The sequence below is a fragment of the Hypanus sabinus genome, chromosome 30 (genome assembly GCF_030144855.1).
Source record: "Hypanus sabinus isolate sHypSab1 chromosome 30, sHypSab1.hap1, whole genome shotgun sequence".
Classification (NCBI taxonomy): domain Eukaryota; kingdom Metazoa; phylum Chordata; class Chondrichthyes; order Myliobatiformes; family Dasyatidae; genus Hypanus; species Hypanus sabinus.
The window spans coordinates 34,351,606-34,639,963 of record NC_082735.1 but is presented as its reverse complement, the minus strand read 5'-3'; the positions used below and the strand labels follow the sequence as shown (position 1 = coordinate 34,639,963).

Genomic DNA, 288,358 nt, shown 5'->3' with positions numbered 1-288,358 from the left:
TGGGTGTGACAGAGAAATCACCTCATCAAACACATTTCCTGCGGCACCCCTCCGAATAATTTCAGGAAGGATTAGAGGTAGCTGAGCTCTCTCTATGCTGTGCTATTAAAAGCTCCCGGGGCACTGACATCACGCTGAGCAAAACTGCTTTTACCACATCCCAGCCTTGTGCCCTAACCCCAGCATGAGAGCAGCAGAACTCAGCTGACGTGTAAATATTTCCTCGTCTACCACACGCCATTCTCTAGCTGCATCCAACTCCAATCAGAGGGATCACTCTGAGAACAATCACCAGGGACACTCGCATGTCGTTACAGTGAGGCAGAGATCGAAACAGCAGCAAAAATGAGGGTAAGACGAGGGAACACACACCACCAATGTTCCCTCTAATTTGTAATGACCAGTGTGCGGAAAATCTTAAGCAGTGCAGTTTTTTGCCTGGTGACAACAACATGTGCGCACTGGGTTTTATATAGAGGTGTATTCATTTTAGCAGCTAGCAAAACACTATTAATAAGAACTTTGATCTCCTGGGGGTTTGATCATTTTCGCTCTCTTTCATCCGCAGCAGACCTGTGGCGGGTAAAGAAGGATTTTCTTGCTGGAGGATTTACACTCCGTCCATATGTGATTTGCTTGCTAAATGATGCTTTAAAAAGCCAAGTTTCCAAATATCACACCCCTTCTTCCCACTTGCAAATTCTCCAGCAGCTTTTACATCACAATACATATGGATAACACCAGTTTCTGTATTGTACATAAATACTTCTCGTAGCTGCACGTTCCTGACCTCATGAGCTTTCAGTGTAGCAGTTTCTACTGTTTCATTAAGCCATTCTGCTTTAGATGAACTAGCAGCTCTTTTGCACTTCACACCCTTTGCCTTTTTGGAACTCGACGTGGTGAATCAATCACTTCTTCAATAAAAACAGTATAAGTGAGCCAGTTCTAAACTCCGCAGACAAATCATCACAAACTCCATGTTGTCAACTCCGTCCGCGTCAGAAACCAGAAAAGGAAACATGATTGTGTTCGGTCATGAAGTATACTTAACGTGCCAACGAGGTAGCGGGTGACAACCTTTTGTGTGCAGTTTAATTTCTTTATGTGCCAGTAGCAAAAGATGTGCACGAGCACATCTTAGAGGGAACATTGCCCACCAGTCCTCGTTGAGGGATCAGAAGTGAGCAATTTCAAGTGTCAACATCTGTGAGGATCTATCCTGGACTCAACATATCGATGTATTTACAAAGAAGGCACAACAGCAGCTACATTTCATTAGGAGTTTGAGGAGAATTGGTATGTCACCTAAAACACAATTTTCTACAGATGTATCTTGGAGAGCATTCTAACTGGGTGGTATGAAAGGGGCCACTGCACAAGATCGAAATAAGCTGCAGGAAGTTGTAAACTCCATCGTGTGCAGTGGCCTCCACAACATCCAGGACAACTTCAAGGAGCGACACCTCAAAAAGACGGCATTCATCATTAAGAACACCTATCACCCAGGACATGCGCCCTGCTCATTGCTACCATCGGGGTGGAGGTACGGGAAACTGGAGGCACACACTCAATGATTCAGGAACAGCTTCTTCCTCTCTGCCATCCGATTTCCGAATGGACATTAAGTGTGTGTGTGTGTGTAAGATGTATATATGTATACTGTAAATTACAGTGAGTGTGTACAGTATATATGTGTATATACATACACACACACTTCCTACTGTAATTTACAGTTTTTATTACTATATATTGCAAAGTGCTGCTGCTGCATAACAACAAATTTCACAAAATATGCCAATGATATTAAACCTGATTCTGAAATGTTGGTTAAGAAGGAAGAGACAACTGACGCCCACAATATTGTAATATGAATCAACATATTTTGAACTGGAAGACGGTAAGATTATTAACAACCTATTGCAAGCATTTCAGAACGTCTACAGAATGGATGAACAAACCACTTTGCTGTCAGCTGAAGCAATAAAGACCATAAACAGGTGTGCCTATGTTGCTTGCAGTTTAGACAATAAGAAATAAGACTTCAAATTATATGAATATAATTTCATTTTGACTCAAATATCCCCTTGAGAGCTGTCCCACTGCTTCGAGTCTTTCCTAGTTAATATCTTCCCTAGTGACTATTAAATGCAAACTCATTCACATCTGAGAAGCAATTAATCAGGATATACAATAGCAGACACAGATCTCCCGAGGATATTACTCTTTGAGATTGTTCACAATTTATTTAAGAGTGGGAATTATTAAACAAAGCAACTTAGGTATTAAGTACTGAAACCCTAGCCCTCCGATCAGAAACACAATTAACTTCTGAACTTTTACACGCTGGGGCCTGAACAGTCCTGAATTATTAAACCAGTACGTCACCTCGATCAAACACAGATTCAGTTAAACACAAGTGTTATGAACTAAAACGCACTATTGCCTGCACCTCTCTTTAGAGGATGTTTCCTACAGTGGGGGAGTCTAGGACCAGAGGGCATAGCCTCAAAAGAGAGGGACTTCCGATTAGAACGGAGATAAGGAGGAATTTCTTCAGCCAGAGGGTGGAGAATCTGTGGAATTTGTTGCCACAGGTGGATATGGGTGCATTTAAGGCAGAGGTTGATTGGTTCTTGACTAGTCAGGATGTGAAAGGTTATGGGGAGATGGCAGGAGGATAGAGTTGAGAGGGAAAATGGATCAGCCAAAAATGGAGCAGACAATGGGCTCCAATATTTCGTGGTCTTTAATCCGTTGTATGTGACGTATTCACACAGCGAGATGCACGGAACATAGGGCTGACAGTATCTGGGAGATTAACTCTGAGTGCACGTACTCTCACTGTCTCCTCTGGTACTTGACAACTACTGCACATACTTCATCAATACAGTATCCAGCCGTTTCCAGTGCTTTTAAATGTCCAGCCCATGAATAGTAATCGATTATATGTTATTAGAAAAAGACACTTCAATTCTGAAAGCTTGTCTCCACATTCAGGAAAATGCCCAGGCTGAATAATGAATAAATTGTTTTCTCGAGCAATGGCAAAGCATTTAGCATTTTGGAGCAGTTTCGCCCATTGATATAGTGGTCAGAATTACCAAATTGATCTTTTCATTTCCCAGTGTCCCAGATTATTATTAATATGAGACACACAGTCCACTTGCTCCTTTACTCTCAAAGTTCTCATGCAATTTGAAAGGAATAACTGAGAAAAGAGAAATAACTTTCCAAAATAGTTCTACTGATTTATTTCTGTAATTATCAACCCTGCAAAAGGACGCATCTGAATTAAATATTTATTTAACAATATGACAGTGATGTTTTTTTAAATTACCTTTCACAAATAGATATTTCTAATCACTCAGTTATCTTAAAGTAAAACCGTTAAAGAAAAGAGCAGCATTTTCTCAGTTTTGGGCCGTTTATCTAAGAAAGGATGCTTTGGCATTGGAGGATGATCAGAGGAATGAAAGGGTTAACATATGAGGAACTCTTAGTGGCTCTGGCCTGTACTCACTGGAGTTCAGAAGAATGAGAGGGGACTTCATTGAAACCTGTTGAATATTGAAAGGCCAAGATATTGGAGGGAATTTTTCCTGTAGTGGAGGAGTCTGGGACCTGAGGGCGCTGCCTCAGAATATTCGTACAGTCTTTCAGAACAGAGATGAGGAAGAATTCTTTTAGCCAGAGGGTGGTGAATCTGTGGAATTCATTGCCAGGGACGGCTGTGGAGGCCGAGTCATTCAGTATATTTAAAGCAGAAGGTAATAAGTTCTTGATTAGTCAGGGAGACAAAGATTACGGGGAGAAGGCAGGAGAATGAGGTTGAGGGAATGGTGGAGCAAACGCAATGAGCCAATACTGCTCCTATGCCTTATGGTCTAATTTAGCAGAGAATTTCCATTACTATTGCTAGATTTACACATTGGGGTAAGATTCAGCTGAGCTGCCGTCAGTTACCTGGAGCGCCTTTGGCTGGAGACAAATGGAAGGGAAAAGCACCAGATGGATCTCCTGCAATTACAAGTTATCAGGACCCAGCAGGTGGCCCTGCAGCAGCCAGTGTCAATAAGGCGTGACGTGACGTAACCCAAGCTACTCTCAGCAGCTGCCAGGAGTAAAGCACGGAGCAGCAATAATGGAAGGGAAAGTCGGTGAGATCGAGAACAGCCTGGGGCTGGGAGTCCATGTGTGTCCGGGACCTGGAGCGAGGTCTGGCTGTTCCGGGAGCGGATCTGGCACTCAGTCTGCTTCGGGATGCTGTTGACTTGCTTCTATGATTTGCACAATCTGTGGTTTTTCTCTCTTTCTCCACACAGTGGTTTTTGGGTTTTTTTTAATTGGGTAATTTGGGTTTCTAGCTTTGTGGCTGCATGTAAGCAGACAAATTTCAAGGTTATAATGTATACATTCTCTGATAATAAATGTGCTTTGAATCTTTAAACAAGGTCATCATCATCATTACGTGCCGTGTCATATGACATAGTCTTTCCATGACCATGATTACTCTTGCAAATTTTTCTACAGAAGTGGTTTACCATTGCCTTCCTCTGACCAGTGATTTTACAAGACGGGTGACCCCAGCCGTTATCAATACTCTTCAGAGATTGTCCACCTGGTGCCAGTGGTCGCATAACCAGGACTTGTGATGTGCACCAGCTGCTCATACGACCATCCACCACCTGTTCCCATGGCTTCATGTGACCGTGATCAGGGGCTAAGCAGGTGCTACACCTTGCCCAAAGGTGACCTGCAGGCTAGCAGAGAGAAGGAGCACCTTACACCTCCTTTGGAAGAGACGTATCTCCACCCTGACGCCCTAAGAAATAAGGTAAAAGTGTCTCATACAAACCAGACAAAAATAATTGTTTTTTCTCAGAAAAAAAATCCTCATCACCATTTACACCTTCACAAGATCCATGATGAACATTAAATCAGGTTAAACTCCAACAATAAAACTTCCTTCTTGAATCCTTAATATTAGACCCAGAATTGAATCCAGGCGTGTGTGAGGTTTGAGATGTCAAGTACCAGCAGGTCACGCCAGGTGGAACAGTAGTGTAATGGTTAGCACAACGCTTTACAGTACCAGCAAGCTGGGTTCAATTCATACTACTCTCTGTAAGGAGTTTGTACGTTCTCCCCGTGACCGTGTGGATTTCCTCCCGGTGCTCTGGTTTCCTTCCACAGTCCAAAAGCGTACTGGTTAGCAGGTTAATTGGTCATTGTAAATTGTCCTCTGATTAGCCTGGGGTTGAATGGGTGATCCTCGAAGAGGACCATCAGCTTGTGGTGGTTTCGGGGCTTGCATGCCTCAATGACCCAGAGAGCCACGTTGGCTGGAGTCAGGGTTCTCTGCTTTGGCTCTTGGTAGGGTCACCCATGCCAAACAGGTCAACGGGCAGAGGTCAGACTGACAGCAGTCCACTGGTCCTCCAGGGTCAGGGGTTCAGCTCAGGGCCAACAACCCTGACCGGTAAAACAAAATTGTTACAGAAACAGCAGTGAAGGATCCTTCTGCATCTGAGTGTGACGGTATTCCTGAGTCTCCACACAGGGCTTGGATGACTGACAGTAGAGAAAACCGAGAAGAAACTACTGACACGATGAAGGAAGCCCTGAACACCACAAGTGATGGAGGGGCTTCACTGTTGCTCTAAACACCAGCGGTGTAACGGGGCAGTGAGTGAGTATTTCAGGAGTTGCTGGGTGACCCTATTCCACACTGTATCTCAATAAGAATACAAATACAGTAAATGGCAGGGACCTCAAGTGTTATGTAGAGGGGAACCTTGGGGTGCAAATTTATGTTCCCTGAAAGTGGCAACACAGGTAGAGAGAATTGGGACCAGAATCAGGTTTATTATCACTGACATGTTGTAAGTTATGAAATGTGTTGCTTCATACCAGCAGTACAGTGTAAAACAAAAAAAATACTACAAACTGCTATTAAATATAATGCAACAGTGAAAAAGAGAAATAGTGAGGTAGTGTTCATGACTTCAATGTCCATTCAGAGATCTGATGGCAGACAGGAACAAGCTGTTCCTAAAATGTCGAGCCTGGGTCTTCAGGCTCCTGCACCTCCTCACCAACGTTAGTAATTAGAAGAGAGCATGTCCTAGATGGTGAGGGTTCGTGATGATGGATGCCAACACTTGAGACACCACCTTTTGAAAGCATCCTCAATTGAGATGGGACTGGTTGAGTCTGGAGTCTCCATATCGGGCAGTGGTCAACCAGTCAGAATGCTCGGGACAGTATGTCTGCAGAAACAAGGAAGAGATTCTGCAGATGCTGGAAGTCCAGAGTAGCGTGCACACAGAATGTAGGAGGAACTCAGCTGGTCAGGCAGTACCTCTGCAAAGGAATAACGAGTGGACATTTCGGGATAATGCCCTTCACCAGGTCCTGAAGAAGCATTTTGGCCCAAAACATCAACTTTTGATTCCTTTCCATGCATGTTCCTGGCTTATTGAGCTCCCCCAGAATTATATCCGTAGAAATTTGCTCAAATCTTTGGTGACATAGAATAGTGAAGAATTGGCCTTCATGGGCTGAAGCATTGAGTATAAGATTCAAAGATGAGAGGTTTAGATGTTTAGTCAAAATACAATTCTCAAATTAAAATATCCCAGGGCAGGGCCTGCAGTGATGTGAATCCCTGTCAGTTCCAAGTTTAAACTAGACTTCTGATGTTCAGACATGAGTCACCTCCAGAAAGAGGAACAAACCTGACACAAACTGGGTGACGTGTACTGGGTCACCAACACTGCCGTGTGTCCGAACTCAGGAACCACCCAGATATTTGGGAAGGTGGTTTGGGGAGAGTGGACAGAAAATGAACAATTGGGGTTTTATGTACAAGTTATTCGCAGGATTACAAGAAGACAGGCATTCACATCTTTAATAAAAGCAGAACCAAATCGTACTCACATGGTCACAAGCACAAAATGAGTCAGACTGTGACTAAACTGTAACTGTGCATAATTTAACTTTCAGTCATAAGACAAACCCTACATCACTGCATGTCACTTTCTTTTAGCAATGAATTCATACAGCAAGGACCCAGACATCCAAGAATGGAACAAGACAACTCTTTTAAACCATATCCACTGCCCCTGGTGCCTAGGCAGGGTCGGATGGGCTAATTCTTGGACATCAGCCACTGAAGCTTTAGTGCAGCAGAAGCCCATAACACATTACGAGCTAAGCTCAGCCTCATCAAGTCTGATACCGAATCAAAACACAACAACAGAGGAAGTGAACGTCACTTGTTGCACAATGCAGGCGGTGAAAGAGGAACTTCTGTAGTCCATGCATGTCAACTTTGAACAGGGAACGGTGAACTCCAACTGCAACTAACTACCAGGATTCCCGGTCACTCTTGAATTGGCATTCACACCACCAAATGAGTGAACGAGATCATGGTGGAAACATTGCTCAACTATTTTACATTTTGAGAGGAAGAAAGGAGATGGGGGAAGGAGTAAAAGAAATGAGTCATAGCTACAGGGAAAGAAAAAGGGGGTAAAAGAGAAAGTGAGCAATGTGTGTTTTCATTTGACAGATGAAAGAAGACAAAAGAGAGGTCAACACTATCAGGAGAAGGTGAGGAGGAGAAAGAGTTAGAGACAGAGGGATGGGAAATGGAAAGAACACAAGGAGAAATAGAGAGGAAAGAAGCAACAGTGGAGATGACGAAGATGAAAACACAAAAACGTCACAATTTTCTGGAGTGATGTTCAGTGTGTCTCCTCCAGATGCTCCGGAGTTCTCCCAGGTTCAAAGACATGCCAAGTGATTGATTAGTAGACCACTGGAAATTGCCCCTATTAATGAATAAATGGGCAAGGCAGATCTGCAGGCAGTGGATGGGAATGCTGGGAGAATGGTTTCTGGGTAAAGGTACTGTCGTGTCAGTGATAATAAACCTGATGCTGATTCAGAAACAACCAAGGGAATGGGTTTGCTCTGTGAATCAGCAATGAGCTTTAAGGAAATACAAAGTGATAGGGGCAGGAGGGTATTAAAACATCACCTACATGTCTCAATCAGCCAGATGAAGCAATACATCTGGGGTTATATCTGGTCATAATAAAATAAATTGCCTCACACTAGAGAAACTAAACTACGCTTACACCCAACACATAACATACCAGCAATGAGACACAGCCTCAGGCCAAGAAGGAATCTGTCCCACTAGTCTGCTTATTCAAGACAACAGTGATCCAAAATATCACTTTCCATGTACAGCTTAACATGTTTATCAATCCTTTGATGTCGCTTTTACTTGGAAACAAAAGAGTGCAGCTGCTTAAGTGGTGTATCCTCACATCCAAGTTGAAATGGTTCCTCTTGGAGGAAGAATTTCAGAGGAGGCGCCAAGTGCCAGGCCCTGACGGTGTACCTGGGTGGGCACTGAAAACCTGTGCCAACCAGCTGGCGGAAGAGTTCAAGGACATCTTCAATCTCTCACTGCTGGAGTCCAGCGGTCAGTGCAGATCAGAAATAACATCTCTTCCTCACTGACAATTAACACTGGCACAGCTCAAGGATTTGTGCTTAGCCACTGCTTACAGCCCAAACACCAGCTTACCGATAACACAATTATTGTTACCAGAATTTCAGATGGTGTCAAGGTGTACAGGAGTGAGAGAGATCAGCTGGTTAAGTGGTGCCTAAACAACAATCTTACACTCAACATCAGTAAGACCAATGAACTGATAGTGAACTTCAGAAAGGGGCAGTCAAGGGCATGCACATGTCCTCATGGAGCAATCAGCAGTGGAAAGGGTGTGCAGCTTCAAGTTCCTGGGTGTCAACATCTCCAAAGATCTACCCTGGGCCCAACATATTGATGCAATGACAAAGAAAGCAGTTTGAGTGGATCTGGGCTATCATCAACGGCTCTTGCAAATTTCTACAGATATACTGTGGAGAGCATTCTAACTGGTTGCATCATCATCTGATATGAAGGGGCCATTGCACAGGATAAGAAAAAGGTACAGAAAGTTGTAAACTCAACCAGCTCCATCATGGGCACTAGCCTCCCCAGTCTAGTTCATAAGGACGTGTTCAGAAAGGCCCCATCACCCAGTTTCCTGGAGTTGACTTTATTGAATTGAATTGACTTTACATCCTTCACATACGAGGAGTAAAAATTTTTACATTAAATCTCTGTCTAAATGCGCAATTGTAGTTATTTATAATAAATAGAACAGTTACTGTGATATAGAATACACTCAAATCAGTGTGAGTTCATCAGTCTGACAGCCTGGTGGAAGAAGCTGTCCCAGAGCCTGGTGGTCCTGGCTTTTAAGCTGCCGTACCACTTCTCGGGCGGCAGCAGCTGGAATAGATTGTGTGGTTGGGGGTGACTTGGTACAAGAGCTTCAGGACTCACCACCAGGTTCAAGAACAGTTACTACTCTTCAACCATCAGGCTCTTGAACAAAAGGGGTAACTACACTCATTCCATTTCTGATGTTCCCTCAACCGATGGTCTCATTTTGAGGACTCTTTATCTTGATATTTCATGCTTGTTATTTATTATTTATTTATATTTGCATTTGCACGGTTTCTTGTTCATATGATCCTGTTTACAGTTACTGTTCTATAGATTTGCTAAGTATGCCTGCAGAAAAAGCAGCTCAGGGTTGTATGTGGCGACATGTATGTACTCTGATAATAAACTTTACTTTGAATTTGAGCTTCTTCTTCTTGCCATCAGATTTACGAATGGACAATGAACCCATGTACACTACCTCAACATTCTTTTTGTGCTTTTGTTTTGCACTACTTGTTTATTTATTTATAGTCTTATTAATGTATAGTCTTTTCATATGTATTGCAATGTACTGCTGCCACGGAACAACAAATTTCATTTCATGATATATGCTGGTGATTTTAAACCTGGCTCTGCGGTCTGAATGTCTAATTCTGGAGGGCATGCATTAAAGGTGAGAAAGAGTAAGTTCAAAGGAGATGTGTTGTCTGAAGAGGTGGTAGAGGCAAATGTAATAGAGGCATTCAAGAGGCTGTTAGATGGGTGCATGGGTTTGCAGGGAATGGAACGACAAGGACATTGTGTAGGCAGAAGGGATTAGTTTGGTTGAACATTTGATAATTAAATTAATTAGTCCAGCACAAGGTCATGTCATGTGCCATATTCTTCAATGCTCTATAATCAAAGAAATACAAACTAGAGTAGGCAACCTAATCTCGGTTTAACTCCTTGAACTTCAGTACCATTCTGGTGTATCTGTGTTGCACATAATAAATGTTCGAAGTACATTTATTGTCAATGTATGTATACTATATACAACCTTGAGATGCATCTCCTTGCAGGCAGCCACAAAGCAAAGAAGCACTATAGAATCCATGATAACATCTCACACAACAAAGATAGTCAAACCCCTGATGTGCAAGAAAAGAACGAACTGTGCAAGCAATACATAAACAAATAACACAAAGAAACCAAACCGCAGAGTCCCCGAGAGTGAGTCCTCAGCCACAGATCCAGCTCTGGGCTGCAGCCAGTCCAGGAGCCCGATGAGTGCAGGCCACGATTACGGAGCTAATTCAGCACTGAGGAGAGTAAAGCCTCACGGATTAGTAAATTGAATATCAGTTCATCTTTCGTCTTTGGCCTCGACACCTTGATCTTTTTAAACTGGCTTGGTGCTTAAATCAGTTAAACATCTGTTAGTTTTTCACTCTCAGGCTTGGGCCGCACTGCTTCAATCAACTGGGTCGCAAGTCCACTCCAGCAATGGTTGCCATGGCTGTACCTGCACTCCAAAGACTTAAAGTCATTAATCTCTTAGCTTGAGACTGGCTTGAAGTGTGTGGGTTAAAATGTATTCTAATCATTGAATAAACACTCAAGGCCATTATATTCACCTGAAAATAACTCCAGTTTGACTTTTTACTTCTTGGAATCGGATAGCATAACAGTATAACAGCATACTGAGCTCGTGGCTTCTCCTCAACCAAATGGGTACTGCAGAACCTTTCACTACCCTGTCCTAAGAGGGTAATGGACCACCTGTTTGAGTCATAGCAACCCTTCTGCTGAAGATATTCCCACCAGACCAGGGTTTCCTAACCTTTTTTTAAGCTATGGATCCCTACCATAAACAGAGGAGTCCATGAACCCCAGACTGGGAACCCCTGCAGGAGGCTATTTAGAAGAGAGTTCCAGGATTAACAAAGAAAATGGAGAGATATTTCCAACTCAGGATGGTGTGAATCTTAATCCTTCTTGGTGGCTAAGGCTAAAGGTCTGAAGATTAGAATAGCCTTGGACAGGTAACAGATTGCAAGCAGTTGAGCCACTGCTCATTGGTGAAGGAGAGAATGAAGGCTTAAGAGCGATGGATGGGATGACAGTCAAGCAACCTGTTTTCTCCTAGATGATGTTAAGCTTCTTAGGTGTGTTACGAAATTCCCGTAACTAGATCACTTACCAGCAAAGATAGAGAGGTCCGTTGAAGTCTGATGGTACTATTTTTAAAAGTATTTATTGATAAAGGGCACAAAAAGAAGATTAATGCAAACATACAGATAATATACGTCGTCAATACTAAATCTAAGTGCGGGTATCATAATAACCGATAAGAAATAGCTCTATCGTTGTCTAGGGGTTACTGTATTGTCCGATGGAAAGATAAAAGTCACTGTCCTTTCAAGCTGCAGCTCTTTGGGTTTAAGAGAGACGGTTTTAAACTTGCCCGGGTCTTTTATGAGGCCAATCCGTTGAGTCGGGGGAGTTGGCTCCCCGTTGTTAGTTCCAAGTCGTTTTCTGTGGTACCAGCCACCAGCCCCCAGGCAAGGGAACCGAACGCACGTGGCTTCCTTCAAATGGCTTCCCGCTATTACGGGATCGTTAGTATTTCTTCTGGTGCGTCTGAGGAGCTGTGCCTACAGCCCCTCTTTTATCTTAACTCGCAGGGTAGTAGATATCAATCAGGTTGGGGTGATGCAATCTCTCTCTCAACCAGCCCACTTTGCCTGAGGGCTTGCATGTAGCATAGTCCCCAATCCACAAACGTGGTCTCCAGGAGACAATGGCCATGGCTCTCTCTCATTTCCTGGGTCCTCTGACCCAACCCAATAATGCTCTTGTGCTTCTCACAAAGGAGGGGGCTACCCCGCACCCTTTGGCCCCTCAGAGCTGTGGTACATTCATAACAGGTGTTACTGGACCCACATTCATGTCAGTAAGTGGAGAAACTTCCATTATGATCCTGACTTGTACCTTCCAGATGGAAATGTTTGGTGTATTAAGAGGTGAGATACTTGCTACAGGACATCCATGCATTACTGCCACAGTATTTTGTGTGCCCAGTTCGGTTGAGTTTCTGGTTAATGATCACCTCCAGGAGCTTATGACAGGGGACGAAGTGATAGCAATGTTACTGATGTCAAGAACTAGTGTTTAGACTGTTATTTCACGATGGTCAATACCTGGCACTTTTGTATTGTCAATATATTTTCCCTTTACCGTCCATTTACAGTTCTTTATCCAGAGAGTGTTGAGTCTGTGGAATTCTTTGCCACAGGCAACTATGGCCAAGTCATGAGGCAGAGATTGATAGATTCTTGATTGGTCAGGGCATGAAGGGATACGGGGAGAAGGCAGGAGATTAGGGCTGAGAGGGAAAATGGGTCAGCCATGATGAAATAGCGGAACAGACACGATGGGCCAGATGGCCTAATTCTGCTCTTTTGTCTTAAGCCTGAATGATATCTACCTTTCACTGTGAGTAGAAATGACCTGTTGGTTTTCAGAAGAATTGAGCATCTCTTCTAATGAATTGATCATGCAAAAAAAAGCTCAGAGAAGAAGCAGAGGTATGTGGCTGTGTGATGGTATTGGGTTTGCTCTCCGTGAAGTTCTGAACCTCTATCTGATATACAGGAACCCTCACTGTAGCCACCTACTCTTTAAAGGCTAGATCACTTCCCTGCTTATCCTCCATGATGAGTTTAGCTGCCAATACCCATTATTTGAGCAGTGGGTTCCCACCCCCAACAGGGAGATACTTCTAGCTAACAAAGCAGTTTAAACACAGTTCATTTATTTTTAGTGATACACATTTAAATTTAGATAAAATTCTTAAAACACATTTAGAACTCACAGTGGATTTCTATCTTATAAAAGATTTCCAAATTACAGACAATTTCTAAAACACAAAGGATTTCCGAAACACAGGTACAACTTCTATAAGCTAAAAAGACATACCAGCGAGTTGCAGATGAATTAGGTGTCCATCGCAGAAATCCAAGGCAGAGGAATGGATTCTAGTCAACTCGTCTTTCTGTCATGCTTCTCATCACTCCTTGACCATTCCTAACAATCCTGACTGCATTTTACTATTTGGTAAAAGTATGCAATTTTTTTTCTCTAAATACTTTTACCGGGAAATTCACACAGATGGCCTAAGGCTTCTAAGGACAGAGAGTCAGACAGCCAAAATAAATGCTGTGAGGGCTGACTCTCTGAGTACACAAATCTCCCAACTATCCATAGATCAGCATTTTTGATGTGCTAAGTGATAGCACCAGTCTGGTCTGCAAGCTTCCTTGAACTACTGTAAATAAGTTCTTCGAACTTTTTAAAAAATTCTTTCTTACTTCCCTTCTAACATTCGTACATCTGTGTACTTGTAATGCTATTGTGACACTGTAATTTCCTTTGGGATCAATGAAGTGTCTATCTATCTATAACTTAGCCAGTTTTGTCTGGTTTGATAGAAGCCCAATTAATATAACCCCATTGTTTAACACTGCTTCTCTTGAAGTCATATTTGTGCTATGGGTGTGTGCTCTATTTGCAAAGCTGTCCTTTTAACTTCAGACTGATATTGTTTGCCATTTAAATTAAGAACTGAAGACTGACTCCCATTTACAACAAGAAACTAAAAGAAAAAGCCATCCTTTAAGTTTCAAACTGATCATTGATCACAAGTTATGTTAAGATCTGAAGACTGGTTCTTGTTTATGACAAGAGGCTGAGCAAGGAATATGATCTGCGAGTTTAACATAACCAAAAGCAACACTTTGACCTCCAGAAGAGTCCACTGCTGTGTTAGATAGCTGAGTTTGGCAAAATATCCATCACAAGTGGAGCCAAGGATACTACCCGGAAGAACTCATTCTGTTATGAGTGAACAAGCACCTCGATCATTTTTCTTTGTGCAATTATGCCTCCAACCATTCGTATGGTTTCCCTTTAGTTTTATCAGAGTTTCTTAGTGTTCCCATAATATTAAAGACATTCACTCATAACTCACTTTATCAACTCTCTGCTCTTTGTTTGATCCTTTGGAACCCAAAATGGCATTATCGAAAAGGTTATTTGAGAGTAGATTCTGCTTGATAGCAAATTGTCATCTTCCATCACTCTCACTAATACCAAGTAAAGAGCATTTTTCCACTTTATTCCCAGTATGTGCTTGAATCAGGACCCATAGAATAACAGCATCTCTTATTGCATTGATTTGATTGCAATCCTCAGCAACCCTGCATGAAACTGGACTATGAGGTTCGGGCAGGAAAGAGGTGATAGTGATAAGAAAGTGTTCCACATAGGATATGTTAAAAAGACGGGGGAAAGGAAAATATAAGCAAAACTTTTGTTTCGCTTCAGTCTGAGGCAGGCTCGTACTGGGACATAAAGGTGTAAAGGAACCAGCCCCCTACACTTGATCAGAAGTTGTATCTGACAAAGAGCTGCTCTGCTCAGAACAGAGATTATCCCGACACAACCGCTACCAGACAAATCTAAAGCAGAGGCTAAAAATGATTAACACACATGCTCACAAACAAAACAACCCATTCCACTGGAAAGTAGTAAATGCATCAATATTTATTGGACTGAATATAGGAACACTATCAACAATCTACAGTAATCTGACACATTTGGAATATATGCAAAGCAACTGCACAAGGCACTTGATCAATATCTGAAGCAATGCACAATGCAAGTTAGATGTCCATATTTCTTGTAAATTAAGTAATGCCATTTAAAACTATATGATTATACTCCAGTTCTCACTGTAATATACTCCAGAATGACACTTTCAGAATGAGCTGATCATCCATCTTCCCAGTGTGGCCTGTTCGGAACATCAGTCAGTTAGTTGTATTTTCAAGGAAGATACTGGCAAAGTTTGACGGGGTGATTCTGAGGTAAGAGGGTGCTTCATAGTGCAAATTAAACTTCACATCCTCGTCTTCACACAGGCATAATTAACAAGAGAAGAGCCGTGGGTGCATTTGTAGATGCTAATTACACAAAGTTAAGAGAAGAGCAAACAGTTCTAAAAGAGTGAGATCATGCTGGGAGATGTAAACCAATGTAAATGCTGCCGCCCTAGTCAGCCAGGCAAGTGAAAGCACTCTTAACTTCTTAAATTTATTCTTTAAGCCAAAAGAGTTCTAAATTATTAAACCTCTAACTACCCAAAGTACCTAGCCATTCCAGACAGGAATGGCTCGTGTAGCAGAAGAATACTTGTTTGCATCAAGCATACAGCCAGTTTGAGGTTTTTCTCAGATCTCTCTTTAATTTACTGTGAATAACATTCTGCAGCATTCACATAGGCAAAGCTTTAGGTTCGGTTACTCGCTACATCTATGGTATATTGGTGAATAAATATACTTGTCACTAATCCACTTAATAACACTGGACAACAATTTTTATTGTAAGTGTTGCTTCCTCAGAATTTTTTTTGTTTATGATTGTTCACTTGAAGTTGAACACAAATATAGTTTCACATATGAATTTGTATCACATAGGAATTTGGAGACACAAAAAATTAACTTTTATTGAATGTAACGCATTTAATTGCATTACAGTGCTGATCCTTTGAAATAGTTCGACTAAGCTAAAAATGTTTTGTTGATGATTTTCATTTGCCCTTAAATGTCCAACAATAATCTGCCAACATTGATGGATTCCAGTTGCCCTGATACCATTTCTCCATGACCGCAATGTCCTGGTGAAACCTTTCACCGTGCTAGTCACTAACAAGGCCAAGATTTGCAGGGAAGAAGTCTACATGGGAATGCAGAAAATGAATCTTTAGTGACATGTTCACTTCATGGTTTTGTGTGCTTGAGCCATGTTGCCAACCAGCTGCTCGTGGTTCGGTGCTCTGTAGTTGCCAAGAAAATTTTCAGCAACATCCTTGAATGCCTTCCACATGATTTTCTCCGGTCCCACTAGAAGCTTTTCGAACTGCCTGTTATTGATGATCTGTTTGATTTGTGGAGCAACAGAAATGCCTTCCCTAATCTTAGCATCTTATTATTCTGACTTGAATTATGAATTTAAATAACAAATATAGGCAATTTTTTTAATGGTCCATGATAAAGAAATTTCACGATGATTTTCATGACCAGCAGGCCAAAATCTATAAGATACACCAAAAAGTATTCAGGAAGCAAAATCTTTGTTGTCCAATGTAGTTGGCAGCTTCTACCCTGCGTTGATATTGTGCTTATTTACTATCTTTAAATATCCATCCCATTGATAGTACTGTAATTAACTACTTTATTAGAGCAAAACATTTTACCACAAAGGTGCACCAATGACTATTTCTCTAGCAAGAAGGTTATGTTTATGTGACTATCTGGCAATATGAATAATGAACTGTTTTCCCAAAGAACATCTATATTTTAAAAATCTAGTTGACTTTCCCAGATTGCATATTTCAAATTTTGCTCCAAAAATCAGCAAATTAAAAATATTAATCCAATCAGATCATCCCGATGTCACAGTTATCAATGCTCCATACTTATCTATACTCAGGACCACACCAAACTGCACACCTGCAACAAAAGTTTTGCTTTGTCCAAATATCTGGCATTTCAGAACACTTAGATCTCTCCTACAAAAATTCTAGTCATTAAATCGCAGATCTGTATAGATCAGGTGATCTTTGGTAACAAAACTTTTTGACTTCCTCCAAATAAAAGCAGCAATTGTGACACAGCTATGTGATTGGTCAAAGCATGCAGTTGCTGCCATTGTTCACATCTCAGGAGTGTCCAAGATCCACAGGAATCCGATGGTTCAATCAAGAAATAGCTCATGCACTGGGGGAAGAAACTGTCCTCGTTGCTTGCTGGAATATCAGCTGTATCGTACCCTTTCCTTGTGTGTGCGCAGGTTTGATGTGGCCAGGGGGCTCGATGGCACAGATCACAGCACCGTCTGTCTTCTCTGGCATGGTTTTGTTCAGGACACGCAGACTTGTCTGGAAAAAGGAAGTGGGCACACTCTGGTAAGACAATATAATACCTTGAAAATTAAGTCCCTGATTACACTGAGGGAACAGAAGAAGGAGCACAGGGTTTAAAGGAACAGGAGAGGAGAATGAAAAATAGAAAAAGAACTTTAGTAATATTAAAAAACAATCCTACTAAGTTGATGCTTCAAAAACCGCACAAGAAACAGGATGTGATTATTAATGGTATTCAACCCACAAAGGACGACTGCTCATTTCAAAGTTTATTTAACTATTTAGCGAACGTTGCTATAACATCGTATGTTTTTACATGCTTGCAATAGCTTAACTATCTCAGTGGACCAGTTGAGAGGAAAATGCTCCTCGGCTTTATTTATAAATTTATTCCGGGTGGAATTGGCCCTTCAGTCACTTCGAGCTGCACCAGCACAGCAGCCCCCCACAACCCCGATTTAACCAGAGCCTAATGATGGAACGATTTGCAAATGACCAATTAACCTACTCGGTACATCCTTGGGCTGTGGGAGGAAACCGGAGCACCTGGAGGAAGCTCACACTTTCCATGGGGACAACGTACAGAGACTCCTTACGGATGATGCTGGAATTGGACTCCGAGCTCAGCGCCCCGGGCTGTCATAGCATCGCACTAACCACTACGAAGTGGCGGCACTTTGCTGGAAGGGAAAAGGTCCACAGAGAACTTGTGCAATTCAGAGTTTAACTTCTGTCAGTCACTGTTGAAAGGCTTGTCATTTGAGAAGCGTTTGACGGCCCTGGGACTCTACTCACTGGAATTCAGAAGAATGAAGGGTCGCCTCACTGTAACCCATCAAATGTTGAAAGGTCTCAACAGAGTGGATGTGGAGAGGATATCCTTTTAGAACAGAGATGAGGAGGAATTTCTTTAGCCAGAGAGTGCTGAATCTGTGGAATGCGATGTCACAGGCAGCTGAGGAGGCCAAGATATTGGGTATATTTAAGGCTGATAAATTCCTGATTAGCCAGGACATGAAAGGATATGGGGAGAAGAGATTGGGGCTGAGAGGGAAAATGAATCAGCCATGATGAAATGGCAGAGTAGACTCAATGTGCCAAGTAGCCTAATTCTGCTCCTATTCCTTATGGTCTTAAAAAGCAAACACAGTCATTGCTGGGAAGAGCTTACTGTCAGTAAGAAACCACCCTGTTACCTCAGGGTAGGAGTAAGAGGGTAGTAGTCTTCAGGAAGGGGGTGTGGAAATAAACAAATAAAAATAACCAAGAGAAAGCTCTGAAACACACAAGGGTGTGTGTTGGGAACAATCTCCAAGATCATCATTTCCATCTTCACAGCTTCTGCAACAATGATCAGATACGGATCACTCAGAATTGACACGGCAACTTCCTTGAGTAGGCACCAAGTTAACTTCTTAAGACAAGGATGTGTCGTCAGTCTGAAACATTAATTCTTTCACTCTCCACAGATTTCCAGCAATTTGGTCTGATCTGAGATCACTAGCCTTGGCAGTTTGTTTTATTCATGCTTGCAATAACTCATGGTAGCATAGCAGTTAGCACAACGTTATTACAGCTCCCCAGGGTAGCAGAGTTCAGAGTTCTATTCTGTAAGGAGTCTATATGTCCTCCTCGCGGAATACGTGGATTTCCTCCGAGTGGTCCGGTTTCCTCCCACAGTGCAAAGACGTACCGGTTAATTGGTCAATGTAAATTGTCCTGTGATTAGGCTAGGGTTGAATTACTAGGTGGCATGGTAGTGTAGTGGTTAGCACAACGCTTTACGGTACAGGAGACCAGGGTTCAATTCCCACCACTGCCTTTAAGGAGTTTGTATCTTCTCCATGTGATCGCATGGATTTCCTCTGGGTGCTCCGGTTTCTGGTTGGTAGGTTAATTGGTCATTGTAAATTGTCCCATGATTAGGCCAGGGTTAAATGGGGGGATTGCTGGGCTCAAAGGGACAGAAGGGCCTATTCCATATTGTAGCTCAATATATAAATAAATAAACAACATTGGTTAGCTTTTTATTACTGCTGGGCGGCACAGAAGAGCCTATTCTACACTGTATCTCTAAATAAAATAAAAATAAATAAAATTATTACCTCAGAGATTGGAGCATATTTCACCTTTGGAGGAAGGAAACATGTCCAGAGAGAGCGCCCTACAACCCACAACATCTTCTAGCAGCAATGCCTTTAAAAGGAGGCATCTATCATTAAGGACCTCCGTCACACAAGACATTTCATCAGGGAGGAATATAAATATATACTTCTTACTGTAATTCACAGTTTTTATTATTATGTATCACAAACATAAAGCCGTACAACACCAAATTTCACAGTGTACTGTCAGACAGTGACATTGAACCTGATCTGATTCTGAAGGGAATGAATGGTCTGCTCCCATCCCCCGATGATCTTAAAATTCCAGTGAGTGGGTGCGCAGTGCACATCCAGCAATATTCTTGGCAGACAGGACGAGAATCACTGAGACTCAGGGCGATGACTCAGGGAAATGTCAGTCCCACTGAACTTTTCACTCTGACAGGATGACATTCAGACCAGTGTCCATGCCTGAGGTTACTGAGAACCAGATTTATCATTGACATCTGACCTCAAAGTATCGTAGAAGAAAGTGGTGCGGAGGACTTCAAGGCGGAGTCAGAACTTTAACATCAGAGCTAAGGAGTTGTAGAAGCCATGTATCTATTTGCTGCCTGTATTCTAGCTTGTGGTACTTTTATTATGGTAATCTGTCACGAGGTTTGGGGTGCGGTAGAAGCAAATGAGAATTCATGCTTTGTCTTAGTTGTTAGTTTAGTCTATTTTTTGTTGAACACTAAGATCGCTAACTTCCGTTATTTCGCTAATTAGAATGCTAATTATACGATTAGACCGCTATTTAGACCGATACAACACTAATTTAGATTCGTTAGTTTTGTATTGCTACAAGATGCTGCTTTGCTGGTTTCGTAATAAAGAGTCGAACGTACCTTTCTCGATTTGGGAATCTGCTGATTGGAAGTGCGTTGTGCAGCATCGAGCACCCTGGCTCAGTCTCTCATCAGTTCTGGTTTGCTTTCAAGTTACTGCTACAGGAGCGTTTTCACAAAGGGGGTAGGAGAAATCTGCTTCCAAAGATTATTGTCCAAGGGATCCAAGCCAAGCCGAGCTATGTGGATCAAAAATCGTCTTTATAGTGGAAGAAAGAGAGTGGTGGAGGGATGCTTGGAAGTTGTGACCATTGGTGCACCAGAAGGGTCAGTGTTTGGGACCTTTAATGTTTGTGATATGTATTAATGACTTGGATATGAACGTAGGAAGCTTAATTAACCAGTTTGCAGATGATTCAAAATACAGTGGTGTCTGAGGTTACAGCATGATCTATGTAGAAGAACTTAGAAAGTTGGGCAGATCAATGGCGTATGGAATTCGACAATGACAAATGCAAGGTGATGCGTTTTGATAGAGCAAACAGGGGTAGGACATGCACAGTAAGTGATAGGGCCCTAGGGAGTGTTGATGAACAGAGGCACCTTGAGGGTAAAAATGTCTGAAAGTAACAGCAGAGGTGGAGAAGGTGGAGAGGCCTCTAGCACACTTGTCCTTCATTGGCTGCGGCTTAGGATTTAAGGGCTGGGGGCACCACGTTCCAGATTTTCAACATGGCTTAGGCCACACTGGGAGTATTGTGGCCTGACTACACGAAGGATGTGACTGATGAGGGAGATTCACTGGGATGTTGCCTGGATCGGAACCCCTCAGTTATAGGTTGGTTTTTGTTTTTCCAGGAACAAAGGGGACAGGGGGTGATCTGACAGAACAATAATAAGTTATAATGGAGGTAGACAAGATAAATAGTCATTCTTTTTCACACTCTAAAGCAGGGGCTCCCTACTTGGCGCCCACGGACCCCTTGCTTATTGCAATTGGTGATATGTTATGCATCTGACCACGCCAGCTTCTGGGGTTTAGATGTTCTAACTCTCCGGAATATGGACAGCTGGCATGGCCCTTTAAAGATTCAGGCCTGTCCAACTAATTTGTGGCCATGGTTTGGTTTCAGGAATTTTAATATTTAAAGAGCATCTGAACTGAGGTTCAATGCTCAATTGTCAGCTCTGCTTTGGATTCTCATCTAGCATCTGGTTTAGAACTCTGTCCTTGCTTCAACCTCGTTTTGTGTCTTGATTCTGGTGTTGGATACTCCAGCACATGGGTCCTAACCATCCTCACCTAGGTCTCTCGTCACAATTGGTCCATAGGTTGGGAAACCCTGCTCTAGGGGGACCAGAGGGGCTACATTCTCCCCACAAAAGAAGAGGTTGGAATCAAGAATGTGCCGGCTGAGAACATGGTGGAGGGAGATATTCACATAACAGTTTAGAAACATCTCAACAAGCATGTGAACTGCCAAGGCATTGAAGACTATGAATGCGATGTGGGTATAAAGCAGATTGGAATGGATTGGTGTAACGGTCAGCATGGGCTCGATGGGCTGAAGGGACTGTTTTTGTGTTGTACGATTCTAGGATTCCAATCTGAACAGTTTCCTAACAATGATGATAGGGTTTGGGGTCTATTAACAACTTGAAAATCTGAGATTGCAAGATCTGTTGTTAGGCAAAGGGTTTTAAATAGCCAAGTTAGAAATATCAGCCTATGATACAGATGAACTTGGATTTTTTTCCCAATGGCAGAGAGCACCATTCTGCCCATCAAATTCTGTTCCACTCTGCCACTTACTTCCTTGTGTTTTGGCCATACACTCTCCCCCAATTCTACAGCCACTCAAATATAATAATAGTCAGCTAATCCTCCAACACATCTTTAGCATAACATTTGTTCAGATATATAAAGAATGAAAAAGAGGTGAGAGAGGATAGTGGACAACTGGAAAATGACGTTGGAGAGGTAGTAATGGGGGACAAGGAAATGGTGGGTGAATTGAATAAGTATTTTGCATCAGTCTTCACTGTGGAAGACACCAGCATACGCTGGATGTTTAAGAGTGTCAAAGGGCAGAAGTGATTGCAGCTGAGGCTAATGGGTTACCCCCGAGGGTTCTGAAAGAGGTGGCTGAAAAGCTTGTGGCTGCATTAGTAATTATCTTTCAAGAACCACTACGTTCTGGCATGGTTCTGAAGGACTGAAAAAATTGCAAATGTCACTCCACTCTTCAAGAAGGGAGAGATGCAGAAGAAAGGAAATTGTACACCAGTTAGCCTGACCTCAGTGATCGTTAAGGATGTGGTTTTGGGTTACTTGGAAACATGGTTTCCTTAAGGGAAAATCTTGCCTGACAAATCCGTTGGAATTCTTTGAAGAAATAACAAGCAGCATAAACAAAGTTGATGCTGTGTGGTGAACTATGTGCCTGTCTGGACACGCCCCCTGCTGACTGCTCCTGCGGCTCCTCCAACAGGCCCCTGTATAAAGGCGATCTGAGGCCTGACGTTCGGCCTCAGTCTCCAGGACATAGTATGATGGACACTCACTCCTGGTTCCTTCTTCCAGTCAATAAAAGCCGATATCTCGCCTTACGTCTCAGTGTGAGTTATTGATGGTGCAATTGTGTGTTTGGAACCACCCGCCTAGCTATACTTGGGTATGTCGTGGAAAACGGGGTTATTGGCCCTGATCCCGAACGTATGCGCCCCGTTAGAACTCCCTCTTCCCACCACTCTCAAGGCCCTCAGACGGTGCCTGGGTTTTTTTTCCTATTACGCCCAATGGGTCCCCCATTACGCAGACAAGGCACGCCCCCTGGTCAAGTCTACCTCGTTTCCCCTCTCTGCTGAGGCCCGCGCGGCCTTCAGCTGCATTAAAGAGGACATTGCCAAAGCTACGATGCATGCCGTGGACGAGACCGCTCCTTTCCAAGTGGAGTGTGATGTCTCCGATTTTGCTCTGGCTGCTACCCTCAATCAGGAAGGCAGACCAGTAGCATTCTTTTCTCGCACCCTCCAAGGCTCCGAAATTCGGCACTCCGCGGTGGAGAAAGAAGCCCAGGCCATAGTGGAGGCTGTTAGGCACTGGAGGCACTATCTTGCTGGCAAAAGGTTCACCTTGCTGACCGACCAGCGCTCGGTTGCGTTCCTGTTCAGCAACCAACAGCGGGGCAAAATCAAAAATGATAAGATTTTGCGGTGGAGAATAGAACTCTCCACCTACACCTATGATATCCTGTACCGGCCTGGCAGACTCAATGAGCCCCCTGATGCCCTATCCCGGGGAACATGTGCTGGCACACAGCTTGACCAGCTGTACGCCCTTCATGCACAACTTTGCCATCCGGGGGTCACCCGATTTTACCATTTTGTGAAAGCTCGGAACCTGCCATACTCCCTGGAGGACATCAGGACGATGACCAGGGACTGCCAAATTTGCGCTGAGTGCAAACCGCACTTCTACTGTCCTGACACGGCACAACTTGTCAAGGCCACCCGCCCTTTTGAACGACTGAGTGTTGACTTTAAGGGCCCCCTTCCCTCCACTGACCTCAATGTCTATTTTCTCAGTGTTATCGACGAGTACTCACGGTTCCCCTTTGCCATCCCCTGCCCCAACACCACTGCCACGTCCGTCATAAAAGCCCTGCGCCAGCTCTTCACTCTGTTCGGGTATCCCTGCTATATCCACAGCGATAGAGGGTCCTCCTTTATGAGTGAGGAGCTGCGCCAGTACTTGCTAGCTAGGGGCATTGCTACCAGTCGGACCACGAGTTATAATCCCCAGGGTAATGGACAGGTGGAGCGGGAGAATGCCACGGTGTGGAAGGCCACACTTTTAGCCCTTAAGTCAAAAGGGTTGCCGGTCTCTTGATGGCAGGAGGTCCTCCCTGAGGCACTGCACTCTATCCGCTCTCTGTTATGTACGTCCACCAATGCCACCCCTCACGAACGCCTATTCTCTTTTCCCAGGAAGTCTGTCACTGGGACCACCCTACCAGTTTGGCTGACATCCCCAGGGCCAGTGCTGCTCCGGAAACATGTGAGGGGCAATAAATACTCCCCGCTGGTAGAGAGGGTTCACCTTCTACATGCGAACCCCCAGTATGCTTACGTGGTCTTACCTGATGGGCGGAAGGACACGGTCTCCATCCGCGACCTGGCACCCGCAGGTGCAGCAGACCACTACCCTGAAGGCTCTCCGGTAACTATGTAACCAGAGGTGACACCGTACTCACCAGGCCCTACACAGACTCCTCACGACACTTGTATACCGGGCGTTTCGTACGCATTTATACCAGGCGCCTCGCACAGGCGTGAGGGATCACCGGCGCCTAGTGGGCAGGTACAAGCGCAACTTCCGTCCCCTGTGCAATCACCAATGTCGCCAGCATCCATGCGATCACAGCCGGTGCTACGTAGATCGCAGCGACAGATTCGACCACCTGATAGACTTGACTTGTAAGAAACTTCGCCACATGGGACTCTTTCAAACAAAGGGGGGGTGAATGTGGTGAACTATGTGCCTGTCTGGACACGCCCCCTGCTGACTGCTCCTGTGGCTCCTCCCACAGGCCCCTGTATAAAGGTGATCTGAGGCCTGACGCTCGGCCTCAGTCTCCAGGACATAGTATGATGGACACTCACTCCTGGTTCCTTCTTCCAGTCAATAAAAGCCGATATCTCGCCTTACGTCTCAGTGTGAGTTATTGATGGTGCATCATGCTGCGTACTGGGATTTTCAGAAGGCCTTTGACAAGGTGCCTCACATAAGGCTGCTTAACAAGCTGAGAACCCACAGTATTACAGGAAAAATTCTAGCATGGATAAAGCAGTAGCTGATTGGCAGGAGGCAAAGAGTGGGAATAAAGGGAGCCTTTTCTGGCTGGCTGCCAGTGACTAGTGGTGTTCCACAGGGGTCTGTGTTGGGTGATGGAATTGATGGCTTTATTGCAAAGTTTGCAGACAATATCAAGATAGGTGGAGGGGCAGTTCGGATGAAGTAGGGAGGGTGCAGAAGGACTTATACAAATTAGGAGAATGGGCAAAGGAGTGGCAGATGAGATGCAGCCTCAGGAAGAAATAAAAGCGTAGACTAGTTTGTAAACGGGGAGAAAACTCAAAAACTGAGGTGCAAAGATTCTTGGGAGCCCTCAGGCAGGATTCCCAAGGCACTGGTGAGGCCTCTCTTGGAGTATTGTGAACAGATTTAAGCCCCTTATCTAAGAAAGGATATGCTGATATTGGAGAGAGTTCAGAGGAGGGCCACAAAAAGATTCTAGGTTTAAAAGGATTATCATATATATATATATTATCCTGGCCTGTATTCACTGCAACTTAGAAAAATGGGGGAGGTGGGAGGTCTCATTCAAACCTATTGAATGTTGGAGGGCTGAAATAGAGTAGATGTGGAGAAGATGTTTCCTATAGTGGGGGAGACTAATACCAGAGGGAACAACCTCAGGAAAGAGGGATGTCCATGTATAATGGAGATGAGGCGGGGTGTGGTGAACCTGTAGAAGTTGTTGCCACAGGCAGATTTAGGTGTACTTAAAGGGAATATTGATAGATTCTTGACACGTCAGGGCATGAAAGGTTACAGGGAGAAGGCAGAGAACAGGAGAGGGAAATGGATCAGTCATGATCAAATGGTGGAGCAGACACAATGGGCCGATTGGCCTTGTTCTGCTCCAATGGCTTATGGTCTCATAAGCCAGAGGAAATATTTTGAATGATAGAAAGAATACGCTCCACACTGACTCAACTTCAAACCCAAATCCTTGGGTTTGCCCAACAGCACTATTTCACCACTCTGCTGTCATAATCTAACTGAACAGTGGAAAAAAGGTTCCTTAACATAGTCATAGGCAGGGGGGAGGGGTGCTAATGGGAATAAGCTCCCGCTGCCTATTAAATGCTCCCAATGGAGTGCATCTCAAATAGCCTCTGGCAACCAAGTCCAGCTCCTGGCCTTCACGTGTGGCTTAGCTACTAAGCCTGGTGGAACCGTTCCTACTGACAGGAAAAGGGGCAAAGGTGGACTACTAGCACCTTAAAACCAGTCACTTTGGGCAGAGCATCTAGGAGAAGGAAAACTCTGATCTCAAACGTCCTCTGCCTTGCGCCTGTACCAAGTCATGGGGAAGGCTTTGGGAGTAAACCCCGAGGAAATATCTGGGGTTGGAGTCCCTGAGGCAGTCTTACGTTGAGTTCAATGCTGACTGACAACTCCAAACTGTATCAGTCTCTGCCTTCCTTTGGATTCATCAGATGTGTGGGGAGTAAGCATGGACAACAGCTGGCTCTCCATATTGTACTGCCCTGGCAGTATCAAGCAGACAGCTAGGACACCATACCCATGGCCAACTCCGAGCGATGAATGGTCTAAAGTGGAAAAAATTCAAAAGGTCTGAACAGCAGATTTCTGTCAAACCTTAGTATCAAATCTCAGTTCTATTTCAAATCCTGAAATCAAATATCAGCATCACCACAATGATATTAACTTACATCCTGAACAGTCATGCAGCCAAATATGTCAAACGAACAAGCTTTACAAGGTTTATAAGGATAAAAGCTGCAGTTTGGAATGGTACAGAAAAGAAGGGTGCCACGATGGCAGAGTGGAGAGCACGATGCTATTACAGCTCAGGGTATCAGAATTCGGAGTTCAATTCTGGTGCCATTGGTAAGGTGTTTGTACGTTCTCCCCATGAATGGGAGGGTGCTTCCAGTTTCCTCCCACAGTCTAAATACATACCAGTTAGTAGGCTAATTGGTCATTATAAATTCTCCTGTGATGGGGCGAGGGTTAAATCGGTGGGTCACTGGGCCAGAAGGCCCTGTTCCACACTGTATCTCTAAATAAAATAAAGTATGTGTAAAGGGGGTATCTTCTTTTTCTTTGTTACTGTATATGTTAATCGAAAATGGCTTCTTTGTTTTGTTAAATGTAGGAATGCTTCTTTGTTGCGAGAGAGTGCTGGAAGCTTGTTTGGGTTAAAATTTACTGATAACGAGAATTGTATTCCTTTGTTAACCAATTGGGATTAATGTTGTTCTTTCTTCTGAGTCTGTAAGCTATTGTTGGCGGGCATTTTGGGGAGGCGGCGCGAGGGGGTGAGAGAGAGAGGACGTGATGCTGTAAACTGGGCGAGGAACGGACCCCAAGCGGGGATCTGAGGCCAGGAGGTACCCTGAGGAGAGGAGACGAAGATAGATTACCTTGGGTGACCACTTCGGGTGGTCCTGAGCTGGGAGCCGAGGAGCTCAGAGGGGATCGAATGGAGGTCAGAAGACTTCAGTAATTGAGCTCCAACGGTTGTGCATGAAGTGGTTTGGACTTTGATAAGTTTGGAGCCTTTTCTTTATTTTTTTCCGTCATATATACTGTATCGTTATTAATCACTTAGTTATAGTAACCTTTATAAATTGTACTCATTTGATCGCATATGGTGTACTGTCTGTTTTTGGGCGAGGCGGGGACATCACACAGCATCCACACAAGCTGATTACCCAGTCTGGCAGGGCCGAAGTCTGCTCCCTCTAGTCGAGAACGAGCTGAGCGAGCCTGAGGTGACCCAGGGGGTTACATATGCAATGGGATTAACTCCAGTCAATTTCCAACTTCAGCTGGAAGGAGATCAGTCAAGAAACACCCTCTGACATCGGACACTGTCAGCACCTTTTTCCTTCCCTGAAAGCAATGACTTTTGATATCATGCATGCTCCACCTGCACCAGCCACTCTAACAAGCATCATTTAACCATCAGGGGCAAGACTGGCCAATCCTGTGCATACGACTTTCCTGTCAGAGCACAAACTTGAGTTTCTCCAATTCAGTCCAGGGCTTAAAGGTCAATAATCAACAATTCTGTAAACACAAACACACTGGCGACATCCAACTCAAGAACAATTTCTGAGTACCATGGCTGCATGCCTGACATTCAGAGATGGACTTCAGAAATGTCCTCCAACCAGATATTGTGAAGACTGAACCCGCGACATCAGTATCTTATGTAAATTCTGGTTCTCAACCACCAGCTCCACTGCCAAATGCATCCCTGAGCCTGAACCACTTTCTAATTCACAGTAAGCTACCGACCATGCATAAGTACAGTACCTCCTCTTTAATTCATCTGTCAAATTATTTGAGTGATTTGGTGTTAGATTTTGTTTGGCATCAACTCTACAAAATGCCTTTTGAGGTTCCACTCATTAATGGTGCCAGGCAAGTTATTTATAAACTAGTTTAATTTAATTCTCAGGCTAATCAACCAATAGCCAAAGAGGAAACAGGTACAGCAACTGAAGATGAATGAACAGGGCATTTGTTGTGACCGACAACCAATTTAACCCTTTATGAATTACAGCTGTACATAATCCTCATATGTACAGTTCTCTTCAGTGTCAATACTGTTACTTGTGAAAATGACTCTCCAGAGTCCTGCAAATTTCCCCGTTTTGCACAGTAGTGGTAGGTCATAAGGAAATATCACCTTCGGAATTGAGCTGAGATTTCATATTAGGACAAATGGAAAACATTGGCAGAATAAACAGTCGTGAAGGTCTGGGATGGAGAAAAGGCTGGATTCTCATAAAAGGCAGTTGGGTTACTACAGAGCACCTGGTTGCCAATGACAGTGGCCGTGCAGGCGATGCACGTTGAACATCAACTGCAACCGTGGAAGATGAGGATGGAGGATGTGAGGGTAAGATTGAGTGCGAGTGTGAGAGAGAGCAAGCTTACCAGCTGACCGTCAGCACCAGCCTCACTCTGAAAACTCTTACATCCCTCAGGCCGCGCATGAAACTGCAAAATCCTCACAAGCATCCTCCTAGGGAACAAACACTCAACATTACACACAGACCAATGACGTGCCACTCCAGCTCTCCAGAAGTTATGTCAGCAGGAAATCCGTATCGCCAGAGTGAGCTTTTCCCTCCAAACCCCCACAGCTATTTCTCCCACCCACTGGATGGTGGAGTGGGGATACATTTCTACCAAAGGAGGTGTAAGGCACTCCTTTCCTCTGCTAGGCTGCAGGTCACCCTTGGGTAAGATTTAGCACCTGCTTAGCCCCTCAGTCAAAATCATGTAGAGCCACGGGAGCAGGTGCTGGATGGTTGTATGAGCAGCGGCGCATATCACAGGTCCTGGTTACGTGACCACTGACACCAGGCAGACAGTCTCTGAAGAGTATTGATAATGGCTGGGCTCACCCGTCTTGTAAAGACACTGCCCAGAAGAAAGCAATGGCAAACCTGTAGAAAAATTTGCCAAGAACAATCATGGTCGTGAAAAGACCATGATCGCCCACGTCATACGACGCAGCACATAGCGAATGGACGCATGAACTGACTTCATCAGCCCCGTCACCAAAATCCACAATCCCGCCCACCCAAATTTATCGCCCTCACCCATCAGCTAAGCTTTGCAAGCACTACAATGAAATCTAACATTATTTTTCAAACAGGTATACCGTGCCCAGGCTAAAGACTCACAGTCACATAATGGTCACAGCGTAGAAGGAGGATATTCAGCCCACTGAGTCCATACTAACTCTATGAAAGAGAAATCAGCTAGACCAGGGGTTCCCAACCTGGGTGCTATGGACCCCTCAGTTAATGGTATGAGTCCATACATAAAAAGGTTGGGAGCCCTTGAGCTGGACAATTTCCCCCATCAATTCACCATAGTCCTGTCATTTCTTTCTTTTCAGTTACTGATCTCGCTGAGTGCTACAACTGAATCTGTTTCCATTACTGCCTCTGGTTCTGTATTCAACAGTCTAATAAAGAATCCTTGTGGTTCTTCCTCCATCAGTAGGGACAGCTTCTATCTATTCTGTCTCCTTACAAATTTAAATACATAGAAACATAGAAATCTACAGCACATTACAGGCCCTTCGGCCCACAATGTTGTGCCGACCATGTAACCTACTCTAGAAGCTGCCTAGAATTTCCCTAGTGCATAGCCCTCTATTTTTCTAAGCTCCATGTACCTATCTAAGAGGCTCTTAAAAGACTCTATTGTATTCGCTTCCACCACCAGCAGTGTATTTCATGCACCCACCACTATCTGAGTGAAAAACTTATCCCTAACATCCCCTCAGTACCTGTTTCCAAGCACCTAAAATTAAGCCCCCCTCGTGTTAGCCATTTCAGCCCTGGGAAAATGCCTTTGGTTATCCACATGATCAATGTCCCTCACCATCTTATACACCTCTATAGGTCACCTCTCATCCTCTGCCACTCAAAGGAGAAAAGGCCAAGTTCACTCAACCTATTCTCATAAGGTATCCCCTCCAATCCAAGCAACATCCTTGTAGATCTTCTCTGCACTCTTTCTATAGTATCCACATATATAGTATTCTAGTAGTGAGGTGAGCAGAACTGAACACAGTACTCCAAGAGTGGTCTGACCAAGGTCTTATATAGCTAAATCATTCCAATCCATATTTCTACATTCATCCTTCTCCCCTCTTTCAGAATCCAAAAGCACTTATCATTCCTCTCTGTGCAGCAAGTTGACCGTGCAACTTTTGTATCTGCTTCAAACACTCCGGTCTTACTTTTCTTTTCACGTACTTGTGTATGTATCACATTTAGAGCTGCCTTTCAAACACGGCACTGTTTCCTTAATCCCTCCACTTCAGTCTTAGCTACCTGGGCTTCTTCTTCCTGTTAACTCTTCTCTTTAACCAATTTTCTCCCACAAAGACTGCACAAAAGCCAAAGAAAGGGCATTCAAGGTAGCAAAAGTGAGTGAGAAGTTTTTAAAATCCAACAAAAGCCAACTAAAAAAAAGCAGTAAGAAGGGAAAAGATGAAATATGAGGACAGACCAACCAACAACATAAAGCAGGATACCAAAAGTTTTTTCACTTATATAAAGAGTAAAAGGGACTTGAGAGTTGAAATTGGACCACTGGAAAATAATGTTGGTGAGGTAGCAGTAGAGGACAAATGAATAGCAGATGAGCCCAATGGGCACCCTCCATCTGTCCCCACTGCTAAAGACACCAGCCGTGCGCAGGAGGTCCATAAGTGACAGGGAGCAGGAGTGACCTCGATCTAATCTCCTCACAACCTTCTCCTTCCCTAGGAGAACAACCTCCAGCTCCTCCAGTCTAGAGCACATAACCAAAGTTGCCCATCTTTGGAATCATTTCAGTAAATCTTTTCCTGCACGTCCTTCCTAGAGCATAGCACCCAGAACTGGACACAGTACAACAACAGTGTCAACACGTGATTTATGAAGGTTCAGCTGGACTGTTCGGCTCTGTTTCTTTGTGCCTCTGTCTGTAAAGCTCGGAGCCAAACGTGCTGCTTCAGCTACTTTCTCAACCTGCCACTTATGATGAATTACGTGCAAACAGGCCAGATCTCTGGCCTCATTTCTCTTCAGGAATTCTATCCTCACAATACTTAAAAACTCCTTAAAAATGTAACAAATTTCTCAGCAATAAATTTCATCACCCATCTATCGACCCAATGCACCAACCATATCTCCTTGGCCCATTATACTTTCGCAACACTTCCAAGTGATGTCATGTGTAAATTTGGAAACTGTTTGATATAACTCATTTCCAATTCATTATTTTTATATTTAAAAGCCATGCTCCTGGGAATTTCATTGTATACTTCTTCCTGTTTGATAAATCATTAGACCATACGATATAGAGCAGAATTAGGCCATTTGGCCCATCGAGTCTGCTTCACCATTTCAGCATGGGTGATTTATTATCCCTCTCATCCCCATTCTCCTTTCTTCTCGCCGTGACCTTTGACACCCTGATCAATCAAGAACCTACAACCTCCACTTTAAATATACTCAAAGACTTGGCCTCCACGGTTGTCTGTGGCAACGAATTCCACAGATTCCCTACCCTCTAGCTAAAAAATTTTCTCCTCAACTCTGTTCTTTTTTTTTAATTTTTTATTAGTTTTTCAAAACATTTTACAAATTAAAAACCCCAAATCCCAATGAGGAACATTAAAACAGTGCAAAATTAAGCATACAATAACAATATGCTACAAAGGAAGAGAATTTAACAAAAAAAAGCGCCTAAATTAAAGACAAGTAAGCTTAGTGTCCTCCCCAAGCCCCACAACACAAGAAAAAACAACAGCAACTCCAGACCAACCACAACACAATATAGAGAGTATGTCAGGACAGCCAAACTCCCAGACTGTGAATACACTCAGCAACAGAGGATAATAATGCCTTCTACCAGAAAAAAAAGGAGCTGAAAGCAAGGGACCGAAAAGAAAAAAAAACCCTCGTCAAGAGGAAGGTTATGAAAGTACTCGATAAAAGGTCCCCAGACCTTATGGAACTTTAGATCCGAATTGAGAACTGAATAATGAATTTTTTCGAGGTCCAAGCAGGCCATGATGTCGTTAAGCCATTGAGCATGAGTGGGCGGGGCAGCATCTCTCCGTCGGAGGAGGATCAAGCGTCTAGCCAGGAGAGAGGCAAAGGATAATATTCGGCATTTGGTCGGACCCAAACATAAATCTGTCTCGCCCCAAAAACCGAACAGAGCAATTAAGGGGTTTGGTTCTAGGTGCTGATTCAGAATACATGATAACGTAGTGAAGACATCTTTCCAGAATTTCTCCAAGCTAGGACAGAACCAGTACATATGGATGAGAGAGGCCACGCCCCTCTTGCATTTATCACAGAGCGGACTACCGCTAGGGTAGAATCGAGATAGTTTAGATTTAGACATATGGGCTCTATGAACAATCTTAAACTGTAAAAGGCAGTGGCGAGCACAAAGAGAAGTTGAGTTAACCGATTTGAGAACTGAATCCCAGCTCTCCTCAGATAAGGAGATATTTAAATCCTGCTCCCAGGCCATTTTTATTTTATCCATGGGGGCCCGTCGTAAGGCTGCTAGTTTATCTCGGATGATTGATATTAAGCCTTTACCTAGTGGATTCATGGAAAGAAATAGGTCCATAGCATTTTTCGCAGGCATTTCAGGAAAGTTAGGAATTAAAGGAGCAATAAAATGTCGGATTTGGAGATATCTGAAAAAATGAGCATTGGGCAGATTGAACTTAACAGAGAGCTGCTGAAAAGAAGCGAAGCGATTATCAATGAAAAGATCTTCAAAATGTCTAATGCCCTTCCTATACCAAACCTGGAATGCTGAATCGTATGTAGTAGGTAAAAAAAGGTGATTATGAGTAACAGGGCTAGAAACAGAAAACCCCTGGAAACCATAGCATTTCCTGAACTGAGCCCATATACGCTAAGTGTGTCTAACAAGAGGATTAGCTATTGATCTGGGCAGACTACTAGGGAGTGCAGAGATAGATAATTCTTTAGTGGAGCTCAGCTCCATCGCCACCCAGTTAGGGCACTCGGGTTGGCCATGGAAGAAAGACCAGGAGGTAGCACAATGTATATTAGCTGCCCAATAATATAAACGAAAGTTAGGTAAAGCCATGCCACCCTCTTTTTTAGATTTTTGGAGATGGATTTTATTAATTCTAGAGCGCTTATTCTGCCACAGATATGACAAAATAATAGAGTCTAGGGAATCAAAAAAAGATTTAGGAATAAAAATTGGGATAGATTGAAATAGGTATAAAAATTTGGGGAGAACATACATTTTAACAACATTAATACGACCTACCAAAGACATAGATAGAGGTGACCATTGTACCAGACTCTGTTTTATAGCATATGAAAGATTGGCAAAGTTTTCACGAAAGAGATCTTTAAACTTCTTTGTGACTGTAATTCCAAGATAAGTAAATTGATTATGGACTACTTTAAAAGGGAGATCACGAAATGTTAGTTCTTGTGCTTCTTTATTAATTGGGAGAAGTTCACTCTTATGTAAATTAAGTTTATAGCCAGAGATCTGGCTAAACTGGTCAAGAAGTGAAAACATTAGAGGTAAGGATGTAGACGGATTTGAGAGAAAGAGTAATAAGTCATCAGCATAGAGAGAAACTTTATGCTCAACACCCCCTCTCCAAATCCCAGTCAATTCAGGGCAGTTTCGAAATGCTATCACCAGAGGTTCCATAGCCAAATCAAAGAGAAAGGGACTTAAGGGGCATCCCTGGTGGGTGCCACGTTTGAGATTAAATACTTGGGATTTCTGAAAATTAGTTAAAACAGAAGCAGTAGGACACAGGTACAGCAATTGGATCCAAGAGATGAAACTTTAGCCAAGGTCAAATTTTTCTAAAACTGCAAAAAGGTAGTTCCACTCTATACGATAAAATGCTTTCTCCGCATCGAGGGAAATAACACATTCAGGAATCCCAGTTGGAGGTGAGTATAAGATATTAAATAAACACCGAATGTTAAAAAAAGGGAGACGGTGTTTAATAAAGCCTGTTTGGTCATCAGAGATAATGGAGGGAAGGACAGTTTCTAATCTATGAGCCAAAACTTTAGCTAAGATCTTTACATCAACATTGAGCAGAGAGATCGGCCTATACGAGGAACACTCTGTTGGGTTTTTGCCCTTTTTTAAAAGAAGAATAATAGATGCCTCACTGAAAAAGGGTGGCAATTTGCCGTAATTAAACGAGTCAGATAATACTGAAAGTAACTGAGGAGAAAGAAGAGAAGAGAATGATTTATAAAATTCTACAGGGAACCCATCAGGTCCAGGAGATTTCCCTGAGGACAGTGCAGAAATTGCAGTAGATATTTCTTCTAATGACATAGGCGCATTGAGTTTGGCTTTGAAATCAGATGAAAGTGAGGGGATATTCAGATTCTGTAAAAATTAATCAACAAAGATATTGTCATTCAGAGATTCAGAGGAATAAAGCCAAGAATAAAAATTTTTAAATGCGTCATTAATTTCTAAATGATCCGATGTAAAGTCTCCGTTCTCCTTCCGGATCTTTGTAATATGTTGTTTGGCTTTGGAACGCCTCAGCTGATGGGCTAGGAATTTACCAGACTTATCCCCATGAATGTAAAAGCGACTCTTGCTTTCGAGAAGTTGGCGTTCGACAGGTTGAGTGTACAGAAGGTTAAATTTAGTTTGGTGTTCAACTCGCTTCTTGTATAATTCAGGGTTCTTAGTTTGGGCATATATTTGATCCAATTCTTTAATCTGGTTAATGAGGTCTAATCGATCTGCACGGGATCTGTTGAGATTTGCTGTGTAAGAGATTATTTGCCCCCTCAGATATGCTTTCATGGCATCCCAGACAATCTGGGATGGCACTTCAGGTGATGTATTAGTGTTAAAATAAAAGGTTATCTGATCCTTAATAAATTTTTAAAAATCATCATCCGATAGTAAAGTTGAATCAAACCGCCAGTATTTATTCCTCTGAGGGAGACCAGGCAAATTCAGAGAGAGAGTAATTGGGGCATGGTCAGAGATCAGTATACTCTGATAATCACCAAGAGTGGGCAAATGGAATAAGTTGGTTATCGAGTAAGAAATAATCAATTCTAGTGAAGGTATGGTGAACGTGTGAGAAAAAAGAATAATCTCTCACCGTAGGATGGAGGAAACACCATATATCAGAGATACCATAATTAGAGAGAAACGATTGGATAGCTAAGGCAGATTTAGTAGGTGGTCTAGTAACAGAGGACGATCGATCCAAATTAGGATCTAACCAACAATTAAAGTTACCACCCAGTATAAGAGAGTATGAGTTTAAGTCTGGTAGTGAGGAAAAAAACCATTCAAAAAAATTAACATCATCAAAGTTGGGGGCATACAGGTTTGCTAGTGCAACTTTAGTGTTATATAGTTTGCCAGAAACAATAATAAAACGGCCATTTATATCAGATATTTTATTACGGAGTTCAAAAGGAATATTTGAGTTAATAAGAATGGAGACTCCCCTAGCTTTAGCGGTAAAGGATGAATGAAAATGCTGACCCGCCCACTTTGACAGAAGCCAGGAGTTATCAGAACAACGAATATGAGTTTCTTGAAGGAAGGCAATGTCAGCTTTGAGCTGTTTGATATGTGAGAATACCTTCCTCCTTTTAACAGGGTGATTCAATCCCTTTACATTCCAGCTCACGAATTTAAGTGCACTCGCCATTATCGATTACTAATGCATAAAAGGCAGAAGGCATATAAAAAGTCAAGCAGTACAATAGCAGTCTGGGAGCAGAGATGTAAACATAGATTCATAAAATCAAAACATATACATGTCCTGAGCAATAAAGAGATATAATATATACAGTGAGTGATGTTGGAACTAGAAAACTCACCCCACCCACACAACCCAAAACTAGACGGCTACCAAAACAAGTAGCTAGCTCTGCCAAAAAAATTAACCCAAATACAACTTCCAGATCTGTGTCATTAACAGCAGTTCCATGTAAATACTATAACAAATAGTAACTAGTTTATGCACTAGAAAACATAACTACAGATTAGAACACCTTCTGCAGGAATATAAAACTTAATACAGAGAAAATCGGAAGAGGACCAAAACTAACCTGCCAGCGAAAAAATTATAGAAGAATAAAGTAAAAGGAAAAAAAAAGGATAAAAAAAAAGGAGAGGAAGGGGAAAATTATAAATTCAAGATGAGTATTTATCAACCATTTACAGAGAGGAGAGAAAAAAATTCAGAGATTAGAAAAAAGGGGCGAAGAAAAGAAAAAAGTATAATAAAATAAATAAATATAAAAAGGAGGAAAAATAGATCGGCAATTAAACTGTGAACCAACAAACAGGAAGGCCTTCACTGAAGACTTCAAACCTCCAAAACAAGTTAAAGTCAGTTGTAGAACTCTGTAGATAAAGTTGTACAAGAATAAAAAATAGATTACACACACATCAAATCCAGGGAGAGATTGTCAACAGCCCTTAGAGTTTCGATGAATAATGTCTGAATGATTCAAGTAAAGTCTGAGTCCAGAAAAAGTAATTTTACTACGAGAAGTACTTATCCGCCATTTTAGGTGGTCCAATCGGGTTCCAAAGATGACTGGATATCCGGAAGACTTGCCACAAATGCTTCAGCTTCCTTGGCTGACTTAAACCATTTGTATTTCCCAGTGTTAAGTTTGATTCGTAGATCAGCAGGGGAACGAAGCGAGGGTTTAAAACCACGATCAAAAAGCACTTTCATTGCGCCTTTAAACTCAGCGCGCATCTTTAAGGTCTGGGGTGCAAAATCTTCCACAAAGCGAATGGTTGTATCCTGGAAAATAAAAGAACCTCTGCAACGTGCCTCCACGATCAGACAGTGTTTTACCTGGTATTGATGGAAGCACAAGATTATTGGTCACGGGCGGGAGCCCAGAATTCCGGCGGGAACATGGACCCGGTGTGCCCGTTCGAGCTCAGGCGGGTTCGGAAGCAAATCTTTCCCGAATATCTCACAGAGAAACTCGGCGAAAAACTTCACTGTTGATCCCTGTTCGGTGGCCTCTGGCAATCCAAGAATTCTAAGATTGTAGCGTCTGCTGCGATTTTCGAGATCCACCGTGTTGAAAAGGAGTTTGTTACACTTTTCCTCTAAGCTGGAACAGAGAGTCTCCAAGTATCGAACACGACTTTCTAAATCTTCAGAAGTCGAATCGATGCGAGATAAGTGTTGGGCATGTTTGCCCACCTTGTCGTTGATCCGATCAAGTTTGTCCTCCAACTGTTTGAAAGCGGTTTTAAATTCCTTTAAAATTTCGTCTCAGAGCTGACCGAGCACAGCCAGGGTCTCGTCTGAGAGAGCCGTAGCTTCCTTTCTCCCGGATTTAGAGCTCTTGCTAGACATTGTAAGTTAGATGTGTTCACAGGCAAGTAAGAGATACCGAAAAAGTTCCCAACTAAGGTTTAAAAAATGGAGACATTTAGTGCAAAGATAGCGACAGTAACGGAACAAAAGTTCGGAGCAGCTAAGCAATCGCCATCTTACCGGAAGTCCTCCTCAATTCTGTTCTAAATGGACTTCCCTCTTGTCTGAGGCTTTCCACTCTGATCCAAGACTCCCTATTATAGGAAACATCCTCCAAATTCACTCTATCCAATCCTTTCAATATTCAACAGGATCCCCCTCATTCTTCTAAACCCCAGTGAATACAGACCCAGAGACATCAAACACCTCTCATCATTAACCCTCTCATTCCCAGAATCAGTCTCACGAGCCTCCTCTGGACCCTCTCCTATGTCAGCATTTCTTTTCTTAGATATGGGGCCCAAAACTGCTCACAGTACTCCCAAACACCATCTGACCAACACCTTATAAAGCCTCAGCGTTACATCTTTGTTCTTTTATAGTTGGTCCTCTTGAAGTGAATGCTGATGTTGCATTTGCCTTCCTTACCACAGACTCAACCTGCAAGTTAACCTTTAGGGAATCCTGCTCAAGAACTCCCAAGTCCCTTTACACCTCTGATTTTTGAATTTTCACCCCGTTTAGAAAAAGTCTACACCCTTAATCCTTCTACCAAACTGCATGACCGTACACTTCCCTTCACTATATTCCATCTGTCACTTGTTTGCCCATTCTCCCAATCTGTCTAGGTCCTTCAGCAGACTCCCTGTTTCCTCGACACTACCTGCCCCTCCACCTACCTTTGCATCATCAGCAAATGTGACCACAAAGACAACCATTCTGCGATCCAAATCATCGACAAAGAACGTGAAAAGAAGTGATCCCAACACTGAACCCTGTGGAACGCCACTTGTCACTGGCAGACAAGCAGGAGAGGCCACCTTTATTCCCACTCTTTGCCTCCTGCCAATCAGCCATGCTTCACTCCTGTTTTACATTCCCTGGGCACCTTTCAGACCTCGGAAACGTGGACGATCCCAACTCACCCATGCCAACCAAGGTGCACTCCTGAGCTCGTCCCACTTGCCTGCATTTGGCCCATATCCATCTAAAGCAGGGGTTCCCAACAGACATCTTGCTTGATGGTATTGGTCCATGGTCCCTGCTCTAGACCTTTCCCATTCACGTACTTAAACATTGTAATTGTGCCTGGCAGCTCTTTCCATATATAGACCGGCTTCTGCATGAAAAAGCTGCATCTCAGATCTCTCTTAAATCTTTCTCCTAGTTTTAGACACCTACCCAACCCAATCACCCTAGGAAAGAGATTGTGACTATCCATCGTATCTATGTCCCTCATGATTATATAAACCTCTACAGGATTACCCTCTCTCTCTCTCTCTCTCTGAGGCACCAGGAGATAGTTTCAACCTATCCAGTCTCTCCTCATAACGCAAGCCCTCCAGTACAAGCAACAGTCTTGTGAGTCTTCTACGTGTCATCTCTAACTTAATCACATCCTGCCTTCCTATGGAATGGCAACAGGAATGTGCATAATACTCCACGTGGTCTCACTGATGTCCTGTACAGTTGTACTATGACATTCTGAATCTTGTACTCACTGAGACATCCAACAAAGGCAAATGCGCCAATGCATCTTTCTCATCACTTTGTCCCCCAAGGTTTCTCCGTTCAAGTCCTGCCCTCGGCGAACTTCTGAAATGTATCACTTGTCACTGACTTACTGTCCATTTAGAGCAGCCATGAAGCTCCTCCATCTCTGTCGGTGTTCAGGGCTTCCTTCATCGTGTCAGTAGCTTCCTCTCGGTTCTCACTACTGTCAGCCATGCAAGTCCCGGGTGGGGACTCAGGTACATCATCCCACTCAGATGTAGGATTCTTCATTGCTGTTCCCGTGACAGTTTTGTTTTACCAGTCAGAGTAAAAATTAGCCCTGAGCTGAACCCCCGAACCTGGAAAAGCAGTGGACCACTCTTGGCCTGGCCTTTACCCTCTGATCTGTTTGGCATGGGTGACCTTACCAAAAGCCAAAACATAAAGCCCCGACTCCAGACAACATCGCTCTCCAGATCACTGAGACAGGCAAGTCTCCAAACTCTGACAGGTTGTGGTCTCTTGGAGGACTTTGCACCTGTACAAGTTAAATTCCATCTACCACTCCTTTGTCCACTTTCCCAGTTGATTTAGATCCTGCTGCAATCTTGGACAATCTTCTTCCCAGCCAAAGCACCACCAATTGTGGCATTATCCACAAACTTACTAATTATGTTTTGTACATCCTCAACTAAATCATTAATAAATAGATCAAACAAGAGAGGACCCAGCAGGACCCAAGCAGCACACCATCGGACACAGCTCTCCACTGCTACCTCTGGCTTCTTCCAGCAAACCAACCTTGTATGTGGTTTATTTATTTATTGAGATACAGTGAGATATAAGCCCTTCTGGCCCTTTGAACCACGTCACCCAGCAATCCTCCAACTGATCCCTAGCCTAATCACTGGACAATTTACAAAAACCAATTAACCTACCAACCGGTACGTCTTTGGACTGTGGGAGGAAACCCACATGTTTACGGAGAGAATGTACGAACTTCCCACAGACAGCAGCGGGAATTGAACCCAGGTTACTGGTACTGTAAAGCACTGTGCTAACCACTGCACTACTGTGTTAGCTAGGTCACCCTGGATCCCAGTTGATCGCACCTTCCAGACCAGCCTAACATACAAAATCTTGTCATAGCCACGTTAAAGTCTACCCCTGTCCTCACCAATCTTCTTGACAACCTCTTCAAAAAAAAAATTCAAGAGGCATAATTCCCCACACAAAACCATTTTCTATTCATGACAGTGTAGCTTAACTCTTGATAACAAACCGACTATATAATACCTTATCAAATTGATCTGCAAATCCATAAAGATCACATCGATCATATTTCCCTTCATGGACTCTCCGCTACTTAAATAAAAACTCTATGGTATGACATTAGTCAAATACGATTTGTCACCAACACACTTACATTGGCACTCTCTCACCAGCCACAACTGGCAATCCTGTCCTGATTACTGTGTTTAGAACTTTCCTCATCAGCAAGGCTACTCTGGTGTGTAATTACTGGGTTTATCCCCACATCCTTATAGGGAGGGAAAATAGTGTACCATTTTCAATTTCCCAGCCCTCTGTAGGGAAGGTTTTGGATGGGACACTGGCAATTTCTCCTTTTCTCAGAAACTTCGGATGCATCACACAGTAGGAGAGTAATTGATCCACTAAGTGCAGATGTGCTTTCTGCTTCAATCAATTTTTAGCCTACAGTATGTACAAGATGTGATCTTTCTCTGTTGAGATTGTGTCTTTTCTATTGATGATAACTGATATAAAGTACGCATGTAGTTCCTCAGCCACTGTATGCCTCAGTGAGTAGATTTCCTTTCTTTGTGTGTCTGACACAACTCATTTTTCTTTTCATAATCCATTCCAGCACGTCTATGACTGCATACAGACTCCCGTTAATGTTTGCTGACCATCTTTATTCAGGCTCCCTTTTTCCTCCACATTTACTTTCTTACTTCCTCTCCGAAGAGGACTACAACCTTGTTGTGGTTTGGAGGCCTGCATGCCTCAATGGCCTGGAGAGCTATGTTAACCAGAGTCAGGGTTTTAAAGCTTTGGCTCTTGTTAGGGTCACCATGACAGACAGGTCAAAGGTTAGAGGCCAGACTACAAGTGGTCCACTGGTCCTCCAGGTTCAGGGGTTCCGCTCAGAGTTAACAACCCTGACTGGCAAAACAGAATTGTTTCAGAAACAACAGTGAAGAGTCCATCTACAGCTGAGTGCGACAGTATTCCTGAGTCTCCACCCGGGACTTGCATGACTGACGGTAGTGAAAACCGAGCTACACAATAAAGGAAGCCCTGCATGTCGCCAGAGACGGAGGAGCTTCATCGTTGCCTTAAACGCCATCGGCATAACAGGAAGTAGACAGTAGAGTTCCCTCTGAAGTTTCTGTAGTTAAGCCATTTTCTCCTTCCGATTTATCAACTACAGGTTTAATTATTGGAATACATATGTTTCTTAAGTGTTTTATATGCATAGAAAGGTAAAATATATACTAAGACAAACGTTTGACAAACTTGACGCTAAATAATACCGGATATACTTGTTCCAACTTACATATAAATCCGACTTAAAGCCAGACTCAGGAACGGAACTCGTACGTAACCCCGAGACTGCCTGTACACAATTATCATATTTATTTCTGCTCTTTTTTATTCTCTTATCCATTTTGCCCTCAGATTTCCTCTTGGGAACGTGAGAACACAGCTGAAAAATCGCACCTTCAAAAGCCTTCCATTGGTCAATTGTTAAATTCTTGCAAGCGACCTACCCACTCACCTCCACTCAGGGCCTCAAACAGTCCTCCAGGTGAGGCAACACTCCACATGCAAATCTGCTCCCAATGCAACCTCCTCTGTATTGCTGAGACCCGACATGAATTGGGGGACCGCTTTGTTGAGCACCTCAGCCCCATCTGCCAAAAGTGACCAACATTTTTATTCCCATTCCAACATAAAGGACCATGGCCTCCTTTTGTGCCACAATGAGGCTACGCAGTCTCAGGTTTGAGAAGCAATGCCACATCTCATCTGGGTAGCCTCCAACCTGATGGCATCAAGTTCTCTTCCCCAGTTAAAAAAAAAAGTTCCCTCCCCTTCTCTTCTTCTATTCCCCATTCTAGCCCCTTAACTCTGCTCACCTATCACCTCCCCCTGGGTTCCCTCCTCCTTCCTTTTCTCCTATGGCCCTCTCTCCTTTCCTATCAGATTGCTTCCTTTACCCTTCCCACCTTCCCGCTAGTCCTCCTTCCCCTCCCCTCAGCTCTTTACTCTGGCATCTTACCCCTTCCTTCCCAATCCTGAAGGGTCTAGGCCTGAAACATCGACTGTTTATTCATTTCCATAGATGCTGCCTGATCTGCTGAGTTCCTCCAGCATTTTTGTATGTGTAACTTTGGATTTCCAGCATCTGCAGAATCCCTCATGTCTGTAATTAGAATTTTGCCTGCCAAGGTTTGAATCCATTTGACCTGGGCCTGATCTGTTATTATCCCATTGAAGCTGATTGGCATTTCTACAGTTGGAATTTTACCTTGGAGTGCTCTATAACCTCTTTCAGGACCATTCTAAGCCTTGCTATGTGGTAATTGCAGTTTCCTAAAAGCTTCATTGATACTTGTTCATTTCTCAGAGCCAAGTTCAGCAATGACATCCACCATTGGGTAGAAACGTTCCTCAGCATTTCAGAAACTTCCTCCCCCCACACCAATGTTCCCTCTAATTTGTAATGACCAGTGTGCACAAAAATCTTGTGCTGGGAATTTTTTTGCATAGTGACAACATGTGCACACCAAATTTTTCAGTGTAAGTAAACCTGAAGCTATTCTAAGGATGACAACTTTTTGTGCGCAGATTAACTTCCTTCGTGCACTAGTAGCAAAAGATGTGTGCACTCACACACACGCACACCTTAGAGGGAACAATGTCCCACATCTTTTAAGCTCTTGTATTATTGCTACTTCAGTATATATCTGTATGGTTAAAGCCTCTATTTATTTCACAATGGTGTTAAAATTTTGATGTTCACTAATCTTCCCTCTAAAGAGAGAGGATGCACTATAAGTGTTTCCCATCTTTTTCTAGCTCAATGCCCCCCCAAAGCACTGACATACTTACTAATGCCCCTCTAGGGACAATATACTTTCTGCACCCCCCTAGTGTAAAAACGTGTCTACATGAGAAAAATGATTCTATTTTAAATGCTTATTTGTCTTTAAGCCTAGCTTACACAGTATCTGTGCATTGTACAGCAACTTTGATATCGATACTTGAGCTTGATGGTTTTTAGAAAAGTTGAAATATCTGGTTCAAGTTGTGACAGCAGAAGCCTCAAGTCCCCACACATAACACTGTCCAAGCAGTTTCTGTTTCTTGTGAGTATGTGGTTCACTGCACTGAAGCCTCGTTCAACAAGGTAGGAGGATAGAAATGTAATGAAGAGAAGTTTAGCTCTTCTCCAAAGACCAGGAAACTTTGTATACCAGTATAGCCACATACCACAAAAGCCAGCATTTTTGAAAAGCATTTTTGCTGCTTCATCATTCTGAATTTCGATAATTTCTTCTTGTAAGCTCTCTTCCTGTTCATCCAGCTTGCAAAGAAAGCTGGTTAATTACCCAGTCCAGAATTTCCAGTTCATTCAAAACCTTGAATCGATTCTGAAAATCCTTCTTCAGTAACTGCAGGTGTAAGCAGTACTCTTGCAAATCATCATCTGTGAAAGAGAGAGCCATACTTCCCATGCAGGGAAACTGTGAGAACATTCTTCTCCCAATGTTTTACTTATTATTTCCACTTTTTCAATAAAAGTGGACACTGCATTTTTTGCCTGGATTAAATTCAAATTCTCACCCTGCAGTTTCATATTTAGAATGTTCATTTTGTCATACATATCAGCTAGATATGCTACATCTCAATGTGGAAGTCCAACGTGTTTCACAAGCTCTTGTTGACTTTGAGCTAAAATTCAACCATAGTGTCAAAAAGATCAAAGAAATGTTTTGAGCTGCAGCCTTTTGACAGCCAACGCACTACAGTGTGAAACAAGAGTTCGAACTCTTCACCATCTTGGCAAAACTGGCAAAATATTCTGCTATTTAATAGATGGGATTTAATTTTGTCGATAGCAGATATTTCAAGAGTCATCCTTGACAAATGTCGCTGGCTAAGGTTTTTGAATGCAAGATGTTGATGATGAATTACACAATGTATTGCAAACAGAGTTGGATTTTTTTTTCATAAATGTCACCAAACCAGCATGGTGCTCTTTCTGTTGCACAAAGCATCGTGGTTCTAATTGAAATATTTTTATACTCAATATTCATATTGAGCTTGTTGTAAATTGGCTCTCCATTGATTGTTTTTAACTTTTTACAAGAGAATCTCTTCATTAACTTTTCCATTTTTGATAAACTGTACATATGCCATTAATAATGCCTTGTTGTCTCACAGTTGACTCATCCAGCAGTATCTGAAATACTGTTTTTGTAGCCCTGTATATAGTTGATACTCAATGTCTTCACTCATTTTGTCAATACGAGCTACAGCTACTACTCAGAGAAATTGATTTTAAAATGCAGGTATCCATTTTGAGAACATTGGTGAGCACTTCTGATACAGCAGGCATTAATAATCTTTCACCAATTGTATAAGATTTTCCACGGTCTGCTATCATTTTGGAATTGTTATAAGAAGCAATGAGACCACTATCAAGGTCATTTTTAGCTTTCTTGGCAAATGACTCGAGCGTGTAACACTTTTCTATTGCTTCTTTTACCTTTTGGAACTGAGTATCATCATAAGTAGCCTATCCACGATGTCTTTCTGCAATTTTGATGTTATCATGGCTTCATTAGACAGCACAGTATTGAAGTAAGACACATGGGGGGAGGGGATTGCTGATCTGATGGGGACGGTATAAAATCACACTGCAGATAAATAACATTGTATTGACGCACTTTCTGTAGTTTCTGTTTCTTGGCAGGATTAGAATTCAAAGCTTCATCACCTTCAGATTCTTAGAGATTGTGCTGTACATATTTATCCATTATTAATTGGGCTAAATTAAAATTAAAAATTAAAACAAACTGGGAATGCCTATTGGATGTTGATGACGCCAGTGAGTTGACACAGGTGGAACGATGGCAGCGAGACGAAGATGAAGACAATCACAACAGCGAAAACTACATTGACAAGGATTCAGATTGGAACCTGAATGTTAGTTGGGTTAGAGCTGGTGCTCGGCAAGCTACCTTTATACTCTTCCAGTTACCACGATTGACCAATCACATAAGGTCTCATAATCCCCAATAATGGTTCTTGACCGGTCACTTTGAACACAAGGGGAATCCTCTGGGTCAGCAAAGTCACTGTTTGTTTCCAGCCAGCGTTGTACCATTGCACGGCCTGTTTTCTGTGTATCTGTAGAGAAAGTTGAGAGGGTGTACTTGACTTACCAACTGTTAAATTGCATGAACTCATTCCAGGCTGCAAGGCAAGGGGAATTATTGGGCACCCTGGCTGCTAATTTATGCATCCCCAATAACATCTGTTTGGTTGGTAGGGTTGGATGAGATTGCAGAGATTCAGATGCGCTGTGACGATGAGTGCTCACCGCCTGCAGAGCTATGGTTCTTCCTGTGTCCCAGTGCCTCATCCTTTTTTCGGAAGTGCCTGCTCTACTGACGGTCGGTCAGGTCTTGTGCCTCGAGTTAGGGTGCCACTTACCCCCCCCCACTTCTATTTCCCCTAACACCCCGTTAGGACACATAACCTGTATTCCCGTTGGGAATCACTGCTCTATGATCAAAAACAATCTTTCTCTGTTAAGTGAAGAACCAACGGAGGGTTGCTATTTATTTATTTATTGAGAGATACCAGTCAGGGTCAGGTGAAGCCATGGGAGCAGGTGGTGAATGGTCGTATGAGCAGCCGGTGCATAGCACAAGTCTTGGTTATGTGACGAATGACACCAGGCAGACAATCTCTGAGGAGTATTGATAATGGCTGGGGTCACTCATCTTGCAGCAGTAAAAGTAAACCGCTTCTGTTGAAAAATTTGCCAAGAACAATCATGGTCATGGAAAGACCACGATGGCCCACACAACACGGCACGAGATGCCAGGGGTAAGTTTTTTTTTAACGCAGAGAGTGGTGAGTGTGTGGAATGGGCTGCCAGTGGTGGCAGTGGAGGTGGAAGAAATAGGGTCTTTTAAGAGACTCCTGGATGGATACATGGAGCTTAGAAAAATAGAAGGTTATGGGTAAGAGTATCCAGAGATACCGGTCACATGATAGATGCACTGCCACCTGGCTGGTCGGAGGACACACCACATGCCAATCAACATGGTGCACTGCCACTTGGCTGGTCGGAGGGCACGCCACATGCCAATCAACATTTGGTCCCTCCCAACTAATCAATGCACACCTGAATTATTGGTCACCTTAATTGGATTGTCTTGCCCAGCTCCATGCTATAAAAGGTGAGACTTGGCCCTGGCTCGCTCTCTCTTACAGACCACCTCATTGGAGGTAAGTGCATTGATTTATGTTTGGGAAGGTCTATCGTTTGTCCTGGTAAGGGAGCCGCAGCTATCCAAGGTCAAGGGGAATAGCCGTCGTAGTGCTTTTCCCTTGTTCTTTGTATGTGTAACTGTACCCTGTCCCCACACCGCTTCCTGTGTATTGTAGTTGCTTGTGTTGACCTGACTTCCCCTTGTAAATAAATTCCTTATTATTAAAACTGTGTGTGTCCAGGCCTCTACTGTTGAGACTCAAAGAACCAGTTATTTTCCATCACAACAGTAAGCCTAGGTAGTTGTAAGGTAAGGACATATTCGGCACAGCTTTGTGGGCCAAAGGGCCTGTATTGTGCTGTAGGTTTTTCTATGTTTCTAATATCAGGACAATTTACGTTTTTGAACTGTAATATCGTGGCGGTAACCACTCTGCCAACATAGTGCCCAATAATTAGTAATTAATCAGTAACAAGGTCTGAGCACATTCCACATGTAGTCTCTCATGCTCAATGGGATAGCTGGTTACTGCCTCTTTGCCCCGCTGTATTCTGAAGGTACAGTTTGTGTTAAGCTTGTGTGCCATTGAAAGTAAACCTACATTATACTTGTGATGTATGGTGTGATCTGAAATCATAAACTGTCTCTGGTTTCTCTGATCCAGTGAACTCGGTTAAATCACAGAATCCCTGGAAGGGCTCTACCTCTTATTCAACACGGACTGTTAAGTGAAATATGTCAGCCAGGTAAGTCAAACCTGTTTTAGCCAGTAGATCTCCAGTGAATCAGGTCGGGACTGTGAGATTCCAGCACAGCTGATGCAAAAGATATCAGTTTAAGGTACAAAATCCCCAACAGAAAAGTAATTCATCCACTGTTGATCAGAAAAATTAATGAGAAATCAAGAGGTTTATAAAGTTACTAGAAACTAGCAGGCTTGAGCATTGGGATCATTTTAGAATTCAGCAAGGAGAACCAGAAAATGGTAAAGACAAAGAAGAATATGGTTGTAGACTGAAAAGAGGGTGAGATCATTTTAGAATTCAGCAAGGAGAACCAGGAAATGGTAAAGACAGACAAAGAAGAATATGGTTGTAGACTGAAAAGAGGGTGAAAAAAGTAGGCCAAGAGCTTTTACAGTTCTGTAAGAAGGAAAAGAAGGCAAAGGGCAAGAGTGGGCCCCTTAGAGATGAACTGAACTTCCATAGACGATACACAAACACTATGGAGTATATTAAAACATCAGGGCACACAGAAAATAAGAGAATATAATAAAGAAACTGGTAGATTTGAGAGCTGCTAAGTCCTGAGAATGTGTTGATTCTCATCTGAGAATTTTGAAAGATGGCTTCAGAGACCATGGATGTTCTGGTCACCATTTTCCAAAATTGTCCCCGCCCCTACCCCGCTGAATGAGGAAGAGAGAAAACAGGAGAATGTCAGCTTTAATGTCTCTGATATAGAAAACTGCTGTCACCTATATTGAATAATATCGAGTTCTTCGAGAACGATGACGAATAGAATAAAAAAAGGAGAAATACCGGATGCAGTGCACACAGATTTCTGGAAGGTTTTCAGTAAGGTCTGCACAGAAAGGAGGTCAAGAAGGTTAGAAGTCAGAATTATGGGTGATAGAATGACATAGACAGGATTGGTTATTGGACAGAGAGCAGAGAATGGAAATAAACACTCTTCTCAGAATGGCAAGATGTGACTGGTGGGACAGCAAAAGGTTGGTAGTTTAGCAAATATTCGTGATCTATATCAACAATTTGGCTGAGGAGAAAATACCATTTGCTAATTTAAAAATTAAGCTGGATTGAGAGCACAGAGAGATGTAAAGAAGCTTCGAGAAAAGGGGGTTTAGACAAGCTGAATGAATAAACAAGAATGTAACATCCTGAGACCGGGGTGCCACGGCAGTGTAGCTGCTAGTGCGACGCTATTGCAGCTCGGAGCGTCGGAGATCGGAGCCCAATTCAGATGTCACCTGTTAGGAGTCTCTGTATGTCCTCCCCAGAGAATGCGTGGGTTTCCTCCGGGTACTCTGGTTTCCTCCCACAGTCCAAAGACGTACTGGTTAGTAGTAGGTTAATTGGTCATTATAGGTTGCCCTATGATTAAACTAGGGTTAAAATCAGGGGTTGCTGGGCAGCACACCTCTAAAAGGCCAGAGGGGCCAACTCCATGCTGTATCTCAATAAACAAACAAGGCAGATGGAATACAATGTGGAAAAATGTAGTTCATCCATTTTAATCCAACTATTAGAAAAGTAGGCCAGTTGTTAGATGGCAACAGATTGGGTCGCATTGATGTCAAAGGAACCCAAGTGTGCTTGTATACAGGTCACTGAGCACTAACACGCAGGTGTAGTGAGCACTTGGGCAGACAAATGGTACTTTAGCATTTATTATGAGAGGCTTGAGTACAGATGCAGGACTGTGATTATGATACCCCTCCTGCTGCATTCTATAGAGCTCTGGTATCTAGTTTTACCAGAAGTTCAGGAACACAGTTTACTACAATTGAGGCAACTAGAGGCAATCAATGTACATGTCCAGAGAATAAATTAAACAGTAATATCCCTCAGTAGATGAAACACCTTGGTTCAGAAGGTGAAAGGACTCCATCTCCAGTTAAATTTATTTCTATCCAAATTCCTGAAAGACTTGGAAACTCATTCAAGTCACAGCATGACTGACTGAGAGATGGGAAGCAGTAAGTATTCTAGCTTCAACTGTTGCCTTGATTTGATGAAGATGAAATAAAGGCAATAATTACGGACAATCTTTGTAAAAACTTAAATGATGAAGGAGATTGCAACCGCTTTATGGTGAATCTACAATCACCAACCCAACAGTGCACAGCCATGGCTTCATATTTGATCTTGACCAAAGCTCACATCTTACCTCGTCTGGCAACTAAAATCGTTAGATCATTACAGACACTGGCTCTGTGGTATCCGGCATCCTAAATTCAAGCTTCAACACCAATATGCAGCAACGTCTTGTGTCATGGACGTTATGGATAGAGGAAGTCAGCATGGGAATGGAAACCATCGCACTGGCTGGGAGCACTCTGTGGACTTGGATGTTCATTCGAAGTCTTGACGACACACACACTTATTACAGAGGTGCGTGTTCCACTGTCAAATTGCTCAAGGACTACCCTCACGTGGCAACAACCTACAACTCAACTAAAATAAGCTTAGACAGAGAAGACTGTTTGGATTCTAGAATATTAAGTTTCATAGTGGAATTCTATGTAGTGTTTTCAGTAGCAATGCACAGAAAATGCTGGAGGAACTTAGCAGGTCAGGCTGAAAAGAAACCCTGGTGAAGGCTCTCGGCCTGAAATGTTGACCGTTTATTCTTTTTCATGGATGCTGCCTGACCTGCTGAGTTCTTCCAGGTGCGTGTGTGCGTGCCTGTGCGCGTGTGCCTGTCTGTCTGTGTGGATTTCCAGCATTAGTTTCTTTATCGTGTTACTGTTTAGCAGGGGAAGAGCACGAGACCCCAATGTATGTTTTCACCTAGGGAGAACTTGAAATCCAGAAAATAAAACTCAATAAATCACAACCTCCTAATTGGATAGAAATTGTTAGAGATGCTGATCCTTAAATTTGCCTTTCAAGCTGATGGCAGGTGCATGGACTGCAATGCGATGGGGCTGCACTGTGGATAGTGCAGCTATCTTACAGACCAAGTGGCCCAGGTTCAATTCTGACTTCCAGTGCCGTGTGCAAAATATGCCCTACAGGACTCTCCCCCAGTGCTTCAGTCTTATCCCCCCCCCCCCCACAGCAAAAACAAAATTAGCTGTAGTGTAGCTAGTTAGTGGAAGGATCACGTAAATATCAATGGGTAGGTTAATTTGCAGGTTGAGTCAGTGGCGAGGAAGGAGAATGCCCTGTTAACATTGTTACGTACTCGTGACACATGACAGTGGTGCCCTTGTCATGTGACTGGGGTTGAAGCTGTACTGGTCTTCAGGTGATGGTCTTGTGATGGTGGAATGACATCATTTTCCCACCAGTAGAGATCATGTAATGGGTTTTTTTTTTTTTTACAGGTTATAAAAGGTAGACCCCACCCTGTGAGGAGGGGCAGTTCATGGCTGGATTTGCCAGGTTGACTTCATGCCACTGCGTGTTTTAAGTGATGACACAGTTTAGTTGAAGGATGAAGTTTTTATTTAATGCCTAAAGTTTAAGAGGTCATTGCCTGCAGGTTCTTTATGATTCTGCTAGTTCGAGAAATTAGTGGAGAGTGAAGATTGGAAGTTCGGAAGTTAAAGATCGAGGAGAATCGCTTTCTACGGTGAAACGGGGCCGACCTTTGTTTGATCCTTATTTGGAAGGATTTCGTTGACTATCTTCGTGTTAATCCCTGGGTTTACCAGAAAACCAGAGGATAGTGTGGAAGGAAAGGTCAGTGCCTTTAAGCCGTTCTGTTTCGTAAATTCTTCGTGGGAAGTTCGACGTCGAGGATCGAAGCAAGCGACGTGAAAGAGAACCTAAATCATCCTATAAAGTCTCTCCTTTTTAAAATGGACCGTGAGCATATCGAACTTTTGGCAACACCACTTTAAAGAACTGTTTTTGGCAATGCCACTTTTAAGAACTGTTTTTGCAATATCACTTTAAGAACTGTTTGGGCTGCCGCTCAGCAGCTGTTTCCGGTTACGGTAGTGTTTGTTTACTTTTGGGGGGTTTGTTTTCTGTGTTTAATAAACGTGTTGTTTGTTATAAGAAACCCTTGCCGAACTCATATATTTATTGTTGCCTGAATACGTAACAACATTCATTTCAACAGGACTAGAATATAAAAGCAAGGATGTAATGCTGAGGCTTTTTAAGGCACTGGTGAGGCCTCACTTGCAGTATTGTGAGCAGTTCTGGGCCCATTATCTAAGAAAGGATGTGCTCCCATTGAAGAGGGTTGAAAGGAGGTTCACGAGAATGATTCTGGGAATGAAAGGCTTATCATATGAGGAGAGTCTGATATTTCTGCACCTTTACTACCTGGAATTCAGAAGATTGAGAGGTTTCATTGAGATCACCCATCAGATGTTGAAGGGCCTCGATAGAGTGGATGTGGAGAGGATGTTAGTCTACGACCAGAGGGCACAGGCTCAGAATAGAGAGACATCCATTTAGAACAGAGATGAGGAGGAATTTCTTTAACCAGAGAGTGATAAATCTGTGGAATCCGTTGCCACAGGCAGCTGTGGAGACCAAGTTATTGGGTATAATTAAGGCAGAGGTTGAAAGGTGCTTGATTAGTCACGGCATGAAGGGATACGGGGAGAAAGCAGGTGATTGGGACTAAGAGGGAAATGGATCAGTCATGATGAAATGGCAGAGCAGACTCAACAAGGCAAAAGGCCTAATTCTACTATATTTTAAGGCACATGTGAGAGAGATAGGTTACGAGGAAATAAGCAGCAGAAAGGAATTGATAGGAAGAATCCACAAGCTGGCATAGGCTTGATAGGCATTGCCTCCATCGTTCTAATCGGGAAATATGTAATAACAAAGCAAGAAGTGTTGTGCATTTCAGAGCAGATTCTTAAACACAATGTAACCCCAACCAGTCATCTTCCTTTTCATTCCCTCAATACCCTTGACCACTCTGTCCATTCCAATCTCCCCCAGTCTCTTTCACAACTGCTGAGCCATCTGCCTCATTTCACTTCTACTCAGAGTTCACCAGGGAAAAAATGTGATCAATTTCAATTTTATTATAAATACAAGTTAATTAAAAAAAATCAATAATTAGATGGCATTCTCTGTACAGGCAATACAATAGAACACAAAATTCACATAAAAACACTTTAAAATATCACATTGCGGTAGAACACACTGGACTGGCAGTAAGTTTTGTGTGTGTAATCTCAATACAATATGTAGAAAGGCAATGATAGTTCTGAAGGCACAAGCAGGATCCAAGGTTTCCCAGAACCTAAACCTCACCAATACTTTCCAACAACCCAACCCTTCTCATTGGCTTTTCCTTTAGACCATTCCACTTCAATCCCAGACAACAGATCAATTGCTGAGGAGAATGAATATTTCCCGTGTATTTTATTGTCTTTTGGTCACTGTGACCCACAATAATAATTATTCCGTAATCCCATTTGAAGCAAAAGATTAAAGCAGTAACTGAATTAAAAGGCAGCCCTCCTGCAACCTTGGCCTCAATCTTTTTGTTTGGCCTTTCAGCATAAACTCCTATTTCTTGTTCCTTTATTATAAAAGCACCCTGACCAACACCCTCAGCTGCTACACCTTGCGTATAAATACCTGCTTTCAATGCTCCACCTCTGTTTATTCCAAGAGCATGATGCTACTTGTAATTCACAACAATGAGATGCCCCTCTTAATTAATTAAGCTGGAGGCATCTGGTGATCTTTAAAGTGAGTCCAGCGCAGATCCTTCACAACACCCACACTTTTGTAGACAATCAGTCTCCGAAGGCTTAGCATTCTCAGCCATGCGATCGCATGCACCACGTCACCGAGACGTAAAGACTCCCACGAGCCGCACCTTAGCTTCCCCTCATGCTCAGGGTGAAGTCATGGGGTGAGGGGGAATGGATAGGTGCACGAGGGAAGGCGGAGTCAAACACGACAGGCAGGGCATTCATTCATTTCATTAGGGGTCACATCCTACCAGGCTGGCTTCTGTTTTCACTCCCTGAGTAACACTATGCTGGCCCCCAGTCTCTTGTGTTGTATCTGGGTCCAAGAAGCCACGTCTGTCAATTAAACTAGGGAATAATGAGAAAAAGTAGTGAGCAATCTCAATCTCTGCATTAATGGACAAATCAGAACACTTGCTATTATACTCAAACATTGTAATTTACTAATATAAACTTTATACAAACTTAAGATGGCAAGGCACAAACTGGCCATCAAGGGTATTACACTGAAAGTTTGGCCTTGTACTCCGAACTTCTTTTGCAGCCAATGTCACGAAGGTAGTACAGAGAACAAATTTGCCCACAATTTGGTATTTTATTCAGCAGTTCCTTTAATTAAACAAACATTAAAAAGTACTTCCTGTTAGAAATCTGTCTGATGGATGGCATGGTAGCGTAGTGGTTACAACGCTTTACAGTACTCGTGACCCAGGTTCAATTCCCACAGCTGTCTATAAGGAGTTTGTACATTCTCCACATGACAACATGGGTTTCCTCCAGGTGCTCTGGTTTCCTCCCACAGTCCAAAGATGTACCAGTTGGTAGATTAATTGGTCATTGCAAATTATCCTGTGATTAGGCTCAGATTAAATTAAGGGATTGCTGGGTGGCACAATTCGAAGGGCCAGAAGAGCCTATTCCTCACTGTATATCAATAAATAAATGAAATTATGCATAAACATACTAGCATGTATGCACCTCACATTCCAAACTAAGGACAAAAGCATTTGCTATCCACAGCCTCATGACTTGGCCATAGATGTGGCACAGCAGACTTGAGTCATTAGGGTTTAGCGAGATAGAAATGGGGTAGGGGAAAAGTGGGTTGAGGGAGGGAACAGTGAAAATTTGTGTCTGACAAAGGTGCACAAGAGGGACACAACAGAGGCCGGAATGAATAACAAAAAGAAATGAAAAGAGAGAGAGAGACAAATGTAGGTTTCGGATTCAATGTCAGTTTAGTATCACTGGTACAAGTCATAAAATTTGTTGTTAGGTAGCAGCAGTACATTGCAATACAAAGAAACTGTAAACTACATTTTAAAAGTTAAATAAGTAAATAGTGAATGGTGTCCTATTCCTACCTGGGTGGCATTGGTCCACATAACACTGCACAGCAGTTAGTGATGATACTGTTGTAACTGTAGGGGTTACTGCTTTCCTCTGAGTGCTTACTGGACCATGACCCTTTAATCTATTTCAAAATCAAAAAGAGGATCATTGTACAAACTGCAGAATCATAACCTAAATATTTATGTAAGCAATTTATACTCTACACTTGAATTTGTCTCTAATGCCATAGCAGAAATTCCAATCCTGTATAATCCCATCTATTAATTCACTCCAGGACACACAACATCATCAACTTCTGAGTGAAGAGAGAGGAGTATGGAGCTGATTTTCCCCTCTGTTTTAGAGCCAACCACACACAGCAAATACACTCCCTACAGTATCAGCTGTTCCCAGATCGGGTGCAGCACAAAAAAATTAGCAAGTTTAGATCTCTTATTAATAGTAGTGTGCCTGGAAGCATTATGGTTCTGTAGGAGCCATGTGTTCTGTGTTGTATGTTTATTATGGTAACTAGAGGGTAAACAGCTTTAAGTTCCTTGGCACCCACATCACCGAAGACTTCACATGGTCTGTACACACCAGCTGTGTGGTTAAAAAGGCACCACAGCACCTCTTTCACCTCAGACAGTTGAGGAAGTTTGGTATGGGCCCCCAAATCCTAACAACTTTCTACAGGGGCACAATTGAGAGCATCCTGACTGGCTGCATCACTGCCTGGTTTGGGAACTGTACCTCCCTTAATCGCAGGGCTCTGCATGCAGAGAGTGGTGCAGACAATCCAGTGCATCTGTAGTTGTGAACTTCCCATGATTCAGGACATTTACAAGGACAGGTGTGTTAAAAGGGCATGCAGGATCACTGGGGACCTGAGTCTCTCCAACTACAATCTATTCCAGCTTCTACCATCCAGGAAGTGGTACTGCAGCATAAAAGCCAGGACCAACAGGCTCTGGGACAGCTTCTTCCACCAGGCCATCAGACTGATGAACTCACATTGATTTGAGTGTTCTCTACATTACAGTGACTGGTCTATTTATTATAATTATAAATTACTATGATTGCACATTTAGATGGAGATGTAATGTAAAGATTTTTACTCATGAATGTGAAGGATATAAGAAATAAAGTCAATTCAATTCAATAGTCCCATCAGTGGGGGCATGGTAGAAATGAAGGGAATAAGTTATGTATTCATAGCTATTTCATGGCAGTTTGTAGCTTGGGACCGCAGAGCTCATATCTTTGCTGACCCCCGAGATATCACTTAACAATGTTTAATTGTATGTTTGCTAATTGCTAACAAAGGAACTCAATAAGGATTTTGACTCTTTGGGACAATCTTTGGAGCCAAGGGCATGTCACGCATGTTTAACAACTCTGTCTGGGGTCGCAGACTGGCGGCAAATGTTCTGTTTTGATTTTAGATCAATTTTCTGCTACTACAGGTTCAGTTACTGATCTAGAGGTACACTTAAACCCCACCAATGACAGCTAAGAAATTTAGATTCAAGTAATTCAATAAATCTGTAATTACATAAAACTATGACTTTGCTGCAAAATCTCATGTGGCTCCCCAACGCCTTCAAGGAAGGAAATCTTTAATCAGATCAGGTCTCAAAGCAATTTCCATCTCGTTGCTTGACTCTAAACCCTTCAGCAACCCTCTAAATGGTCGACCAATCCTCTCGGCTCAGACGCCCATTTGGGATGGACAGTAAATATCAGCCTCTTCAGCAACATCCATATCAAATAAAAATTAGACTGCTGCAATTCTACCACTACTGTAATAATTCAGAGCGTAACATCAGCTATCCTCATGGTTTCTACAAATTAAAGTGAAATTAACAGCAATTTTGTGCTGAAAATTAAGAATCCATCTAAAAGTTTCTAAAACAGGGGTTCCCAATCTTTTTTATGCTACAGTCCCACACCATTAACAGAGGAGTTGGGAACCCCTGCTCCAAAACATTGTGAAATGAAACAGAAATTAGTTACATTTCATAAACACTCCCTCTGATTAAACTGGCCTCTGTCTTCACTGTCTTTGATGGTTCCAATGACTTTCAACCAAATTAATAGCAAGCCTAAAGATTTCCTCTTGCATATTCAAAAATAGTGTGGTTTACAATGTCCACTGTTTTTTGAATGTAGTCAAGCAAAGACTAATTTCTCTTGTAATTCAAAGTGAAAATTATTGTCACTTTCTACATTAGAAAATTCTATTGAATCCACTGCTCCTTCCACTATTGTTCCAGTCAAAACAAATACAAATTATTCACTTAACTCTTCTTCCTTTTAACACTAGTTTACAGCAACAGCTCTATTCCAAGCTAGTGGAGATCGTCAGTCAGTGGAAGACATTCGATCTAAGTATATAAGCTATCTTATGTATTCATATCCATCAAGATTTTTTTATTATTGTTATTTTTTGTGCTGCATCAGATCTGGAGTAACAATTACCTTGTTCTCCTTAATACCTGTGTACAGGAAATGACATTAAACAATCTTAAATCAGATAACTCTCTTGTCAATCAAGCACGATAACCACACTGTGCTAATTTTAGCACTCTGCCTGTGATTAAGTTTAGGCAAGTATTCTCCACACTAATTTTCTGCAGAAATTAGTGTTTCTATTGAGGGAAGATGTTCTTTCCTTTGTTTTATTAAGTATCGGGTTTTTTTTGTTTGCTATACAAGTCTTGGTTGAGTGTTCAGTTGTCACACACTGCCATGCCTCTAAATCACCAACTCACTGCTAGGAAGGTTGTGTTGGCTGCATTTCTCAGGAGGAGAAATGCACAGAAAACAAACAAACCTTACAAGGGAGAAGGGTAGGAGGGAGATGAAAGTAAGAAAGAGAGGGAACAAAATTCAACCACAAAAGAGACACAAGTGACTGGCAGAGTCAGAGATGAGGGGGGAGCACTGTGTACAGGAGAGATCCTCGGGACCAGAAAGTGAACACTTGGGAAAGTCAAAGGAGGTGGCCCACAATAGTACACGAGAGACTCTAGGAAAAAATAGAAAAAATCTTTAGAGAAGGGGAGGGGGTGGAAGAACATGGCAACATGGATGAGGAGGAGGTGTCAAGACAACTCATAAGGTGGGGGGGGGGGGGGGGGAAGAAGCCTGACAGGGAAAAGCTCTCACATGAAGGAAGAAACAGGATAAAGAGAAATCAAAACATTTCTGAGTACAGAAAAATGCACCAGGCTAGTGGAGCTTATGTTCTCATTCAGGGAGCAAAAGACTATTAACCCTCAAACAACAAACTCCTGAACCAGAGTGGATAATATCATTCACCCCAACACTGAACTAAATCCACAACCTATCAAGGACTCTAAAATTCATGTTCTCATTATTTATTTATTTTCTATTTGTATTTACACAATGTCATCTTTTACACATTGGTTGCTTGTCTGTCTCTCTGTATAATTTTTCATTGATTCTATTTTTTTTGGTACCTACTGTGAATATCCACAAAAAATTGAATCTCATGATAGTATATGGTGACATTATGTATGTACATTGATAATAAATTTACTTTGAACCATTTAATCCATTTATTTGATGACAGAAGTAACCTCCATGGGACAATGAGAGAGGTCACACTACAGAAAGCCTGACATCAGTTACACCTTGTTCACATCCAACAGCACTGCTGTACTTACGTCTTCATTTGTTGTCAGGTTGGAGGCCACCAGGTATGTGTGAAACCCTGAGAGACCCAGAATGGACCAAACTGAGAAAAAACAAACCACCAGCTCAAGTGCGGTAAGTGGAGTCAAGAAAAGAATATTTTCAATGTTCAAGAAAAACTCTTCAGAATCCTAATAAATCACCATTTGTTAGGGGAGGGGTTAAGGGGGAGGGGGGGTTGATAATTTTTTTTCTTTCTGTAACTTATTTGAAAATTCAATAAAAAAACAATTTTTAAAAATAACAAATCACCATTCCCTAACCTATGCGCCACATCCAAGCACACCATCCCTCCACAGCACCCAGATTCTTTGGGTCTGATTTGCTACCCTCTTCTGCTTAGAAGCTGACTCTGAGGTTTAATTTTTGTTGTTTTGTAGTATTACCAACTACTTAATGGTACAAAACAGAGGAGACTGATAAAGCCCTAAAACCTCTCCCATACTTTGTTCTACAATTAATCCCAATTGCCCAAAAAACCTTCTCATCCTCCAAGAAGAACATTAGAGTGTGAAAATGTACAGGGTGCAACATGCCAGTTTTAATTTCCTGATGATGGGGGGGGGGGGGGGGGGAGAGATCTGTATCACTTTGTTCATATCCACTTCCAGAGAAGATGAAGCACAACTTGTATGGTTGAATGATAATTAAACTTAATTAGAAAATTAATTTGCAGGCAGCAAGCCAATTCCCTTCAAGTTTTCTACTCTAATCTCTTGCAATTCTTGGTTTCACTGGCAACTATCAGCGGATTTGACCCCCTCTTCATTGATCCTGGTCTGGCTTTATTTCCCCATTACTGACTCCTAAATATCCAGGTAACAAATGGTGTACATCGTTGAAGAAACAATCATGCTTAGAATTGCAATAAGGCATTGCGTGCTGGGGTATGTTTTTGGCAGGAGAGGAAAAACTATGGGGTCAGAGATTGAACTGGTACTTAGGGTTAGCAATTAAACTTTCAGAGTTACTGGCTCATTTTATAGATTGAATTTAAGAGCTTAGTCATAAAACTGCCTGAGCAGATTCCAATTAAAATTTAGATTAATGTACAATTTGGAACTCCAAAACTTGTAAATAGACCAACACATTATTCAAGTGAACTCAACCTGTCCTTCAGTGTCAATTAACAAAGGTGCAGTTGTCAGCACGCAAGTAATTATTGAGCAAGATGACAGCACCATCTACTAGTTGGATGTGCCTCAAAAACCAGAGAAAATGATAAAGTGGTCTTAAACAATGTGATCTTCAGTATGTGCCATCTAATAGTAGCTGTGAAGTGGCAGAGGGCATCATGCAAAAATTAGACGAGTGTAAAACTCAAACCAAGATAGTTTAAATAGGATATTTTATCGTTCATATAGACTGGAATAAGACAATGAACTCATTCTGAAAGATAGTAATTTGCAATGGCGTGAGATTTTATACAACAGGATTACAGAATACCAGTTCAATATTATTTACTATTCATTACGTGACTGGTGCTTAAGGAAGCAATGAAGCTCTTCATCTTCATTGCTGTTTTCATAACAATGCTGTCTTGACCAGTCAGGGTTCAGCCCCGAGCTGAACCCCTGAACCTGGAGGACTGGTGGACCACTTTCAGTCTGGCCTCTACCCTTTGACATGGGTAACCATATCAAGAATCAAAGGACAAGGCCCTGACTCCAGTCAACATAGTTCTCTGGGTCAATGAGGCACGCCAACCTACAAACCCTATGACAAGGCGACAGAGGATGAGAGGTGACCTGATAGAGGTGTCTAAGATGATGACAGGCATCGATTGTGTGGATAGTCAGAGGCTTTTCTACAGGGCTGAAATTACAAGCACAGAAGGGCAGTTTTAAGGTATTTGGAAGTAGGTTTACCCTTTAAATTAGTTAATGACTCTTTTACTTATTTAGGGATCAAAATCACAAAAAACCATAAAGATTTATTTAGATTTAATTTTTTACCCTTAATTGATCAGATTAAAGGTTTGTTTACTAAGTGGTCACCTTTGTCTCTATCCCTAATAGGTAGGATTAATGCTATTAAGATGGTTATTTTACCTACGTTTTTATATATTTTTCAAGCGATACCAATTTTTATCCCGAAATCTTTTTTTTTACTAATGTTGACTCTAAAATTTCTTCATATATATGGCAGTATAAAAATCCCAGGTTAGGTAAAACATATTTACAGAAGACAAAAAAGGAAGGCGGGTTAGCATTACCTAATTTCAGATTTTACTATTGGGCAGTTAATATTAGATATTTGTTATGTTGGTTGAAAGATGGGGGTGGATCTTTTGGCCCTTGTTGGGTGAGTTTAGAAACTAAATCGGTATCAGCTTATGCTTTGGGTTCTATTTTAGGGACTTCTCTCCCTTTTGCTCTTTCTAAATTGCCGAAACGAATTGACAACCCGATAGTTAAACATACATTGCGTATATGGTTTCAATTTCGGAGATTTTCTGGGTTGACTCAATTCGTTTTAAATAGTCCTATTGTATCTAATTGTTTTTTTCACCCTTCCATTATAGATCAAGCTTATTCAGCTTGGAAAACTAAGGGATTACTAAGATTTTCTGATTTATTTTTAGATAATTGTTTCATGTCTTTTGAACAATTATCCAACAAATATAACTTGCCGAGATTTCATTTTTTTAGATATTTACAGATTAGACATTTTTTAAGTTCTGTACTCTCTACGTTTCCAAATTTTGTGCCTTCAGATACTTTGGAGAGTTTATTTGAATTAGACCCTTTTCAAAAAGGGCTTATTTCAAAACTTTATAATATAATTATGAAGATACGTTCAGAGCCTCTTTATAAGACTAAACAGGATTGGGAAAGAGAGCTTAGTTTTAGTATTTCTAGTGAGAATTGGGATAGAATTCTTCAATTAGTTAATACATCATCGTTATGTGCCAAACATTCACTAATACAATTTAAGGTCGTACATAGGGCCCATATGTCCAAGGATAAATTAGCTCATTTTTACTCTCATATAAGTCCTATTTGTGATAAATGTCATTCTGAAATTGCGTCTTTAACTCACATGTTTTGGTCGTGTTCATTTTTGGAGAAATACTGGAAAGATATTTTTGATATTATTTCTGCGGTTTTGAATATTGATTTACAACCTCATCCTATTACCGCAATTTTTGGTTTACCAATGTTAGATTCACTGCGTTTATCTTCTTCAGCCCGTCGAATGATTGCATTTCTAACTCTGATGGCTAGAAGATCTATATTGTTGAATTGGAAAGAAATTGATCCTCCCACTGTATTTAATTGGTTCTCTCAAACTATGTTATGTTTAAATTTAGAAAAAATTAGAAGTGGTACTTTTGAGACTTCTATTAAATTTGAAAAGTTATGGAGACCATTTATTCAACATTTTCATATGATGTAATATGACCCTGTGCCAAGTTCATTTGATTTCCCAGTTTTCAGCTTATGCATTTTGAGAGGACCGGAAGTGACGGCATTGATGAATACTTATTTTTGTGAGATATTATAAACAGCCCGCTTTTTTTTTCCCCTTCTCTTTTGTTTTTTTTCTTTTATATTACTTATTAGTTATAGTTATTAGATTAGATTAGCTAGTTCTGCATTATATAAATTTTTTTTTGTTTTTTTTTCTTTCTTTTTTCTGTTTTTTTTATATTATACATTATGAAATATTTAGATTTACTATGTCCATACATATATCTTATGGCTTATGTCTTGGTAAACTCATTTATATTGTAACTATTATGTATGTTTTTTTTTCATATGTAATGGAATGTGTATGTTGGTAATTTCTTTATCAATATATCATCTGTATTCTGTCCATATTACTAATATTAATAAAAAGATTTAGAAAGAAAAGAAAGGAAGTAGGTGCAGAGAATGGTGAGTGCGTGGAATGGGCAGCCGGCGACATTGGTGAAAGCAGTAGGGTCTTTTAAGAGACTCCTGGATGGGTATATGGAGCTTAGAAAAATAGATGGCTATGGGTAACCCTAGGTAATTTCTAAGGTAAGGACATGTTTGGCACAGCTTTGTGGGCCAAAGGGCCCGTATTGTGCTGTGGGTTTTCTATGTTTCTAAGGTGGCGGTCCTCTTGGAGGAATATGGTGTGTTAAAGGAATAAACAACTGTCAAGATTACAGACTGCAACAAGAGAACGGTCATGTGCTGGGAAGGTGGGGGGTGGGCAGTTGAAAAATTAATCTTTTTATGCAACAGACTCAGTTTTTAAGCCATGAAGGACAAGAAATCAATTAATAAAAGAATGCATGGATGTTGATAGAGGCAGGGATCAACATAGAACACATACAAAAAGGCATTAAATAAACACAGACCTGGCAGACAGAGAAGCTGTGTCAACAGACAAGGACTTCAAAGGGGAACAATAATGGAAGGCTTCAAAATGAACAAGTATTCAGACATAGATTTTCAAGAGCAATCTGAGCCTTTCAAAGCAAGTAACATTGATACTATAAATGCATATGAGAAAATGGCATGCACTTTAAATTTTCCTTTCAGCATTTATAGAGGAGAAAGGAAGTAACTGTCCACAAATCTACGACACTGCTGAATCATGGGAAGGAATTGGCCATAATTTTAAGTGAGAAAGCAACGAAAGAAAATAATAGTATTGAAAATGAAAAATACTAGAATCAGGCTGAGTTTGAAAGGAAGGAGTAAATACAAAGGATCTAGTGTTTTCCCAGAGTACATGACGAATAAACTCTTCTCGGGCTTCTAGCCGGGTACAGGTATCAATTATAACCGACGTTTCGATGACAAACTCTGCCATCCTCATCGGGGATGATGCCTGGGCATGTCTAGTCCAGTGGTACTTATATCCCCGTAGTCCATCCCTCCTGATTTGTTCATCCTCATCCAATCAGGTTTCCACTCTCCCACCTTGTTTACAATCAAATTCCATCTTAATGTGGATATAATAGTCTTGGAAGCAATGAATGGTAGATTTATCAGAGGGGCTGAGTTATACAGAGAGCTTGCACAGTGCTGCATTTCCTGTAATTAATGTAAATTAAGTAATGGGGTCATTTTAAAGGAATAGTTTGTAAGATATTAAAGGGCAGTTGAAGAGATACTATTTCTATTGCTTAAACAAGGAGGCAAAGTTTAAAAATTACAGCCAGATTTTCCAGGGGGAAACACTTCTACACATCGGGTGGAAAAAACTGATAGTCTCTTCTGCAATAATTTCAGAAAACCAAACATTTTAAGAGACCAGGTAAAGGAAGCCAGGTTACTCAATCACAATCTACTTGGTGCAGGTTGACCAACCCAATCTCTAGTGAGTAGGCAACCAAGCCAGGGGAATTAAATTAAGATGCAGTGCAGATTTCTTCCCTGCACCGTTAGGTGCATCAGGGCAACCTTGCTATTTCTTTAGCGCTTGTCTGTTTTATGAGGCCAAGTTGCTAGCTGATGGCTCAACCCCAACACGGGTATGCTGTGCAAAACATTTCACTAAAAATCTACTAATTCTCAATATTCTGGCTCACACACAACTAACATTTTGTTTCAAAACTAAAGGCTGTAACATAAGAAATAGTTTCTCTTGTAGAAATCCACACCCATGCCTTACTCTGAAGTAACTTCTTCCATGTAACTCTCCCCCCACTCCCAGAGGAACATTTTCTTCAGGACACGGAAGAACGTAAATGTTAAAACACAAGTTAAGCGAGTTTTTCATTCTCTATGGCCTTGGGCAAATACACCAGTGACACAATGCAACAGCAAAGAAAAGGATATCTAGCTGGAGTTTCCTGGAGTGTGTTTAATAACCCAATGTCCTGAGATCCTGGGGATGAAACAAAGAGAAAGATTAATCCTGAACGGATTAATTAGATTGGTGCAGTAACAACAGTATTGGTATTAAACTCAAGTCCAAAGCTTACAAAAGCAATATATGCAGTTTAGTTCAATAGAATTAAAGAAAAGTTCATCCGGGGCACACCCTCCACTCAAGATCAACCAGCTACTTGTTAGAGTGTTTTTGGGGTGAGCAAATAACTTCAGCAGCTAACCTCAGCTAATCTTCAAATATGAATATACACTGTAGATTAAATTTAAAATGCAGCTCTGAACAAAGGGTTGTGAATTACAGTTAATTGGAAGACCAGACAATGCTGATTTAAAATTCATTTTTGTGTCTGTAGTGTAGGTGCAAAGAAGATGGTGTAAAAGTTATAACTCAAAGGAAAGCATTGTAGATGCCTGTATATACAGAATTGTCCTTCAACCTTTAGCATATAAAATGTCATGTAGTATTGGGTTGAGCAGTCCTTTCTCCAAAAAGGTCTCAGTGCGATGCCTGCTGTGTCTCATTTTGTCAAATAAAGAGACTACTTCATTTCTACCCACTTCTTCACTCCAGTAACTTAGTTCACTCAACACCACCACCCATCTGAGCAAAGGCCACAGCTCCAATCCTCTAGCACCCACTTGACAAAATCAATAACTCCCATTTATACAACACCTTTAACAAAATCATTGCCCCCATTCAGAGAAGCATTATCAACAAATAATTGTTGCTGAGACAAAGGGTGATTTAGATACTCGAGAAAATCTTGGTCAAAGTTAAATGAGTGCACCAAGAGAGGAAAGGGAAGTGGCAAATTGAAGCAATGAATTCGAGAGTGTAAGGCCACACACAGGCACCATGAAGTGATCTAACTGAGGCATTAAGAAGCAGAGGTCAGAGAGACAGGACTATGAGATTTGGAAACCAGAGCGAGAAAATCTGACTGAACTATAAGCTAACGTAGATCGGAAGGCTTTGGGAAAAGGAATGAACTGGAAAGCGCAGATTTAAAGTACACTTTTCAGCAGAATGAGAGGTGTACTAGAATATTGTCAAGCTTATGCCATGTACCAACCTTCGGCCAAACTCCTGTCCTGACTGCAAACTGTAACTGACACAAATCTTAAGCTCATGACCATCCCTCATGGTCCAGGAACACATCACAGCACTGTCTGGCTGGGTAGTCTCAAACTGATGACATAAATATCGATTTCTCCTTTCGGTAAAAAGATCTTTACCTCCGCTTCCTTTCTTCTTCTATTCCCCACTCTGGCCTTTTGCCTCCCCTCAGATGCCTATCACCTCCCCTGGCGCCCTTTCTCCTATGGTCCACTCTCCTCTCAGATTCCTTCTCCAGCCCTTGACCTTTCCCACCCACATGGCTTTACCTACCACCTTCTAGCTATCCCCGTTCTTCTCCCCCATCTTTTTATTCTGGTGTCTCCCCCCTTCCATTTCAGTCCTGAAGAAGGGTCTTGGCCAGAAACATTGACTGGTTATTCATTTCTATAGATGCTGCCTGGCTTGCTGAGTTCCTCCAGCATTTTGTGTGTGTTGCTTTGGATTTCCAGCATCTGGAGATCTTTTTGTATTACTGTTCCCAAGTTACAAATACTTGTTGGACTTGGGTGTAAAATTATCTTTTCTTGCAGTTTAAGATTCCTATGTTTGCTTGTGTTTTTATATCATCACCTGTATATACTCAGTGGCCAATTTATTAGGTACACCTACTCATTAATGCAAATATCTAATCAGCCAATCACATGGCAGCAACTCAATGGTTGAAAGGTTCAGTTGTCGTCCAGGCCAAACATCACAATGGAGAAGACACTTGGACTAAGTGACTTTGACAGTGTTGGTGCCAGGTGGGGTCATCTGAGATTCTCAAAAAACTGCTGATCTCCTGAGATTTTCACACACAAGAGTCTCTGGAGTTCACAGAAAATGGTGAAACAAAAAAAAAATCCAGTGAGTGGCAGTTCTGTGGGCGACAACACCTTGTTCAAAGGAGGATGGCTAGACTGGTACAAACTGACAGGAAGACAACAGCAACTGAAATAACCACTTGTTACAGCTGTGGTGTGCAGAACAGCATCTCTGAATGCACAACGCGTTGAACCCTGAAGTAGATGGGTTACAGCAGAAGACCACGAACATCCTACACCTAATAAAATGCCCACTGGGTATACATATAATCACTTAGCAAACTTTCCAATAATTATGGGACAGTTAATTCTGTATTGTTCTAGAAACTTCTAGACTTCTCAGCGTCAGGTGTCACACCACTTGAATCCGGCTCTTTTGGGTAATCTCTAGTTGGAGTATGAGACGACTGCAACTACTTTTTTTAATTTGGTCTTTTCTTTGCTCTCTGTTCTTGCAACATTTAATTAAACAGCCATGAGCAACAAGATTTATGTCTCAATTTGGCTTCCAAAGGACCTTTGGATCACAAATGCATCAGGATCCAACACAACTTACAATGAAATGCAAATTACAAGCAGATCTTACCAATTTTTTTTAAAATCAGAAACCTTGCTACTTCATTTCTAATTAAAAAAGGGGCTATTCAAGGAGTGAAAATATCTTTGAAACTCATTTCCAAGGACTAATCAGGTCCACCTTAACTCATTTCTAAAAAAAAAATAACCCTAGTTCACATGGGATCAATGCAAAACTTACGTAGCGTGAGGTGAGTTATCACACAGGCAAAAATGAAAGCAGTTAGAAAGGAAAGCGACAACAGAAACATGTAGAAAAATCTGTAGTTCCTTTTCCCGACACAGTTTCCGACCCAAGGACAATGGTGATCAAATCGCTCTGCAATGGAGACAAAAAATTTAACATTAGCCCATCAAAATGCACTTTCTCCCCTTACAATCAGGAAATGGGGCTGATTAGCCTTCCAAATAATCAACTACCTGGGACAAGTCTTGCCCTCAGTAAACAAAGGTATTCAGCTCCTTTCATCCCCTTTCTACTCAACTGCCCATTCACCTTGACCTTGGGGAAATGTCACTCTCTATCTACCACGCATGCCAACATCCACAAACCTATGCCCAATGGCACCATTCCTACCAAAGTCCGCGTGTCTCCTGACGGAGCCCTGAGGGACACAATCCATTCCACAACACAGCTCCCCGTACCCTCACCCGGTCCCATGCCCACACCCCACACTCACCCACGCAGTTATCACAAAGGCTGCAGTGTGACGTTCGCGGAGGCCGGAACATCTTGCAGCTGAAGCAGTATTTGAGCTTCACTGCCTGCCCGTTGATCACCACTTCCTTTGTTCGAGGCGGCGGTCGATAACCTGATCCACCAGGGTTATCTGAAAAAGAATGGAGCATCTTCTGTTTGAGTGTACCAGGACTACTTCATTAAACTGAGGTCCAATGGCCAATAAGCAATTTCTCCTAACTACACTTCGACTTGGGACGGGAAAGGGAAGGGGAGACAGAAGGGCTTGTGGGAATCCAGTGAAGAAAAAGCAAACTTGACTCCCTTGATCAATATCCCGGTTTCTATTTGATCCCTGCTGCTCTGAAGCCACCGGGTCAGCATAGCGCAAGATTCATGGCAATTGCTGCAGTTCTGGGATTTGTGGAATCACTGCTCTGTGCAGGGCCAGTTGGCTTTTCCACATACCCTGAAAACAACTGAGAATGGATCAGTCTGTTTCTGTAGGGGGATAAAGAAAAGTGCAAAGACAAGAGACTGTAATGGAGAAGTGCAAAACTTGGAAGACTGTAAAGAGGATACTGGAAAAGGTATGGACTAGATGGGCCGAAGGGCCTGATTCTGTGCTGTACTTCTCTAGGACTTTACAGTGATGAAACGTAGGGAGATATGATCAGAACGATAATTTAAACTTATAAATGCAGATTACATTCAAGCATATTCATATTCCTTTCTAAACAATTAAAACTGCAATTAATTCACAATCTCTTTAGAAAGGTTAATCCGTAACCAAGACAGGAACACAGGAGTCTGCAGATGCCAGAAATCTGGAGCCACGTACAAAAGAGCTGGAGGAACTCAATGGGTCAGGAAGTATCTATGGAGGAACAGTCACTAATTCAGGCCAAAACCCTTCAAGGACGGGGAAGAAACAGAGAAGATAGCCAGCACAGAAAGGAGGAGGGAAGGGATGGAACAAGAGCTGATCCAGGTGAAGGGGTGGGGGGGGGGGGGAGGAGGGAAGAGTGAGAATGATACACAAAGCTGGAACGTGACAGGCTGGAGGAGATAGAATATGATAGGGGGGAACAGTCAACCGCAGAATAAAAAGAAGGAGGTGGGGAGGGAAATTGGTGGGAGGAATGTGTGGGTGATGAGCAGATAGAGAGGGTGGGAGAGAGGGAAGAGGATCAAAGATCCCCACTACCCAGGACATCCCCTCTTCACACTGTTACCATCGAGGAGGAGGTACAGAAGCCTGAAGGCACACACTCAGCGATTCAAGAACACTCTGCCATCAGATGACTTCTGAATGGACACTGAATTCAAGAACCCATGAAACATTTTAATTGTTTTTTGCAGTACTTATTTTAATTTAACAGACATACAGATGTAGACAGGCCTAAGGTGTAGAAAAAGTCAATTTTAGAAAACCCAGCTCATTTATTTTTCAACATACTCCCCTCCTACATGTACACACTTAGTCCAGCAGTCGTGGAGCATACGGGTCCCTTCTTTGTAGTAGTGGTCCACAGCAGGGGTGATTGGTAAGCTTGTGGCCGACAGTAGGAGATGAGTTACACAGCTCATTACATGCTCATGCAGGTCAACGCTGAGTGATTATGCAGAAAGTTTGAAGTTAATAACTCATCTCCTTCCACCTTAGGCCACGAACTTATCAATCACCCCATGCTATGGACCACTTCTGGAGGTCCAAGACGCCAACCTAGAGGTAGACAAAGAAGGGATCCGTATGCTCCACCACCGCTGGACTAAGTGTGTAAATGTAGGAAAAATAAATGCGCTAGGTTTTCTAAAATTGACTCGTTCTACCTTAGGCCATGAACTTATCAATCACCCTTGTAACTCAGGTTTTTTGTTCTCTATATTTATCGAGTATTGCATTGTGCTGCTGCCGTCAAGTCAACAAATTTCATGACATATGCCCATGATATTAAACCTGATTCTGAGATAGGGTAATGGGGTAGGTGGGATAAGGGTAAAAAAGCAAAAGGTAGGGACAGAGGAAAGTGGTGACCAGAAATTAGAGCAATCAATGTCAGTTTGCAGATTAACAAGGCGTTGCTCCTCTAATCTGTGTCTAGCCTCAACCTGGCAGTAGAGGCCATGGACAGACAGAGTTAAGGTAGCTGGCCACTGGGAGATCCCAGCTGGTATGGTAGCAAAGATGCTTAATTTAGTGATTCCTCTGAACCGTGCCGGGTCTCACCAACACAGAGAAGGCTGGTCTGGATTCAATAAAGGACAACCATGGATTCTCATGTGATGGGAAGGACGTTTTGGGCCCTGATTGGTGGTGAGGGAGGAGTTAGAGGGAGAGGTGTAACAGTGCGACTACAGGGTTAAGTGCCTGGAGAGGGATCGGTGGGGGAGGTACAAGCAGGGAATGGAGTCGTGGAGTGAGGGAGAGGGGATGAGAAATGGTACATAGTGGTGAGGCCCCAGTAGAGATGACGGAAGTTGCAGAGAATGATACGTGGAGTGCAGGTTTCACACCCAAATGTGGACCGTCAGTTACCTATCTGTTTCTCCAAGTGTGCTGCTTCATCTGGTGTAGCTCGTGGCAGGATCCCAGGATCGGTGAAACTTGTGTGCAGCAGTGCACTTAATACAAACACAAACAGCAGCCCTGCGATAATGGGAATAGCCAGCGTCAGGTTCTCCGTTAGGTAAGGGCAGCTGCAAAAACAGAGTGCCAGAGCTTTACCAAACACAAACATTAAATAGCTTTACAAAAATGGGAATAGCCAGCGTCAGGGCCTGTCAGGTAAGGACAGGTGTAAAATCGGACTGCAATAGCTTATGCCTGAGGCTCAGCAACAAGCCTCATAAATCAAAGGAGAAAATATTTATTGTAACACGCACAAAATGCTGCAGGGATTCAGTCTGTCAGGCAGCATCCATGGAAATGAATAAACAGTCGACTTGTCGGGCCCAAAGCTTTCATCAGGTCCCAGTGAATAATCAGTCGACATTTCATCAGGACCCGATGAATAATCAGTCAACATTTCATCAGGACCTGATGAAGGGTCTTGGGCAGAAGCAGCGACTGTTTTCATTTCCACAGATGCCACCTAACCTGCTGAGTTCCTCCAGCGTTGTGTACGTGTTACTCCAGATTACCAGCGTCTACACATCTCCTCATGTTTATGAGAAGATTTACTTATTTTACTGAGAGACACAATGCGGTATCTGGCCCTTCCAGCTCCACATGCTGCCCAATGACACACACGTGACCAATTAACCTACTAACCCATACATCTTTGGAAGGTGAGAGGAAACCCACACGCTCACAGGGAGAACAAACAAACTCCTTACAGACAGTGGCCAAATTGAACCAGGGGTCACTGGCACTGTAATAGTGTTACACTAACCACTCTGGCTGTATACCTCTGCTGTTCTCACCCGGAGGTATTTGATGAGCCATATAATGGGAGTTTTATTCTACGTCTCTCCAGTTCCAACTGCAATTTCAGTAAGGTTGTTGCCAGCATCAGTTCTGGAAATGCAAGCGTATCACTGTCAAACAAGAATTACCATATAGAAACAGACTTTTTGGTCAATCAAGTCTGAACTGGTATTCACCCTCCACAATAAATACCAGGAGTATTTATGGTATGTGTGGCGTTCTGATTCTGAGAATATACACTGTTTCTATTTTGCAACCTCTAATCTAGAAAGTAGTTTCCGCTGGTGGGTGAGACTAGAACTAGGGCACACTGCCTCAAGATTCAGGGAATTAGATTTGGGATTGAGAAGAGGAAAAATTTATTTTCCCAGGGATTAGTGACCTGCAGAATTCTCTGCCCAGGGAAACAGTAAAAGCACATCATCATTACATGCTGTGTCATATGATGTGGGTGATCATGGTCTTTCCATGACCACGATTGTTCTGGGAATTTTTTTTTCTACAGAAGTGGTTTACCATTGCCTTCTTCTGGGCAGTGTCTTTACAAAACGGGTGACCCCAGCCATTATCAGTACTCTTCAGAGATTGTCTGCCTGGTGTCAGTGGTCACATAACCAGGACTTGAGATCTGCACCGGCTGTTCATACGGCCATCCACCACCTGCTCCCATGGCTTCCCGTGACCTTGATCGGTGCTAACTAGGTAACCATCAAAAAGGGATAGGCAGCCAGTGCAGATTACCCCTGTGGCAGTTGCCCTCAATAACAAGTGTACCACTCAGGATACTGTTGGTTGGGGGGGAGATTCCGGCAGGGAAAGCCACTGCACTCAGCTCTCTGGCTCTGTGGCTCAGAAGAGAAGAGGGGGGGAAGAGTCAAACTTAGTGATAGGGGATTCAATGATTAGGGGGACAAGACAGGAAGTGCTGCGGATGAGAACAAGATTCCTGGATGGTACGTTGCCTCCTGGGTGCCAGAGACAGCTCAGACTGAGTTTACACACCCTTAAGTGGGAGGGTGAGCAGCCAGAGTCACCGCCCCCATCAGGATCAGTGACAGAGGTAGGATGAGCGACAAGAAGTGATGCCGAGTTAAAGGGCAGGACCTCCAGGATTGTGATCTCAGTATTGCTATCCGCACTACATGCTCGTGAGGCCAGAAGTAGGAAAACAGTTTAACATGTGGCTAAGGAGATGGTGCAGGAGGGAGGGCTTCAGAGTTTTGGATTGTTGGGCTCTTTTCCAGGGAAGATGAGACCTGTACAGACAGGACTGTTTTCACCTGAAATGGAATGGAAGGCAGATGAGCTCAGGGCACGGATCAGCACATGGAATTATGATATCGCAGCCATTAGCGAGACTTGGCTGCAGGAGGGGCAGGACTGGCAGCTCAATATTCCAGGTTTCCATTGTTTTAGATGCGAGAGAGTGGGTAGGATTAAAGGAGGACAGGTGACTTTACTAGTTGGGGAAAAAGTCACGGCAGTACACAGTCAGGACAGACTGGAGAGCTTATTTAGTGAGGCTTTATAGGCAGAAGCGACGAATAAGAAAGGTGTGACCTCATTAATGGGACTATATTATAGACCACCCAAAAAGTCTGTGGAATCTAGAGGAACAAATTTGTAAAGAGATCGCAAACTATTGCAAGAAACACAATGTTGTGATAGTAAGTGATTTTAACTTTCTGCATATTGATTGGGACTCACATACTGTAAAAGGGTTGGGTGGGAAAGTGTTTATCAAGTATTTCCAAAAGTTTTCTTAATCAATATATGGAGGTCCCAATAAGAGGCAGTGCAATTCTAGATCTCCTATTAAGGAATTGGATGGGGCAGAAGACAGAAGTTTGTGTAAGGGAACATCTAGTGATCATAAGGCCATTAATTTCACTAATAATTTCATTAATAACACAATTATGGAGAAGGGTAGGTCCCGTTCTTGGGTTAAGTTTCTAAATCGGAGAAAGTTTGATGGTGACAGAAAGGATTCTGGCAAGTGTGGATTGGGACAAGTTGTTTTCAGGCAAATGTAAGTGTGTGGTTGGTAAGTGGTAGGTCCAGACCCTGAAGCATCGACTGTTTACTCTTCTCCATAAATATTGTACCTAACTCGCTGAGTTCCTCCAACATTTTGTTATTGTTGCTATGGATTTCCAGCATCTGCAGAACCTCCTGTGTTTATAGCCCCCAGGTTGCTCTGCATCCTTTTGCATTACCATCTTCTTCAGGACCGATTTCCTGGCGTGACAGCTGTCGTCATGGCTGGTTCTGTGGTACAGCAGGTCGGTGAGCCACTGATCACCTGCCAGCTCTTTCTCCACCCTTCCTTCACCTTTTTATACCAGCCACCTCCCCTCCTCCTTTCTTGCTGAAATGAAGGGTCTTAACCTGCCCATTTCCCTCAGCCTGACCTGCTCCTTGCACTGTGTGCTGTTCGCAGTAACCATTTTTGAAGCATGCCAGTATGCTGCAAGGATACTGTTTCCCATAACCAAGACTTTGTCAATAGGGCTGGTATGTCAGTGAAGTCACCCCAATTAGAGAAATAAAGTGCAGCAGATACAGGGAGTCTGAGTCAGAAGATGGCAGAAACAGTTGGCAGGTCAGACAACATTTCTCAATAGTGTAACAAAAAACCCATCAGCTAAGCAATTTGCTGGGTAAACTCTACAGGTGAAGAAAGAAGGAATTGTCAGTGTTCCAGTCGAAACAGATGGGGGGAAGCAGTTCATTAGCCGCAGTCTAGAAGGAAAACTCTTATCTCAAATCTCCTCTACTTTGCAGCCATACTCACTCATGCAGAGAGCTTCCGGAGTAAACCTCGAATGAAAAATCCAGCGCTGGAGTTATTAAGGCAGTCCTACATTGAATTCAACTGGCAACTCCTGCGACACCGCTGGCACCAATCTATAATCAACCTCTGCCGTCCATTTGGATTTCACAGCTGCGGGAAGAGGAGGCCGCTGCACAGATAAACAGCTTGCTCTCCATATTGTACTGCCCTGGCTTGTGTATCAACCTAGACAGCTAGGACACAACATCCCCGGTCAACACCAACCAACTGGGGGGGCCACCCGGTCAAAACCCTACATCAGAAACTGACTGGCCCTGGATGAGTGGGGCTGACGAGCCTGCTTTGTTTGTCTATGTTGACTCTGCCAATTTCACTAGAATTCTCAGAAGTCTAGGCAATGAGAGCCGGAAGCTTGCTCTACCATTCCTGTGACTCATCCTCCATATCAACATCCTATTCGAGCTCTCACTGCCCAGAACGGTAAACAAAAATGTAGTTCACTTTCCAGATTACTTGTACCTGTCCTGCTTTGGGACATCCAGATTCCTCTGCATATCAGAATGTTGCAATCTTGCATTCAGACTTTTCTTCAACTTCCCCTCCCAAGATGTGTAACTGCACATAACTTTATTTGTCTGATCTTTACTAATTAATTTAATCCCTTTGCCTTTCACAATTTACACTCTAATCTATCTTTGCACAACCGTGCCTTCACCGACTTGACTCATTTCTATAAACGGGCCCCACCACCAACCTCTGGAACATTTATCATTGTATCCAACCAGAAAAAGACCCATTTACACCCACTTTGCATTAGTCAGCCATCCCACTAGATTTTACCTTCCGTGATAACATCTGATATGGCACTTATAGAGTCTCAGAGCTTTTCAGCACACAAACAAGTCTTCTACTCTACTGGCCCATCTGAACTATAAACGTCCCAACACAGACAAAATGTTGGAGGAACTCAACGTCTAATGAAAAGAGTTAACAGTCGACCTTTCAGGCCGAGACCCTTCATCAGGACTCCCTGCTCCCCCTTGCTGGTCCCAGTTGTCCACAGCCCTCCCCCCATGTACCTATCCAAATGCCCCCTGCCTTCTCTTTCCACCCCAAGGAGCCAAAGACAATGGGGAACTGGGTCAAGCAGAGCCGATCACGGAGTCAGTGAGGCCAGCCGGGTGGCCACTCGCCCCCACCCCCCAAAACATCTGCTGGAAATCTAAGGTGTTTTTTTTAAATGATCACTTGGTAGTTTCTTGTTTCCCGTTACTTTGTTGAACAAGGCAAGGCAAAGGTACGTTTACAATTAGTCCAGAAAGGTCACCAGCTCAATAAGGAACAATAGTTAAGCGCTAGCCGTCCGCGGAACAACCACCTCCCACGACGATCATGGTGGCAAACACCTAAAATCCTTTAATGGCAAACGTGAAGGGGAAGCAGTAAATCACTCAATAATCGCAGAAAGTGCATAACAAGCCCAGCGTTGCTATTCAGGACCCAGCGCAGCGCATCCCTCCCAATCCCAAAACTCGCCCCACACACACACACACAGCCGGCGGATGTTCCCAAGGAAATCCCACCCAGGTCATTGAAAGAGAAGCTCCCGGCACACAAAGGCCGGCGGTTTATCTCTAACTTGGGACTGCAAGGTATTATTCACAGTCCAAAACGGTCCGGAGGGCGGAGAGACCCGGGCTCCAAGATGCTGGAACCTGGAGGAACAAACACATTGCCGGGTGAAGTGAGCGGGTCAGGCGGCCTCCGGGCAGTTAGCGAGACCGTTTATCTGGACTGGAGGTCCCGGTCCCTGGCCGGCGGCAGGCCCAACTTCTGGCAGCAGCGCACCCCGGCGAAAAAGCGACTTACTCGAACCCGAAGAAGAGACCGCTGGTGCCGAGGATGAGGCCCAGGGTCAGGTAGAAGGCGCCACTCTGCCGCCCGGTTATCAGCCGCCCGTCGCAGAAGAACCGATTCTTGCCGGTGAACGACTCCCACTTGCGCCGGCGCCGCTGCTTGCCCGAGGCCGGCGTGTGGCACTGGGGAGCCGGCGTGGAGCCTTGCCCGGGCCCCAGTGCAATCTGCCGGTACTCACACACCTTCATTGCCGAAACGGTTGGGGACGCTCAAAGCTCCGGGTCACTCACTCGAGCCTGCTGCACTTCCCACACCCTCCGACAGCCAGAGAGCCCGTCCATTAACACGGGCGGCTGCAGCGACACCCAGGGGACAGCCAAGGAGCCCGTCCATTAACACGGGCAGGACAAACCTCCGGCTGCAGCGACACCCAGGGGACAGCCAAGGAGCCCGTCCATTAACACGGGCAGGACAAACCTCCGGCTGCAGCGACACCCAGGGGACAGCCAAGGAGCCCGTCCATTAACACGGGCAGGACAAACCTCCGCCTGCAGCGACAGCCAAGGAGCCCGTCCATTAACACGGGCAGGACAAACCTCCGCCTGCAGCGACAGCCAAGGAGCCCGCCCATTAATACGAGCATCTGAAACCTCCGGTAGCAGCGACACCTAGGGGTGAGGAGCCAGATCTCCGGCTTCTTCCTCGGACGATTGGCAGTCCAAATTAAAGTGCATTTCTGCCACCAACTGGACTGGGCTGTGGTGTAGAGTTGGGGAGGGGGGAACCCCTCACTACTACTCTTTCTATTACTAATCTACAGCCCAGCGCATCTGTGGATGTGAACTACTCACTATTCAAGACATCTGCCGTCCGATTCCTAAATGGACATTGAGCCCTTGGACACTGCCTTACATTTTTAATATATAGTATTTGTTTTTGCACAATTTTTAATCTATTCAATATATGTATACTGTACTGTAATTGATTTATTCATTATTATTTCATTTTATTTTCTCTTCTATCTTATGTATTGCATTGAAGTGCTGCTGCTAAATTACCAAATTTCACGTCACATGCCGGTGATAATAAACCTGATAATAAACCAGTAACGAAGGGCGATACTGTGAATTAAAGTCAACCCCTTAACTTAGCAAAGTTTTTAAAAGAAAACTATCACCCCCCCCCCAAAAAAATCTTAATGAAGCCTGCATGAAATTTATTTCCATGTTACATGCTTAACATGGTCATAGTATACGTTTAGCTGTTTCATAATGACAAAAACTACACAACCCAGAATGTGTCCAGAGGAAGGGTCTCGGCCCGAAACAACTTTTCCATAGATGCTGATTTGCTGAGTTCCTCTAGTGAGTGTTGCTCTGGATATTTTCTCGTGTTTGCGATACGACAACCAAGAATGATGTTTTCCAAGATTGAATTGAGCCGGAGACGTAACGTAAAGATTTTTACTCGTGTGAGGATGTAAGAAATAAAATCAATTCAATATAATGTATGCCCAACTCCAAGTCGTGTCAAACTAATTCATTCCTTTCTTGTTTTACCCCCTTCTCCCATAATACCCACTATCCCACGACTTGCCCTCACCCCTAATTCTTAACCCTACCAACCCCTCAACTTCTCACTTGCTAAATGGAAGATCTATGTCTGTTGAACTTTTAACAGCTTTCTTAGCTGAATATTCAACCAATACATTTCCCTCCATACCCGTAGGTGTAGGGACGCGAAAGAAACAAACTAACACTTTTTTGTATACGAAATATTTGATGAGCTTCCAACAGTACATGTGAAGCTCCGTCACCAGCAACAGCAGCGCTTGGAGTTTGGGAGCCATCCCCATCACCCGGGAGGGAGTAATCTGACGTGGGGGGAGGGGTGGGATGGACTACCTCCGTACACTGCGCCATCTAGAGGGGGGAGTCAAACCAGCAGCTCACACAAGAGGGAGCTGGCAGGACATCGCTAGGGTAGTCAACCTCCGAGCGCAGCGCCGCTTATGGCATGGGCTTTCACCATTCCGCCACCTGGTGGACAGGTGATCGTTGGAGGTCCGGTCCCCAGCGCTGGTGATTAAGTGCCAGTCCCTAACTGCAAGCATGGAGGCAGCTAACAGGTTCTGCACTACTTCCTTATGGCCTAATTATGACCGAAAATCAGCGGCAATGGAAGGGGAAGAAATACGTAGAGGGTGGGAGACAATACACACGTCGCCTGGAATACCGCCACCTGATGGCTGGGCAGATACTATACTACGACCTCCAAAGCAGAGGAGCTAACACCAACCACATGAAGACTATAAGAGATAGGAACTGAATTAGGCTTTTTGGCCCATCGAGTCTACTCCATCATGTCGTCGTGACTGATCCATTCTCCCTCTCAGCCCCAATTTCCTACCTTCTCCCCATACACCTTCATGCCCTGACCAATCAAGAATCTATCAACCTCTGCCTCATGACTTGGCCTCATGAAAAGTCATGGCAAAAAATTCCACAGACTCAACACCCTCTGGATAAAGAACTGTAAATGGACGGTAAAGGGAAAATATATTGACAATACAGAAGTGCCAGGTATTGACCATCGTGAAATAAGTCTAAACACTAGTTCTTGACATCAGTAACATTGCTATCACTTCGTTCCGTCGTAAACTCTTGAGGTGATCATTAACCAGAAACTCAATCGAACTGGGCACACAAAATACTGTGGCAGTAATGCATGGATGTCCTGTAGCAAGTATCTCACCTCTTAATACACCAAACATTTCCATCTGAAAGGTACAAGTCAGGATCATAAAGGAAACCTCTCCACTCACTGACATGAGGATGGTTCCTTAGGACAGGGCAATAAAAGGTTCTGCAGTACAGTACTCATTTGGTTAAGAAGCCATGAGCTCAGCATGCAGTTATTGCTATCTGGGGGCAGATGGGGAACGGCAGGAACACAAAAGCAATTGCATGCCACTGTCTGGTGTGAGGAGATAAAAACCCTCTCCATGCAGAACAGCGGCTCAGAAACTGCACAGGAAAAACTTCTGCTTTCCCCCTACTAACTTGTGGCTGCTCTAAGGATCCTTGGCCTTCAACTCCCTGTGCTCGAACTCGAGACTGATCTAACTCCACCTACGAGTTTGCAGATGATACCACTGCAGTGGGCCATATCTCAGATAACAATGAGTCACTGTACAGGAAGGAGATAGAGAGCCTAAAAACATGGTATCATGTCAGCAAAACAGTTTTAGTCATTGACTCCAGGAAGTGGGGTGGCAGTGCTTGGGCAGAGAAGTTTGAGAACTTTGAGTTCCCAAGAGTAGATATCACCAACAGCCTCTTCTGTTCCAACCATGTTGATGCCACAGCAAAGAAAGCTCACCTTAGAAGGCTTTTAAAAAGTTTTTTAAATTTTTTTTTTAATTGAGTTTTTTGGGTTTCTTGCTTTGTGGCTTCCCATTGGCAAACAAATCTCAAGGTTTTACCTTTTACACATTCTTAGATAATAAATGTACTTTGAACTTTGGCGAAAATATGGCATGTACCCTTTGACCTTTACCATTTTTATCAATGCAATCACATGTGGTTGATAACAGGGATGTTATGAAGAGACAAACTAAGTCCAGGAGATGCAATGAGACTTTGCTTCTTTCATCCTGGTTCAGAAGGGAAAGATTTACCTGAACTTCAAAAAAGGGTAGGTAGAATTTGGTGAATCAAGATGGCGACAAATCCAGAAGCAGCAGCCACTCTGGCTCCAAGTGATGGTGCCCTACTGTCGAGCAGGAGGCAACGTAGCATTAGGACGACTGATAGGCTGGGAAACAGCTTCTTCCCTCAGGCCATAAGACTACTGAACTCCCTGCCACCACCCAGGTCTCATCACGTATGAAGAGCCAGTAGTGTTATACTGTTTACTCTTTAATTTGTATTGTATATGCACCTTATTATTTGTTGATTGACTTGTGGTAATATTACTCTATGTGGTACGTGTGCGAGTTTCTGTGTATGTACTGTGTTATGCATCTTGGTCCGAAGGAAGGTTGCCTCGTTTGGCAGTATACATCTTCGATTAAATAGAAGGTTTGGGCACCTCAGACTCAATCTGAAAGCCAGCATAATCCAGAACTTCTTTTTTTTTTAAAAAAGCAGACAAAATCAAAAACCGTAAGTCAAAATGAGAAGAATTTTGTCAGAAACATAATAGGATGGCCAGTGATATTTCACATGAACTTCTGCCAACCTTCAACTTCTTGGATTTAGGAAACAAAATATCATTGAAATTTGCCAATGGGAGTCAACCAAAGATAATCTAAGAGAACACAAGGCAGACAAGCAGAACAGGTGATCAGCTGGGTGACGCAATCATACAAATATACAAAGTAATACTTTTAACCACACTGACATCAGGAACATGTTACCGAGTGACAAAATGATTATTATATGCAGGATGTGACAATCTTCTAGATACATGCAAGGATCTAGGGTGCAGTGAGAATGAGTAACTGAAGGGACTATAGTACAAGAGGAAAAAAGTAATTTCTTAAGCTTGAAAGACAAAAAAAATCACAAGGACCTGATTATCCAAGAGTTCTGAAGGAGGTAGCTTTAGAAATTATGGAATATGGGTTGTCATTTTCCAAGATTCTATCAATTTAGGATTTGTTCCAGTGAATTAAGAGGAGCAAATGCAACCCTACTGTTTAAAAAGGGGGAAAGAAAATGGAGTATTAGTTTAACATCAGTGAGAGGGGGAAATGTTGAAATCCATAACGAAAAGAAGAATACTGAGCAGAGTCAACATGGTATACAGAAAGTAAATGGTATTTGATTAATCTCCAGTCCTTTGAGGATGTGGTCAACACATTGATCCAGATATACTGACTCGCAAATTTCTGCAGATGTACTGGGGAGGGCATTCTAACTGGCTGAATCACTGTCTGATGTAGGGAGAGGGGGCACTGGATGAATCACTGCCTGGTATAAGGAGAGGGGGGCACTGGCTGAATCTGTCTGGTACAGGGATGGGGCACTGGCTGAATCACTGTCTGGTATAGGGAGAGGGGGCACTGGCTGAATCACTGTCTGGTACAGGGAGAGAGGGCACTGGCTGAATCTGTCTGGTACAGGGAGGGGGCACTGGCTGAATCACTGTCTGGTACAGGGAGGGGCACTGGATGAATCACTGTCTGGTACAGGGAGAGAGGGCACTGGCTGAATCTGTCTGGTACAGGGAGGGGGCACTGGCTGAATCACTGTCTGGTACAGGGAGGGGGCACTGGATGAATCACTGCCTGGTATAAGGAGAGGGGGGCACTGGCTGAATCTGTCTGGTACAGGGATGGGGCACTGGCTGAATCACTGTCTGGTATAGGGAGAGGGGGCACTGGCTGAATCACTGCCTGGTGTAGGGAGGGGGGGCACTGGCTGAATCACTGGTACAGGTAGGGGACACTGGCTGAGTCACTGTCTGGTACAGGGAGAGAGGGCACTGGCTGAATCTGCCTGGTACAGGGAGGGGGCACTGGCGGAATCTGTCTGGTACAGGGAGGGGGCACTGGCTGAATCACTGTCTGGTACAGGGAGGGGGCACTGGATGAATCACTGCCTGGTATAAGGAGAGGGGGCACTAGCTGAATCTGTCTGGTACAGGGATGGGGCACTGGCTGAATCACTGTCTGGTATAGGGAGAGGGGGCACTGGCTGAATCACTGTCTGGGGTAGGGAGAGGGGGCACTGGCTGAATCACTGGTACAGGTAGGGGACACTGGCTGAATCACTGGTACAGGTAGGGGACACTGGCTGAGTCACTGTCTAGTACAGGGAGAGAGGGCACTGGCTGAATCTGTCTGGTACAGGGAGGGGGCACTGGCTGAATCACTGTCTGGTACAGGGAGGGGGCACTGGATGAATCACTGCCTGGTATAAGGAGAGGGGGGCACTGGCTAAATCACTGTCTGGTACAGGGAGGGGGCACTGGCTGAATCACTGTCTGGTACAGGGAGGGGGCACTGGCTGAATCACTGTCTGGTACAGGGAAGGGGTACTGGCTGAATCACTGTCTGGTACAGGGAAGGGGTACTGGCTGAATCACTGTCTGGTACAGGGAGAGGGGGCACTGGCTGAATCACTGTCTGGTATAAGGAGAGGGGGCACTGGTTTAATCACTGTCTGGTATAGGGAGAGGGGGCACTGCACAGGATCAAAGTAAGCTGCAGAAAGTTGTAAACTTAAGTCAGCTCCATCATGGCCACTAGCCTCCATAGCATCCAGGACATCTTCAAGGAGCGGTGCCTCAGAGAGGCAGTGTCCATCATTAAGGACCCCCAACACCCAGAACATGCCCTTTTCTCATTGTTACCATCAGGGAGGAGGTACAGAAGCCTGAAGGCACACACTCAATTCAGGAACAGCTTCTTTTCCTCTGCCGTCAGATTTCTGAATGAACTTTGAGCCCATGAACACTTCACTCTCACGCTACTTTTTAATTTCAATTTTTGCACTACTTGTTTGACTATTTAATATATAAACTTACTGTAATTCACCTTTTTATTCTATTGCATTGTACTGCTGCCACAAAGACAACAAATTTCACAACATATGCCAGTGATATTAAACGTGATCCTGACTCTGACATGGATAGAGAATTGGTTATTGAAGAAAGGGCAAAGATGGGAATAATCGAGATTTCTCAGCTTGACCGGCTGTGACAAGTGGGGTACCTCAGTGATCGGATCTCAGCCACAGCTATTCACATTAGATCAGGGGTTCCCAACCTGGGGGGCACTAACGCCACAGTTAATGGTAAGGGTCCATGGCATAAGCAAGGTTGGGAACAAAAATGTCATGTTTTCCGATTATGCTGACAACTCTAAACCAGGCAAGATGAGAACCGAGGCAGCTTCAGGGGAATATAGATGAGCTGAGAGGGCAAGACCATGGCAGACAGAGCAAAATATTTTTAAAGTTAGGTGCTCTCCCTTCGGCCGACACAATGCTCGTGCCATTTCATTCTGTGCCTATTCATCTAAGACAGGGGTGAAAGAGCCACAAATGGCTCGGGAGCCGCAGGTTGCCGACCCCCGATCTAAGAGCATGGACTATTGTTATGCTGGACATATTGGCACCAGAAGGTGTGGTGACATTTATGGGCCTTGCCCAGGCATCCTTGGGTTGTGTTGGTGACACAAATGACACATTTCATTGTATGCTTTATCGGCCCTTCGAGCTGAGCCACTCAGCAACCCCCGATTTAACCCTAGCCTAATCACGGATCTTCCAATCCACTGACTGGTGTGACTTTGGACCATGGTAGGAAACTGCAGCACCTGGAGAAAACCCAAGCATTCCACGGGGAGCACGTACGGAGGCTCCTTACAGATGTTATATACAAATGAATCTGTATTTGCCTCCACTGCCACATCCGGCAGGGCATTCCAGCGACCCACCACAGTCAGAGAAAGCTTGCCACGCACATCTCCTTTGAACTTACCCGCTCTCATCTGAAGCGCATGCCCTTTGAGCGTTACTGGGGCTTCATTCCTCAAAGCATCCCTTCACTCCCGTGACGTGCCTTGTAGCTGTTCAAAGTCAGTAGTGAATCTTCAGGTGATCCCCCACCCCAGCACACATGACAAGCTACTCCTCTGAATTCTCCTACCTGGTGTATTTATACAGTTGACCTGGTAGAGAATTCAGTAAAGCTGTTCTTTGCTAGCCCTGAGGATCATAGAGTACCAACACCGTGTGGGTGGGATTTATGGCAGGAATTGGTCACGTCCAAGGGAGAAAATTACAATGCAGAGCAAGGCCAAGAAACCAGTACAGTATGAAATACCCAAGAACACAACGTGCAGTCAGGCTGCACCTTTTCCAGTCCTGCAGGAGAGCAGTGAGGTGGTTTCTGGGGATGACTGTAAACTCGTACGGATGTGGTGAGGGAGCAGCATCCTGCCCAGGCCCTGCTTCCTGCAGCAAGTGGGCAGAGAACCAGTAGAGGACGGGGGAGGCGGAAGCCAGGAACCTGGTGATAACCTGCACAGGAGGCAAGAGAATTATCAGTTATTTCACGTCATGCAGTGATGCAAATGCTGAAAATCGTAAGTGAGAGAAAATGCTAGAGATGTTCAGCAAATCTAGCAGTGTGTGTGTGTGGATAGGGGAAAGGGTTAGTTTGTTAAATCTGCCCTCACTACAGCTGTTTTCAGCTGTAGAGCCGATGGCATAACCCTCAGTAGAGACATTTCTTCTAATAAAACTGTACATTATATTTTGTGATCTAATTTATAACAGGATCAATGAAAGACTGTACCGACTGATCTTCTGCACACTGGTTGGATGCCCAGTTGTTGCGGTCTTTCATTGATTCCAATAAAGTTATTATTCTATTATGGATTTATTGAGAATGCCCGCAAAAAAATAAATCTTAAGGTTGTATATGGTAACACATGTACTTTGATAATAAATTTAGTTTGTACAAGCGGTCTGCAGAAAGTTGGAATACATTCTAATTTTGCTTCAAGTCACTATGGAAGTGGCATCTTTGATTCTTTCAAAACCCTGAGAAAAAGGGAAGTCATGAGACCGAGAAACGGGGATATCGGTTTGGAGAGTGGAAGATACTGGGAGTGATCAGACAATTAGGATTAGGTTGGGTCGGTGACTAATGGGTGTGAGGGATAAACAGAAGAGATATTTGATGGCAATAGGGAGCAAGTCCAGGATGGAAGAATTAAGACTGGATTGTGTATCAGAATAACTCGGGAGCAAGGAGGGTGTTTGAGTTAGCCAAGATATTAATGGATGTGGAACTGAGGGTCTGACCTTGGAGGATCAGAGGTGGAGAGGATTCAACAACTTTAAATTCCTCAGTATTATTATTTCAGAGGATCTGTCCTGGGTCCAGCACACAAGTGCAATTATTGAGAATTCATGGGACACCTCTACTTCCTTAGGAGTTTGCAAAGATACAGCATGATGTCTAAAATTTTGGCTAACATCTATAGTGGAGAGTATATTGATTGGCTTCGTCACAGCCTTTGATGGAAACACCAAAGCCCTTGAATGGAAAATCCTACAAAAAGTAGTGGACACACCCCAGTCCATTACAAGTAAAGTCCACCCAACCTTTGAACACTTCTCCATGAAGCACTGTTGCAGAAAAGCAGCGTCCTTTGTCAGGAACACCCACTACCTAGGACACGCTCCCTTATCACTGCTGCCATCAGGAAGGAGGTACAGGAGCCTCAGGACTCACATCACCAGGTTCAGGAACAGGAACTCCTCAACCATCAGGCTCTTGAACCAGAGGGGATAACTTCACTTGCCCCATTCACTGAACTGTCCCCACAACCTATGAACTCACTTTCAAGGGCATTTGATCTCATGTTCTCAATATTAATTGTTTATTTATTTATTTGTTATTATTATTATTATTGTCTATTTCTTTTAGTACTTGCACAGTTTGTTGTATGCTGGTTGAACACCCAAGTTGGACGGTCTTTAATTGACTCTGTTACAGTTATTATTCTATAAATTTATTGAGTGTGCCCATAAGAAAATGAAGCTCAAGGTTGTACTGTATATGGTGACAGATATGTACTTTGATAATAAATTTACATTGAACTTTGAATAAACCTCTAAGATAGCAAATGATTTGGGAACGGATAGGAAAGTGGGATTAGACTGGGAAATATTAATGGATGTGGGAAACTCCTTGTGAATTTCCACCTCATGTTGTGTATACTGTGCTTTTGTGGTGGCAGTTCTCACCTGGATGTGCATGAAGCAGACTCCAAACGCCAGCAGCGCTGCCGAGTGAACAACATAGACGAACACACCACGACTGTGGAAGCCAGACGGTGGTTTTCCATCCCCTTCTCTCTCCTCCTTCGGCGTTTTGTTGATCAGACCCAGGCGGATGCAATACCAGGGATCGACCAGTATATATTGCCGGGCTCCCCAGACACCCAGAAATACGATCGGGAATGCAAGCAGGAAGTTGGGAAGCTGCCGGAGCTGGTAGTATTTCATGAAGCCCACATTCCAGTAGGTATCCTGAATGTAGGAGTATACAACGGGGTACCAGTGATGGCACCAGCTGGGCACAGCTTTGTCCTTATCTGGCACAAGGTAGCCCTTTTCCGTGGCCAGCTGCAGCAGAGGTTGAGGAATGCTCAAAACGGGGTTCACCGTCGACCTGCAGAACGTCAGGTATCCATAATACTGAAAGAGAGCGAAGGGCAAAATGATCACCACCAATCCCCCGGTCACCAACAGTACCGATCGGAGGACTGGGCCCAAGCACTTGTGCCAGTCTTTCCGTGTAGGCCTCAGGTACAAAAGGCAGCGCTTTAGCTGGGAGTGAAACAGAAACCCTGCATTTACAATCCCGTTGGATCGTGCCGCTGTAGACAAGGCAAAGAGAAGGCAGCTGGTCAGGGGCTGTGCTCTCTCAAGGAGCAGCATTCCACTAAATGTCAGCAGTGCAAACAGGCTTTCGGAATAGGCAGCCGACATAAAGATGCTAGCAGGGTTCAGGCAGAAGAGGAGGCTGGACACAGCAGCCAGCCTGCGATCGCGGAGCACAGCCAGGCCCAGGCGGTAGAGAACGACCGCAGAGAGCACGAAGAGCACGGTGTTCAGAAGCATCGAGGCGAGCAGCAGCCGGCTGCCAAGACTAAGCCACGGCTCGAGTGGTCGGAGGATCGCCTCTGCCAGGGCCCTCACGCTCAGCGGAAACAGTGGGAAGAAGGCAAAGCTTTGTTCGTAGATGTACCCAAATTCTGCGATGAACAGGAAATGCTGTGCGTCCCAGCGAGAGAAACCACCAAGCAGAAACTCCAGCAACTCGTCACCAGTGCTTGGACTGTGTAATGGGGGCACACGGAACGCATCTGCTCTGTGGTCAGGAATCAGAGAATTAAACACTATCTGGAAAAGAAGCAACAGATGAGGTAAATATCTCTCCAGCAGGTAAATACTACATCAACATATTCAGAACTCTATCAATCACTGGCATTCAAGTGCATCTGCAAACCCTGAAGATTATATCTTCTGGTGTCATTGATAATAAAATTAAACAACTGGGCCCAGGACACACACACTCTTTTGACTCAAACCTTCTTTTTATGTTACTTGTGCCCTCGGAGAACAGCATGGGTCCCTGTCACCCACACTGTTCTGAAGCCTGAACAGAAAACCACTGTTTTTGTACAGGCAACACGAGTGAATCTGCAGATGCTGGAAATAAATAAAAACACAAAATGCTGGCAGAACTCAGCAGGCCAGACAGCATCAATGGGAGGAGGTAGTGACGACGTTTCGGGTCAAAACCCTTCATCAGGAGTGAAGTAACATGGGATGGTGGAGAGGGGATAAGAAGTGAGGGGAGGGATGAAGTAGAGAGCTGGGAAGAGATAGGCTGGAGGGAAATGGGCCAGGGGGAAGGTGGAAATAAAAGAGAAAGAAAGGTAGGGCTGGGGGGAGATTACAGTTAGAGGGGGAAAAAGAGAAAGAGAACCAGACTAAAATTTTAGATAGGGATGGGGTAAGAGGGGGCAGGGGTATCAACAGAGGTCTGTGAGTTGAATGTTCATGCTGGCACGTAGGAGGCTACCTACATGCACTTATACAGGATTGGCTCATCAGTTATAGATATCGATCATTGTAAATTGAATGCGTTTGAATTCCTTACTTGCAAGTTCAATCTCAATTCACAATAGAAGTGTTAAAAGTCAGTTGAGGCTTTGTGTGGACAGCTGATGGTATTTTGAGCTTAGCTCAGACAATTGCCCCTTGTTGACGGTATTTCACATCCTTCCATTCTTCCGACCGCGTCTGTCTCTGTCACCCGCTATTGTGTCAAGCAGGGGCTCCCAACCTGTTTTTAAACCATGAACCCCAGGCTGGCCATCCCTGGTGAATGATGCTATATTTTAGAACTCCAGCCAACACAGCTCTCCGGGTCACTGAGGCACGCGAGCCTCCAAATCACGACAGGGGTGTGGCCCTCTTGGAGCAAGTTAGATTTTTAATGCTACCTGCCTTGGCTTGGAGGCTCTCGAACTGAGACACTCAAAACAAATAACTCCTGGATCCTGGATCCTTTCACTTTGCGGACAGAGGGGCAGTGCTGATGAGCTACAAGACTCGGTGACCCTGCAGTTCTCAAACTGCACCCACTGAGAACCAGCACCTTCAAAAAGTACACACATGGGAAAGTCAGTACCTTCAGGAACATACAAGGTGCATTTACGTACTTATGAATTCATGCATTTGTGAATGTCATTAAATCAAAGCTATTACACTCAACTTCAATAATTTTTGATTTTTTTGTGCCCAATTAATTTTATAAAGCTCTTGGGAAATGATCCACAACATTTAACTACGTTAAAAATAGTTAACAGTTAACGATAAAAATAGTTAAAATGTTGTATAGCACTCCCCAGCAGCTTTGTAACATTAAACAGACACAATAACAAAGTATTATTGAGGCTGAGGGTAATAGTTTTCATTTAATAAGCTTCATTAAGAATAATAAAAAACGAGTTTTAGGGATGATATTCTTACAATTTAAGATCTAGATTGCTGAAGGCATCGCACCAAAGGTAGAGCAATTAATATCAGGAATGCGCAAGGATGAAGGAGAACAGAAATTTCAGAGGGGGGTAGGGCTGGGGTCTCTACCAAAGGAGGTATAAGGCGCTCCTTCCCTCCACCAGTCAGCAGGACACCCTAGGGCAAGGTGTAGCACCTGCTTAGACCCCGATCAGGGTCACGGGAAGCCATGGGAGCAGGTGCTGGATGGTCGTATGAGCAGCCGGTGCATATCACAAGTCCTGGGTTTGCGACCACAGACACCAGGCAGACAATCTCTGGAGAGGATTGATAATGGCTGGGGTCACCCATCTTGTAAAGACACTGCCAAGAAGAAGGCAATGGCAAACCACTTCTGTAAAAAAAAAATTTCCCTGAACAATCGTGGTCATGGAAAGACCATGTCATACGACACAGCACATGATGATGATGATGTGCTTTTACTGTTTCCCTGGGCAGAGAATTCCACAGATCATTAATCCCTGGGAAAATAAATTTTTCCTCTTCTCAATCCCAAATCTAATTCCCTGAATCTTGAGGCAGTGTGCCCTAGTTCTGGTCTCACCCACCAGCGGAAACTACTTCCTAGATTAGAGGTTGCAAAATAGAAACAGTATATATTCTCAGAATCAGGACACCACGCATACCTTAAATACTCCTGGTATTTATTGTGGAGGGTGAATACCAGTTCAGACTTGATTGACCAAAAAGTCTGTTTCTATATGGTAATTCTTGTTTGACAGTGATACGCCTGCATTTCCAGAATTGATGCTGGCAACAACCTGACTGAAATTGCAGTTGGAACTGGAGAGACGTAGAATAAAACTCCCATTATATGGCTCATCAAATACCTCCAGGTGAGAACAGCAGAGGTATACAGCCAGAGTGGTTAGTGTAACACTACTACAGTGCCATTGACCCCTGGTTCAATTTGGCCACTGTCTGTAAGGAGTTTGTTTGTTCTCCCTGTGAGCGTGTGGGTTTCCTCTCACCTTCCACAGATGTACAGATTTGACAATGAGAGGACTGAATTAGAAACTAACCTGGAAAAAGATGGCCAGGATTCTGGAGAGAAGGGCAAAGTGCACAACCAACTGGAGGTCAGATTGCGCCATTTTCCTGGGGCAAAAATCCAATCAGATTGCAGCACTATTCCTCTTGCAGACAATTCCTGTCACCTCATAATTCTTAAGACTCAATTAAAGAGCACTGCAGGGAATATTCCAGAACAGAAATAACGCAAACAGTGAAGAGCATCAGTGCGGACTCTGAAACAGAGAGGAGTTAGTTAAGGCACTCTCCTCAACCAAAATTCGCATGCAACAGGAATTTAGACTGTGCACCAAAGGTTGTCACCCTCTGTCGCGCTGGCATGTTAAATATATTTCACAATTGCATACGATCACATTTCCATTTCTGATACGGGCGGAGTTTGTAATATTTGCCCAGAGTTTTTAAAACTGGCCTATTTATACCATTTTTATTGAAGAGATTATTGATTCACTATGTCGAATTCCAAAGAAGCATAGAGTGTGAAGCATAACTGCTAGTTCATTTAAAGTGGAATGACTTAATGAACAGGAAGAAACTGCTACAATGAAAGCACATGAGGTCAGGAATGTGCAACTATGAGAAATATTTATGTACAATACAGAAACTGGTGTTACCTGTGTGCATTGTCACGATGCAAAAGTTGCTGGAGAACTTGCAAGTGGGAGAGTGGACTGACATTTGGAAACTTCGCTTTTTAAATCTTTCATTACCCACGACAGACCCACTATCCATGTTTTGTGAAAGTGCAGATGAACGACAGCAAAAACGATCAAACCCAGAGGAGAGCAAAGTTTTACTGAGGGCATTGTTGTTAAAATGAATACCTCTATATGTAAAATTCAGTGCAAAAGTGCTGTTGTCACTGGGTAAACAAATTGTGCAGCACAGGATTTTTGGGTGCACTGTCATTACAAATTAGAGGGAACATTATTCTCAACAATATTCGGCACCCACACACATCTCAACCTCTGCAATTCACGTAACCTCCCGTGGTTCCTGACTGCTCAAAGAAAATTAAACTAATCCCTCCAGGTAAATGAAATCATTCACACTGAGCAACACCCCAATAATAGTGAATTCCTTGATTCCCGGCACAGTACAATATAGTTTGCTCAGGATACTGAACTCTGCAGTCGTAGAGTCTCCAGAGCCATTCTCAATGCAGCTGAGCATGAAGCAGAAAACAAAGCAGATCTAACAGGGTGTGAATACCATGAGAGGGACTCGCAGCCATTCATTCATCAGAAGCCGAGTTAAGAGGGTAGCCTGTGGTTTGGGGAGTGGTCCGACAAGTTGCAGGAGTTACAAGTTCTATTATTGTTGGTACTTTGGGACTCAGGGGCAGAACTCAAGGACCCCAGTGAGCCCCCAAGGGTCAGGGGAGACTCAGACGGTGACTGGGAGGGTACCACATAGGAACAACCTCCACATCCCACCCCCAGCAGGGAGGCCTTCCCCGGGGACGGGGCTCCCCCTCAGACTAGCGCCCCCCACCCCGGGTACGGGGGTCCTCGAGCTCCAGCGCGGCAACTCGCTCCGCTTTGGGACGCCGTCGTTATGGCGATACTTCCGTTTCCTACTGGAAGCGGCCTCTTTCGTTGGACGTTCGAGGCCGAGCGACGGCCTACACTGCGCCCACTGGGCCTGGACCGATGCTCCGGAGCTGCCGCTCACAACTCGGCCTCCCCCCGATTCCCACTCACCACTGGAGACGCCACCACCGGCAACTTCCGGAATAATGCTGCGCAGCCTGATGGGATTCCTGGCGCCAAGCGAGCAGCCATTTTTAGTACTGGCAGTAACTGCACTCCAGTGGCGGAAGTGAGGAGCGGGGTCGTTGGTCCTCCTATGTCCCGGGAAGGAACAATTGATTCGGGAGCTTTCAGCGGGGATCCCATAAACAAAGATCACAGTGGGCCCCACTGGCAGGGAATTGACAAATGTGTGTCAGGGTATTGTGGAGGGTTATTAAACTTGATGCCCTTCACCAACTGCAAAGTCACCGGTCTCTGCCCTGTACTACCGGGCCCTGTAACATGTGTATTGAATGTTATATTGGTATCCGAACCATGGTGCCATTGTTTCACAGGACAAATTGCAGGCTCCTAGGGCAACCTGTTTGCACTCAACACAATTTCAGGAGATGGTGATATGAAAGGAAACAGTAAATGTAACTTTCAGAACCAACCATTGATGCAGATTACACAATAAAACTGATACTCTGCTTTCAGAAATCCCAGCATTGTGCCATCTGACTAACCAGGTGATACTTGCTGGTCCCAAACTCACCCAGTCCCAAACTCACCCAGTCCCCACACTCGCTTTGTACCCATATTCCCATTCAACTCATCTGGGCCTCAGTCCCCACACTCGCTTTAAATCCTTGTACCCATATTCCCATTCAACTCATCTGGGCCTCAGTCCCCACACTTGCTTTAAATTCCTATACCCCAACTCCCATTCATTTTATCTAGGTCCCCATTACCCCTTTCAACTGTCCAGCATCTGTTTCCTGTGCTCCTTCCAAACTATTTTTTTAATGCCATGGACCCCTACATTAACCGAGTACCATTGACCCCAGGTTGGGAACCACTGTTTAACAAAACCTGGTTCAGTGGCAATTGTTTTAACTGAGACAACAAATAACATCCAAAAATGTAGACAGTTTCCTGTCAACACCACTCAAGTCCCAAGTGCTTTTAATCATTAGCATTCTAGAAGGATGACAGCTGGCTCTGAAATCAGTACTGTGAATTAAGTATATTTGTTAATATTTTAAATCACTAGTACCCATATCTTGTGCCAAATAAGGAGATCCTGAAGCATGCCTTAAACTGGGGGTTCCCAATGTTTTTTATGCCATGGACAACATCATTAACTGAGGGGCCTATGATCCTCAGGTTGGGAATGCCTGCATTAAATTAGGGATTTGGGAATTAGGGACACATAAAGGCTGTGTGATGAAATGGATGACTCTTCACCTGAAATGGATCACTGCACACATCCTTCCGCTATGAGGTACCAAAGGACAAGAGAAGAAATAGAACCATAAAATTTCCAAACAAAAGAATAGAATAGAGAGAGGGGGAAGGAGGAGCATTATGTTTTGTAACTTCAAAACATTAAACTAACCCGAAGTTAGACCCGGTCTCCTTTTGAATTCTTTTAACATTTTCAAAGTTCAAAGTAAATTTATTATCAAAGTACATACGTCACCATATACAACCCTGAGATTCATTTTCCTGCGGGCATACTCAGCAAATCTATAGAAAAGTAACTATAACAGGATCAATGAAAGATCAACCAGAGTGCAGAAGACAACAAACTGTGTAAATGCAAATATAAATAAATAGCAATCAGTAATGAGAACATGACATAAAGAGATAGAGTCCTTAAAGTGTAATCACTGGATGTAGGAACATTTCAATGATGGGGAAGTGAGTGTAGTTATCCCCTTTTGTTCAGGAGCCTGATGGTTGAGGAGTAGTAACTGTTCTTGAACCCAATGTTGCGAGTCCTGAAGCTCTTGTACCTCCTTCCTAACGGCAGTAGTGAGGAGAGAGCATGACCTGGGTGGTGAGGATCTCTGACGATTTCCAGCGACAACACTTTGTGTAGATATGTTCAACGGTGGGGAGGGCTTTACCCGTGTGCCTTGTGGCGTATCGGGTGGCAACCTTGCTATTTCTTTACCATTTGTCTGATTTTCGCACGGCCAAGTTGCCAGCATAATGGATGGAAAGCGTGCAAGGAGCAAGCCAGATTCAAACTTGGGCCCATTCAACTCCAAGTCCTGTGCTGACGCCACTACGCCACCGGCCAGCTAAGGGGGGGAGGTGGCTGGTATAAAAAGGTGGAAGGAAGGGTGGAGTAAGAGCTGGCAGGTGATCAGCGGCTCGCCAACCTGCTGTACCACAGAACCGGCCATGGCGACAGCTGTCACGCCAGGAAATCGGTCCTGAAGAGACGGTAATACAAAAGGATGCAGAGCCACCTGGGGGCTATAAACACAGGAGGTTCTGCAGATGCTGGAAATCCAGAGCAACACTCACAAATTGCCGGAGGAACTCAGTGGGTCAGGCAGCGTCCATGGAGAGGGGTAAACAGTTGACACCTTGGGATGAGACCTTTCTTCAGTACTGGAAAGGGAGGGGAAAGATGCCAGAATAAAACATTGGAGGGGGCAGCAGATTTAACATGGATATACTTCACAGATTATAATTAATTAAACCTGCCAGTCACTGGTAATCCCAGGCTGAAGCCGCCATTGTTCAATGATTGAACAGACGTAGATTGTCTCTTGTTTGCAGAGTCAGAGGATGAACACTGATAGTTACCATTTTCTCTCGAGCTCTCTGCCAGAGTACGGAATGAATCGTTGCTACAACTGGCGCACATCGGGGTCAGCAGAAAAGTTCTGCCCACTTGCTCTGCTTGGTAAGAGGCCATGGATGAAAACTCTATAAGCAGACAGACACTGAAATAATAAACACGAGAGAGATGGAGGAACTGAGGGAAATACATGTTAGTAGGGAAGTGGTGTTCAGTAAATTGAAGGGATTAAAGGCAGATAAATCCCCAGGGTCAGATGGTCTGCATCCCAGAGTGCTTAAGGAAGTAGCCCAAGAAATAGTGGATGCATTAGTGATAATTTTTCAAAACTCCTTAGATTCTGGATTAGTTCCTGAGGATTGGAGGGTGGTTAATGTAACCCCATTTTTTAATAAAGGAGGGAGAGAGAAACCGGGGAATTATAGACCGGTTAGTCTGACATCGGTGGTGGGGAAAATGCCAGTCGGTTATCAAAGATGTGATAACAGCACATTTGGAAAGGGGTGAAATCATCAAACAAAGTCAGCATGGATTTGTGAAAGGAAAATCATGTCTGACGAATCTTATAGAATTTTTTGAAGATGTAACTAATCGAGTGGATAGGGGAGACCCAGTGGATGTGGTATATTTAGATTTTCAAAAGGCTTTTGACAAGGTCCCACACAGGAGATTAGTGTGCAAACTTAAAGCACATGGTATTGGGGGTATGGTATTGATGTGGATAGAGAGTTGGTTGGCAGACAGGAAGTAAAGAGTGGGAGTAAACGGGACCTTTTCAGAATGGCAGGCAGTGACTAGTGGGGTACCGCAAGGCTCAGTGCTGGGACCCCAGTTGTTTACAATATATACTAATGATTTAGACGAGGGAATTAAATGCAGCATCTCCAAGTTTGCGGATGACACAAAGCTGGGCGGCGGTGTTAGCTGTGAGGAGGATACAAAAAGGATGCAGGGTGACTTGGATAGGTTAGGTGAGTGGGCAAATTCATGGCAGATGCAATTTAATGTGGATAAATGTGAGGTTATCCACTTTGGTTGCAAGAACAGGAAAACAGATTATTATCTGAATGGTGGTCGATTAGGAAAAGGGGAGATGCAACGAGACCTGGGTGTCATTGTACACCAGTCATTGAAGGTGGGCATGCAGGTACAGCAGGCTGTGAAAAAGACAAATGGTATGTTGGCATTCATAGCAAAAGGATTTGAGTACAGGAGCAGGGAAGTTCTACTGCAGTTATACAAGGCCTTGGTGAGACCGCACCTAGAGTATTGTGTGCAGTTTTGGTCCCCTAATCTGAGGAAAGACATTCTTAACATAGAGGGAGTACAGAGAAAGTTCACCAGATTGATTCCTGGGATGGCAGGACTTTCATATGAAGAAAGACTGGATCGACTAGGCTTATACTCACTGGAATTTATAAGATTGAGGGGGGATCTTATTGAAATGTATAAAATTCTAAAGGGATTGGACAGGCTAGATGCAGGAAGATTGTTTCCGATGTTGGGGGAGTCCAGAACGAGGGGTCACAGTTTAAGGATAATGGGGAAGCCTTTTAGGACCGAGATGAGGAAAAACTTCTTCACACAGAGAGTGGTGAATCTGTGGAATCCTTTGCCACAGGAAACAGTTGAGGCTGGTTCATTGGCTATATTTAAGAGGAAGTTAGATATGGCCCTTGTGGCTAAAGGGATCAGGGGTATGGAGAGAAAGCAGGTACAGGGTTCTGAGTTGGATGATCAGCCATGATCATACTGGGTGGCGGTGCAGGCTCAAAGGGCCGAATGGCCTACTCCTGCACCTATTTTCTATGTTTCTGAGAGATTCTGCAGTTGCTGGAAACCCAGAGCAACACACACACACAGAATTCTGCAGGTCAGGCAGCACCCATAGAAATGAAAAAACAGTTGACATCTCAGGCTTCATCAGGGCTGGAAAGGAAGAGAAAAGGCTTCAGAATAAAAAGGTAGGCAGGGAATAGCTAGAAGGCGATAGATGTATATTTTTTAAACTGATAATTAAATATAAATTAATGTTGACAAACTGTTCCATCTGCCTCTTGTTGTATTCCTACAGTTGGCCAATTATGTTGGTCCCTGCTTGCTTGAGTTGGCCCCATCAAAAAATTAAGTGAAATAACTAGTGTAAAAAGAGAGGACAATAATTGAAAAGATGGTGAGGTGTGTCTTCTGTACCACCTCCTCGATGAAGAGGGCATGTGCTGGGTGATGAGGCTCCCTGAAGACAGACGCCGCCGTTTGAAGGTGTCCCGGAGGAAGAAGTGAAACTCCATGTTCATTGCCGACCTGCAGAGGGCGCTAGCGCCGCTGATCGGGGCACCAAGGCGCCGCTCAACGCCTATTGGACCATAAACTCCACAAGTTACTTTCCCATCGGGATAGAATGAACTGGCGTTGAAGTACTGTGCCAAAGTCTTAAGCACACACGTACAGCTAGGGTGCCCGAGACTTTTGTACAGTACTGTATTTCTCAAACTCCTAAGTCTGGCAGGAGCGAAGGGGTGCTGGGAATGGCGATGGTGGGGCAGAGCGGGAGGGGTTTGGGACAGGTGGCTGAGAAAGAATGCCGGGGTCGGGGGTGGGGTGGGGAAGGTGGTTCACACCCAGCCCTGATACAGCAGGCAAGCTCATTTGATTCCAAACAATTGGTGTTTCCCCCTCCCTTCTCATTTTCCCAACTATTATACCCTCTCCCTGCGCCCTTCCCCTTCCCAGTCCACAATAGAGACCCATATCGGAGTCAGCTCTATCGTCACTCACACGTCATGATTTTTTTGTGTGCCAGCAATACATTAAATTACTACAGTACTGTGAAAGTCTTAGGCACCTTATATATAAAAGACATATGGTTAGGATTATTGAGGCAAATAAACTGTTGGGTTACTGGTGGAAACAAACGGGTCCAGTTCACTTACAGGCTAACAATGGCGGGTTTTGATTGGAGTCACCCAAGATTAAACACTGCAATATTGCAGGATATCCTGGAGCCAACAGACCTATGGGTTGTTGTATTGTAAAGGGTTAATCTTTGAGCTTGTCGAATGTCTCACCGCCAACTTGCCCTTGATCATCACAGAACTTTGATTACTGCTATTGGAATTCCACCTCGGGAACATGAAAGTGAGTTGAATGCAGGGTGAGACTCGCGAAGAGTGGTGACTGGTTCTGGTTCTGATTCAGTGGCTGGAGACGGCGCCATGCAATGGTTCACTCACTGCAATGTTTCATATCGGTGGAGGCAGCGTAATGTTAGAGTGGTCCGAGACTAGAGCTTGGTGGGAAGGGAAAGGGTGGGTAGATTCTCAGGGCCTCGGCGATGGGTTGGTCACGAGGCCCTGCATTCAACTAGCTTTCATGCTTCCAGGATGATCCCACCATAGGACTGAATTCTCGTGGTGGTATTCCAATGGCCGCAGATCGAACAGGAGGTGTTCTGCACTGATACGCCCCTGCACGCCTAGATAAGTGTTTTAGTACTTGCTGTTCCATCCTAATAAACCTACTAGAGACAGGAACACTGAACCAGTCATGAATACAGCCAAACAAAACTATAATTAAACTTGAACTTGATCATTGCAGTTTGCGTCTTTCTGCCGTGTCGATGCCATTGCATAGAAGATCCTACTGATGATAACAGACTGGTAGAACATGTGAAGGAGAGGCCTGCATACTCCAAAGGACCTTGGTTTCCTCAGGAAGTAGAGGTGACTCTGGCCCTTCGTGTACACAGCCTCTGTGTTGGTGATCCACTCACGTCTGTCATCCAGGTGCAGCCCCAGGTACTTGTAGGTCCTCACCATCAACAGTAATGGAGCAGTGCAGGCTTAGTCTTCCTAAAGTCCACCGCCAACCCCTTTGTCTTACCTCTGGTCTCCATACAAATCTGTCAGGGCCCCAATTTCCTCCTTTGTCTCCTATGGCAATTTTTGATACATCTCATCAGCCCTGGGGATTTATTCTTTTCTCTTGCCCAATAAAACACCCTGTACCTTCTTTTCAATAGTAACAGATCCTAGAATTTCACCACTCACCTCCCTAAATCTTCCAGTCTCAATGTTGAGTGTGCAGTCTGTATACAGGCATTGATGAGAGATGGCTTTATCATGGAGATGTAGTAGAGGTGATATAGATGGGAAACAGCTGTGCATATGGACTGGGAATCTTGTGGAAGGTGTCATTAAGGGAAGCCGAGATGTTTGAGGTGTCCAGGGAGAGGTAGCACCTCTGGTGAAGGGGCTGGTTGTACAAACCCCATTTCCAGAAAAGTTGGGATATTTTCCAAAATGCAATAAAAACAAAAATCTGTGATATGTTAATTCATGTGAACCTTTATTTAACTGACAAAAGTACAAAGAAAAGATTTTCAATAGTTCTACTGACCAACTTAATTGTATTCTGTAAATATACACAAATTTAGAATTTGATGGCTGCAACACACTCAACAAAAGTTGGGACAGAGTTAAAATAAGATTGAAAAGTGCACAGAATATTCAAGTTACACCGGTTTGGAAGACTCCACATTAAGCAGGCTAATTGGTAGCAGGTGAGGTATCATGACTGGGTATAAAAGTAGCGTCCATCAAAGGCTCAGTCTTTGCAAGCAAGGATGTGTTGTGGCTCACCCCTTTGTGCCAAAATTCGTGAGGGAATTGTTAGTCAGTTCAAAAGGAATATTCCCCAACGCAAGATTGCAGAGAATTTAGGTCTTTCAACATCTACAGTACATAATATTGTGAAAAGATTCAGAGAATTCAGAGACATCTCAGTGCGTAAAGGGCAAGGTCGGAAACCACTGTTGAATGCGCGTGATATTCGAGCCCTCAGGCGGCACTGCCTAATAAACCGTCACGCTGCTGTGACAGTTATAGCCACCTGGGCTCGGGAGTACTTCGGAAAACCATTGTCACTTAACACAGTCTGTCGCTGCATCCAGAAATGCAACTTGAAACTGTATTACGCAAGGAGGAAGCCATACATCAACTCTATGCAGAAACACCGGCGAGTTCTCTGGGCCCGAGCTCATCTCAGACGGACCAAAAGACTGTGGAACCATGTACTGTGGTCAGATTAGTCCACATTTCAGCTAATTTTCGGAAAAAAACAGTCGTCGAGTTCTCCGTGCCAAAGATGAAAACGACCATCCTGATTGTTATCAGCGAAAGGTGCAAAAGCCAGCATCTGTGATGGTATGGGGGTACATCAGTGCCCACGGCATGGGTGAGTTGCATGTATGTGAAGGTACCATTGACTCTGAGGCGTATATTAGGATTTTAGAGAGACATACGTTGCCATCAAGGCGATGTTTCTTCCCGGGATGTCCGTGCTTATTTCAGCAGAACAATGCCAGACCACATTCTGCACGGGCTACAACAGCGTGGCTTTGTAGACACAGAGTGCGTGTGCTTGACTGGCCTGCTGCCAGTTCACATCTATCTCCTATTGAAAATGTATGGCGAATCATGAAGAGGAGAATCAGACAACGGAGACCACGGACTGTTGAGCAGCTGAAGTCTTATATCAAGCAAGAATGGACATTTCCAATTGCAAATCTACTACAATTAGTAGCCTCAGTTCCAAAACGATTAAAAAGTGTTATTAAAAGGAAAGGTGATGTAACACAATGGTAAACATGCCTCTGTCCCAACGTTTGTTGAGTGTGTTGCAGCCATCAAATTCTAAATTTATGTATATTTACAAAATACAATTAAGTTGGTCAGTAAAAACTATTGAAAGTCTTTTATTTGTACTTTTGTCAGTAAAATAAAGGTTCACGTGAATTAACATATCACAGATTTTTGCTTTTATTGCATTTTGGAAAATATCCCAAATTTTCTGGAAATGGGGTTTGTAATTATTCTGAGGCAGCCCCACTCGGATCTTACCTGTGGCTCCAAGTAGCTGTTTGCACGTGCTCGCGGACGCACTGGGGTACACCGCTTTGACCCGCAGGCTAAACCAGGTGATGACAGCCGGCGGGCCTGTCCCTGTGTGTGAAGTTACCTCTGGCAGACTGGGCGGATGAGCCCTACAGTAAAATTCAACAGGCAGGAAGGCAATTCTGCAACACTCCTCGGACAGCGAAGGACAAGAAGGAGTACAGAATACATCGTGGACGTCCACTGAAACTGCGGATGACCCCAGCCATGATGACCACTCGTAGCACTGGACCTGGAAGTGCCCAGTGCAACTGCTTTTCCACTTTGTAAACTCTCCCGTACAGGTCTCCTGTCATTGTCGGATACGGCGGACAAGCACCAAGTCAGGGAAGACACAAGGACAGAGATCACACGAGATAAGGAGCTTGGAAGAGTCAAGGATGAAAAGCTGCTTCACGAGGAGCATCTTTGAGAAACAGGAAGGACATGAATTTTGTGCAAGGTCATTTAAATTTCAACTGTGCTGGACAAACGTGTTAGGAGCCTGTCAGGCTCAACTTGTTTAATGTGTTGGCTTTCATCAACATCCAATACTTGTTTGACCACCACATTTGAATCTGCCTCCACAATGGCCTCTGATAGAGCATTTCAACCATGACAAACCCGCACAATTTCCTCTGTCCCAAGAAGAACCTTAATTAATTTAGTAAACCTCTCTTACATCCACTTTAAGGATATTCCACCCCATCTTTCCTAAAGGGTGGCACACAGAACTCCAACCAATATTCCAGTGGGTGGGTGATTGACTGACTGGGTAAGTGGGTAGGGGGGTTGATAACTTTCTTGCTTTACATCCATACCACTATAAATCTTAAGATCCCATACGCTTTTTTTCCCCCGGAACCTGCTTTCTTAACCTGTCCCACCATATTCAACAAATCATGCACGTGCCACAAGGGAACATGAAAATATGAAATATACCCAATACATCGTACACAGTTAGAATCCCTCTTCTCATTTTCCTAATCTGTAATGCTTCATATTTCGCACCATTAAACTTCATTTACCATCTGTCAGACCATTGATATCTCCTCAAAGTCTACTGATGTGCAGTACACCTTCAGCTTGTTTTCACTTACAGATTTGAAAACTGTGCCCTGGACACCAAAGTGGAACTCGTCAGCACATCTTAAGGAAAGGTCTTCGTACCATCTTCTGTTGAGCTCTTACTTTTTCGGCTAGAGAAAACCTCTCGTTTGTTTCCTGGTCCTTACCCATTTCTATCAATGCTGCCACAAGTCCTTTTATTCCCCCCATGGCTTTAAATGGTGATGACAAACTAATAACTTGAACTTAAACTTTTTGAAACTCCATACAGTACACACATGTATCCTTCTGCAGCCTCAGTAAATAAACTATCACATTGGTTAAGATATGGTTTGCCTTCAATACATCCATGTTCTCTGATCACACTTGGACAAATAAACACATTTCTGTTTGATTGTTTTAATAATATTTACCACCTTCAAGGTTTGACTGATTGGTTAGTCATCATCCATATTGACTGTTTTATGAATAAGACAACATTGATCATTTTCCAGTCTGCAGACACCACCCCTGAATACACAGGCATTTGGACATTTGTAATTTCCAAATACAAAGTCTGCAGATGCTGGAAATACAGATCAACTCACACAAAACACTGGAGGAATTCAGCAGGTCAGGCAACATCAATGAAAATGAATAAACAGTCAATGTTTCAGGCTGAGACCCTTCTTCAGGACTGGAAATGAAGGGGGGCAGAATAAAGGGGAAGGAAGAGAGCTAGAAGGTGATAGGTGAAGCCAGGTGGAAAGGAAAAGGGATGATAAAAGAGGAAGGAATCTAAGAGAGGAGAGTGGACCAGAGCAGAACGGGAAGGAGGAGGGGACCCTGAGGGAGGTGATAGGCAGGTAAAAGTAGGGAATTGAAGAGGAGAGTGTGAGAGGCATATATTTTTTTTTACCTGAAATTGGTGTTCATGCCATTAGGTTGGAGGCTACCCAGATGGAATATAAAGTGTTGCTCCTCCGCCCCAAGGGTGGCCTCCTCTTGGCACAAGAGGTGGCCAAGGACCAACATGTCAGAACAGGAATGGGAATCAAAATTAAAATGTTTGACCACCAGGAATTCTTTTCATTATCTATATTTTCTTCCATTACTTTCCTCAATAACCTGAGATTAATTCCAGGGACCGAGGTACCTTGTTAGAAACCTTTCACTTCTTTTAGATTTAAGCCCCTCTTAAATTCCAAGTACATCTTCCTTAAAGAGACTAATGGAATTGTAAATGTAGCCTCTTGGCCACATCTGAGTAGATTTCCTGTTAGGTCCTTCTTTGGTCCCCCCTCAACTCCAATAAGTTTCCTGACTCACATTATAGCCATTTTGGGCCACCTCCTATCATAATCTCACCTGTCTCGTTTACTTTTTAAACGTCACCTCTGAACTTTATGTCACCAGAAACAAAGATGATTCCGCAGGTGCTAGGAATCCAGAGCAACACACACACACACACACACACAAAATGCTGGAGGAACTCGGCAGGTCAGGCAGCATCTATGGAAATGAATAAACATTCAGCTTTTCGGGCCAAGACCTGAAGAAGGGTCACAGTCTGAAATGTCAGCTGTTTGAGTCAGTTCGATAGTTGCTGCCTGACCTGGTGAGTTTCTCTAGCATTTTGTGTGTTTTGCTCTTCATGTAATCTGCCTGGCTCTCCCTTGGATCAACAACTGGCACCTATTAAATGTTTTTGTTGCTATTTTCATTATCATTTTGATCACCAAGAAGCTTTTACTTCCCGAGCCTTCTCACTCATGGGAATATACCAAGGCAAAATCTGAAATATCTCCATCTCCTACTTTTAATTAGTTTCACCTGCCAAGATTTAATTGTTATTTACCCATCAAATCTGCACTCATCCAATTAAATATCGGCCTTTCTCCAAATGACTATTTTTATCTTAATGATATACATCCTTTCCAAAGCTATACCAAGTCTAATGATATCATGATCATTGTGAGATGTTCTCCCACCAATAGTTGAAGAATTATAAACACCAGAAAACCTGCAGTTGCTGGAAATCCAAAGTAATACACACAAAATACTGGAGGAACTCAGCAGGTCAGGCAGCATCTATGAAAATGAATAAACAGTTGACGTTTCGGGCCAAGACCCTTCATCACTTGGCCTTGTTCATTTTCCAGAACCAATTCCAGCAATACTGTCTGTCATTAAGCCAAAACATTCAGATAAAGAAAGTTCTGTATTGTTTAGAAATGCTCTATCCATTGTCTATTGTTATCCCAATCTGAACCTCCATATTGAAGTCAACCATTTTTGTTATTTAATGGATTTTCAATTTCCTTCCTAATTTTGCAATCTACTATATCGCTGTGAAATTTTCCACTACTGTCACTACATCTCTATTCTGTTCTAATTTTGATAAATAGAAACTTTAAATTAACAGCAAATGCTCAAATTCTGAAATAAAAGCAGAAAACTTAGCTGAAGTCCTGAAACTAACTCTGACAAAGGATCTTTAACCTGAAAGTTATTTTTTCCCACAGATGTTGCCTCATTTGCTAGAAGTTTCTAGCACTTTCTGCATTGCAGAACAAATGCAGGCTCAGATGACACTTTTAAGCACCAGCTGAAAACCAACTTAACCTTGCTCTTAATTAACATCTTTGTCTTTTATTTTCATACTACTTTTATCCCATTGCAAAACACTGTCTGGATGACAGTGTACATCGTCTGGATGAGAAGTGCCCTATAAATAAAGTTATTATTTAATTTACAGCACTGCACAAAAGTCTCAGGCACCCTGGATTTGTTTTAATATAAATTTTGTTTTAGTTCTTTTGACTTCTGCATTAGCGTCAGTAGAAAAGAGCAAATTTTAGATGTGAAACATTCATCTTCCAAAAAATTAAGGCAAACGAAACCACAGAAGTGCTGCGTCAAGTTCTCCAGGGTGTTGGAACAACCTGCCAGTGGATTTTCGCACAAGACTGCACGGCAGTGCACCTAAGACAATTATTGATGCAGTTTTAAACGTGAAGAGTGCTCACACCAAATACGGATTTTAGTTAGTTTTCTAAACACTGCTTACCACCCTTTTAGTATTTTTTCATGTTTAGAAACTTATTTCATTATTTTTGAAAGTATCTTCGTTTTACAGTTTTGTTACACGCGCCTACACATTATGACAGATTCTTTGATTGTTCTGGAATATTCTACTTCTCCAATACTTGATCAATACTATTTTATCGTTTCTTCCTATCTTTACTGAACACCTTGTATCCAGGAATACATTGGAACGCATTCCCGTCCCTTAGGCCGGGTCGCCATTATTGCCACAGCATCGTAATCCCATGCGGTTAACCTGCAGTTTTCAAATACTTTTACTATAAATCAACCATTTTCATTTCTTATTCACCTAAAAAAAACCCATGCACTGCGGTATTCCCTACCCGCTTCTCCTACTCCCCTCGGAGGCGTGCTGCCGGCACACCACGCCCTCTGTGGTAAAAACAAACTGGCTCCCCTTAAACCATGACCTTTGACATTTCCACCCTGGGGAAAATTACTCCAACGAACCTTTATTTTACTGTATATACTTATATCAGGTCACCCCTCGGTCTGCAAGGCTCTGGCTAAAATAAATCCAACATCTCCTTAGAGCTAAAGCTTTCTAATCCAAACATTGTGGTGAAATTCTACACCCTTTCGAAAGCCCCCCCGTATCCTTCCTGTAACGTGGCGAACAGAATTGCACACGATGCAATCTAATCAGTTTTACGTAGCTGTAATATGACTTCTCAACTTTTAGACCTAACACCCTGACCAGTAAGTTAAGCGTGTACATTCTTTACCACCCTTTCTACTTGTGTAGCGACTTTCAGGGAGTTGTCTCTCTGTACATCGAGGGTGCTGTAATAATTGAGCAAACACGAGGAAATCTGCAGATGCTGGAAATTCAGACAACGCACACAAAATGCTGGTGGAACACAGCAGGCCAGGCAGCATCTATAGGAAGAAGGGTCGCGGCCCGTCGACAGTACTTCTCCCTATAGATGTTGCCTGGCCTGCTGTGTTCCACCAGCATTTTGTGTGTGTTGCTGTATTAATTGTACTGTATACTTTTGTAGAGTATTTGACCTTCCAAAGTGAAACACCTCACACTTGTTCAGATCTACCATTTCCCCGCCCGGATTTCTTTATCCCGCTCACTCCTTTGACAACCTTCCTCGCTACCCACGACTCTGCCAATTTTGTGTTGTGCCATCAGACCAGCTACAATTCCGTCCAACACATCACCATCACCATCACTGACCCTTGCAGGACATCGGTCACAGACCTCCAGTCAGAGTAACACCCACGTCTCCTATAGCCAGACCAAAGTTTAATCCTCCCAATGGATTCCACCTGACTTATTTTTTTCTCCTTTTTCAATACTCCTTTCCTACACAATTCTGATAATCAAAGCAAACTTATCATCATTTTCTTCTATTTAACTTGGGTTCTTTACGCCTGCTATTGGCACACTGCCAAGACTGGCTAAAAATGCCAGTCTTGCTGTATCCTGTGAAAATTATTTTAAAAACGTAGAACAAAAGGTTATATTTTGTCGCAACTAGAGCTCCAATGGCCAGTGCTGCTTCATTCCCCTCAATCAATATTCAAACTTGCAAAGGGCATTTTCGACGAGTAAGGCACTGCTTCTCTCTGCCAGTCTACAGGTTGCCCTTGGGTGAGGTGTAGCATCGGCCTAGCCCACCCCCACCCCCGACCAGGGTCACTTGACGCCACGGGAGAAAGTGGTGTATGGTCGTATGAGCAGCCACCGCATAACGTAAGTCCTGGTTATGCAATCTCTGGAGAGTGTTGATAATGGCTGGAGTCAGGGTTGGACACTGCAAAGGTGGCAATGCCAAATCACTTCTGTGGAAAAATCTGCCAACAATCATGGTCAAAACCATGATCGCCCACATCATACAACACGGCACATAATGATGATTGCCATTTGTTTAGGAACGTGCAGGGCAACTGCATTAAGCCCTTCACTTTATAGACGACAGCTTATCCAGAAAATTCTAAATACTTAGTGCCTAAATAAATACATTAGACCAGTTAACATCTATGAGCATCAGTTTAAATCACTATCAAGAAAGTAATTCTCGAGCACACGAGTGAATCTGCAGATGCTGGAAATAAATAAAAACACAAAATGCTGGCAGAACTCAGCAGGCTAGACAGCATCTATGGGAGGAGGTAGTGACCACGTAGTGACCCTCCTGATGAAGGGTTTCAGACCGAAACGTCGTCACTACCTCCTCCCATAGATGCTGTCTGGCCTGCTGAGTTCTGCCAGCATTGTGTTTTTAACGTAATTCTCGACTTTCTTTTAGAGTTACCAGTTCAGAGAAAAAAAACCTCTTCAGCTGTACATTTCACTGGAAAGTATTCGACATGCTGTTGCATTGGTTTCTTGATTGCTTAAGGTGACAGACAAAACTCACTGGTTTCATCAACACGTCTGTGATAACACATATTTGCATAAATGCTGAATCATTGAAAACTGAATTGCAGCAGACACTTGTAACTTGCCTCATCCTTCCCCCACATTGGAAGTGGCTTGGGGGTTACTTAAATTTAGATGGAGTGATAACTGATCTTGGAAAAATCAAGTATAGCACCCCCCCCCCCCCAACCGATCAGGGTGATGTGAAGCCACGGGAGCAGGTGGTGGATGGTCGTATGAGCAGCCGGTGCAGATCACAAGTCCTGGTTATGTGACCACTGACGCCAGGCAATCTCTGAAGAGTACTGATAATGGCTGGGGTCACCCATCTTGTAAAGACACTGCCCAGAAGGCGGCAATGGCAAACTACTTCTGTAGAAAAAAATTGCCAAGAACAATCGTGGTCATGAGACCATGATCGTCTACATCATAAAACACACCACAAAAAAAAGCAAAATAAAACTACATCAAACAGTATCTGTTGAGATTTTGCATCAGGGTTCAGGAGGAAGATTGCCATTATAGAGGAATGGGTACCACCAACCAGGCAAGGATACAATCAAGATGAAAAGAGGAAGAAAACTAGGTGGTCATGAGGAATTTATGTGTTTCCTAAAATCGGAAAATCTCAATATTCATACCAAATGAGATACATTCGTTCTTTCAATTTGCATTTGGCTTATCCATAGCAACGGAGAAAGCTGAGGTCAGACAGGTCAGTGTAGGATTGGGAAGGAGAAAAAAAATATACAATTGGAAGCTCAGACAGTCTTTTGTAGATGGAGCACTGATGCCCATGAAATGATCACCTACTCTGGGTTTGTGTTTACCAATGCAGAGGTCAACATTACCAGCACCAAATGCCACAGGCCGGGGTGTAAGTAGAGCAGGTGACAATCTTTGCTTCAGCTGGAGGGGTTACTTAGGTCCCTGGATGGTGGCGAGAGGAGGTATTATACCTCCTTTGGTTGTAGGAAAAAGAGCCAAGGGACAGGAATGAGCACAGACTAGGGATTCACAAAGACAATGGCTGCTGAGTAAAGCAGAAAAGACAGGGAAGGAGAAGATGTAATGGCAGTAGGATTACATTAGTGTTGGAGGAAATGGCAAAGGATGGTATGCTGGATGTGAAGGCTGGAGAGGCTAAAGGTGAGGACTAAGAAAACTATTTGCTGGTGTGTGTGCATGCATGCATTCTGTACATTTCAGTACCTGCAGAAGTCTCTTTTGTCTTCAATTAACTGCCGTTTCAGCATTAGCTGAGTGGTATCTGGCTGAAGTCCACTGCCTAACTTTTTTAACATACATAATCAAAAGCATTGGGCAAGGGCATAGAGTTACATTAATTAGCTTCTTTGCTCAAGTCTTCACAATCTATTCCGCTGATTCCAAGGGACCCTGGGTTTTCAGTCCTTAGATTTGTATATTCAAGATGAAATTCATCATTGGAAGTAAGTCAACCCATTTTATCCTAACAGCAGATTCCGGTTTTCAGCTCTTGCTCCATCATGCATTGTGCTCAAAATATCAAATATTTTAAATCAACCCCCCCCCCCCAACTGCTCTGAAGGGATCTGAACCCATATTCAGATCATCAACCCACATCCATAGATCAGGTTCAGTAATATAACAAATATAACAATATAATATGGGCCATTTTGATTGGTGCAATCCAAAATTCACACCCCCTCCCCACTGTTCTCATCGGAGGATACAAACTGGGAAATATAGAAATGTCCTCGGTTACATCCTCTCATGTCAGAACTGCTCAGCGTTGTTCTGATGAGGTCGGACTTCACACTGCACACAGCTGACAAAATTTATTCTCAGAAAAAGGAGCAAAGTTTGCGCAAGCACTGAAACGAGGGAAATGAGACGTGTGTGCAGTGCAGACTCAAGCTCAGGCTGAGTTACCCATCTCATAGTCTGTATTCAATGCGATTTAATATATGCTGCATCCTAGTGAGAGCAGGTGTTACCTTGCACGCGGACTGACTTTAACACCCGGTCAGACTGAACCAACAAATTCAATACCATCATAAACTCTTGAGAACAGAGTCTAATCTAAAAGCTCCACTGAGATTATACTATACCCACAGAATCAGAGTCTACATTGTACTGTTCAAAGATGCTAGTTCCTTCTGCAAAATTTTGCTTTAAAAATCGTTACTCTAATTGATTTTCTTCACCTTCCACTCCTAACACCATATTCACAAGCAACTGCAAACATTTGTTTCACCTGGTGCTCCTTCCTTCGGCCCTGGGACGGAGTTTCCTTTTCTAGGAAATGAGTACTCCGAGTTTGAAGTCCAAGATAACTGCAGGTTTGCTAAGCGCCTGTATTTTATTAACTGATCTTTGCCAAGTGGGAGAGAACAGGCCTCAAGAAACCATAGAGAGACGGATAATCAGTCAGATGGCCTCTCTCCATCCTTTACTTTTAAGAACTCCTCAATCATGGGATTCGGTGTGGACACATTTCTACAAGAAATTAGTTGCTGACCAGTGCACAACGGCAAACAGTAGTCATTTCATTGTATTAAATGGTATTTCATTAACAGTGTTGGGAGAAGAAATTTAAATCAAAAGAAGATGCATTTGACAAATTATTGCAGTTTATATTATGTAAAAAAAGATGTCAGTGGAACTTCTTGAGTAGACACGGATGTGCAGTTACACACTTACAATTCAAGATGATGCATATTTGATGTTCGATAAAAACAAATTTGCTCTGCCAAGTATAAGAACTTCCGAGTCCTACAGTTACAGTGACTTGGTAATTAACCCTCCAATTTCTTTTTCAGGGTAGATAGTAGGTACTCAAATTAATTTTTCATTTGTAACGTACATCAACAATTTGTTCAATGGTGGAAAGAACATGAGCCAGATGCCATGCTCACAAAATACCAGAGGAGCCATAGCCCTGCTCATACGCAGTACTTAACTACAGTGGATTTCAGTTAATTGGGACAGCTGCTTATTTGGGACAACTTTTAAAGAACAAAAACTAATCGACAAAATAGCTGTAATTCCCTGTATTTATCTGAGACACCTTGCTGCTTAACCGGGACAAGAGACTGCTGCTGCAGTTTCTAACTAGGATCAGTCAAGTGCACTTGTGTGGCCATTAGACACTACACCTTGCTTAGAGTGAACAGTTTTTAAATTAGCACAAGTTGTGTGTGTTCGTGTTACATTATCCATTTGGGCCCATGGATGCCGAATCAAAAAGCAGTGATTTTTGATCAATTTTGTACCAGGAAATTTATTGTTGCATTTCAACACTGCTTCAATCAAGATTGCAATGAAGGCAGTCTATTATCTACACTAGATGTCTACACTAATTTTGTTCACTTAGTCAATCGAGAGAACACAGCAGTGCACATTCGATGAATCCCTCCGTCGATAACTGTTAGGCACAAATACAGTTTTATTATACTGCAGTAGTATTGCTAATGTTCTTGTGGTCAAATTTGTTCTGCATTTCATTTAAATACATGATTTGTTACTCATTTAATGGTATTTTGTCCCTGAATACATAAATACTTTTTAACTAGTTCCACGAAACTTTGGCTAATTGGGGCCGCCACTTAATTGGGCCAAAATTTACTGATCCCGATGTGTCCCAATTAACCAGAATCCACTGCGTTTACTTTGACATCGGATCCATTTATTATTTATTGATTACTAATTAATTTTATCATATTCTCTAAGCTCTCGGTTGGAAAATATCTCCCGAATGATTTGTGGAGTCCAAAATCAACAATGATTGAAAATCCAGTGTACTTATTGAAACTTTCACTGAGCTGTTCATAGCCCATGTTCAAATGGTCAATCTATGGATCACAGCTTCTTCCACTTGAGTTCTGAATATATTCCACAAGAAACTGTATGCATGTAAAAGAGTAGGCATCTAATTACTGCTCTTTCTATAGGCCAGAGATGCTGGCATGCAAAGGTGCAGGAAGGGCCCAGTTGACAATGCAGTCCAGAAATCCAAAGGGCTTTATCTTCAGCCTTTAGCCCTCGTGCATTTGTAAGACATCTACAGATGCATCCTTTTCAACCTGTGGAATTAAACGAAAACCTCCACAGCTCTTACCAAGATTTAATGTACATTTATTCTTAACACGTGGAACATATAGTATAAAGATTTCATACTGAATAAATGATATTCATTAAGCCAAAGGAAAAAGGAGGAATTTACATCAAGTTTTAGCTACATTGTCTGAAATACAAATATGCAGATTTCATAGCACTGAAAAATCTCAAATTGTGTTTCTTCATTATTTTTGAGCTTCAACTGAACCTAAACTTTTTCCACACCTTGATTATAAAGGAAAAACGTGATCTGTTGCTCTCCTTGAACTAGAGCACAACTTTATACATACAGAAACTTGTACATTACCCTCGCAGGATATGGCCGATGGAAATAAAAGCTATCACTTTTTGCTTGACCATGTCATGAAAATTGTAAACCTCATTCTACGAGAGAAGGAAAAAAAAACAACCAACTTTGAGGGTATGTGCATTGTACAACTTCTATATACAATCACAGCTCATGGGCTGTGGCTGCAGTTTAAAATCAGTCAGGAAGAGAAAGAGGAAAAGTTCATACAATCAAGGGGAGTTGTAGATACACACGATACTTTGAGAAGGGGAAAAGCCTTTTTTCACGTTTACTGTAAACTAAAAAATGTTTTAAAACTACAGTTCGCTGCCAAACCAGCATTGTTCAATGTGAAATATTGTTTACAGCTGGTCAAAGGTTACATATGTTTAGGGTCTAATGTTTAGGCTGTCTCCTGCATAATGTATACGACAGCTTCTAATGGGCCACTTTCCAGTGGTTGAATTACAATCCAAGAGCACAGCACTGAACCAAGATTTCCCAAGTCACTTAGCTTCCAAAATTTACCATAAAAATGTTGAAACAGGGCCCTCCAGGGAGGGATGCCCAAGTACGAGGCATTCTCCCAAACTCGCTGCAAGTGACACAGCAACTTTGGTTAAAAAAATTCTGACTTATACACAGGCAGCAAACATTCATATGTTTTTCCCCCCTCTGGTACTTGATCAAAATGACTACAATATCCTTCCATTACTAAGAATGGGTGGGGCAAGTTTTGGGAACAGAGGTGGTTTTTGCATAAATAAAGACAGAAACAGTCGATTCAAAGATCTCCACTCACGCACACACACAGTAAGGTTCCCACAGCTGTCATGACTGGCCGATCATGAAGAGTACATCACAAATTACATTTGTAACCAGTGAGTTCAGGAGAGGCGATACAGAGATATCTAGCAGTCGTGCCTCATGCAACGTGAACTCAGAGTGGTTTTCTTCTACTTTTGCCATTGCTAGCAAGGCCTTGGCTGCCCGCCGCATCATGTCCATACTCGTTGGCTCAATAGGTGCAGTTTGCAAGTGCATCAGGCTGGGCTGACTCTGCTGGAGTTGAGTAGCTGCCAGACTATCCTCCAAAAAGCCCAGTAGATTACTGATGCTTCCCTTACGAACGGCAATTGCTCTGGCAGCCAGGCTGTCTCCTTGTGCCAGATTTGCCAACAGTACCACACACATTTCACGGCACACCTGGCTTTTCCGTTCCCCAATGAGCCGGACCAGTATCCCATAAAGTTTCTCCAAGCGGCTAAACGGAGGCGTCGCCAGGATTAGGTCCACATTATTGTCCTGGATACTAAGTTTACACAAGCTCTCCAGGACGAGTCTCTGGGGAGAGAGCATTGAATTGGGGCCTAGTGTTGGGAAAGGGTCTTGGGCCTCTGCTGCAGGACACACAGCCCAGTGCAACAATCCGTCCAGAAGTGGCAAGCAGATACTCTCTGGATACAGAGACAGGTCCAACTGCCCTGAAATATTGGCCATTGTGACAAGAGTGTTTTCCCGTAATACTTCTAAACAGTCCCACCACCATTCATCACTATCGCAGCTCACACCTTCATCTTCCTCATCCTCCTTCTCGTACGTTAATGGCGCCTGTTTCCGTTCAGGGTGCTCATGATGCTGCAAGATGAGCTTGCCCAAGATGAGCAGTAAGCCGGGGTGCTTTGACATCTCTGCATCATTGCCAGGCACAAACGACAAGCTGCGAATAATGTTTGATATACAAATACACCGCTTTGCTAAAGAGTCCTGCCAGTCGGCCATCAAACACAATGGCACCTCATCCCGGCTGCAAGGCTCGTCCTCAAGGATTTTGATATTTTTATGATTTTGTGCCTGATGAATAGCAAAAGGAAACTTGTTGTTATCTGTGTCCCCCTCCACCGACCCGTTCGCCACTTCCTTGTTCAAGGAGCCAGGCCTCGCTGACAGAACATCATCCATGGTGGCAGTTATGCTTTTCTCAGACTCCTCGCCGTTTCCTGTTGCCTCGAGGTTTCCTTCTGCCCCCTTTTTATTTTCAGATGTGTACCTTTTTGTGGATCCCTTGTGGGCCAGGGTTCGTTTCCGCACGGGTAATTGCGTCTTACTCTCAAAGTGAGTTTGGATGTGTTCTGTAGTGTCACCTCCTCCAATCTGCCAATGGAGCAAGCCACTGTCAAATTCCTGTACCCTGCCCAATTTATCAGAGTTATCCACCACAAACACATCAGCTTTTCTAACCATTTTCACAGGAACTCTGTCAAACTTGCTGACGTGCTTGGGATTCTCTTCCATACTTTCAGCGGCTGTTGCATCTTCAGTTAAATTAGCTGCCATTTCCTCTTCACTGATGTCTTCCCTGTCGTCCTCCACCTCAGGCCCCAATGGTTCTTGTATTTTCCCAAACAGCTCTGGATCCAGGAGTGTCTTTTGGCCAGGATCTCCAATCTCGTACTCCTTCAGAATCCCAAAAATTTCAATCAAGCATCGCCGGAAATATTCCACCAGAAGCTCCAAGAATCCAGGTAACTACAAGATAAAAAACAGAGGTGAGGCAACAAGCATAGAACAACACTGAAGCAGTGAAGAGCTGGCTTCAGTAAAACTTCACCCTGGTGTCCTTTAACTTGAGTCCCACGTAAGGGTGGCAAGCAGATTTGGGATCCCATGCTGACTCAATTTTCAATTCACAAATACACAGTACCACTGCACTTTTGGTATCAGTAGTTTAAATTCTGCGATTGCTTACTCAACCGTCTATATACGGCATGTCTCAAGAATTATAGCTCAAAATCTCATTTTCAAGGGTCGCCAGGAAGTGAATACTCATTCCCAAGTGAATAAGTAAAACTCCAGTCAAGTCACCTTTTGCTTCATACAAACTCTTTGTACTAACAACAGAAAGCTTGGAAGCATGGACTCCATGCTGAGCCTCAAGAGATTAAAACTGCAATCATCCTGTGGTGACACCAATGGAGCTCTACTGCATAAATTAATACTGAATAAAACTAATTATCACCATTTTTACTCATTAACTACTTTAGGAAGTTTTACTGTATTCTTTTCAATTTCACCTCCTTTTCTGAAGGCATGCATACAGATTCACAGGCAATGCTTAATCAAGGTCATTATTCATGCAAACCCTGCCGGGACAATTCAGAGTCTTACAGCACAGGACACCATTCAGCTTATGGTGTCCTTGTGAGCTATTTGAAAGGGCTATCCAATTAGTCCCATTTGTTTGCTTCTCTCCCCCCACCCCCCAAGAGACCTTCAAATTTTGCACTTTCAAGTATACATCCAATTCCCTTTTAAGAGGCTAGTATTGAATTTGCTTCAACATCTTTTAAGGCCATACATTCTATATCACAACAAGCTGCATAAATAGTTCCACAACTCTCTTATGATTCTTTTACCAATTACTTTTGATGTATGTACTCTGATTAGCAACGGGCACAACTATTTCTAACGTACTCTTGTCAAAGTCCTTTATGGTTTTGAGACATCTATCAAATCTCCCTTGAACCTTTTCTGATCTGAGAACAACTTCTGCTTCCCCGATCTCTTCACAAAGTGCCATTCTTCCATCCTGATACCATTTGAAGAATCAGACACAATTATTTTTTGTTGCTGCTTCATGCCCCCCCTTGTGGGGGATATGTTAAGTGTTTTGGGAGGGAGGGAGGTTGGGGTTTATGTTCCAGCTGACATTTTCTGGGTGGGAAATCTGTTGGTTTTTGTACGAGGGAGGGGTTGGGGCTTTGGGACTCTTTCTTTCTCGTGTGTGTGGTGGTGGGGTGGGGGAGAGAGAAATGTCTTTATGTCTTTTCTTTCAACAACTCGCATGGTTTTTCTGTATTTCAAGACTAACTGGAGAAGACAAATGGCCTACAAGCTTACACCTAACAATATTTAACCCCCATGTAGCATCACAATTACATCAATAGACACACAATGGATGACTGGGTTCTGTAAATTCAGTTCCTAGTGCTACTAATAATCAGACCAATGGGTCTTTTTGCCCGCCACCAGGGAGAGAAACAACATGTATACTGATCTACTGTATGGTCTTGCCAAAGAAAGCCAACTTCAAATCACACAAGCTCATTTTCGCATTAAAAATCAGGCATCAATTAGCTCCTTGCAATGGAATAATTTTCCTATTCCAGAAGCAAACCTTGCACCCTTCTCAGTGATGCTCATTCAGATCTGCTCGAACTAGATTCAGCCCCAACCTTTAAACACCAAACCTCATCTTGCATCAGTTACCTCGTGACCAGAATGAAATGGACAGGTTGATGAATCACAGCAGTCCAAGGCTGGGAGACTTCCTGACTAGTAACAGGAATCACCTTTGTCTAACTTAAAAAGGCAATGGATAACGTGCTACTTGACTTCATCCTTCCGCACAAACATGATCATAAAATATTATTTGACATGTGAGCAATAATGTCCCAAGAACAATACTGGAGTATTAAAATCCAACAGTAAAAGCAAAGGAAACTGTGGAGGAACAAAGTCTGACATTTCCACTGGAAAGGACAGTGAATGGCAGAGTGGTGTAGTAGCCACTCTCTGGTCCTGCTTTTCAAGCATACTTCCACCTCTACCCTACCAAGCCTGGCCTAGCACTCTACAACTGGTATCTCATATTCATTTATCAGCAGGACAAGATTTTAAAGAATATAATTACTGGATAAACACATGATAACTCACAGCAAATGCTGGTGTTGTGGCTCAAATGTGATGTCTCAAAATTAATTCACAGGAATCATCATATCAAGAAGCACAGTGAATTTAAGTTCAGCTTTAATGTTAAACACATTGGATTGAAGTGTCACATTTTTTGGTAATACTTCAGATGTACGGGCCTCCAAAAATATCAGGATGGCAGCAAAGAAAAGTGTGTTGCAGTCAGAACAATTGGAAGGCAAAGAAACTTAGAAACGTTTCATTATTAAAATCACATTCTGAGTCGGCTTTGAATCCACCCAAAGTCAACCAAGAGCTCGAGTTGTCACTGCATCCGAGTTTATTCCACCTGGGGAGGCACCATGGCAGTGGAGTCGTCACTGCATCCGAGTTTATTCCACCTGGGGAGGCACCATGGCAGTGGAGTCGTCACTGCATCCAAGTTTATTCTACCTGGGGAGGCACCGTGGCAGTGGAATGAGCCTTCGAGCCACTTGTCAAAATTAATTAGTATTTCAGATTTCAATCTCAAACTCTAACCCTGAATGCCCCGATTCTGCTTCACACCTGCAGGATTTACTTTTCGTCTCAAGAGTATTTACTTACCTGAGATAATGTGAAGGTGGCTACACTGCTATCATCGTACAATAAAATATTAATGGTGTCCAAGGCCCATGTACTTTCAGCCAGGAGGCCAGATTTAAGGGACATCATCACTCGCCAAGCTTCTGGGGTGCCTGGGAATAGAACATAAAGAATGATGCTGAAACTACATCCTAGGAAATGCCTACTATATTAATGTAGTTCCAATTGTGCATGATACATTATTTGAAACATTTCTCCTCTCCTTTAACTAATGAGATGGTCAAGCTACCTGTACAATCCTGCTAGAAAGCTTAACTCAATATGTAGTAACCACTTTACATATCAGAGTTCAATCCAAAATTCGTCCAAACGATTAGATCCTCTCTTCCACAGGGTTTACTCAGAGACTGGACAGCGCTCTTCCCTCACCTCAGTGGGAAAGTAATATGGAGAAGGCACATCATTCCATCTCCATCTTAACTCAATCTACAGAACCTCATCTCTCAAACTCCATGTTCCTCCACCTTCAACAAGCTTGAAATCCAATTTCAGAACAATCTGATTATTTCTTAAATAACCCACCAAACCAGTCCACTAGGTTGCTTAAAACTTCTTAACGTTTACCAATACTGTTATTTTGCCTGCTCTATGGTAGTATGCACTAGAGGCAGTCTTTTGACCCACCATATCTGTTCCACAACCGTAATTTTTCTTGATATGGTGAACATGTTATAGTGAAGGAAAAACTGCAAGTTTTTGAATTGTTTAACTTCACATCTGGCCACATACTACAGCTGAACTGAGCCAGATAACTTTAAGCAGAAAATATGCAGACCTACAGAGAATTCCTCAGTGGAGGAAGAGCACAGGGAGGGTCAGTAACTCAAACTCTTGAGCAAATACCAAGTCAGATCACGGTCCATTCACCTCAAATTAAAACTTTAAACAAATTTATAGGGGAAAAAATCTATCTATTCACAAATAATAGGATGTGTCACAAATGCAAGCTGATTGTACAATAGTACATGAGCAACTAGTCGGTGGAGATGCACCACCAACACACAGGAGCTTCGTGAAGCTTACCCAGCTTGAACGATAAGCATAGACTGGATTGTGACATTATTCCATGTATCATATTTAAGCAATGTTCCAAAGAAAAAGACAGGTTATATTCAAAATTACGTGCAATCACCGATTTATAAAGGGACACCATGTTCCATTCTGGAGTTGGGAAAGAGCTCCTAGTCTACTTGACCTGAACAACACCCACAATCACTTACCAATGTCCTTAGTGGTGAGTCTCCGGCGTGATTTCAAAACTGGTTGAGATGCTTCAACTGAACCGGGAGGGAAGGTGATGTCTCGTCTTATCAGTGGCGGCTGCACAGAGGGTCCAGAAATATGGGATGCCGGCATGGGTGGTCCAACCTTTTGCATCTTCATTCCTGAATGGATAAATGGCGATTTGCTGGGTGAGGTACGGTTTTCCAATGGTCTCTGCATGGGAGCTGGACTGGATACTTGGGAAATATGATTTGGCACCGATGGAGGAGTTTGGTAGGTAGACTGTGATGGTCTTGTGATTGGTGGAAGAGATGCAGAGGGGGTGAAAGATTGCTGACGCTGGTTGACATGGGAAGCCCACTGCCCGTCATGGTTCATTCTCTGATCAGCTCCAATCATCTCCTCAGAACGATTCATGCCATGGTATGCTGGAGCTTGTGGCGGAGTACCAGGACCTTGCCGGTTGGGATAGCTGTAACTCATGTCATTTCGCCCTGGCCACACAGACCCCTGTGGTCCCTCAGGTGGTGACTGCAACGGACCTCCCATCATTTGAGGGGGCACAGGCTGTGAAGTGGCTGTGCCAGGGGGACCTTGCATTCTCTCTCTACCGTACTGAAAAGGAAACTGATTCTGCACTGGCCGGCGATCAGTACCTGGATAGGCATTGCTATACTGGTTATACATATCTTGCTGTGATTGCTGGGCCGAGTAGGACATTCCATATAATTCACCTTCGTGTCTCTTGGCTGGAGGCCCATATGTTCCATCCATCTGTCGCTTGAAGTTCTGGCAAAAATGACAGAAGAATGCTCAGACTTCTTAAGACTTCCCACAAGTAAAATGATTCTTGCAGCCTAAAACCTGATAGTTCAAACTCAACAAGGTATTTGAGCAATGCAGAGATCACTTCATGTTGCTGGAAATACACCCAACAATTTAAACAACCTTTAGGCATTTAAACATTGGACAAGTGAACTCCAATGAAGAGCTGTGCTCTAAAAATATGCCTGCTCACGCTGATTTGAGAGTTTTGCTACATTTTAAAGTCTGGTTTTATTTTCTCCCCTGAACTAGTTCACTCCACTCAGTGGTGATACAAGTGGTGAACTAAACCCCAAGCACACAGAAGACCATGAGATATAGGCCATTTGGCCCATCAAGTCTGCTGCACCATTTAATCATGGCTGATCCATTTCAATCTTAGCCCCACTCTCCTGCATTCTCCTCGTATGCCTTCATGCCCTGACTAAATGTCTCTATTACAGATTCTGCTAAACCTACAGTAAGATTTTAAAAAAGCCAGCATCCCCCAACCCTAATTTCAGTTTATATCCTTCAAATCTCAATGCACAACCTTCCATTGACTTCAGTCTTGATATTTTCAACTAAACTGCAGCAGAGTTTTTAGGGCAAGTCTTTCACATTTCTGTAACTCTGTTTAAAAAAAAAACATTTTTATTTCATTGGTAAACATTATACCTCCATTCTATAAATGCCACTATTAATTTGGTTTACACACATCATAGTTTTCATTTAAAATACTTCAGATTAACCCTTGAATGTCTAAATCTAAGGAGATACGAGCCTCACTCATGCATCATGTCCTCTTATTTTAACAGGTGAAGGTTTGGTTAACATCTAGAAAATGAATATTGAAATCTTCCATTGCCTGCACAACTCTCCAAGGGCAACATTCCAAAACAAAATTGAAGAATCTAGATTGGACCCAACAGATGTTCCGTACTATTGAAGTAATCCTTCCTCCCCTTTGCTGTCCAACTCTTTTGAGATAAATGTTTGATCCTGGCTCCTTCTTATTGTACATCAGCTTTTGATCATTCGTAAAACTTAGCACCCACCAGCAGTTCCCTACCATCCTATGCCATAGACCCCTACAATTAACTGAGGGGACCATGGACGGCAGGTTGGGAACCCCTGACCCTTTTCCATAACACTTTTCTTAGTATTATGCCCTTCTCAAATCCAAAGTGAATAACCTTTCAGGATAATAGTTTACAGTTCCTGTTCTGTAGATTTGTTAAATATGCCTGCAAAAAGAATCTCAGGGTTGGACATGGTGACATGTATGTATTCTGATAATAAACTCTACTTTGAACTTTATTCGTTTCATCAATTCTCCGTAATTTTAGAGCATTACAGAATCAGCATGGGAACTGATGGAAAGACAAGCGCAAATCAGACATTTCACATCCAGCTTACAAATGCAGCAAGAGTGGATTAACTATTATAAGACCATAAGCCACAGGAGTAGAATTAGGCCTTTTGGCCCATTGAGTCTGCTCATGGCTAATTTATTATCCCTCTCAACCTCATGTTCCTGCCTTCTCCCCGTAACCTTTGATGCCGTGACTAATTAAGGACCTATTAACCACCACTTTAAATATACTCAGTGAGACCTTAAGACCACAATGGCCAAGAACTGCAAGTCTAATTACATCAGTGCAGATGGCCCTGTGTGGATCAGGTTTACTCCTCTCTTGTTGCTAATAGCCAAAATCAACACAGAAACCTGTTATTTAAGGACTGACACTGAAGTACAACATAAGATGACCAATGTTTGCAGCAATTCCACCCAAATGGTTCAGCAAACACCAACATTTTAAAACAGGAGCCAGCTGATTGAGGCTGACCAGATTTGCAAATCCTTCTGAATTCTTTCTGAGACACAGTCAGAGTTCCTCATCAGATTTATCTGCCCACGGAACCTACTTGTTGCTGTGGAAACATTCCAGGCTGCTGGTTGGAATACGACTGTCCAGGTGGAGCTCCCTGTCCAGAGTACTGGCTTCCGTAAGGATCATGCCTGGTTGTAGACAGGTAAATCAAAGTTAGCAGCTATAGAAACTACACTGCAACAAAACAAGGCCCACTAGATTTCCTTTGGAAATATTAACTCTTGGTACAAAGGAAGGAACAGACCCATTTAGTAATAACTGGCCTGCTGGGAAAGAACTGTCAGGAAAAGACTGTCAACCAGAGACATCTTAATTGGGGCAGACTGGCTCTGCAGCCTGCAGTCAACAAATGACACAGCTCTATATTGAACTGAACAGAAACAAACTGAACATTCCTAGACTGTTCCAATGACTCTGTTTTTGTTTTTAACTCATTTTTTCGCCATTTGCGTGATTTGTTCCTTTTTTTTTTGACATTGGGTGTTTGGTGTTTTATTTGAACAGGTTCCATGGCATTTCTTTTGTTTTGTGGCTGAGTGTGGGAAGACGAATCTCAGGGTTGTATACTGTATACATGCTTTGATAATAAATGTACTTTGAAGCTTTGAACTTTTAACAATGCACCAAAGTTTTCAGCTTTATAAAAGCGGTTTACTTGGGCTGAGCATCACAATACTTTAACTGTACATCTATGGCTGACTGATAATGAAATCTGAATGAGTCCCCAATGTCAATGGCTCACATTGGTTTGGAAAAATACCACCCAAAGCTGTTAAGTAATCAAATAAAGAAACAACATTATCTCCAATAATTACTCTTTCATCCTCATCTGAGTCAAACAAATTATCTACAATAGTGGTCACCAACTTTTTTAAGCCCAAGATCCCCTACCTCGGCCTTAGCAAAAGGCAAGATTGACCCCAGATCGATTAGTTATACGCATGTGCACCGGGGCAGAAAAGACCGGAAGTAAAAACCCCACAACCCGGAAGTAGAAATAATGTATGAACACCAGGGGTCACCATCCCTTTTTTTGCACAGCGGACCGGTTTATTGACAATATTCTTGCGGGCCAGCTGGGGGGGGGGGGGGGGGTGTTAAACACGAACGGAAGACAGCGATACTCGAAGCAGGTTCCTTATATCCAGTCTATTCCACAATTTAGTTTACATGGCTATCAGCACTTGCTTCTGTCCCGCTTGCTCATGTTTTTTCCGCTGAAAAAACTCAACGGATTTGTCTTTAAGTGCAGGGTGCTTGGACTCAAGGTACCAAAGCAGTTTTGAGTGCTTCACTGCATCATTAGACTGCCTCCCATCCGCCCGCCGCCAGACACCTTAGCCAGTTGCGCCTGTTCCCATGTTGGGGCTGTGGCAGTCGCAGTCCGAAGAAAGCAACCGACCAAGCGAGGAGTGCGACAGGACGCGCGCCCACCACCCCCTTGTAGGATCTATTGGCCAAAAAAAGTTTGGCTCAAGGGATAACTTTTCAGTATATCGCAGCGAGATAGCTGCTCTGATACTTACGAATTAGATCGTCTGTGCCCGAATTAGATCGTGTGCGAATATTTTAGCACCGGGTTCCCATGAACATACGGTGTTCAAAACAGGTTCAGAGGCGGTGCCCAAATGTCTGTGCCCCAGGCCAGTAGCAACTGCACTTTCCACTGGCCGATTATCCGAGGCCAACCACTGATCCCTGACGCGAGGGTGTCACTGCGTTTAGGCAACTGATGACCTTGTGAGTGTTCAAGTTCAACAGTAGGTGTGACAGGGAATGAGGAAAGGCGTAGCTGACTCATATCCTTTCCTCGTGGCCCAGTGGTTGGGGACCAGCACGTGGCAGGGGAGCTACACGCATGCGCACTGGACAGAAAGAATGGAACTAAAACCCCGCAACTCAGAAACAATCTCTCAACAGTATTTGTGTATTTATTTTTCTTTCTTTTTTTTCCAGATCTACTGGGAAAGTCTCACGATTGACTGGTCGATCTTTGATCGATGGGTTGGCGACCACTAATCTACAACATATCATTCAGCAGAGACCTTTTGTTTAAAAACAAGGCCTTCTTATGTTAGAGGCTAAACATGCAGCTTTTTCAGAATGTTCTGCACTTACCGCTGCTGAGCTGGGTAACGATTTGGAGAATACATGCTGGAATCTGCATTTACTGACGCATTAGATTGTACTGTCCCCTCTGGACCCATTCCGTGTTCTGACCTGAATAAGTGAGGTTGATGAAAGAAAGCTCAAGATGAAAGTTGGGAATAGAGTTCGAGGGGGACAGGGTAGAAGCACTCTAGATACATAAAATTCTCGATTTAACCAATACTACAGTGTACAGCTCATAATTCGTTCTCTGGCTTCTGTAATACATTTTCATGACTCCATCCTAAAAGGGACATCATACTACTCGTTTACTAGGTTAATGAGTAAGGGTGTGGTAAAAGCAAAGAGAATAAGTTACATATTCTTGCCTATTTGTGGCAGTTTGTAACTTGAAACCAGCAGACATTATAACTTGTACTGATCAGTGAGATAACGCTCAATTTTGCTGAATAATGCTATAGTTTACACTTGGGTGCACTTAATTTCATTGCTTCAAGATTTAAGCTTGCTAATCGCTGATGAAGGATAGAAAAAAGGAATTGACTTTTGGGCCGTTATTGAAGCTGGGGCACGTCATGCAGGTGTAACATCTCTGTAGCGGTTGCAGGCTAACAGCAATAGCTTTGGTTTTGTTTTGCCAATACAGTAGGAACGTTTGCTGGAGACACAAAAAAAGTGGCTGTGTGGTTTACAAAGAGGAAGAAAGGTTCCGTTTTCAGGAAAGTATATTTCGTTCTGTTAATTCGACACAAAAAATGGTAAAAGGAATTAGGTCCACAATGTGAAGTATACATTTAGTAGGTGCAAAAAGGCAAGAGTATATATGCATAAATGGGAGGACACAAGTGGTGCAGAGGAATAAGGGGACCTTAAAATGCAAATCCACAGATCCTTAAAAGGAAGCAGAATAAGCCAATATGATGCCTAAAAATTATTGTACCTGTTCTTTAATTAACCATGATAAACAACCTAAGAATGTTGTTTCTGCTACAACTGAACTAAACAACTTGTTCACTGGGCATTGTTCTGGTCACCACGTTGCATTACATCTAAAATGGAATTGTACTACAGAGAGCTCAGAACAGTTTAATAGGGACAGCTTCAGGATTGGAAGAAATACAGCAATAAAAGAGATCACATAAGCTACAGTTGTTTTATTTGCAGCCAAGGAAGCAGAATAGAGACCTAAATTATGAGCAGCCTAAATGGAGAGAGCTAGAACGACCTAATAAACCGATTTGATGCGTGCTTTTATCAGTCATGACAAAACACATGCAAAAAATCATTTCAACTTCATAGATTAAAAGTAAAATGTAACTTTGATGATCATTTAGCAATGAATAGTGAACTTAGAAAGCTTACAGAAATGTTCTATCTTAGCTTTCACACAGTTCCAGTTTTCTGAATTCCATGAACATTTACCTCCTCTCAAATCCAGATCCATATGCATACTGCTGCCGTGGTGCCATTCCTGTTGCAGGAGGCCGATTATAAGGGTCTCCCATTCCAGTATTGGGAGAGGGTCCAGATGACAAGAAAGGATCTGTTCCAGGAGCTGTTGACAGAAAACACATTAATCAATCCACTCTTCTACTCATCTCAACTTTACCATCCTGCATCATCTCCATATCCCAAAATGAACGTGCTCGATTAAACATCCAGAGAATCTCATATAGTTTGTCCTCAAACAGTTGTAATAGCTGGAATCTTCACTTTGGATTTGGTGGTCCCAATTTTTAAATTTCCTACACATTTATCTAACACGTATTATGGTTATTAAAAGTTTGATTATTAGATCAGCCCACTGTAAGATTACTTTGTCCTATTAACTGCACATCAGTTCAACTACTTAGAACAATGTTCTAAGCTGCAATAAGAGGTCCACCTGCATCTATCCAATTCAAACAAAGACAGCACTGCACAACATACTGCAGGATGTCCAGTGAAAGGACAGGATTTTGCAGCAGCCAAGAGCATCGTAACAGTCATAGAATGACACAGAATTTTAGTAGTTTTTTGATTCAATTTAAAACTTTAATCACCCACCATGTCAGTTGCTTTTTAAAGAAACAGCAAAAATAAATGAAGTTACTGTAATTTCATTTGGCTCCTACAAGGCACAGAAGTTAGTTTTGCCTCCCAGATCATCCAGTCAACGTTTCCCTTATAAAACAAGTCACCTTCAGTGCCAGGAGTTTACCTGAATGGAGATCCAAGGGCCAAAGATAGGCATATCTAGAAATGGAAATTAAATTAAATGTCCCCACCGCAGACACAGCAATCAATCTCCTTAACAAGAGTATTAAATGTGGCCAAATTGTAAGCCATTCTGCCACAATAGCACTCGTCTCTCACACCAAGGCGAGAACCTACACTGATGGTCTTCGACCACTGAAAGACGTAGTTACCAAGGTGAAATTAAGGTCTACCTGCTCCAGAAACTTACAGGATAAGAAATCATTTGTGCTAGCCTCCCTGCAATGTGCAGGCGAGTGCAGGGCATTGGGGAGGCTGCATAGACTGAGTAACTACCCCGTCAAATATTCATTTAATGCAAAGCAGTGGAGTGATCTGCTGGATGTCAATGTCCTTACCATTTGCCTTAAAATACACATGGCCTTCTGTACTCGTAAGTAAACTTAAAAACCCATAAAACTTGAAAAGAGTTCAGAAGTTCCAAATAACTAAAAGAGACAATGGATTACAGTCCAAATGTTGCTGTGACCTTGCTTCAGGACTTAGAAAGCACAAATGGAAAATTAATAATATTAATAAAACCACACAGAACAGGCCATGGAACATAAATGTCTGATCAGCAAAAACAAAGCTATCACTGCAACATATTCTGCTATTTGTTCCATGACTGTCTAGTTCAACTACTCAAATGTAATATTATAGTTGCTATTTAACATAAAACCACATGAAAGAATATGTAAATAGGGGAGGATGAGGGGTGAAATAGCTTTCTGACTATTGAGAGCTGCTTACGATCTGCTGTACATCTGAACTGCCTTGTCAGGAGTTTAAGAATTCGAAGGATAAATAAAAAAAAACTCAAAGGAAACAAACAAAAGATAAATAAATACACACACACACAATAAACTGATAGTCAGCATTGCTGCCTTGTAGCTCCAAGTTTGGTCCTGACCTCAGAGCCCTTTCTGGGGAGTTTGCAAGTTTCCCATGACTGCATGGGTTTTCAGCATTCTCCTCCCACATCTGTGCTGCGAGCTTAATTGACTGCTCTACACTACCCTTACCATATGCACTCGGCAAAATAAAGTGTGTAATTGATGGGATTGAGAGATAATAAGTATCAAAGCTACAAGGAACAAGGAAAAGGGAGTGGTGCCACTGTGACAGAGTAGTTGGAAGCTGGCACAGATTGCCCCCTTCATGGCAACAAGACAAGGCTTCTATAGGGTCTCTTACAGGGAGAGAAGAATTTATAATAGTGGATAAGGCAACTGTAGAGGAATTAAATACTTTCTGCCTGTCTTCATGGAAGACTAATAATGTACCAGGGCTTAAGTGCAAGTGAGGAAATGAAAGGAATTGATATTAGTAAAGAAATACTACAAGTAAATGGGCCTAAACAGTGATAAATCGATTAATAAATTGATAGAGGTTTACATCACAAAGCCTTGAAAGACAAGGATTTGGAAGTGGTGGATGCTCTAGTTAATGCATTAAAAAAAATATAGACTCTGGAACAGATTCTTCGTATTGGAGGATATCAAATCTAACCTCAATGTTGGGCAACGTCAACTTGGGTTTAAGGGGTAGATATGCCTGACAAATCTACTGGAGTTCCTTAAGGATATTTCCAGTAGAAAAGAAGTGGATATGTGACTGGTTTTAGAAACAACTTTCAATGAGAGCCTGTACAGGAGGCTGACGAACACGGAGAGGACAATTGGATTGAGTTGGTTCGCAGATAGAAAACAGTAGGGTTCTTCTTGGGCAGGTAGGCTGAGATAAGTGAAAACCACAGGAATCAATGTCTGACTACTCTCAATCTACAATCAACAAAAATAAAGTGAAAATGTAAGATGACATGAAGACGCAAAGAGGGTGTAAGGGGATATAGCGACAAGTGACCAGAACACAGCAGATGGAAAACACCTTAGGAAAATACTGTGTTATCCAAACTAGTAGCACACAGAAACACTGTATATTTTCAAATGTTGTTCATAAGGGCCTGAATCATCTTGTACATAAATGACTGGAAGTTAATATGTAAATACAGAAGATAAACAGATAAATAGAAATTAGGGTTTGCTGGAACAGGATTTGAGTACAGGCAGATGTCCCACAAAACTACATTACATCTTGATGCGACCAGACATACATTTTGATATAGTCGTGGCCTACACCTAAAGTAAATCCTTGCTATAAAGGAATTAAACAAAACTCCACTAAACTGATTCTTGGGATTGAGAGGTCGTTACTTGAAGTACTCCAGTAGATTAGGCCTCATTCTGTTTCAGAAGAATAAGAAATGGCCCAATCAAGATATACAAGCAGTTGGAGGAATGGAGTGAGATTAGGGATCACAGTCACAAAGGGATGTGTTAGGCAGGATCAAAATGAGGAACAATGTCTTCACTTAGGTGGTGGTGTATTGCTGGAGATTCAATCTAAGGCAGCTCTGGAAACTCAGTCATCAATTGCTTTCAAAAACAGATATTGACAGATTTCTAAATATTAGATGTATCAAGGGAAAAGGGAGTAGCATGGGAATATGCTGTGATAGAAGATCCTGTGGTGATCTTGTTAAACGGCAGAGGTTATTTTACAGCTAGGCTCTTTCAATAATCCTACACTTTGTTGACTGAATCACTTTTCCTGAGGTTTTTATTTCTAAAGTTTATGTTTGTTGTATTATGAATTACTTAAAATACAGCAAAACACTCCAGTTTGTGCCGTTTGTTTGTACCACCGGACCTGGACATCCAAGTTTGAGAGAGTGGAACTGCTTCTCCATTTTAAAAACTTTCCCCACACAAAGTTTCCTGTCACCATCAGACACAATGAACAATCACCACCATAAAACACTTAATCCACCACATCTACGATCTCGTGGTGCTGGAATAGCAGATTTTCTGGACTATCAGATATTATTTTATTAATTTAATTCTTGTTTAAATGTAGTACAATAGCATTCCAGTGAACTTGCTAAGTTTTAGAAGAGTGTGGAAACAGAGGCCCTAGTAGTGGATGGGGGATTCAGATGCCAAAACTGATTGGATAGTGGATTACGGCTTTACTATACATTGCTTTACATTACTGTACAAGCTTTTAAAATCTAATTTCCCAATCTACCTTGGATAATTTCTCATTGAATCAATAATCATTAGTCCTGTTATGCTCATCATTCTATAGATTTTTGAGTATTCCCACAAGAAAATGAATCACAGGGTTGTACATGGTGACATGTATGTAATAAATTTACTTTGACTTTTAAGTCAGTGCACTTTGACTCTAGTTTTGCATTTGATTAAATCATTTTCAAACTCAGTAAAATCAATCTCTTACAACCCTTCTTTAAAATAAACTTCACAATTAACTCAAATTACTGCACAATACCAAGTTTAGTGCAGTCTAATTCTTGGTCTCTCAGCTTACAGATCTAGCAAACACCATCTTCATTAAATTCCAGGATCTTGTCAGTAGTATTACTGCAAATTTGGTTGAAAAGTCTGCACAAGAATTAAAATCTCATATTTAATTTGAACTCTCCTATTCAGGTTCATTTCCTGACAAAACTACTGGGGATCTCTACAGCAAGCTCACTCGTATTTCCTGTCTCTTTTACCAAAATCCAAGCTAATCGTGCATTTTGATTTTTAAGCTTCAAACTTAATTGCAACTCAAATGAAAAATATGAATACTGTTTGTAAGATTTGTAGTTTACCATACATTACAAAATCAAAACTTCTCTAAGAGTGTGGTAAAAAGCAGTCGGTCAGCCAATTCATTGGTCATTTCTTAAAATGTTCTCATTTCAGGAAATAATCTTAAAACTACTCCTACCTTTCCTCATCCCACCAAATGGATCTTTGTTCGGTTCGTATGGCATACGGGGGATTAAGTCTGTGGTATTCATGCTGGGTGGGTAGGCAGGATTTTGAGAAACAGTGGACCTCTTTTGGAAAGCTGGGTCACTGGTGTCTGCAAATGGATCCTGGACACTCACAGAGTTGCTTCTGAATTTTAACAAAAATAGAAATTAGTTAAACACAGATCTTTGATAAGACGGTAAAATTTTCATAAACAGCAGCTGACAAACAAATGACTTTAGTTAGTAATGGAGAGTACCAAGAGGCAGTGGGAAAAGCAATCAGTTCAACTGGATGTCACATACTCCCTTCCATGGGCTGCTAACACACAAGTGGGCCAACCACTTGCCCCCAGTGTTATCACTGCACCATAAAACCAATTTTACCTCTCCTCTATTTATGGTACAGTCTTTACTGAACTTTCCTTGGAGTTGTCAGCTCCAGTCCTCACCCTACCAGCTTGTGCTTTGGAAATGGATGAAGCAAAGTAAACACAGCTCCATCACTACTGCAGTATCTGAATCACTATTCAGATTCAGATATGTGGCCACACTTACAGGTTTCCCCTAACTCATCCCTAGATGGTGCTGGTTAACACACAAATAGTGCAATTCACTGCATTGTTTTAAGAATGACGTGAGTATGAATGTCCAGTTCTCTTCAGCCTCTTCAGAAAGCAGAGAAGTTGGTGAGTACCACTGTGTATGATGTGCACTGGAATCATGAGAGGTGTGTGATGTGCACCCTCAGGAGTCTGAACCTCCTGTAGTTTCTACAGCTGTGCTGCCAATGTAAAGAGGTTTGTGTCATGTAAGTTCTTCTAAAGTTGATAACCATCGCCTTTGTCTTGTTAACAACGAGAAAGAGGTTATTTGCCCAGCATCAGGCCTCAAGCTCTTCCAACTCTTCTCTGTATGCTGTCTTATCAATGTTGGTGATGAACCCCACTACCACCATGTCATCAGTGAACTTGATGTGATTGCTCAGATGTTTGGCTGTGTGAGCAGAGTGTAGAGCAGTGGGCTCAGCACACAGCCCTGGACAGGGGCACTTGTGCTGAGGTAGTTGGGGAGGGAGGAGCAGTCTGTTTGTTAGGAGGTCCAACACCCAATTGCATAGTGGTGTACTTAAACCGAGGAGGAGGAGACTGTTCATCAAGGTCTGTGGGACAATGGGGTTGAATGCTGAACTAAAATCCAGATACACGATTCTGACACAAGTGTCCTTGTTTTCTAGGTGTGTCAGGGTCAGGTGCATGATCAATGCAATGGAATCTGTTGTAGAGCAATTTTGGTAAGTATATTGGTATGGAATAGTTCAGCACAGGTACAGGCCATTCGGCCCACAATGTTGTACATGTGATATATAAATGAATCTGAATTAGTTGCCTGCAATCATAGATCCAGGAAACGCAATCACACTGAGAAGGTCAACATGATTACTTGACATGATTCAGTGTGCCTTTTACATAATAATTTTACCCACCTGGATCCTGGCATTGGCTGCATATGGCTATGGGGTGTTGAGACGGGCGTTGGTGGCTTTAAATCTCCTCCTTCTGCCATTGAGCTGCTGGTGGACTGAGGGGTCTGCGGGCCCTGCAGGGAACCTGAACCAGCTGCAACAAAAACAAAAGGCCATCTTTGTTATAAAGGGGTGATGATGGCCCACGGACCACATAAACCAGGGGTTCCCAACCTTTTTCTTATGCCATGGACCAATACCGTTAAGCAAGGGGTCTGTGGACCTCAGATCGGGAACTCCTAACATGAACCATGACAAAACATGCAAGATGTGAAGAGGAAGAGGCCGAGAGAGTGAAGAGGGATAGGACCAAGGGGAGTGAGAGGAGTTGAAAGAGAGAACAAGTAGAACTCTACTGAGAGGGGAAGTGGCTTTGAAAAAAAGAGGCAAGATGACCAGAGGGAACAGACCAGTGGAGTGTGAGAAAGGGGGGAGAGTTGGAAAAGTCTGGATGGGGAAGGTTGACCTAGAGAATTCTGTGTTAGGCAGCTGGTAGGGAAAGCAAATAATAAAAGGAGAGAAGGGGTCTGAGGGACTGGATGAGTGGGTAGAGAAATGACCAGTTTCTTTACCTAGGGGTTCTTTTTGGGGGGACTGAATACCACTTCACCAGGAGAGGGGCTGTGTATTTTATTTTTATTGAGATGCAGCATGACAAAGGCCCTTCGAGCCACACTGCCCAGCAAACTCTGATCTAACTCTAGCTAATCACAGGCCAATTTATAATGATCTACCAACTGGTAGGTCTTCGGACTGTGGGAGAAATCCAGAGCACCCGGAGGAAACACACACAGTCACAGGGAGAACGTACAAACTCCTCATAGTCAGCGGTGGGATATGAACCCTGGTCGCTGAGAGAGGGAGGCGTGGGGTCTGGAATTAAAAATTAATCCGACCTATTGCTCAGAGCAGGGAGAAAAATAAAATCAATGAAACTCTAAAACAATTACTCTGAAAAACTGTTTAATTATGTTCAGATTCTATTCATGTGGGCAGCCACAAAGTTGGAACGACAGCATTAATCAATATTTCCTTGAATTCTTCTGACATAAGAGATTATCATGACATGTCATGGATGGCACTGCTCAGATATACTCCAGTGAGTGCATTCGTCATTATGCACTCTCTGGTATTACAATAGTCTCGATGATTCACACTGCTATTAATTAAATGTGAGCAAAGGTCAACAGGAGTGCATTATTTACACCCAGCCCTCTTTCACCTTTTCACCCTGCTCAGTCAGGGGATTCCCCTCCTGCTTAGTGACTTGTCACTGCCTTAAGAATGCAGTGGGCTCCCCTTACTGTGTAATATGGGAATTAGATTACATTGCAGTCAATGTGCTTCATTCACTTTCTAAATACGTTTCCCATTCATCATCTCTAAGGTATCTCCAGGGAAGCTGGGATGGCAACATGCAAAGCAGTCAGCTGGAATGCCATATGAGCTAATGGGCAGGGCTGACATTCTTGCAATTCCTTCCTTTTCCCATACAATCCTCCGTGCAGTGTTCACACAGATAATGCCCATGTAAGGACAGGTTTCACCAGACTCAAATCACCGACTCAAGTCACCCAGCAGAATTGTTACTGAAATAAAGAGTCCAACCAAATACCAAATTCACTGTAACACTACAGTGGCAGATTGACATTTACCTAAAGCAGCAGGGAGAGGTGGCCTACATAGAACAATTGAACAAGTAGGAATGCTGAGCCTCCTGTACATGACGGCAGCTGGACTACACAACAACTCCGCAGGCCCAGGATTTCTTCTTCAGACAACAAACATTCTTCTATTAACTGCTTCTCTCATCAAATGCTGGCGTGCTGTACATTTTCCAGTATTTCAGTAATGAACTGCATATTTTTCTCCAATCAAAACACAGTGGCAACATAAACAGCAAAGGGACAATGTCCCTTGTGACCCAGATACCTAAAGTTCAAGTGCTACTTTTAAGTGAAATGAGGAAATGCTTGGATCCCAGTTTTAAAGTGACTTACTAGCACTAGTGAAAGGCAGCCTGAAAGAGGAAGGACTGAGAAAGACAATGGATATGGAAAGGAAGAAAGTATCAAGATCTCAGGAAAATTAGAGCAAAAAATAAATATGCGTGCATGGACAGGGTAAATAAATTCAAACTCCATACTATGATCACCATCCCTCCAGTAGTTCATCACTGTACTTCGACTCTTCCTAATAAACTGCAAAGTTAAAATGCACACCTTTTTCCTGCTAAATTAACCCCAGCTACAAATACCTGCTACTTGTTCAACTGCATGTTCAATGGACTCTGAAATATGGAAACCTAATGACCAAAAAGTCTTCACTAGGTTGTTATTAACCTATTTTCATGTCGGCAGCACGGAACTCCTTAATGATGAAATAAGTTTATTTTAATACAAATCTTATGAGACCAAACTGAAGGATTTTCTAAACAGTGTTTATGAGTAGCTCCCTCACAAAGGATATGTGAAATAATTCATACTGTTTCATTTCACCCTTCCATCCAGCACACACTTTAGCCATACAGCAGGCAGCAAACCTGAATTAACAAACCAATCCTCAAAAGCAAAGCCCTCACACTCACCAGGCGAAGGAGGTTGTATCTTTGGTTGTTGCTTTTTGGAATCGGTGGCTGCAAAGATGTCTGGTGGAGGATCTTCTCCTCGTTCAATCTTACACTCAAAGGCAAACAGACACTGGATATATTGTTTCTTCAGAGAGCTGGCTGCACTGCTTGAAGTGCCCACATTCAGATTGGTGGCCAATTCACGCCATTTTTTGTTTTTATTCACCTGCAGTAGAAACCACTGTTTAGTATTGGGATACTTCAAAGACATCATAGATCACAGTATGAAAAAAATACACCACCCTCTATTAAGATATACTGTTTATCATCAGGAAAATGGATCTTAACTGCCCCTTTAACACTAGAGAAATCCTTTTTTCCCCACCTTGTTTCCCAATCCTAAAGAGTCCCAAATCTGAAACGTTAATCATTAGTCTTTACACAAATGCTGTCTGACTTGCTAAGTATTTCTAGCAGAATGTTTTTAATTCAAATTTTCTATATCTGCAGTTTCTTCTGGATTTTCACGATTAATAACCAACACCGAGGTTGAGAAGCATTCATCTGAGGTATGTAATTACAGAAACAAAACCACTGCAAACAGAACACAGCAGTTTTTATAATTTAACCAGTACTCGCACAGTACTGCACATTAGTTGAGCTCTTTCAGATGAGATGTTAAACCAAGGCCCTTCCTTTACAGTGAATGCAAGATTCCATCTGAATCTCCCCAACATCCTGACCAACGTTTATTCCTCAATTATCAACAAAAAGATCACATCAGAGTTCCGCTAATTGTAGAAACACCTTGGATTCCTGCAACTAACCAGGAATTACATTTCAGAAACAATTCATTCGTTACAAGCTTGAGTCAGGAAGAAATGAAAGATGCTATATAAATGCCCAATTTTCCTTTTAGCTAAACTACCATACACCGGCAAGTATCATTGTGGAGTGGCATATCAATATTGAGGCTTGGAAATGGAAGCTCTATTCACACCCTTGTTTCCCACAATATATTGAAATAACAATCTCAGGAGCTTATACAGGAGTAACCCCTTACTGCAAATGGAACAGGTCTGGTGGGAATGTCAGGCTGGGTCAAGATAGATAGGTAAATATCTTAAGTCAGGGGTTCCAAGTCTTTTTTAGGCCATGGACCAATTCCATAAGGGTTCATAGATTGCAGGTTGGGAACCCCTGTCTTAAATGAAGACGGCCCATAAAGTTAATAAAAAGATTATATACAACTTTTCTCTCTTGCTCTCTCTGAAAGTTACCCTATCCCCTCCTCAACCTGCCTAGACCCATGCAACAAGACAACAGCTTTTTTCAAGTTACTCATAATCCCAATTTTGACAGGCAGGTTGTCCTAGGATTATTTTTTTTCCCACCTTATCCCCCTTACCCTGTCCTACAAACAGGAACATACCATAACCCTTGCTTACCTATCAACCAGCTCACAGAACTCACCCATTCAATAACACTGGATGCTCCAGTATTGCTTCCAAATTCTTCAATGACTTGAAATGCACAAAAAGTTTTGAAATACTTCAAACATTCTACTTCTGTTTGAGGTGAAAAACACTGCACAGACCTATTAAAATTCTATCCACCTACCAACGATTCAAATGAATTCTATTTTATTACTGAAATAATGAGTGACAGATGGTACTTTTGGAATTCCACATATAGTTATCACTGGACACTGAATAAAATTAGGCTCTATCAGAAATGTATTCACACACAATCCATTTTAAATTTTAAATTTCTGGGCCAAATTGAGCAGAAAGGCGTTTGGAATTATTTTGATCCATCCAAGCCTCTCCCCACTTTACATGAAAGAACTGCAAGGTGGGATATTATTTCTGTAAACTCTTTAAACTGAGTATTACTATCCTTTGCAGGAAGTATTTTGCAGGGTAAACAAGGATACATTTATTTCCTAACAAGCTGCACTGTCCTGCAGCCCATCTATTTAACCCTTACCTAATTACAGGACAATTTACAATGACCAATTAACCTATTAACTGGTATGTCTTTGAACTGTGGAAGGAAACCAGAGCATTCAGAGGAAATCCACATGGTTATGGGGAGAACGTACATACCCCTTACAGACATGTAAACAAGTTCGGCAAAATAAAGCTCTAGTAGGGATGGAACAAAGCAAAATTTTCAGTGAAATTCCACAATGAGGCTGAAGTTAAAAACTGTTTCACACTCACCTGTGTTAGTCCCCCAATATCTTTGACGGACATATAAAGTCGATAAAGGTCCAATGGTTTCCTTCCAACTGCAGGGAGATTCATCATCATTGTGCCCTTCTCTTCCATAAAGGCAAAGTACCTATCAATCCACATCTTTCGCTCTGGCTCTCCACCCAACTCATACAGTTTTGCGATTTTTTCATTAGTGGTGGTGGAAGAGCTCGTCTTCTGTAGAGACAGATTCATCAGTAACTAAACAGTTAAACCAAACTCAGTAAGACACAGAAATCAGGTAGCCCAAGTTTAATAATGATAATCCACGCAGATTAAAGCACCTGAGCATGAGTATATAAGCAGAGGCAGACAAATGGTCCACACAGTTAATATACTATTCCAATAATACATTAAAATAATCATAAGGAGCAACCTAACTCTGGAGAAAACAAAAGCTAAATTATAGCAGGATTCAATACAATTTATAAACAAATAAACCACCTGTTCCATACAGGAGGCAAATACACTAAGGTTACAACATAATTTAAATGAAAGGCCCACTCATAACCTATTGTGATCTGAAAGGCAATGTGAGGAGGTCAATAGCACCATAAATATCTGTCCATATTATCTAGTTTCTTTTTCCAAAGAGCTACTGTGCTTCCCATTGATCAGATCATACCAGGATTGGTTCAGGAAGGTGGTGGTAGTAGTTGCTACCCTTTGAGTGTCATAATATTAGTGGGAACTAAATGAATTTACTTGATAAAAATAGACAAAGTACAATGGCTGATGAGTGAACTCATCATCCAAGTATGAGGAAAAAGCGAAGTAAATGTTACTCTCATTGAATAAGCTGCACTTGATAATGTGCCAAGTAACACTGGCACTGAATGTTTGAAGACCAAATTGCTAAATCCTAATCAATAGCTACCCTTCATTTCATTCTCAAATTTATCAAGATCACATTATACAAGACAATGGTGGTACAGGGTTAGCCAGATGAATTAAAGCCCTAGATAAATAGCTGTTGTTAATTGTTAACCACGGCATCATTAGGTCTTTTCACCTCATTCCCCAGAAACACATGTACTGTGCCCACCCCAATTAATGTTGAAACTCAAATGCAGTAGCGCCAAGTCAAAGAGCAATCTGCACAAGAGGCTTTACCATCCATGCTAAATTGATATTTTTTCCAGTGAATAACACATGTCTGTGATACTGCTACAAGTTTTTCACTGCACTGGCACATACATGTACTTGTATGTGTGACAATAAACTCAGCTTTGACTTTCCTTACCTTCGACTTAGACTCAGCCTTTGTCATTCCATCTGCTTTATTGTTTGCTTTCTGTGTTGGCGGTAATTTTCCTTCCCCAAGTGCCATCATCTCAGGACTGGGAGCCATGCCTGCATGAAGGTTGCAAGGGAGGAGTTTAACACTGAAGCTTTGCAAGGTAATTAGTTAGCAGACACTTAAATGGTTCCACTATTTTCTCCCATCTGTTTACTAAGTTTTTAAGCTTGCATCCAAGGTTCTCTCATTCTTCAGAGTTCACAAATCCAAAATACCAAACAGACGGCCTTTTTTATGTTGCCTTCAGACAACATAGTTGTTAAGAATCTTGGAACAACAGAAGAAATGCTGCTTTCAGCAAACACAGACCGTTTACTAGTTTGTGTCAACTATCAGTAAACAGCATTCTTAATCCCCATTCTGATTGTTAAGCACGTTGTATAAAATGAGTCATACTGAGGAAATGTTACTTTTTGAATGAGACGCTAAATAATACCGCTCCTGAACAACTGCATGAATGAACCTTAAAGTAGGAAACTCATTTGTTCAATCTATTTTTTAATCCACGATAACCACTCTACTTCACTAGAGTGAGTAACTAGTGGAAGACCCCAGGGATCCGCACATCAGGCCCAAGTGTTCACTATTAATATTAATGACCTGCAAGAGGAAAAGAAATGCAAAGTTCCTAAGTTTGCCAAAATAAAAATACAGGTGGAAGGGCCTACTGCAGTAAGGACAGGTAAGTAAGAATGAAATAGGTGAAAATCTGACCAATGGAATTTAAATGCAAGGTCATGCACTTTAGGTTGAGGAGTCACTGCAAAAATCAATGAAGTGTATTTATTAGCAGGATATAGAAGTCAGCAGGCACATCCCAAAAGTAGTTAAGGCAAATGGCCTTTATTATGAAAAGGCTGGAGTTTCAGAATAATAGTCTTGTTAGCTCTATAGGACATTGGTAAGACCAGGCCTGGAATACCGCCGAGTTTTGGTTTCCTTACCCAAAATGAAAGAAAAAGCAGTCTATAGATGAACCACCAGGCAAAGTTCTTGGATCTGAGTTGTTCTAACAGCAGACTCGACTGTTAGTGTCTGCACTCTTAAGTCTTTTTTTACAATGAAAGATGACCTCATTCAAACATCAAATTGTAGGAGGAGGAGAAAGCTACATTACGGTCCAGTTATTTAAAAATGAGGCGCTTTGAAATTTCTTTCTTCAGTAGTGAAACTGAAATTCTCTGCTCCTGACAATGTTAAGGGCCATATTATTAGAAACAGTTAAGGCAGCAATAGTGTAAAAATTCAGAAGATCAAGGAATTGGACATTATGGGGGAAACTGGCAGAGAAGAGGAGTTGAGTTCATTCAGGAAATATCAGCACACATAATTTAGTAGCAGAGCAGCCTGGAGAAACCTAATGGCTCCACGTTGTTGTGCCAAGAACCTGTTACATACCCCAGCCTCCAATGACACACCCGTTACTAGACCTTGGATACTTTTGAGGAATTAATGCTAAATGGACTAGGACAAGCAATGAGACTTGCACAGCACGGAGAGGCAAGATAAAAGACAGATTGTCCAAACCCTATGGTCTCAGTCATGAACTCCTGATGTAAATTGCTGCCCTTCTATCCTTGTCTGGATGCAGGAGTTCTGACCAGCCTAGACACTTCTCTGTGGTAACAACCTCGACAGTGATCACTGGCTATTGAGATCAGTACCATAGAGAAATTTACAGGCTTGGGAGAAGTTTGAGCCAAATTAAAAAAGGGGAAGAAAGTATCTTTAATCACAACTAAATGGCCTGCCAACACTCTAGGCAGTGACTGGCAGTCCCTACAGTTGACCTACACTCACCATGTTATACAGAACAGAACTCTGAGCCTCAGACCTCAGCATCAAACACCCATAACACTCATCTTGGTAAAAGCAATTCCAATCTTCATAAGTTGTCATACCCAATAATTCTGGATTACTGGTTAAGCAGTGCCTAGCAACAGGAAGCAAGGGGCTCTATTAACGGTTTCTTGGCACTGTGGTTTGTGGTACAACAGTGTGCAGCAAAAAGCAGGAGTTTACACCAAATTTATTATATAATAGCACCTTGTGACACATCTCCCTATAAATAATGTTAAATGACCTCTTTTAGCATTTATTCCATTACCTGGGAATGCATTCTGCCAAGACATCAACGGAATAGAATTTCCTACCACTTTCTGGTTAATCTCATTGGGCTCCCTTGTTGCCGATGTCGCCCCTTCCTCATCCCTTCCCTTCTCTTTATATTTATACATTCCTTGACACTTCTTAACACCTTAAAGCCTTCAGCACCCTCTCAATCCACTTTGCATCTCCTTGTGAACATGGTTCATAAATGCTTCTGCCTTGTTATTCTATTGTTGAAAATGGGGATATGGTTGATGTTCAGCTCTCCCACTTGGCTTTCCCACTTGAACTCCCGAGTCCATATCGTTCAGCCTGATTACAATGCCATACAGAACAATGGAAGATATCCTCAGTTTAAGGATTTCATCTCCACAAGGAGCACCTGTGGTGCTCACTTCTACCAATGCTACCTAAAAGACATTGCACCTACAAATAGTAGGCTGGTGAGGGTTACAGCTAGTAGGTTACCTTTTGCGTTGGTTTACTTGCTACCTGCCTCAGATGTACATTCTACAGGACTAAGTTAACCCAATCAGTGGGGCACAACCAGGAACCTGGTGATTGTTACCAAGCATCCACTGAGTCTTCCAAGTGTTGGACAACAGAGGAACACTGATTCATCAGTTGGAGGAGGAAAGGCAGTCGTAATCAAGGGACTTTGTCCTTATTCCTGAACTGAATGACCCTAATGAATTGAATTGACTTTATCAGTTCCATCCTTCATAAATATGAGTAGTAAAAATCTTTACGTTATGTCTCCATCTAAATGTGCAATTTATAATAATTTACAATAAATAGTATATATAATATAACTGAAATGGGTCAGGATGAATTAATCAGTCTGATGGCCTGGTGGAAGAAGCTGTTCCAGAGCCTGTTGGTCCTGGCTTTTATGCTGCAGTACAGTTTCCAGGATGGTAGCAGCTGGAACAGTCAGTGGCTAGGGTGACTCGGATCCCCAATGATCCTTCTGGCTCTTTTTACACACCAGTCTTTGTAAATGTCTTGAACAGTGGGAAGCTCACATCTACAGATGCACTGGACTGCCCACACCACTCTCTGCAGGGTCCTGTGATTGAGGGAAGTACAGTTCTCATACCAGGCAATGATGCAGCCAGTCAGGATGCTCTCAATTGTGCCCCTATAGGAAGTTCTTAGGATATGGGGGCCCGTACCAAACTTCTTCAACAGTCTGAGGTGAAAGAGGTGCTGTTGTGCCTTTTTCACCACACAGCCAGTATGTACAGACCACGTGAGATCCTCGATGATATTTATGCCAAAAACTTAGCTGTTCACCCTCTCAAGCCCAGATCCATTGATGTCAATAGGGGTTAGCTTGTCTCCATTCCTCCTGTAGTCCGCAACCAGCTCCTTTGTATTTGCGACATTGAGGGAGAGGTTGTTTCCTTGACACCACTGTGTCAGGGTGATGGCTTCTCTGTAAGCTGCCTCATTATTATTTTAGATTAGACCAATCAGTGTAGTATGGTCAGCAAATTTAATTACCAGATTGGAGCTGTGGGTGGTGGCACAGTCATGGGTTTAGAGAGTAAAGGAGGGGCTTAGGACACAGCCCTGAGGGGCACCTGTATTGAGGGGCAGAGGGGCAGAGGTGAGCCCACTGAAGAATCTCAGGGCTACTCCCTGCACATTGTAATTACCACCCGTCCATCTGAGTCTGCATGCTGCCTGCAATCTACGACTCTGTGAAATCAACTGTCAGGTTGTGGCCTGATCTGTCTGCGGAACAGCTTGTCCACTTTAAGTAAACAGATCTCACCAGTGAATACATTTACATGGAGTGTTGCCACAAGAAAGCAGCACTGGCACCATGACCTCTTCTTGCTATCATTGAGCAGGAGGTACTTAGGCCCCACACCACCAGGTTCAGGAACATTTATTATCAACAACAATTAATCTCCTGAACCAGCACGGATAATTTCATTCACCACTATTCTGGACTGATCCTACGGCTTACAAACTCACTTTCAAGACTCTTTACAACTCATATTGTATTTCTTATTTGCATAATTTGTCTTATTTTGCACACTGGCAGCTGCTTCTTTTCTGTAAAAGCCTGCAAGAAAATGAATCTCAAGGTACTATATAGTAATATGCAAGTACTTTGATCATAAATTTACTTTGAACTCTGCAGTGGCTTTTCCATGGCTGAATTTGATGTCTGAATTGAGCCAGGTGGCCTGACTTTTGTCCTTTCTCTGTTATATCAGAGTGGTTTTCTAGGCCACTTTAGAGAGCAAGGATCGACCACATTGCTCCATATCTAGCCAACAAATTCTGTCACCAAACATGGGACAAGCAACCCATAACAAAGAGGTATCTGTATTAGTGTCTTCCATTATTTGATTCTTGAAGAGATCTCTTATTTACAGATTTCTTTCCAAAGTGACAAATGTTCCAGCAGACCTCCTGAACATCCAAGCTAAATGGGTATTGCCTAAAAGGCAGCTTGAAACACCAAAAAGAAAATCCAGGAATTTAAAAATGTTGGTATCTAACACCAAATGAACATTACTTTGACAGCCTGTTGTGAAAATTCTTTGTGCAAGGCCACTCCTGCCTACTAAACCCTAGGGTAATTCAAAAATACCATAAGACCATATGATATAGGATCAGATTTGGGACATAAAGTCTGCTTTATGTCAGACTTTAAAGTCTGCATCATAGGTGATCCCACTCAGCCACCATCGCCTGCCTCTTCCCTAGAACCCTTCAAGCCCTGACGAACCAAGAATCTACCAACCTTTGACTTAAATATACCCAATAACCTGACCTCCACAGACAGCTGTGGCAATGAATTCCAGATTCACCATTCTCTAGCTAAAGAAATTCGTTCTCACCTCCGTTCTAAAGGACACCCCTCTATACTGCGGCTATGCCCTCTGGTCCTGAACTCACCCACTATAGGAAACATCCACTTTATTGAGGTCTTACATGCTGCTATCCAAAAGTATCATCTATGAGCATATTATTCTGCACATTTTAGCCAAACTTTTATTTTGAGGATTAGGATCAAGTTTTGCCTCGGGCTTTCCTCAAGAACTTCTGATGAATTAATCCTAAGGTCTGCAGTCATTCTGCTCAGTCCTCTTTATAGCTGTAAAGAGAAAACTCAAAATTCCAGCAACCTGCAGCACTGGTCTTATCACTGATCAATGCAAAGCTTTAGTGCAATTTGTTTAGTGCATGTGATTTATCAGAGGTAATGAATATGATTTAGTACTTTCATGATCTGACCGAACTACTTTTGAAATACAATTCATAATAATGTGAAACATGGTAATTGATACACACACAACAAAAACACTAACTAATCTGTTTTTAATTTACGAGTTGAGGAAGAATTTCTTTAGCCAGACAGTGGTGAATCTGTGGAATTTGCTGCCACAGGCAGCTGTGGAGGGCAAGACTTTGCATATATTTAAGGCAGAGGTTGATAGACTCTCGATCGGTCAAGGCATGAATGGATACAGGGAGAAGAGCTGAGAGGAGAAATGGGTCAGCCACGAAATGGCAGGGCAGACTCGATGGGTCAAACTCTGCTCCTGTCTTATAGTTAGCCAGGATTCTGAATAGAGTGCTCAACTTTTTCAAAAAGATGATTTTAGTCATTCAAGAGACCAGCCACAGTGCCGGTTGAGAGATGCAACTAAAGAACGCACCATGAGAACAACGGTGAAGTGCTAAGCTGCACATTGTGATCGAGTATTTTTAATGAGACTTGTGCCTCCTAATTTACTGAGCAAGAAAGGAAAGATTAAAAAACCGTAAACAAGGAAGTTTACAATTTTACTATCTTGCTATGCTGAAGTACATAATAGGGTTATAATACCTAAGCAATTACCTGCAGAACTATTTGCCATGGAATATGGAGAACCCTGTGGATTCATCATCCCTGCCATACTGTTCATGCCTTGATTGTAAGGTGAGGCAGAACCCATCATACTTCCTTGATTCATAGTTGGATAAGTAGATTGCCTGAACGAGAAAAGGAAAATAACAGGGTTATGCATTACCCAGTTAAGACACAGAAGTGATATATTACAGAAGTTCAAAAATCTTCGCAAAGGACACAAACTTTGACAGTGTGGTACAATTGGTGAAGAAAACTGTTTTGACTGATAACAGAGTAAATGGGTATCATTCCAAGACCGAGAAATCACTGGGTGAATGTAAGAAAAGGTCAAGGGTGCGAGCAAGCTGCGCCTCTTGAAAATTCCCACAATAATTCAAATACCTATTCGCTACTTTTCACCAAAAGAAAGTCTAGATTATGTGCAAAGGAGTAGGTTTTAGCTTCTCAAACCTATTCCCCATTCAATTAGATCACAATTGATTTGTTTCTTAATGTTTTTTAACTAGTGGACAGCACAGTGGTACAGGTAGAAGAGCTGCTCTCTGAGCACTCAATCCTAACTTTGCTATCTGTGTGGAGTTACTATCTTCTTCCTGTGACTGCATTAGGGTTTCCATCAGGTGTTTTGGGTTCCTCCTGAGTCCCAAGGGCATAACATTGGTAGATTAAATAGCCATGGTGAATTCCCCAGTGTGTAATGGAAGAATATGATGACAAACGATGAGTGTGGGGAAATGGGATTAAAGCAAGTTAAGTGTAAATGGGTCGGTGCAGATGTGTTGGCCTAAAAGCCCATTTCTGTGCTCTTCGTGATCCTTAATGGCCAAATGAACAAAAATTATTTTCAACTGTTCTACCAAGCCTTAATTCTGGAATAGTAGAGAGGTGGTGAACATGACTTTGTAGAATTCCTATATTCTTCATGGGTAGGCCTAAAATTAGTCCAGAAGTCCCAGCTTAGTTTTTAAGGTTATGCTCATTGTTCCAAAATCCTTCCCTAGATTAGTCTTACCATCTGCTATTGATAAGCGTGCTACACAATGTAACAATCACATCCAACCCTTCAGAAACAAAAAATCCATCAATGTTCTTCATAAACTTTATTAGCACTGACATTCTAATGTTCAATATTTTTAAAAATTAGATATCGTATTATTCTGAGATCAGTACGTCTTAAGATGTTACTCATCTTCTTGTGCCTTCTTTCTATTCCATCTCTCATTCATAGCATAATGTTCAAACAGCAGTTACTTTCAGTTGCATTTCTGAGCTATCTCTGAGTCACAGCAGCACTGGCAGAACTCTAGTGTTATAAAGAATTAAACTTTTTAAACTGTCACTAATGTTGCCAATTTTTTAACATTAGCCATTGGAACAAAAGGCTAGATACAAGAAAAACTTTTCTCATGAACAGTGAGAAATAGTTACGTAGATGGCCTGGAACCTCCATATACAAGTATAAGTGTGACAATCCATTAATGGTAATGAAGTCTAACAGCTTCTTTCCCCTTCTACTTTACCTACCTTCAGGGTTCAAGGAACAGCAGCATTTAGCTTGAAAACTAGCACAATGCATTTCCACCTTATACACCTCACATCTCAGTGACTGGATGCTCAGCCTGCTTGAAGTTGTTTACTTGTTATATTTAATTTTTAAGAAATCACACTAATCAATTCCCAGTTCAACTTCAGTCCCAAGTCTCCTCATTACCTTTGGTACAGAAATGGAGGCTAATTAGACATCATACAAATACAGACATGCTCTGAGATGCCAACCACAATACCTTCCACTCCAATGCAACATTCTTCAAACAAATTCACTTGAATATCAATTTCTGAGATAGATACATTTACAAGATATTATAGTTTAAGTATCTTCTCTACAAACCCATCTCCCATGCCAACTATTTACTCCTGAGCACTTAACTCCCCAGTGTTAACTTTAACCAATTAATGTTCTAATAATTAGTTTTCAGCTATTTATTAGACCAGATTAGCACATCTAATTATAACATGCTAATATTAATAATCTAAAATTCAAACTTCACAAAATATTAATTTCCTTGAAACTCTCAGTTTGTGTTTCTCTCTGATTAATTTTAATCTTTCAGCCATTTTGCCGCTTACCTATTCTGTACCGAATTAGCCACTGCATGCATTGCAGCGACCGTGTCCTGAGCCTTGCGGTTCATGGTTGGTGGCGGGCACATCCCTGAGGTCATTTGTGCTGATAGGTTTGCTGTGTTCTGGGTCATGTTGCCTCCATAGGGCCGATTACCCATTGCGACAGGTCCTATTCTCCCTGGTGGCATCCCAGCGTAAGGTGGTGCTGGACCCTGACCGTGCATTTGGTTGCCAGCAGACATTGCATTCATGGAACCTCCCAAGCTGTAGTTTGCACTGGTCATTGCGTTATAGTTGGGTTGTCTGGGATAGCCTCCTGTTTAAAATAAAAGTGGGGGGATAAACAATTAAAACAATGACTGTTTTATCAGAAATAAAAACAGAAACTAGTGGAATTAATTAGGTACCAGCTAGAGAGATTAGAATCAAGTTATTTTTCATCTTAATTAACTTTTAAAGTTTTGCATTTACCTGAAAAACTGGAGCTAGCACATTTAATAAAACCACTGTCAATTTTCAGACTTATCTACTTTCCTGCCTGATCCTATTGTTCTTGATTTGCTTAATTTCCAACAAATGACAAAACTATCTGATTTATCCAGGATATGCTGATTTAAAGAACAAAATGTGACTCAATCAATAAATATTCGAGCAGGAGTTTCTGAACTACTTTATGCCATAGACAAATACTATTAAAGCAAGGGGTCCATGGACCCAGATTGCAAACCCCTGTGAACGGTCAGAAAGAAACCAAGATAACTGAAGAACGTAACTTAGTGATCAAACAAACAACTACTCTCAACTGCAAACTCCTGCTCATCTTGTAGTAAACCCAAACTTATTCCCTCTACTTAGCTGCAGCACATGTAACGGTTTACAGCAAAAGAAATACATTAAAAACAGCCTGTAAAGCTCATGAATTTGAGGTGCAACAGATACAAGGATATTTGAGGTGGGGCAACACAGTAGCATACTGTACAGCACAACGCTTTACAGTACCAGTGACCCGGGTTCGATTTCCACTGCTGGCCATAAGGAGTTTGTACGTTCTCCCCATGCTCCAGTTCATTCCAACAGTCCAAAAACATACCAGTTAGGTTAATTGGTCATTGTAAATTATTCCGTGATTAGGCTAGCTTTAAATCGGGGGTTAAGAGGGGGTGTGACATGAAGTGCCAGAAGGGTGTGCCATATCTCAATAAATAAGTACTTCCTGGTTTGGGAGAGGAAAAGGACCTTGTGGTATAGATCCACAGGTTTCCAAAACTGTGGGAAGACAAAGGAGAATTTAAAAAGGTGATATATATTTTATTATCTGAGGCACAGAATAAAGTTTGTCCATTTACTTGGCCATTCTGCATCTTCAAAGCCTCTGTGACTTCATCACAACTCTTCCTGTCACCAACCCTAGTATCATTGAACGTGGATTGCAGGTCTCGCTCCTGCAGCAAGGTCACTGATAAAGTTTATGCATTGCCGGGACTCTAGCATCAATGCCAGCGTACCAGATGAATCACATCCTTCAAACCCAAAAATTACCCATTTCTCCAACAGCACATCTACTTTCCATCCATTAACCCAGCTGCACACCATGCCAGTACATAACATATGGGATGGCAGATAATAATGTTGTTTAGCAAATTCTTGTGAGGCACCTCACTAAAGGGCTTTGCATTGTCTAACTAACCAGTCACATCCATTTTCCCACTGTCTATTCCTCTGGTTACTACTTGAAAACTAAGATTTGCCAAACTTTTTCATAAACCCAAGTTGACTCTGCCCAATCCTACTTTCTAGAGTTATGTTGATAACTGCTTAATAACAGGTTCAAGTTATTTTAGTGATATCAAGATAGTTCATCTGCATTTACTTGTTTCCTTTCTCCTTTACTGAACAAATTCAAGTTCATTCATCCCACACCTTTTGGCTAGCTGCTCAACTAAAAGAATATTTCACAGGAAGAAGCTGGATCAAGGGAGGCACAGCAGTAAGGAAGCAGCTGGATCTACATCTGATTCACCAGTGCATTTGCTTATGTGGCACGTGTCAGGTAACAAGCTTTTAATATAGTGGGGTTAAATTTGCTGCTTTTCATTCTGATCAAACTATTCTTCAATCAAGGGAATTTTGGGAGTTAACAGCCAATGTTATCACTATCCACATCATCCCAGAAATTTATTGCCTCTCTATTAATTTCTCTAACTTTTTTTAAAATATAAAGCAATGATGACTAATTCACTTCTTCTAAACTTTTGTTTGAATTCCAGAAGGCCTTGTATCCTTATGGATTTAATGCAAATATGTTGACATCTTTAGAGGCAAACAGTTTTTATATGCCTTTCCTTTATCATACAGTTGAGAGAGAGAGTGAGTTACATTAATTCACAATGCTGAAGTTTCAACAATTACATACACGTTTTGCACATGAAACTTACCTTGAGGTCCATACTGAGCACCTTGAGGTCCATAATTTCCAGAGTTATTTTGTTGATACGGGCTCATTCCAGCATGCATCTGGCCCCCAGATGACTGCCGTGGGGATAATGCTGACCCTGTTTGTGGAGAGTTGTACTGAGGCAGTTGTGGGGGTCTCTGTATGTAGCCTGTAGAGAGAGAGTCCCAGAATTCTATGAGAGCTGAATATAGCTGATTAAGGGTTACATCTCACTGTAAATATTTTACAAAATGCATCTTTGCACCATTTCTAATTGTCCACAAGACAGTGGCATCATTTCTTGAACCACTGCAATCCACATGGCTGATGGCACACCCACTATACAACAGGGTAGGGAATTCAACTAATTGGAGCCATGGATATTTGCAGCTCAAAAGGGAAGCCTGCAGATAGTTGCCATCCCATATACTTTCTGCTTTTGCCACAAATCATGATGGTGATGGGTTTAGGAGATGCTGTTGACATCATGACTAGTTGCAGCAGTACATTTGGTAGGTAGTCCACATCGTAATATAGTGGGAGAAGAGATCAGTAAATATTTGGTGTGGTGGATACTGTCTAGATTTTCTGATGGTGTAGAAGCAGTAGTAAACTAGGCGCTTGGAGGATATTTCATTGTACTGCTGTAAACTCACAGAAATTACAGCATTCTCGCCCAGTCTTGCAGCTATCACATTTAACCAGTTGCTCCAATTAAGTTTCTGATCAATATGTTGAGATAAGGTTTCACAAGAGCAATAATACAATCCAATGCCACATGAAATAATCAGCTAAGATGATGCCCTGCTATAGGAAACAACTGTCTGATACCTGTGTGGCACAATTGCAGCTTGCCACTTCTCAGCCCATTCCAGAATTTTTTTTGCGTGTTGCACCAGATAGTCAGCCATTCTTGTCTGGAGCATGGTGTCAGGATTGGTCTCCTTTTGGATTAACCGGCTCACGATATGAACATTCCTGACTCAACCCTTGTTTTGTTTTAATAAAAAGCGAGGCCAAGTGGCTAGCTCAGTGCTCAGCCCGGCACGGATGGAAAGCGTGCTCCGGGGTGGCCCGACTTGGATTCGAACTCGGGAGCCTTCTCTCCGGAGTCCAGCACTGATGCCATTGCACCACCAGCCAGCCAACATTCCAGACTGTTGTCCAGGTATTGTTATATGTAAGCATGTTTATTATGTGTTTATAATCATTACCTGTTTGTTTGTATAATGAAACATAGGTTCCTAACCAGGGGTCCATGGATAGATTCCAGGGGTGGGGGGCAGTGAACTTATAAATTTTTTTCCCATCCATCTTTATTTTCACTAATCTCTAACTGAAATTGAGCATTTCCTTCAATTATGAATGTAAATTGGAGTTTAACTCAAAAAGCCTTGAAGAATTATGGTGTTACTTGACAGAAGCTATCCTCTCCTTGTAAAGTGAGTTATGGAAGCTTTAATTCCATTTGCAACAACATATTTTTGCGATTCAGAATTTTCAACATGACGTGTTGCTTTGTCAAAGACCACCCCACAGTTTAATGTTCTTATTCAAGCAAAGCAACAACAGCCTTCACACTAATATGTCTTTAAAATATAAAACTTAATTTTAACTTGCCTATAACTTTAAATGTATAGTCTTGTTATTTAAGGTGTTAATAAAGAAGCACATATTACTATATCACAAATTTTTAAAAATATTTTGGTAACTATTTTGATATAATTGGTTTCTTTTGTAATCCTATTTTATTTTATACATTTCAATATATTATTCTGAGAAAGGGTCCATAGACTACACCAGACTGGCAAAGGGGTCCATGGCATAAAAAAACATTTAAGAACCTTGAGATAATGTAATTTTAACCTCTGCTTTAAATACAGTATTACTATTGGAAAACAGCTTGCTGATTCAGGAACCTCATGACAAAGTTACAATGATAGCAACGGAATACAATGGAGTTAACCAATACACTTAGCATTAAATTTATAAACTGTTCTCTGAAGATTGTACCATCTATGCCACTCATTTCCACTCCCAATTTTCTAATAGCTAAACGTTCATTGATGAACAGTTAATGCACAAAGAAAGACTGTACAAGTTGAGTGCACGATCTTTGAAGTAGATAATGAGAAATGATCTCATACGAGGCTCTGAAGACAATTGAAATGTTGGAATTTGAGAGGATGTTTATCCTGTTGGCTTTTTTAGAACTACGAATTTCGTTTCAGCATAAGTGGTTGCCAACTTAAGATGGAGATCAGGAAGAATTTCTTCTCTCAAAAGACTTGAATCTTAAGAAGTTTTTTCACCGCTCTCAGGGACAGAATCAATGATTACGCTCATGATGCAACGATTGGAATGCTAAATACAAGGTTAAGGAAGCTGGGGAGAGCGCAAGAAGTGCCGTGGAATCCAAAACTGGATCAAATTTTGATCTTACTGGATAGTGAAAAGAATTCAAGAAGCTGTTTGTCTTATCCTTGCTCCTATTTCTAATGCCGTGTTAGCAAATGAAGATGCTTATGCCAAGGACAATGTTCTAAGAGTCCTTGCAGCTTCATCCTGGGGCTAAATTAATCAGTTTCTAACAATCATATCTGTTTTATTTGTGTCTATTGGAGAGATTCTCTCTCAATTCCCATAAAGCTTAATTTTGTTAAAGCTCTCTGAAGCCACACTGTGAAATGAGGTTGGGCATTAAACTGTTCCCAAGACTGTGCCTTAACTGCTGCCACAACATTTCACACAGACAGCAATGTCAAGAACTCCAAGAGATACTTCCTCCAACCTGATGCTTATCAGTCTGAGCTAGTCAGCAAATGAAACAGCATAATTAGCAGTGGAGAAATCTGGGGTATTGAAAGAGAAGCAACTGCCAGGTGACTTCCTGCAAATACTGTGAGATACTTCTCTAACTGAAGACACTAAACCCTGTATGTCACAGTAGAATATCTGCAAAGTAAAATGATTCAAGTGAATATTCTTGTTGATACTGGTTAACATTGCATGGGTTAAGTTTTCTTTTCCTCATAGTGTCCTCAGTGGTATAAAGGTTTTAGACAAGGTGCTGGTACGAGTTAATCATATTATTAGGGATTCACACAGTTTAAACCAGACAGGATTATTTGTGAATCAATGTCTTATTGACATTACAGATACTTTATTGTAACAGTACAATACTGAGTTCTACAGCACAGAGACGTCCTCTCTGGCCCAACTCATCCACAACTGTGATGCCCATCTATGCTATGCCAACATTAGGCCCGTATCCCCCTACTCCTTTCTTCTCCAGATGTCTGTGCAAAAGTCTTTTAAGCCACATAATGGTACCCACCTCTATCAATTCCTCTGACAGCTTATTCCATAAGCTATCCTCGGTGTTGCAATTCAGATTAATTTACTTATCATGTGTGCATTGAAACATACTGTGAAATGTGTTATTTGCGTAAAAACCAACACAGCTGGGGGCAGCTCGCAAGTACCACCACACAATTAAGCAGCAAAACAGCATCCTACAATGTTCAGCAGAACAGAGAACATCAACAGCAAAACAAGCCCCTTTCTCCCTTCCCACCTTAAAACTATGCCCACTACTTTTAGATTACCCTTTCTAGGAAAATGACCTACCCAGTTTATGCCCCTCTACGAGGTCACCCTCAATGTTTTGTTCCTGTGAGAAACAACCCCAGCCTAGTAACTCTCTCATTACAAGGAAAACTGTCTATTCCAGGCAACACCCCAGCAAATCTCTTCTACAACTTTACTAATGCTACAACATTCCTCTTGTAGTATGACAGTATGGCCTGACCAATGTCTTTAACAGCTGCAACATGACATCCCAACTCTCATACTTAATACTTCAGCCTATGAACCAAGCATGCTGAACATGTTCTTTGCAACCTCATCCACCTGTGTCAAGGTCTAAAAAAATCCAGATTTCACTTCGCTAATTAATCAAAATTCCTGAATGATATGATGGGATTTGAACAATTCTCAATTGTTGGCCCAGATTTGTAGATGACTAGGCTACCAGCTTAACTGCCAAGCACTACAGTATAAGCTTGTTCCATACCACACCACACCAGACAGGTTGTCAGCTTGGTGCTTACTTAGCTGTCAGGTCTCAGTAGCTCAGGCAAGGACCAATACACTTTTGAAAGAAAAGGCTAATAGTTGAGAGTACATAAGGATGGAAAATCAGTACAATGAAGGTTTGGATCAGTGACTCAATAAGCTATACTGCAAGCATTTATAATTAGAACTCAAAGCTAGCAGATAGCAGTCAGTGATAGCAGCTAAAACTGCACTATAACACAACCTTACAACTTGAGTAGAAAGATTTGGTGAGAAAATAAAAATCCTTTCAACCTTAATACATATTTTTTAAACTATTTCCTTGTAGTACCCAAGATGACAGTGTTGGCATACTTAACAATTTTATCCATATTGTTCAGCCTCATTTTCAGCAAATGAACTGGCTCTGAACTCACCTCGGTCCTGCCCCATTGCAGATGGATTCATGGTTGGGTGAAGAATTCCATCAGATTGTCCACTTGAAGGGCGGGGTGGCATCTGATTACCTGGAACGTAAAGATTTTACAAATTACCTGTTAATCAAAGTAAGAGGTATCACAACAACATGTGGTGGTTACAGAATTAGAATTACAGGGAGGGAAGATTGGGAAGATTTTGAAGGGAAAACCAGCAACAGGCGCATACACACACATACCTGGTACAGCTGCTGGGGACAATGGCCCAGACCTGGACTGTGTTACACTAGCTGGCGATCCTACAGGTGAAGGTGATGGGCCACGGATTCCAGGCAGATGTGGGGAAGTATGAGGAGAGAATGGTGACTGCGCAGGGTTACTTTGTTCTCCTTGACTGCTGGAGATTCCAGATGTACTCACACCAGGGCTCAATGCCCCTTCTGTCCCGGTTGGCAAATCATCAATGGAACCCGACAGATCCTAAAATCCCAAAAGCACCATTAGTACACCTATACTTGTAACAGCTTTTCATCAAATAATCATAAACTTCTATGATGAACATGTTATCTTTAAAAATATTTGTCACATGTACATCAAAATACAGTAAAATGTGCTACTCACATCAACAACCAACACACCTGCCAAATGTCACCATGCTTCCAGCACCATCATAGCACGTCCATAACTTACTAACCCTAACCCATATATCTTTAGAATGTGGAGCAAACCAACACAGTCATGGGGAGAACATACAAACATCTTAGAGACAGCGGCAGGAATTGAACCCTGATCTTAGATTGGTGCTGCAAAGCGTTGTGCTAACCACTACATTACCAGGCCACCTTTTAGTTGAGCTGTGAGAAGAAAAAGGCTAGACTGCGCATAATGAACATTTTTTAATTACACAAAATGCAAACAAGTTGTATTAATGATTGCAAGTAATAATCAGAACATCTTTACTGACATCTCCTTCAATCCATGTTCTTTCTAAGCACATCTTTAGCCATCAGCTTAACTAGTAGGAAATTGTTAATCACAAAAATGAGACAATTTGCAGATGCTGGAAATCCAAAGCAACTCTCTCAAAATGCTGGAGGAACTCAGCAGGTCAGACAGAATCCATGGAAATGAATAAACAGTCAACGTTTCAGGCCAAGTCCCTTCTTCAAGAGGGAGCATTTTGTGTGTGTGGCTCAGAAAACTGTTAATGTTTAATTTGCAAAGATGCTCTACCAACCAAAATCCTTGATAACATTAGTATTGTTCCATGTTCACTGACTGAGACGGAGTCACAATTAGTTTGACATATTAGCAATATCAAAATAATTCAGATTAAGAGGCAGGAAGCAAACAATACAAAAAGAAACGTGCCGTGTTAGCATAGTGGTTAGCGTGACACTATTAGAACTTGGGGCGGAGGTCAGCATTCAATACCGGTACCCTCTATAAAGTGTCTCCACACGTTCTCCCCGTGGAATGTGTGCGAGGGTTATCTCCAGGTGCTCAGGTTTCCTCCCACAGTCCAAAGACATACCGAGTAGGCTAATTGGTCATTGTAAACTGCTCCAAGATTGGGTTAAATCGGGATTGCTGGGACTCACGGGGTAGAGCGGCTTGAAGGACCAGGACGGTCTATTCTGCATTGTACCACTAAATATACAAATAAATTGTAATGACTGAAATAACTTAAATTGTTTAATTAAAAAAACAATGTATTTACTTTAGGAAGTTGCTGCTGTACTTTAAATGCTAACTGTTTTCAGTTATCATTCAAAGGAGGGTGTGACAAATACAATGAAGAGTGTTTGGGAATGGAGTGGGGGGTGGGGGAGACTGGAAAGCAGTGGAAACCGAGGAAGGAGGAAGACAGCATTAGGATAGCATGTTTAAAACATCACTGCTCAGCAGGGTATCCCATAATCTTCAATGAAGTAATGGTTATTGAAAAATCTTTAAAATTCGCCCAAGGAAATATATAAAAGTTAAACTTTCACTTAAAATTACAAGTCAAAAGTTGGGGTGGGGATGACAGGAGCAAACACAGTTATGAATAATCCTGCCACGTTTTAAGTATAGCCCTGGCTGGCACAGCCAGTCAGTCTGGGATTACCATCCTGTCAGGCATAATGACATCATCACATCACATTTAAATTACTGGAACTACTTTTTACTTGGTCTTTGAAAATGTCTTCAAAGCACTTGACAACAATTGAATAATTAGCTATCAGCTGGAGACAGGACAAGGGCCAGAGTTAAATCTCCTGTGTAGAAGTCCTACTACAATTACTTGTCAAAGACCTAGCATTGTTGTAAAAGGCAGATTTGATTGCCTTTTACAATTTTATTTTAACTCAAGAACATAAGAGCTCTTACATCTCATAATGCACCCATTACTATACATAATTTGGACTGTGCTCTTAACATACAAAATTTCTTAAGGTGCTAGTAACTCCCATCACCTGCAATCTCCCCAAAAGTCAATCAATAACTTCTCTGCACACAGCTCACTATCCACTATCAAGTTTAATATCACAAACTCAGAGGAAGGGCCCTGCATTAAAATTGTCCCAACACCTTCAAATCGTTATGTAGAACCATAACTGAGGACAATATCAGGCAAGCCCTCAATTGGCAAACTGAATCTCAGCAGCAGATTAAATCTGCTATAATAATGATGTAAGGAGGCTTCATCATTTTTTTCTACAGGACATACACTCACTTCTAGTCACATGATTACTCCCTTCCCACAGACCCCACTAACAAACAGAGGCAAAAAATTTCCGAAGAAACAAAGAACATTAGGCTACATGAATTAACCTGGTGTGTATTACACTACACTGGCTGCTTTTTGATCATCTTACAAAATGGTGGTTAAACAAGAGAAAATGGCAGCTGCAAAAGCATATCCTGTACGGAATGCTAAGGGAATCTAGCTTATCCTTGAGACCGAAACTACCACACTGAACCAATACAGAGGCAATAATGCATTATTCGTTAAAATTTAAACTGTTTGCTTCTCCTTAAATCAGCAGCATGGATACAGATAAAATACACTCACACAGAGTTAATATATAAGCATCCTAGAATTAATACTGAAATATCATCCCAAAAAATACCACTGCCCTGCAGTGTTATATAAAACTGTTTTCACTATAAGCAAAGTTTACATTTAATACAAATATTGATAGCACTCATCCAGAATTTGCAATGTTAAAGGTACCACATTGAAATCAAGGAGACAGAAAACACCCAGGATATTTATGCTGACACCAGCAGGAAATTGCATCAAGGGAATCTACTACTGACAAGACTTCACACACACATTCCATTAACCACAGTGTCATACAACTTGACAAAAGAAGCCACACCAAGAAAATAATTCCCACGCTTTCACATTAGTGTAATGGTCAACAGAAACAGCTGGCACATCCCAATCCCACACTGCTGACCTGGAGTGAGTGTCAGTTTCAGAGAGCCTCTCACTTACGTAAAAAAAAGGATTGCTCTTCCATCCTAATAATGCTCATTACTCAGCCAACATTTACATTTGTAAACAATAACAGTGTGAGTGGATTGGTTTGTCTCACAGGCTTTCCATGTGCTTTCGATTTATTGCCCATCTGCCATTACCATCAAAATACTGGAAGCTATCCAAGTATTTCACACTGAATCTCACACTCCTGGCTGGCTCCCTAACAAAAGCCTTGAGCTTTCTTTTGAAATCCTGCCCAGTTTTATTTCAGGCTCTGACCTGATGAATGAGAGTTGAATACTCCAAGGAGTTTATTTATTCATTCATTTTTTTTAGGATGCTGTTGCTGCTGGCGAGGCCAGTATTTATTGCCCATCAGAAGGCCCTTCTTGGTAGTCGAGGTTATGGGTTTCAAAGATGCTGTCAGAGCAGCTTTAGCAAGTAATTGCAGGAAATTTTGTTGATAGTGCACATTGCAGCCATAGTGTGGCAGTCATGGAGGAAAATTAATTTTAGGGCCCGTGGATATGTTGCTAAACAAGCCAATTTGTCCTGAAAAGGATCAAACGTCTTAATTGTCGTTAGAGCTGCATTCATCTTTGCAAGATGAAACATTACCTTAAATTCCCGATGTGTGAATTTTATGTTGGAAAGGCTTTGAGCTGCCAAGTGAGTCACTCAGCACAGGATACATAGCTGTGCACTGAATCCATTAAAGTGATAGCACCATGCATTCACTGCCACTTCCTACACAGTTCACCACACATGCTCATCCCTTATTGCAAGAGTGTACAATGACGCGTGCGCACGCACGCACGCACACACACACACACACACACACACACACACACACACACACAATAACCATGCTTTCTACACTCTTAAATAATCCTTAAAATTCAAATACTCCCTCCTCCTGGATTAATAACCTGGTTTCCAACCAAATTTTAGACTACAAAAAGCCTAAGGCTGGACCTTTATTAATCCCACTCTCTCAGTGAAAACCTGTGCTTTCATAATCTAGCCTTCCCATTTCCATTTCTACTTTGACTTTGTTTTAATCAGCATTTTCAACTCATTACTAGAGTAGGAACGTCATCAATTCAAAACACTATTGCGACTGTGCAGATTTAAATCTGAACTCCAAAAGGTGGGCTACAATCTGACCCCATGAGCTTTGTACACTGGCATGTAATTGTATAACTGCTTCCACAATAGTGACCATCTATACAGAGTCTGTCCTCAGTAAAGTCATTCAAAACACATTTCAGAGATATCAATGTGCAGAGAAGGCTCCATAGCACACCCCACCTCTGTCAAACCTAGTTCTTCGAAGCAACAAACTGCAAGATTTGTGGGAGCAAACAGGTCTTGCATTAGAAGAATCTCTCAATCTACAATGTAAAAACATTCAAATTACAGAAGAGGTGGAGGCATCACTCAAGCTTGGATTTGTAAAACGTTGCCTGGTCTTAACAGTGCAACTGAGACAAAATTAAGGAAATCAGAATGATTGAGTTCATTTTTAAAAGGAATACACTCCTGTGCTGGAGGTGGCCAATGCTTACAAACGAGACAACTGCTAATTAATGGCAAAAATCACACCATTTATTGCATTTTCATCTATTTCTGATTAATGCCAAACTTCACCCATCTCCACAGCTTCACACCACCAACCACCATCATCAAATGTCATGAGGCAACAGCGCTGACTTTTCAGTGAAGGAAGTTCAGTCAAACTAACTGCAATCTCCCAAATCTCATTTCCTGAAAAAGGCAAATTATTGAATGCAGGTGCAGACTGATGACACATTTAAATTTAATCTCTTTGTGTTGTACTCATGTTAAATTCTCATGTTAAGAACATTATAAACCCTGTAGAACATTGTAAGGAGATGGGGATTTTTGATGAGAGTATAAACTCTGAAGGTGACACCTCTTAACAATTTTATTAAATGACAAAAGCTCCTACTCACAGTTGATGTGTTTCTATGAAGATTATCTTTGTCAGTTATCTAGTCACTGAGAGAATGTCTTATCACTGAATTTAGGTTGAGTTCCTTTTCGTGCCTTGTGTGATGCACTGGGTGGCATCCTTGCCATTTCTTTAGAGTATGTTTTATTATAAGGCCGAGTTGTTAGCTCAACGCTCAACCCAATACGGATGGAAAGCATGCAAGGAGCCAGTCGGATTTGAACCTAGAACCACTTGCCTCAAGGTCCAGTGCAGATGCCACTACACCATCGGCTGGCTAATTGCATTTAGGTGCAAGGATGCAAACATGGTCTATGGAGCTCAACAGTGATCGCCAGGTCAACTTGCTATGCTTCTCAAAGAAATAATTTATTAAGAGGGTTATTCTTTTCATAGCAAACCAGAAACATGAAGGATGCAAGACAGTAATGAACATTTCAGTAAAGATGCATTTGCTGATCTATAGTGAATACTACAAACCAAACTTGAAAAGCTCCTCCAAGAGGAACAGCCTATTCTAACTAGAACCTTATGTCAATCAATGAGCAATGGTTCTGACAGGAAAAGCAGGTGTGGGGTGGAGGAAACAATAGATTAATGCATTCTTGCAAAATAAATGTGCAGCCTGAACACATTAGGCACCTGATGACAGGGGAGTAGGAACATCTGGGGTAATCCACGCAACTTAATAGGATTAAGGCCTGCACTTATTTAGTTTAACTCAAGAAAATGGCAACATTCACTTCTGCCCCCACTCCAATTACAATTGAGCCTATTCAGTCCCCAAGGCAGGAGTGAGTGGTTCAAGAATAACTTAAAGTACACTTAATTCCATAGAACAATGGAATATTTTTGAGAGGAACAATCACAGTAATAGAATTCTGTCTACCTGGAACTCAAGAAAGGAACAAAATTAAGCCACTTTTTCATATTTAAAGAATATGGAAATATATAACTGGCAATTCTATACCCATATTGGCTATGGCAAATAAATAGGATATTTACATTTAAATAACTATAACCCTTAACTACTTAGCTCCTACTCCACTAGTTACGAGCTTGAGGAAGCGACTCTAATGATCATCATCTACGTGACATCATGCAGTATCAGTAGCCAAATTGCATAACAACTTATAGCTCAGAAATGGGCTTAGACATCCAAATGTTTAAAAATCTCAGAGAAAAAAATGGACAAAAAGACTGGAAAGGAGAGGGCATCAAAGAAATGAAAATGTATCTAATATATTACTTCAGACCTACTGAGAGCCTTAGTATTATCAGACTCAATCAAGGGAGAAATCTCATTGACCAGAAAAACTGTTTCATGTCTTAGCATCTGTGTAAGAACAGGTGCATGCATCCTTTTCCTTTCTGCGCTATCAAACAGAAAGATACAAGCTTGAAAAAAATAGCACAGCATTTGCAAAATACAATTGCAGGTGTACTTCAAAGAGTTGTTTACAGTGGCTGTCACTAGACATCAGAACCTGACTGCATTAAAAACCAGCAGGGGATGCCAGTCCAGTATTGAGGATATTGTACTTTCCTAAGTGTATCCTTTTGGATGAAATGTTAAAACAAGGGTTTGTCCACTCTTCTTGATGGGAACAAATCCAAAGGCATTCACTGGTAACATCTGGGTGAAACTGAGATATAGCTGCAGACAAACTTATGATCAGGAGTTGGTTCTCAGTAAATGAGTGTTATCATTTTGATTATGCTACAGCATAATAATGAAGAGACACCGCTTTACAAGCAATTTCTACTACAGATGCTATATACAAATATGTTCATTACCATTTAGTAATATTATAAGGATTATAGAATCAAAGATCAGAATGTGATTTTGAACTCTGTGAGAGCTGTCACAAAACGATTGTCAATTAACTCCATAGGTAGCCTCAAACTACAGATCACCTACATTCAACGTTAAACACACACACACACTTGGTGCACTTCAGAAAATATGCCTGTGGTAACTCAAGAGTTTACAAGTTCAAAACCAACTTCTGAAAGCCATTTTATATCCCTTCATATAAAACAAACTTTTCCTGCCACTTAAATGCACAGGACCCGATTTTTGTTCCTGCATACATCCTTGACAATGTCATGGAACAGAAAGTCAAATGGAGCTGAAGCCACCATGAAGCAGCTCAGTTTCCCTGCTGGCTAGACCTCAAGGTCAGGCAGCCAAATACAAATCCACTCTCCAAACCACCAGCCACAAAGGAACTACAGAGAATAAAGGGCTCCATCCTTGCGTCTAGCTCCTGCTTTCAACACCAACAAAACCTGCTTTTCAAAATGTTTATACCAAGCCGTTATATGAAAATGAATTGGGGGTGGGGGGGAATAGACAACTTGCCCTCTTGAGCCTGCTCCGCCATTTCGGAAGAATGAGGGGGAATCTCAACAAAACTTATCAAATGGTGAAAGGCCTTGATAGAGCGGATATGGACTGGGTGGTTCTTTTGGTGGGTAAGTCTAAGACCAAAGGACACAGCCTCAAAATAGAGGGATGTCCATTTAGAATGGAGACGAGGAGAAATTTCTTTAGTGGTGAATCTGTGAAATTTGCTACTACTGACAGCTGTAGATCCAAGTCACTGGGTATATTTAAGACAGAGGTTTGGCAGATACTTGACTTGTCAGGGCATGAAGGGATACAATGGGGAAGGCAGGAGATTGGGGCTGAGAGGGAAATACATCGATCAGTCGTGGTGAAATAGTGGAGGAGACTCAATGAGCCAAATGGCCTAATTCTGCTCCCATATCTTATAGTCACATTTGATGAGATCATGCTGGTCTGACTAGGAAAATAGCGCATTCAATAAGGTTATAAGATCATAAGCTCACAGTAACACTTTTCCTTTAATTGTCCCTTTGAAAAAAGAATTCCAAAGGCTCAAAGCCCTCAGAAGAGAATTCTTGCCTTACCAGAAAAGGACAACATACTTTAAACAATGACTTAGTTCCAGATGCTCCTATAAGGGGAAACATCCAAACATGATCCCTCAGGACCTTCATCAGTACAATCAAGTCATTCCTTAGTCTTTTATATCTCAGGGAATACAAGTCTACCATCTCCAAACTATTTTTTATAAGATAACAAATCCATTCCAGGCATCACCTAGTAAATCTTTGACTGAACTACTCCCAAAGCATAAATATACTTACTAACAGGGATGATCAAACATTGCACTCAATACTCCAGGTATAGTCTCACCAATGCCCTACATAACTGAAGCACAAACTCCTCTACCAATTAATATCATTAGCTTTCTTATTTCCTGCATCTCCACTAGAAGAATCATAGAATTGTACAAATCTTCTACGTAAATGCCGATCCATTTTCCTGTATTAGACCTATATCCTACTCATTTTCTATTGGCGTACCTGCCTAGATATCTGTTAAATACCAACTCTTCCTGCCTTTGCCATGACACATGGAAATTTAGCTTACATAAGAATGAAATGATGGAAGTTACACCAGGGCAGAACTCGCACAAGAGGAGTCAGGGTCTTGAGATGTTTTATAGAACAAAGTAATGGTAGGGGGTACCAACATGGTTTTCTTAAGATGGCAACACAGGAAAGGCAAAGTAGCGCAGAAGCCATGTGGCATGCTTGCCATCATCAGTCAGAACACTGAGCACAAGAGTTAGGACATGTTACAGCTATATAGGACACTGATAAAACTACACCCAGAATATTAGGTGCTTTAATGGTCGTCATACCATTACCAAAGGCAACGATGCTACCAGCATTTTGGAGGGCGTAAATTATAAGACAATAGATGGGCAGGACCACTCTCCCTTCAGTGAGGCTTATAGAAATCTTAAAGGGCATAGGTAAGGTAGAAAATGTCTTTTTTAAACAGTGTGGAAAAATCTAAAACTAGTGGCATAGACTTAAGGCAAGAGCAAAGATCTAAACAAATTTAAGGGGCAAGATGTTCCACTTCGATCATGGTGGATTGGTAAAGGCAGGTACAATTACACCATTTAAAAGACATTTGGGCAGGTTTATGGATAGGAAAATTTGAGGAGTATAGTCAAAGGCAACTCGCTTAGAAAGGCATGAACAGGTGCGGAGAGAGGGCCTGCTTCTGTGCTGTTTTACTCTACAACCTCATTGAGCAGCTCATACATAAATCTAGGCCCTCTAATTTTAAATTTCGTACCCCAGGAAAAAGGCCATCGATCCTAGCTGCAGCTCTAAGTCTCCTAAATTTTTAATAAGGTCATCCCTTGCTGTGAGAACAGATGCAGCCTTTCAAATCTATTCCTTTGCAACTAAAGCACTCCAATCCAGCTATCATTCTAGTAAATCTCTTCTGCATTATCTAATGTTACTGAATTCTTCCTGTAGTATACAACACAACATCCCAACTCTAATACTCAAAGCTTCAGCCTATGAAGGCAAGCACACCAATGCCTTCATCGCTACCTTATCTACCTTTGTCACCATCTTCAGTCACCCCAAGGTGTCTTTGTACATCAACAATGCTAAAGGCAATGCCTTTTTCTGTACAAATCCTTACTAATATGTATTTTCCCAAAATGCAAAACCTCACAAGTCTGGTTAACTGCTCAACTTCCCACCTGGTCAATATCCCTGAATCCAAAGGCAATCTTCTTCGAGACTTCCACCAATTTTTGGAAATCTACTAATCAGACCACCTACATTCTTGTACAAGGCATTGCAATAAACCACGTCAAGTCAGGAAAAAAAGACTCTCCATTATCACACTCTGCCTTTTATTACCAAGCCAATTTTGGATCTAGTTTGCCAATACATGTTGAGAAGGTTTTGGGACCTCAGATCCCAAACCCTTCCCTAACGCGTAGGACGTTATCAAAAGAATACCCACATTTTTCTCCATCTTCATCCACTCACTTATTTAAGAACCTTTGTTACCTCCGCGTTTACCATTGCCACCACAACGCATGCCCCTTCCTCGTTCAAGTGAGATCCATTTCCCACTATGCAGCTCTTGTAACAAGTACCAGCTCTTTAACACACAAACCCTTTAGTGTTCATTTGAACATATAGCCTGGAATGGATGCAACAAGTACTAGAATATAAAAACAAGGATGTAATGCTGAGGCTGTAAAAGGCACCAGCGAGGCCTCACTTGGGAATATTGTGAAGAGTTTTCAGCACCTTATTTACGAAAGGATGCACTGACTTTAGAGAGGGTTCAGAGGAGGTTCACTAGAATGATTTGAGGATTCGAAGGGCTATCGTATTAGCAGCGATTGAAGGCTCTGGGCCTGTACTTGCTGGAGTTCTGAAGAATGAGAGGAATCTCATTGAAACCAATCAAATGCTGAAAGGCCTATTTAGAAGTAATGTTTCCCTTGGTGGGGAGTCTAGGACTAAAGGGGTGTCCATTTAGAACAGAGAGGAGGAGGAGGAACTTCTTCAGCCAGAGGGTGGAGAATCTGTGAAATTTGTTGCCACACGTGGATATGGAGGCCAGGTCACTGGGTGTACTTAAGGTGGAGCTCGATAGGTTCATGATTAGTCAGAGCATGAAAGGTTACAGGGTGAAGGCAGGAAAACGGTTGAGAAGGAAATGGATCAGCCATGATGAAATAGCAGAGCAGACTTGATGGGCTGAATGGCCCAATTCTGCTCTTCTGTCTTATGGTATAACATTAAGTTGCCAGAATATTCATAGATCTTAAAAGATTGAGGAAGCTGGTGTCAATTGGAGCTTTCACAGGTAAATAGAGATCTGGCGTCAAAAGGGATCAAGGATATAGCAAGCCTGCATTAATGTAATTGGGCACAAATCAGCTATATTTGAGCTTTTAATTGTGGAACAAACTCAATGGAATGTACAGCTGCTAACTTCTTTGTTTACAAACAGTAAACTTGGTAAAAGCATCCATTCTTATTTCTTTTCATCATACTCTCCTGCCCGCTGACATCACACATCAACAGCACACGTTCAAATGCCAAAAAGACCCATCTTTACAAATCAACCTCAATGTGTCTTGAATCAATTATAAATTAAACCAAAATTACAGCGGCTTAAATTAATCTTAAAGTATGCATCTGCTGCCCAAGTCCTGACAAATCAAGAAATATCACCATCACAATTTTAATTCAAATACAAAAATAACACTGAAATTGAAAATGAAAGGAATAAAGTACAGTCAGAAAAAGTTTAACATAGAAACATACACTCTCCATCCACTCTCTTCCCCCCCCCCCCCCACAACTTTCTTCCCCAATTCTTCCATTAAAGCCTGGCTGTTCATCCAGATGTAGAGTCTGTTTATATCCTCCCCCACATTGATTCAAATCTGCCCTACTACGTTAAGCAAACCACTAACTTATGCAGCATTGCTATGATAAAATTCTTATGGAAACAATATGCAGCAACTATGCAAAATTTGCACATTGATTTCAGTATGTTTTTGGGGGGGTTTAAACCTGCATGTTGTCCACTAATAAAGCCAACCTGCTGATTAGTCAGTGCCTGATAACAGTGGGGCAAAATAAATTGGAAGCAACTGAAAATGGGGCAAAATTGAGTGCAATTATGCAAAACAATGTTTCCAAAGTTGCTCAACTCAAGACATTTTCACTTTTGCAATTGTGTCACAAGTAAATTTTGAGAACATCCTACAATACTCAACTAGGCACGAATGGCCTTGGAAAATGAAAACCAGCAAGGCATCAAGTAGAACAAGAATAATTTAGGTGTGAAGCTTATTTCCTCAGAGATCACAAATAATTCTTGCTTCAACTCCTGTGGAGGTTTGAAAAAGCACTGTATGATTGATGAAATGCATTACTTGTTTACGGTAAATGCAAAGTTGCCTTTAAGCTAGTGTCTAGAAAGTGGCTGAGTAATATTGCTGAAAACCAGAGCAAGCAGATTTCTAACATCACATGCTACCATGCATAATCCATACGATCAAATCACAGCACCCCCATGTTTTCACTGATACTTTGATTTATCCATTCTTATAGAAATCAAAAGTTATTTTCTGAAATATTTAAATAATCATAATTAACTAAATTTGTGAAACAAACAAAAACTGGAAAATAACTCAAAAATTAGAGCCTCGCTCATGGTCCGTTCCCAGAATCTTCTCCTAACTTGTGAGGAGGTCTGGATATATACCACATACAACGGGAATAAACAGAGCAACACTCCCTCCACTGGTGGCTCTCATCAATGATAGTTAAAACTCAATTAACCACTTACCCACATTTTAAATTTGATTCTCAAATGAAATTTTATGTCCAGAAAACCCTACCCTCTGCGTATTACAATGTTTGGAAACTAGGGAGAGACAGATCTGCTGTTTCATTTGTGATCAAGCCAGATTATGCTGATGGTTCGTCAGCAGATCCATGAAAATTGACAACCTGCAGAAGGTGCCCCAATATTTCTAAAGTCCTATAGTTACACAATTGACCTCTTGGTACAGGCGGGGAAATCAGGAATATCCTTATACGAATACACTACATTTACGTGACAGTTCACTACGCATAGGTTGGCTTATCATATTGAAAACCAAGCTGAATTAGAAACCATGTCAGTCTTGGCAACCTTCTCTCCCTCCTGGTTCCAAAATATTGGTGAAGTGTCTGATCTTTCAGTGCACCTCTGGAGTCAAGATTAATTCCGGATCACCCAGAGTTTTTCCTTTTAGTTAATATTAATAATTTTCATTAGATACATTTCCAAAACAGCACTATTTCTTTTAAAATGTAGCAGTTGTTTAAGTCTTATTTTGACTGTCTTTAAATGCCTTTGGTAGTACACAACAGTTCAAGGTAGTTTACCGTCATTTCTACAGAGCACAAGTGTAAAGGGGAATGAAATGATTGTTATTCTGGCTCCAATGCAGAATTTAAAAACACAATGAGCATAAAGAACGCGATGAAAAAAAGTAGAAGAAACAACATGATTGAGGTCTCCTGCAATTATGAGGAGACCGTTTGGATGCTTATTTAATAATGAGCTGATGATATGGTACAGGTCTCCCAGTGTGTCCTTGACATGGGGAGGGGATGTAGGCAGCAGTTATAAATTCAACCGTAAGCTCCTTGAGAAGCATTCAGGCATTCAACTGCATGATGCTCAATTGCCACAGAACGACTGCCGACTACAGAAGAGTACGTGCAACCCACGTCAACAGACACGTGGAATCTGCCTCCCTCGATTTCCCCAACAGGGAGCTGTCATTCTGGAGAACCAGGCACGTCGCCAGCCAGCCATGCTTAGGTAAAAAACTGAATGCAGCAATTTCTCATCTCCTCCTGTGTATTGTCTCAGTAAGACCATTTTCCAGCAACCAAATGTTGTCCAGGTCACTGAAAAAGACTCACGGCAGAATGGCCATCATATGAGACACTTCTGGTTCTATCACTCGAAGCCTGGTTGCCATCTGCAAACCTCTGGCTTAAGGGACAGACAGAGCAGTGAAGCCACAGGTACATTTGAAACCACATGATGGCAGAATTTTAGTCCTGCTGTAGGAATACAAACTGCAGGGAGAAAACTGAAGGCACGGACTGAGTCAAACGTGATCTATTGGGAATGCTGGGACATGATGGGTGGCAGGGTGGAGTTGAGTCTTTACCAAAGGAGGTTTAAGGCGTTCCTTCTGTCCGCTAGGCTGCAGGTCACCCACGGGCAATGTGTAGCACCTGCTTAGCTCACCCACCAACCACCGATCATTTTCATATGAAGTCACGGTTGAATGAGCAGCCAGGGTATATCACAAGTCCTGGTTATACAACCACTGTTGCCAGGCGGACAATCTCTGAAGAGTAGTGATCATGGCTGCGGTCGCCCACCTTGTACAGACACTGCCCAAAAGGCGGCAACAGAAAACCACTCGTGTAGAAAAACTTTCACAAGAACAATCACGGTCATGGAAAGACGATGGTTGCCCACATCATACAACACAGCACATAACAAATGAAGCAAAGTGGATGTGAAAATGCAACCTGTCCACCAAGGCTTTGTTGCATCACATGAATCTCTACAGAAGGCTGCCATAAAGTAAACCTAACAGATAGAAGACGATCAGGCCCAACCAGTCAGTACCAGCACTCAACCTCCACGAGTATTATTCAATCTTTCCTTGTCTAACCTTAAAGATTTCCCTTTCACTGCCTGAAGAGCAAGCCTACAGAAAAAGTACAGCAGAATGGGACCTTTATGCCCACCCAATCCATGTCAGAGATATGCAAGAGAAATCCCTGCCTTGTCCATTCTGAACACTTCCAAGTTGATTTTATATACGTCCAGATGATACTCTCATAACCTCCTGTCCTATTAAGAGATGAGATACAAAGTGAACACTGTATTCAGATGATTCGAAAGAGGCAAAATTATTAAGAATGCACTGCTGCTGACAGAGGATGCCCCGGAACAACTAAAGGCAGAATTAATTTAGTGAGGAAACAGTAAATGCAATTACACTAAAGTGTCTATTCCATTATTGCCAAGTAGTGGGAAGGACACTGAGGGACAAATGTATAGGCACACTACAGAGGTGTGTTATCAGTGGGCCTATATTTGCTAACTTCCACTCAGTGGAATTTTGGAAGACAAGCAGTGCATCTACACACCTTCGTCAGCACTTTGTTTTCAATCCCATCAATGTCTTCAATTTTTTTCTATAATTAATGCTACTTTTCTGAGCTCTACATTTACTTCAAACTCTTAACCCTGTGCAATTTAAGTATTTTTGTCATCTTCCAGGAAGACAGATGAAATATCTGTTAAATTTCTCTGCCACTTCTTTACTCCAAACATATGGATTCCTGCCTCAGCCAGTAAAGGATCCAATATTAACTTCTGTTCACCTTTTTCTTTTTGACCATCGATAGAAATTCATACAATTCATACAATCTTGCTAATCTACCCTTCCTTTACCCACCAACACCCTGGCTCTATTTTGCAGAGCTCTTAAGCATTTTCCCAATCCTCGTATCTAATGCTCTTTACGGCTGTGTGCAAAACCTGTGTCTTCACATTATTTTCAACAATTCCTATAGCCCATGCTTTCACCATTTTTATTTCACTTGTAAACTATACCTTAAAGTTAGTCATCACACGATAGCCACACTTCTTCAGAGTTGGCATTATTCAGCTATAAACACTGATTTCAGATTTAATTAAACCACCAACTCTTTTTGTAAAATTCTGTATTATGATCACTGTTCCTAAAGAGGTCTTAATTACCAGATCAATTAACACTTTCACATCACACAATACTCAATTTAAAATAGCTCCTCTTGTTGGTTACTCAACATATTGATCTTGTAAACAATCTCATACACTCCAAAAATTCATTTCTCTGCTGTATTGCTAACTTGATTTTCCCTACATCTAGATCAGGGGTTCCCAACCTGGGGTCTGTGTACCCCTCAGTTAATGGTAGGAGTCCATGGCATAAAAAAGATTGGGAACCCCTGACATAGATTCAAGTCATTTATGATCATTTTACACATGCTACACGCCTTATATTACAATTATGTTTGGAAGTCAATACACTTTTACATTTGAATGCACTGTTTCTAACAGATTTCTATTTTACACCATGTCCTCATTGTGCCCTTTCTCTTATAAATTTAAAGCCTCATCTACAGACCTCATGATTCAATTGGAAAGGACAAGAGTCCCAGACAGACTCAGGTAAAGACTATCCCAGCCAAAAGCTCCTTCTTTCTCTCTAATTGATATAACATCCCACGAAACCCATGTTACCTACATCAATCTTCAGACCACACATTTGATTCTCTCATTTTATTTCATTCTGTCAAATAGGCTGTGATTTAAATAGTAATCCAAATGATCATCATTGGTTTTTTTTTAATTGATTCCTAACTCCTTCAATGGAAGCTTGTTCTTTATCCTATTAATGTCACTATCTCTCACAATCAGTTCTCCTTCACTCCACAACCATGACATATGCCCTTAACCTTGGCACAAGGCAGGCAACATGATGCCCAGGTTTTATTTAAGTCTACACTCCTGTGTCCTTGAACTACACTTTTATCTACCACTGATAGGATAATTTGCAACCTTGCAGATAACACCCAATTTGGTGGTCTAGTGATGGGGAAGGTTGTCTAAGGTTACAAAATCAGGGATCAACTCAGGAAGTGGGCAGGTGAATTAGTGATGGAAATTCACTGACGTGTACAAAGCAGTGTAATTTGAGAAGCTAAACCAACCCTGATATATGGACGGGACCCTGGAGAATGCTACTGAACACTGAAGTCTTGAGGTACAACTAAATAGTTCCCTGAAAGTGTGACGCAGTTAGACAAATGAAAAAACATATGATTTTGGATATTACATTACAGCTGCACAAATTGTTGGTTAGCTCACACCTGGGAGTATTATATACAATCCTGTTCACCTCACAGCAAGTAGTAAGTGATTATGCAAGAGGAGGAGCAAAAAAGATTTGCAGGAGTGTTGCCTGGTCTGGTGTACTCAAGTTATAGGGGAGATAGACAGGTAGAGATAGTGAGACAGGCTGAACAGAAACCCTATTAGTTCATACAATTATGGAAGACACAAGTAGGGCATACAAGTTAGTCTTTTTCTCCTGGTAGGGCAGTTGAAAACTAGAGGCAGAGGTTTAAGGTGAGAGGAGAAAGATCAAATGAGATCTGAGTTGCACATCTTTCCAGAGATTAGTGGGTTTATGGAGAAAACTGCCAGAGTGATGGTAAAGGGAGAAAAATTTAAAAGAACGGTATGTTGCTGGGGAAAGTTTTATTATAAAAGACAGGGAAACTGAATCAGTGGAAATAGGCATCTTGCCCAAGCTTTACTACAGAAATTGTGGAAATTAAACCTGATTAAAGAAAACAATTTATTGATAATTTTGAAAACTGACATCTGATACACCCATATCTTCCAGGGTTGGAAATCTGTACCCTGTACTTGTCTGACTTACATTGACAACCAACAAAATGGCCCTACGAGCCACTCAGAAGCTTACATGAAAGCAAGCAAATGGAGATCTAGACAGAAGTAATTGCTCAAGAGCCTAGGACGTAGCCTAGAAAGATTGAGCAACATGTAAAAGATGATGAACCTTTAAGCTATGATCTAAAATTCACTGCTCATAGTGGGCAAGGGGAACAGAATCAATCAGTGCCCTCAAATATAGGACAGGCACAAAACAGAACAGCTTGCAATTCCTTGGGAAAGGAACTGAAGAAAGGGGATAACTGATTGACAGGAGCAGGAAACAAGGCTGAGTGATTGCCACCTATACCATAACAATTCTATCACCAGCTTTATTTTCCCAGCAGGTTAGAAAATAGTTATCTCTTAGGACAATTTATAAAGTGATTACTGAAAACAAAAAAAAACACACTGGAAGTAAAGTTTAATTATGTAATGATTTAAAGGAAATGTTTTTTGTAATAACTGAAGGACCAGGACATGTGCTCTTCTTGCTGCTGCCCTCAAGTAGGTGGTACAGGAGCCTCAGAACTCTCACCACAAGGTTCAGAAACAATTATTACCCCTCAACCATCAGGCTCTTGAGCCAAAGGGGATAATGTCACTCAAGTTCACTTGCCCCATCACTGAAATGCTCCCATAACCACTTTCAAGACTCTTCATCTCATGTTCTCAATATGTATTGCTTATTTATTATTTCTTTTGTATTTGCATATTGGTTGTTTGTCTGTTAGGTGCAGTCTTTCATTGATTCTATTATGCTTCTTGGATTTACAGAGTATGCCCAGAAGGAAATGAATCTCAGGGTTGTGTATGGTGAAATATATGTACTTTAATACTACGTTTACTTTGAACTTTGAATTGAATCATTTAACTTCAACATACCGATTCTATGAACTCCAATCATTTTTGCAACCCTCTTGCTTAAAGGGCAAAGGAAAAAGAATTTTTGAATTTTTAAAAGGCATTATTACATAGGTTCATTCAAAAGCATGAAATAAAATGTTACTGGAGGTAGGTTGGAATGCAGGATGATTACAATCAGATTTATGGATGGTGGAATAGGTTTAAGGGGCTATGTCAGAGGTTTCCAACATTGTATGCGCCAAGGATCCCTACTATTAACTGAGGGGTCCATGGACCCCAGGTTGGGAAGCCCTGGGCTCTGAACTACTTCTGTTCCTAATTTGTTTATTTATTCCTAAAACCAGCAAAGCAATAGCAGCAAACAATGTCTCAAGTTAGTGGAAGGCTTATCAAAACACCTCAACATGGATTTTAGGATAGACTTTTTAGCTTCAGAGGTAAAAAAAAAAATTCTTTATTCTTAATCAAGGGTGGCAGGGTGAAGATATGTCTCTACCAAAGCCTCCACTAGCCTGCAGGTCTCTCTCGGGAAAGGTGTAGCACCTGTTTAGCACCAGCCCCTCCACCCTCGAATCAGGCTCACATTAGGCTGGGGTCACCCGCCTTGTAAAGACACTACCCAGAAGGCAGCAATGGCAAACCACTTCTGTAGAAAAATAAGCCAAGAACAATCATAGTCATGGAAAGACCCATGACTGTCCACATCATACAAACACGCACATAACAAACTATCAATCAGGTCAATCACTGGCATTTTATATTGTAACAAAATCAACAGTGATGGGGAATTCAGAGTAAATTATAAAGCTTTATACTGTTTCAGGATTTAACCAACCAAAAATTTAGTTATCCCATTTTCTCACATACAAAACCAACCATTAGTAACGTGATAAAGGCAAATTTATTCAATGCGCACTTTGTTTAAAGAATAAACAAGGGCAAAAAAAAATTTCAGTGACACAAAGGAATTTGAAATGCATGTCAAACAACTAATAATAGGACTCAAAGCAGATAAATTAAGGACTTGATAGTGATAATTTTCCCAAATATTTACATTTAGGATCTGTACCTTTGAATGGTAAAGCTGCCCATTTCTATTGGGGAAGTTTAATCGAAAAAGTGGCAAGTTATCATCAATAACTGAGTACATAGACAAGTGCCAGTTGATAAGAGCTCTTGAATAGATTTCAGTAAGCAATTTTTTTTATGGATTTTATTTAAAAGAAGGCATCAACCCAGACATCTCACATTACACTAGGCACATGGAACTGGAATTAACTTTGTAATGTTGCTTGATAATTGGTGGGAAAGTGGCAAACAAACTGAAATAAAGGGTTTATTTCAGAAGGCAATTTCAGCAAGTAATGCTCCCCAGAGATCTCCGCAGCAGTCTTAGTTGCTCCTCATATCTCTTGATGTATAAATAAAGGAATTGAGCATTGTGTATCCTAGTCAATTAGAAAAAGAGGAAGTTAGCACAGGGCATAGATTATTCGAATGAATGGGCAAAGATAATGCTGAGTTTAGTGTAGGTCATCCACTTCGTATATGGGCAAAATTTTTAAGAGCTGTGAAGGAGAAAGGGATTTTCCCCATTTTAAAAAAAAAGCTGTAAATTGCAGTAACAATCATCAGAAAGGCTAATGGATTGCTGTGTGGGCTGCAAAAACAAAAGCACTGTAATGTATCAAGTGTAGATGGCCTTTTTTAAATTGTTGCATTCAGATCACAGCATTTGACTTCAGGTAAGATAAATTGGAAATTAGTATGACAGATCCTGGCACTTCAGTAAAGAAGATAAGGGGTTAAATTATTTGTGCATATTGCATAAAATAATAACATTTTGATCAGATGATTAATTGGAAATATACAAACATTATAATTATATACAATATATCTGTCAAATATACATCATTAAACATTTTGAATAGGTAGAAATTTTCTACAGTCCAAAACATGATCTTAAAATTAGAGTCAGTGTTCCAAACAGCTTTTGTCTTCAGTGTGCCAGAAACCCGGATTTCTCCCCCCCAAAAGCTGGAACATCACATCTATTACTGGTCATGTGACTTCAAGAAGGAAGTGTAGATCCTGAAAGTGAATTAAAGGGTTAAGGTACAAGGAACATTTAATGGCTCTGGGCCGGTACTTGTTGGGAGTTAGAAGAATAAAGATGGGCATCTCATTGAAACCCATCAAAAAGGCCTAAATAGAGTGGATACAGAGAGTATGTTTCCAATAGTTCCAATAGGCCTAGATTTTTGGAGTTTGTTGATTAGAACTGAGGGGATGGCTGTGTTGAATGCTGAGCTGTCATCAATAAACAGAGCCTGACATAGGATTACTATTGTCCAGGTGATCCAAGGCCGACTGGAGAGCCAGTGAGATTGCATCCACTGTAGACCTATTGTGGCGATAGGCAAATTGCAGCAGGTCCAGGTCATTGCTTAACCAGGAATTGATTCTAGTCATGACCAACCTCTCAAAGCAGATGTGAGTGCAACTGGGCGATATTTGTTGAAGCAGCTCACTTTCATTAAAATGAAAATTTAAGACTGAATGGAAACATCTTTGTTAGGCAAGGTAATTGAGCATCTGTTGATAATGGAGTTTTTTTTATTGATCTATATGTCCAAAAAGGCAAATTATTTCTGTTCCTGTAAATCTTTAGAGCAAGGATTCCTAATCTGGGGTCCATGGACAGTTAATGGAAGAGGATTTTTAAAAATCATTCTGGTTGTAAAAGCAGGCTGTAGAATCAGGTGGAATTAAAAGATGGAGCCAAATCTATGAAGGGTTTAAAAGATCTTGACTAGCACACATATTGCAATCAACAGAGTAAAGTGTAATTACACATTCACAAGACAAAATCTTGGAACCATACTATGAAGATGGGTGACAGAATGCTGGGAAGTCCATGACAGGCCGCAATTTAAAATCCAGAGATTACAATGCAGTTTGAAAATATTACAACTGTTGAGTGAATCAGATTGAGTTAACTAATAGAAGACATGATTATGTAGTTAGATATGATAGGACCAAAGGGAAAAAAACAAACTTCATTTATTATTTAGCTTTATTTCAGGCAGAAACATTACTATAAATTTACAAAAGAAACACAAGAAAGTTTGCAAATGCTGGAAGTGCAAAGCAACACACACACACACACACACACACACACAAAGAGTGCTGGAGGAACTCAGCTGGTCAAACAGCATCTATGGAAGTGAATAGATGGTCAATATTTGGGCCGAGACCTCTCTTCAGGACTGAGAAGGAAGGGGGAAGATGCTTGAATAAAAAGGTGGGGTGGGGAGAGGAAGCTAACTGGAAGATGATGGGTAAAGCCAGGTGGATAGGAAACATCAAGGGCTGGAAATGAAGAAACCTGATAAGAGAGGAGAGTGGACCAGAGGAGAAAGGAACAAAGGAGACGACCCAGGGAGAAGTGTTAGGCAGGTGAGAAGAGTGGGGAAATGTAGCTTATGCAATTGAGAACAAGAGAGGAGTGTGCAAAGAAGTCATGGCCATATATGACATAAAACATTTGTAGAAGTTGGTCCTAATAAAATGAGGTGTACACTTACTCTAAATACCAGAAAGGGGTGATATGGCCAAATATCCTTCCCCTGTTTCTTATGCAAACAAGAAAAACTAACTGCTCTAAAACACAAGAGTGAATCACTGATCCTCTCAAAAAGATCAAACCTTTCAGGTCTACATGTGCCCAGTCATGCAGCCAAAGGAGGAAAAAAGTTTCCAAAAAGTGACAGTAGTTTGCATTCTAAATAAACTGCAGACACCAAGCAGTGAAACCCAGAATGCTTATGAAGGAAGTAAAATTTTGATCAACAGAGTGAATATGAGAAAGCAGCTTTCAGTTGGATCACCCTATATCACAAATCTCTTGCTTCCTTCAGCAACTCTGCCACTCAGCTTTACAGCACATAAAAAAATATCTAGAATTGAGGGTATAGTTTACTTGCACTAACTGATGACTGATTAACAGCATTAACTCTCCTTAAATGGGAATATCAGTTAGTATTCTAGAATCAAAACTAACATTTTCTCCATGGAACTACATTGAAAGTGTGTAGGCACAAGCTCCATGCTCAGAACACATGGAAAGACCCTTTCAAAAGGTCCAAGTAACCATCTAAAAATAGGAATACATCAATAATACTTCACTGAAAGTGGAAAGGAGAAGTGTGTCCTTTTGTAAAAAAACCAGCTACTGGTTCATTCTCAACTTAAGAGCTGCAACATAAAACAAAACTGAGCTGTACAGAGGTACCAATTTAAAGAGATCCTAAAATGAATATATCACTATAATGAATATGGAACTAATATTTCAGAGATGCATGTAAATGCAAGAGCAATTAAAGACATCCATTTATGCAGACTGGTTGATATTTGGAATTCACTGCCAGAAGCAGTGAAGACAGATACAATCACTATGTTTTGAGACACATCTAGAGAAGCATTTAAAGAGGCAAAGTATGAGGATACAGACAGTGCAGGAAATGGGAATTAATAGTCTAAATACATCACTGTGTCACTTGGGTATTTGATTTCCTAACCAACAGATGTCTGATAGTCAAGATGCACAACTACTCCTCCCTCCCCATCATCCTCAACACAGGTCTCCCCCACCCCCAAGGCTATGGGCTGAGCTCATCGTTGTACACTCTGTTCACACGCAACTGGACAGCCAAACACCCAAGCAATCGCCATGTTAAATTCACTGGTGACAACAGTGGTGGGGGCTCATCACCCACAACAATGAGATGGCCTTCAGAGAAGAGATGGAAGAGGTCAAGGCCGGTGCCAGGCAAATAACCTTTTCCTTAATGACAACAAGACACACAACTTCAGGAGAACTCTTACATCAACGGCACAGCAGTGGAAACTGCAAACAGTATCAAACTCCTGGGAGTGCACGTCTAACACAACCTCTCATTGATCCAGAACACATCCGACACAATCAGGAAAAATACTTTGAGGAGGCTGAAGAGAGCTGGACTGAGTACGTCTATACTCTTGCGCCCCCCCCCCCACCCCCACAGATGTGGAGTAGAGACTACCCTAACAAGCTGCATCACAGCATGGGACGGAAACTGCACTGTAGCGGACAGGAAGGCTTTACAATGGGTCGTCAAAACTGTCCAACGCATCACTGGCACCAGCTTACCTGTCGTCAACTACATACAGAAGGGCGCTAGAAAAGGGCCAGTAACATCACGAAGGATCCCACCCACCCTGCTCATGGAATGTTTGTCCCACTCCCATCAGGAGGAAGGCTACATAGCATCCACTCAAGGACCACCAGATTCAAAAACTTTATTAAGCAGTAATGCTGATCAACTCCTCCACTCACTAGCCCACCCCTATCATTTCCTGTCAGTCACCTTACATACAGATACTCCTGTGCCTCATGTCACTTTATGTTCAGACAGTCAATATATACAAGCTATCTCCATATTCATAATTATTGTGTTTATTTTAATCACTATGTTTTACCTTATTGCTGCATCAAACTCAGTAACTATTTCATTCTCTCTTACACTATGTACAGGAAATGGTATTAAAACATCTTGAATCTCGAACAGGATCACTTCTCATGAAGCAGTGAATCATGTTTCCCAGCGTCACAGGCAAATGAACAGAAAATCTTGGAAGTGTATATATTGCTACATCAAATATATACACTGGATTTTCCCATCTTTTTAAGGAAAATATTGGCACAATTTGTATTTTTAATACAAGCTAGCAGTTGTAGTTTGAGACATGTACACTGAGGCTGTGTTCCCGCGGCAGTAAAATGCTGATTGACCACGTACATATTCTGCATTTTCAACAAGCATCGACTTGTTTGAGACACTTGCCACACAACAATGATATTCTACGTGAACAGTTACTGTTTACGAGGTCAAAAGTGAGACGATGATTACTTTGAAGAGGTAATTAATGCTGTAGGAAGCCCAAAATATCCTCTATCACTTCCTTCCTTACCACCAACCATCCAGGGGGATGTTTGGTAAAGGCCAAATGGTTCTCCACTAATCAGGTTTCCCTAAGCGAGCATGTTTCCAGTTACTGGACTCTCCTGCCCCAAAATGAAGACCTTTTCTATATCAGCATTTTTTTTTAATGCATCTCTAACACAGATCATTTTATTGACTCTCCTCTCCAAATCAGAGTGTAAAAGCATTCCCCCCCCCACTTAGAAATTTTATTAAAAGTTTGACCTTCGAGGGTCCATTACAATTTAGTCTGTTGGGAATGGTGGAAATATTAGACCACAATTTAACATTTCCCATCCATGTATTCAATGTATTTCCAATCAGTGTATTCTTGATCAGATTTCCGATTAATAGATTTGCAATCGGTGTATCCTTGGAATCTTCAACTGCCCAGAAACTTAAATAATTGACTCAAATTTCTGCCATAGGTTTAAAAATTCAGGAGAATTTAATAATTTTACCAGATTTTGTTACAGCTAACAATTTGTTCAGGAACATATACTCAGCTCACCAAAGCCTACAATTTTATAGACTAGAATAGGAACCAAAAAGACATTTTTAAAAAAACATGCAGAAAGCTATCATCCATCCATCTATCCCATCTCAGAGGGAATGTACCACTTGCCAAACAGAAGCAGGTTTCACACACTGAGCAGGAAAACTGGTGAAAGCAGAAGTCTACTCTTGATCGCGGAAGACAGCCCTGCTCACATAGCTGACTAAAGACAAAAGCAGATCTACAAATCACAAGCAAACTGTGAGCTAAAAAAATGTATGATCATGTCATTTGGATGAGGAACTACAAAATGACACGAAACTGCCCCTCCTCAAAAGGCAGGAGAAAGCTGCAGCAAGGGAGAATTCTTTGGCCATTACACTGATGCAAACAGCTGTATTCTATTTAATAGACAGCAATGACCATCTCTTGCTCCCCTGCTACCAAGGTTTGTTTTAGCTTTTTTTGTAGTGAACTATCTTTCACCGCCATTCTTTGAAAGGGATACCAAATCTCCAGTACAGACTTACTTCCTCAGATCATTAGCTTGAATTTATTTATTGACAACAAGCAAGGAACAGGCCCTTCCGGTGCTTCGGGCCGCGCCATCCAGCAATTCCCCCAATTTAATCCCAGGAAATTTACAATGACCAGTTAACCTACCAAACCATACCTCTTTGGAATGTGTAAGGAAACCACAGCACCCGGAGGAAACCCACGCAGTCACAGGAGAACATACAAACTCCTTACAGGCAGTGTCGGGAACTGAACCCAAATTGTGCTAACCACTAAGCTACCATACCACCCCAATTATTGATACAGAATGTTGTAAGAGCAACAGCCTACCAAATCACCAACCCCCAAACTTAGCTGCACATGTGCAGAGTTATTAAGAAAATTCAAGTGAAATCTGGAATTGGAAGGCACAAGGTGAAACACGATGCAATGTGGAAGCAATTTGCATTTCACAGATTCACACTAGGTTTTTAAGAAAACATCAGAATTGAGAAACTAAATACCAAACTTGGTGACACAGGATGCATGAGTTTACATAGCATAACAAACAGGACCCCAGTGCCCTGACACAGCATAACACATACAAACAGGAAGCAAACTTCTGAAGGGAGGCACAAGAATAGCAACAGGAAGCAGGCCCCCAACAATGAATATCAAAGCACAGCCAATGGTACGACAGCACCTAGCTCAGAAGTCATATTAGCAATCTGAAAACAGTTAAAATGTGAACTCCAAAACATTCAAAACCTAACCATTGAAAAATTTGACTCTCTTGTTTAGCCAGGCAGTGACTGTATTCATAATCTATTCCCAGGACTGGGGAAGTCCCTATTATAAATTTTGCTTTCATGTCCATTTAGTCACTTTCCTGTAAAATGTTGCAGTGCAAGACTCAGCTACCAAGATACAAGAAAGTGTACAAACCAACCGGATGTGCATAAGGGCTCCACTCAACATGCAGACAACTGAATATAATCAATAAATGTCACTGTACACTACCTACACAACCCAGTTCACTGAAATAGAGGTTATAGACAATAGACAGTAGGTGCAGGAGTAGGCCATTCAGCCCTTCTAGCCAGCACTGCCATTCACTGTGATCATGGCTGATCATACACAATCAGTACCCCGTTCCTGCCAACTCCCCATATCCCTTGACCCTGCTATCTATCAGAGCTCTATCTAACTCTCTCTTGAATGCATCCAGAGACTTGGCCTCCACTGCCTTCTGGGGCAGAGCATTCCACATATCCACCACTCTCTGGGTGAAAAAGTTTTTCCGCATCTCTGTTCTAAATGGCCTACCCCTTATTCTTAAACTGTGGCCTCTAGTTCTGGACTCACCCATCCGCGGGAACATGCTTCCTGCCTCCAGCGTGTCCAATCCCTTAATAATATTATATGTTTCAATCAGATCCCCTCTCGTCCTTCTAAATTCCAGTGTATACAAGCCCAGTCACTCCAATCTTTCAACATATGAAAGTCCTGCCATTCCGGGAATTAACCTTGTGAACCTGCGCTGCACTCCCTCAATAGCGAGAATGTCCTTTCTCAAATTTGGAGACCAAAACTGCACACAATACTCCAGGTGGGGTCTCACCAGGGCCCTGTACAGCTGCAGAAGGACCTCTTTACTCCTACCTATACTCAATTCCTCTTGTTATAAAGGCCAGCATGCCATTAGCTTTCTTCACTGCCTGCTGTACCTGCATGCTTGCTTTCATTGACTGATGTATAAGAACACCTAGATCTCGTTGTACTTCCCCTTTTCCTAACTTGACTCCATTTAGATAGTAATTTGCCTTCCTGTTCTTGCCACCAAAGTGGATAACCTCACATTTATCCACATTAAACTGCATCTACCATACATTTGCCCACTCACCCAACCTGTCCAAGTCACCCTGCATTCTCATAACATCCTCCTGACATTTCACACTGCCACCCAGTTTTGTGTCATCAGCAAGTTTGCTAATGTTACTTTTAATCCCTTCAGCTGAATCATTAATGCATATTATAAACAGCTGCAGTCCCAGCACCGAACCTTGCGGTACCCCACTGGTCACAGCCTGCCATTTCGAAAGGGACCCGTTAATCACTACTCTGTTTCCTGTCAGCCAGCCTATTTTCAATCCATGTCAGTACTCTGCCCCCAATACCATGTGCCCTAATTTTGCCCACTAATCTCCTATGTGGGACTTTATCAAAAGCTTTCTGGAAGTCCAGGTACACTACATCCACTGTCTCCCTTGTCCCTTGTCCATTTTCATTGTTACATCCTCAAAAAACTCCAGAAGACTAGTCAAGCATGATTTTCCCTTCATTAATCCATGCAGACTCGGACTGATCCTTCTATTGCTATCCAAATGTGTCGTAATTTCCTCTTTTATAATTGACTCCAGCATCTTTCCCACCACTGACGTCAGGCTAACTGGTCTATAATTCCGTTTTCTCTCTCCCTCCTTTCTTGAAAAGTGGCACAACATTAGCTACCCTCCTATCAGCAGGAACTGTTCCTGAATCTATAGAACATTGGAAAATGATTACCAATGCGTCCACGATTTCTAGAGCCACCTCTTTAAGTACCCTGGGATGCAGACCATCAAGTCCCGGGGACTTATCAGCCTTCAGACTCAACAGTCTATCCAACACCGTTTCTTGCCTAATATAAATAACCTTCAGTTCATCCTTTACCCTACTTCCTTTGGTCACTATTACATCTGGGAGATTGTTTGTGTCTTCCCTAGTGAAGACAGATCCAAAGCACCTGTTCAACTCATCTGCCATTTCCTTGTTCCCCATAATAAGTTCACCTGTTTCTGTCTTCAATGGCCCAATTTTGGTCTTAACTATTTTTTTTTGCTATTCACATACCTAAAGAAGCTTTTACTATCCTTCTTTATATTCTTGGCTAATTTACCTTCGTACCTCATTTTTTTCTTGGCGTATTGCCTTTTTTGTTATCTTCTGTTGCTCTTTAAAAGCTTTCCAGTCCTCCGGTTTCCTGCTCATCTTTGCTATGTTATACTTCTCTTTTATTTTTATACTGCCCTTTACTTCCCTCGTCAGCCACGGCCACCCCTTACTCTCCTTAGAATCTTTCTTCCTCTTTGGAATGAACCGATCCTGCACCTTCTGCATTATTTCCAGATTACCTGCCATTTTTGTTCCAGTCTTCCCTGCTAGGATATTGTTCCATTGAACTTTGGCCAGCTCCTCCCTCATAGCTCCATAGTTCCCTTTGTTCAACTGTAATACTGACACATCCGATTTTCCCCTTCTCCTTCTCAAATTGTAGGTTAAAACATATCATATTATGGTCACTACCTCCTAATGGTTCCTTTACCTCGAGGTCCCTGATCAAATCCGGTTCATTGCACAACACTAAATCTAGAATTGCCTTCTCCCTGGTAGGCTCCAGTACAAGCAGTTCTAAGAATCCATCTTGGAGGCACTCCACAAATTCCCTTTCTTGGGGTCCAGTACCATTCTGATTCTCTCAGTCTACGTGCATGTTGAAATCCCCCATGACAACTGTATCATTACCTTTGCGACATACCAATTTTAACTCTTCATTCAACTGACACCCTACGTCCAGACTGCTGCTTGGGGGCCTGTAGATAACTCCCATTAGGGTCTTTCTACCCTTAAAATTTCTCAGTTCTATTCATACTGACTCTACATTCCCAGATTCTATGTCCCCCCCTCGCAAGGGACTGAATATTATTCCTCACCAACAGAGCCACCCCACCCCCTCTGCCAGTCAATCTGTCCTTTCGATAAGATGTATATCCTTGAATATTCATTTCCCAGGCCCTGTCCGCTTGAAGCCATGTCTCAAGTTACCCCCACAACATCGTACTTGCCTATTTCCAACTGAGCCTCAAGCTCATCTACTTTATTCCTTATACTTCGTGTATTCATATATAATACTTTTTGTATTTGTATTTTGGTTAATGTATTTACATACCAGGACCACTTTTATATGTTTTAACATTTAGCAAAATGTTAAAGCTCTTAGATAAAATAACAAAAGGTACATTTTAACAACCTTTTTCATACCATGGACCAATACAATTAAGGGTTCTGTGGACCCCAGGTTTGGAACCCCTGATTTTATCTGCAAATCACCTTTTCACTTCAGAACAATTCGCTAGACATCCTACACACCAAGATTTCTTTGCCTCTGATTTTATGAACAGGCATAGCATCATTGAACCCAGCAACTTAAGTCTCTTCGAAACACTCAAATCCAAAAATTACTGATCAAAATATAACTTAACTGTGTGATGGGAATACACTAAACTAAAAATACACCAGAAATCTCACAAACTCAAATTTAAATTTGCAAGCTTCCTTTCAATACAGTACAAGCATTTCCCAATTCCCTGCTGCTTCTATGTTCCAAACTGGGGAAAAGCTATTCAGGTGTGATTCATTTTAGAAATGGAAGATGGCAAATGATTCTGGAAAAGTATGAAGGTCAAACTTGAAGGCAGAGTACAAGGTTAGTGGCAGGATTCTTAGCAGTGTGGAGAAAAAGAGATCTTGGAGTCCACAGCCATAGATCCTTCAAAGCTGCCATGCACACTGATAGAATGAATAAGGCGGCGTATGGTGTGTAAGGGGATTCAAAAGCTGCAAGGCAATTAGACCACACTTGGGAGTATTATGTTCAGTTTTTGTCACTTTGTAGGAAGGATGTGGAGGTTTTGAAAGGATCCAAAATGCTACCTGAATTACAGAGTGTTTCTTATGAGGAAACGATGAGAAAGTTGGGTCTTTTCTATTTAGAGCAAAGGGACAGAGGCGACTTGACGGAGGTGCATAAAATGATATGAAGCATTGATAGTTTTCCCAGGGCATCAACAAGTAATACAAGAGAACATATTTTTAAGGTGATTGGAGGAAAGTATGAGGTGACAGAGGCAGACGCATTAGGGACATTTAATAGGTTACTAGATAGGCATATAGATGAAAGAAAAATAGAGGTCTATGTGGGAGGGATGAGGATGGCTGATCTTGGAGTAGATTAAAAGGTCTGCGCAGCATTTGTGGGCTAAAGGACCTGTACTGTCCTGTTCTATAATTGTGATCCAACATCAAGTACAGAATTTAAACACTGACTGGCAAATCAATTAATTTCTTTCTGGAACTATTCAAAGACAGAGTTGCTGGGAACCTCTACCAAACCAAGTCCCAAAGACCAAGAAACCAATTCCTGCTGCCAAGGGTAGAGAGAATGGAAAGCAGATTAGATAGTTCCAGCATATGATGTGAAAATATCACTTTTGCAATGAACACTACAGTTAGCAAAAAACAGTGAAATCCAGCAACTTTCTGATGAACCTCACTTATTTCACGCCAGAATATTCATGGTACACTTCAGCCCTCCTGCTCAACTACAAAATGCATTCTTATCTGTCAATATTGTTGTATTAATAATATTTTGTGTGCTGTAGGTGATATATGAACTGTGTTTTGCACTTTGGCCTGATTGAGACATTTAGCTGTATGGCTGAATGACAACAAACTTGAACTAAATTAAGTCAGAATTTATTGAACCTAAGTGTTATTTTATAAATTATTAAAATACTGGCAATTGGCTCTGATATACAATTTTACTTTGAAATGACATTTATCTCCTACAACACCAATCCTCCATTATCCAGCTAGATGAAAGTAACCTTAACTAATATCATAGCCTCATCAGTAAATCCTACAAAAGGTACTGGATCCGACCTAGTACATCAGGAGTCAAACACTCCCAGCCATTGAGTACATCTCCTTGAAATGTTGCCATAGAAAAGAAAAATCCATCAAAGATCCTCACCACCCAATCCATGTTCTTTTCTCGCTGTTGCTATCAGGTAGAAGGTACAAGTGCCTCAAGACTCACACCACCTGGATCAAGAGCAGTTACTACCCTTCACCCACCAGGCTCTTGAACAAAAGGGAATAACTGCATACATACAAGAACTCCTTTAATCTTGGTACTTCATGCTCGTTATTTATTGTTACTTGTTCATTATCTGCATTTGCAGTTTACAGTTCCTGATGTTTACAGATCCTGTTCACAGTTACCGTTCTATAGATTTGCTCAGAATGCCTGCAGAGGAAAGAATCTCAGGGTTGTATGTGGTGACATATATCCAGATTATTTTCATGATCTGAAAACAAAGAGAAGTGTCACTGACCAAAACAATTCAAAAAATTTTCAAACCTCGGTATCTTATCCAAACCATCTCTCACACAACCCTACTACCCTTTCACTGAACCACTGACAAAGTAAAATCATATCATTTGCATCAAAATGGATGCCAAACAGGTAGTGTGCTAACCAGAGCAATCAATTTACTCGATCTCTCTCTTAACAGTTGACTAAGCAGATCTCCACGATGCTGAAAAATTATCACCACAAAGTCTTTATGCAGAAAAAGTCCAGTCTTCCAATGTGTTCCATGACTCTACAATTGTGCTAAATGGGATATATTTCACCAGAGCTCTAAAGCAGGAGTGCATGGTTTAAGGTGAGAGGGGGGAAAAAAGTTAAAAATGACCTGAAAGGACAGGTTTTTCCACATGGAGGGTGAAGAGTACATGGAAGGAGCTGCCAGAGGCAGATGTACTTTTATTTAGTAGCCATATGAACAGATGCATGGAGAGGTAAGGTAGAGGGATATGGGCCAAATGCACACAAACAGGACTAGCTCAGATTGGCACCTTAGCCACAGAAAAATTTATCCAAAAGGGACAGTTTCTGTGCTGTACAACTGAGTCATTTTAGACATTAGTATACCTTCAGGTCATACAAAACTAATTTCATACATGTGGCAAACACGAGGAAATCTGCAGATGCTGGAAATTCAAACAACACTCACAAAATGCTGGTGGAACACAACAGGCCAGGCAGCATCTATAAGGAGAAGTACTGTTGACGTTTCGGGCCCTTCGTCAGGACTAGACGAATATGCTGCCTGGCCTGCTGTAATCCACCAGCATTTTGTGTGTTTTGTTTCATACATGTGGGCTGTGATTCCCATTAAATTATGTTTTTTTTTAAATAGTTTACAATAATTATACTTTCTCCCCCATTTACAATATTTCAAGCCTCTACCTTAATCTCATTCTAATTTTGCAGCCTGTGGTGCTTGAAAAATATATATTTTTAAAATGTTTGAGGCCCAAGTTCTGGGATCTCTTAAAGATCTAGTCAAACAAATGACAAATAATTTAAAATAAAAGGCAGTAACTAAAAAAAAATTGCAAGTTTCCCAATGCCATGAAAACAATATAAAAGGCAAGATGTGATAAGATTAAGACTCTCAAACAAGATATAGATTAAGTGTGTGAGAACGTGAAAATATCTTAATGTGACATAGTATCAGGACATGCACTTCAGTAAAGTTAATCAAAAAGCTGTTTATCTAAATGGAAAGGGATTGCAATCCAGGTGTTCTGCATAAATCACACAAAGTTAGCATGCAAGTGCAGCAAGAAGTTAAAGCAAATATCAGACAGACCCTTATTACAAAAAGTTTGGAGTTTGAAAATAGGGAGGTTATACAGAGCATTGGCATGGCAACTCCTAGAGTACTGCACGTAATTTTGGTCCTCTTTCCCAACAAAGAAAAGAGTAGCATTGACAGTATCCCGCAAAAGATACACTAGGCTAATTGCTGGACTGAGTGGTTTGATAGTTCATAAGGCTGAACAGATTGGGTCGGTAATCTTTGGAGTTTAGAAGAGTGAGTGGTGAATTTATTGTAACACAAGATCCTAAGGGGCATAATAAGGTAAATATTGAGATAATGGGAGAGTCTCAAGCAAAATTAGATAGCTTTAAGATAATGGACAGTCATTTAGAATTAAGATATTTAAAAAGTCCTTCTTGCAGAGCAGTGAATCATCGGTGCTCTCTTCCCCAAATTACACGAGGCTCACCTATTAGAAGTATGCAGAGACAGATAAATTTTGAAAGGTCAGGGGATCAGGGACCGAGAACACAGTTATGGACTGGGGTAGATAAAGTATGACCATATTGAATGCCATGTCAACCCATTCCTATTTTATGCTCTTGCAACTAATCCAATAGATTAGCCCAAACCTACATTCTCTATGACTAGGTTGAACAAAGGCTTCAGGTATGTGCAAAGACCATTACCTATACATTTTAAGCTTCAGGTTACAAACCATTCTGCTGCAGAAACATATTGCCATTCCTATCATAACTAGACCAAATTATGGAACCTTTGCACTAATTACATTGAGGGAGTAAGTTCAAACGACTCAACATCACCTTCTGGAGCAATCATAACAAGTAATAAACAATGGCCTTTTGGAATCTGATCCCAAAAAAATTTGTTTTTCCAACGATCAATTCTAAAACTTCTACATCACTCATTTTCTTCTGTAATTATTCATTCATTGAAAGACAAGTAGAATGACAAGTATGCCATACAATTGACCAAAATTCAAAAACATACTTTTTTGGATTAAAACACTCATTTCCAGATTAGTGATATCAGATGAACACCTACCAATCATGAAGGTCTCCTGGGTCAGGAAAAAGAACTTCCTCCAACTACACACTCTTCCATCACCAAGGCCAAATAAGGCCTAATCAATCTAACTTCTTCATCACCAATCTTCCCATTTCCACCTTCATAATGTTGACTGCTCAAGGCCCATTCCCTTCACACCTACTGAGAATACCCACTAAACTCCTTTAATTTTGATTGGATCTCCTCTTGGTTCTCTCTCTCCGGATAACATGGTGAATAACAATCACCTTTATTCATTAGCCTGGTCATCATTATAAGCACCATATGAACTGGAAATCCAGGCACCAAGCCTCGATACCACAATTATAAGCAAATTTAAAGTAACTTGTACAAAGTTCCATCATCTCTGTCTAAAGCTTTATGGTCCTCCCACTTTTAAAGATTCAATTATAGTGACCAAGTTGTATGTTTCTTCTGACCTTTTGCCTGTTTTATATTGCATCTGATTGCCAAGCCATAATACACGACACTGAGCAAAATCATAAGGCTTAAATTACACACATAATGACATTATAACATTGCAAAAACAGTTGTAAAGTGTAAAAAGATCATTGGGGACCCGAGTTACCCCCAACCACAATCTATTCCAGCGGCTACCATGCGAGAAACTGTAGTGCATTATAAAAGCCAGGACCAACAGGCTCCAGGACAGCTTTTTCCACCAGGTCATCAGACTGATTAACTCACGCTGATTTGAGTGTATTTCACTGACTGTTATAAATTACCATGATTGCACATTGCAATTACAAAACATAAAAGTTGTTACTTCTCATGTATGTAAAAGGTGTAATGTAATTTAGTTATGTAAGAAATAAAGTCAATTCAACTGCTGTATTCCAAACATATACAATGGTCCTTTACAGTAAGTTTTAGCTTTAAGAGGACATAAGGAAACTGGACAAAGACAAAAGCAGCAGCATCGTACCTACCCTTCCCAAAAAAAGCAGAATATTATTCCACCAGTGATCCAGTAAATCACCTGGCAGCTATTGAATATCCCTGCAGGTGTAAGATCGGGACTAGAAGAGCACTCACCGGCAGGCTAGATGGTCGCCCCTGCTGCATGAGGGTCAGCTCCTCCTGGTTGGGTTTGTTGGAAGTTAACCCTTGTGGAGCCTGAGTGGCAAATGCTTCCTGAGACAAATCCTGCTGTGGTACAAAGGCAGAAAATGTGTAAGTGTAGGAATGTTATTGAAAATACAATTACTCAATGACCAGAACTGCCTCAATGTGATCTCATAAATCAGTCTATTTAACTCCACCATGAATGGTCCCAAGCCTCACCGTGAAAGGAAGGTTGGGGTCAAGAGCTAGCAAACCAATCCCATAAAAACCCAGCAGTACAGAAACACCAACAGAAGCTCCAAAGATCATGTCCCTGAAGGGGGAAGGATACAGCAAGAAAATGGGCTACAACTGGGAAAACTCAAAAGACTGGCCCAGGACAGGGGACTCTGACAAGCTGCTGTCAGTAGCCTATGCCCTAGTAGGGGTGAAGGGCTTAAAAAGAAATAATCAATTGTTAAAGATAAATTGTTTCACTGCTTTCTCAACTAATAGCTAACTTTGCAATATGTAATAAAACTTCTCATTTGCATTTTTGCATGCTTGGTTTGTGAATGAAACTCAAAGGTCCTGAACACAGCTAAATTGCAACAGTAGCTGAATGTTCATATAAAGAGTTTCTATGATTGATATGCCAGAATTGATATCAAGAGAAGCCTGCATGTGTGAATACCACAAATGCAGAATTTTGGTCGACTGAGACAAGCCTCCCTACAAATTGTCCACCAGCAGACTCAGTTCAAATAAAAACTAAAGAAGTTGAAAATTGTGAGATAATATTCAGGTATCCACCGCAAATTGAGGGAACAGAAAAACCACGAAACACCGTGCATGAAGATTTTTTTTTTCTTTTGCAGTACTATGAAACATTGCTCTTGAACAACTGGTTTTTTCCACTCAGCAGATCTCAACATAACTACCTACATTGCTGAAGCAGAGCAGGCATTTGATTAGACACCAGTAAAGGCACATCCTTTATGGGTCTGTCAATTTAACAACTGACAAAGGACACTGATGTCACAACTGAGCCCATTATAAAACAAAGTTGCTGGAGCTTCAAGCCCACATCAATGTCTCCTGGACATCATAGTGCAGGACTAAGTGGCAGAATAGTATCAGCTGTGCACAATGAAAAACAATGTCTCTACTTCAAAGACTTATTCAAATCATACCTGCTGTAGTGGGAACCGTTGCTGTTGAGGGTACGAAGGCTGTTGCTGGTTGTAGTATGGTGTCTGGCCCTGCTGACAGTAACTGCCTGCACTCTGCTGGCTGTAAGGAGGCACCTGTACAGACAGAATGTACACTGAACAGTGATTTCCAAAGTTCACAAGTAGAAAATGAACAAAATATAAAACAAATTTCAGTAGATTTTCAGAATACTATTAATTCAAGGAACAGAAACATTAAAAAACATTTCCCTTCAGAATTTGGCAAAGTGCTGCTCTGACCGGAGTACAGAATACTGAGAAAGGAAAGCACAGATCAGCAAGCACAGCGCAATAGAACTATCTGCTTTTAAATTCTGTATTGCAAGCCACTCAACATACCTTAATATTATAAAACACTATTATTCGCAACAGAACAATTATTACTTTGAACTGTGAAACACATAGCTTTAGCACTTTGTAGGTCTTTTGCTGAAAATGCAACTTGAGGAAAGTGGACGTCAGGAATTCCCTATGGACCCAACCTGATGTCCGTGCACACAGTATTCTCCACCCTACTTTCATTATCTGACTATGTAGTTAGTGAAACTGCATTTATCTAGGTTTTATTTTTACAGCTTTGAGGACATTAAATGTGTGCAGAGTAGATTTTCTTAATTATAGAATCTGGGCTTCTTTTGATCATTACAGCTTACACGTGCATGTCTTAATGCAGTTGACCACAGAGCAAACAGCTTCCGAACAAGTGGCAGAAAATGAATGTTGTAAATATAGACCTTGAATGACCCATTAAACTGCAGAATTACTATGCAATGGAACTCAGGGACAAAGTCCAACAGAATTATTTAATGTCATTCCTGAACAGACATTTGGAGAATGGTGAACATAGCCAGAATTCAAATCAGGCAAACATCCAGTCCCAGAGTACAGGGGTAATAGTAGATCCTCAGCATAATGTGGTGACTAGTTTTTGAATCTAGTGTTTCTCCCCCACAAATATCTCTTCAGTCTTTCATCTACATTTGGATACACATCCAATCTCAGTAGGTGGGTTAAGACTGCAAGCTGCTGTATTGCCCATGAACTTTTTATGCAATCACATTTGTAGAATACAGCTTCTATAGCGGCATCTTGTTGGAGGAACGCAAACCATCCACCATCCTTAAATTTTGTATTTTTCTTTCCTTACATTTTCAAAATAAGCAATGGTTTCTGTATCATTCATAGTCTATGCAAAACGATTCTGCACTTCACCATGAAAAGAAATTTCTTCTGACCATATCTCAATCTATTAAAATTGGCAATTTTGCAAATTTTTAAATGTCCTCAAGTTATCAAGAAATTTTTGAGAAACAATTTCTAAATTCTAAAATCTATCCTGATGCTTCTCCAATGTTTACCATTCACTGCTTTATTACTTTAAACAGTGTTGTTTCCTATTTATGAAACCAACATTCACAACCTTTAAGATTTATCAGAAACTATTCCTATCAACAGATAGCAGCGTGTTTGGTTGCAGGGGCTTCTACGGAACCAACCAAATGTGTTACTTTTTTTAAACATACTTGTTACTTGCTTTGCTATGCCTTCTGCTTGTTCTTTTTGTTGTTTGTATCATGGAAACTGTTAGAGCCTGTGACACAGTTTGGAACTCGATCAAGGGATCTAACACGATGTGTATGCGAAGAACTGCCTCCTGGAGATTTTTTTTTTGGGGGGGGGGGAGGGGAAATGAGAACACAAGTTGACAGAAAAGACCAGTGATGAGGCATGGGGTCATAAATGATTCCATGTCAAAGCAGTGAAAAAGATTGAAGCATCAAGGTGAACGCCGGGGGGGGGGGACACACGACAATCACCCCCAGCAGAGATGGTCAGCATCATATCGGTGCCTTCCGACCAGGGTCAGCAGAAGGCAAGCCATATTGTGCACAATTGAAAATTGTTGCAACATTCACCGACTCATGGTCTTGGACTATATACATGATTTCTGTGTTACTATAATTTACTGCTATCTCACATGCACATGTACCTTGTGCTGTGTATGACTGTTGGTACTGTGTTTTGCACCTTGGCTCCATAATAATGCTGTTTCATTTGGCTGTGTTCATAGGTATTTGTGCATGGTGGAATGACAAACTTGAATTAAGGTAACTGGGCTGTTGTATACTACTTGTTGTCTTCCTTTTTGAATGAAGGAAATATATCAGTTAATTTCCAATTTAATGGAACCTCAAATTTAGAGAAATGTGGAAAATTAAAGCTACATTAATGACCAACCCAGCTGTATTTCTGTTAAGAACACCTAACAAAATCCCATCAGAACCCTAAAATTTGTAATTTGTTTTGATCCAGCTGAGTATTTCCAACATTGTATTTTTATTTCAGTTTTACAACATCCGCTGCATATTTGCTTTGGCTTTTGATCACATGCAGTTTTGTTAAGAGTCAATTTTTTAAAAGAAAAGTGGATAACTAATTTAAAAAAGCATTAAAGCTGCAAACCGACAGGACTCCAAGACCTGATTGGGTTTCAGAGTATTTTTCTGGTTGGTGTTCCAGAGATATTAAAGAAACAAGGTGAAGTAACTGTTCACCAGTGGAAGAGACTGGAAAATTAATAATGAATATGAGACACTTTGGGCCAGATGCAGAATGACTAGAATTACCATTTAGTCAGATAGGAGACTAATGGAGTTTTACTGCATTTGGATTTCCAGAAGGCATTCAATATGATGCTAAATAAAAAAAGATCATTGGAAGAATGACAGTGTTTGGGTTGGATCGAAGAGTTACTGACTAACAGAAAAGAGTAGGGATAAGATGGTCATTTGGATCCACCACAATAAGATTCTAGTAATCCCCATTTGGAAATTCTAATAGCTTGGCAACTGATCAATTGAATGGACAATTGGGAAGATTAGGGTTAAACCGGACAATTGTAGAAGTGCTGAATTTGAGACTTGGGGACATATGCTCCACCAGGGTATAGGGGTATCATGTTTTTAAAATGATCCACATACACTGGATCAGAACAAGTTGTATGGAGTACAGAAACTGCTGCAAAGGAATATGGATAGGTCAAGTGGGCAAGTTAGCAGCATGGAATATAAGGATTTTCACTGCAGTGGGGTAAATGGAAAATCAAATTATGATTAAATGTAGTACTATGGGAATTAGTGATGCGGGTACATGAAACAAGGGTTGTTGTACAGCTGAAGTAGTGGGAAGAATGTACTGCAAGCATATTTTAAAAATCAGGTGAGTTTTGTTGTTATTTTACAAGACACTGGTGAATCGGCACACGTGTACAGTTTGGCTTCCAAATTTAAGGAAAAATAAACTTGTGTTAAGAAGCTTGCATAGAAGGTTCATTATCTGATAACTGGGATGAAGGTTCCTAGGATAAATAACTGCCTAAACCTTTGGAGTTTAGAGTGAGAGAAGATCTTACAGAAACATACACAGAGGGCTACCAATGATTGTGTTCTAAATTACAAGATGTTCCACCACCACCTACTGAAGAGTCACCGCCCAGACATTGAATTCATGGATCTTCAATGCGTTAAGCTGACAAGTTTCAGAAGACCACAAAGTGAGGGGGAAGAGTATTAGCCAAATCGATACTGTTCGCTAATGTACAGGACTGGAACTTTACCCAATGCCAAAGTTTCACAGATTCCAAATCTGAAGTGGGGTAGAATGGATAGGAAGATGCAGGGCAGTTGGTGTAACATAATAAATCTCACAAAACATTTGCTGGATTCAAATGGTAACTGAAGTTAATTAATCCCCTTGCAATTGAGAAGTAGTTAACCAAAAGGTCACAAGGTCTGATTTAAATGAATCTCTTTTCATTTTCACCAGCAATTCAAGGTATAACACATCACCTCAAACCCAGTAGGGGTGAGAAATGCAGGCAGAGAAACTCTGGGAAAATAAAATTCAAAATCCAAGACTGCCCACAACCAAACATACTCCAAATCCTTATTAAAGAATGATAATAACTCTCACAAATTCTTCAAGAAGTTGGAAGCAATTGTCTAATCTACATATTAGGTTCAAAGTTCAAATAAAATTCATTCTCAAAAATACAAATGCCAGTTTTATCAACCCTGTGATTCATTTTCTCACAGCGTATTCAATAAATCCATAGAATAACCACAAAAGAAATAATGAAAGACCACACCAAATTGGGCGTTCAGCCAGTGTGCAAAGGACAACATACTGTGCAAATACAAAAAGAAAAATAATAATAAATAAACAATTAAAATCAAGAACATGAGATGAAGAGTCCTTCAAAGCGAGTCCATTGGTTACAGGAACAATTTCAATAATAGGGCAAGTTGAGTGAAGTTATCCCCTTAGTTCAAGACCCTGGGGTTTGAAGAACAGTAACTTCCTGAACCTGCTGGTGCAAAGTCCTCAGGCTCCTGTACCACCTTCAGCCAGTCAATACACTCTCCACTGCACATCTATAGAAGTTCTTAAAATGTCATGCCAAATCATCAAACTCCTATAAAAGTAGGTCCACTTGCTTTCTTCATAATTGCACTTTGCACCAGACCCAGGACAGGTGCTTTGAAATAAGAAAACCAAGGAATTTAAAGTTGCTGATCCTCTCCAGCTCTGATCCACCAATTAGGACTGGCTCATTGACCTCTGGTCTCCTTCTCCTGGTCAATAATCAGCTCATTGGTCTTGCTGACGTTGAGGTTGTTGCTGTGGCACCACTCAGGCAGATTTGCAATCTCCCCCCTATGTACTGCTTTGTCACCACCTTTGATTCAGCCATCGACAATGGTGTCATCAGCAAACCTGAATGTGGCATTGGTGCTCTGCTTAGCCACAAAGCCATAAGTGTAAAGCGAGTAGAGCAGGTGCACCTGTGCTGACAGAGATCATGGAGAAGATGCTGTTCCAACAGCACACAATACGATACAATTACATCTCCACCAGCAAAGATATTCAACAGGCATGGTGAAGTATATAGACATAATTCCTTTAAAGATACCAGGTTTATGCAGATTGGCAGCCAGGAGAATCTGGAGATATACAATCAAACAACTGCTGCAGACTTATTATGGGTTTCCAAAAAGTATTACAAGAACAAATGCAGCAACATTAAGTGTTAAATTTATGGAGGCTACACCTTGTACAGGTTATGTACAAAAAGCCATTCCCTTTCTGAAGTGGCTTCTCTGTATTAATTATCAATACTCATTCATTTCTGGTAAAAGATCGCCAGGTACCTCCAAAACAGGAAAGAGGTTTTGTACATAACTCTAATTCATTATTCTACAATTTTTACAGAAAGGAAGACAGCTGAAACTGTAGCTGTTCTGTACTGGACAGGAAATCTTACTGGAAGGAATTTTGCATGATCTGTCTGGGCTGCAAGAACCAAGGATAAACATGCAGACATTTTATTTAATCTATCACTGCTTACCTGTTGTGGGTACTGCAGCGCACCCCCCATGGTGCCTTGGGTCCGGCCCTGCACACCCACGGGATAGCGCTGAGGCGCTGGAGGTCCATACGGTTGTCCTGGGTAAGGTCCACTTTGTTGCGGAGGTGCCTGCTGTGCATATGGATTATTGCTGCCGCCATAAGGCTGAGGTCTCTTCATCCCCATCTGGTCCATAGGGCTAGTTGGCTGAAAAAGAAATTAACCAGTGATTAGTTAACTTAGATATACAACAGCCACTCAGTTCTATAGTTGTTTCTTAAATGACAAGTAAAATGATGAGGAAAGTGGGAAAATACAAGGAAAACAACTTGGGAAAGTTGTTTTGTTATGTCTCCCCTCTTGCTGTGAAACGGGGACACCTCTTTTTCCCTTATTAAGGGAGAGAACCTGTGGGATGTCAAATTACCAGGTGAATGAGTAGTCTTTGGGGTGCTGCAAGTCTGTGACTTTATTGATGCTTTGCTGTACACTTGAGTGCTCAGTGGAGGGTGCAGATGCTTTTTTGCTGGGGGGGGGGGTCATCACTTTGTTGCTACTTGTGTGTGGGAGTGGGGAGCAGGGGGGAGACTTTGGGGTTCTAACATTTAACTGTCATTCATTTTGAGGCACTCCTCTGTTTTCGTGGATGTTTGTGGAGAAAAAGAAATTCATGAGGTATATTGTATACATTTCTCTGACATTAAATGTACCGACTGAAATATTGAAATTACATAGGAAATTATCTTCCCCACCCCTATGTATAAATATATTATTCTTCACAGAATGGAATACAAATCATTGCCCACAGTGTTTGTTGTTGAAGCAGTTACTTTTTAAAGATACCGAGATTCTCGATGCTACCATAAGCCATGTCCTGTGAATTATTGTATAATAATGTGCATCACAATAAAGCAGAAGTCTCTGAATTAAGTGACACTGATCCCAAATCTTTCATAAAAATACCACCAGCACTCCAATAGAGCTAGGAGGATAAACCGTAGGTGAGCAGCTGATTCAGACACCTGCAGGAACTGTACAAATTGAAGTAAAATTTTTTACACAACCATTGTCTCGCCTATATTCTCCTACCCCACCCCTCCAGAGTACACAATCAGATCGCAACCAAGCAGGAACAGCCACATCACATGTTTAAGCAACCAAGTTAAACCATCAGCAGCTCATCTTACAAGTAATAGTTCACAAAGAAGCTGATGCATAAGGGCATAATGCCAAGGTGGTCTGAGAGACAGTGAAAGTAGAAAGAATGCAGTCACTACAAGTGTATAGCACAGTAAGGAATATGCCTGTCCAATCCAAATTAAGCCATATTTTAAAAGTCAATACCAAGTACAGTATAACTCTGACAATCCAGAATATGATTGTTCAGAAATCCTGATGGTCTGGCAGCTGGCTCATTCATGAGTCAGAGAGTGAATTGTAGACCACAGACCAAGCAGCACATGTAGCCAAAGACGGGTCTCACTGTAGTCCAGGCGTGTGGCTGGAATCTAGACTAGTCTGAACATCAGGGATAGGAACTCGAGTAGGGCAATCAAAGCAAGGATCTTTCCTTCACCTTTTAAACTCAACAGGCTCGGTGGAACATTTAGATATCACTAACGGGTTTTTTTAAATGTAGATTAAAATTTGTGAGGCATAACAATGAATATCCCTAAAAACAAATCTGCAAGTCTGGCACACTACAAAAGACCCAAGGGTGCTAGGTTATCAGACTTTTGCTATACATGGAAACTAATGCCACTTATCAGTCAGACTTCTGGCAGTCACCCAAGTTAATAAATTCCATATAACATCCAACACCTGCAACACTGCATTCATCAGCCAGATTAATTTAAAGACCATGCAGAAACAAGTCAACCTTCCACCCTTTTCCCCAGCCCTGATAAGTACACACAGGCAAAGGACCGAATGGAAAGCAGTGGTGGAAGCACTGAAGACAGATGTGCACAGTGTGTATTGAACTTACAAGTTGAATTGGTCAAGACAATTGGGCTTTCAAAAATGAAATACAAAAGTACAATACATGAAATACGATAAAATCGTTTTTTTGTTAAGAGCCATTCAAACAACACACAAAGTTCTTCCACCACTATCACAATGCCATTTCCCCATGGGGAAATTTGGTGTAAAATGCACACATTTTGATCAAAACTTTTTTTTTGTTAAGAGGACATCACGAGTGAAAACAGCTGGCATCATTTCCAAATTATCTTATTAGATGATACGTAATTAATGTCAATAAAATATCTACATGCACATCATACACACAGTACTGTACAAATGTCTTAGGCACATGTAAAACAAAGATGCTTTCAAAAATAATGAAATGAAAAGCTAACTATCAAAAAATTTACTACGGAGAACACTGGACCCATTGAAATTTGCCTATCGCCACAATAGGTCTACTGCAGATGCAATCTCAATGGCTCTCCACACAGCTTTAGACCACCTGGACAACACAAACACCTACGTCAGGATGCTGTTCATCAACCATAGCTCAGCATTTAACACCATCATTCCCACAATCCTGATTGAGAAGTTGCAGAACCTGGGCCTCTGTATCTCCCTCTGCAATTGGATCCTCAACTTTCTAACTGTAAGACCACAATCTGTGCAGATTGGTGATAACGTATCCTCCTCGCTGACTATCAACACTGGTGCACCTCAGGGGTGTGTGCTTAGCCCACTGCTCTACTCTCTATATACACAAGACTGTGTGGCTAGGCATAGCTCATGCCATTTATAAGTTTGCTGATGATACAACCATTGTTGGTAGAATTTCAGGTGGTGACAAGAGGGCGTACAGGAGTGAGATGTGCCAACTAGTGGAGTGGTGCTGCAGCAACAACCTGGCACTCAATGTCAGTAAGACAAAAGAGCTGATTGTGGACTTCAGGAAGGGCAAGACCAAGGAACACATACCAATCCTCATAGAAGGATCAAAATTGGAGAGAGTGAGCAGCTTCAACTTCCTAGGTGTCAAGATCTGAGGATCTAACCTGGTCCCAACATATCAATGTAGTTATAAAGGTGGCAAGACAGCAGCTATACTTTATTAGGAGTTTGAAGAGCTTTGGCATGTCAATAAATACACTCAAAAACTTCTACAGTTGTACCGTGAAGAGCATTCTGACAGGCTGCATCACTGTCTGGTATGGAGGGGCTACTGCACAGGACCGAAAGAAGCTACAGAAAGTTGTAAATCTAGTCAGCTCCATCTTTGGTACTAGCCTACAAAGTACTCAGGGCATCTTCAGGGAGCGGTGTCTCAGAAAGGCAGCGTCCATTATTAAGAACCTTTAGCACCCAAGACATGCCCTTTTTCATGGTTACCATCAGGTAGGAGGTACGGAAGTCTGAAGGCACACACTCAGCAATTCAGGAACAGCTGATCCAATTCCTAAATGGACATTGAATCTTTGGACACTACCTCACTTTTTTAAAAATACAGTATTTCTGTTTTTTGCATGTTTTTTAATCTGTTCAATATACATAATTGATTTGTTTATTTATTATTATTTATTTATTTTTATTTCGGGGGGGGGGGGGGGTCTCTCTGCCAGATTATGTATTGCGTTGAACTGCTGGTGATAATAAACTTGATTCTGATTAAACCAGTAAAAAAAATTATATCAGAGCAATATTTGGAGTGACCATCAAAGGCAAAGGCCTTTAGAACTGCATCAATTCTCTTACGTACACTGTCATGCAGTTTTACAAGAAAATCAGTTGGTAGGTTGTTCCAAGCACCTTGGAGAACTTGTTACAGTTCTTCTGCAGACTCTGGCTGTCTTGCTTGCATCTGTCTCTCCAGGTGATCCCAGACAGCCTTGAAGATATTGGGATCAGTGCTCTGTGGAGGCCATGCCATACCATCTGAAACCATATAAAAAATCTAGGGTGCCCAAGACATTTGCACAGTACTGTATATACACACACACACACACACACACACACACACACACACACACACACACGTACGTACAAGGAAAGAACAGATGAGAGACAGAGAGAACGTCAGAGATCATCTCCCCTAATCCTACATTTTTAATGCTGGAGGAGCAAAGCAATGGGTTACCAACAAGCCACAGATATTTGACTACTATACCGCAAACCAATGTAAAGTGCATTAATGAGGCACAAATGCAATTATTTGGAATATAATAATATATTTTCATAATACAATCAGCTGCCGTGTGATGGCATTTCTATTAAATCTATTATGTTATGACTATTCCAAATGGACCATCCATGTTCACTTCACTATGCAGGACAAGAAAGATTAAGATTTTTTTTAAATATTCAAGTTAGTAACTAAAATGCACAGAACTACATCTGGAAAAGTTCTGTAAGCAGCTAATAACAGCAGTAATGGATGCTATGTGAATATCACATAACATCAATTCCAGCACAAAAATTAACATGCATTCCCAATATCATCAGAAAATCACATTGAGAAAGTGGGTGTGTGGGAAACACATCTGCTGGAACTGAACTTACCAAAAGTGCACATAGCAACAATGGCAAAGTTCAAGATTTCTGCATCGTCCATTCTTATTCCTTGCACTTGTGATCAATGTTGCAATGTAAAACTAATTACTTTTGGTGCAGAGTAACTACCTGTTGCCAGTGGTACTTTCCAGGTACTAACACTTGAAAAGAATAAATGAGGTGGTACAGAAACCTGGAAACACACTCACCATTTTAAGAACAGCTCCTTCCCCTGTGCCGTCAGATTTCTACCTCTATTTTCCCTCTTCTTGCTCTGATCTATTTTATTATTATTTATAACATATTTTATGAACTGCACTATACTGCTGCCACAAAACAAATTTCATGACATCTGTCAGTGATAACAAACCTGATTCTGATGATTAATAAATGAAATGGTTAATAGCTCCCCTATTTGAACAATTTAAAGGAAAATTTGCGATTAAGCAATAATTCAGAAATTTAAACCAATTTCAGAGAACACTAAAATTCCAACACAAAATTATCCTGTCTAGTTTTACAAAACGCAGAAATATCAAAACCAGATAGGAACAATGTACACACAGAGGGCCTGCATAAATGTCAATTACGTTTTTACAAAAATGGCATTCAAGCAACACACACAAGATGTTAGAGGAACTATCTCAACAGGCCAGGCAGCATCTACGGAAAACAGTCAACAGTCGATGTTTCAGGCCAAGACCCTTCATCGAGACTGAAGGATTCAAGCAGGTTTCTGGTAAATTAATAAGGAGAAAGTATTAAAATTATGACTCTTCGAGTCTCTGCAACTACTTCTTAATAAGTGACATCTCTGCTGGAACTGACATTGGGAAGATCAATCAGGCTCTTCTGTAATTCATACTCATTCAAAATGAAGGTACTGAAGTTAACAGTATCGCATTTTTTCCCACAAAGACTCAAATCTAAGGAAAGAGAATGATTGGAAATGAGTTAACAATAAAATCAGTAACAAAAACATCTTGATGAAAAGTAGTTAACAGACTTCTGGGGAGAGCATCACAAAGATCAAAGTAACTTAAAATCAGAAGAGAAACTGCCATGGTTCGGTATCACTTAGCACACAGTTAAATTTGGCCATATTACACTTGATTATGCTGAGGAGCAAATTACAGAACCACGAGAATGACAGTCATGCGTGTAAAACTGCCCTCCCCACATTCCTCATGCTCATGAGAGCAACTGTATTCGAAAAACAAAGACTTGATACTTGTGTTTAAGACATCTCCTATTTATTCCAACTGCAGGACAAATATCGCACACTGACAACTGTAATATTGGTGACCTCTACAACTCCCCAATACTTCCAAATCAGTCTCATCCCACATGAATGCCCAAGCAGATCCTCATCACCACTGCTTGTTTTCAATGCATCAGCACTGAGGTAAGATTTATTGGAACCCTGGTTAGTTATTCTAGTGCATCTCAACAAACTAGCAGAAAGCACTTGGATTATGGTCTTCAAGTTCTTGAGAGCAGCACTATTACATATAAACATATATTTAAAAAAAATACACAGGTGATAAAACAAGGTAGTTTTTAAGATAGGAGAAAGGGAGATTGACAGTGCCGATCTGTTGAGGGCTTAGTCACTTATGAAAACTGCAGTCCTAGTGGCCAATGTAGAAATGGGTTTGCAGTATCATGAATACACAAAGAAAAATTTTTAAATGAGATTAAGACTGAAGAGAGACATGTAAACAAGATAGAGGAAGTTGAGTTTAGGAATGAGCTCAACTATGGACTACAAGTAATAGGAGGTGATCCAAGAGTTTTACAGTAGTTGAGCCTTTAGGGGGAAAAAAACATGGGCTTAGGTGTGAGAGAGGGAACACAGAAACATAGAAAATAGGTGCAGGAGTAGGCCATTCAGCCCTTCGAGCCTGCACCACCTTTCAGTATGATCATGGCTGATCATCCAACTCAGAACCCTGTACCTGTTTTCTCTCCATACCCCCGATCCTTTTAGCCACAAGGGCCATATCTAACTTGCTCTTAAATATAGCCAATGAACCGGCCTCAACTGTTTCCTGTGGCAGAGAATTCCACAGCTTCACCACTCTCTGTGTGAAGAAGTTTTTCCTCATCTAGGTCCTTTATCCTTAAACTGTGACCCCTCGTTCTGGACTTCCCCAACATCGGAAACAATCTTCCTGCATCTAGCCTGTCCAATCCCTTTAGAATTTTATACATTTCAATAAGATTCCCCCCTCAATCTTCTAAATTCCAGTGAGTATAAGCCTAGTTGATCCAGTCTTTCTTCATATGAAAGTCCTGCCATCCCAGGAATCAATCTGGTGAACCTTCTCTGTACTCCCTCTATGGCAAAGAATGTCTTTCCTCAGATTAGGGGACCAAAACTGCACACAATATTCTCGGTGTGGTCTCACCAAGGCCCTGTACAACTGCAGTAGAACCTTCCTGCTCCTGTACTCAAATCCTTTTGCTATGAATGCCAACATATCATTTGCCTTTTTCACCACCTGCTGTACCTGCATGCTAACCTTCAATGACTGGTGTACAATGACACCCAGGTCTCGTTGCATCTCCCCTTTTCCTAATCGGCCACTGCTCAGATAATAATCTGTTTTCCTGTTCTTGCAACCAAAATGGATAACCTTCATTTATCCACATTAAATTGCATCTGCCATGAATTTGCCCACTCACCTAACCTATCCAAGTCACCCTGCATCCTCTTAGCATCCTCCTCACAGCTAACACCACTGCCCAGCTTCGTGTCATCCGCAAACTTGGAGATGCTGCATTTAATTCCCTCGTCTAAATCATTAATATATATTGTAAACAACTGGGGTCCCAGCACTGAGCCTTGCGGTACCCCACTAGTCACGGCCTGCCATTCTGAAAAGGTCCCATTTACTCCCACTTTTTGGAACAAGGTAATCTTGGTGATGAAGGTCAAATGTGCTGTTTGGCACTGGTCAGTTTGGAAATAATGTGATTGAGAAAACACAAGGAGAGAAGAAGAGAATCAGTTTGTGGTGTATGTACAGATAAAGTATGAAATGGCTCCACAGAGGGTGCTAAAAAGGCTCTCAATATGCATGTGGCTAGTTGCAGAAAAGAAACTGAATAAATCTTTGATTTAATGGGCAAGACTGACTGAAACAGCAAGTGTTCTAAAAGCATACCAATGTGAAAAGTTAAAAAGGCTCGATCAGTAGGATCAAAAAGCCTTGGCTTATCAATACATTGTAACACAATGCTACTGTTATTTGCTATCAGTGTTAACCATCTCAGTAACCATCACGGTAACCTTTCACTTCTTGTACTACACAGGACTTCCACAACTCAAAGCTGCATTTTTCTAGTCAACCAACATCTGAACATAAGAAGCCATAAGAGGCCTCTCAGGTCTGTCTCCACATTGATTATCATCATGATAGACCAAGCCCAGGCACAGCAGAGGCTGTGCCACTTCCCCATGACCCTCTATTCAGTGGTATTTCAAAAATGTATCTACTTCCTCTTTAAATAACTCCTTATGACAAAACTCCACAAATCCTCTGAGATAGAGAGCTCCAGAGAGTCATCATCTTATGCAAGTACAAAAGGTTAGTTAAACATCAACATATAACATCACAGAAATGTAGAAATTTACTTCCAGCTAAAGGGCAAAAAAACTACTGTTAAATTACCTCTTCAGAAAATGAGCTGAGACCAATTGGCAAACTTGCCAGCTCTGGATGACATCACATAACAGCTGCACCAATCTTAGGCATCAACACATCCAATATTTTCCAGGAAGTGCCTCGGGAAAATAGTAATAAATTCTCTACATGCCTAAATGAGAATCTCTGCTATTTGAACACTGGCTTCCCCCTAAATACATTCATCCCAGAAAGGTACGTGACTGTCAGCATTACGAAGAATCAATTTGTTCTGGAAAAAAATTATTTCAGTTGGCTTCAGGAACTGCATCACATCATAATTCTTCAATACTTCAAAACAACACAAGGTTAAATCTGATCTATGTTGAACTCACTATCATGAAAAAATTGGCATGGAACATCACATCAGTGATGCCACAAAATGGATTTACCACCCACAAACCGGTGAATGGATAAGCATCAATAGAAAGTATAAGAGTGATATAACAGCTAAGCTAAAATTGATTGTTTTTGACACTTCTGCACACAATTTTTCATATTAAGAAAAGCCAAGTTTAAAAAAAATGCTTCAGAAATCAGGATCACTTTAAAAAGCTGCCTGAAACAAAGCAAAGCTTCAGTAATTAATGGAAGTAACTAATTTGTTCCAAGCAAATAACTGTCTGTGATCAAGGGTCCAATTAAAAATTCCAGTTAGGAATAAAAACCATGAGCACAACTTTCTGCCTGACAATTTGCTGCATTAACTGGGTATTGCAATGGGTAGTATAAATGGGCTCAGAAGACAATTAAATGGGCTCCTGAAAATGCAATAGCTTCCAGAACATGACAATAAAGTTACTTTTCTTTTTGAAAACCGGTGGAGAACATTTTTCACTTTACACTGTCAACAGCAGAGGGAAGCTATTTAATCCAATATAATTGTCAACGTTTTACTGCCAATTGATATAAACTTATATATGTTTGATTTAAAGTAAAATACTTAAACTCACTACTTAATACTTTTCCCCCCAAAAAATGTATCCATAAATTGCTCAGGTACCATTTGTGCAATTATTGAAATTTTTCTGACCTTAATCTGAGCACTTATTTATAGTCATTAAACATTTATTTGCATGCATATAGTTGCTAAATAGGGCTATAAAGTGTGCAATCATTAACTTTGCAAATTAAGAAATAGTAAAGTAATAAGCTGCTATGGAGATATGCACATCAAACTGTAAGCTTGCTGACCCCACTTTCTGTTCATGCACAAAATGGCTCCCAATCATATTCAACTCCAAAAGGGTTTGCTCATTGTTAACAGAGGCTTTTTTATTTAAAGTTGGTCAATTTATAACATACGCAAACACAAATACTTCAAAATTCAAATATCAAGACATTCTGAGAATTAAGACAGAAAAGTCTGCACACACCACATAAGTTTGCTCGAGATTATGAGGCCCTTTTGTAAAAAGCACTTTACAGTAGAAAAAGAGTTACCAGGAAACTCACAGCTGCCTGTAAGGAGTTTATATGTTTCCCCTGCAACTGCGTGGGTCCCTCCGAGTGCTCTGGTTTCCTCCCACAGGCCAAGGAGGTTGGGTAGGTTAATTTGGTCATTGTAGATTATGCTGTGATTAGGCTAGGATTAAATAAATAGGGGTGGCGTGGCTCAAAAGACAATAACAGCCTATTCCACGCTCTACCTCAAATCAATCAATAAATACCCCATGCAAAAGATGTTCTTCATTAAAAATTAATTTATCTGAGACAGTATCTTCGATGTAGAACAAAGTTAAAAACCGGAAGTTTTAGAATTTTGCCATGAATGTAATTGGAAAAAGGGACTAAATCACACAATGTTTAAGAGCAATGTAGAGAAAAATGCATCAGCTTTTTCAAGACAAAAATGTTGGTGTATTTCAGAGTCTGAGTTACTTATTGCTCTGGACTGTCATCAGCAAGACAAAACTGACTTTGTAGTACATGACACACAAATGAATTTACATCAAGTTTACAGCAAAGGAAAAGATCTTTCAGTCCAATTAACTTACACTAGTGCTTATGTTTCAAATAAGTTTTCTTTGTCCCATTTACCAACTATTCTCTTCTCTCTTGTGCTAACCAAGTCTACCCTTCAGTACATTTCCCTCATTTACCTCCATGCTTCCACTCATTGGGTTAAAAAAAAGATTTCTTCCAAATCCCTCACTATTTTAACTTTAACAATACTTATCTTGTATAATAAACCTTAATTCAATTCCTCAAGTTAATATATTTCCTCCAAGTTGACCTAATCATTACCTATTACCTTAAGGGTTTTATCATTACAATTGTCACCTGCTGAGGCCATAAAAGGTCCTCCCCAAGATCTTTCAGCAATTTATTGCCTTTCAGCTGTGAAATTATCTTGCTAAACAAATCTTTACACTAAGTCCTCCACATTCAAACTGAACTGTACTGCATGAATAATTCAAGATGCCATCCAAGTTTAGTTTCAGATTATACACTAGTTTAACATGAGGTGCACTATTGTTGGCAGTCAGCCACTGCACAATGCAAGACTTGCACATATGCACTGCAAATCAGAATCATATGGCATAGAATCAGGCCATTCAGCCCAATGCATCCATGTTGACCAGTGGGCACCTTCTTTATTATTCGTTTTTCCCAGTGATTGGTTCATAACCTTCTGTATCCAAGTGACTCGAGGGTTCGTTTGGACAATTCTAGAATTGTTTTACCAAGCAAACTTCAACCTCTCTCTCAAGCAGCAATTCCAGGTACTTAATACACTCAGGATGCAATATCCCTTGTACCCCTGGAATCTCTTCCCTCTTACCCCAAATCCATGTCCTCTAGTTCTATTTATTTCTGATACAGGGAAAGGTTTCCTGCAGTCTAACCTGTGTAAACTACACTTGCCATTGCCCAAAAGCACCTTCCACACTATCAACTCTGTCCGTAGTCTTCATGTCATCCCCAAATTTTACTGATGCACTTTGTCACAATTCAATCTAACTGATCAGACAGTATTTGCTGTCTCTGATTAGTTCCTGCCTTTCCAAGTGATCAATTATAAATATCAAATCTTTCCCCCCCAGAATCTTCCCCCATCACAAGCCTCTAGTTACCAGGCTCTTCCTTGCCACCTTCCTTGAAAAATGCTGCCCTCACAGAGGAGTCTGGAATACATGCCATGAGGTTCTGGGGACATATTTAATTGTTAACCCAATACATACATCCAAATTATTCAGCAAAAACATTGCTGGACTCCACATTATCTAATGACAAAGTTCAACTTTGCTAGCATTTCCCAGAGTTACCCTGTCACTGGGATACCTCATTTAAGTCACACATGATACATGATCCAATCACTTATCTACAAATGTACCATGGAGAGCATTCTAACCAGTTGCATTAGCCTCTGGTGTGGAGGAACCACTACACAGGATCGGAAAAGGCTGCAGAAAGTTATAAACAGAACCAGCTCCATCATGGGCACTGGCCTCCCCAGCATCCATATCATCTTCGAAAGGCGATGCCTCAAAAATATGACCACCATCAATAATGACCCCAATCACCCAGAACATGCTCTCTTCTCATTGCCACCATCAAGAGGTATAGGAGCCTGAAGAAACACATACAACATTTCAGTAGCAGCTTCTTCCCCTCTGCCATCAGACTTCTGAACAAACAATGAAGCCATGAAAAACTTCCTTAGTATACTATTTATTTATATTTTTATACAATTATAGTAATTTAGTTTTTATTACAATGCATTACAATATACTGCAAAACAACAAATTTCACATTTGCCGGTGATATTAAATATTATTCTGATTCTGAGGATACAGTTACTTTAATGGGGTTGCTTTGCTATTGACACCCAAAGCCTAACTTTGTGCCTCACCACTGTAATTGATGGAAAACAGCAGCTATAAATGAAATCCACTGATTGGTTTGATTTTCTACTTTGCCTATAATCTATTTTACTAAGTTTGATTTGTCTATCTGCACCCCTGGATTCTAAAGCTATGATATTTATCATGTAAATAGCAAATGGCCTTCAAGTTCGTCTTACCAAAATACACAACTTCTCATTAGTTTTTAAAATAAATCCATCAACTGCATATTCATTTACAGAGTTTAATATTAAACTGTATTTCACTGTAGTCTATCTACATTAACAGTAGCTACTTCACACCTAATTTCCTCACACCACAAATCTGGTCACTTGCAAATGCAGAAGTTTTATTCTTGATTCCCAATTCCTCCAAAAGGACCAAAAACTTATTGCTGGGTTTGAAGGCTTGCTTGCAGGCCTCAATGACCTGGAGAGCTATGTTGGCTGGAGTCTGGGCTTTATGCTTTGCCTCTTCCTAGGGTCACCATGCCAAACAGGTCAAAGAAGTGAAGTCAGACTAGGAGTGGTCCACTGGTCCTCCAGGTTCGGGGGTTCAGCTCAGGGCTAACAATCTTGACTGGTAAAAACAAAACTGTTATGGAAACAGCAAGGGAGAATCCTTCTGCATCTGAGTGCAGCAGTATTCAAATGCGCATCCACAACTTACATGGCTGACAGAAGTGAAAACCTAGAGGAAGCTACTGGTATGAACGCCGCCAGAGATGGAGAGCTTACATTATTGCCCTAAATGCTAGTGATGTAATGGGCAGTGATTACCAGTTGCAAATCTTTAATGTAAATAATCATTTTCAGAAGCCAAGCTGCAGAATACCATTTTTCATCTTTCAATCTCTACCACATTTTCAGCTTTGTAGCTAACTTAGGCGCAGAGTCATAAATGGAGAAAATTAATTTCAAATCAATCAATGGGCATCTTTCCATATTATTCCTGCCACCTAATACTTGGTCCACAGCTTTCTCTACTCAAGTGATTTAAGCGCTCATCTAAACCAGTGGTTCTCATGTGGCCCACAAGGGACTGAGAAGGATTTCACAGGGGCCACAAGTAAACAAAACAAGAAACTGGGTGCTGCAGGAGTTCCTTTCTTTTTTTTAAATAAGCTTTTTTTTATTGAGTTTTCAAATAATTACAGAAATAAAAGAAAATATATGAAAAAAATATATATATACCCTACCCCCCTCCCCTTAACCCCTCCCTCCTAACATCCCTATATAAAAAAGAAAGAAAAAAAAAGAAAGAGTGCCTGGATATCGGAAGATCCCCACATGCTCCATGGAGTTCGTAATAACTTTAGTATATATATTTATTTCTTTCCCCGAATAACCCATTATTTCATCTTCGGAGCACCTATATATTTAATCCTGTCTCTTGTAAATAAGGGCGCCAAATTTTCAAAAATGTTTCATATTTACCTCTTAAATTGTAAGTAATTTTTTCAAGTGGAATACAGCCATAAATTTCCTTCTTCCAACGATCTATACTTAAGTATGTTTCAAATTTCCAAGTAACTGCAATAGCCTTTTTGGCTACTGCCAAAATTTTTATAAATTCTTTCTGATATTTATTCAATTTGGGTTTCGGTTTTATCCCTTCAATATCGCCTAGTAAAAATAATATTGGATTATGTGGAAGTTGCGTTCTAATAAAACTCTTAAATTTGTCCAAAAAGGTTGAATTTTAGAACAAGACCAAGTAGAATGTAAAAAAGTACCCATTTCTTGGTTACATCGGAAACACTGGTCAGATAAATTTGGGTTTTATTTATTTACTTTTTGTGGTGTAATATATAATTGTTGTAAAAAATTATTTTGCACTAATCTTAACCGGACATTTATTGTATTTGTTATACTATCAAGACATAGTCTTGACCAATTTGTTTCTTCAATTTTAATATTCAAGTCACTTTCCCATTTTTGTCTTGACTTATGGACTCCTTGTTTAATTGCCTGCAGGAGTTTTTTAATGGACCACAAGTTTACTGTTCTAATGAAATATTACTAAAATATATAAATAAAAAAGTTATATGCAATTTAATTGGAACCCTGAAAGAAATGAATGGAAAGATACGCTAGATTATGCAAATGAGGCAGCAAAACAGGTGCGTGCGCATGAGAGAAAGAGATCAATCATTAACTCTGCTCCTGCTTGACGAGTGACAAATCACCATCGACACCCTGCAGAACAGCCCACTGAGACCCGCTTGACATCCACCACCCCAATCACACCCTGCAGAATGAGTGGTGCCGTCTGCAGCAAGACCAATCAGCGAACATGCAGCAGGTCGGCTCTGTTTGCCTTCCACTGACAAGTTGATGAAGGGTCTCAGCCCGAAATGTCAACTGCACTCTTTTCCAGATTCTGCCTGACCCACTGAGTTACTCCAGCATTTTGTGTGTTGCTTGGATTTCCAGCATCTGCAGATTTTCTTTTGTTTGTGATTGGGCTACTATCCAGTGAAGTCTCTTCCAGGGATGCCTACCCTAAAGAATATTTAATCTCCCTTCAACAGGAGTTCAGTGAAACCTTCTCTCACTGTTCCCCCTCTGTAATCTCGCAATCCTGGTGAAGAGGCATCAACTAATCTTTTCCATAGGTGCTGCCTGGCCTCCTGAGTTACACCCAGCATTTTGTGTTACTCAGATTTCCAGCATCTGCAGATTTTTTTCTTGTTCATATCCACAAGTCCTGTTTGAATAAATCTCCTTCACCATCCCTCATGAATGCCCTTTAAAAATCCAAGTATATTACTTCTGTGTTTCTTTTGCCTTTTATTTATTCAGGGAGAAACTTGTTTCCAAATAGCGGCAAGCCTTGCAAATAAAAAGATGTCAAACTTCATCCAAGAAAACGATCAGGAAAGCGAATATCAAATAAGAAAAAGTAGCCTGGAGGGACACAAAAGAATAACTAGCAATTTCCAAACAAACAAGTTTATTTTATTATTGCGATACAGCATGGAATAGGCCCTTCCAGTCCTTCGAACCACGCTGCCCAGCAACCCCCAATTTAACCCTAGTCTATTCACAGGACAATTTATAATGACCAATTAACCTACCAACCTGTAGGTCTTTGGGAGCAAACCGAAGCACCCAGAGGAAACCCACACCGTCATGGGGAGAACGAACACCTTAGAGGCAGCAGTGGAAATTGAACCAAGGTCACTAGTACTGGAAAATGTTGTGCTAACCACTACCCTATCATGCCTTCCTTTTATGATGATCACTCAGAGAATGAAACAAGAGAAATTAGGTTTGGATTAAAGAGATCAGAGTATCTCATTTCAGTCTGTACGGAGGGTGAAAATGCCCTCAGGGAAAATGGTCTGCAATGATTGAGAAACTGAAAGAAAGTTGTATTAGTGGGGCAAAAAGTTGGGACTGAAAGCTGACAAGTCTGACCCCAAGTATTCAGAGGCCAAGATGGAGATACTGGTAATCATCTTATAAAATTTCAAAGAATTTTCTTTTTTGACATTGGCAGTTAACAAATGTCGCTGTGGCGACCCATTTCCCAGCGCACTCAAACCGGCTCACAAAGCGATGCGCGCCGGCATTGAGGCCGGACCCAAAGAGGGCGCCAAGCCTGCTTCACCAGCAAGGGGAAAAGCCTGTGCACGGGTTGGGACTGTGAATACACGCCCCCCTACAGCATTCCCACCCGGGGAGGGTGGGATCAGGAAGGCTTTAAAGCCAGGCCGCGAAGTTTGAATAAATCTTTTTTTGTAACTGCAGCTCACCGACTCCATGTTGTTGTTGCAGCACTGCGTATAGCACACCGCTACAATTGGTGACCCCGACGGCCCAAATGAAATTTGGACCGGAGATGAACGACGCCGCATCTGTTCATGCAGTTTCGTTAAAACTGCCAAGCTTTTGGACGCTGCGACCTCACCTATGGTTCTAGCAAGCAGAAGCCCAATTCCACATTTGGCAGATAACCTCAGATGCCACACGTTACTACTACGTGGTAAGCTCCCTCAACCAGGTGACAGCCGCCCAGGTTGAGGAGTACATACAATCGCCCCCAGCGGACGGCAAATACACAGAATTCAAAGCCTTGCTCATAAGGACTTTCGGACTCTCACGGCGCGAGCGAGCTGCCCGCTTACTGCAACTGGATGGTTTGGGGGACAGGCCACCAGCCCTGCCTCATGTTTGAGCAGGCATTCCTGGAGTAGCTGCCCAAGGACATATGCCTGCTGCAGTCCGACGCAGATTTCAGCGACCCCTGGAAAGTGGCGGCCCGGGCGGACGTGCTGTAGAAAGCCAAGAAGGAGAGTGGGGCGTCCGTTGCACAGATCACCAGGCCACGCTCCCAGCAGCAAACAAGACCAGGTCCGGCCGCAGAGCCCGCTAACCCCTGAGGCAGGGGTGAGGAGACCAACAAACAATGGTGCTCCTACCACCAGCGGTGGGGTGCAGAAGCCCACCGCTGTAGCCCGCCCTGCAAGTTCCCGGAAAACACCAGGGCCAGCCGCCGCTGATGGCTACGGCGGCTGGTTATCGGGATAGCCGTCAAGCAGTCAGGACACCGCTTTTTGGTTGACACCGGAGCCGAGATCAGCGTCTTACCTCCAACGAGTTACGACACCCGCAACAGAGAACCGGGTCCCACCCTGAGGGCCGCGAACAGCAGCATAGTAAGGACCTACAGCACCCGTACGGTGTGGCTACAGTTCGGCTCCAGACTGTTCATATGGGACTTCACACTGGCCACCGTAGCCAAACCGCTCCTGGGAGCGGTTTTTTGCGAGCTCACAGCCTACTGGTCAACCTGCCCAGGAAGAGACTGGTCCACGCCGAGACCTTTCAAACATTCTCCCTGGATGAAGCCCAGTTGCAGGCCCCACACCTAGACTCCATCACGCTGTCCGACAACAACAACATCACCAGAGTCCTGGAAGATTTCCCATCGGTTCTGGCACCGCAGTTCATGGCAGCCACGCCCAGACACGGCGTACAGCACCACATCTCGACACAAGGACCACCCCCAGACAAGCTCCAGATGGCGAAAGAGTTCAAGAGGATGGAGGAATTGGGGATCATCCGGCGGTCCAACAACCCATGGGCCTCCCCCCTGCACATGGTGCCCAAAGCAACAGGGGGCTGGAGACCATGCGGCGACTACCGCAGGCTCAACGAGGCTACAACCCCGGACCGCTACCCTGTGCCGCACATTCAGGACTTTGCAGCAAACCTGCACGGCGCACGGATCTTCTCCAAGGTAGACCTCGTCCAGGGATACCATCAAATCCCGATGCATCCGGACGACATCCCCAAAACAGCACTCATCACTCTTTTCGAGTTCCTCCGCATGCCGTTCGGCCTAAAGAATGCCGCACAGACGTTTCAGCGGTTAATGGACATGGTGGGACGCAACCTGGACTTCGCTTTCATGTACTTGGACGACATCCTCATAGCCAGCAGCAGTCGTCAGGAGCATCTGTCCCACCTCCGTCAACTCCACGCCCGACTGAGTGAATACGGCCTGACAATCAACCCGGCCAAATGCCAGTTTGGGCTCGACACCATCGACTTCCTTTGCCACAGGATTACTAAAGACGGGGCAACCCCTCTGCACGCCAAGGTAGACGCAGTCCGTCATTTCCCCTGACCCAACACAATCGAAGGCCTTCAGGAATTCGTGGGTATGGTGAATTTCTACCACCACTTCCTCCCTTCAGCTGCCAGAATCATGCACCCACTGTTCGCCCTGATGTCGTGTAAGGGCAAGGACATTACCTGGGACGAGGAGTCCGCCACCGCTTTCATTAGAGCCAAAGAAGCCTTGGCAAACGCCATGATGCTAGTGCACCCCAGAACGGACGTCCCTACCGCCCTCACAGTGGACGCATCTAACATGGCAGTCAGTGGAGTGCTGCAACAACTCGTCAAGGGTCGCTGGCAATCCCTGGCGTTTTTAAGCAAACGCCTACGACCACCCAAGTTCTAATACAGTGCTTTCGACCAGGAACTGTTGGAGCTATACCTGGCAATCCGGCATTTCAGGTACTTCTCAGAAGATAGACCCCTTCACCACATTCACGGACCACAAACCACTTACCTTTGCATTCATGAAAGCATCCGACCCCTGGTCGTCCCGCCAGCAGCGACATCTGTCCTACATCTCCGAATACACGACGGATGTCCGGCTTGTCTCGGGAAAGGACAATGTCGTGGCGGACGCCCTCTCCCGCCCTAACATCCAAGCCCTGTCCCAGGGGGTAGACTATGAAGCACTGGCGGAGGCGTAGCAGGCAGACGAGGAGATCCCTAGTTACAGGACTGCAGTCTCCGGTTTGCAGCACCAGGACCTTCCCGTAGGCCCAGGTGAGAGGACCCTACTCTGCGACATCACCACCGGCCAACCCTGCCCCATCGTTCTGCCGGCAGCACATTTTCAACTCCATTCACAACTTAGCCCACCGCTCCATCAGGACAACTGTCCGGATGGTAGCCAGCAGGTTTGTTTGGCACAGACTCCGCAAGCAGGTCAGTGAAAGGGCCAGAACGTGCATGCACTGCCAAACAGCCAAGGTGCAGCAGCACACCAAAGCTCTGCCGCAGCAATTCCACCACACCCGCCGGCGTTTCAACCACATTCCTGTGGATATCGTGGGCCCCCTGCCAGTGTCGCGAGCAGCGCGGCACCTCCTGACTATCGTGGACCAGTTCACAAGATGGCCAGAGGTGGTCCCGCTCACCGACACCAGCTCCGAATCTTGCGCCCGGGCACTAATTGCCACCTGGGTATCTCGCTTTGGTGTACCGGCCCACATGACCTCCGATAGAGGCGCCCAGTTCACCTCCAGCCTGTGGTCAGCTATGGCCAGCCTTTTGGGGACACAGCTGCACCACACAACTGCTTACCACCCACAGTCGAACGGACTAGTGGAGCGTTTCCACCGTCACCTGAAGTCGGCCCGCCTCAAAAGGCCTAACTCGGTGGACGAGCTTCCCTGGGTCCTGCTCGGAATCCGCACGGCGCCCAAAGAGCGCCTCGTCTTTACACCTCGTCGGCCTAGTTGGTGTATGGCGCACCCCTGGTCATCCCAGGAGAGTTCATACCAGCCCCAAGGGGGCAAGAGGAAGAACCCGCAGCAGTCCTGGGCAGACTACACGAGAGGCTCAGTAACCTGGCTCCCATACCCACTTCACAGCATGGGCAGAACCCAACCTGCATACCCAAAGACCTGCAAAACTGTAAGTTTGTTTTTGTACGGCGGGGCGGACATTGGGCACCGCTACAGCGGCCCTACAAGGGGCCGTTTACAGTGATCAGAACAACGGGTCCACATTCGTGCTGGACATTGGGGGGAAAGAGGAGGTTTTCATGGTGGACCGACTCAAACCGGCCCATGTGGACTTGGCGCAGCCGGTCGAGATTCAGGCACCGCGCCACAGAGGCAGACCTCCCAAACAGAGTCCAACCCAGACTGTGGACATTGGGGGGTGTATCACTGGTTCGGGGGGGGGGGGGGGGGGGGGGGTTATGTAGTGAACCACTTCCCAGCGCACTCGAACCGGCTCACAAAGCGGTGCGCGCCGGCATTGAGGCGGGTCCCAAAGAGGGTGCCAAGCCTGCTTCACCAGCAAGGGGAAAAGCCCGTGCACGGGACAGGACTGTGAATACACGCCCCCTACAGCATTCCCGCCTGGGGAGGGCGGGATCAGGAAGGCTTTAAAGCGAGGCCGCGAAGTTTGAATAAATCTTTTTTGTAACTTCAGCTCACCGACTCCATGTCGTCGTTGCAGCGCTGCGTGTAACACACCGCTACAACTCCACTTAAAGGGCAAAGAAAATAAATTATAGATGTACAAAATGGACATCAGTAGCACAGGGAACTGTTGGTATATACTGCGGCAATGAACCGCCAGCATATACTGCAGCGGGGTACCAGGATACTGAAAACATTAGATTTGCCAAATTTATTCATTTTTGTCAAGCTTTAATAGTGGAAACAAGAGCTTGTGATGCATTTGTCCTCTGATAATTCAAAGTCCTTTGACTATTATACAAACTTAGAACACAAAGTATAATGTTAATGTAGACACAGATTTAGTTAATAGACAGAAAGCAACAGGAAAATAACTAAACTTTTGAAATGACCCAGTTTCCACGTTCCCCTGAAACTCATCGGGGGGGGGGGGGGGGGGGGAGAGAGAGAAGAGTTCCCACACTCCCCAAAACTCATCTGGTTCAATGCAAATTTTATTATAATACCATCTAACATCTAAAAAAGATTAACTTGAAAGCTTCTTGGTATCAATAATAACATACAACGATTCAGCAATTCACAGTCCTGCATCACCAATATCCTAAACATGCTAAATAATCCAAAATTAACAGTGAAGTTATTTTACAGAAGTGACTGTTCACTGCATAACATACCTAGTTGTTTCAAATGCAAGCAATAGTTTTGCTAAACTTGATCCTTCTCACACTTTCACTCAGGATCAAATGACTTGTGTTCATTCTAGGTTTTGTGGGGTCTGAGATGACTGGTGAAGCCAATGTAGAACTGCAAACTCTGCCATGGAGGTGCCAAAGGACAGGCAAGTCATGTGTGAACTGTTATGTTCCTTCAGAGATTCATGCAGGGCTTGCATGTACAGAACGTGGCCTTAATTCTCAATACCAGACCAAATGTCACTTCCCAGCTTTTGAGCAATCATGGCCAGAGTTTCCCAGAAGTCATTAGGGAAACTGCATTTCTGCAAGGAGTCTAAAAGAACATCTTTGAATCACCTTTGTTCCTCTGGAATCCCTTTCCATGAGGGAACTCAAGAACAGTTTATCCATTTTGGGAGTTTGGGGTCTAGCATGGAATCAACACAGCCTGCCAATGTAGTCGAATACTAGGGACAGAGATATTAGACTGCTTATCCTTCAAGTGAACTCGGAGGATTTTCAGATGTTATTTTTTCCAGTGCCACGAGGTCTCTGCTATAGGTAGTTCAAATCTCACAAAGAATATAGATAATGGACATGCAGAATCTTGTGTCAGGTGTAGTAAATATTTAACGCTGAACATTCTTGAATTAGAAATTATACGTCATGCCAACAAATTATATGGTAACTTTGCAATAATGTCATACAGTAATATAGAAGAGTAGCTGAAACAGACAGGCTAAGACCCCAGCTACTCCCAACAGATATTTGTGTTAGTTGGCCTCAAAATTACGATTGAAACACCAAAATACAATTATATAACATGGAAAAATATTCAGGTTAGAGGGTTAGATCGGACCAAAAAAATTCTTGGAAGACCAAAGTCCTGGGTAAATAGACAAGGGAAAACTGCAAAGGATTGAAAGATTTGAATAAATGAGTTGCAGAATAAAGGAGACTAAAACTAATTAATCCCAGGACAAACATGTCCAAATGGAGTAAACTATCCAAAGCAACACACACAAATAAATGCTGGAGGAACTCAGCAGGCCAGGTAGTGTCTATGGGAAAGAGTAAACAGTTGAAGTCTTGGGATGTTCCCTTCACCAGGAACTCCGATGAAGGATCTCAGCCCCGAATGTCGATTGTTTATTCATTTCCAAAGATGCTGCCTGACCTGCTGAATTCCTCCAGCATTTTGCGTGTTACGCTTTGGATTTCCAGCATTTTCTCGTGTTTGTAAACTATCAAAACCTAAAACCCTGCTATTTGGCAATTGCATTGAATCCTCACCATTCTGCCTCAGTGTACAAACTATATCAGCAATAGTTTTCATCATTTAGTGATTCAACTTAATGCAGGACAGAACAAAATGACTTAGATGTGAAACCATCGGAACTCCTCACACACACACAACTCAAAATGCTACCTTCAGACCAACTATCTGATTATCCACAAATACTTCTCACTATATTCACTCAAGTAGAAACACTCAATACCTTACCACATATTACCAAAATCTTAGCAACCGTATAAACACAGGCATTATTTCTTCCTCTTGTTTTAACAGTAGATGAAGAACTTACAAATTTGTAAATTGTTTTTACCGTTTACAAGGCTTCCGCAATAGATCATTACCTCTGCAACTGGGTAAGTATCAGCAAAAGTGGAAGAAATTAAAATCCTGGGCCACTGTACCTCCCTCTGTAATTCGATCGACTTCCTAACCGGAAGACCACCATCTGTGCAGATTGGTGATAATACATCCTCTTCACTGATGATCAACACTGGCGCACTTCAGGGGTGTGTGCTTAGCCCACTGGCCTACTCTCTGTATACACAGGACTGTGTGGCTAGGCATAGCTCATGCCACCTACAAATTTGTTGACGATACAACTGTTGTTGGTAGAATCTCAAGTGGTGACAGAGGGTGTCCAGGAGTGAGATATGCCAATGAGTGGAATGGTGCCACAGCAATAACCTGGCACTCAACGTCAGTAAGACAAAAGAGCTGATTGTGGACTTCAGGAAGGGTAATACGAAGGAACACATACCAATCCTCATAAAGGGATCAGAAGTGGAGAGAGTGAGCAGCTTCAAGTTCCTGGGTGTCAAGATCTCTGAGGATCTAACCTGGTCCCAACATATTCTGATGTTGTCATAAAGAAGGCAAGACAGTGGCTATACTTTATTAGGAGTTTGAAGAGATTTGGCATGTCAACAGATACACTCAAAAACTTATATAGTTGTACCATGGAAAGCATTCTGACAGGCTGCATCATTGTCTGATATGGAGGGGCTACTGCACAGGACTGAAAGAAGTTGCAGAAGGTTGTAAGTCTAGTCAGCTCCATCTTGGGCACTAGCCTACAAAGTACCCAGGACATCTTTAGTGAGCGGTGTCTCAGAAAGGCAGCATCCATTATTAAAGACCTCAAGCACCTAGAACATGCCCTTTTCTCACTGTTACCATCAGGTAAGAAATACAGAAGCCTAAAGGCACACACAGCGATTCAGGAACAGCTTCTTCCCCTCTGCCATCCCATTCCTAAATGGACTTTGAAGCTTTGGACACTACCTCACTTTTTTTTTTAAATATACAGCATTTCTGTTTTTGCACATTTTAAAAAATCTATTCAATATATGTAATTGATTTATTTGTCTATTTATTAAATTTTATTTTATTTATTTTTTCCTCTCTGCTAGATTATGTACTGCATTGAACTGCTGCTGCTAAGTTAACAAATTTTGTGTCACATGCCGATGATAATAAACCTCATTCTGATTCTGAAGTTCAAAAACTAATTTTTTGACCACAAGGAAATCATCTCCGCCCACCATAGGATAAAAGATAACAGGTTAGTCCAAAGTGGGGATTAAATAGACACCATGTCACATGAAACGAGTGCTGAAACTTCACATCCATTTTTATAGATGAAAGAAACATTCAAAAATTAAGCAAAAAGCTCTCTGCATCAAGTAGTGATCTTGCAAAGCTTACACCCTTCTTGCTCTACACCTCGTGCCAAGCCAGGTTCAACTCTGGGAAGGAGGGTTCCAACATGCTATTTATAAACCATTTTAAATTGAGGGCACTCTGCCTAAAAACTACAACCTCACAGCTGTGCACTGTTTGAATTGTTGCCAAGTAAATTTTTCATCAGTCTTGGCAATGAATGAATGACATTCAGTAAAAGGCAGGAGAGTTTGTGATGATATGACGTCAAGTTGGAGGGTGGGGGGAGGGGGGAGGGCTGGAATATACTAAACACAGGCTGCAAGTGGAGACCAATTCATTCACTCCTCTGTGTTCCATAGCTTCTGAATATTAGGAGATAAACCTTTTCCTCTTTCTTGTAGCATTTCCAGTGCACCGCACATGGCTAATCTGCATAAACCAAGGCCACACCACTCCCTGTCTAAGGGGTTAGCGTCAGGGGCTGCCTGCCTAGAAGCACTTGGATTCCTGCCTGATGACTGATAATGACGAGTCAACAGATGGCTTGGGGTTGCTAATAAACAAGAAATCACATGACCTGCCACATGGGAATGGAAGCCAAGCCAATTGTTTAAAAAAATCAGCAGCTTCTGTTAAATCAGCCTTCTATCCATCGCTACTAATCAGCCTCTGAATGAACAAATCATAAAGTTGCCCCAGAAAACGCAATGGCACCAATCTAAAATTGGCCTACACCAATATCCACAATCAGTACAAGTTAGATATAAAGGAACATGCCTAATAACACACAAAAATACTTCAAAGTACCCAGGTTAATGAAAGTAGAAATATGGTCTAACAAAAAACGTAAAATATTTGCTAGATCAGCCCATTCCAATCAAAAGTACTGCTCACACTGTTTAACCACAGTCAATCTACCTTACTCAACCCAAGACCCTTAATACTAGAGTCGCAATGTGCAACCACATTCTCAGGAGATACAATGACCTTTCCACAGCCACCCATCACAGCCATTACATATAAACATAACCAAAGCAATTGCTGTATCAATCCATACGTATCCCAAAAGGAACTGAGCAACCAGAACTAATCCTACAAACTTACCAAAAAACCATAGCATCCATACCTCAGAGCAATTTCTCTAAAGCAGGGGTTCCCGAATTTTTTTAATGTCATGGAACCATACCATTAATGGAGGGGTCTGTTGACCCCAGGGATGGCAACCCCAGTCCTACAATGTTACCAGTCACATGAATATTTCCGTTGGACTACTTGCACAACACAACAGAATCATATATCCAAGCCTGGCAATGAAGATGTGGCATTGTGAACAGGGTATGAAGAAGAAAGTAAATGTCTAGCAAAACAGTGCATCATTCATAACATAAGCACACTTGGTATCCATCATTTTGAACCAGAAGAATTGGTTTGGATGATGAAAAGCTGGAAACTGTACTGATCCAATGATTCACGGATCAATTTACTGAGATTAAGTAATGGACAGTTACCAAAAAAAGAAACTATTAATAGGACAAAGACCTTAATAAAGAGAAAGTTTTGCTGAAGTTGTACAAAGATCAACTGAAATCTGAAATAACGTACGTTCCATATATGATGATTTATTTTATCAGTTGTCAAAGAAATAGATTGTGAAGAGGAATGGAAACAAGACTTGAGTTCTTGGAAATTCAGACTCTGTAAAGGTTTGAAAAGAATTGAAAACTAGGATAATCAAGGGAAAGACCACAACCTGAAATTTAGAATCAGGAGCGAAATTAAGAAACATTTTATCATGCAAAGATAGATCCAAAATAGGAATTCACATCAGAAATAGCTGTACATACCAGAACAATAATACTTTTATTAATTTGGAAAAACAGTAGATATTTTATTCAACAGACGTATGAAGAGAAAAGGGGCTTTGCTTGGTTCAAGGTAGTTTGGCACACATCAGCCACAAATGTCCTCTTCATATCATCCAACACAACTACCAGTAATATCAGTAATACCTCAAAAATCATTCTACTCACACATTATACTCATCTGACGTGATCCCACCACCAGTTTTTCCTTACGACTGTAAGAGGTACAACCATTGCCCCTTCATTTCCTCCATTGCACCAGCCAGTAACCTAAACAATCATTCTAATGAGACACCTCTTCAAACTTCTAGTGCTCCCAATGTGACCTGCTCTACATTGAATCTAAGGCTAGATAAGGCAACCCAGTCTGCAGAGCACCAGCACTCTGGCTGTAATGTCCATCAAACTTCTAGTCACATGACTTGAACTCCCCTACCCACTCCCATGCCAATGTCTGTCGTCAGCCTTCTCCATTGGTACAGAGGTGGCAAATGCAAATTGGAAGAACACTTTATATTCCACTTGCAACCCAATTAAATAAACATTGAATTTTCCCAATTTCAAGTAATATACATTCCTGGTGCTCTCCCACAATTCCCATCTACTCCATTTTCTTTGCTCACCTCTAAACCACCTGGTTCCATCTGGTCATCATTCCATCCCTATCTGGTTCCACCTTCCATACCAGCTTGGTCTCAACCCCCTTCAAAACCTGGCTCTATCTGCCCAGAATCAAAAACACAAAAGCATAAGTAGATAACATTGTTCACACGTATTCCCAAGCAGACATATCTTCATAAGTAGCAAATAAGAGACCAATCCCTCCAAACAACTGTTCAAACATTCCATCTCCACCAACATTCACCTTCTTTGTGCCATAGGAGGTGCCATATCTATTTAATTCCTTGCTTCCTGCCATCAAGAACTCAAATACTCTAGGTTCTGTTTCACTGGAGAAACTAATTGCACATTCAAGGAGAAATATTTGAGGCAGACACCACTGCTGTAAAGAGACATGGTAATATCTTAAACAGGCGTTTTGAATGTTATAATGAAAATGAAAATTTGGAGAAAGTAATGTATGAAGGCAGTCCATTATCTACATGAGGTGTCTGCATTGATTTTGTTCATTTACAGTCAATCAAAAGAACGAGGCAGCATACACAGGATACGTCGATAATTATCAGGAACTAATACACAATCTTATAGTACTGCAGTAGTATTGATAGTGTTTGAATTTATGCATTTTATTTAAATACATAGTTTGCTACTCAGTTAAATGGTAGTTTGTCTTTTTTAAATACCTTTTTAACCATTCCAATCGGGGCAGCTGCTTAATTGAACCAAATATACTGGTCCCGATTGGTCCACTGTATTTTTTTCAAGCCTCCACAACAGAGCTGGTATAAGCAGAACATAGCATAATTCAAATTAATAAACCTAGCCCCGATTTCTAAATCAGCGCAACTGCACTCATCTCACTGAAGTCAAAACAAGTATAAAGAGTGAATGGTGATACAAAGGAAACATTTGTGGAAAATAAAGGGCCAGGCAAGCCAGGAATATACCCATATGCACTTCTATTAAATGGAAAAGAAAAATTCAGGAAGTGTGTCAAAGTGAGTGACTGCAATGAAGTACATTGCAGTGGTTGTAGAAGACTGAAGATTATTTGCCTGGAAAACTTCAAACTGTTCAGGAGAAATCTGATCAGTCAGTCACTCACACATTGAACAATAAATGACTAAACAGTTATTACAAACACCAGTTATCAGCAAGTGAAAATCATGACATGAGGAAGTTTCAATAGAGAAATTCTAGTATCTACACTTGAATAGCAGACAGACCACTCATTACATAATGGTCATGTCTACCATAGAGTCACTCATCTCAGTTAGGCAATGCACAGCACACTGAACAATAGTTAGTTAAAGCAATAAAGTATTTACAAATATTCTCAAACTTTGAACTGGGACGTGGAAAGGATAGGGGCCATGGCACAGAACCACCAATCCAACAGGTTAAAATCCGAAACCTATCGCATATTTTGGGCATTAAACAATTTTGCTGATCAACCTATCCTTCCTGTGAATACTTAAGAGTAAAAGCTTCAACTGAGAGCTGCTGGATCGCTTGTATAACGCCAGGATAAAACTGACACAGTCTTAACACTGCTTCACAGTAATGTGCTACAAGTTTGCAGTTATCAGCGTGTGACCCAGCAGGCAAAACTCTTAAAGAGCCATAACATTTAACAAGCAACATTTCCAAGTACAAGGAATATTACAAGTGAATGAATGCTGCAATTACAAGAGGGACTTGGAGAATGAGAGTGATGAGACAGACCTGGACAGCTTGGTAAATAACAGTCAATGCAGCAAGAATGTTCACTGTACATATGCTGCCTGGGGAATTTTCATGGCTAAAGCAAAAGGTTTATTTTATTTAGAGATATAGTGCAGAAGAGCTGCACTGCCCAGCAACACCTAATTTAACCCTAGCCTAATCACGGTACTATTTACAATGACCAATTAACCTACCAACTGGTACCTCTTTGAACTATGGGAGGAAACCAGAGCACCCAGAGGAAATCCACACACACACACACACACACACAAGAAAGAACATGCAACCTGGCTTACAGAGAACGCTGGAATTAAACTCAGAACTCCGATGCCCGAGCTATAATAGCGGCGCACTAACCGCAGCGTGCCTAGTAGGTGGTTGCCTTGAGGCTATATATAATTTCTGCAGCACAGTTTTTTTGTAAAACTTTATTCTTTTGCACCTTCAGACAATTTATTGTCTCAGTTGTCTTTTCTCAAAGCAGGAAGATCAGTTCCTGTGACAGAAAGGGGCATAGGTTACCCAGTCATCATTATGCTGCTATCTAGTCATTTACAGTGTACAAAATAACTCCCACACTTCCTCAATAGTAAGAATATCTATGCTTAAAGAGCACCTCATTGAGATAATGTTTCCAACCTGTTAAATGTGCTAACTTAACCAATGTCCTTTCTTCCCCCAAATATTCATGAGCAGCCTACAATTCCCAGCAACTCCTCTCCCAATTTTGACTGTGATTGGATAAAGATGCTTGGATGACCTCAAGATCCCAAGTCATATATGCTTATCTACTGGCACCAACTCATCACAGGTTGAATATGAGACCAGAGTTGGGAGGCAAAAGTATTCCATTCAACACCCAATGTACATAAACTGAGTACAACCTGGTCTACTAATTCAGAGGTTAAATTTAAATTAATATTACACAAAATAGCTACATTATTGGACATCAATTATTTCAAACCAATAAAAAGTGAATAAACAATAGTTTAGACATTTTTCTGCAGAAAGCCTCAAAAAGTGACTAATACTGACCATACCCTTCAAACATAGCAACAACCACCTCATGAGTACAGAAACTGAAATGCAGATGGAAAAGGGGACAAAAGAAATAGCTGATTGTTTTGTGTTCTTAACAAGTGATTAAAAATTCCTCACAGGAATATTGGGTAGACTGCACTGACAGATGACTGGCCCAATAATATGATGGCAACAGAAATAGGAGCAGGGATAGGCTATTCTGACATTGTATTTGCTCTGCCATTTTAATGTGATCATGGGAAAATTATACCCCAATGTAACCTTCCTAATATTTTTGGAATGTACTCAACTCTACTTCCACTGATCTTTCAGGTACAGAAATGTAAAGATTCACTGCATTCTCTATGAAGTCAACAGTTTATTTTTATTTAGAATGAGATTACTACTTATACCATCCATGGGAAATCAACAAATCTGTATCAAACCTTAAAAATTCTGTATGCTTAAAATTACTTAAGTACTATTAGAAAGATAGCTGCAGCCAAACTCCAGTGTTTTGTGCATTCAGTAAAGACTAAGGAAACAATTCAATAATAACAATCACAAAAGAAAAATTATCAAAACAGATCTACACAATCCCATCACTCATATCTTCATTTCCACTCCACTGTCCCTAAACCAAGGGTTCCCAACTTTTTTTATGCATGGACCCCAGGTTGAGAAGTTGAGAACCCCTGCTCTAAGCAGTTTTACCAATCCTGCTATCTTCACTATTTAAACAAAACATTTCAAAACATCAGTAAGTACCTCATTGGGAAGTTTCCTCCATCTTCTTTTTTTATATATATATATACACACACACACACTCAGAGTCACGGATGCCTAGAATGTACTGCCTGGTGTGGTGGTAAAGGCAACTACAATAGAGGCTTTTAAGAGACATTTGGATAGGCACATGCATGTAAGGAGGTTGGAGGGATATGGACATGGTGTAGGTAGGAGGGATTAGTGTTTAGGTGTTTTTGATTTGCTTTTTAGCTGGTTTGACACAACATTGTGGGCTGAATGGCCTGTTCCTGTGCTGTACACCTCTTGGTTCTACATCTTCAGATCCATGGTTTTACCAGCCCTATTTGCCACCTTTTATTAAGGCAGATACCTGCAGAGATGAAATGTTTCAATTTAGGGGGCAGCATCTAATCTTTTCTTTGCATGATCTTTTTTACATGCTTGACATGAGTACATGCAAGATGTAAAGGAGTAACTCAGCATCTAAGTACATTTGTTTGGTATGCATGAATGCCTAAAAATCTTCACATTCCAATTGTGCTAACATCCATCCGTAAGGCAAGTCCACAAGTAAGTATTTCCTAAACATTGAGGAACACTAGAAAATTCAAAGCGAGCAAGCAGAAAACAGACAAAATGGTGGCTTTTCTACCTCCCAATTCAGCTAGATTAATATAGAAAAGGGGGGAAAATGGGCATAACAACCCCCAAACTAAGCATCCACTGTCCTTCAGGTATTACAGAAAATGACCAAAACCCTGATTGAAAAGGGAGATTTTAAGTAGAGAAAAAAAATACAGGATCATGGAGGAAATTCCATGTTATTAGTGTTTTATTTCCTGAAAGCAAAGACACTACTGAAAAACTAAATATGGGAAAGAGCAAGAGGCAGATGAAATGGGGAACAAAATAACTGGATGACAAGAATAGGAAGGATAAAACAGGACTGAAAATTAGGACTAACTACAAGTTATTTTCCACAAGAATGAAGAATAAGTAAAGCCTGGTGCAAGTAGGACAGTAGTTTCTGAACATCAGGACAGCCAGCTACAGCACTGAACTAGTTGAGGGTAAACATAACAAAGACAAGTACATCTTTCCACAGTTGAAGACTTAAAGTAAGGACTGTAGGTGCAAATATGGTTTTAATGATGGTACTAACATGAGCTCCAAAACATAACTCTGGCTCAAGATGAAGAGCTGGTCACCTCCAGAAAATGCAGAGAGTGAGGGAATCAGTGGCTAGATCACTTCTTACAAGGCCCAATGATTACTGCTCACCTTGAGAAAAACAGCCGGTCGATTTACACAAGGGTCAAGTGAAACCAGTGTTGCATCGCTAATGACTCCCAACATACATGTGCAAACCGATTTCACATTTTCAAATGTGCCAAGTTGCAGCACAGATGAGAACATGAATGCATCCATTGAAACACAAGAGATAATGGTGCAGAGGAAAAGGATGTCATTGTTGGTTTTACAGTGACAATAACGGCAGTGATCAAAATTGAACCAGACATGTGCAGTCTCTTTCAGCTGAATGATGGTGAAAATGCATTGGAAGTGTGGATAAACCAGTTAATAGTGGCTACAGGTAAATAAAGAGGATTACAGAGCAATATACAGAAGCAGGGGAAAGACGACTACTGGAAACTGGGGTAGAATGGAATGGGATGGGGATTTGTCCTTGCACAGCAGCCACACCCGGTAAACCGTCTCGGCAGACAGGCCAAACCAGGAGAGGGTAGCCAAAGGGTCTTCTACCCTCGGTGAGGTACAGGGTTTGCCTATCCCAGCATGTGAAGTCTGGCCCTGGCAGATGGAACAGAGGAGACTGATTAATGGTCCAACGGTCAAGAAGGCAGGCCAGCAGGCATTAGTGGAGCGCTATGAGCACGACAAGGCACTTAGACATCCTGGTCATCCATTGCAAGAGATGGTGATCTCTTTAAACTCACCCGGCAGGAGGCAAAGGCAAACCACTGCTGTAACCTGCCGAGTATATGATTTCCCAGTATGTCAGAGCAGGGTGGAGGGAAATTGTCCACCAACTGGAATTTCCAGATGCGACCTAAAGCGAGCGAGAGGAAGAAAGCCAAGTTCATCCCACTTGCAAGTGGGAACAAGAATGGTAAAGGGTTTAAGTTGACAGAATGCAATAGAGAAAGGAAGCCAAGGACTACCTTTGTACTGCATGAAGATCCTAGTATTGTGAATGGTTTGTCCAAATGGCAGCAAACTTCACCTGATTAGTTAAGATCTGACACTGAGTGACTAAGCTAGTTCCCCAGGGTATCGATTCAAGTCTCCATTTTTAACTTGAGCAAACGATAAAATGCCTCGCCAAGAAAAATAACCAGGGTGACAGAGTAATAATGTTAACGTGGTCCAGAACAAAGATGAAAGCGAAATTTTGATTAAACAGATCCATAGCTGTGGAAACATTGTGGCAAATCGAAGGCCAAAGGCTAGACAATTGAGTGTTTAAATAGGACAGCTGTTAAGTGAACTGGAAGGGAGTATTTTTTTAGCCACAGAAAAATGCAAGACTGCAAAGAGGAAATGTGGGCGGAGGGTATTACAAGCAATGAATGAGGTGACAAGTAATGGTATTGAACTTGATGGGAGCAATTAAGGTGATATTCAACTGAGATGTCTGTGGAAAATAAATGATATCCCAACAGCATGCTCATCCCCCATTTCCTCTACTATCTTAAACATTGACCATTTTTTCTTCAATCACAATCACACATGGGCATGGCCTCAGAACACATCCTACATAGTCAAAAAAGCTCACTAATGCCTCCATTTTCTGTGGAGACTGAAGAAAACTGGACTTTGCACATCTATAGGCACATCATTCTATAGATGCACAGTAGAGATCATCCGAACAAGCAGCAGCATTCCTTGGTACGGAAACTGCACTGTGGCGAACAGGGATGTCTACAATGGATAATCCAAACCGCCCAATGCATCACGGGCACTACCCTACCAGCCATCAAGGAAATATATACACAGAAAGGTGCTGGATAAGGGCCAGTTACATTCTGAGGGATCCCACACACCCTGCTCATGGACTTTTTGATCCATTCTCATTAGGGAAGAGACTAAGTACCACCAGATTCAGTCACCTTCCCCAAGCAGTATGGCTGATCACCCCCACCCACCAAAATCCACCATTACTTTTATTATTTCCCGTCAGTCAGCTTACGTACAGCCTGGTGTCACTTTATGGACACATAATCAATGTATTTAAGCTATCTTATCTATTTATTGTGCAATTATCATTGTTGTGTTCTTTATTTTTGTGGTAGTTTTGTGATGCATCAGGTCTGGAGAATTAGTTCATTTTTCTTACACATGCATACAGGAAATGACATTGAACAATCTTGAATTTTGAATCTTTCCCAAACTTTGTATCAAATTTCTTTACTTAAGGTTCCACAACACAAACCCCCCCCCCCCACACACACACACAGCCACTGAAAACCATTTGTTTTTATTATTCAACATTATTGTGCATAATTTTAAAACTCTCTCAAACTATGTTACTAATTCCTCTACTCTTAAAACATTTTATAAATCTCATTTTCATATTTAGATGCTGAAACTGCTCTATACGCTAGTCTTTTTACAATATATAGCCCAAAACTGAGGTTACAGGAGACCATCACCTTAAAGGAGTTTATGGACCCAGAGAACAGGTCACATTATGATTTTCTATAATGCAAATTATGTCAAGGAATAATGCATTACTTTAAAAATAATGATTTACTTACTTCTGGCCCCTCTACTCCCAACCAAATTCTGTGAAAGCAAATTTTATTCCATTTCAAGTTCTGGGGTAGTAATTTGTGAATTCTGCAAAGGTAAATTTCTGTAATCCAAATGGCCATAAAGCATGGTGGGGGTGGAGGGATCAGCTCTATTTTAGAGATCTCGCATTCCTCCCTTATACCATAGAACTAGTCATTACATTTCATTTTAAATTTAACTCAATCCATGACCATTGTCTTCTCAACAAAAATTCCCATATTTCCAAATCACGCCATAAATTTAAATGTATTTAATAAAGTTTAAATCCACCTGCTGTTTGTGTTCTTTTTCATAACTAATCAACAAAAATCTTGCAATTTTATTGATCCTTAGAACTATTCTGCCAATTTAGAATACAGATTCAGAAACCATTTCCTTCAAATCCAATGATTTAAAAAGGAAGAGAAACAGTCCTAGAAATAAATTCCCTTATTCATTTTCAATCTCTGAAAAACTCACTTTACACCCAACTATTTTCTCACCTTCAATCCATCTTTAAATATCATTTTCTGCCTTCCCCTCACCTGTCGAAGTTCACCTACAGTTCAGAATCATCACCCTGACAACACACCTCTGTTTCACTCTCTGCAGTTTCTAGCCAATCTCACTGAGTATTTTTAGCATTTTCTGTTTTACTTTAGATTTCCAACTTTTGGTTTAGTTTTGACTCATGATGTATACAAAAAAAAATTGCTTCCTAATTAAATGTGGTTGTGCAATGTGAACTAGATCATAAATAACAACAGTAGATAATACCACAAATCATGCTAGATCTTGATCTAGCAAGCCACTCAGTCTCTGGCAATTAGAAATTGCAAATAAACGCCAGCCTAGCAAACAATGCCAACACCCCATGTCAACACACCACCAAAGTACCCAGCAAGAGACACTGACCGAAAAGATCAGGTTATTATTCCTGTTCGGCCTCAACTCAGGAAGAATCCTGACATACTGAAATATGATAAGTTAATAAGAGAATTTTGCTATAGATTATCAATATAGAACTGTAGGTGTAATAATTATCAAGAGTACTGTTTCAATATTGCCATTCAACATCATTTTGGATTAGGGCCAGAATCTGATCAAAATTAGATTTCTGATTCTCCAATGAAACCATCTTCCCTTTCAGAAAATTCAAAATAGCTCACCTGTCCTAAAAAGGAAAATAAAACCCTTCAAAATGTAGTTAATCAAAAAATTCCAATCAATATCTCAAAATGTGAGCACTGAAATATCAAGACACTCCTCCTGGGAACGAACACTGACTCAACTACTGGAGTTGAATGACCTCAGGGTTTATTTCCTACAGATGTCAGTTTTTAAAAAATCATACACTGGATACAACTATGGATCCAATTTACAGGGTAGACACCACGTCTGAACACTGCTCTGACAGGGGGTCTGCTACTGAACGTGAACATGAACACATGAACTTTTAATGATTTTTATATATCTTGCAGCGTACAGCTGCTGCAAAGCAACAAATTTCACGACAGAGGTCAGTGATAATAAACTTGATCCTCATTCTACCTGCAACTTCAATCCTGAAAGTATACATCAACAGAGACTTTTAAAGGGGATTAGGGGAGGGTCATTTGGTCTGATCTTGAGGGTTTTTCTTGCCCTCAAATATCATTTTCTTGCTGTATTCTCCACATCCCGTTTCACTTAACCTTGAGAAAGTTATCAATAGTATTGAAAATACTGATCAAATTACTGAATGCCCACAGCCCTCCAGATTCACCCTCTTTTGGGCTAAGCTCATTTCTCACCATTTCAGTTCTAAAAGGCCTACTGCCTACTTGAGAATGTGGCACACGGTTTGGTTCCTTAATCACGGTTTATCTTTTCTGCATCTAACCCAAGGAACCTAAAGATTCAGTATGCTTCATGGAGGGTTCTGCTCCAGTTTCGGGAAGTGAGGAGAGGTCCAACTTAAATCTCTCATTCATACAGAAGTGTGGTGATCTTTTTTTGCAGCAGTCCCTCTGTAGGTCATCTATCTGTTTTAGGTAAGTAAACCAAAATTGCACTGACTTCAGATGTGAATGCAGAAAGGCCCTATATAATTGCAGTAAGACATCTTTATGACTTGAGCATTTGACCACAACAGTTAAGGCTAATGTGCCATTTACCTCCTGCACCTGCATGCTAATGTTAAGTAACTAGTGTTCAAGGACATCCAGGTCCCTTTAAACAGCAACATTTCCCAAACATCCACCATTTTTTTTTAAAAGTGTGTGTTAATCTCAAAATAGAGGACCTCATGGTATTCCACACCCTGGACTTTATCTACCATGTTGTTACTTAGTTAGCTTTTCAACGTCCTCTGAAACTGCTGAACCCTCAATGGCTTTTTTTTTTGGTCAGCAGCAACTTGGAAATCCCAAGTCCCCTCAACCAAATGAGTTTGCAAATAGTTGAGCCAAAGCACCAATTCCTGCAATACCCATTTAACCTGAGAATAGTCCATTTCTATTTGTTATATCATCCCAATTGCATCAACCCTCGTTCACTTACCTCTTATGAGACATTATCAAGATAAAAATGCACTACATCAACCTTGCTCACCATCCCATCTAGATACATACTCAGCAAACTCTAAATGATTAAACAAATTACTCTTTTAGAAATCTACACCAACCCTACATAATCATGTTAATATTTTCTAAATGCTTTAAAATCAGATATTTTATGACAGATTTTAGCCTTTTCCCAACTACAATCATCAGGGTAACATGCTGGTAGCTCTCCTTTTTGCCTTGCTCCCTTTTCTTTAAATGGGAGAAGGAAGGTTCCCCTTAACTACACTCCAACATTCTTCCGAGAATTCACAGAATTTTAGAAGGTGTCATGCTGAGTATTCACATCTCTACAGCCACCTTTGTCAAAACTCTAGGATACAAGTGAAGAGATCTTTAGGAATTATCAATTTGGATACATTGAACCTCAAATTTGTTTTCCTCTTTCAGTATCTACAGGAATGGACAATGGGTGGTGAGGGCAGGACACAGAAAAGGGGAAATAAGCTGGAAGAACTGTCACCAGGAGCAAGTCAGGCAAACAGGAAAAGACAAGATCAGCAAGAACAAGGTGCCAGATGGAGTAGAGGCAAAACTCAGGAGTTATCTTAATACAGGAGAGGCTTTCTAGAAAGCTCCATAACACCACAGCACAGATATTGCTCTAATAAATAAGGTTAATGTAGGGAGGTCCACTAGAAGAGTTCCTGGTTTGTCTGGAGATTTGGGAACAAACAAGTTGAGATCACTGGGAAGAAGGAAAGAACAAAAGGGCCAATGGGAAGCTATCCCTCTGCAAGGACAAGGCACAGGCCAATACTGACCAAGGCATGAAGGGTGGTACATTAAGCTACATGGACAAATGTGTGGTGGATGCAATAGATGGACTACCAATAGCAGGAAGGGGGCCATGCACTGACAAGAGGACATGGTTAAAATGAGTGGAAGAGTCTCTGGGAGTCAGAAAATCCAAGATGAAGATCGTTAGATTGCAGCAACAGGATTGAGCACAAGGGGGTGGGAACAAAGCTCAGAGAAAGCAGATTATTAGGTAACTAACTGTGGAAGAAGGTTTACCAAGGGATTCTCTGAAACAGACCAATGAGGTTACCTGCATGCTGAGGGCCAGAACAGTGACAGTTGTGAAGCTGGATACAGGCGAGCAGGAACAAGTGCAGGGGAAATGGAGGACAAAAGAGGAATCGACCAGAGGTGGGAGTATATCAGTGCTCATCAGTTGCAAATAGAAATGTTGCCCAAATTGGGTTAAAGTAGAGGGAGTTGCCAGGAATAGATGGTTGAGCCGAGGGATTCCTGAGTTGCCATGAATTACAGGAACAAAGAAAATGAGTGAATGGGAATGGGAGAATGAGAAGTAGAGATCAAAGCTGAACAAGATCATGAGCAGTGGATATGGAGTTGTGCCAGAAGAGTTGGCGGGCAAAGGACCTCTCCTTGCTCCCAACGAAGGGCAAGAGCCAAAAAAGGAGAAGGCTTGATTAGGGGCAAGAAGACAGTGATAGAAAAAGCCACGGGCCTACATAGAAGTATGGGGTATGATGGAAAGATAAGTTTGATTGTTAGAGGAAATGCACACGTGGGAAGAGAATGTGTAAGAAGAGGGTGAATAACAAAGCCAAAATTAGGGAGGGAGTCGCTGGTGGAAGCAGAGGGGTAAATGGTAGTAGGAAGTTTGGACCAGGAAATAGGGGAGTTTCGATGGGGGGGGGGGGGAAGAGGATAGGGACCACCAAGGATAAGGTTAGGAAAACGAGCGTCGATGTGTGGGGAGTGCTCGGGGTGGTGTGCGCAGACAATCTGGGGTTGTGGGTTCAGGATGTGCCGCTCCGCTCGGGTTCAAGCCTCACTTTACATAATTTATACCGAGAGCTGCAGCTCCAGTCGCACAAAGCCGGCCATTTTAGAGCGAATTCTTTGTACTGAGCGAGATACACAATCAAGGCCCGATCCCCCTCTCTCACACAACCACCACCAACCAATTCCCTACAGAGGAACAACCACTCAACGCCCCGAGATACACTAGTTAACTACTAGTTATTTTTTTTTACCTGGGTCCTGAGCAAGGGCTGCCCGCTGTTGCCGGGACTGATGGGCGGATGGTGTATTCTTTGTTGCGCTGCTGCCCAGCCTGCGCTCGCGTACTGTCCGCCCAACTCGCCTCCCTTAGCCAGTTCTTGGTTGCTATTATAGTCCTGGTGGGCTTGGTTATAGTTAGTGAAGGCCCGCGCTCCACTCGGCGAGGTGAGCAGTTGGTTGAGGGTCGGGGTGCTAGAAGCCGTCTGCGATTGTTGCTGGAGGCCTGGGGCGGGCGCCGGCTGCTGGTGCTGCCCTCCAAACCGCTGGAAACTCGGGGCCATATTCGAGGCCGAGGCTTTGGGCCCGGCCGCTCCGGCCCGCGGCGAGTTGAGGCCGTAGCCTTGGTTGGTGTAGCCGCTGCGGGCCGGATAAGCCGCAGTGTAATTGTTGTAGTGGCCGAAGGCCTCGTGTGAATTGGGCTGGAAGGAGTCAAGGCCGCCGGTGTGCAGCGCTGCCCCCATGCCGGGGCTTTGTTGTCCGCCATGTTGGTGAAACGGGCCCCGGTAATGGTTGTAACCGTAGCCAGCGGCCGGCACGGCGGCTGGGCCCGGGCTAGGCGCGGGGTTCGCGTTGGCCATGGGCCCAGAGCCTCCGCCGTTGTTGTTGGAATGGTCGAAACGCTGGTCGCTGGTCAGGAGGCCTAGGCTGCCCGCGGCGGCCCGGCCAGGCTCCGGCTCCACGGATCCCGCTCCGCCGTTACTGTGTTCCGAGGCGGCACCATCCGGCTCGCCGTGCGGCTGGTGGCTGTTGTCCTCGTCGCTGTGTTCGCCGGGTCCCGTAGCCGCGCTCAACCTGTGGTTGCTGAAGGCGTCCCTGGCGCCGGAACCCGACTCCGAGCCATTGCCTGGCAAGTGATGTTCCTGCTCGGCGGTGGGGCCGGGCCCACTTCCCGACTTCAACGCCGCCAGATCGCCGGCCTTGGCCTGGCCGATATCGCTGTCTCTGAGGGCGCTGACCGGAGCGGCCATCCTGCCCGCCGCTCCGCGCGATCCCTCCCCCCCCCCGCCGCCGCCGCCGCCGCCGCCGCCTCGCCTCGCTCGCTCGCTCTCGGTGTGTGTCGCTGTCTCCCGTGGCCGGCCTGGCGGCCCCAACTCCCGATCCCGGCTCCGCTCGGCGTCCGCGCTCCGCCCGCCGACTCTCAGCTGCTGGGCTCGCCCTCGGCGGCGGCGCCGCTGCTGCTGCTGCTGCTCACAGGCCGGCGGTGCCGCTGTCGCTGCCGCTCCGCATGGCTGGGGTGTGGGTGAGCACAGCAGTCCGAGCCCGTCTAACGGAGCCTCGGGCCCAGCGCAACACGCGGTCTGACAGAACTACTAGCCATGTTGTGTAGGGGGCGGCGGCAAAACCTGGAGCGGAGCGGGAGGGGGAGGGATGGGGGAGCGGAGCCAGGTCTGGGGGTGGAGACATCCGGGGGCGGGGACTAGGCCCGGGGGGAGGAGCCTCGGTCCGGAGGCGGGCTCCGAGTCCGGGGCGTGGCCAGTCCCTGTCAATCACTCATCACTCCATCCCTCCCCTCCCCCCACCGATCTCTGCCTCAAACACACACACACTTACTTCCAAACGACAGGCTCGTTCCTTCCTTCCCCCATCCTCCTCCCACCACCTTCAAGGGATTCTGTTCTCACACAAAAAGAACTATCTCCACTAAACCGCAGGTACTGATCGAGTTTAAGTTCTAAATCCACACAGGCAGAACTTGGCAGCTCAAAGCAAGGATTACAACAAAGCCTCTCGGGAATGACATTGGGAGGCACAGTTTTTTTTCGCACACGTTAAGGGTAGTGTAAATTTGAAGCTCCCTGCAGCAAAACAACACGTAGGGTTTGAGGTCTACAGCGGGAAATAAAAGAACAAAGTTGAGAAATGTACATTTGACAGGCAAGTCTCGTGTCACCATGGAGCCTCGTGTTCATGGAGCTAAGATGTATCATAATCTTTGAACGGTATGATATGCTAAAGGAAAGGAACTTGCAGCACAGAAGAATCCACTTGGACAATCTGATTAATGTTGGCCAAAAATAATAATTTGTTCAGTTCACTTACATTCCTAGTCTCTGGTAACCTGCAGACTTTGTTGATTAACACAACCGGATCCATCTTAAACATGCAAACAGGAGGAAATCTGCAGATGCTGGAAATTCCTGACGAAGGGTCTCGGCCCAAACCGTCGACAGCGCTTCTTCCTATAGATGCTGCCTGGCCTGCTGTGTTCCACCAGCATTTTGTGTGTGTTGCCATCTTAAACATGATGAGATTGTCCACCTTCTCTTCCAGAAAGTGGGAAGCCGGAAAGCTGTAAATTTATAGTCTATCATTATGTATGACATGGTCATGATCTTTCCATGATCATGATTGCTCTTGGCAATATTTTCTACAGAAGTGGTTTGCCATTGCCTTCTGGGCAGTGTCTTTACAAGATGGGTGACGCCAGCCATTATCAATACTCTTCAGAGATTGTCTACCTGGCGTCAGTGGTCACATAACCATCACCTAAGCAGGTGCTACACCTTGCCCAAGGGTGGCCTGCAGGCTAGTGGAGGGAAGGAGCACCTTACACCTCCTTTGGTAGAAATGTATCTCCACCCGGCCACTCAAAAATTTATAATGCCTTACCATTTAAAGCAATCAGTTTCCTGGCCTGTCAGTATCTGAATGAAAGGAAAAAAAGCCAGACCCTTGTACAGAGTTGATAAATACTGAATTAATTTGAACGATATAGTGTTTTACAGTGCAGATGCAGATGATTTGCCCCCCTTGGTCTCTACTATTGTTTTTATACCACAGAAGTTTTTCCACACTATTTTATCTCTTGTTATGAGCATGATCTTCCATTCCTTACTCTCCTATAGTAGCCAGTTCCTTTTTACCTGTCCAGAACAATCACTTTAGCTGTTTCAACTGTTCTCCAGAAAAGAGAAATTTCACTTAGGTTCCATGATGTACTTATTGATTATCTTATCACAATGATCCATAGTTTCAGATTCCCTAATGGGAGGAAACATCTTCAGTACGTTTACTCAATTAGCTCTTTCATGGTATCATTTTCCTTCTGATCACACTCCTTTCTAGAGGAAAGAACAGAACATAGAACAACACAGTACAATGTTCCACCAACGCTTTAACCCACTCCAAGATCAAACTAACCCTTCCCTCCCACATACCCTCCATTTTCCCTTTCATCCAGTTGCCTAACAGTCTCCTAAAGGCCCCTAATGTATCTGCCGATATCAGATTTTATTATAATAGAGAACTGCACAGGCCAGTTCATTTCTCTTGGATGTTAACATGTATTTGGTATGAATACTGAGTAAGAAAGGATCTAAAATTGAAGTGAGGGCTTTCTGCAGAAAGGTTAGAGGCCATACCAAAGCTAGTTTCTCGATTTGTGGGATAGCCTGAATACATTATTAAATTATTACTTACTGCCTGTCACATTGCCAGCATTTCAGGCAGCAATGAAGGTCCTCCATCTCTGGTGGTGTTCGGGGTTTCCTTCATCCTTCATTCTTTCACCACTGTCAGTCATGCAAGTCCCAGGTGGAGACTCAGAAATAGCATTGTGCACAGATGTTGAAGGATTCTCCATTGCTGTTTCCATAACAATTTCGTTTGACCAGTCAGGGTTGTTAACTCTGAACTGAACCCCCAAACCTGGAGGATCGTGTACCACTCTTAGTCTGACCTCTACCTTTTGATCTGTTTGGCATGGGTGACCCTACCAAGAGCCAAAGCATAAAGCCCAGACTCCAGCCAACAATACTCTCTTGAGTCATTGAGGCACACAAGCCTCCAAACCATGACAAGGTTGTGGTCCTCTTTGAGGATTACTAAATTATGGATGCACAATATAACTAAAATCGTATTGAAAACAAGAATTCTTCTTTCAAGATTCTTATTGGCCTGGACACTGGGGATAGCTCCTCTTCTCATCTACAGTTTAGTGCCAAGAGTCTTTTATGTTTACTTGTACAAATCTCTGTATTAAAATGTTTAATCTACCTTGCGTTAGGGTGGCATGATTGAACTAACTGACTTTAAGAAGTTAAGATATAGGAGCAGAATTAGGCCATTTGGCCCAGTGAGTCTGCTCCACCATTTCATCATGGGTGATCCATTTTCCCTCTCAGCCCTGGTTTGTGTTGAACTTTATCAAGTAGAGTAATGAACAGCAAGGAACAATCTACTGGAGGATCTCCGCAGGCTGAGCAGAAGCTGTGGGGAAAGAAAATGTAAATGTTTCGGGTTCAGCCCCTACATTAGAATTGAGAGCTGAGAGGGGAGATGGCCAGTATAAAGGGGAGAAGGGGAGTGGTGAGACCCCAGACTGAAGTGATAACATGCATATTGCAAAATATATTTACAGGTGCTCTGTAACTGTGATTTACCAAAGACAGGTAAAAACAGTTCAGGGAGTGGAATGGAGTGATTTTTATAGCCTCGTTCACCTCCTTGTATTTCTGATCAGAGACAAGAGAGAGAGGAAGCTGGCAGTAAAGGGAGAGTCTGGAAGGGATGGAGAAGGGCACCAGGGTAGCGTAGTGGTTAGCACAACGCTTCACTGTACAGGCAACCAGGGTTCAGTTCCCACTGCTGCCTGTAAGGAGTTTGTACGTTCTCCCCATGACCACATGGGTTTCCTCCCACAGTCCAAAGACGTACCGGTTGGCAGGTTAAATTTGCTAGGGTTAAATCGGGGGACTGCTGGGCAGCGCGGCTCAAAGGACCAGAAGGACCTAATCCATGCTGTATCTCAATTAAAAATAAAACAAAAATATCATTTGGCAGAGAGAAGAATTGCCAGGAGCTGATCAGGAGGCTTAAGAGAAGGGGGAATTCCAATGCTCACAATTTTTCCTGACTATTATCCCCTCTCAGGTCCAGTAAATTGTTAGTTCATTTTTCCCAGTTCATCCTTATAACATTGTCACTCAAACTGTCCAGTTATTCCCAACTGCGGTCTAACTTTTTGATACAGGTTTAATATCCCTTCATGGTTCCTATCTTATTCACTTATTTACCAACACGTTATTTAATTATTCCTTTTTCTTATTATCCTGTTCAGATTATGTTACAAGGTGAAAACTCTCCTTATACCCTTATATTTAAGACTACAAGACAATAAGACAAGGGGCAGCGTTGGGCTATTTGGCCCATCAAGTCTTCTCCACCATTTGATTTTCTCTCTCAGTCCCATTCTCCCGGTTTCTCCCCATAACCTGTGACATCCTTACTCAGCGAGAACCTATCAATCTTCGCTTTAAATACATATGCCCAATTAATTGTCTTCACAATCATCTGTGACAAATAATTCCACAGATTCACAATGCAGGAGAAATTCTGAAAGTAAATGGGAATGGCTTATAGTCCAAGGAGACAAAAGGGTAATGACAATAGAGGGTTTTTTTTTGAAAGATCAGAGTATAAAAACATTAGAATGTTCCTCCAATTAGAAGAGAGTAAAAAATAGACAGGTTTGAAGACTTTCTATGAAAGCTCATTATAATGGAATACAATAAATAATTTTATCACACAAGAAGAAATGAATTGGTGCAACCGAGCAGCAAAATGTTCAAGGTTCGACGCTGAATACTCCAGGATATTTAGAAGAGATGGTGAAAGTGGGAAAGGAGAAGTGGATGAAGTAAAGGCATGAGGACCCAATATTAATGGAAAGGGTCTAATGGCTGTCAAGTTGTAGTGACAATATAGGGTGCACTCCAGATCAGTTAAGGAGAATGCAGGTTGAATATTGTCTACAGATCTGCTTCCGTTGTCCAAGGACAATGGAATGCCTCAAAAGCTCTGACCAGTTGCTAAGCTAGTGAGATTGTATCTGCCGTGGCAGTGGGCAAATTTCAGGAATTAGTTCTTCTTCAGGCAAATTTCAGGAATTAGTCCAACTTCTCAATTAGTTCTTCTTCAGGCAAATTTCAGGAATTAGTCCAACTTCTCAAAGCAGTTCATCACAGTAGATGTGATCGCTGCTGGACGGTAGTCACTGAAACAGCTCACCCTGCTCTTCCTGGGTACTGGCATGATAGATGCAGGTGGGGACCTCAGACTGCAGCAGTGAGGGATCGGGGATGACCTTGAACTCTCTGGCCAGTTGGTCAGCATGGGTGTTCAGCACTCTGCCAGGCACACTGTCATAACCTGACACCTTGTGAGGGTTCGCCCTCCTGATGTCAGTCTCCGAAGCAGATCACAGGTCGTCAGATACAGTGAGACCTTAGCAGCCTCATCAACATTGTTCAGATTGTCCATGGCTAGATGCATCGTGAAATATACATTTGAACAGTCTGACTTCCCTTATTATGAATCTGGGAGGGGCAGGTACCTCCAGTGTATTCAAGGACCTCTCACCCTCCATTAAAACCTCTGCCTCTGGTTCCCCGGACCCTGCTTCATCCCTCAGTTAATTTTGTCAGAACAACAAAGCCTACTTAACGATCAGAACAAACAGAAGGTCTGACCAAACTGGAGCAACTTCTCCCAATAAAAGCAGTGTGATTTCAGCAGATAAATAATGTCAATGGTGGATAATCACCAACAAATTTTACCTGCGCCTGCCTCAACTCCCCAAACCCATACCCACCAGCTCCCACCAGCATTTAATTGGATCAGCAAACCAAATCTAAGTACACAAGCGCTCCCTACTCATGACCAGTGAACAAATGTAGCTGCTGGCTCACTTTAACTTGGTTCCAGCACTGGTGCTGCACCAGGATCATGACCACACATAGCATCGTTCAGTTTCCGGAGCTTAGAAATTCATTCAAATCAAATCCACGAAAACAAATACAGATAGGCTGCATATAATGACAATTGTACTCCAACACAGAGTATAGATTATTGTGTAATTCCACTGTCAATCAAAGTTGGTGAACCCATTGCTGTGGAAAACTAAGATTGATTTTATGCACAAATCCATTCACTGCCTTTATTGAGGGAAGGTGTTTCTAAATTAGCCATATGTCCTGTTCCGTCTGATATATGAACTGATTTAGTTTTTCTGATAAAATTGACACCATCTCTGTATTAACAGCATTTTGCTGTGGGCACAGATATTAGCCCTCTTGCCTCTTTTTCCAGAGTCAATAAACACAGCTACATAAATTTCCAGGTCAAGATTCAAGATTGTATAATTTCATTTCCAGTACACAAATGTAAGGAGAATGAAATAATTGTTACTCTGGATCCGATGCAGCATATAAAAAGCACGCTATGATAAAGAACATAGTCATAAAAAAGCACAATAAATATATATACATAAGATAGCTTATTTACATAGATTGACTATGTCCATCGAGTGACGCTAGGCATAGAGGTGTCTATACAGAGCTGACTGATGGGAAATGATAAAGTAGTGGTGGTTGAGGGTGTGGTGGGGTGGGTTATTGAGTGGAGGAGTTGATCAGCCGAACTGCTTGGGGAAAGTAACTGGCGTGGCCTCCTCCCTGATGGGGAGAGGGACAAACAACCTATGAGCAGGGACGGTGTGATCTTTCATGACGCTACTGGCCTTTTTCCTGAACCTTTCCGTATATGCCCTCACTGGGCATGGGCGGGTAGTCTGGTGCCAGTGGCGCATTGGGCAGCTTTGACTACCCGTTGTAAAGCCTTCTTGCCCACTGAAGTGCAGTTCCCGCACCGTGCAGTGATGCAGCATGTTCAGATGCTGCAGCAGTTGATGTACAGCTCCTGGTGTAGAGTATGATGTCAAGAGAATTTTCTTTTCATTTTCAAATAATGGCACAAAATCCTTTTCATTTTCACTGGAACACGCAAAGCCTCTGTCTAATCCCCCAGTTAAGAGATGTCATCCTTGATATTGCAGCCATTACCAAGCTACAGTAAGCTGCCAACCAGCACTGCGTTAAGATCCTGGGGTAGGGCTAGAAGTTATATAGGTCTATGCGAGTTTTAAAAGCAGATGTGGGTAGAGGCAATGATGCAGCTGTGAGAACCATGGCGAAATACTGGAGATAATAATTCATCCCATTCTTCCAGAGAAAAAACTACCTCATTAGCTGAAATCATAAACAGAAGAGATTCTGCAGAAGCTGGAAACCCTGAACAACACATACAAAATGCTGGAGGAACTTAGCAAGTCAGGGTGCATCCATGGAGGCCAAATGAACAGTCAACGTTTTGGGCTGAGACCCTCCACCAGGACATAGTGAAAATATTAGTCCAATTTCTTGTATTTATTGAAAATCTGAAAAGAACAGTTTCTAGGCTGGAGGTGAGAGATGGGCCGATTTACTACTCCACAAGGTTTGCTAATTTCTCTGCTGAACTATAATGGGCTCCTGAATCGTCTACAGCGATGACTGCTTTTGTGGTTGTGGACACTTCAGTTCTGAATGTTACTTGCTTACTTTTATTGTTTGCACATTTTTTTTCCTCTGCGTATTGGGTGTTTGGCGGTCTTCGTTTTGATTTAATTGGGTTTCTTTGTTTTGTTGCTAGCTGTGTAAGGAGACGAACCTCCAGGTTTCATATAGTATACCTACTTTGATAATAAAATGTACTTAGAATTTTGAACTTTCAACTTGAAGTGATGCCTAGAGTGAGGAGCTAGCATTGTGGTCCTCAATTTGAACGTTGTTTAAAGATGATTCATTTTGTTTTGTGCAGAAGGATGACAGTCACATGATGAAGGATCCCACCTATCCTGACCATGAGCTGCTTGTTATACTCTCATCGGGGAGGAGGCTGCACAGCATCCACGTCAGAGCCATCAAACTCAAAAATAGTTACTTTCTCCAAGCTATAAGACTGATCAACACCTCCACCCACTGACCCACCCCTCCACAGCCCCAACCACCACTACTTTATCATTTCCTGTCAGTCACCTCATGTACAGACACTCCTGTGTCTAGCATCATTTTGTGGATGTACAACTAATCTATGTATATAAGCTATCTTACTTACTTACATTTATTGTGCTTTTGTTTTCATTATTATAGTTTCCCTTATCGTATTTTTTTTCTGCTGCATTGAATCTGGAGTGGCAACTATTTCTTTCTCCCTTACACTGGAAATGGCATTAAACATGTATCTTGAATCTTTTGTCCTTTCCAAGACCCTGATCAGCTCTTATTTGGAATATTGGGTCCAGTTTAGGTCTTACAGTTGAAGATATCAGGGCTTTAGAAAAGATCAAAGCAAGGTCATTGGAATACTTCCCAGTTTAAAGCAGCTTATTATCAAAGAAAACTGAGCGAATTGTTCCATAGCTTTTTACTGTAATGCAGATATCGGGTGATAAAATTGATGTTCATAGTATGACATTGTTCTAGATGACATTTTGCTCAAATCAGATGGTTCTAAATGGACACAAAAGTTACTTCTTTAAGTGTAGGTTAGATTAGATCAGAATTGGAATCAGATTTTGTAACACTAGCAGATGATGTGAAATTTATTGTTATGCAGAAGCAGTGCATTGCAATACATAATAATAAAAACTAGAAATTACAGTAAGAAGTATATATATATATTTATATAAAGTGAAGTGGCATGAAGCGAACATTTGTAAAGCGGGGGACACCTGTACTTAATATGATTTAACACGCATACAATGTGTGTGTGCGTGTTAAATCATATTAAGTACAGGTGTCCCCCGCTTTACAAATGTTCGCTTCATGCCACTTCACTTTTACAAAAGACCTACATTAGTAGTCTGTTTTCTCATCACAAAGTGGATTTTCACTTTTACGAAAATTTTTCCCATATAAATTAACGATTCTTTGCTTTACGCCATTTTGGCTTAAGAAAGGTTTCATAGGAGTGCTCTACCTTTATAAAGGGGGGACACCTGTAGTACAGAAAAAGTAGTGAGGTAGTGTTCATGGGTTCAATGTCCATTCGGAAATCAGATGGCAGAGGGGAAGAAGCTGTTCCTGAATCACTGGGTGTGTGCCTTCAGGCTCCTGTACCTCCTTCCTGGTGATAGCAATGATAACAAGGCATGACCTGGGCCGTCATCTCCTGTGCTAGTTTTGATCGTTCAGTTTATTTGGTGGTGTGGAGTGAGGGAATGCTTACAGGACCGGTGTTTTCACTGTAGGCACATTCCCCAGCTCAAAGGACCTAGACCTTTATTCAGTGAATCGAAGCAAGGTTTCCGGGTCAAGGTAGTCCAGAATACCCAGGAAGAGATCAGACTCAGAGTCTGAAGGGTCAATGCTGTTAGTATCCATGTGGAAGGAGTCAATTTGGGATGCATGTGGAGAAGTTAGAGAGAACTTACATATTTCCCCAAGTTTCCCCAGGGAACAGCTGATCTTATAGTTAGCGGGAGGATGAAGCACAAGTCATTACATTTGTGTGGGGTTGGGGTACTGAATGGACTGGAGGATTTTCTTTTCCAGTCTATCATAATTTGCATGTATTTATCCAATCACTTTTCAAGCCATGCAATCTAAATCTTTGCATCTCACTGCATAAAGAAAGGTTTTTTCATAATTCTTCATGGATCTTCTGCTAGATGTCCTAAACCTGTGACCTTTGAATAATGGCCTGAGTGCCAGCAGAAACTGTTCTCTCTCTCTCTGCTCAATCAAAACTTCTCATGATTTTGAACAATTGTACAAAATTTCTTTTTAACCTTAAAGAGAACAACCACATTACTCTTGTCCCTCTATCTGACTACAACCTCACAGGTTTAATAGCATGAATCATCATCATCATTATATGCCATGTTGTATGAAATGGGGGATCATAGTCTTATCCATGACCGTAAATATTCTCGGCAATTTTTTCTACAAAAGTAGTTTGCCATCACCTTCTTTTGGGCAGCGTCTTTACAAGACGGTGACCCTAGCCACCATCAATACCCTTCAGAGATTGTCTGCCTGGCATTAGTGGTGGCAAAACCAGGACTTGTGATCTGCACCAGCGGCTCATACGACCATCCACCACCTGCCCCCATGGCTTCATGTGACCCTGATTAGGGGGGCAAAGCAGGTGCTACACCTTTCCCAAAGGTGACCTGCAGGCTGACAGAGGGAAGGAGCTCTTTACACCTTTTGTAAAGACGTATCTCCACCCTGCTGCCCAAAAAACATGAGTACTATGATTAGTGTCCAAGGAGAGAGATGGAATTTTAGTTTAGTACCTCATTCAAACAGTGACAACTCCAAAAGGTGTCACCTTCTAGGACAAGAGGGCACGACTTCAGGATTCTAGGACATCCATTTAGAACAGAGCTGTGGAAACTTTAGTCAGAGGGTGGTAAATCTGTGGAATTTGTTGCCATGAGCAGCTGTGGAGGCCAAGTCATTGGGTGTATTTAAGGCAAAGATAGATAGGTTCTTGATTAGCCAGGGTATGAAAGAGTATGGGAAGAAGGCAGGGGAGTAGGGATGACTGGAAGAAGTGAATCAGCCCATGATTGAATGGCGGAGTTGAATCGATGGGCTGAATGGCCTACTTCTGCTCCTATATCTTATGGTCTTAAAACTGTAGTCCTCCTTCAGTTCTGCTCGAAATGTTCAGCCTAAGGTATATGCTCAACTCTCTTGGGTAAGTTTTGAACCTTCTTCATTAGAGAAAGACACACACTAAGGATCTCAACAAGTGGGAAAGAGGTAAGAGAAAAAACTGGAAAGAAAGGGAACAAAGGAGGAAATGAAAACAAGAAAAAAACAGGTCAGAGAGTCAGGTAATGAGCTATTTTAGTTTTTATATCCCCCACCCTTAAGCAATGCATTCCAGAACCTAACCTCCCATTTTATAAACAAAAGTATTCTCCTTGTGTAAAGTTCTTTCGCCAAATCAGTTTAAATTATGGACAAGGTCAGGTTAGGTCAATGTCAGAGAAGAAAATGTTTCTGGAAAAATTCAAATAATCAAGAAAACTATTCGATGGAGCACCAGGCAAACAGAAAACTAGAAGTAACATGCCAGATCTTGAGAAAGAGATAACAAAAGACAAAGAGGGACATTGAGAAAGAAAAGAGAATGAAAGACAAAGGTGTAATACAGAGACAGAGATAAAAGCAGTGTAAGAGAACAAAAGTGAAACACAAAAACCTGTTTAAAATGTAAGGTGAAAATTGTCAGAAAGGGGATGAGAGAATGAGCAGGATCTATGGAAAGAAATACATGAAAGAAAACTGAAAAATGAGTTTAAAATATTTTTTAAATGAGTTCCTCCAACATTTTGTGAGTATGTTGTTGAGGAAAAAGCCACATGTTTTCACAAAGTACCAAAGATTGAACTGTCCTTCTAAAGAATGTAATAATATTATGATGACATTTTCCTGGGATATGAAGTTTCACAGAATTTGTATCTGATATTGTATATACAACCCTTCACTATAACTACAATTCTTTATATTCTTTACTATATATACATCTGGTCTAGCCAGGAACTGAATGAACACTGAAAAATACAGATAACACCATATTACAAATGTTGAGAACAAGGACAAAGAAGTTAACCTGAGTGGCTAACCAGTGTGGGCAACTACAACAAGAAGCCCAAAACAGCTTACATTAATAATGTGCTTTCAAAAGGCACTTCACAAAACTGATAGCAAACTAAATTTAGTACCGAGCTTCTTAAAGGAGATATTAGGACAAATGGCCAAACATTTTATCAAAAAGAAAGTTTTAGAGAAGTATCTTTATGGTGAAAGAGTTATAGGGCAGAGAAGGAATTCGAGAGCTTTAGTGTTTTGACAAATGAAGCTATGGTCACAAATAGTTGAATAATTACATTTTGGTACAATCAAGAGGAAAGAATTGGAGAAACGCAGGTATCTTAGCATACTAAAGTGCTGGAGGAGATTTTCTATGATTCTGTGATTCTATTCTATATAGGTGTAGGGAATGGGCAAGTCGAAAACATGGATAAGAATTTTAAAATTGAGGCATTGGGTAAACAGGGGTCAATGGAAATCACTATGGACAAAAGACATGGGTAGCAGATTCTGATGACCACCGGTTAATGAATAGAAAAAGTGTATCTTCTGACAGGACTTTGAAACAGTCACCAAAGTTTCCACAGTAGCTCACCCATTCCTGAGGTTTTGCAGTCCATCTTCAATTTCATCTGAGATCCAGAATAGGCCACATCCATCGTGTCAGGATGTGCAAGTCTCCAGAGAAAGATGAAATAACTATCCAACCTTGCCGTCGTCTTGATGGCAATCTTAGTGCGCAGCTGCCTCAAACTGTGTGTAGAACCGAAGTAGGCAAACACTAAGTGCCATTATGTACTCAGGTTTTATTTGTCCCTGGTATTGTGAAGGATGGACTTGGCCTCATTGCCATACAATGTACCATTCAGCTGGAATGATCTTTCACAGAAAAGTTTCTGCAGGAAATCACTTTTTTATTTCAAGTCCTTTCATCAATAGTCCTGCAGATCCTATGGGAGGATACAGAGGGTTCTGTTTCCCAAACAGACCATCAAAGCCTGCCTCACTTTAAAGTAAATTTCAAAGTTCATAGTAAATTTATTATCGAAGTACATATATGTCACCATATACTACCCTGAGATTCAATTTCTTGCGGGCATTTTCAGTGACTACAAAGAAACACAACAACTAAACAACAAGACGGACAAACAACCAATGTGCAAAAATCAATAAACTGCGCAAATTCAAAAAGAAAAAAACAAACAAAATAATAACGAAAAATAAATAAGCAATAAAGATTGAGAACCAGAGATGAAGAATTCTTGAAAGTGAGTCCAGAGGTTGCAGGAACAATTCAGTGTTTGGTTGAGTGAAGTTATCCCCTCTGGTTCAGGAGCCTGATGGTTGATGGGTGATAACTGTTCCCAAACCTGGTGGTGTGGGTCCTGAGCCTCCTTCCTGGCAGCAGTGAGAAGAGACCATGACCTGGGTGGTAGGTGTACATGATGATGGATGCTGCTTTGCTGTGGCAGTGCCCCTTGTAGCTGTGCTCAGTGGTGGGGAGGGATTTACCCGTGATTTACTGGGCTGAAAACGTATACATCAAGACCTTGTTAAACTGGAAGTGAGAGAGGTCCTCACAGTCAGATCTTTCCTGTGCCATCATGGTCTGTACCCCTGAAATGGGTACTATGCAGATAAGATGATCATCCACCTCTTTTTGGACTGAGTTTGTCAAGAAAGTCTGGAAGAGGATGCAACAGTCATTGTCAAGATTAATCCCAAGTACCTGCAGATGCAGGTATCAGAGATGTCTCTGATCTACAGATTGTTCTCAGGCCAGCATACTGAGATAAACATTAACTGCTGCTGGATGGTCATCAATTTGGTGAAAGGTGACCCTTGTTGGTTTTCCATTGTAGGGAGATGTCCAGAAGAAAGTGCTGCGCACTGGCACTTTAGGAGTACGTGCTGAGAGACGCACTGGTACGATTCCCTTTGCATTTTGTATGGGGAGAAGGGGGGTTTGAGAGGTAGGTGATCATGTTGCCATTCTTTTTTGTCCAGGGGATCGGTTTGAAGTTTCTTTTTGAACAACTCCCTTGGGTTTCTTTGTTTCATAGCTACCTGGAGAAGACAAAACTCAGAATTGCATACGGAATACATACTTTGATAATAAATGAACTTTTGAATCTTTGAAGGTGAAAATTAGGAAGGGGCCAAGAATAAGTCCTTGGACCTCTCATGTCACTTCAAGTGCCAATCTGAGGCAGGTTTGAGAAGATGGGCAAATCAGAGGCAGGTACAGTCCAATGTTGGAAACTATGAAGTGATATACTGTCAAGCTAATAACAGAGCAAAACTTGCAATTTAATAGAAAACAGGGTATCGAGCATTGTAGTAGCATTGACATTTCCCAATGCTTGAGTTTGCTTCATTTGGAGGCATGCCTACATTATATGAAAATAAAGACAATTAAAGGTCTAGATTCGTTAGATGTTGTTATCATGAGAGATTCTGATCACAATGTTAGCAGGTTTATTTCATAGAAGGCGATGAGTTTAAATGTGAGTGGAAGGTGACTTTAAGAAAGGAAAACAGTATTGCTTCCATTTATCAAATTTAATAACAGCAAAAAAAACCTTCCCCAGAGAGTGAATTCTCTGCCACAATCTTTTGTTGAAAACAGTCAATTAATTTCTTTTAAAAAATGATCAGATAGCTACTTGAATTGATGAAACCTGGCAAGAGTGTCATGACTAGTGGTATTAGTTTAGATGGGGAATATCAGTGACGTAGATGATGGGCTGAATAGCCTCCCTGTGCTTATGCATTTCTTTACTGAGTGTGATATCTCCTGAGCTGTAACCATGTCAAGAGAATATACAGGATGGGAGAGTAAGAATGCAGAGGAGATGATGAATTAAAGGGATGAGAAAAAGAGAGAAAAGCAAAGCACAGGTTGTACAAAACATATATTAATCTTCCTAGATCCTATTTTCATATATGAGGCCTTCTTTTTTTTGTGTTCCTAAAATATAAATGTAATCACTTTTGGAAAAAAAGCTTTCATGCTAAAGTCTATTTTACATAGCTGTGGAATTTTCCATTTCAGGTTGAATCTATTTATCATAATTATTTGTTTTAAATATTTGATTTTTTAACCTTCACATCAATATTGCTAAAATCCTTTTAAAACTCTATTGCCTAGGAACAAATGCACAAACCCACCTACTTTGATTCCCTGTAATCATTCTCAATTGTTAAAAATATAGGTCACATTTTTTTTAAAAAAATGCAGTAGTTTATTCCCACTCAATAACTACACTTGGCATCAAGCTCAGTGTGTTGTGTGTTGCTGCTTCTCTTCCCAGCTGTCAGCCTGATCACATTGCCAGCAATGAGTGAGACTCACCAGAACTCCATTGCAATGCAGGGACTGTGTGTTGCAGGCTAGGCTCTATTTTTAAACACTGCTGCTCATGGGGCTGAATATGTTGTATGACTGAGTATCAGGCTGGTCTCTCCCTCTCATACATTCTCTGCTCCTCTTTCTGTTGCATTTCAGACACGTTCAATTTTCTCCTAATGGTCCCCAATGAAAAATAATAAGTCTATTAAAGAGTATTGATTACAATTGCTTGTTTGCTGTGCAGTTTCTTTTGTTTCAGAGGCTGAGTTGTGTGAAAGGTTCCTGTTTTAATGCAGACTGTGCCCAGGTCAGAAAGAACAGGCTGCACTCCCTCTGGATTCCACCCACTCTAAAGGCTTCAGAATCGCCATCCTGCACAGTACCCCACTCAGATGGGGGTAGAGGAAGGCAGCAACTTCCAGGGAGGGGCCTACAACAGTTTCTGACCCAGATTATTATTTTATCAGGTTGTTTTTAAAGCATTTCTGACGACAGTTCCCCGGAATCCAGTCCGGGTTTTAAGCCGCTTTCCTCTCTCCTGTGCACGGAGCGCCCAGAGCTGCAGCACTCCGCAGCAGCAGCAGCACCTTCCGCCCGGCAAAGGCTCCTCTTCGGCTCTCACAACACCCCTCCGGCCCGGACGGACTGCCAGCCGATGCCGGCCGCTCCCGTGCGGCGCCTGCCGCTGCTCCCGGCCACTTGTTGCGGCCCTCAGCCGCTGAGACACCGGGGCACTATTTTTCCGAGCCGTCCTTTTGACACATTCCTGTGTTACTGCGCCGCGCTCGGCTTCTCGCTCTTCCTGGAAACTCCCGCCCAAAGCAACGAGACAACAAAGTCTGTTCAGTCAATCCAGAACGGGCTCACGCTAGCATTATAACTTATGCAGAGAGAGTCCTGAGCAAACTAAAAATAATAGAAACAGCCTGCTCTGGAGGGAGGGTGAACAACAAACTTGAGCAGAGAAATCAAGCCACAGAGCAAACTACAGCACACACAGAGAGAGAAAATTGACCGGAGGTCACAGCACAGAAATAACAAGATAACGAGCAGAGTAGGCAAGAACACACAAACAACAAAATCAGAGGAAATCAGGAAGCACAAGAGGGAAAGAGAGCACCCTCGTTCAGCCCAGGGACCTAGAGACACAAGCTTTAGAGAAGACCCAGTAAGAGGACAAACCAGTTTTGCTGATTCGGGCCCACAATTTTGATCAGTTCAACGAGATTTCCAGAGGTGACCCAGAGCAAATTAGAGCAGACTAAAGAGATCTGTAGAGGATTCAGAGCAAATGTGAACAGAGGAATACCAGGATATGGGATTGTGCCCAGAGCAGTGTACAAAAGTATCAAAGCACATGATCCAGAACAAACTAGAAGTGAAAAGCAAAATGAGAATAAACTAGAACAGAGAACAACAAAATCAATAAACCAAAGTGAAAAGCAGCAACATTTGTAGACACGACCCAAAGCAAACTAGAAGAGAACAGCATGATCTGAAGGTAGGTCACGGACATTAGGAAAGCAACTAGCTTTGCAAGTGTCCAGAGTAAACATGTGATGAAAAACATTTGTAAAGGACCCAGAAAAGACACAAGCTGGTTAGGAACAAGAACTGACAAGTTTCAGAGCAAATTAGATGACAGAACAAATCAGTAGAGGGGGGAAAAAACAAAGATTTAAGAAGAGGACCCAAAGGGAAATAAAACAAATGATCACCTACCTAATCCTCCTCCCTCTCCCCCCCACTTTTTATTCTGGCATCTTCCCCCTTCTTTTCCAGTCCTGAAGAAGGGTCTCGGCCCAAAAGTTGACTGTTCCTTTCTGTGGTGAATGCTGCCTGACCTGCTGAGTTCCTCCAGCATTTTGTGCGTGTGTTGCTCTGGATTTCCAGCGTCTGCAGAATCTCTTGTGTTTATGGTTAACAGTAAGGCTTGCCGAGAGCACCTGGAAGAAACAAACAAGGTCTATTAATGATGCAAAATAGCCAGAAAAGCAACAAGAATGAAAGAAGAGACCCAGAGCTCACTATAGGAGAGAAGCAAGATCTACAGAGGAGGCCTGCGGCAGAGAACAATTTGGTAAGAGGTTGTGGAGTTAATTAACACAGATCTGAAACAAGATCTGAAGAGAAGACCGAGAGCCACAGAAAGACCCATAGAATATTCAACACTTATTACATCAGTGAATAATTAAGCAACACACATAAAACACTAGAGGAACTCAAGCAGGCCGGGCAGCATCTATGGAAAAGAATACAGTCGACATTTTGGACCAAGACCTGAAATGTTGATTGTATTTTTTTCCATAAATGATGTCTACGCTGCTGAGTTCCTCCAGCATTTAGTGTGTGTTGCTTGGATTTCCAGGTTTTGTAGATTTTCTCTTGTCAGCTATTTCCGGGCCCATTTACTACTGTAGTGCAGTGTTAGGTAGTATGATTCCTGTACTCTAGCCATGCAGTGACCCAACTCCTGTGAATTAGGATATGGCATTCAAAAGCGTAAAGTTCAGAATCTGTCCTTTTAAATGGTCTTGACCACATTTCTCTAGCCCACAGCCCAACTAAGATATTACTGGCCCACTCTATGTACCTTCAGGCAGAGAGTCGGGTATTGCCTGAGCTATGGTGACATCGTAACTTTCCCCTTTACTGATCGCAGAACTTGCAGTTGGATTTAAACAAGAGGCAACTTGCCTTGGTCATTAATCCACAACAAAAATAGCCGAAACAGACTAAATGAGAAAGAAGTGTAGACATTTAGAATGTGGACTATCTGAAATATGGATTTAAACCAACACCAACTAGCCAACAGCAGCCAATTTGTCTGTTGTATGAAAAAGCTTTTCAAATGAGGCCATGAAACCATCCTTGAATATTTGAAAAGAATGCACTCTGATAAAGCAAATAAAAACTTGGCTTATTTTCAGTCACTTCATGAAAACTTTCAGAAACAGAAGCACTTCAAAACATATTTGCCAGTACTTCACAACAAAACAGTGATTGTTTGCGTGCTTCATACAACCTTTCATTGTTCATTGCTAAATTGGAAAGCCCCATACAATTGGAGAAGAACTGATTCTAACAGCTGTAAGAGAGGTTCTGAGTATGCTTTTGCACAAGTCACCAGACCAAATAGTTAAAGCAATCCCACTCAGTAAGAACTCTGTTCAAAGATGAATAGATGAAATGTTTGTGAATGTGGAAGTCACATTGTGCAACATACTTGGGACAACAGAATTTGCTCTGTAGTTGGATGAGTCAATTTTGCCAGGCAATGAATCTTTGCTTCTTAGTTATGTTTGCTTTATGAAAGATAAAAACATAGTTCAAGTGTTGTTATTTGCAAGGGGTCTAGAAACAAATACGAAGGGGAAATCAATATTTCAATCATTGAGCAATTTTTCAAAGAGGACATTCCACTCACCAACATTCTTGCTTTGTGCACTATCAATGTCAGGATGCCATCGTGGAGTTACTACTTTCTTCAAAAAGCTATGCCTAACACATTTAGCGTTCACTGTGCAATTTACAGGCAACATCATTAAATACTGTTATCACAGTGGTAAATAAAATCAAGACCCATGCTCTCAATTTGGGAGATTTGTATTGAGAATGATGGACAGTTTGAACACTTGCTGTTGAACACAAGTAAGATGACTATCAAAAAGATACTGTCTGAGATGCTTTTATGCATTTTTACAAACCATGGTAAAATTCTTTGAAGACTTGAATGCTTCATTCAGTAATCAACTGAAGAAAATTAGACATGGGGACCAACCAAGGTAGGTCTGACATGGTGAGTGGTAGGGCACTAAGGAGTGTAGTAGAACAGAGGGATTTGGGAGTGCAGGTCTATAATTCCTTGAAAGAGGCATCACAGATAGATGGGATTGAAAAGAAAGCTTCCAGCACATTGGCCTTCACAAATCAATGTACTGAGTACAGGAGTTGGGATGCTATGTTGAAATTGTATAAGCTGTTGGTGAGGCCTAATTTGGAGCATCATCTCCATTTCTGGTTACCTACCAATGTGAAAGGTGTAAGTAAGATTGAAAGAATGCAGAAAAAATTATGAGGATGTTGCCGGGATTTGAGGATATGAGTTATAAGGTTGAATAGGTTAGGACTTTATTCCCTAGAAGTAGAAGATTGAGGGGAAATTATTAATTAATAGAGATATACAAAATTATGAGGGGTATAGATAGGGTATAAGCTAGCAGGCTTTTTCCACTGAGGTTGGGTGAGACCACAACTAGAGGTCATGGGTTAAGAGTGAAAGGTAAAAAGTTTCAGGGGAATATGAGGGGGAACTTCTTCAATCAGAAGCTGGTGAGAACAAACTGCCAATCTAAGTGCTGGATGCAGGCTTGATTTCAATACTGAAGAGGAATTTGGATAGGTACATGGAAGGAAGGGGTATGGAGGGCTATGGTCTGCGTGCAGGTCAATGGGAGTAGACATGGACTTTGGTATGGACTCAATGGGCTGAAGGGCCTGAATCCGAGCTGTAATGTTCTAAGACTCTATGACATTCCTTACTTGTCAGAAGTATTTGCAAAGTTTAATGAAATCCATCTTCAATTGCAGGGAAACAATGTGAATCTTATCAAAGTCAGATCCAGTGATCTCCACATTTCTCTCCAAGTTAACCCTATTTAAGTGCCACATTGGCTCTCCAATTTCCAAGCCTCTCTGAGTTGGAAGGGAAAGAAAGAATACCAGATGATGATCTTAAAATATATCCATCTGGGTGAGCTGCATAAAGATATGTCAGAGAGATTTCAGGATCTTCTCTCCATTCAAATTCACAATTGGATCATAAATCTATTCCTGAACACTTGTAATGCAGGATTAGCAGGCAGTCTGGAGGAAGAACTGATCTTGCTACAAAATGAGATTGAGCTGAAGCTGAGGTTAAAAAAAAATAATCAAGATGTTTGGTTGCAGAAAGAAATCTGAGAATGCTATCCTGCATTGTGGAAAAAGGTCAAGATGTTCTTTATTGCCTTTCCAAAATAATTTTTTGTACAGCACAGTTTCAGTGCAGTTGCCCAACTTATTTCAAAGCAGCAAAACAGACTGCAAATTACCGAACATGGAGATCTGTGACTCCTTCTGAATGACACCCAGCCTGATGTTGAGAAGCTGATATCCCTGCATCAAGCCCATCCATCTCACTGAAAGGTGAAAGAGCAATGAAATAGGAAATAGCTAAGGTACTAATGTATGCTCTAAAATTGTTGATGAAAATAATTTTTACTGCAATTAATGAAGAACTAATTTTATTTGTAGCTTTAAATAGATTTGAAATATTTTTGCAATTATTTGTCACTGCTTTGAATTTGAAGTTCCTACTTTCTTTCACTGTGCTTTGTAAATCAAAATTCTTTGTGATTTTTACGTAATGGCTAGAAAGGGAGAGGGGAGTATTAGGAATGTGGTCTAGGAGCCAAAAGGCCAGTAACCCAAAAATGTTTGGGAACCACTGACTTAGAGCAAACTATGGCACAGAAAATACAAGATCTGCAGAAGATCCAGAGTGAATCAGAAGAACTTGAGATAAAGGAGCAGAATTAGGCCATTTGGCCTATCAAGTTTGCTCCACCATTCATTCATGGCTGAATTTTTTAAACCCCGTTATCCACCTTCTCCCCATAACCTTAAACCATTTTAACAATGAAGAACCTATTAATCTCTGCCTTAAATTTGATGGATGGATATGAAAAGAATGAAGAAGTATGAATGCTACATAAGCGGAGGACATTTAGTGTAAACTAGAATCAAGATCAGCACAATGTCATGGGCCAAATCAGTTGGCCTGAAGAGTCCACCTTGGCAATGAATTCCACAGATTCAGCCCACTCTGGCTGAACAAATTCCTCCTCATCTCACTTGTAAAGGGACATCCCTCTAATCTGAATCTATACATTTATTCCTAGACTCTCCTGCTAATGGAAACATCAACATGCATTCTGCCCAAGCCTTTCAGTGATTTTGGTTGGTTTTAATGAGATCATTTCCCCCCCCCCCACCACCCTGAATTCCATCAACTACTGGCCCTCAGAGATCACACATTCCTCTGATGTAAAGCCTTTCATTATTGGAATCATACTTGTGAACCTTTCCAGAGCTAGCACATCTTTCCCTGGATACATAGTTCAAATTTCCCAGAAATGAGATGCAACAAGATCTTACAAACTTTGGCAGAAAATCTACATGATCTGGCAAGAGGGTATAGGGCTAACCAGAATATTGAAACAACATGATTAAAGGAGAGAGGTCAAAGAGCTAATTGGAACAAAAAAAAAGAGATGATTTGTGGTAGAACAAAAGTATCTGTGAATGCAGGTCTATAATTCGCTGAAAGTGGTGTCACATATAGATAGGGTCGTAAAGAAAGTTTCTGGCACATTGGCCTTCGAGGAACAAAGTATTGAGAACAGGAGTTGGGATGTTGATGTGGCCTAATTTGGCGTATTGTGTGCAGTTTTGGCCACCTACCTACAGGAAAGATGTAAATAAGATTGCAAGAGTACAGAGAAAATTTACAAGGATGTTGCTAGGTCTGGAGAAATGAGTTATAAGGAAAGATTGAATAGATTAGGGTGTAGAAGACTGAGAGGAGATTTGATAGAGGTATATAAAATTATGAGGGGTATAGATAGGTAGATAGGGTAAATTTTCATTGAGGTTGGGTGGAACTAAAATCAAAGGTCATGTTAAGGGTGAAAGGTGAAATGTTCAAGCAGAACTCGAGGGGAAACTTACTTATTCAGAGGGTCATGAAAGTGTGGAATGAGCTGCCAGCACAAGTGGTGCATGCAAGTTCCATTTCTACATTTAAGCAAAGTTTGGATAGGTACATAGATGGCAGGGGTAATGAGGGCTATGGTCCCGATGCAGGTTGATAGGAATAGGCAGTTTAAATGGTCTCAGTGTGGACTAGATGGGCCAGAGGGCCTGTTTCTGTGATTTTTAATGACTATGGAAAAACAGAACAAGCACGAAAAGGGAGACACTAAGAACTACAAACTTTGTATAATGACAACCCAGAGCAATAGAAATAACAAGTTCTACAGAGGGATTCAAAACCAAGATTACCCAAAACAAGCAGGCATTGGTTTAAGGTGAGTGAACAGAAACTTAAAGGGGAACTTAAGGGGAAATATATTTACACACGATGGCTGATATCCGGAGATCATGGCATCACCTTTTAAGAGGCATTTAGATAGTCACTCAAATAGGCATAACATAGAAGGATACAGACCTAATGCAGTCAGATGGGATTAATGTAGTTAGGCAAAAAGGATGGCATTAAATGTGGTGACTAGAAGGTCTTTGGGTGGTAGGGTGGAGGTACGTCTCTACCAAAGGAGGTGTGAGGCACTCCTTCCCTCCTGCAGGTCACTCTTGGGCAAGATGTGGTACCTGCTTAGCCCCCCAGTCAGGGTCACGGGAAGCCATGGGAGCAGGTGGTAGATGGTCGTATGAGCAGCTGGTGCATTTTGCAAGTCCTGGTTATGCAACCACTGATGCCAGGCAGGCAAATTCCAAAGAGTATTGATAATGGCTGGAGTCACCCATCTTGTAAAGACACTGCCCAGAAAAGGGCAATGGCAAACCACTTATGTAGAAAGATTTTCCAAGAACAATCATGCTCATGGAAAGACCATGATTGCCCATGCCAGCACATAACATTTCTGTGCTGTATGACTCTAGGGCTATAAACAAATTAGATCAGTAAAATAATAAGATGTGGAAAATCCTGAGCAAGTTAAAACAGATAAAAACTTGGGACAGTTCAGAGCAGAAAAGCAGCAAAATCTCCTTTTTCCTTCACTAGTTGTAGGCCATTGGCACTAAACTTCAGACTAAAGTGTACACTTCTAGTGAAAATGCAGATCTGGTTTGTTTCAACTTCACAAAATATGTAATTTCCTCTAAAATCAACAGATCATCTTAGTTATACAAGATTCTACCCATTGTGTCTGGAAAATCTTGGGCAAAGGCTTTACACCATAGGGGAAATGTGTATAAGTAGAACCCAATGAATATGTTGTTGGGTGGATACTGCTATGTTTGTTGACATTCGCTTATGCATAAGCAACTTTGCCAAGCTGTCATCATTCCACACCATGGGCCTCCTGAAGATCCTCCATATTTTCTGGCCATCTTCTTCTTCTCTTCTTTGGCTGTCCATTGATTTCAATGTTGACTGAGGCCTGGGCAATGGAAGACCGGCAGTTGTGTGTGCTGCAAATCTCCCCTCTCCATGCCACCAATGTTGTTGAAGGGAAGGGCAATAGGCCGATACAGCTTGGCACCGGTGTCATCGCAGAGCAATGTGTGGTTACGTGCCTTGTTGGACACAACACACTGCCTTAGCTGAGGCTCGAACTAGCAACCCTTAGATCACTAGACCAATGCCTTAGCCACTAAGCCATGCACCAACACTTGCCATAAAAGATCTCCAACCATGCCCTACACCTTCAGTGACATCAAGAGGACATGATCATAATCATCATGAGGAAATATGGACTGGAAATGTGATGAGAAGAAAGGCCAACTCCATCATCAAGACAGCACTTCACTGGACCCTTGAAGGGCAGAGGAAAAGCAGGAGACCAAAGACAACTTAGCTCCATACTGTAGAAGCAGAAATAAGGACCCAGAACCACACCTGGGACACAGTGGAGAAAATGGCCAAGGGCAGACAGAGATGGAGAACCTTCATTGCTGCCCTAATGCCTGCAGTGTGTCAGGCAGTAAGTGTGCATAGGCTCAAGAAAAATCCAATTTTATGAATTCTTTTGATCCTGTTAACTGTATGTACAATCATACAAAATGGATAATGAATATTGTTCTCTTGTTAATCAATGAACAGTATTTATGTGCCTAAGGCACAACCAGTATTGGAATAATCATACTCACTGATTAGTTTCCAAAAATCTCTATCCTAACCATTTAGATCATAAGACGTAGAAGCAGAATTAGGCCTTTTGTCCCATTGAGTCTCCTCGTACATTAATCTTTTCGTCCCTGGGATCATTCTCGTAACCTTTCTCTTGTCCCTGTCAACATATCCTTCCTGGGATATGAAGCCTAAAACTGCTCACAATTCTTCAAATACGATCTGACCAATGCCTTAAAAAGCCTTAGAATTACATCCTTCCTTTTGTACTCTAGTTGTCTAGAAATAAATGCTAACATCACGTTTGCCTTCCTTTCTACTGACTCAACCTGTAAGTTCATCTTTAGGACTCCCAAGTCCCTTTGCACCTTCAATTTCTGAATTCTCCTCCCATTTAGAAAATAGCCTATGCTTTTATTCCTTCAACTAAAATACATGACCATACATTTCACTATGCTGTATTCCATCTACCACGTTTCTCTTTCTCCCAGCTTCCCTTCTCAACTTGACTTGTTAGCGCATATAAGTCATGCAATAGAACAATTTTGTATTTGATCTGATACAAGTATGTGCATTGAACCCTGTTAATGCAAGTGGAGCTGTCTTTGAACACAGTGTCACACTTCTCACAACCTTAAAGTTCCAGCCCTACAAACCTACAGGTTGTATTAGCTTATACTTCCCATTAAAGGTAGGATTAGGTTTAGAGTTATTTATCATTAAGCTAGATTTTATATTTTGCCATAATAATAGAGAGCTATACTTATTGTCCATTAAACTGCACCCTGCTTTCAAGTTTTTGTAATATCTATAAAATCTGTAAAGACTTACCCAATTAGATTTTCAGATTGATTAGTTTCTATCAATTGTATATGCTTGAACTTGCAAAGTATCATGGCTTGACATAGAACAATTTGCAACTGTATAAATGTGTATGTCAATCTAGTACTTGTTGATCAACACCTTCCCTCAATTATTTGTTGAGTTTCCTACCATTACTGCATGTATCATCGATACCACAGAGTCCCAATTCTTCATTGTATGAACTGTCAAACAATGAATTCCTTCTGTCACTGAAGTTCCTTTTGTTGCTGTCGTGGCCTTGTCAGAACAGAAGCACTTGGTGACTCTGAACTGATAAAGCTGTGGTAAGCGATTTTAAAATTTTTTATAGATATACTTTAAAGGTCCTCCTCAGGACCTCAGTGCCTGGCTTACAGATAACCTTACATATAAATAAGCTCCCATAGTAATAATAAATTGAAAATTCCCAACATACAGTATTACTGTATGTTCATTCATTCTGGCAATTGGAAAACTAGTTTCTCCTCTCTCTCCAGAATCAGGTTTAATATGGCTGATTTATGTTGTGAAATTTGTTGTTTTGTGGCAGCAGTACAAAGCAATGCATACAAGAAAACTATAAAATACAGTAAGAAATAATTAAAATTAAAATTAAATTAAATTAGTGCAAAGGAGATTAACAATAGTGAGGTAGTATTCATTGGGAGGTTCATTATCCTTTCAGAAATCTGAAGGCAGAGGGTAAAAAAAAAGTTCTAAAGTTCTACTGTTATTAATTGTCATTTCTTATTAGTCCTGGGTGTTCTTAATGCCATAATAGCATCGCGGAGGTATGGTTAAAAATCACAAGATTTTTTAATGCATTTTATGATTTTATAGACAAAATTGATGCCTGTAAAAGTGGAACCTGTTCATTACCTGGGGAATGACCTGTATTCATAACATACACGCTGTCAATACAATTGGTAGATATCCTCCTGTATATTCGTTGTGCCATCAATCCAATACATTCTCTTTCTACACTACAGCCTGTAACTTTGCTCAGCTCCAAGATCATGGAATGCCACTATGGCAGCTAGTTCAGGTGGACAAAATTCTTTGGAATTCTTGGGTACTATGTCCATGAGCTGAACAATTTGACATGTAAGTGTGAATGCCAAGACTTTCATGTTCAATATCTTTGACTGAATTTGTTCATTCATCAGTCCACACACAAATCTGCCAATCTAGAAAGTACCAGAATCACATGACAAGTTGAGCAACACACAAAATGCTGGAGGAACTTGGCAGATCAGGCAGCATCTATGGAGGGGAATAACCAGTCAATGTTACGGGCCGAGACTCTTTATCAGGATTGTAAAAAGTTCCTTCAGGAAGCAATGCACTTACTATTTGTCCAATCCTGCTTCTGGCTCATTCCAAACGTACACATAATGAAACATGGTATTACATGCTTGAGAGTATATTGCAATCATTTATCTAGAAATATTGATAGATTTTGCAATGGTTAAGTTATCAGATCAGTAACCCAGAGGCTGGACCAACTAAGGAGAGATGTGAGTTCAAATACTGTTATGGGAGCTGAGGAATTGCAATTCATTTAACAGTTGGCCTGTCACAAATATCCACTTCCAATAGCCTCCTCGGGAAGAAATTCAGTATCATTACCCAGCTGGCCTTCTAGTAACTCCTGACATAAAGAAATGTGATTCAGATGCAGTGAATTGCGTTGTAGAATTGGTTTGAGTGTAAGTAAGAAAGAGCACGGGCAAGAATACACACATGGGATAGTCTGAAGATACCCCCACCTCTCCAATAGGACCAGGCAGAAGTGGGGAAATATCAAAGACATATAAGATGGGAACTTCAATCATCATGGACCTGCATATTGCTTGGACTGATCAAACTGGCAAGGATATCATGGAAGAGGAATTTGTGGAGTTGAAATGGGATTGTTCCTTAGAACAACATGTTATAGAACCTATCCTGAAGCACACTATCTTACATTTGGTTTGAATAATAAGTCGGGATTAATAAGAGAATTTGGATCCAAATTTGGCTCAATAATAGGAAGCAGTGAGGAGTGATGGAGGGTTGTTTGTCTGGTTGAAAGTCTGAGACCGGTGGTACACCACAAGGGTCTGTGCTGGGACCATTGATGTTTGTGACGCACTTTAATGACTTGGATGTGAAAGTAGGAGGTTTGATCAATAAAGTTGTAGGTGACATGAAAATTGATGGTGTTGCAGGCAGTGAGGAGATTTGACTAAAGCTACAGCATGATGTAGAAGAGCTAGAAAGCTGGCCAGAGCTGCAGCAGATAGAACTTAATCCTGACCAGTGTGAGGCGTTGCACATACACAATAAATGGTAATGCCCTGGGAAGTATTGATGAACAGGGAGACCTTATTGTACAAGCCTGTAAATCCCTGAAAGTGGCAGCTTAGATCGAAAAGGTGGAGAAGAAGGCATAAGGGATGCTTCCTTTCATTGGTCATGGGATAGAATATAAGAGTTAGGATATCATGTTACAATATTGGTTAGCTCACACTTGGAATATTGTGTGCGTGCCATAGGAAGGATGTGATGGCACTGGAGGTGGTGCAGAATGGTTTCACTAGGACGGAGCCTAGATTGGAAGCATTTCAGTTATAAAGGATGATTATGTAGCCTGGATCTCTTTTTCCTGGAGTAGTGGATGCCGATAGGGGTCTTGATAGAAGTATACAAAATTATGAGGGAATAAGTAGAGGAAATAGTCAGAAGCAACACACAATGCTGGAGGAACTCTGCAGGTCAGGCAGAATCTATGGAGAGGAACAAACAGATGGTGTTTCAGACCAAGATCCTGCAAAGGAAGGGGGAAGAAGCCAGAATAAGAAGATGGGGGCAGAGGAAGGAGTACAAACTGGCAAATGATCGGTAAAATCAGGTGAGGGAGCATATGGGGAAGGGAAGATGAAGTGAGAAGCTGAGAGGTGATAGACGAAAGAAGTAAAGGGCTGAAGAAGAAGGAATCTGATAGGTGAAGACAGTGGACATAAGAGAAATGGAAGGTGGAGGGGTACTGGAAGGAGGGGTTGGGCAGGTAAGGAGAAGAAAAGGGGAGTCAGAATGGGGAATGAAAAAAATAAAAAAGGGGGGGAGGAAGAAGTTACCAGATCTTAGATAATAGTCATAATCCTTTTCATATGATGGGGATGACTAAGATAAGAAGGCATAGATTTAAGGTAAAAATTTGGACAAAGAGGAGAGCCCAGTTGAAAATTTTTCAGACAAGATCTTTGGGTACTGGAATATGGTGCCTGAAAAGATGGTGGAGACAGATACTCTCGCAAATTCTAAGAAGTTTTAGACCAGCACTTGAATTGCTGAGGCAGAGAAGGCTATAGACCTAATGCAGGTAAGTGGGGTTAGTGTAGATGGGTGCATGGTTGTGGTGTGCCAAGTGTCATATTTATGCACTTTATGGCCCCAGTTAAAGATCTTCTAGGATACAGTGATCTCAATATCGAAGAATTCTAGATATAGTTTGAAGGAGAACTCCTCAGATCCAAAATCAGTGTCCTCAAATTAAATAAGGGCAATTACAAAGCTACAAAGATAAAGATGATCTGGAATTGACTGGGAAAATAAGTTCATAGAAAGGTCAACAGATGCTTAATCAGATACTTCAACTGGTATTTCTACCAGTCAATAGAAATTTAATCATTAGAAAGATGAACCATCTGTGGTTAACAAAGGATATCAAGGAAAGTATTAAAATGATAAGTTAGAGGTGGAGAGCACCATGGTGCAGTTAATAGAACCACAGTTGCAGCAACCCAAGTGTGATCAAGACCTCGAGTCCTGTCTGTGTGGAGTTTGCACTTCCTCCTTGTTTTGTGTGCATTTGCCATGGGTGCTCTGGTCTCATCCCACCTCCCAGAAACTTGTGGGTCAGAAAATTAACTGACCTCAGTAAGTTGCCCCTAGTGTGTAAATGAATGGTAGAATCTGGAGTTTGTTCATGAGAATGTGGAGAGAATAAACTGGATTAGAGTAGGATTAGTGTAAAATGACTGCTTGGTTGTCAGTGTCTCTATAAGAAGTATTGTTGCAGTTGTACAGGGTGCTGATGAGGCTGTACCTGAAGTACTCTTACAGATTTGGACTCTTTATTTAAGGGACAATATACTAACTTTGAGGCAGTGCAGATGAAATTCACTCGGCTATTCCTTGGCATGGAAGGATTGATTTTCACAAACAATTAGATCAGTATTTTTTGGAGTTTAGAACAGCGAGAGACTATTTTATTGAAGTATAGAAAATCATCTGGGGGGCATGACAAGCAGTGTTGACTGTTTCAAATCACGAGAGATTCTTGAACCAGAAGACTGGCAAGAGGCAGTGTGGGAATAAAGGGGGTCCTTTCTGGTAGGCTGAAGGCGACTGGTGGTGTTCTGCAAGGGTCAGCGTTGGGTCACTACTTTTCATGTTATATGTCAATGATTTGGATGACAGAATTGATGGCTTTGTAACCAAGTTTGCAGATGATATGAAGATAGGTGGAGAGGCAGGTAATGTTGAGGAAGCTGGGAGTCTACAGGACTTAGGGTAGGAGAATGGACAAAGAAGTGGCAGTCAGAATATACAGTAGTGTAGGGAAGTGTATGGTCATGCAGTTTTGTTTCTTATCTAAGAAAGGATGTGCTGACATTGGAGAGAAGGTTCACAAGAGTGATCCCAGGAACAAACTGGTTAACATATAAGAACCATTTGATGGTTCTGGGCTTGTATTTGAGTTTGGGAGAATGAGGGGGGATCTTATTGAAATTTATTGAATATTGAAAGGGCCAGGTAGAGTGGGTGCAGACAGGATGCTTCCTTTGTGGGGAGGTCTAGGACCAGAGGACGCAGCCTCAGAATAGAAGGATAGAGGAGGAATTTCTTTAGTCAGACGATGGTGACTCTGTAAATTCATTGCCACGGTTGGCTGTGGAAGCCTCATCATTTGGTATATTTATAGTAGAAATTGATAGGTTCTTGATTAGTAAGGGTGTCAAAGGTTATGGGGAGAAGGCAGGAGAGTGGGATTGAGAGGAATACAAAATCAGTTAAGATACAATGGCAGAGCAGACTCAATGGCTGAATGGCCTAATTCTGCTCCTATATATGGTCACTCCTCCCACTCACTAGGACCCTGGTTCCTGCACTCATTTCCTATTCCCACATTCTCTTCCCACTCACCAGAGCCCCTGTTTCAGTTTACTAGAGACTACGTCCCCACCCTGCCTTTCAGTGTATCTGGTTCACTGTAAGTTTTATCGTCATTATGTTTAACATTTTTTAAAAATGAATAAAAATATGTTGATGTATTAATATAAATAACATCCAATAGTTTCAAAAACCTGCGAGTCTGGCAGCATTGAAGCCCTGAGCATGTCAGATTGTGCTGTGTTGTATGTTGTTGTTGTATGTGTTGCTGTGCTGTGTTGTATGTGCTGTGTTGTATGACATGGCGATCATGGTCTCTTGACCATGATTGTTCTTGGCAAATTTTTCTACAGAACTGGTTTGCCATTGCATTCTTCTGGACAGTGTCTTTACAAGACGGTTGACCCCAGTCATTTTTGATACTCTTCGGAGATTGTCTGCCTGGTGTCAGTGGTCACATAACCAGGACTTGTGATCTGCACCAGCTGCTCAAATGACCACCTACCACCTACTCCCATGGCTTCATGTGGCCCTGATCATGGGGGTGGGGTGGGTGGTGTTGGGGGTAGGGTTGAGCAGGTGCTACACCTTGCCCAAGGGTAACCTGCAGGCAGCAGGGGGAAGGAACACCTTACAACTCCTTGGCCAGAGACATATCTCCTCTGCCAAGCATCATGCCAAACTGGTGGAATTTTATTGTACATTCAACTCAGGGAGGTGATCCTATCTCAGAGACAAGTGCAGAAGGGAATGAAGAATTGCAGGAAACAAAGTCAAATGTATCTTAAAATGAGATGCCAACCTGACAAAGCTAAAACACAGGACCAAATATACCATAAAATGAGATGCCAAGCTGGCAAAGCTACACCACAGGACCAAATGTGTAGTTAACAGTAAAGGTGGGGTTCAATGAGCAGCTCTGAACAATCTCACAAATGGGGGGAAATCAAAGAAATGTCACATCAGTGGTGTACAAGCAGAGCTGACAAGGGAAGGTAGTTTCAGGAACATGCTCATCCTCAAAGATGGCAGAGCCCAGTCTGTGAGTACTAAATACATGGCTGATGTATTTGTAATCATGGTCAGCCAGATGTCCCGAATGGATAATCTCTTGAAATTCCCGTAATCACAGAAGCAGCCTTTACCCAGTTTGATTCACTAATGTAATTTCAAGCTGTTACAATAGCATTCCAGAAGTTCAACACCACCCGGGAAAATGCACGTTGTTTACTTGTTTGGGATACTTTGAGAACATGTCACAAAACTACAATGTCTATCATTGAGAAAGACAAGAACGAACATCAAACATCAAACGAACTGTAAGTATACTTCCATTCCATCATTGTTGCTGGGTCTAAAACCCAAAGCTACTTAATGCCGTTGTTGGAAGTATCTTTACAGAAAGACTGATACAGTTCAAGAAGGAAGCATACCACTACCTTCTCGAGGACAACTAGAGATGGGCAGGACATGCTGACCTTGCCAACAAAAACCACATGCCCCAAAAATACTCACTATGAGAATACATCACAACTGAGCGATGGGTGTTTTTGCATGGAATGGCTGCCTCTGTATTGCTGTAAAGTGTGGATAATACTTCTGCTTTCATGTTAGTCTGTTAAATAATTGCTTTCCACACTAGGAGGGAGAAGTGTGATTTAGATGTCTTGTAGCTGCATCATACCATAAATTAGTGGGAAGGGCATGGCTTTATTGAGTTACAGAGCAAAAATGATGTTTCCATCAGGTTTCAATACAAAGCCTTTCTATCAGGGATTCCTAACCTTTTTATGGCATTAATGACCCCTACCATTAACCAAGGGGTCTATGGACCCCAGGTTGGGAACCTCTGCTTTATACAATGGCCATCAATAATGAGCCCTCATCACAGACTTTGCTCTTCACTGTCATTTTGTAATGAGCTCTCTAGGCCAGTGCAGGGAGCCAGAGAATGTTTGGCTCAGAGGTTTCCAGAGCACCTTAACTGGTTAATTGTTATTTAACTAATATCGTTAATTTTTTAACTTTGTTAAGTTTACCTTGATTGGCTTGGGGATTCTGGGTTATTTAAGTGGATGTTCCCTAGCTCTTGTTGCAGGGTTCTAGTTTTGAGAATATTATGTCTGCACTGTTGCTCAGCTGTGTCACTGATGTTTTGTTGGAATTCTTGTGTATAAACTCTGTTTGTTGCATTGATATGGGAGTCTGTCTTTCCTCCATACTTGGGTTCCATCTTTGCCAGTGCACACTGCAACACATTCAGAAGAAAAGCTTATGGAGAATGCACAGTATTGAACTGTTAAGGATTGAAATTGTAAAACTTTTCTTTCAGATATTGGGAATCTGTTAAGATTTTACTTATTTGCAATAACTAATAAAATCTATAGTTGATGGAAGAGTAATCAGAGATGGCAAGCAAAGAGGATATAGTTTACTGAGGAATATCAACAGGTTAATGAGAGGGAAAAATATTGGCAAATGGAGTACAATTTGGCAAAATGTGTCATTACTCACTTTGGAAGGAAGAATGATAAAACACATCTTTATTTAAAATGAGTAAGTTGCAGTACAAAAGGATTTGGGTTCCTTATACATATAACACTCAGAAAGTTAGTATGCAATTTAGCAGGTAATCAGTAAGACAAAAAGAATGTTGTGCTTTATCTCACAGGGGTTGGAGAATAAAAGTAAGGAAGTATAGTTACAGCTGTAAAAGGTATTTGTAGGTCTACATCCAGAGAATCATGGACAGTTTTAGTACCTTGATTTAAGACAGTTCAAAGAATCCAGAGATCCATGAGTCAATCCTCATCAGAGGATCAGTGGTAGACAGGGTTAGCAACTTTAAATTCCTGGGTGTTACTATTTCAGAAACCTTGTCTTGGACCCAGCTCCTAAGTACAATTACAAAGAAAGCACGACAGCACCTCTACTTCCTTGGAAGTCTGTGGAGATTCAACACGACATCTAAAACTTCAACAAACCTTTATTGATGTGTAGTAGAGAGTATTACAGCCTGGTATGGAAACACCAATGCCTTTGAAGAGAAAATCCTATGAAAGGTGGTGGAATTGACCCAGTACATCACGGGTAAAGCCCTCTCAACCATTGAGCACATCTACATGAAACACTGTTATAGGAAAGCAGCATCCATCATCAAAGATCCTCACCACCCAGCTCATGCTCTCCACTTGCTGCTGTCATCAGGTAGAAGATACAAGAGCCTCAGGACTCACACCAGCAGGTTCAGGAACAGTTACTACCCCTCAACCGTCTGGTTCTTGAACAAAAGGAGATAACCACACTCACTTGCCCATCCATTGATATGTTTCCCACAACCAATTATCTGACTTTAAGGACTCTTTATCTCATTATCTCATGTTCTCATTATTTATTGCTATTTATTTATATTTGCATTTGCACAGTTTGTTGTGTTCTGCACTCTGGTTGATCTTTCATTGATCCTGTCATAGTTACTATTCTATAGATTTGCTGAGTATGCGCACAAGAAAATGAATCTCAGGGCTGTATATAGTGACATATATGTACTTTGATAAAAAGTTTACTTTGAACTTTAAACTTTGAAGTACGCAAGCGTGATTCTGGATGTGGAGTTATTGCCTCAGGAGGAAAAGTTGAACAAATTGTGACTTTCCTTTTAGAATTTAGAAAACTGACAGGCAATCTTAATTGAAACATGAAAGGTAATTGGGGGCTTAACTGCAAAAGTACTGGGAGGAAGTTTCCTCTCATGGGAGAGTCTATGACCAGTGGGCAGAGGGTCAGAATAAGGCAATATCCATTTAAGATTAAAATGAAGAAATTCTTCTCTCAGAAATTTTCTTTGAAATTCCTTAGTCCAGAAAGTGTGGAGGCTGTATTCTTGAATATATGCAAAGCTGTGATAGCCCAATCACAAAGAAGAGAAAATCTGCAGATGCTGGAAGTCCGAGCAACACACACAAAATGCTGGAGGAACTCAGCAGGCCAGGCAGCATCTATGGAAAAGAATACAGTTGATGTTTTGGGCCGAGAGCCTTCATCAGGACTGTGATAAATATGTTTTTAATCAGGGAATCAGAAGTTATGAGGATTGGCAGAAAGGTGGACAAGGAAATTTGTATCAGCCGTGATCGTATTGAATGGTGAAGCAGCCTTGATGGATGTTCTTCTGTTGATCTGAGTCCCTGGAAGGCCAGTTCGGAACTGCAGATCTGATTTAAATCTGCCCTATTTGGATCTGTGTCGTGTCTCAGAACATGTTGGAGGATGCCTTCAATGTGAAGAGGGAACTCAGGAGGAAATAGTGCTGGTGATCACCATCCTAAACCACTTCTCGCTTTAGGATGGCCAAAAATATTAACACCTTACAGGCTTTCTGCAAGGGCACTCCCACGAAAACAAAAGACTTCAATGTGATTCGCAATACGAAAACATACAGGCCATTCAGCCTAACAGAACACTGCGGTATTTATGCTTTATCTGCCTCCTCACACTTTTCCATGAATCTTAAATGTATTATCTCCACTACCACCACCGGCTATAACAACTTCAAGGAACCAGCCTCTCAGTGGTAGCAAACCGCTCCTGAGTTAACTATCCTCCAGAAGTTCCTGAGGAGGACTTTGCAAGATTGATTAGGCTAGGACTGACTTTGTAATGGCCAGATATACTTCTGGATGATCCATTCAGTTTTAAGGCATTTTAGCATTGGAGTTTTATTTGGTTTTCTGCACTATTTTGGTGTGGATTCACGTGATCGAGACCAGGTAAAGGCTGCAGTTTCCTTCCCTCAAAATTCTTGATGAACCAGATGTATTTTTACATGTAAGCTTCATGGTCACTATTGCTGTGATCGATTGTTTTAAAAGTCCAATTTACTCAATTGATGGGATTTAGCTTTTTATTAGATTCTGGGTTTCTGGATTATTATGCTAGTAACTACTTCCACAACACTCAATCCTACTGGAGTGTAAGTTCAGGGAAGTGTGGATGATTATCAGAATTAGGCCCCTGAAGTAAGAGGAGGTTCTTTTTGTTGTGATGGCAATGCAGGGAAAGTCCAGTCCACTGTAGTCTTGTACACTCTGTTGTATGAGGGTGTTGGTTATGAACAGCCTTTGTGAGAAAGTGAATAATGAATAAACATGTTGGGAGATATGACCATGAACATTGTACAACAAACAAGACAAATACAGTGTGTTCTGTGTCTTTGAGAAATGCTGCCAGCGAGCAATTGCAGACAAGTAAGGTTTGTTTGTGAAATGTGACCTGGCAATGTGCTGCCCTCTAGTGGCTCACACTGTGAAATTGCAGTGAAGAAGCTCTGCACTCATGGTCATAAGAAGTACTGCCTAAAATCAACATTAGTTGAGATTTAAATCTCTCTTGAAATCCAGAGCCACTTAGCAATGTTTTACAGTAGGAATTATTAGCAATTGGAGAATACAAATTTGACATCTTCATTTCATTTAATTTCGGTTCAATAGGCACATTTAATGTTAGAAAAATGTATACAATATACATCCTGAAATTCTTTTTCTTTACAAACATCCACGAAACAAGAACTCCATAGAATGAATGATAGAACATTGAAGCCCCAAATCCCCCAACCCCCACACTCTGCATAAGCAGCTGAAGAAGCATCATTCAGTCCACAACCCAGCACTTCAGTATTTCAGACAGGCTTTCTCTCTCCAGCAAGGGACAGAGAGGTCGCTCCTGCAACAATGAGAATGGAGACCAGCAGTTCGCTGTTCCGATGTTACAATCTTCTGCGTTACTTCTCCAAACCCCCTGACTTGAGGACTGACAGACTCTCACTTTCTATTAAAATTGAGAGAGAAAGAGGGATTGCTTGGGTACAGGGGCCTTCCTCCGACAGCAGCACGCAACGCCTGCTGTCCCGATGTTTCTTTTGAAGAATAGATAAATAATTGGGAATAGGAGACGGGCAGAATAATTCACTGGAAATTTATATTGTGGGTCTTTGCTTTTCAGTACATAAATGAAAAATTGTACCAGAACTAGACCTGTACATCAAAGTCTTCAGGTGACACAGTAGTTTGTCAGTCTTTGTTTATGAATAGTTCTCCATTGATTCTATTGTATTTCTCTGTCCTCCTGGGAATGCCTGCAAGAAAATGAACATCAAGGTGGTATATGATGTCATATATGTGCTTTGATAATAAATTTACTTTGAACTTTGGTACATAATGAAGTAAGTTACATGAGTGGGAAAAGGACTTTAGAAAGGAGAAAAGACAAATTATGTGAATGGGGCAGAAAATGTGTAAACTTTTTGTACTGAGGAGTCAAGTGAAAAAACTACACTTGATGAATTTAGAATTCTAGTTACATAGATCATAAAAATTCTTGGGTTTTATTCCACAGGAACAGAAACCTGCAAGTGAGAATAGAATGCTTCAGTTGAACACATGTTAGTCAGGATCCCATTTCGATCCTAAGGGAGTTAAGTCTGTGGGAGGAAAGACCAAACTCCCAGTGGACTCTGAGAAACGATGAGCCATTTCTAAATGCAACTTGAGTTTAAATACATGCAATTGACAATCGGTGATTGGTTTTATTTTAAATAAAGACCAAGAATAGAAGGCTTATCTCTGTAAGAGGCTGGATGATGAATGGCTATTACTTCTGGATTTGTCTAAGTAAGTTTTTCTGCTTACTACTCTTGTACTTAGAAGCACCTGGGGAATACAACAGCACAGGAACAGGCCCCTCGGCCCACAATGTTTGTGCTGACAATTATGCCAGATAAAATGAATCCCATCTGCTTGCACATGATCTATTCCCCGAACCCATCTTCAGGTCTCTTGAATGCCACTACCTTGCCTCTTTCCAGCACTTTCCCTGGAGTACATCGCAGCTACCTATCACCCTCTGTGTAAAGCAAATACCTGCCCAGGAACATCGCCCTTAAACTTTCTGACACTCAACAGAGTAGGTGGAACTGGATTAGATCAGAAAAAGTAGCTCGGAGAGGCCACCTGCAGGTCAGTGGAAAACTGCAAGAAGGTAAAAAAGTTAAAGGGAGGTTAAAAAGTTAAAGATAAAGAGTATAAGGATTGATTAAAATGGAAGAAAGGAATGAAAATAAGGAAAAAAACAGTTTCATGCATTATATTTTTCTTTTATCATAGAGTATTTATGAAGTACAAAATTCTGACAGGATTAGGTGGAATACAAAAGAAGATTGGAAGAATTTCTATAAGTAAAAAGAGAAATATTAGTGGAAACCTATGCAGGTCCCTTACATTTAATAAGGGGAAAATTTATAATGGGTAAAAATTAAGTGGCAGAGCAATTCAACAAATACAGTGGATTCTGGTTAATTGGGCCATCAGTTAATTGGGTCAGCTGCTTATTTAGAACATAGAATGTATAACAGTACAGCACAGGAACAGGACATTCAGCCCACAATACTGTGCTGACGCAGCTAAAAAGGAAATCAAAAACACCCAAACATTAATCCCTCCTACCTATACAATGTTGATATCCCTCCATCTTCCTTACGTCCATGTGCCTATCCAAACGTCTCTTAAGCGCCTCTAAAGTATTTACCTTTACCATGACACTAGACAGTGCATTCCAGGCATCCACCACTCTCTGAAGTAAAAAAAAATAACCCTCACATTCACTTTGAAACTACCCCCTCTCAATGCATTGCCCCTGGTATTAGACATTTCAACCCAAGGAAACAGATGCTCTCTATCTACTCTACCTACACCTCTCATAATCTTATAAATCTCTATCAGATCTCCCCTCAGCCTCCAGCACTCCAGAGACGACAACCAAAGTTTATCCAGCCTCTCGTGATAACACGTGCCCTCTAAACCAGGCAGCATCCTGGTAAACCTCTTCTGCACCCTCTCCAAAACTTCAGCATCCTTCCTGTAGTGGGGACAGCCAGAACTGTACGTAATACTCTAGATATGGTCTAACCAGAGTTTTATAAAGTTGCAACATAACCTCCAGTCTTTTGACCTCAATGCCTTGACTAATAAAAGCAAGCATTCCATAAGCCTTCTGAACCACCTTATTGACCTGTGTAGCCAGTTTCTGGAATCCCAAGATCTCTCTGCTCAACAACACTGTTAAGGATCTTGCCCTTCACAGTGTACTGTCTCCTTGCATTTGCCCTGCCAAGGTGTGACACCTCACACTTATCTGGCCTAAACTCCACCTGCCATTTCTCTGCCCAAATCTGCAACTGATCCATATTCTTTGCCAATCTTCTACACTATCCACAACTCCACCGATCTGCAAACTTACTAACCCCTCTCATCTACACATTCATCCAGGTCATTTATATTCATCACAAACAGCAGAGATCCCAGCACAGAGAAACACCACTAATTGTAGACCTCCAGCTTGAATAAGTCTCTTCAACCACTATTCTTGGGTTGGAACAACTCTTAAAAAAACAAAAACTAATTGAGAAAATAGCTGGGACTTCCTTTGTTTATTTGGGACAGTATGCTGCTTAACTGGGGCAGGAGACTCCCGCCAAACAGTTTCTAACTAGCGTCAGATGCACGCAATTAGTGGCCATTAGCCACTACACCATGCTTAGAGCAAACAGTTTTTAAGTAGTGCTAGTTGCATGTGCTTGTGTTCAAAAAGAGTGATTTTTGTCACTGATAGTTGATGAAAAATAAGCAGTAAGACAATTCAGAACTGTTTTGTTCACTCCAGTTTCAAGCATAAAGGCTTGGAGATGCAAGAAATGGCTGGGAGTGAAAATGAAACAATTTCACTACTTCAACAAGTTGGGAACTACGAGGGAATTAACGATATTGACAATCGACTTGAATGTTACAATGAAAGTGAAGATTTGGAGGATACCTAGTCCAGTATCTGCACTAGGTGTCTGCGCTGATTTTGTTCATTTAAAATCGATCAGAAGAACATGGCAGCGCATACACTGGCTGATTCCTCCATTGATAACAATTAGGAACTAGTACAGTTTATGGTACTGTAGTAGTATCAATGGTGTTCTAATTTGTCTGTATTCATTTAAACACCTTAATTTGTTTCTTAGTTAATCAGTAGCTTGTCTTTTTTTAGTACCTTTTTAACTATTTCAATGAAACTTTGGCTAATTGGGGGAGCTGCTTACTTGGACTGAAATGTACTGGTCCCAATATGTCCCAGTTAACCAAAATCCACAGTTTCTGGTTTCTGCCTTTATTCAGGAGACTCAAACACCTTCCTAGAAATATGACAAAACAATCAGTCTAATGTAAAAAAAGCAATTCAAGGAGATAATTATTCATAAAAATCATTAGTGCTGGAGGAATTAATGAGACATAAAGTCAATAAATCCCCAGGGCTTGATCATTTTCATCCTAAAGAATTATAGGGGTTGCCTTATAAATTGTGGTTGTATTGGTTGTCAGCCTTCAAAATCCTAGCAATTATGGAATGGTTCCTGCAAATTGAGCTATGGCAAATGGGACACCACTCTATAAAAGAAAAGAGAAAGCAGGAGATTTATAGGTCCTTTAGCCTAACATCAATAAGAGTAAAAAATAATGAGGTCAGTGCTAAAGTTTATTTTAAAGGATATGCTAATTGGACATTTAAAATTGTCAAGGATATTAGACAATATTATCAAAGGTATTAGACAGAGTCATCATGGATTTAAGTTCAAAGATCAAAGTACGTATACGTTATACATCCTTGGAATTCGTCTCCTTACAGACAGCCACAAAACAAAAAAAAAGAACCAATTAAAACAAAAGAATACCATTAAACACCCAATGTACAGAAAGAGAGAAAAAACACAAATTGTTTTTATGCAAAATAAGACAAAATCTGCAGATGCTGTAAATCCAAGCACACACACAAAATGCTGGTCAACAGGCCAGGCAGCATTTAAGGAAAAGAATACTGTCAACTTTTCGGGCTGAGACCCTTCAGCAGGACTGGAAAACAGAAGCCTGGTTGACAAACAGGAAATAGAGAGAAGAAATAATTGTGACGTATTTGGGGTAGCAGGTAGTTTATTCAAAGTTCAAAGTAAATTTATTATCAAAGTATATATATGTCAACATATACAATTCTGAGATTCATTTTCTTGTGGGCATACTCAACAAATCCATGGAATAATAATCATAACAGAATCAACAAAAGACCGCACCAACTTGGGCGTTCAATCAGTGTGCAAAAGACAACAAACTGTGCAAGTACAAAATGAAAGAAAGAATAATAATCAATAAATAATAAATATCAAGAACATGAGAGTCCTTGAAATTGAATCCACAGGTTGTGGGAACATTTCAATGATGGGTGAATGAAGTTGAGTGACATTTTCCCTTTTGTTCAAGAGCCTGATTGTTGAGGGGCAGTAACTGTTCCCAAACCTGGTGGTGTGAGTCCTGAGTCTCCTGTACCTTCTTCCCGATGGCAACAGTGAGAAGGGAGCATATCCAGGGTGGTGGGGGTCCCTGATGATGGATGCTGCTTTCCTGTGACAGTGTTTCATGTAGATGTGTACAATGGTAGGTAGGAATTTACCTGTGATGGACTCCACACATACTGCAAGAAAGAAGAGCAACAGTAAGCAGAAATACTTACTCAGCCACACACAGAAGTTATGCCATTTCTTTGCCCAGCCTTCTACTGAGATCAGCCTTCTATTTCCATTCCTCCCACCTTTGTGGTTACAGGCCTTCAAATATTCATGAAGTTCTTCTTTTCACTTGAGCATGCCAGAGGAACATTTTGAGTTTGTGACTACTTAGCTCCTGGATCTTCTGCCCATTCTTATCAAACCAGTCTTGGTTCCTCCCAGAAGAGAGGCCAATTCTGTCTTTAAGCTTCTAATGATGGTTGACTTCAGGGCAGTCCAATGCTGTGACGCTCTGAAGCTCAAGTTGGCCAGGAGTCGTCAGGTTGTCTGTGAAGTGCCTTATTAGGAGAGTTGCCTTTGCAGTGTCCTGGAGAGCGTGAGAGCGAGAACAGTGATTTTCTTGTGGTAACTCTCACAGGCCTCCCCACAGCCTCCATCACTCCAGAGAAAAACAAACCAAGTTTGTCCAGCCTCTCATGATAGCTCATGCCCTCTAATCTAGGAAGCATCCCAATAAACCTCTTCAGGACCCTCTCCAAAGCCTCAACATACCGTACTTCCTTCTATAAACCAAAACCATATGAAATACTTCCGACGTGGCCCAACCAGAGTTTAATGAAGTTGCAACATAGTATCCTGCCCTCTTTCAAACTATATGGCAGCTGCTGACAGTGTTGGACCTGCTCTTCCATCATAGTCTGGAAACACAGAAACTTTGCCATTGCTATTGTCACCCTGACTCAGCCTCAGTAAGTAGGAAGTGAACAACTTGAAGATTCAATAGTGAAGAGTGAAGAGCAAACAAGAATGAACCATCAAGAATGAACTCCTCCTGGGTCTCAGTGCCTCCTGTGAAATAAATATATTGTAGGCATTATCAGTTTAGTCAAATATGGAACTAACACATGGGAACCCAAGCCATGGAAACTGTGGATGAAGCCAATCAGGATTTCTAGTCTGAATAGACTCTGAACAGCATCCTAATGAGAGACAAACTGACTTAGTCTTTGGATGGGAATGTACACCTACCAAAAATATGAGAAAAAGAAAAATCTTAAAAACAGAAGTGTCAGAAAAGCAGAAAATAAAGTTTAACTTAATGAAAGATGGAGGTCATAGAGTCAAACAGCATAGAAACAGGACCTTTGGTGTATCATCAGGCCTATCATTAAATAGCATCTGTACTAATCCAATTTTTCAACACTTGGTTCATAAACTTCTATAGCTTGGTTATTCAAATGGTTGTCCAGATCATTTTTGAAAGTTATGTCTGACTGTGCCGCTAAACCACTCTCTCAAGCAAAATGTGCACATTTTAGTCACTTTGTAGGTGGGGAGAAAAGATCTCAGATCCCCCCTAAACCCCCTTCTCCTTAACTGAAAACTATGCCTCTTGGTTTAATGACTTAATGGAGTGAAGGAAGGCGAGTAGAACAACAGGCCCAAACTGTAGGAGTATGTATGAACATCTCCTGTGGATTATGAAAACTGCAGAATAATTTGAGGAGGATGTATGCAGTGACTGAGAGAGAGTTTGGGAGAATCCCAGGGTTCCCTTGTAGCCATGTTGCCATTGTGTTTGACCCTAAAGACACAGCAACTGATACAACTATCACAAAGGGAGAGCAAGTACATAGAAAGTTCGGGAGCTGATATTGATGACGTTGTTTCAAAAAAAGTTCAAAGTACATTTATTATCAAAGTATGTATAAATTATACAACCTTGGGATTCGTCTCCTTACAGGCAGCCACAAAACAAGAAACCCAAAGGAACCCAATTTTTAAAAAAAGATCAACACCCAATGTGCAGAGAGAAAAAAAACAAATCAAATCAAATGATGCAAACAATGAATCAAGCTTCAGCGTTCAGAAAGAATTTGAGTCTGTAAACCTGGTCGTGGAAGAGGTATTCTGGAAAGAGGAGGGATTGGAAAATGTATAACTGGAAACCAAAAAGATGTAGACAAGAAAACTGAAATTAAAACAGAAAATGCCAGAAGTATTCAGTAGGTCAGGAAGCACTCTGAGATGAAAGAAAACTAACTAAAACATTTGCTTTCTCGCTTCTCATGTTCCAATGAAGGATCACTGATCTGAAACTTTATCTCTGCTTTTCCTGCAGCAGTACAGTCTTTGATCTGCTGAGAATCTCCAGCACTCCCTGTTTCTATCACTGCTTAGTAGACATTGAATCGAAATTTTGTTTTTTTTTGTCTGTAAGCATTGGCAAACTCATCCAACTTTGCATGATCTTTAGTACACGGACCACTGTTGTTTTAAGTTACAGACTTAAAATTCAGCACTTTTGAGAGGAGAGAGAAAAATATCTGTGAATTTAGTTCAGATTGCAGATAACCTTTGCAATTCCTGTTCGTATCTGAGAAGAGTTATGCACAGCAATAACAGAAAGGCAGTGCTAAAGCAAGTAACAATGATATTTTATTAAGATACAGCATAGAACAGGCCCTTCTAGCCCTCTGAGCCACACTGCCTAGCATTCCCCTGATTTAAGCCCAGTCTAATCACAGGACAATTAATCTACCATCCAGTACGTCTTTAGACTGTGGGAGGAAACTGGAGCTCCCGGAGGAAACCCATACAGTCAAAGGGAGAACATACAAACTCCTTACAGGCACCGACAGGAAATGAACCCAGGTCACTGGTATTCTGCTAACTATAATGTTACTGTGGTGATAGTAAATCACTTATTAAATTACAGCATTAACAATATTATCAAAGATAATCATATTTCTAATAACAGTTGTGTAAGTGTAAATGCAAGAGGGGCAGTGACAAACGGGCCACAGTAGTGGAGCTGTTAGTGCAACACAGGTCAGGGCATCAGAGATCTGAGTTCAATTCCAGCATCCCCTGTAAGAAAGTTTGCATGTTCCTTTACGTGACTGCATGTGTTTCCTCCCACAGTCCAAAGATGTACCAGCTGGTAGGTTAATTGGTCAATGTAAACTGTCCTGCAATTAGGTTGGTGTTAAATCGGTGGGTTGCCCAGAAGGGTCTATTTCGCACTGTGTCTCTTAAATAAAAATAAATATAATAGCAATGATAGTAACACTCAGATCACTTTTATTCATCTTTCTCATGTTATTTCACCCATTTAGGCAATCACGGTTTCAATATAGGCAGATTTTACATGCATTTACTTGAACCAGTTAAAGGCCGGCCGGCAGGTCTCTGGTGAAGATGGATCGGCCAATCCCCACTGGGGATACAATGGATTGCTGAAGCATTGATGAACTCCAACCATACAGTTGCCAATGGAGGTGGGATGTGATCGATGGCCAGTACCTCACTGGGAGCTAAGGGTCCAACTGAGTAAGTACTTATGTACACATATGTACAATTATCATGTATGTCATCAGCGTCCCCATACATACATGCATAAATACATATACTTAATTAATTAATTCAGCAATACGCCCCTTCTGGCTCTTCAAGCTGCACCACCTCAGCAACCCCACAACCCTGATTTTATCCTAACCTATTCACAAGACAATTTACACTGACCGCTTAACCTACTTAGCCCACTTTTGGACTGTGGGGTGGGGGGGAAGGGAACACCCGGGGAAAAACCATGCACTTCACAGGGAGAACCTACAGATTGGCGCCAGAGTTGAATTCCAAACTCTGGAATGCCCCGAGCCATAATAGCATTATGCTAACTGCTATGTTACTGTGGCATGTGCCTGAGAAGAACCGGATCTCTGTTAATTTTCCGGGGAAGGTGAGCACTGGCTAGCTATCTTTTGATCGCTGGGGGATCACTCTGCTATGGAGAGGGAAAAGCCTGCCACTGGGCCCAGAGAATGTTACCTAGGTTTTCTGCATTTTGAATATGGACTTGGACTGTAGACTATTTTTCAGTCTTATAGTCTTTATGTTCTATGTTTCTTGCCCGATCTTTCTCGCTATTTTGTGTGCAGGTGAGGGGGATTTGGGGGTCAATGTACCTGTTCCATTTTTGGGTTTTTTTTGTGCGGGGGGGACTTGGGGGTCAATGATCGTGTTGACGCTCTTTTCTTTTATTTTCTTTCTTGGTTTTGTGGCTGTCTGGAGAAGAGGAGTTTCAGAGTTGTATACTTTGATAACAAATAAACCTTTGCCCCTTTGGACTTTCTGCAATCTGTGTGCTGTACAAAGATACCCATGCCAAGAAGGAGGGGGGAGACAGAGAAAGAGACACTGAAGGAAGGGAGTGAGCCAGGGAGATGCTGTAAGGTAAAGGGCTCAGAAGATTCACACAAAAAATGCTGGAGGATCTCAGCAGGCTGGGCAACATCAATGGAAAAGAGTAAACAGTCGACGTTTTGGGCCGAGACCCTTCATCAGGACTGGAAAGTATGGGGAGAAGTCAGTGTAAGAAGATGGGGTGGAGGGGAGGAAGAAGTACAAGGTGCCAGGTGACAGGTGAAACTGGGAGAGGGAAAGGGGGTAAAGTAAAGAGCTTGGAGGTTGGTGAAAGAAATAAAGGGCTGGAGAAGGGGGAATCTGATAAGACAGAAGACCAGAAGGGAAGCAGAAGGAGCATCAGAGGAAGGTGATGGGCAGGTAAGGAGATAAGATGAGAGAGGGAAACGGGAATGGGGAATATTGAAGGGGAGGTGTGGGCAAATACCGGAAGTTTGAGAAATTGATGTTCATGCCATCAGGTTGGAGACTACCCAGATGGAATATAAGGTGTTGCTCCTCCAACTCGAGTGTAGTTTCATTGTGGCAGTAGAGGAGGCCAAGGACTGACATGTCGGAATGGGAATGGGAAGTAAAACTGAAATGGGTGGCCACCGGGAGATCTTGCTTTTTGTGGTGGATGGAGCGAAGGTGGTTGGCGAAGATTATTTCTGTTTGCACATGCTTGTTGTCTGATACATTGTTGTTATTTGAACCTTCATATCACTTAAGCTCTGATACACCTTGTGATGGCTGGTGTATGGTGAGCAGCTCACATGACAAAAATTCAGTCATAGTTATGTACCATTCCTCAGAACTGGAGTGGAAACAAGTCGGTCTCACCTGAACAGGTCACCAAAGAAGACAAACCAACTCAGTGAAGTTTTTACATTTCAAACTTCAACTGTGAATTTATTGTCAAAGTACATAATATGTCACCATATACAACTCTGAGATTCATTTTCTTACGGGCATTCACAGCAAGAAACACAATAGAATCAATGAAAGGTTGCCTCTAACAAGACAGATAAACGATCGATGTGAGAAAGACCACAAAATGTACATACACAATAAAAAAGAAATAATAATAAATAAGAAATTATTATCAAGAACATGAGATGAAGACTCCTTGAAAGTGAGTCCATAGGTTGTGGGAACAGTTCAGTGATGGGTTGAGTGGAGTGGAGTGAAGTTATCCCCTTTGGTTCAGGAGCCTGATGGTAGTAACTGTTCCTGAACCTGGTGCTGTGAGTCCTGAGGCTTCTGTGCCTTCTTCCTGATAGCAGCATTGAGAAGAGTTAATGGCCTGGATGGTAGGGGTCTCAGATGGTGGATGCTGTTTTCCTGTGATAATGCTCCATGTAGATGTGCTCAATGGTGGGGATGGTGTGACCCGTGATGGACGGGGCTGTATCCACTAATTTTAGTAGGGTTTACCATTCAGGGGCATTGGTGTTTCCACACCAGGCCGTGATGCATCTAGTCAACATTCTCTCCACCACATATGTATAGAAGTGACTTGCCTCTCTAAAGAGGCGTGACTGGTGTTGTAGATGAGACATGAGTTAATATATAAAGCAGGAAAGGATGGCATAGTTTCCTCCCACAATTCCAAAGATGTATGGTTTAATTCGTCACATGGGTCTAACTGGGTAGCATGGGCTCATAGAGCCAGAAGGGCCTGTTAATGGATTGTATCTCTAAATTAATTAATTAGACATGACTGCTGTTTGAAAATAGTTTTCTCCAGAAGAGGGTGCCAGTTACTTGTTCTAGTTAACAACTAAGAGAAAATCTGCAGATGCCTGGTCTGCTGAGTTCCACCAGCATTTTGTGTGTGTTCCTTTATCTAACAAAGGGCTAGCACAGAATAAGCAACTCACAATGGTTTACGCCCTTACTTACTGCCCATTATGCTGCTGGCATCTATGGCAGCAATGAAGGTCCTCCATCTCTGTCTGTGACACACAGATATAGAAGGATTCTTCACTGCTGTTTCTGTAACGGTTTTATTTTACCAGTCAGGGTTGTTAGCCCTGAGTTGAACCCCCAAACCTGGAGGACCAGTGGACCACTCTAGGTCTGGCCTCTACCCTTTGACCTGTGAGGCATGGGTGACCCTACAAGAATCAAAGTGCAAAGCCCTGACTCCAGCCAACATAGCTCTCTGGGTTATCGAGGCATGCAAGCCTCCAAACGGTAGGACATGGCTTTGGCCACAAGAGTTTAAAAGTTTGATGGTATGTTAGCCTTCATCTCAAGGGAGTTGAAATAGGGTGTGATGCAAATTATACCACAGTTGTGCTACATATTTAGCTTATCCACATGTATAAAACACCCACTCATAAACATATACACAAGCATACCCCAGCACCCCAAATTCCCTCGTATGAATCACTGTCACCATGCTCACACATAAACCTTCACCGTAAAAGGCACTACTACTGTATACATAAACATACCATCATATACCCACACACACCACACCATATGCTTGCAAATCTCCCCTTCTCCATTCCCACATCACCAATCATTTCCCACTGGCATTTAACAGTTCAGAGTTCAGAGTAAATTTATTATTAGAGTACGTACACAACACTTTGGTAAAGGTGTTGCTGCTTCTTTAATCCTTTTCGCTCTTTATGGAGCATAGGGCCTCAACAAAAGTCCTCCACTTCCTGCGATCTCCAGCAGATGTTTTTGCCATCTCCCAAGTTTGGCCGGCGGCTTTCAGTTCATCCAAAAGCCTACGTCTCCAGGTTTGCTTTGGGCGACCTCTTCTTCTCTTCCCTTGTGGATTCCATTTGAGTGATGGTCGAGTGACATTCGACTGGCTCTTCCTCAAGGTGTGGCCGACCCATCTCCACTTCCTCCTCCTTGTCTGGAATACAATGGGCTTCTGGTTTGCTCTCTTCCATAGGTCTAGGTTTGACACTCTGTCGTACCACTTGAGGTGGAGGATCTGCCGGAGGCACTTGTTGAGAAAGGTCTGGATCTTGTTGCAGCTGGTGTTAGTGATTCTCCACGTTTTGGATCCATATAGCAGGATGGCTTTCACATTAGAGCTGAATATATGGAGCTTAGTTTTGACAGATATGGCCGTAGATCTCCAAACAGGTCGGAGGGTTGTGAAGGCATGTTGGGCTTTTCCGATCCTTGCTCTGATGTCCACATCTGTACCTCCTGATTTACTGATTTTGCTTCCGAGGTAGGTGAATTTGTCTACATCTTCAACTATTTGTCCTTCAATCCGTAATGGCTCCTCTTGTTTGTTATTAATGCGTAGAACTTTGGGCTTCTCCTGACTGATTTTAAGGCCTACTCGCTGTGAGGTCTCTCCCATGGAATCTACTTTCTTCTGCATATCTTGAAGTCGGTGTGAGAGAAGAGCGAGATCATCTGCAAATGCCAGGTCTTCCAATTTCCCTGTTAACATCTACTGGATGCCTCTCTCTGAGCCAGCATAGGCTGTTCTTGTAGCCCAGTCGAGTACCACAAGGAAGAGTAGAGGTGATAGCAGGCATCCCTGCCTGACTCCAGTAGTGACCAGGAACTCTTTGGACAGTCTCCCATCATGGATGACCCTGCATGAGAGGCCATCATAAAGCTGCTTGATGATATTCACCATCTCTTCCGGTACACCATAGTGTTGTAAGATGCTCCACATTGACTTTCTGTCCAGGCTGTCAAATGCCTCCTCAGAATCAATAAAACACACATATAGTGGAGTTTGCCATTCTATTGTCTGCTCCACAGTGACTCTAAGTGTAGCTGTCTGGTCAATGCATGATCTCTCTTTCCTGAACCCTGCCTGCTCACCTCTAAGTCTCTGGTCAATAGCGTCTTTCATCCACTCCAAGATGACCCTGGTGAGAACTTTGCTAGGAATGGACAACAAGGTGATCCCCCTCCACTTGCCACACAGTGAAAGATCTCCAAATTTTGGCAGCTTCACAAAGAGGCCCTTCTTCCAATCTGATGGGATCTCTCCTGTTCTCCATATCAAATTCAGCAGTATATGCAAATTGTCCACCATAACCTCTCCACCCTCTTTCAATGCTTCTGCAGGAATGTTTTCTCCAGCAGCCTTGCCGTTCTTCAGGCTTTTCAGGGCTTTTCGAATTTCTTGCTTGGTGATTTCACCTATATTGATGTTGAGTGGGTCTCCAGGCTCCAGGTCAGGTGGGTTCTGTGGTGGTGGTCTATTCAATACTTCCTGGAAGTGTTCCTTCCATCTCGCCAGCTGATCTTCAACCGAAGTGAGCAGATGGCCTGTCTTGTCTCTAACAGGTCTGTTGAAATTGCTTTTCTTCCCTCTCAAAAGTTTTGTTGTCGTGTAGAGTGCTTTGAGGTCCCCTTTACTGGCCACTGTTTCTGCTTGTTCTGCTATTTCATTGAAGTATGACCTTTTGTCCTTTCTGAGCTGTTTCTTCACCTCCTTGGCCATCACGCTGTACCTGTTGGCGGCGATTTGTTTCTGTTGCCGGGTTCTAGCCTGATTCAACTCCTGTTTGAGCTTTTCCCTCTCCTCCACCTTCTGCCATGTCTCGTCCCTGATCCAAGGTTTACTGTTGACTGGTGGTCTTCCCAGTACTTCTTCACAGTCTCCTACAGTGGTCTGCTTGAAGGTAATCCAGGCGTGTTCCGCTGTTCTCTCATCTTGTTCCTCTATTTGAAGAGCCCCAAAGCAGTTTTGCAAGGCGATGTGGAAATCTTTCTTGTTCTCTTCCGTCTGCAGTTTTCTAACATCAAACTTTATTTGTGTGTTCTGTTGCTTCTTCTTGGCTGACAGCTTCATCTTCAGCTTTGCAACAACCAAATGGTGGTCAGATCCAATATCTTCTCCTCTTTTGGCTCTCACATCTTGCAATGAACTTCTCCAGCGCTGGCGGACTATGACGTGATCAATCTGGTTCTCTGTTTGATGGTCAGGCGAGACCCAGGTTATCTCGTGGCAGCGTCGGTGGGGAAAGAGGTACCTCCAATGGTCAGTTCATTGAAGGCACAGAAGTCGGTAAGGAGTTCTCCATTTTCATTCATATTCCCCAAACCAATCTGGCCCATCTCTCTCTCCCTGCCAGTGTTATCACTGCCTACTTTGGCATTCAGATCTCCCATGACAATCAACATATCTTGCTTAGGTACCTTTCCAACTACTGCTTGAAGCTGGGTGTAGAAGAGATCTTTTTCTTCTTCCTCTGCGTTGTTAGTTGGGGCATAGCACAGAATAATGGATACCTTCTGGAATCTGGACTCGAATCTGGCTGTGATGATACGGTCGGATATTGGTTCCCATTCTATCAAACTTCTGGCTGCTTCTTTGGACAACATCAGGGCCACACCAGCCTCATGCGGGTCTTCCTCTTTTTCTTTGCCTGAATAGAGCAGAGTTTCTCCCGTCTGCAGTTTGGTCTCACCAAAAGTATTTCACCTTGCTTCACACATGCCCAGGAGTGTGAGGTGGTATCGGTTCATTTCCTTCACTGCCTTTGCGCACCTGCCTGTCTCCTAAAGCGATCTCACATTCCATGTTCCGATTAGGATAGATTTCTTCTGTGAGAGCAGCTTTGGAACCTCCATTATGGTTTTCCTCGGGTGAAGGAGGGTTGTCAGCCCTGCAGCTTCCTGACGGGTTTGATTGCAGCGCGTCATCAGCCTCCTGAATGGGGCCCTGCTTTTCCCAAGATCTGGGTTAGTGGTTGATAATCTGTTGACAGTTTCTGTAACAATTGCTTGTTTTATGTGAACGGGTTGTTAGCCCATTGCACAACCCCCAACCTGGAGGACCAGGGGTTTTCTGTCGGGGTCACCTTCCCCTAGGCGATGGCATTTCCATGCTAACGAGCTCCACCTGCCCAGGTTTGAAATCAGAGTTTACCCCCTCCTAGATAGGCTGCCATCCAAGGCTAACGAATCCTATCTACCCGGGTTTGGAATCGGAGTTCCTTCTCCTAGGCTATGTTGGTTCACGGCACTTTCTTCCATATTATCCCGTGCACCCCTCGCACAAGGGATCCCCCATCCACTACCCAGGGGACGCGCCTCAACGCCTTATAGCCCCAGCGCAAGGTGTTGCTGCTAATGTTGAGGGTATTTCATGTAAAGGTCTTTCTGTAGAAGCAGTGTTTGGGTTACTGTGGGAGATAAGGGATGCTTAGGAATGTGGATCATCCAGTCAGGAGAGTGGAACGGGGAGAAGGTTCTGGAGGAGGCCGGGATTGGGGGGGGGGTGGCTTTGTGATTGACTCTGGTGGTGGGTCTTTGTCCTTGTTCGGCGGGAGATGAGAGAGAAGAGGCTGGAGAGAGCTGGTTGATGCGGTGGGGAACGTGATTCGATGGAGCCCAGGTCGAAGGTCTGCTGGGGAATGGTGAATATGGATTTTGGGAGATTTGAGCTCCAACCTGTGCACGTTTGACTGTTTAATCATAACGAGCCCTTTTTTCACTAATTCCTTTTCTTTACTAATTCTTTGGCTAAGTTAACATTCACAAATCTTTATCATCGTATGCAGTGTGCGATCAGTTATTTTATGCTGACTGGCTATTGCAGGGCAGTGAATCACACAGCATTCACACACATCGAGGTCTGGGTGGACAAGACAACCCAATCTCATGGATTTGGCAGGACCAAAGTCGTATACACCTTAGACGCACGAAGCTGGATAAAGGTGGGTTTATCACTGCGGAATCCACAGATTGTTACCGAGAGAGTAATGAGCCACATTTCCAGAGACGCCCAGAAAACAGGGTTTCACAGGCAAACTGCATATTTCACCATATACAACCCCGAGGTTCATTTTCTTGTGGGTATTCACAGCAAATACAGGGAACACAATAGAATCTATGGAAGTCCACACCCACCAGGACAAACAGCCCATGCTCAAAAGACAACAAACTATGCAAATACAAAAAGAAAGAAAGAAAGAAAGAAAGAAAGAAAGAAAGAATAATAATAATAATTAATAAAAAAAACAATAAATATTGAGAACATGAGATGAAGAGTCCTTGAAAGTGTGACCATTGGTTGTCGGAACACTTCAATAGGTACATTTAATGTCAGAGAAATGTATGCAATATACACCCTGAAATTCTTATTCTTCACAAACATCCATGAAAACAAAGGAGAGCCCCACGAATGATTGACAGTTAAATGTTAGAACCCCAAAGCCCCCCCAGCTCCCACTCCCACACACAAGCAGCAGCAAGGAAATGATGCTCCCCTCCCCAGCAGAAAAAAAAGCATCTGCACCCTCCACCGAACACTCCAGCATGCAGCAAAGCATCAGTAAAGGCACAGATTTGCAGTACCCCAAAGACTACTCGATCACCCTGTATTCGACGTACCACTGGCACTGCCTCTCCCTAATAAGGGAAAAAGAGGTGTCCCTGTTTCACAGCGAGAGGTGAGGTAGTGAAGTTATTCCTCCCCCCACCCCAATTCAAGAGCCTGATGGTTGAGGAGTAATAACTATTCCTGAGAGTCCTGAGCCTCCTGTACCACCTGCCTGATGGCAAGAAGAGAGCATGACCTGGGTGGTGGGGGTCCCTAATGATGGATGCTGCTTTCCTACGACAGTGTTCCATGTAGACATACTCAGTGTTGGGCAGAGCTTTACCTGTGATGGACTGAGCCATATTCACCCCTGCAGCTCCACAGGAACAGCATCCTGAGCATCTCCACCGACCAGTGATATCACCTAGTTGCTGAGATTGCTGGGCAAACTGGAGAGGGCATATTTTGTCACCTCCTGACTTTGCAATGACTCTCCACCATCTACAAAGTCCACGTTCATTGTATGGAATGTTCTAGATGCACCTTAGTGCTGCTTCAAGTTCAATGAAGAGTTTTTAACGCATTCAGCACACAACATAAATTTCTACAACTCCTCAAAGCTTCCTTGACAGCACATGGAAACACTTCAATAACTGAGCTAAGTGCAAATAACACTTTTAATCCTCTTACATAGAACATAGAAATTTATAGCACATTACAGGCCCTTCAGCCCACAATGTTGTGCCGACCATGTAACCTACTCTAGAAACTGCCTAGAATTTCCCTACTGCAGAGCCGGCTATTTTTCTAAGCTCCATGTGCCTATCTAAGAGGCTCTTAAAAGACCCTATTGTATCCTCTTCCACTACCACCACCAGCAGTGCATTCCACACACCCACCACTCTGTGTGTGAAAAACTTACCCCTGACATCTCTACTTCCAAGCACCTTAAAACTGTGCCCCCTCGTGTTAGCCATTTCAGTCCTGGGAAAAAGCCTCTGGCTATCCACACGATCAATGCCTCTCATCATCTTATACACCTCTATCAGGTCACCTCTGATCATTAGTATCAATACTAATCAGAATTCCTCAGATTATGGAAAATACTCGGGAGATTATAAATGCGATGGTTCTATTCTGGCAAGGAGGGAGTGAGGAATAAACAGAACCGGGAAAGCCAATTAGCCTATTTTTATTCTTTATTTTAGAGAAACAACAGGAGTAGCCTGTCTGGTCTTTTGAGCCATGCTGCCCCAACAACACCCAAGATCCTTCAATTTAACTCTAACCTAATGATGGGACAATTTGCAATGACCAATTTACCTACAAACAGTCTTTGGACTGTGGGGAAACCAGAGCTCCTGGAGGAAATCCATGCATTCCATGGGGAGGACGTACTGGGACTCCTTACAGAGGATGCTGGGATTGCATTCTGCACTCCAGCTGTAATAGTGCGGTGCTAACCATACACTACCGTGCTCCCCGCCAACATGGCAGCTTAGTATCTGACATCAGGAAAGTAATGGAAGGAAGTACAAATGGGCTACCCTGAAAACTAATTAGTTTGATCTATTGAAAGAAAAATCATGTTTAGAGAATTTATTTGGTTCTTTATGCTTATAATTGTCAGGGTGAATAATAGAACCACAGGATATTTTGTATTTGGATTTCATAAAAAGCTGCCACATAATAGAAAACTTCACAAGCTTACAATCATTATGTTTTGTATCTCCAAAGCATAAAAACTAATTGAAAGGAAAACAAGGGAGCCAGGAATGTGAGTCTCACTTCTTTTTCACTTCAAGTGAGATGCACGTTTACTACTTTTAATATAACCACAATGAATTATGTAAACTACACAGAACACTCAATCAAATAATATATTTACAATCTACCCCTCTTTCTCTCTCTCTCACACACACACTTTACCTCTCAACTTGGATGGACAACAACTCTCAATCCCATTTAAAGCAATCACCTCAAGGTCAAATTCATCCAGTTGCTGGTAAAAATGGGAAAAATGGGATTTCTGCTGCACATTCCAGCTATTTTGTGTGGCCATGGAGACCGGAGATGGCTGTGTGCAGTCTTTTCTAATTTCCCTTTGGATCATCTTTGCCAAAACAGGGAGACTTTCGATTTGCATTAGGGATGGAGAATACGTCAAGAAGAGTCTCCTCTTCTTATAAAATTTTCAGATATTTCCTTTTCCAAGGGTAAACGGGAGAGTCCATCAGCAACTCCCTGATTTGTTGCCCCCTTGAATTTGATGTTGTAATTGTGTCCTCCAATAAGCAGAGCTCATCTCTGCATTTGTCCTGCCACTGTTACTGGAACACCCTCTGTGGATTGAAGAAGGACATTAGTGGTTGATGATCAGTAATGAGGGTAAACTCTTTCCCATACAAGTACTGGTTGAATCGTTTTACACCCCAAACCAGACGACGTGCGTATTTTTTCTCCTCAGCGGTAAGGAAGCATATTTCACTTCCATCACTCATAACATGTGACATGACTGCTCCTATACCATAACGCAGGGCATCGCAGGAAAACTTTACCGGATTATGTGGATCATAATGTGTGACTACAACACCTAACATCACCATTTCCCTTGCCTTTTTGAAAGCTACCTCACACTGCTTTGTCCATTGCCATTTCTTCCTGGTCTGTAGTAATGAGTTAAAGGGGTGGAGCACAGTAGCCAGGATTGGCAGGAACCTGTTATAGTAGTTGAAAACCCCAAAAAAGGACCACAACTGTGACACATCCTTTGGCCTTGGGGGCTCCAGCATTGCCTGAATTTTCTCAGCTCGCTTGTGTAAATCTTGCGCGTTGATTGTGTGACTACAGTAAGTGATGCTTGGCTTAAAGAATTCATGCTTGTCGTGAGAAGCTCTGAGCCTGTAATCTTCTAATCTTTTTAACACTGTCTTGAGATTTTGAAGATGGCCCTTGTCATCCTTACTGCTGACAATGATGTCATCCAGGTCATACTGAATGGCTAAACAGCCTTGCAGCACTTGGTCCATAGCTTTCTGCCAGAGTGCAGATGCCACTCCAAAAATAAGCCTATTACAGTGATTAAAGTCCTTTGTGAGTGTTTATGGTGGGAAACACTTTGGACTCTTCAAACATCTCCATCTGTAGGTAGGCCTCAGCTAAGTCCACTTGGCTGAATTGTTTCCTGCCAGAAAGGTTTGTAAAGAAATCTTATGCCTGGCAGAGGGAATTGATTAACTTTTTACTGGGTTAATGGTGGGCTTAACAGATCCTAACAGACCTATTTTTCATGGCTACTGGGACCGCTGGCATTGCCCATGGGCTCTACACAACCTTGGAAAGAATTCCTTCAGCCTCCATGCAATCTAGTTCACTGGCTAATTTACCACGGGTGGTACAAGGAACTGGATAGGCTTTGCAAAACTTGTGTGCATAATTTTCATTTAACATTATTTTACCCTTGATATGTTTTAGTTTTCCAATGCTGTGGCATCACCCAACACCTTCCATAATTCACTTTCAGTTGACTATTGCAGGGGATGTGGCATGCAAATGGTAGATGGATCTCCAATCAAGCTGTGTTTGTCTCAGCCCATCATGGCCCTACAATGCTGGCCCTTCTGTTTTTACCACGTACAAGCTCAGTGTTGGTTCTTATTTTTCATTGGCTATTCAATTTGTTTTAATATATTCTCAATTCACTCAGTATACAAAATCCAGTTATCTCTTGTGCAATCGAACACATCAATCCTTCCGATGCAGCCAGCCATTTCTGCTTTTTTAAGTCATTTATTTATAATTATTATCACCCGGTACTCTGTTTATTAACCCATGTATGTCTATTTTCCACCTTTTTAAAAAATCAACCATGTTCTCTCTCTCTCCATTCTGAAGTGACACGTGCTGTGGTTTAACAGGTAGGTAGTTGACTCTGGTTTGTTTTAAAACATACCTTGTCTTCCCTGTTATATTTGGTAACTCCAAGACATAAAAACTAATTGAAAGGGAAACAAGGGAGCCAGGAATGCAAGTCTAACATCATTTTTGCTTTAAGCAAGACATGCACATATATCATGGCGGCATAATAACGTATGCCAGTTACGTACTTTTACATATGACCAGCAATGCATTAAGTAAACAAAAATGAATGCTTAATCAAACAATATATTTACAATATCACTCAAGTATTACTGAAATATTCAATACATAACAAATATTATTTATCTAACAGACAAAAAGCTGAGAGTGGGGATGAATGGGACACTTTTGAGGCTAGATGGGCATAAATATGACAAATGAAATCCAAAGAATATGAGAAATGTAACATGCTTAGAGATGACGAACAAAGCCAGGAAATATCAATGGTAGGATTCTAGAACACTTTGTGGAACTGAGGGACTTGGTGGGCTCATGTCCACAGACCCATGAAGGTAGCTAAAATAATGTATCATTGAATCAGGCTCGGGGGTTTGGAGAGTGAGACAGAAAACACTGTCTGCGAATAAGCACGTTAATCATTTATTTACAAACAGTAAAAAAAAATAACAATTACAGCATGGAAACAGGCTATCTCAGCCCTTCTAGTCCAAATTCAGCCAAACATTCATGTTCTCCCAAGTTACACAAACTACAGAACTAAATATTCCACAGACACTTAGCTAAGATGGTGCATGGAGCACAGTGTGCAGTGTGCCTTAGACAAAGAGAGAGATAGCTAGCCTCTTGCTTGTGCTATTTTATACCCAGTAAATTTGAAACTGGACACCAGGCTGCCAACCAATGGGAAAAGCAGCTGCAGTTTCTAAACTATCCAATCACAAAGGAAGGAGTTTTTGACAAGTAGAATAAGCCACACCCACCACAGGATAAATAATTAAGAAGGCCTGTGAAATATTTGACAAAGTGTAGGGGATAAGAACAAAGCAGTCACATTAATGATGCATAGAACATTCATCACAATCATTATGTGCCTTGTCGTATGACAAGGGCAATCATGGTCTTCCATCTGTCAACAATCCAAGAACTTCTAATAAGCTCTTCAAAACTTTTTCCTGTTCATCCCTTGATGTAACTCACGAAAGGCTGAAGTGTGTAGTTCTGGTAATCACAAGATGCATTAGCACTTGAGGGTGCAAAGGAGACTTGCAGGCCTGGAAATCTTAAACTCTGAGCAGAGCTTAGCTGGGCAGGATGGTTTTCAAAGTTCAAAGTACCTGTAAATTTATTATCAAAGTACATATATGTCACCACATACAGCCCTGAGATTCATTTTCCTGCGGACATATCTACTCAGCAAATCTATATCAGGATCTATGAAAGATCAACCAGAATGCAGAAGACAACAAACTGTGCAAATGGAAATATAAATAAAAAATGAGACCATGAAATAACAAGATAAAATGAGATTACTGGTTGCGGGAACATCTCAATCGATGGGCGAGTGACTGCAGTTACCCCCTTTTGTTAGCCTCATGGTTGAGGGGCAGTAACTGTTCCTGAACCTGGTGGTATGAGTCCTGAGGCAGCCAGCAAGAAGAGAGTATCACCTGGGTGATGGGGATCTCTGATGATGGACGCTGCTTTCCAATGACAGCGTTTCATGTAGATGTGC

General features: G+C 42.0%; 3 protein-coding genes across 5 annotated transcripts; all 3 read right to left on the bottom strand.

The window, feature by feature from the left end:
* Positions 1–14,871: 14,871 nt before the first annotated feature.
* zdhhc18a (zinc finger DHHC-type palmitoyltransferase 18a) lies at positions 14,872–75,997 on the bottom strand. Its single transcript, XM_059954682.1, has 8 exons — positions 75,665–75,997; positions 70,111–70,271; positions 67,573–67,722; positions 67,074–67,211; positions 58,550–58,620; positions 54,890–54,999; positions 53,777–53,873; positions 14,872–17,276 (listed from the first exon to the last, which is right to left on the bottom strand). Exons 1-8 carry the CDS (start codon positions 75,898–75,900, stop codon positions 17,109–17,111), a joined length of 1,131 nt encoding a protein of 376 aa, XP_059810665.1. The 5' UTR covers positions 75,901–75,997; the 3' UTR covers positions 14,872–17,108.
* Positions 75,998–82,689: 6,692 nt separating this feature from the next.
* On the bottom strand, positions 82,690–91,078 carry pigv (phosphatidylinositol glycan anchor biosynthesis, class V). 2 transcript variants are annotated; one of them, XM_059954681.1, is made up of 4 exons: positions 91,005–91,078; positions 89,292–89,516; positions 85,423–86,583; positions 82,690–83,685 (listed from the first exon to the last, which is right to left on the bottom strand). In XM_059954681.1, the coding sequence occupies exons 2-4, from the start codon at positions 89,361–89,363 to the stop codon at positions 83,425–83,427; spliced, it is 1,494 nt and encodes a 497-aa protein (XP_059810664.1). In that variant the 5' UTR covers positions 89,364–89,516; positions 91,005–91,078; the 3' UTR covers positions 82,690–83,424. The 2 variants fall into 2 exon arrangements, with proteins under 2 accessions (XP_059810664.1, XP_059810663.1); XM_059954680.1 differs by lacking the exon at positions 91,005–91,078 and adding an exon at positions 89,916–90,994.
* A 19,119-nt stretch (positions 91,079–110,197) lies between these two features.
* On the bottom strand, positions 110,198–231,349 carry arid1ab (AT-rich interactive domain 1Ab). Of its 2 annotated transcripts, none has more exons than XM_059954678.1 (20): positions 229,974–231,349; positions 192,166–192,372; positions 186,720–186,833; positions 185,518–185,631; positions 150,844–151,084; positions 150,605–150,694; positions 146,113–146,280; positions 143,681–143,993; positions 141,542–141,675; positions 135,511–135,620; positions 134,235–134,444; positions 132,028–132,235; positions 129,402–129,534; positions 127,891–128,063; positions 123,277–123,409; positions 121,864–121,965; positions 119,780–119,873; positions 117,043–117,835; positions 115,784–115,914; positions 110,198–113,014 (listed from the first exon to the last, which is right to left on the bottom strand). In XM_059954678.1, the coding sequence occupies exons 1-20, from the start codon at positions 230,967–230,969 to the stop codon at positions 111,317–111,319; spliced, it is 6,162 nt and encodes a 2,053-aa protein (XP_059810661.1). In that variant the 5' UTR covers positions 230,970–231,349; the 3' UTR covers positions 110,198–111,316. The 2 variants fall into 2 exon arrangements, with proteins under 2 accessions (XP_059810661.1, XP_059810662.1); XM_059954679.1 differs by having other exon boundaries at positions 185,518–185,628.
* Between the last annotated feature and the right edge of the window lie 57,009 nt (positions 231,350–288,358).

Bases quoted from the DNA above. Each gene is read 5' to 3' on its own strand.
- zdhhc18a (XM_059954682.1), bottom strand. From the start codon at position 75,900: ATGAAGGTGTGTGAGTACCGGCAGATTGCACTGGGGCCCGGGCAAGGC. The intron at 67,212-67,572 runs GTGAGTGTGGGG...TCTCCATTGCAG, and splicing joins CCTTTGTGATAACTGCGTGG to AGCGATTTGATCACCATTGT. The intron at 53,874-54,889 runs GTAGGAATAGGA...ATTATTCCCTAG, and splicing joins TGTGGACCAATGCCACCCAG to TTTAATTGACAGACGTGGCT.
- pigv (XM_059954681.1), bottom strand. From the start codon at position 89,363: ATGGCGCAATCTGACCTCCAGTTGGTTGTGCACTTTGCCCTTCTCTCC. The intron at 86,584-89,291 runs GTTAGTTTCTAA...CTTCTTTTCCAG, and splicing joins TCCTGGCCATCTTTTTCCAG to ATAGTGTTTAATTCTCTGAT. The intron at 83,686-85,422 runs GTGAGAACTGCC...CCTCCTGTGCAG, and splicing joins TCTGCTTCATGCACATCCAG to GTTATCACCAGGTTCCTGGC.
- arid1ab (XM_059954678.1), bottom strand. From the start codon at position 230,969: ATGGCCGCTCCGGTCAGCGCCCTCAGAGACAGCGATATCGGCCAGGCC. The intron at 185,632-186,719 runs GTATGATTTGAA...TTTGTACCACAG, and splicing joins AACGGTTCCCACTACAGCAG to CAGGATTTGTCTCAGGAAGC. The intron at 123,410-127,890 runs GTAGGAGTAGTT...TTCTGTCAACAG, and splicing joins ATTTGGTGGGATGAGGAAAG to CTCCTGGAACAGATCCTTTC.